At 45.1% G+C, this 288,358-nt stretch overlaps 4 protein-coding genes and 1 pseudogene across 13 annotated transcripts in view; 3 read left to right on the top strand and 2 right to left on the bottom strand.

Moving 5' to 3' along the window:
• Positions 1-84,760, bottom strand: part of LTBP2 (latent transforming growth factor beta binding protein 2) — a 111,476-nt gene extending 26,716 nt beyond the window's left edge. For 3 of the 4 annotated variants that reach the window (XM_018053970.1, XM_018053972.1, XM_018053971.1), the window contains exons 1-17: positions 83,212-84,760; positions 76,457-76,527; positions 60,481-60,727; positions 29,818-30,008; positions 27,542-27,712; positions 26,820-27,026; positions 25,748-26,034; positions 24,599-24,701; positions 12,274-12,348; positions 8,630-8,752; positions 6,786-6,950; positions 6,311-6,526; positions 5,224-5,243; positions 4,729-4,768; positions 3,696-3,809; positions 1,262-1,390; positions 414-542 (exon numbers count right to left, since the gene is read on the bottom strand). In XM_018053970.1, coding sequence (XP_017909459.1) covers positions 414-542; positions 1,262-1,390; positions 3,696-3,809; positions 4,729-4,768; positions 5,224-5,243; positions 6,311-6,526; positions 6,786-6,950; positions 8,630-8,752; positions 12,274-12,348; positions 24,599-24,701; positions 25,748-26,034; positions 26,820-27,026; positions 27,542-27,712; positions 29,818-30,008; positions 60,481-60,727; positions 76,457-76,527; positions 83,212-84,044 — 3,121 coding nt within the window. In that variant the 5' untranslated portion in view covers positions 84,045-84,760. The remainder of the gene's footprint in view (positions 1-413; positions 543-1,261; positions 1,391-3,695; positions 3,810-4,728; positions 4,769-5,223; positions 5,244-6,310; positions 6,527-6,785; positions 6,951-8,629; positions 8,753-12,273; positions 12,349-24,598; positions 24,702-25,747; positions 26,035-26,819; positions 27,027-27,541; positions 27,713-29,817; positions 30,009-60,480; positions 60,728-76,456; positions 76,528-83,211) is intronic. The other variant, XM_018053973.1, reaches the window with a different exon arrangement.
• Positions 128,058-173,400, bottom strand: AREL1 (apoptosis resistant E3 ubiquitin protein ligase 1). Of its 6 annotated transcripts, none has more exons than XM_013967308.2 (21): positions 173,234-173,378; positions 170,968-171,067; positions 155,877-156,191; positions 151,909-151,969; positions 150,823-151,049; positions 149,659-149,896; positions 143,354-143,523; positions 143,007-143,187; positions 142,550-142,797; positions 140,986-141,063; positions 139,784-139,925; positions 139,530-139,651; positions 138,469-138,544; positions 137,781-137,890; positions 137,020-137,199; positions 136,721-136,846; positions 134,947-135,076; positions 134,800-134,858; positions 131,798-131,887; positions 130,765-130,940; positions 128,058-130,654 (listed from the first exon to the last, which is right to left on the bottom strand). In XM_013967308.2, the coding sequence occupies exons 4-21, from the start codon at positions 151,922-151,924 to the stop codon at positions 130,552-130,554; spliced, it is 2,472 nt and encodes an 823-aa protein (XP_013822762.1). In that variant the 5' UTR covers positions 151,925-151,969; positions 155,877-156,191; positions 170,968-171,067; positions 173,234-173,378; the 3' UTR covers positions 128,058-130,551. The 6 variants fall into 6 exon arrangements, with proteins under 6 accessions (XP_013822762.1, XP_005686140.1, XP_005686139.1 ...); XM_005686083.3 differs by having other exon boundaries at positions 155,877-155,987; XM_005686082.2 differs by lacking the exon at positions 170,968-171,067 and having other exon boundaries at positions 155,877-155,987; positions 173,234-173,400.
• Positions 144,402-145,408, top strand: LOC102173393 (annotated as a pseudogene).
• Positions 173,436-183,588, top strand: FCF1 (FCF1 rRNA-processing protein). The gene is made up of 8 exons (XM_005686084.3): positions 173,436-173,506; positions 174,391-174,458; positions 175,642-175,713; positions 176,274-176,422; positions 179,385-179,457; positions 181,113-181,200; positions 182,566-182,660; positions 183,383-183,588. Exons 1-8 carry the CDS (start codon positions 173,504-173,506, stop codon positions 183,429-183,431), a joined length of 597 nt encoding a protein of 198 aa, XP_005686141.1. The 5' UTR covers positions 173,436-173,503; the 3' UTR covers positions 183,432-183,588.
• Positions 203,766-266,573, top strand: YLPM1 (YLP motif containing 1). 2 transcript variants are annotated; one of them, XM_018053969.1, is made up of 21 exons: positions 203,768-204,832; positions 214,021-214,257; positions 215,538-215,717; positions 217,069-218,060; positions 235,198-237,306; positions 239,876-239,996; positions 243,422-243,842; positions 243,956-244,048; positions 244,273-244,468; positions 244,907-245,025; positions 245,674-245,828; positions 248,837-248,899; positions 249,177-249,296; positions 249,526-249,702; positions 249,788-249,871; positions 250,002-250,085; positions 252,260-252,340; positions 255,532-255,583; positions 260,765-260,895; positions 265,417-265,599; positions 265,926-266,345. In XM_018053969.1, exons 1-20 carry the CDS (start codon positions 203,957-203,959, stop codon positions 265,561-265,563), a joined length of 6,438 nt encoding a protein of 2,145 aa, XP_017909458.1. In that variant the 5' UTR covers positions 203,768-203,956; the 3' UTR covers positions 265,564-265,599; positions 265,926-266,345. The 2 variants fall into 2 exon arrangements, 1 of the variants encoding a protein (XP_017909458.1); XR_001918644.1 differs by lacking the exon at positions 255,532-255,583 and having other exon boundaries at positions 203,766-204,832; positions 265,926-266,573.

Genomic DNA, 288,358 nt, shown 5'->3' with positions numbered 1-288,358 from the left:
CCAGCAAAGGCGCCCCTGCTCCCCAGGCTGCCAGGAGTACTAATTGGTGTCCTTACAGGTCACCCTCTGTACCCAATGGGAAAGAAACTCCTTGTCACTCAGAATTTGGGGGCCTGGCTGCTCATCTTCATCTCTAGCTATGTCCCTGGGTTTCCCCTCATACTCCTGGCTTCCGTCACAGTTCCTTGGAGTGCTGGTGAATATTTTGTTGCCTTTCAGATTCACACCCCTCCATCTGGTCTCAGCAACCTCAGCCTCAGTGTAGGCTGCTTCCTCCCAGGTCCAAGTCTGAGCCCTGGTCTCAGTTCCTGCGGTCCCCCCATTCCCCACACTGCAGTACTGTGATCCTCCTCCACCCAAACACCACCTGTGGGGTCCTGTACCCTCCCAGGGGCAAGGGTGGCTCAGCTTACCTTGGCATTCCTGTGTGGCCCCCGAGGCGGCCAGCTTGTAGCCAGGGTAGCAGAAGCAGGAGTAGGAGCCCACACGGTTGACACAGCGTCCCCTTCCCTTGCAGGGGTCCCTCAGACACTCATTGTCATCTGAGCAGAGGGAGATGGGGAGGGCAGTCAGGGAGGTCCTCCTCTGGGTACCTCTGAGCCACTTGCCATGCTAAGGGCTGGATAGGGGATGGTGCTGTGGGGGCAAGGAGGGGCTGAGGGAGCAGAGGAGACTCGGGAGACGAAAAATCTCTGAGCCTGGGAACCTTGAAGTCCGTCCATCGGGCTCATTCAGGAACCAAGGGCCCCTCTCTGCCCTGTGTCCCTCTTCCCCGGGGCCCCGGGATCATTTCCTTTCTCCTTCAAGGCACAGCAGATGCGTCTCCCTTGTATAAAATACCGGGGGAGTGGATCAGGCCCGCACTGGATTATTTATGTGTTGTGCCTCCAAACCTCTCCCCCAGGGATGGCCGCGGTGGAGGCAGCAGGTCAGGCTTCCGTCTGCCATGCAGACAGCAAGATGACCAGTCTGAGGGGTGGTTGATCTCAGAGCCGAGGGCGCCGAGTAAGAGGAGTTCTTTTTCTGGGCTCCAAAGCCCAGGGGTGGCTTCCCACTCTCCTGAAGACTCCTCAGATGGTCCTTTCAGAGACCAGCCTCCCCAAGGTTAAGATTAGCTTTGTCCACGGGGACTGCGGCTCCTCTGCCCACCAACCACACAGCACTGCTTGGACTTTCGGCTGCCTTGGCCTCTGGACTGGCCCCCAGCCCTGCCCCCACCCACCCCAGCCACCAAGTGAGCCCCAGCCGCCCGCGTGGACACCTGTGCAGTAGGCCTGGCTGGGGTGCAGCCGGTAGCCGGGGCTGCAGACACATCTGTATCCATCCGGGAGGTTCACACAGGTGCCCGGGCCACAGATGTTGGTGGCCCCAGCAGCACATCTGTCAATGCCTGTGGGAGACAGCACAACTGAGGCTGTGGCAGTGTGGGGCAGGGTGAGGGCAGTGGACTGGGATGGGGGAGGGTGGGGCAGGGCACGAGAGCACATGAGCCTCACCCCAGCCTTGGCTGGGCCCTCCCACATCCACGTGCAGCGAGGCCTTGTATAAGACCCCACGCACGGCCCCTCTTCCCAGGGACCCGAGCCCTACCAGGATGGAGGGTGCAGTAGTGCATCCTTCTGACCAAGACCCAGGGGTTCCAGTAACCTGTGTCCTACATCCCAGCAAATGGCCTCTGCCCCTGAGGTCCCCAGGCTGACCTCACCCTGAATACAGGGTCAGTTCTCACCCAGAGCGAGGGCTTCCCTCCCCTGGTACACCTTGCCCAGTTTCTCCCAGACAGGCAGACAGATCTGGTGAGTAGGGTCTTGGGAAAATTGCCAGGCGATGAGGGTAGAGGTGGGCTGGGGCCAGCTAAGCAGGGCCTTGAATGCCACATTAAGACAAGCTGATAAGAAAGGGGGTCATGGGAGTTGGGGTATGATCAGAGCCATCTCAGGAAGACCACGCCTCTCATATACCACCTTGATCAGAAAGGCAGGAAGGTGGCAGATGGATAGGGGTGGGAGGGGAGACGCAGGGGCCCCGAGAAACCCACTGAAATGAATTAAACAAGGACTGCCCTGGGTGGTGGTAGTGGGGTAGAAAGTGGGAGGTGGATACTGAATTCAGAAACAGTTTTGAGACTCACCAGGACTCAGGGCTGAGGCTGCATGGAAGGCAGAGATTATACCTCGTTTGAACCTGTGTCCTTAACACTAGAAAGGTACCTGGCACTTAAAGCATGCTGAATGAACAGATGACTGAAAGAATGAGAGAGGCTTTCACGGTAGGTCTTAGCCTGAAGCCTACACACCCAGGCTCCCTGCCCTGCCCCACAGCACTGGGGAAACCCCGGAGACCCCAGGGAATGGGCCGGGACCTGCCTGTGTTGGCGCATAATGGGGCTTCTCAGTGTTTGCTAGGCTGAACTTAGCTGAATGCCCACATTGGCCTGTGTGTGAGGCTACCCTGCCCCTGGCCTCGCTCCGAGTTTGTGTCAGCCTAGGGGCTCAGGAGGACCCCCAGCCAGGAGCTACACGTCCTCCCCGAGAGGTAAGGCTGGGGATGGAAAGGGGGGGAAGGGACCAGGAGAAAGGTTCTGGACTGTGTGTGTGCAGGGTTGTGTCCCCACAAAGCTGACGCCCCAGCTCTGCCCCTGAACCCAGCTCATCTTGCCTGCTGAGCCGTGGGGGGCCTAGGACACTTCCTGGAGCAGTGCACTGAGCCCAGAGAAGAGGGGTCCTGGGGGGCCAGTGGGGATGTCCCGGTTCAGGCCGAGGAAGGCCAAACTCCCAGCCCAATCACTCTCTAGACTATTCCCTCAACCTATAGGGTCTCTCCCTCTGCTGAAGGAAATACCCCTCACCCCAAGGTGACCTCAGTCTATGAGGCTAAAAGCAGCAAGGCCCTGACGAGGGCACTCGTGGGGGTACACACGTGAGCACACATGTGGACATACACACGTGTTAGCACACACACACATATGAGTACACAAGTGAGCACACATGTGTGAGCACACACACGAGCACACACACGTCAGCACATACACACATGAACATGCACACACGAGCACACACGTGCACACATACATATACATGAGCACACACATGAGCACATATGCACGTGTGAGCACACACGTGAGCGCACATGTGAGCACACACACACGTGACCACACACGTGAGCAGGGAGCGGCTGTGCCAGCACCGGCCCTGCTTCTCTGGAACCAAGTCCCCAGACAAGGAGGCTTTGAGGAGGGCGCATTCCAGAGCAAGGTAGGTATGCCAGGGCTCTCCCCCACACCACACCCCCTCACCATGGCAGCGGCCAGAGCCGGGGACACAAGCTCCCAGGCAGCCAAACAACTTTAGACATAGAACCACTTTTCCTCCTGAAAGTCGGCCCTCCCCATGGGCAGGAGGCTGCCTGCCACCAGGGCACTCAGCCGACTCGGGGTCAACAGCCTGGAAGAGTCAGGATCCTGGAGGCCCCACGGGCGCCCCTCCCTGGAGAGGGTTCTCCTGAAAGGCCAACTCTCCCTTCTCTCTCTCCTGCCTGGCTTGACTGGTGTTCCAGACGGGACTCCTCCGGCCACTAGGGGCACCCCGTGCCCTCTGTGGGATGCAGCTGGGGGTGCTGACTCCGGCAGGAGTCCACTGAGCACTGTGCATCTGGGGGGGAGAGCCGGGAGCACCTTGAGGGGCCGCTGCACGTACCTGAGGGCGCCGGGGTCACCAGCACATCGGTGGGGGCAGTCACCTGTGCTTCTTCCCTGGCCTCTGGGATCCCCTGTTCAGGCACTGATGGTGTTGGTCTTCCCAGGGCACCTCCTGTGGAGGGAAGAGGGGTGGGGGTGCAGGTGGGCCTTGGCCCCTGGGCTGCCCACTTTCCTACCTCCTGGACAGCACTCCCTCCAAAGATGCCAGGCAGTGCCCTTCCCTGCCCCCTGCCGTCAGACTCTGAGAACAAGGGCTGGAGCCTGGGCGGGTCATCCCCTCTGCCTCCTAGTCTCCTCAAACTCCACTTGGCTCCAAACAATCAGAGATACTTAAGAGCGCATCTAGTCTCACTCTCCGCTTTGCAGGGGAGGAGGCGGAGGCTTGCAGGAACAGCCACTCATCCACGGCCCCTAGCTTGTTGGAGACAAGCCAAAGCCGGGCCTACTTCAGCTTTCTCCTGCTTGCAAAACACTTTAGAGTTACAGAGCTCTGCCTCAAACACCACCATCTCACCTGCCTTAAGAGGCAGCGGGGCAGGCATTCGTGTCCACTTAACAGCAGAGGAAGCTGAAGCTGACTTCTGAACAATGTCCTGTCCCACCAGCCAGCCAGCTGGGCTCTTTGGAGCTCTAACCATCTCCTGATGGGCTCTGCAAAGCTCTAACCATCTCCTGAGGGAAGGCAGGCCTGGGAGCAGGGCCGTCTGGACCTGACCTGCCCCCGCTTCAGCCAGCTCTTCCTTTTCGGTCTCTTTTATTCCTCTCTGGCTCCTTTTGGCCTCAGCACCACGAAGGGCAGACCGAGTGCTGCGGCTGGGGAGGTATTCACAAGGCATGGCAGCGTCTTTCAATGACCTTCTAACACCTTAGGTGTACAGAGCTCCCAGGAAAAGCATTCACCTCTGACATCACCCGCAACCTCACCTGATCCGAGCCTCTGGCATCAGCTCATGTGTACTATCGCTACTCCTAGTTAAAGTCTTTCCTTCCTTCCCTTTGTTTCCTGGGCACCACTAGGAGGAGGCACTCACCTGGGACCCAGGTGGATGGCTGGGTAACGCCGGTTGTCACCTGCACAGAAACGGGAGAAGGTGTCTCACTGCCTGGAGAATCCCATGGACAGAGGAGCCTGGTGGGCTACAGTCCATGGGGTCACATGACTGAAGTGACTTAGCACACAGTTCTAGACCTCATATGCTGTGATGAAAGTCTGAGGAACAGCCAGGACTAACAGGACACACTCCTGCTCTCTTTCTGAAGGGCCACCCGCCCCGCCGACCTTCTCAAATGACACAACTTGCACTGTAGCTGCCGGAAAAACCAGAGCTGTGATTATTAGTTCTTTCAGGGTACAACTGGGTCTTGGGATCAACTCTCCCACTTTGGCATCTCTGTAAGCAAAATCCTGCGTATACTGGATCTTTCTCCCTTCCCTCCCTCATGTGACATTGCCCTGCAGCCTCAGGGCTACCAGGTCCCGGTCTCTGCCACCTTTGCCCAGCTCCTTGGTGGGATGACGCACTTACCCGGCCGGCCTGAGAGTCGCCTGGGGAGGAAAAGGTGACAGCGTGAGCTCAGGGAGGCCACGTATGGCTGTCTGCTCCCGTCCCCCACGGCCAGGGCTGGTTCTCTCTGTGACCTCCCTACTTTGTCCACAGCAGGCCCGGTGGCAGAGACAGCTCTGACTCGTCTTACCTGCCCCTGCCACCCTTCCAGGACTGGCCAGCCCAGGTCCCAGGATCCCCGGGCTGGGGGGCCTACAAGGTGGTCAGTTGGCGAGAGGACGCCTCTGGCTTTTCTTGAATGCCCCTGGCGACAGGAGGCCCACCCGCTCTGGGCCAGTCCGCCCTTTTTGTCCTCTGCAACCCTCCTTGAGCCGCCGCCTCCTCCCTCCCAAGCCTCCGGGCCATACAGGGCTGCTCCAGGCTCCAGGGCAGTGCAACAGTTCCAGGAAGGGGGGGATTGCTCCTGGCCAGCGCCCAGTTACCATGGTGACTGGGGCCCTGCCTGACTGCCCTGTCAGTCTGTTCCTGGTTTGTGGAGCACTCTGTTCGTCACATAGCTCTCCCTGTCCTAATGCGTCCTTGGACTCCATGCCACCAGTAACCCAAGTGTGCCTTCTGCATGGTTTCCCAGGGCACCTGCCAGGGGTGCTGCAAGCCCCGTATCTTTCCAGCCCCACGCCTCCTGGGCCCCAGGCAGTTGAGCAGGAGCCAGTGCTCTGACTCTAAGGCCATGGGTAGGGATCTGAAGCCCCAAGATTCCCAGGATGCATCTGACAGCTCCTCCAGGGGCCAGCACCAGCCCCAGAAGCGGCGCGGCAGGGCAGGGGATGGAAAGGCAGGGGCAGCGGTGGTTGGGGGGGTGGTGCTATGGACTCCCCACCAGCAGCTCTCTGGGACATGGGCACCTCTTGACCCCAAAGGAGCAGGTTCAGCCTTTCCATTAGGCCAGGCCATAAGAGCAGATTCCCAAGGCCAGGCTGCGTTTCCAACTCCCTTTCCTAACGCCCCCGAGGTGGGATGCCACAGGCCCAGGATAAACACCCCACTTCTCTCTGAGGTAACCTGAGGGGGCAGGGAAGCCCTCAGACCTCCTCCCCAAACCAGATACCCTTGTCGGGGACGGTCTCGGCCTCCACCCAGGTGCCGGTGGCCGCCCGCAGCGGCTGCCTCTCTGCTGGCCCAGGCAGGGTCTCGTTGCGCTTCGGGCTGCGCTCCCTCGAAGGCCGGGCCAGTTCCTCCTCCTCAGCTTTCCTCATGGACAGGCGGATGTCTGAGCTCGAGTAGGTGTAGCCATGGCCCGCAGGGCAGATCTCCCTGAAGGCCTCTGCGAGTTCAAGGGTCAGAGGACCAGCTGAGGGGGTGCTGTTCCCGCAGGAATCCAGGGCCCTCCTTTCCCTCCCTCCTAGGGGGGCAAGGCAATGTGGCAGCGAGGAAGGAGGGGCCCCAGGTTGGGTTAAGGAGTTGGTTAGGGAGGAGGACTCAGGGTCTCTGGCCTTAGGTTAGGTCCAGGGTTGGGGGACAGCGGCTACTGGCTTGGAGGAAGCAGCTCGGTGGCCAGGGCTGAGAAGGGGACAGAGGGTTACCTGTGCCAGGCAGGGGGCATTTCTCACACAGGCTGCCCCAGGCTTTGCCCACTCGGCTGCAGCAGCATATCTGCTTGGTGATCCGCTGGGCCAAAGGCAGGGCGCAGGTGCCGGGCCCCAGCAGCCGGTAGCACAGCCCCTGCTGCATGGAGACGGCCTTGTCCGCTGCAACGGGCACAGCGGCAGGTGAGGGTGGGCAGGAGGGGGTGGGTCACTAGGTATGGCAGCAGGTGGGGCTGGGCAGGTGATGGGCGGCAGGTGGGGGTGGACAGGTAGTCAGCGGGAGGGGAAAGGCAGAGGATGGTGCAGTGGCCGGCCACACGGGCTCAGATCGGCCAGGCCTGTGTCTTGGTCTGGACGTTGGAGCCCTGAAAGTGCTCACAGAACGTGAGGAAGAAGGGCTGCAGGGATGCTTCAGCCCCTCCTCAGGTTATCTGTTTGAGGGGCCTGGGCGCCCACCCTCACGTGGGAGAGCTGAGAGCAGGGAAGGGGATGTGCCTGCTTGTCTCAGATTCTGTTGACAAAAGCCATCCTGGGGGGCCCACGGTGTGCCCTGAGGGCCACAGGGTCTCCCTGGGTAGCTGAGTCGAGGTGAGAACCAGCGGACTGATGGGGAGCTTGGAGGACAGGGGCCCTGCCTTGGCCATCTTCGCAGCCCAGGCAACCGGGGTGGTGTCTGGTGCACGCGGGTGCTCAGTCAATGCTTGCTGATGGACGGATGGAGGGCTAGATCCATGAATCAAAATCCTGTGGACTGCAGTGAATGTGAGCCACGCAGAGCTTAGAGAATAACAGCTGGGGCCATCTCTGCCTCCCTGCCTGGAGGGTCTCTTTCCAGCATTGATACATTAGTGACCGTGAACTCTTCCTGACATGTTCTCCCGACTCTGTATCCCCTCATCCTTTGCTGTCTCCTCTTACTATCTCCTCTGGGAACACTGGGGACGCTGGGTCCAGTCTCTCCCTTGCAAGGGTGCTCCCTCTTGTGAGGGTGGTGCTCGAGTCTGTTTGTCTTGTGGTCTCCCAGACCCAGGACTTGGCAGTTCACAGGCTGAGGGCTTGGCCAGCCACAGGGAGCTTTGTTGAGCCTTGGGTGGCCAACCTGAGCTGGGTTGCTACTTTGCAGAGTCCAGTCGAGACTGGTTTTATTCAGTCCTGGTCAGGCCTCCCTGGTCTGGGCTGTGATGTCAGTTCTGCCATGGGGAGTGGCAAACGGGGGTGGGAGGTGGAGGGGGGGCCGTGGGCAGGTGACTGCTAGCCTGGGCCTCTCCCAGCTGGAAACCACAGAGGTCCCTGGAAACAGCTGCCTGAGTGTGCACACGGGCACACACACAGACACGATGCTGAGATGACTAGTGACACGTCCGTGCTCACGGACACAGAGCACATCCAGACACGGGGACCACGGGATTTATGGAAAGGCCCTGGGGCTGGCAGGCTCTTTCTATGATGGGCAGGCTCTTTAAGAAAAGTCTGCAGCAAAGGGCCCAGGCAGCTAGGCTCAGGCGCTGGAGGAGGCAGCCACAGCTCAGCGAGATATCACAGCAACGCACATCTCCCCAAAGCAGATGAGGCAACAGATGGGACAGCAATGATTAGAGAGAAACAGAGGAGGTAGAAAATCCCAAACTGCAAAGCCTTCAAAGAAATGCCTGAAGCCAAAAGAGAAGCAGTGACTGTCTCCATCCCAGTAGGACGAAGCAGAGGGGGTTTGTTGGGGCCCAGTCCTAGGTGGAGAGGCAGCCTGGGGTCTGGGGGCATTTTTGCTCTCAGCCTGGCCTGTGGACCCCGAGGGTCCCATCTTGTCCCCCAGAACCCCCACCCTGGCCCCTCCCTGCACTCACACACACAGCGGCTCCTGGATGGATCCAGTAGGAGGCCGGGTCTGCAGGTACAAAGGTAGCTGCCCCTTGTGTTCACACACTCTGAGTCCTCGCATAGGCCCAGCGTCAGGCACTCGTTGACATCTGTGGGGAGCAGGGAAATGACCAGGGGCCCACCCCACCCCACCCACTCGTGATGGAGGGGAGGAACAGGCAGAGCTCTTCTACGATTCTCCAAGTAGAAGAACAGCAATAAGAGAGCTGTTTACTCAGTGTGATCCCTCTCGCTGGGCCTCAATTTCTCCTTTGTGAAGTGGGGATAATAGTAGTAACCACCATGTAGTCCCATTAGGGGGATAAAATTAGATAAACATTGCAAATCACTGGGTCCAGGAACTGGTGATTATGGTCATAATGTTAAGAGCTAGTGTTCATTGAGTACCTAGCATGCCAGGGACCACACCAGCTGGTTTGCATATGGTGTGTGTGTGTGTGTCTGTGTGTGCGTGTGTGTGTGTGTGTGTGTATGTGCACGCTCAGTCGATCAGTTGTGTCTGGCTCTTTGTGACCCCATGGATTGGAGCCCACCAGACTCCTCTGTCCCTGGGATTCTCCAGGCAAGAATACTGCAGTGGGTTGCCATTTCCTACTCCAGGGGATCTTGCTGACCCAAGGATCAAACCCATGTCTCCTGCATTGGCAGGCAGATTCTTTACTACTGTGCCACCTGGGAAGCCTTTGCATATGATATCTTATTTACTTCTCACAATTTTATCAAGTAGGTCCACATGGCCTCATTTTATAAGTGAAGAAATTGAGGCTCCAGGAGTGACTTGCCCAAAGTCACTCAGCTAGTAAGTGGCATCCTGGGAAGTAACAAGGAGCAAATAAGGGGAGAGGTGGCTTGGAGGGTAGAGAATGGTACCCAGTGCCTCCTATTCAGTCTTCCTGGGTAGACCCCAAAGCATCTCTGCTGGACCCAAGATCCAAGGGTCGTGTCCATAGTGAGAAGCTGTAGGATGGGGGACCTCAGCAAGGAAGATGAGGTGAGAGGCTGGAGGCAGGCAGTGGGAGGAGGGCAGGGGAAATCCCAACCCTCACACTCCAAGATGTTAGAAGCCCTCTTGGTGATGGCACCTTTGTTGACGATGGTGGACCTGGAAGATCTATGATGGGCACCCAGCTCTGGGACCTGCAGGTAACACCTGGCAGCCCAGAACCACCTGCTTGCCCACAGGCTTTTGGGGGAGTAGGCACTGGGCACAGGAATAAAGATCCTGAAAGATGACCCAGCTTGGGCACCAAAGGGAGCCACTCCTTGCTGGATGTTCTTTTGAGGGGGGGAGAGATGAGAAGGGAACTGATCCTCCAGACTGCGTTTGCCTTCAGGCTGCGGACAGAGTGACATTTAAGCACAAATCTGAGTTGCCTACTGTCTGCTTGAGAAGCTTCTGGGCTCCCCATCACCTCCTAGAGGGAGTCTCTAAACTCTCACCCGGTATCCAAGGCTCTCCACCATTTTCCAAAAGCCTGTGGCTGAACCGGTGGCTCTGATAAGACCCTGGGATGCCTGTGTCATCCCCTGTGGATACACTGGCGGTACTCCAGCCAGCCTAAACTGCTTCTTGGCTCATGCTGGTCCCTCAGCCTGGAATCCTCGTGTCCCTTTTTAGTTGGCCAACCCTGTACTTCCCAGGTGGCGCTAGTAGTAAAGAATCTGCCTGCCAATGCAGGAGACCCAAGAGACGCAGGTTCAGTCCCTGGGTCAGGCAGATCCACTGAAGGAGGAAATGGCAATCTACTCCAGTATTCTTGCCTGGAGAATCCCATGGACAGAGAAACCTGGCGAGCTATTGTTCACAGGGTTGCAAAGAGTCAGAGACGACTGAAGTGACTTAGCATACAGCAGAGCACACTCGTTTTTTAAAGTCTAGGTCAGATATCACCGCATTGCAGGCAGTTTCTTTGCCAGCTAAGCCATGAGGGAAGCCCAAGAATACTGGAGTGGGTAGCCTATCCTTTCTCCAGAGGATCTTCCTGACCTACAAATCAAACCGATGTCTCCTGCATTGCAGGCAGATTCTTTACCAACTGAGCTATCAGGGAAGCCCAGTATCACCTGGAGCTTCCCTGATCTTCCAGTCTGGAAAGGATGCCAATGCACCCAGTGCCTCCTCCTCTCGAGAGCACTTCTCTCATTGTATGAAGTTGTTAAGGCATCTGCATTCACCTGGGACAGCGGCTGTGTCTCGTCCATCACTGTGAACTAACACCTATTGCAATGCATGTAGCTTATAGCAATACCCTCTACTGCCTGCGGAAGTAGGTGACAAGGATGGAAATAACAGGGGCGGTTCCTACAGGTGCAGAGATGAGGGGTCCCATCCCAGACAGGGAGATTGCAGCCACAGACTTGGATAGGAGGAGGTTTCAGGGGCAGGGTCTCCTGGGGAGGGCCCCTCGGCAGCTCAGTGGAAGAAAGGTAGAGAGCCCAGCTGAGATCCTGGGAATCACCTTAATCCTGCAGACCGGGAGACCTGCCAGGCAGAGAGGCCACTGGGGATGGTTTAGATATGAGCAGCCCCACTGCATTCTCTAAGGGCAAAAATACTAACTTCTCTGCACACCCACTCGCCATGAGGTCCTTGCTTCATTGCCCCTGAGGGAGGCAGATCCCCTGGGCTGGGCTAGATCAGAGGCCTCTCCTTTCGCCTGGTCCAGGCACCAGTTCTTATCCATGGGCTGGAAATCCCCACAGGCAGAGATAGCCCAGACTCCTCTCACCTGAAGAAGCCTCCAGGGGAGGGGATCTAGGAGGCCATCTGAGTCAATCTCCTGCTCTAATCTGGCTTCACCCAAAACAAACCATACAGAGAGCAATTTGTCCAGTTCCCCAAAGGGCATCTGTCTCAACCCCAGGAGCTGCCCAGGGGCTGGCAGGCCCAGCTCACATCATACCTCTTGCCAGGCCCACTGCCAACAAGGGCTCCCTGCTCAGAGCCATGGCTGAGCGCCCCCCTTCCCATTCTTTGGTCCTGAGGCACCCCTGGGCCTTGTCCCTCTGGAGGGGTCTCTAATGCAGAGCATCCAGGCCTCAGCTGGTTTCACAGAGCCTGCCAGCCAGGTCAGCCAGGCCTGGGGACTGTGCTTCAGGGTCTCCTTCCCCCGGGCCCCACCTCTGCCTGTGCCTGCTCCACTCCAGGAAGGAGGCCTGAGAAGCTGAGGGGCTTTGCTGGGAAAAGTCCGCAGAGATCCCATCTTTGCAGACTGACTTGATCTCCCACCCTGGAGTCTGAAGTCCTCCTGTTCCAGGGAGAGCAGCCCAGGAGGGGAATGGATATGTGGGGATAGCACCCTGAGTTGCCACACCACACAGCCCTAGATCTGGTGGGGGGCAGGGGAGAAGGAGCGGAGGGGACAGTTTGGCTCCCAGGCCCTCGCTCAGCTTGCACCATCACTACCCTCTGACTTCCTTAGGCCCTGGAGCTGGCAGCCACCCCTCCCCCCCCCCCACCTCCCCGCCCCAAGCTGGGGCTTACTGGCCCAGCAAAGACCACTCAGACAGCGGCAGCCACTACGTCTATCATGGGGGAGAGTCTCTCTGCATTATCATACCTCTGTCATCTCGGCTCCCCAAGCCCAGCCCTGGGCCTGGTCATCCTTACCTTCGCAGTGAGTGAGGTTCAGTCTCTTGTACCCCTGGGGACACTCCAGCTGGCCATTTTCAATCACTGGGGAGGCTAAGGAGTGAAGATAAAGACAGGTCTCAGTGGAGGGCCCTTGGGCTCCTCTTTCACCCATGCTGGGAAGTGGGACAGTCTGGATGTCCAGCCCACCCTGCAGCTATGAGGCCCCAGACCGCCCACCCCCCCGCCCCAGCCCCTGCCCTAAGCCATCATCCTGGGCAGCTGTGCCTCCTGGCCAAAATCCTTTCCCTGGCTCTCACCAGGCTACTCTCAGTGCACCCTGCTATGACTAAAAATGATACTAAGTGACCATATATCTTGTATATAGTAATAATATTAGATACAGTTTATATTATATGATATCAATGTTGTAAAACATGTGATTGAACAAGTTTTATTCAGTTTTTACTTTCTGTTTGTGAAGTAATTGTAGAGTTGCAGGAAGTTGCAAAAGATAGCATAGAGGTCCCGTGCACCCATCACCCACTTTCTCCTAATGGCTGCATCTTACACAACTATAGTTATTTTGTTAGTGTTTAAACATCTGGATATGACAGTTCACAGCTGGGCTCTAAGTTCGGTTTCTTTTGCTGTTTAATTTTAATGCTGCCATTCACAGCATTACCTGAGACAAGGAATCTCAGATAGAGATGGAAGACGTTCACCATTGGTTGCGCTTAGAAAACCATGATATTCATTCATTCACACTCACCAACTGTGTGATGCAATCTCAACCATGTTGACATTTGGTTAGTAGAGTTTCATGTTCCCTAAGGTCAGTAAGTTACACTGACAAATTCAAAAAAGTTAGAAAACCCGTTCTCAAGTTTTTCAGGGATGCAAATGAGCAGATTTACGGCAACAAATCACACGATGATGGGATTGTTTCCAACATCCATTTTCAAAAGGCTCTCTCCCATCACGACTTGCTTGGAAAGCATCCCTGCTTGAAGATTATAGTGAACAAAACTGGGCAGCAGTCTGAGTCCAGATGGACCAACCAGGCAATAACTCTCAGTACTTTGGTGCTGATAACTCCTATATTGATTTCACCACATTCCCCTTTACTTTAAAGAGAGAGAGAAAAGAAGTGTGCACTAAAAAAAAAAAAAAAAAAAAAAGACATCTAATAGAAACAGAGAAAACATCTCCACTACCTTGGAGGGGCAGATTTACATGTCAACCTCCAAAGAAGTGCTTTGAAGATGTTTTAATTTAAAATTTTTTTTTCTTCAAAAGCACTAGCAGATGGTATACTGCTGACAGCTACCTGTCACCAAAGGTAAAGGCAACAAATCTGGAGCATCTATCTTTCTGTTTAAAAAAAAAAAAAACAAAGAAGAACTGGTGTTTCAGTTCGATAATTTCCTTGTCAAGTCATAGCCACTAATTCTGAAGGGTACAGGGATTCTACAGATACTATTGCAACATGAAGTTCTGTAAAGATAACATCATACTTTTAATGTCTTGTTTTATAAAGTTAACAGTGTGATGACTTCCTGTGTCAACGTTTCTTCTCCTAGCCCTGACTCCTTTGTGGCAATAGCTTGCCTATGAAGGTTGTGGTGAGGGGGCATTACAAATAGCCTTCTTCAGCTCCATTACCTTGCTGGTCCTAACATCAACTGAGCTTATAGAGTTATTGGGTAAATGTTATCTTTATTCAAGAAGTCATATACTGTTGAGAATATAGGTCCTCTATCTTCCATATAGATTCAGCCTTTAGTGGCTTACACAATAGATAGTTCTTCATATATTTATTGTTGAAATAGATTCTTGCAAGTACCAAGAGAGGCATTAGGAATACCTATTCAGATCAGTCTCTCAGTCGTGCCCAACTCTTTGTGACCCCATGAATCAGAGCACGCCAGGCCTCCCTGTCCATCACCAACTCCCGGAGTTCATTCAAACTCATGTCCTTCGAGTCGGTGATGCCATCCAGCCATCTCATCCTCTGTCATCCCCTTCTCCTCCTGCCCCCATTCCCTCCCAGCATCAGGGTCTTTTCCAATGAGTCAACTCTTCGCATGAGGTGGCCAGAGTATTGGAGTTTCAGCTTCAGCATCAATCCTTCCAACAAACACCCAGGACTGAGCTCCTTTAGGATGGACTGGTTGGACCTCCTTGCAGTCCAGGATACCTTCATCCAATTGTGCAGCAAAGTGTGCACTCACTCGGTATTCCTTTTGTTTTTGTTTTTGGTATGTGGGATCTTAGTTTCCTGACCAGGGATCAAACCCATGCCCCTGCACTGAGAGCTCAAAGTCGCAACCACTGGACTTCCAGAGAAGTCCCCTGGTGTTTTAAAATGTTTTTCTAATCAAGATAGATTTTAGTCCATCATTAGCTATTATCTCTGGGCACATTAAACACCGAAGGTAGGGTTTGATATTAATGATGCTAGATATAAGCTGTATTTTCGTATAGCCTTCTTGATCATCTGACTTCTGGGGTCCATTTTGGGTCCCATGTGAGAGGCAGTTGTTACTTTTACCTTGGAATATGGCTAATGACCTGTCAGAGGAGAATCGTTAGCCTTGCATTTTTAAATGATTGCAATTATTCGTATTATCTTAAATCCTACTTCTTTGCAAGAGTGTTTTAGAGTCACTTCTCCATTTGGTGAGGGTTGCTTTAGTTAACTAAGTCGCTTCAGTCATGTCCGACTCTGTGCGACCCCATAGACGGCAGCCTGCCAGGCTTCCCCGTCCCTGGGATTCTCCAGGCAAGAATACTGGAGTGGGTTGCCATTTCCTTCTCCAATGCATGAAAGTGAAAAGCGAAAGTGAAGTCACTCAGTCGTGCCCGACTCTTAGTGACCCCATGGACTGCAGCCCACCAGGCTCCTCCGTCCATGGGATTTTCCAGGCAAGAGTACTGGAGTGGGGTGCCATTGCCTTCTCCGAACAGCCAACCACCACCTAACTGAAAAAACCCACAAGCGGGAACACTGCCGTGCGGTCCGTGTTGTGATACCAAGGACAAACACGAGGAGGCGCTGTGTTTCCCTGGAAGGCCCACTCTTGCCTGAGGATGCTTGGAACTGCCTGACATAGAGATCAAGTGAAGCCATAAATGAGTAAAACTTCATTTTCTTTCTTTTTTTTTAAGGTTAAAGGATTGTAAATTGAAATTTGCCACAAACGGTCTTCCCCAGGCTTTGCATGTCGTCATCCACATGGGGGGAAACAGCCTAAAAGGCCGCAGTGCAGAGATAAGCAAGGGATCTGGAAATGCTGCCGACGTTGAGAAGATGGATGGGGGTGAGGCTGGGAAATGTGAGCGTCTGGCCTGGCGCCTGGTGGCAAGAACTGAGGACAGGGAGGAGGAAAAGCACGAGGGGAAGCTGTTTGGGGAAACTCAAAAGGCGAGCTGATTTATGAGGAGCAGAAGGTGGGAAGGAATGGCGCGAGGTGGATGCCAGGGGGCCGGGAACATCTGGACGGCGCGTCGGTGGCTGGAGCCCTTCGGCGCATATGGTCCCGTCTCTCACAATAACCCCGCGAGGCAGGGGTCATTATCCCCAGTTAACAGATTAGGAAGGACGGTTAAACTCAGAGGGGGCTGAGTCAGGGTTGCAACCAAGCTTCTGGCTGGCTGTGAAGGGTGCTTCCCCCAACCCGAGAGGAGGAAGCTGGAAAGCCAGGAGGCCAGGGCAGTAAGCTGGTCCCTGGGGGGGAGAAATTAGGCAGAACTTTAACAAAGGATTGTAAATTGAAGTTGTAATACATATATACATATGTATACATATTTGTCACAAACTTTGTGCTTCTTTAACAAACAGGAGAGGGGTGGCAGAGAGTTAGGCTCAGAGGAAGGGTGGACCCAGCCGTGGCACCCTCAGGAAACTCTGTGAACCCGGGGAACTTGTGAACTGAGAGCAGCTGGGCTCTTTCGTGAGTCTGGAAACACATGCTTTTCCTGTAAAGCGCTTTCCTCCCGAGAGGACTCTGCCCTCTCACTGGCCTGAAGAGAAACCGTTGACTGGACAACCCTTGGCGGGGGCAGGCTTCTTATAGAGAAATGCCGAAGCCAGTGTTCCTGGTGAAATGCCCACTTTAGCAGGAACCTCAGCGCCTCTCCTCACACCTCACAGAGGCCATGTCATCTATAAGGGGCTGCTTCCCAGCTTCTGTAAGGACAAGTGCAGCATACGATCCAGAAGAATCTACTTATATCCCTTTGAGGGAAAGAAAATCAAAGGTCAGATGACCATGTGGAAGGGAGAGACCCTGGCTTGGGATGAGAATGCAGCACCCACCCATCCACGGCTCTGGGTGAGATTTTGGCATTGATGGGGTAAGGCGGTATCACCAGGCACATCTCTCAAGTGCTCCCAATGCACACGGGCCTTCCCTCATCGTAGTGATTAAATATGCTGTCGCTGCCTGTTTGCTTGTCCATCTCCCCTGGTAAACTGTAAGCTCTTTGTCAAGCTCCCCTGACAAAGTGTAAGCTCTGTGAGGACAGGAACCTTACCTTCTCTGTCATTGCTATGTCTCTGGAAATATGCCCAGCACATGGAACAATACAGGCACTCAATCAAAATGGAATGAATAATATAATAGCAAGCATTAAAAAGGCTCGTGGGCTTCCCTGGTAGCTCAGCTGGTAAAGAATCTGCCAGGGGACGATCCCCTGGAGGAGGGCATGGCAACCCACTCCAGGATTCTTGCCTGGAGAATCCCCATGGACAGAAGGGCCTGGTGGACTACAGTCCATGGGGTTGCAAAGAGTCAGACGTGATTGACACAGCACAGCAAAATATCTTGTACTATGGGCTAGGCCCTTTTATAAAGACTTTACAGGTAATAACTTATTTAATCATCATAACAGCCCTTGGAGATACTAATCTTATCCCCAACTCCCAGATGAGCAAACTGAGGCATAAAGAGGATAAGACACATGCCCAAGGTCACCCAGTTGGTGAATGGAACTGGGATTATGAATCTGCCTCCAGAAGACAAATTCTGAACCATCCCTCTACTAACTACAAATGAATGAATGAATTCATGAATTCATGACAAGCCTTAGGAGTTGTCTAGGACAAGAATACCAGGGTCCAGAGGCCATAGGGTGATACCTGCTCAGAAGGAGATGTATCACTCTTCCTGGGACCTCCTCCTCATTAAGAACAAGGGATCAAGAGAGTGAATGAGAAAAGGAAGGCGGAGTCATCCTGAAAGAGGTCAGAGGAATTCATCAGATGCTGGGGAATTAATCAGATCCTTGGCAAATGCTCCACAATGTGTACAACGGGAGAATCATATAGAATTGATAAAGGACACAGTGAAGACCCTCGGCTCCTCCCATGGCCCCTCAGCCAGATCAAGATAAAACCAGAATCAGAGAGCAGAGGACTTGTGGATCTGGAAAGACAGAGTGCTGGGCTGAGATTCCCATGGGTGCTTCAAAGAGGCTCTTGCAGAGTGGCCTTGCAGTCAGGACCTTGACCTGAGAAGCAAAAGCAGCTGCTGAGGGGTCAGCTGGACTCAACCTGGACTCCAAGGAGTCTGAACATCCCCAGATGCCTGGGAAGCAGGTCGAGCAGATGTGTGTGACTTTCCTGGTCAGGAAACCTGGGCCACGTGGGCCTGGAGCTCAGGTCTTCCGGCCCTGGCCTCAGGCCCTGTCCACTCACTGCCAACCCTCCATTGCTCTCAGAAGGAAGCAGAAGGGCCACTGGCTGCAGCCTGCCCCTGCCCTGCTGAGTCTTACCCTCAGCTGCTGGAATCCCCAAGGAGGCCTCAACAAGGGCAAACTAATTGCTGGAGACAGTTTTGGCCCCGACTCTGTTGACAGAGCTTGGGGAGGAGATGGGGGGAGACATATGTCTGGCTACAGGGCTGTTTACAAGCCACGCTGATCTCAGTCTGTGATGACAGATGGTTGTAGCAGGGAGATGTGGAGGGTCCAGAGAACACACACACAGACACACACACACACTGGATGAGGCTAAGCTCGATACACACGGGCACATGTACAGGCTGAAGCTTCAGCCCTGATTTGCAAACTCTGGCGGGTAAGCTGGAAAGAAAACTTCGACTCCCCTGGGGGCAGCGGAAAGGGTGTTGGTGCTGGGACAGGCAGGCTCACATCTAATTCCTGGCTCCGCTCTGATTAGCTGTGTGACTTGGGGCACACTTCTTAACCTCCCTCAAGGCCTTAATTTTCTTCCCATGTAGAAGTGGGACTAGAAACTCAGTTTATGAGTTGTTGTGAGAATTAACTTTACTGAAACGATCAACATCAGACTAAAGCTAGCTCAGGGCCTGGCACAGTCCCTGGAGATGCTCCCCTAGACCTCCCCCCTCCCTCCTTCCCTCCCTCCCTCCCTCCCTTCCAGCAACACAGTTTTAAGGACAACAAGCTGGCTGGCTGCTCCTTACTGGCTGGAGAGACTTGGGCAAGTAACTCTCTGAGCCTTGGGTTTCTTATCAGTAAAATGAAGATGACTATTCTTTTCTCGGGGCATTATTGTGAACACTAAAGCAAGAAAATGTCTGAGCATGAAGCTTGTCACATATTGAATATTATCATAATGTCCATTATTCTGGTGGTGAAGTCCTAATGGTTCACCCTCGCTGCTACCAGTGATTCAGAAATCCCACCCAAAGATGGGCTCTGACTGCTTCTTCAGGGTGGATTTGAGGTCAAAATGGGTGTCTCAGCCACTACGAACCATGAGGTAGGGAGGGGTCTGGTCAGACACCTGGCTCAAATGGTACACACCAGCCACCCTGACCCCACCGCTCCCTGGGGCTCTCCAGGCCAGAGATGCCACGTGTCAGTGACGTCACGGTGGGGGTAGGAAGGGTGTGAACATGAGCTGAGGCACATTTCCCAGGAGGCTGAGTCCCTTGGAAGCTCTCAGAACAACCCTGAGCCAAAGAGTCATGACTTTTTTTCAGCCCAACAAACTGCAATTCGGAAAATCTCATTTCTTTAGGGCAGGAGACTGGGCTTCTGACCCAGAGTTGCAGGAAACAGGAGCCCCACCCCGGCACAGCTCTTCCCCCGGCCCAGGTCCTCTAGTTCAGTGAATGCCCAAGCCAAGAGGCAGAGGAAGCAGGTTACAGAGCAATTAGAACTAGGGGCTGGGGTCACATAGACCTGGAGCTTCAGGGCCAGTTTCATCTATAAAATGAAGATAGGAACACCACCTAGAGGTGTGGTTAGCATGCAACGAAATGAGAACTAGCATGGTGCCCGGCTCAAATCACACCTCCTGAATTAAGAGCATCTAAGAAGGAAGGTTATGACCAACCTAGACAGCATATTGACAAGCTGAGACATTACTTTGCCAACAAAGGTCCGTCTAGTCAAGGCTATGGTTTTTCCTGTGGTCATGTATGGATGTGAGAGTTGGACTGTGAAGAAAGCTGAGCGCCGAAGAACTGATGCTTTTGAACTGTGGTGTTGGAGAAGACTCTTGAGAGTCCCTTGGACTGCAAGGAGATCCAACCAGTCCATTCTGAAGGAGATCAGCCCTGGGTGTTCTTTGGAAGGAATGATGGTAAAGCTGAAACTCCAGTACTTTGGCCACCTCATGCGAAGAGTTGACTCATTGGAAAAGACTGATGCTGGGAGGGATTGGGGCCAGGAAGAAAAGGGGACGACAGAGGATGAGATGGCTGGATGGCATCACTGACTCGACGGACGTGAGTCTGAGTGAACTCCGGGAGTTGGTGATGGACAGGTAGGCCTGGTGTGCTGCGATTCATGGGGTCGCAAAGAGTCGGACACGAGTGAGCAACTGAACTGAAGGAGGATGTGGGGCTTCCCTGGTGGCTCATATGGTAAAGAATCCGCCTGCAGTGCAGGAGACCCAGGTTCGATCCCTAAGTCAGGAAGATTCCCTGGAGAAGGGAATGGATACACACGTCAGTATTCTTGCCCGGAGAATTCTAGGGACAGAGAAGCCTGGAGGGACAAAGAATTGGACACGACTGGGCGACTAACACACACATACACACACACACACACACACACACACGGAGGACATGATGGGGTGATGCTGCCGTGACTCACACTAGGATTCTCTGCCCTAGCCCCCTCAAACATCACCTTCACACGCGCATTCTCCCCAGGGGCTGACATCACAGACCAACCGCTGGAACACCCCTTGTGGGCAAGGACCATGGCAAAACCAACCCAAACCAAGGCTTTCCTTCTATTGAGAGTTTCAAATCAATTTCCAGACATCTACATAAACCTCCATCCCCTCGAAGATCAAGTTCCTTCTCCCACTCCTTCCACTCGCTAGTTCTTGGTAGGCACGCTCTTTGTGGTGGGGGGCTGAGGACTTCTGGAAACATACCACTATAGAGCTAGATAGCTGCAGTTTTTAATAAGTTGTCCCTACTGCTCAGCTTCCAATTGAGCTCTGCCTGATAGAAACTTCCATACATCTGCTTTCTCCCCCTCACCAAACCACACAGAACAAGCCTACCTGCTCCTCCCCCAACCCCTTGTTTTTTCAACACATTTCCCTTAACTCAGACCAGTGCTCCAGGCTGGTGCCTTGCCTGTCTGTTCAATCCAGTCTTCTGGCTGGATGCTGGCTTTCATGTACACCTGGAATACAGTCCTGGGATGCACCCTCTTGACTGAAATCCTGGTCTAGTATCCTGACTGGTGTTGTCTTTAGGCAGCCCCAACACCCCCACCCCACCGCTTGCTGATTACGGATCAGGCAGTCCCAGGGCATCCTTGATAGCGCAGTTGGTAAAGAATTTGCCTGCAATGCAGGAGACCCCAGTTCTATTCCTGGGTCGGGAAGATCTGCTGGAGAAGGGATAGGCTACCCATTACAGTATTCTTGGGCTTCCCTGGTGACTTGGCTGATAAAGAATCCGCCTGCAATAAGGGAGACCTGGGTTCAATCCCTGGGTTAGGAAGATCCCCTGGAGAAAGGAAAGGCTACCCACTCCAGTATTCTGGCCTGGAGAATTTCATGGACTGTATGGTCCATGGGGTCGCAAAGAGTCAGACATGACTGAGCGAATTTCGCTAGTCCCCCCACCCCCCTCACCGATTACGGAGATCCTGATTAGTTAAGCATTAGACCCAGTGTGATTTGAAATATAGCTCCTTGGTCCTAGTTGTGTGACCCTGGACAAGCTCTTTAGCCCTCTCTGAGCTACATTTTTCTCCCCCAACAAATGGGGATAAAGATCCTTAGCTTGCAGGTGGTCGTGACAGTGAAGTGAGATAATGCACGTGAAAGCACAGCATAGTGTAAAAATTCATGAACTGGCAGCTATAATTGTTTTTTCAGAGGGAAAGTCGTAGAATTCCTTGAAGGGGCAGAGCAAGAGAATCCACTCTCCCTGGAGATACAGGAGGGGCTTGGGTTCGGAGGTGAACTCATCCCATGCCAGGCAGATGGAGAGATGGTCTTGTGGCAAACAACTGGGGCCCACCACTGCGGGCTGCATGCTGTGTGCCAGCCCCGCCTGCTGTAGCAAAGGGGCCTCGGGGTTGACACGGCCAGTGCCAAGCCAGATGGGGCAGCGGCCAACTTTCCAGTCAACCCAGATGTGTCTGTCTTTCTCGGGTAAAAACTCAAAAATGTGGCCTCAATCAAAGTGGTTTTTGAGGGGTGTGTGCTCTCCAGACCCTGGTGTGGGGATGGCCTCAGCTCTTGAGCCGGGACGTTTGATAACTGCCCAGGGGTCAGGAAGATGTGGCTCAGGCCAGGTCCTGGCAGGTCAGCTGCATCTGCCACTCAGAGTGAAGGGAGAAAGGGTGGGGGGACCAGAGGCTGGCCTCGATTGACTGCTTGAGCTATTTCCTTGAGAAAGAAGGCATTGAGGAATTTTTTTTTTGGAAGAAAAGAGATTTGTCTGAGCCATGTAACTGAGACATCAAGGCAGTCCTTTCCCATGTCACAAATAGCAGCATTCTGCAGGGACCTTCTTCAACCGTCCTGTACAACCTCAGGAGTCAAAGGTGATTTAGGGAAAGCTATGAAGTCACACGTGACTCCTCCTCCACCCCAGCTTCTGGTTTTATTACTTCCCTCATCCCTGATTCTATTAGACTACCTTGTTGGGAGCAACAAAACCCTTCCCTGAGGGGTGCAGTAGTGTTTTTATCAGAAGAGAAGTCGAGGTTCAGAGGGGCAAAGCCACCAGGGCTGAGAACGTTCTAGAACACAGGAGTCTTGCCAACCATTCCCAAATCCACCCCAGGCGCTCACCTTCTTTTTCCTGAGTCTTGCACAGTAGTTTGCCTGTCTTACCTACTTAAAGAAACACTCCTCACCCCGGCTCCCCAGGCTCGGGCGTGGAGCTGTCTGGCACCCTGTCAATGCAAACAAGGTTCCCCAGCGTCCTGCCCCTTCTCTCCACTATGCCCAACTGCACTTTACCACATTTTAAATGTTGACATTGCTCTGTCTTTGTAATTTCTTGCTCAGTATGGGGAATGCTTAACATTCCAGGGTCTGCACCCTGGTGCCCAGCTTGCTGAGATGTGCTGAACACAGTCAGGGAGGTGGTGTTCGGAGGCACTACCTGGTACAGGGAGGGGGTGAGGCCTCAGCCTTGGGGGTGTTCTGCTCCAGGAAATGTTCTCACGCGCTTGATCTCACCAGTCTATGCAATTTTCTTGGGTTATTAGGCACTTCCCCACCTCTTTGGCTTACTCTAATAATTCTTTAGATCTCATCCTGGATGTCAGTTTGAGGAAGGACCTCCTAGCCCACAGTGTACGGATGTGCAGGCTGCACACTGCATAAAAGGATGACATCTGACAGAATCAATGGCATCTTGCATTTGTCTAATTATAAAGACTATTTTGAACACATGGAAGGGGCACCTTTCACTCATTTGTACAAAGGTGCTACAGGAGCTATCTGTGGCCCCAGCTCTACTGTCTGCAACCGCCCTCCACCACCAGACTGTATGCTTGAGAGGGGCGGCACTATTTCTATCTGTTCACTGTTTGGTCAGGGCTGCACACTATGGGTACTTCATCAGTGCTGGGTGAATGGAGTGTGGTATGAGGAAGTCTCAAGGGTGGGTCTGACCAGGAGGAAGAAATGTGGTGAAAACACCTCTGGCCTGCAGGGGGAGATGCTGAGCAGTTCCATACACTTCCCCTCCAGGCGCCGGGGCCAGTCCCTTTACCCTTTTTGGAGGGACACTTTCTAACGGTAATTATAACAGCTACCATGAAATGCCCTAATGGTAGGTACAGGCACCCTCTCCCTGACTCTTGACAGAGGCCCCACGAGGCTGGCACTGTTCCTGTCTCCACTCCACAGATCGAAGACGAGGCAGAAAGAGCTCAGCAGGTGAGAGCTGGGACTGGTACCCATCATGTGTTGGACATTCAGGCCTGGAGGCTAATTACTATCCTGTGCTGCTTCACCAAAGAGTCTATCACACTGTCAAACTGTCCGCATTTTTTTTTAGCCTGGAAAATATGATCACTGCTCCACAGGCGAGTCTGAAGTAAGGAACAGTCCTGCCGCTCCTACCTTCGGGCTCTGGGCCAGGCCCCCCACAAAGCTGACTCACGGAGTTGACTGCTGACAGGCAAAGAAATACCTGCCAGGCCTGGGCCCAGACCTAGGAGGGAGACCTGCATGGGGCGGGGAAGGGAAGACAGGCTGAGTGGCAGGAGCCATACTCAGGCACAGGAGCCTTGCCACCCACCTCCCAACTTTAAGATCAATGCCTGTGAGAGCAGCATTCCTGAATTCTCAGGGCTCAGAGTACACGAGGCACGTGATGAGTATTTGCTGACTGACTGACTGAATGAATGAATGAATACGTTAGGCTTTTTCATCATTGGAAAGAGGGCCAGAAGCGGAGTTTCACATACCCCAAGGGCCAGGCTATTCTGGGGCAGGTGCCCAACCCAGATTCAAAGACTGGGAGGTAGGAAGCAGGGGGTGAGGAGGAGAGAATGAAGGAAACATTGAGTCACTAAATCAGAAACCTCGGGGCCTCTGGGACCTGGGCAGGGGGTATGTGGAAGGGGTTGAGGAGTATACCAGGGGGCCCAGCTTGGGATGGGATTCCTAAATTCTGAGCGAGAACAACTGGTGAAGGCCATCAGATGGAGCAGGCAGGCCACGCTGGACCCGGCTGCGGGTCTGAGCTGGCAGGAGCTTCTGCCACCAGTCGGAAGCAGACCTGGAGAGCCTGCCCAGTTTACCAGCCTTTTCTACCTGCCTGGCCTCCGAGACCCTGGTGGGAGACGCAGGGTGGGGTGTGTGTGTGGGGGGGTGTATGCTGCAGAGGCCAGAGAGCTTTGCTCACAACCCTGGAGCCTGGCACCCAGCACTCACCTGGTCTGGGTGGACATGGGGCACAGGAGGTCACCCCCCAGAAGGCCCCCACGCTGCCGCAGCAGTCCTCTTGGGCTGTCAGCTCTGGCAGGGGATTGGCACACTGGAGATAAAAAAAGGACCATGGGCACTCGTCACCTGCTTCCCTCTCCCGCACAGAGATGTCCCAGGAGAGGCTGAGTCATGAGTTCACCCCTCACATACTGCCGGAGAATGCCCCCACCCAAGGGAGGGGAGGGGAGGCGTTGTCCCAGAAGGAAGTGGAGAAACCCGAGGTCCACCCTGCCAGACACTAAGCTTAGGGGACGGGGTGGAAGTGACACACCCAGACAAGATCTTCTCTGTGAGGTCTGCAAACTGCCCCCCATCCATGCCCTGAGTCCAAAGACACAGGGGTCCCGAAGGATGGGCTTTCCTCCATCAAACTCCAGAGAATGCCAGGACCACCTCCCTCAAGCAGGGCCCATGCTCAGCAACACTGCAGTTGAGAGGCTCCGGGGACCCAGGATCCTATCCTTGAGCTACTTCCCACCTGTTCCAGCTCCCTAAACTTGGGAGGGGTTTCCAGAAATGCCAAACTGCAACCCTAGGGAAAACCATCCTGAGTCTGGCTTAGCCCCTATAAAGATAAAGGGCCTGGACTCAGAAAAGCTCACTTGATTTCCCATCACTGACTGTGGATCCCATCAGTGAAAAAGGGAATGGATCGTCTTTTATCTTCACATGACCAAGGCTTTGGGATTTAACCTGCATTTGCTGATTTTTACATCTCTGTTACTCAACTCTCCAAACTCCTTGCCAGATCTAACAGCCCCTCTATCCACGCCCCGGGGGTCCTACACTCAGCTCCAGCAGAGCTCAGGATTTGCTGGGACTCGAGGACGCCGATGCCCCTGCAGAGGGGGCCTCTCTTGGGTCCTCTTCTATCTGCCTGGCACTGACATGTACCCAGTGGAGCCCGGGTTGGCTTGCCCAACCTCTTGACATTCATGGCAATTTTATGCTCTGAGTTTTCCCATCTGGGAAATGGGAGACCCTGCAGACTCCCAGATTCTCTAAGAACGAGGAGGAGAGAGAAGGAGGAGGGGCACTGAGGGAGCAGTCACAGTCTCAAAGCCCCCAGGGCTGGGGCTGGAGCTACGATCTCACCTGTCCGTTTAAAGTGCTCAGGTAGCATCGGCCCAGCAGGGCCGGAGTCCTGGGCACCACTGGGGGAGGTAGCCGGGGAGCCTCTCCGGACCGGGCGGGGATGCGGTTGCTGTCCCAGCGGCCGTGGCCGGGGCGGGCGGGGAGCCGGGGCGAGGGCCTGGTTTCCACGCTGTTCTCCTCCGGGGCCTCCTCGGCCTCGCCTCGCACCCGAGCCACCTGGTGGATCTGCACCGAGGCCTCCGGCGGGTGGCGGATGTGCACTTTCACCAAGGAGGGGTTCACCGAGGCTGAGCAGAGGGGCTGGGGTCATAGGTGGGGACACAGGGCCCCACCCTCTAAGGAGTGGCATCAGCCCTGGGCCAGGTGGGCGTGTGTGTCTCCCCAAATCTCTCCTCCGTTTCTTCACTCTCTACCCAAACCCCAGAAGAATTTCTCAGGGAGGACAGGACAAAGCACAGACTCCTTCATTCCACACCTTCCTATGAAGAACCTTTGTTACCAACTTCCAAAGTACCTTCCTGATTCCACCTCCTCCCACGATCCTGCACAGCCCTTGGGCTCCAGCCCAACCAACCCTGCATGGTCCCCACCCCATGCCTTTGTTTAGACCAGTCCCTCTGCCCTGGAAGCCCTCCCACTCCCCTCTGCTTAACCAAAACCAACCCATTGTTTAAGGCTTAACTGAAGTCCACCTCCTCCAGGCAGCCTTCCCAGAACACTCAGGGCTCGGGTCTCTCTCCTGATCTCCTACAAAATTCTGTATTTTTTGCCCTTTATTTGGCACCTAATAATAGAGGCATCTTCCCTCTCCTGTCCAGGACCCATGAGTTTCTTAAAGTCAGGACCTACCCTTAGACTCTATTGTCTTACTCATAGCACCCAGTAGAGGGTAAGGGCAAAAAATATATAAATAAATAAATTGATGAACTCAGAAGGAAAGGCAGAGAAAATTTTAAGGAATGAAACTGGGCCCTGAGGATGGAGGAGAAGGAAGTGCTGGAGACTCAGTTTCCCATCTCCTCTGTCAGGATGCCAGCACCCACCCCACGTGGTTCCCCAGGCCCACACTCACCCAGCTGGTTGGAGAGAGGCAGTGTGAAGGTAGACTGCTTCAAGGGGCTCTCCAGCGGGGCCCTGTGGCGGGGGCCCCTCTCTGGAGGCTCCTGGTCCAGCCTGGGGGCGGGCAGGTGGCAGAACTTCCCGGTGGAGTTGGCGGGGCACCAGCACTCGTCCCTGCCGATGCAGCGGCCCCCGTTCAGGCAGGGGATCTGGCAAAAATCTACAACACCGACCTCAGGGTGACTGGCGGCGGAAGCATACAGCAGCACCTACTATGTGGGCTGGCAGGGTTGGGGGAGGGGGGTGACCAGGCCCCCAAGTCTGATGGCTTCCGGAACCCGGTACCCTCGGAAATGCAGGGACTTTCCAGGAGGCCTGGGAGTGAAGGAGGATGGATAATAACTAGGCCCTGCCTTTCCTCAGCCCCGAGGTAACCTGGAGGATGGTGAGGGAAGTGGCCCTATTTACTGCTTCACCTCTCTATGAGGAAACCGGGACTCAGAGAGGTTGTGTGACCTGCCAAGTCACACGTGACAGAGCTGGGTGAGGACTCAGCGTTGTGTGATCCCAGACAGCTCACGGGAGCCACAGTAGGAGAGCTCCGGGCTTCCTTCCTGCAGAAGAGCTGGGCTCCAGGCCAAGGCAGGCCGGTCCCTCTGACCAACTGCCTCCCCACAAACCCCCACACCCGCCCCAGGGCCAGCCAGGAGCCTTCTGAGCTGGGAAGGGACTCACAGATGCGGAATCCAGACTTGGGGTCATGCCCGTGACCGCTCTGGCTGTACAGGGTGGTGGTGTCGCCACGCTCGCAGCTGTTGGCACAGCGCCCGCGGGCACAGGTCTGCTTGCAGATGGTGGGAGTGAAGACGATCTTGATCTTCCTGATTTTCTCCGTGAGATTCAGCCCTGCAGAGAGAGGGCTTGGGTCCAGGGGGCAGGGCTGAGAGGCACAGCTGTGACCTCCAGAGGCTGGCTAGCAAGGCCCACACGGAACTGGCTTGAATCCATCCCAAGGGCATTTGCTAAGTCCCTCCTGGATGTAAGGTCCCATAGTGGGGGCAGGGTAACAGCTCACGGTCCAACATCTCCTGAGGGATGCCGATGGGCCAGCAGCTGAGTTCGGGCTTCATGCACAACGACTCTCAACCCTCTGGAGTCTTATTTTAGGTAGAACCATTGAAAATTGCCATCTCTGTAGGTTAAGGTGGTTGAATATTGGCCATGTTCCTAGATCCCAGTTAGCATTCCCATCTGACAGGTAAGGAAACTGAGGCTCACTGAGGGATAGATTGTATCCCATGTCACACAGCTAGCAAGGGAGGCAGCTGGGCTCTGAACCCCAGTGCAGAGAACAGAATGTAGCTCAGACTTGCCAGCGTAGACAGTTTTCCAAGAGAATGCCTGAAAGAACGATGAGAGTCAGGTTCTGGAGGCCCTAAGGGCCAGAACGAGCATAGGGCACTTTATCCAGCTGGTGGTGGGAAATCATTGACAGTTTTCAGGGAGAGGTCAAAAGGGAGTGGGGGTGTTATGTCCTTCCAGCGGGGGGGAACAGGTGATTGGGGAGGCAGGATGAGCAGTTGGGAGGTCACTGTGGCAGAGTAAGAGGAGGGCGCTTCTTTCAACATGAGTGGTGACAGCGGATGTACAAAGCAAGGGTATTCATTCCATCCTGGGGGCCAGGGAGGGAAGCCAGGAGGCAGAGGGGCTGAGAAGGGAACTATGAAAGGTCTGTATAGACTTGACTGTGAAGCAAGCAGAGACAGAAAGGAAGGCAGAGGAAAATAACCTTGTGTGCATGTGTGTTTATGAGAGAGAGAAAGAATGGGAGATTTATAAGCAACTGTATATGCTGCGGGGGAAGGGCTGAGGGTGGTCCAGTTCAAAGGGGGAGGAGAACTAGGGTGGGGGGAGGCCAAGTGACAGCCTAGGGGTCCAGAGGAGTCAAGAAACAGTGGCACATGCCTTAGACAAGAGGAGGGGTGCTTCCTTTTCAAGACGGCAAGAAAGATCACTCATGCCTGTTGTCCACAACACGGATCCACCTTGAAAACCCTATACCAAGTGATGGAGCCAGACACAAAAGACCACACAAAAAGATCCCGTTTACACAAAATGCTCACGATTGGCAAATCTTTAAGGACAGCGAGGGGTGGGGGTGGGGGGGAAGAGAGTGACTGCTTAACGGGCATGGGGCTTCTTTCTGGAGTTATGGCAATGTTTTGTAATTAGACAGTGGTGGTGGTGGCTGCATAAAATTGTGGATTCCTGAAAACCATGGAGGTGTACCCTTTAAAATGGTTAATGTTACATTATGTGAATTTCCCCTCAACTTTAAAAATGGGAAACAAAGAAAGGCAGTTAGCTCAGGCACGGGTTTAGGCAAGGGAATGACATGCATGGCATGGCGGGGGGGTGGGGCATATGGGGGCAGGAAAGTGAGGACTCTGGGGAGTAAGAAGCATGCCATGGGATGGGGCTGGGGAAGGTGCGGGCCTCTTGGAGAGGCTGCTCTGAGGAATGAGAGAGACAAAGTGTCCAGGCACCCCAGGAAGGATTGCTGAGCAACGATCAAGAATGTGTGAAGGTGGAATCCTCAGGGGCACTCGGTTCTCTCCTCTGGGAAGCAGAGGTCCCGCTGTAGGTGCTAAGGAAGCAACTGGTCAGGTTGGTCCAGGAGGCTCGAGCTTTGCAGAAAGGATGAAGGGGAAGGACTGGGACCGGGGAGGTGAGGTTCACAGCTGGATACGAAGGACGCAAAGGCAAGACAGGTGACAGATGGGGTGGAAAAGGACAAGTCAAGGTCTAAGTGTCTCAAGGGGGCACAGTCTCTCTAACAGCTGGCTTGGGACCCCTGGAGCCTGGCACAAAGCAGGTGCTCGACAACTGTTCATTGGCTGAAAGAATGAGGGGGACAGGGTGACAACTCAGCCTTTCTGAGACAGTGAAGCGGGGAAGCAGTGGTGGAGAGAAGGAGGATCTATGAGGAACTGGAGACAGGGCATCCTTACCCCAGGAGGATGATGGGTGGTCCAGATATGCTGCCTGTGGGGCACCATCCCTCCGCTCGGGACCTGGCCCCATGGGCAAGGCATTGGAGGTCAGCTGGCCACTCGCTGCAGGGGCTGGATAAAGTCGGGCGGTCTGGGACAGCCCCACATGCTGCTGGGAGGAGTGGGTCTGGCTGAGCCCACTCAGGGTCCTGGGGAGACAAGCGAGGCATGAGGTTGACATCCCGGGGGCAGCATCCCTGTGCCCTTCCAGTTCAGGACATCCAGCCCCTGCCTCCACACTGGGAGAGTGTTCTCTACTTGGCTGCCTTCTTCCCAACTCCAGGAAAACGGAGGTGCCCTGAGACAGGGAGAAAGGGGCCAGGCCAGTTGGCTGGTTTAGTGGGAGTGCCCACATTTGTGTGGGACTGCCAGGCTTTGGCTGGGTATTCTGGGCAAGTCACTTAGCCTCCCTGGGCCTCAAGGCCCTTGACTGCAAAATGAAGGTGTTAGACTGGTCTCATGTAGCTCTGACATTTGTATAGTTTGAGAATCTTATGGACTAGCCCCCGCCCTAAAACCGAGTCCATCGCCTGTCCCTTGCCGCATCTTTTTTTAAGAGTGACGAGCGATGTACCTTGACACATAAACTGTTATATTTCATTTATTTATTTTGGCCGCACCATGCGACATGTGGGGTCTTAGCTCACCGACCAAGAAGCAAACCTGCGCTCTCTGCAGTGGAAGTGCAGGATCTTAACCACTGGACTGCCAGGGAAGTCCCCCCTTATCTCTTATTAATACAACCTATCATGCTTGGCCTTATGGAATAGGTGCCCAGCAAATACATGTTCACAGGTTGATTCAGGGAAGAAAACCTGACTATCCCCCTGATTAATTTTTATGGTTAAACTAATATAACAACAACATTCAAGGAGAAAGAATTGAGTTCATCACCCTCCACCTCAACACAGCAAGTACTTTGGCATATTTCCTTTCAACCTCTGCTCAAGTATATTGTCATTATCTATCGTGTCATTATCTGTAGATACCATTGTCATTGCGAGAGTGAAGCGGGGAAGCAATGGTGGGGAGGAGGAGGCTCCCCACCTATTTCATTGTCTGTAGAAATCATTTAAATGCTATTGTCATTATCTGTAGAGATCATTGAAATTCTGATTAATATTAGGTGGTACTTGATACAGTTCTACGGTTTTCACATTTATCATCTTAATTGCGACATGATAGTCTATATGAAGATGAATCACAATGCATTCATTCTGGTACCTATTTTGTTTTACATTTTCGACTGTGGACATCCTGACTCATATGGCTTTTTTTCTTCAGTTAACATATTCTTTTAGGGGACTTCCTGTTGGTCCAGTGGTTAAGACTCCTTGCTCCCAATGCACGGGGGCCTGGGTTCCATTCTTGGTCATGGAATTAGATACTGCATGCGGCAGTGAAGATCCCACGTACTGCAGCTAAGACTTGGCACAGCCAAATAAATAAATATTAAAAATATTTTTTTAGTATGGGGGTTCGTTAAACTAATTTTTATTCTCTATGTTTGAAAATTTCTCGTGAGAAGTATTTTGAAAATGATTATTATTTTAGGCTTAATTCCACAGACTAGAATGCAATTAATTCCAAAAATTAGAAACATTTATGGCTGTAGGTATACACTGGAGATAATGCTCCCAAAAAGCTGCATCAAAATGTATACATGTACCATTTGGACTGCAGCCTCACCAGCATAACATATTATTAATTTTTCATAAATCAGTAATAGTCATCGTAAATGACACTTCAGTGTTACCTTAGCTCCCTTTTTGTGATTTCCGAGGTTAAATTTTTTTCACACATCTGTTTAACACTTGTGAAAATTTTCTGCTCGTGTCTTTGGCATCTGAAGAATTTGAGCTGTCGGTCTCATATATCTGAACGTGTTCTTTACGTATCTATTATTAGGCAGGCCGTTCTACAAGGCAGCCTCCGTGGTAACCACTCTGTCACTGTCACAATGTATACGAACCACTGTATACACGACAGGGTCTGGACTGTGGTGGGTATGAGCGCATTGTAGACACTGAAGCTGAGAGAGCAATTACCTGCCCAGATTATACAACAGTAAATCAGACCCCAGGATTCCAACTCAGGGCAGCTAGACCCCTGTGCTACCCAATAAGGCAGCCCAGACCACAACAGGAGCTCAGCCAAGAAGCCTCTGCATTCGCCTGGGGTGGTGCTCTTTCCTCCAGCTGGTCTCACCCCTAGCCTCTCCACTGGATTCCTTGCCCAAGCAGCATAAGATCCTGGGACCCTCTCCCTCCACCGTCCCAACTCCAGCTGTGTTGGCGCCAAGGGTCCAGGCCATGAGCAATCCCCCTCTCCTCTCCTGGCTGACGCCCTACCAGGACAGGGCTCAGAGTCTGACACCTTCCAGCCCTCGCCCTGCCCTGTTGGTCCAGGACTTGGCTCCCGTGAGCTTCAGTGCTGCTCTTCTTCAGGGCGAGCAACCACCATCCTCACGCTGAAAGCCCCAATCAGGCCTCAGCCTGCTCCCCAGGTTTGAGAGCTGGGATGGGAGAGAGGGCTTGTTCTCCACCCCGGAAGCTCTGGAAGCTGTCATAGGCCAGAACTGGGAGCTCAATGCTCAGGCACCTGCTCTTCACTCCCAGGAGAAAGTCAGCACAATTAACTGCAGCAGAAAACCCAAGCCTTCTGGTGGCTTATAAGAGCTCACCAAAGAGTGAGAGGTAAGTGGGCTGGTGGGTCAGTGGGAGTCTCCTTCTTGTGGGAGACTGGCTAGTGCCCAGGCTGGTGCCATGGCTCAACAAAATGTCAGCACCGCAGGGCATCCCGGGAAGCGGACGCGGTAGTTCAGGTTCTGTGCAGACCACTTGGGACATTCCTGAACTTGACGCTGCTGACAAAGAGCTCTCCAATCTGGTCGAGGTGAAAAACTCAAAGGGTCCTTTCTTGGAGGTTTGCGGTCACCGTTGCTATGGTGGCCATCACTTGTTTCTCAATGAAATGGAATGGAACTCAATGCTAATGACCCCAAGAATCCTGAGTTCAAATCCGTTCAGGGCCAATGGTTCAACTTTGCAGAGAAGGGGGGAAAAATTCCTTAGTTGGAGAAGGCAATGGCGCCCCACTCCAATACTCTTGCCTGGAAAATCCCAGGGATGGAGGAGCCTGGTAGGCTGCAGTCCATGAAGTCGCTAAGAGTCGGACATGACTGAGCGACTTCACTTTCACTTTTCACTTTCATGCATTGGAGAAGGAAATGGCAACCCACTCCAGTGTTCTTGCCTGGAGAATCCCAGGGATGGGGGAGCCTAGTGGGCTGCCGTCTATGGGGTCGCACAGAATTGGACATGACTGAAGCGACTTAGCAGCAGCAGCAGTAGTAGAAAGACCTGTCTATACAGAGGAGAGAAGAAGATAGGATTTGGGCTAGGCATATGTCAGTTCCGCCTCCCAAGTGAGCAGTCACTAAAACAAGAAGGGTGACACCCACCTCACCGGGCTGTGGTGAGGACCAAGAGAAACAGTGAGACCATGTGATTATTTTGAAAATATAAATAAGTGGTCACAAGTTGAAAACTATGTCAGAATTCTCACATGAACAAGAAAAAAAGTGCTAGCTACAGTTCAGACAAAATATCTCTCCCCAAACCACCAAAAATTCTTCTCCATCTAAGGGGAGTAAAAGATACCCCCAAATATCTTGTTACATTGTCCAAGCATTCTTACATACAAAGGGCCAAGTGACTAATCTGGTGGCAACACATTTTTAACAACCACAGCCTTCTGAGCTCAATCTATTGTCATGTACTGCTGTGATGGGAACTTTGAGTTAAATGACAGAAATCAAAGTCTTAACTTCGAGAGGCTCACAGCCAAGGAGGAAGCCTTGGTTCTTTCATAGGTCCTATGTCTCATGCTGAAAGCACCCCTAGAAAGAGACCATGATCTCCCTTCATAAGCCCCAGCCCAGTCTGTGGAGGTGGGCAGGGAGGGAGGCGACCTGGGAGAAATATCAACAACCTCAGGTATGCAGATGATGCCTCTGTAATGGCAGAAAGTGAAGATGAACTAAAGAGCCTCGTGATGAAGGTGAAAGAGGAGAATGAAAAAGCTGGCTTGAAATTCAACATTCAAAAATCTAAGATCATGGCATCCAGTCCCATCACTTCATGGCAAATAGGAAGAGAAAAAATGGAAACAGTGACAGGTTTTCTTTTCTTGGGCTCGAAAATCACTGCGGATGGTGACTGCAGCCATGAAATTCAGAGGCACCTGTTCCTTGGAAGGAAAGCTATGACAAACCTTGACAGCATATTAAAAGGCAGAAAAATCACTTTGCCGACAAAGGTCCATATAGTCAAAGCTATGGTTTTTCCAGTAGTCATGTATGGACGTGAGAACTGGACCATAAAAAAGGCTGAGCGCTGAAGAATTGATTCCTTCAAACCATCGCGCTGGAGAAGGCTCCTGAGAGTCCCTTGAACTGCAAGGATATCAAACCTGCCAATCCTAAAGGAAATCAATCCTGAATATTCATTAGAAGGACTGATGCTGAAGCTGAAGCTCCAACTTTGGCCACCTGATGCAAAGAACTGACTCATTGGAAAAAGAAATCCTGGTGCTGGGAAAGATTGAAGGCAAAAGGAGAAGGAAGCAGCAGAAGATGAGACGGTTAGATATCATCACTGACTCAATAGACATGAATTTGAGCAAACTCCAGGAGACAGTGGAGGACAGAGAAGCCTGGCATGCTGCAGTCCATGGGGTCACAAAGAGTCGCACGTGACTTAGCAACTGAACAACAACAACAAGTTTGAGTTCTCAGTTCAACTCTGGCTCCCAGAGACTGGTGGCAATGAGGCAAATGAGAATGTTACTGAGAAAGGGACTTCCTTAGACTACAGTCCCCAGGATGGGGCGGGGGACTGGGCACTCTCAGCTGTGCAGGGTGTGGTTCTGTGCACTCTCAGCTCTGGAAGAGCTGCTGCAATTTCATCATAGGATAGTGGTTCTCAGACTTGCCTGGCACAAGACTGTCTGTCTGGAATTGCTCTAGGGAGGTCCTGGCAAAGTTGCCACGATGGACTGAAACAGCTCTCTCTAGACTTCAGAATTCCATGGATCAGTAAAATTTTGAAACAAATTTAGGGGACCAACATAAATTGGCCAAATTTTTATTTAGGTAAGACATTAAAACACACACACAACTACTAATTATTACCACCATAATTTTATGAAAGAAAATATATTTCAATGGCAATAAGAAATATCTGAATAAGCTTGAAAGTCACTTGGTCGTGTCCGACTCTTTGTGGCCATGGAATTCTCTAGGCCAGAATACTGGAGTGGGTCGCCTTTCCCTTCTCCAAGGAATAAGCTTAACTTCATGAACATCTCACCTCATTGACTTTTTTTCATTTCTTCATGAACCAACAAAAACAGATGCTGGTCTTCAATACAGACCAGCATGGAACCAAGCAGGAACCACTGGGCTACATGATTCACCAAGATTTGCTCCAGCCTGAGAACGCTCGAGCTCTTTCAACCTATTTGGGAAGAAAACCTTCCAGTCCCAGCTGGCTGGGATCTTGTGAGCTGAGTGAAAACTCCCTGGACATTGTATACCCAAAATAATGCCATTCAGTAAACATGGTACACTCACATCCTACCCAGCACATTGGCTTCCTAACAGTGATGGGGAGGCGATGGGTGAGAGGTTCTGTGCCCTCCACTTGACCCACTTTCACCAGACCCTTGGCTCCACTCTACAAAGGGGCTTCCACTCTGGTGGCTCAGACCAGAATCTGTCTGCAATGCAGGAGACCTGGGTTCAAACCCTGGGTCAGGAAGATCCCCTGGAGAATGGAATGGCTACTCACTCCATTATCTTGCCTGGGAAATCCCATGGACAGAAGAACCTCTGAGCTACAGTGCATGGGGTCACAAAGGGTTGGATATGACTGAGCGACTAACACACATATACTATTTTGTTTACTAAGTGCTCTGCTGCCAAAAGAAAGCTTAAAAACACCACTACAATGTGCACTGAATAGTTATAGCTCCCATGGATAAAGCACTGAGCCAGATGCTTTAAATGCATCATCTTATGTTATTTTATTGAGTGAAGAAAGTAAGTTGCAGAATGTAGCCCACAAGCTTCCTCCATCCATGAATTTTCTAGGCAAGAGTACTGGAGTGGGTTGCCATTTCCTTCTCCAGGGCGTCTTTCCAACCCAGGGATCAAACTCTTGTCTCCCGCATTTCAGGCAGACGCTTTACCATCTGAGCCACCAGGATATCCCATTATTTTATTGAATGAAGAAAGTAAGTTGCAGAATAATATGGACAGTATACTTCCAGGTTTTTGTTTGAAAAAAAAAAATGTCTCTTTCTCCCCTACAGATATTTATAAGGGATAGGAAAGGTCTGGAAGGATCTGTAAACAGTGGCTGGCCCCTTGGAGATGAGAGTGCCTGTATATGTGTAAACTTTATGTTTCCATATTTTTAGCTGTCTTTCAGTTAAAAAAATTGTTTTTACAATTTTACAGTAAACATGTATTATTTTGTAATAAAAACAAATCAGTCTTTTCCCCAGCAACTCCAATTTATAGAAAAGGAAATTGAGGCTCAGGAAAAGCATGATAAATGTGTGCATATTACTAGGATCCAAGGTGAACTCTGATGACTAACAGATGTACAAGAGTTCAGATGTAAGAAAGACCATGACATTTGAGCTAGGGTTTAAGAGATAAGTAGGATTTTCACAGACCAAAATGAAGAGGAAGACATTCCACATAAGAAAATACATGCAGGCAGGAAGCACGGGTCATATTTAAGGAAGGATAACGAGCACAGTTGGATAAAGCACAGAGTGGAGGAGAGGGAAGGAAAAAACATCCTTTCAATGCCTACCAGGTAGCAGACATCATTCTAGCTGTTTTACGTAACATATAATTTACTTGTCCAGACAACCCTATGATCAAAAAATCTCTACTTGGCCAAAACCACTTTAAACAAAGTAAAAAGACAAATGACAAAATGGGAAAAACATGTGCAATTTATATCACAAGCAAAGAACCAATCTTCATAAGATTTAAAGAGCTCCTAGAAACAGAAAAGACAGACCAATAGCCCTAGAAGAAAAATCAGCAAAGGAATATGAAAAGTTCATGGCAGGGGGGAAAGATCCATATATTTCCCCAATATGTGAAAATATGCTCAACTTTTCTCATTCTGAGATGTGTAAATGGAAACAACTCAGGTAGCCCTTTTCAATCCATCAGATGAGCAAAAAATCCAAAAGTTTAATAACAGACTAATTTGGTGAGATCCTGAAGAAACAGGTACTCTCAGATGCTGCTGGTAGAAATGTTCATCGATACAGCCTATATTGAGAGCAATTTGGCAATGCCTGTCCACATCCTACCTGATGGCCACCTGAGGTGGAGAACGGACTCACTGGAAAAGACCCTGATACATGTATGGATGTGAGAGTTGGACTGTGAAGAAAGCTGAGCACCGAAGAATTGATGCTTTTGAATTGTGGTGTTGGAGAAGACTCTTGAGAATCCCTTGGACTGCAAGGAGATCCAACCAATCCATTCTAAAGGAGATCAGCCCTGGCTGTTCTTTGGAAGGAATGATGCTAAAGCTGAAGCTCCAGTACTCTGGCCACTTCATGTGAAGAGTTGACTCATTGGAAAAGACCCTGATGCTGGGAGGGATTGGGGGCAGGAGGAGAAGGGGACGACAGAGGATGAGATGGCTGGATGGCATCACCGGCTCGATGGACGTGAGTCTGAGTGAACTCCAGGAGTTGGTGATGGACAGAGAGGCCTGGCGTGCTGCAGTCCATGGGGTCCCAAAGAGTCGGACACGACTGAGCGACTGAACCGAACTGATCCACACCCCAGTGCATCGATGCTTTGCCCCTGCAGGCCCGCCTGCGGCCTCCCTGTCCCTTCCACTCCGTGAAGGGTGCACCCCACACTGGCTTCTCCTTGACGGAAGGACACCAACTCACAGTCTCCTCCCACCACGACCATGAAACTAATGACAGCCGGAACCGGAAGTTTAAAAGCCCCACCCCTTCGCCTGAAGGCGGGACAACTCTCCAAGCTCCACCCTCAATTAGGCCTCGGCTTGATTTTCCCAGAACCAGTCCTTGCTTGGCTCTGTCCACCTTTCCGTTTTGTTTCCCTCTCCCCGCAAAATCACACACCTCAATTGATGTTCCAGCTCCACCTCTAAGGACATCTGCCCTAAGACACCTGTAAATGTCCACAGTGATGGATAACAAGATCATTCATAGAAGCCCTGTTTCGTAAGAGCAAAATATTTTGTAAAGAATAGAAACAATTTAAGTGTCCCTTAGTAGGAGGCTGGTTAAACAAACTAAGAGACATCTATGGGATGGAGTCCTATGCCCTCAAAACAGAAAGACACAGCTCTTCTACACCCATAGGAAAGGCTCTCCAAGATATATAGAAAAGTGAAAAAAAAGTCTAAATCTGGCCCACCAACTGTTTTTGTACAAACTGTGACTTAACAATTGTTTTTTATATTTCTAATGGTTGGAAAAAATCAAAAGGAGAATAATATTTCATGACATGAGAAAGAGATACAAAATTCAAATTTAAGTTTCCATAAATACATTTTAATTTGGAATCCAGCCACACTCATTGTCTAGAACTGCTTTTGCTCTACAATGGCAGAGCTGAGGAGTTGCAGACACCATATGTTGCACAAAGCCTAAAATATTTACTATCTGGCTTTTTATGGAAGAAGTTTGCTGACTCTGGCTGTGGGGCATGTAAACTTTTGTGTAAAAATAGAGAAAATAAGGATACATGTATGAATTTATTTGCATATTCCTAAAGCAACCTTGGAAGGATACCCTGGGAATTAATAAGTGGTTTCCTATGTATGTGTGTGTGTGTGTGTGTGTGTGTGTGTGTTGGCGGGGGGTGGGAGGGAGTGGGAAGTGGGTGGTAGGGGAATAAACGAGTGCTACAGTTTAATGAATGCTTGCTCCGTGCCAGGCTGTGTGGCAACAGTGCACGTCACATGCATTATCTCACGAAAGCCTCTCCATAACCCTGAGAGTTACTCATTATCCCCATTTTACAGTCAAGAAAACAGAGGGCAGGGAAGTTCTGAAGATCGCAGAACTCATGAGTACTGAAGCCAGGTTAACAAACCAGGTAAGTTTATGCTCCAGCTGCCCTACCACTTATTTCTCCATTGCCATTTCACTGAGGCTGTGAGAATCGATTTGGGTTCATATGGTCGAGGGCTTGAAATATCAGGGAGGTGTCTGGGCTGCATTGCATGGGTCAGGGGGATTCCCTAGAGATTCTGGAGCAGCCCACCCTCTTTCACTCATTCAAGAAGCACTTACTGAATGCCTGCCATGTGCCAGGCATCCAGGTCCAAGGATGGCAAAGACTGTCTTGCCCTCTGCCCCAGTGGACACTAAGAAAGGGAATCAGCACTCCAGCAAAGGTGTGAGGGTACAGGGGGAGCCATATACCAGTCTTGAGATGCTAGTGGTCTTCGAGCAGGGCTGGGACATGATGGGATGGGCTTTTCGAATGTTTATTATTCTGATGAAAGATTGCCTGCTGGTGGATAGACCAGAGAGGGGAGGGCTGAAAGGCCAGCTGGAAGGCTTTGGCTATGGTTTAGGCTAGTAGGGACCAAGGACAGGACCAAGAAGAAGGCATGGATTCAAAGGATATTTAATACATAAAGAGTTCCCAGCTGTGGCTCAGACGAATGGGTGGAGGGCGATCCAAGAGCCAAGATCTCAAGGAGAGAGCCAAGAAGTGGCTCAGTTTGGGACCTGACGAGTGCTGGTGTCTCAGGATGGATGTGCCGATGGAAACACCTGGGCTGCAGCACTCGGGAGAGGAGCTGGGGCTGCAGACGCAGTCAAGGGAGTCCCAGTGGAGAGCTGGGGGTTCAGGGATGATATCATTCCGAGAAAGTATGCATAGCAAACCAGTCCAGAGTTCCGCTGCTGGACTGAGGCATTGCGTCTGCTTCCACGTCTCAGTTTCAAAGAGGGAAATATGTTAATGAACAGATGAGTCTCAGTGTTGGGTTTTGCTTCCATAAATTTGCCTCCAAACTTTGGCATCTGCTACTGCTTGTCTGCTAGCACACGATAAAGCCAATGAACAAGCAGTGAAGGAATATTGATGGGAAAATGTGGCAACAGCCCATTGTACTTCACTCGACGGCTTGCCCTTTTCAGGGCTCTGTGCATGAGCCTAGAGCCGGTTTTTTATTTAGCGCACACAGACGACAGTCATAGTTTCTGCTAATAAAACTGTCCCCAGCTCTAATCATGGAATTGACTGCATTGATCGTTCATGGTATTGCTTATGACTGCCAGGTCCTCTGACATGGAAACCCTTCGAGAAACACGGGAGTGAAAGAAAATAAAGGCGGGCAGAGGAGGGGCCTAGGAATCAACAACGCTGGCATTGAAGAGGTAGAAGGGGAGAGGAGAGAACACCAAGACAGGAGGGCGTGGCTCCAACTCGTGGCCTTCTGCTTGGAGGCATGCTTCTGGCCTTCCCAGCAAGCCCAGCTCTTACAGATGAACACACCTTGGTACCTCCCAAGGAGGTCAGTCTCCTGAGAATCTGGGTCCTGGGGAGGCAGCAGGGAAACCGTCACAATACTTTGCTCCCTCTCTCCTCCTCGCTGGCCAAGCAGGTCTCACACCCAGTTCACGATCAGATGACCCTTGTGCCAAATCCCCAGAGACCCAAGGGAGTGCTTCCAGACATCACACTCTAGCCCCCTGCTGCAAATCTACCCTGCCTCCACAGAGAACAAGGGGATACCCAGCTCTGGGGGGTGAAGAAGAGGGGACACTATGGCCTTGTCACATAGCCAGGAGCCTGCTGATTCATGGCGATGTTTTGTCTGGGGGGCCAAGCAGGTGAGGCCTAGGCTTGGCTAAGACAGCAGCCACTCTCCAGCCTCTGGGTATCAGAGTTGCCAGAATTGGTGGGTTCCCAGGTGTCACGGTAAGGAGGGGAGAACTTGAACTCTGTTCCACTTGTCCTAGACAATAATAATGAACACTGGTTGTGCTGTGTACTAATTGTTATATTTGCACTATGTCATCTAATCTTCACAACCACTTTAGGGGCTAGCTACTATTATTAACCCAGTTTTCAGAAAGTGAAAAGACAGCCTTCTGAATGGGAGAAAATAATAGCAAATGAAGCAACTGACAAACAACTAATCTCAAAAATATACAAGCAACTTATGCAGCTCAGTTCCAGAAAAATAAACGACCTGATCAAAAAATGGGCCAAAGAACTAAATAGACATTTCTCCAAAGAAGACATACGGATGGCTAACAAACACATGAAAAGATGCTCAACATCACTCATTATTAGAAAAATGCAAATCAAAACCACAATGAGGTACCACTTCACACCAGTCAGAATGTCTGCGATCCAAAAATCTGCAAGCAATAAATGCTGGAGAGGGTGTGGAGAAAAGGGAACCCTCTTACACTGTTGGTGGGAATGCAAACTAGTACAGCCACTTTGGAGAACAGTGTGGAGATTCCTTAAAAAATTGCAAATAGAACTGCCTTATGACCCAGCAATCCCACTGCTGGGCATACACACCGAGGAAACCAGAATTGAAAGAGACACATGTACCCCAATGTTCATCGCAGCACTGTTTATAATAGCCAAGACATGGAAACAACCTAGATGTCCATCAGCAGATGAATGGATAAGAAAGCTGTGGTACATATACACAATGGAGTATTACTCAGCCGTTAAAAAGAATACATTTGAATCAGTTCTGATGAGATGGATGAAACTGGAGCCGATTATACAGAGTGAAGTAAGCCAGAAAGAAAAACACCAATACAGTATACTAACACATATATATGGAATTTAGAAAGATGGCAATGATGACCCTGTATGCAAGACAGCAAAAAAGACACAGATGTGTATAACAGACTTTTGGACTCAGAGGGAGAGGGAGAGGGTGGGATGATTTGGGAGAATGGCATTGAAACATGTATACTATCATGTAAGAATCGAATCGCCAGTCTATGTCTGATGCAGGATACAGGATGCTTGGGGCTGGTGCACAGGGATGACCCAGAGAGATGTTATGGGGAGGGAGGTGGGAGGGGGGTTCATGTTTGGGAACACATGTACACCCGTGGTGGATTCACGTCAATGTATGGCAAAACCAATACAGTATTGTAAAGTAAAATAAAGTAAAAATTAAAATGTAAATAAATAAATAAATAAATAAATGAAGTGAGATCTGCAAAAAAAAAAGAAAATGAAACTGAGGCACAGAGAGGTTAAGGACTTGTCCAGGATCATTTAACTGGAATCACACTGTCCAATAGAACTTCCTATGACCGTGGAAATGCTCTATAGTCTGTGCCCTCCGATATGCTAACTACTAGCTTCTTGTGGCTTTGAAGCACTTGGAAATGCAATTAGTGTGACTGAGTAACTGAGTTTGACGTTAAATTAAATTTAAAGACAGCTTCCTAAAATAAATAAATAAATAAATAAAGACAGCTTCCCAGGTGTCTCTAGTGGTAAAGAACCCATCTTCCAGTGCAGGAGACGTAAGAGACCCAGGTTCAGTCCCTGGGTCGGGAAGATCTCCTGGAGAAGGGAAAGGCAACCCACTCCAGTATTCTTGTCTGAAGAATCCCACAGAGAGAGGAGCCTGGTGAGCTACAGTCCATAGAGTCACATACAGCTGGACACGACTGAAGTGACTTAGCACACACGAACAAATTTAAATAGTCCCTTCATGGCTGATGGCTACTGTATTGGACAGCGCAGTGTAGAAAGTGGAGGAGTTGGGAGTGGAACCCCAAAAGTCTACTCTGGCCTGGAGCTATGTGGTTAGAAGATTCCCCTGGCTACCCTCAGTGCATTCTTTGTCCCCAGGCCCTTGGGTTCCTTGGCAGGCCTGGCTGGGGGCATCAGCACCCTCCTAAACCTTACTCTCCTGCCTCCATACTGTATTATCCATCATCAGATGGCAGGAGGATGTGGCAGGAAAGAGATGGGATTTCCAGAAGACATGGTCCCAGGATCATGTCACAGGGAGCAGGTTTCAGCATGGCTTGAGGAAGGACATGGCTCTAAAAAGCCACAGTTGCCCCAGTGACATGGTGGTCCCTGGAGAGACAAGACCATCTTGTCCCAGGAATCGAATAGCTCCCCCTCCCATACCAGAAAGGAAACAGCAGGCATTCCCGCCCAGGATGGGGCTCTGGGCCGTGACATTTGAGAGACAAGGGAGGTGATGTGGTCAGTGGGCTGATCCCGGGGGGAGCCAGGCCCTCTCCGCCCCCGCTGTCTGGCCCTAGGATGCTGCCTTGCCAACATTGGCACCCCCATGCCTTGCTGCCCTCCCCAAAGGTCCCCCTACATATCTCCAGACCTTCCCTGCTGCTGGTCCTGCTGTGCCCACTCACTTGACTCCTTTGGGCCCACTGGTCAGCCTGAGGTTCCCACCCAGCCCCACCCAGCCCCACCCGGGTGGCCGCCTGTGAGTCACCTCCCCCTCCTCTGAGGTCTGCGCCTGGAGTTTTCTCTGAGGTTACACCCAGGTCCGAGAGGTCTGGAGCTTGTGCACAAGCACCCAGGGGATGCCCCTGCCAGGCTGACGGATGGGGAGGGGGCAGAACTCGGGGAGCCTCCCTGCCCAGAACTGCACCCCGCTCTGCTCCGTGCGGCTCGATAGAGAACGCAGCGCCCTGCTTCCTTGCGGGCAGACGAGGCAGAGGCTGGCGGAGCTGTGCACGGAGCTGTGCACACCCAGAGACTGAGGACTGGCTCCCACTGCTGGAGCAGCCTTACATGGGTGCTGCCTCAGTCTCCCAATGGTCCAGAAACCTCTCTGAGCCTCACTGCACTCCACTCCATGGATCCCTGATGCCTCAGTCAACTGTGGACATTTTACCGCTGAGCAGGCGGCCGGCCTCACCAGCTGCCCAGCCCATGACTCTTGAGGCTGCGTCACCCTTTTCCTCTCCTGGAGGGGCCAGGTAGCTGGGCAGGAAGCCAGAGAGGGCTGCCCACGCCCAGAGATCACACCTCAGGCACTTCAGGAAGCAGAGCAGGAAGGAGAAGGCACCCTGAGGGGCTGCCCAGGGCCCCAGGACATGCTCCTCAGTTTCTACACAAGTGTCATTTTGCCCAAGTGGGGACCTGCCAGGTAATCACCTTTTCCCCTCCTTCTGGTCCAGCAGGACCATCCAAAGGGCTGTGGTGTGGCCAGGGACACAGACCCCTAGAAGGGAGAAGAGGGGCCTGGATTGTACCCTCTTTATGTCTTTCATGGAGTCCTCACTATGCTGGGCCCACAGCTGTGCTTGCGTGCTAAGTCACTCAGTCTGACTCTTTGTGACCCTGTGGACTGTAGCCCACCAGGCTCCTCTGTCTGTGGGATTCTCCAGGAAAGAATACTGCAGTGGGTTGCCATGCCCTCCTGCAGGGAATCATCCCAACCCAGGGATTGAACCAACATCTCCTGTATCTCCTGCACTGCAGGCAGATTCTTTACCGCTGAGCCACAAGGGAAGCCCCAAGGATGACGATACATAATAGCAAGTAGCTATACAGCGCTCGTATCTGCCAGGTACTTTTCTAAGCACTTTATAAATGAATATAATCATCATTATATGAGGGAGTGGGTATTATTATTATGCCTTTTTTACAGGTGAGGCAGAGTTGCTAGGTATCTTGCCTAAGGTCACACAGCCCATAACTAATAGAGCTGGGCATCGGACACAGGTGACCTGCTTCTCATCTGGACCCGGGGCCTGTACACTACATCATGGCTTGAGAGCTATGCTTTGGGACTGAGCTTTAGAGCCTAGAGTCCAGGCCTTATGTTTTAAATCTCATGTACAAAAGGTAAGCCTGGGGGTGTTTTTATCCGGGAGGAACAAGATTAAAAATGGTCTCTTAGGAAGGCAGTCCTGCACGATTCCTCCCTGGAGCCCACCCTGCCTGGCCAAGAGTACTCTCCTCCCCCACCCCTACCTCCCAGGGCATTTGCAGTTTCCCCCAGGGGTGGCGGGGGTGAGGGGGTGAAGTCTTGGAGCCACAGGACTCCACACACACCCACCTGGGTCAAGTAACTGCTGTGCTTACGGTGTCCCAGGCACGGAACAAACATCACCTGAGAAAGGTCCCCAGAGCCCTGGGAGCGGGGCTCACTCCCCAGCACCTGTGGAGCACATGCGCTGTGGAGGCGGTAAGTCGCTGGCCCCCAGCTCATGGGTCTCACGGGTGACAAAACCCAGGATCCAAACCAGGCCTACTGGACTCCAAAGCTCATCACACTCCTCCCTCCCCTGCACCTCCACCCTCACCACAAGCTGGCATTGTATGAATTCCAAAGAAGTGCAAGAAAAAAGGAAGAGGCTGGGGAGGTAAAGAGGTGAAGGGAAAGAAAACATGAGTCAGGGCCTTTGGGCACAGATCAGAGGAGGAGGAGAGGCCTTTAGGCTGGGGAGGTTGAGCTTGGACCTCTTCCCAAAGCCTTGAGGAACTTGGTATACGGACCTCTCACCACCACCAAATTGGCCATGAGATACCCACCTCCTGAATCCGGAGCTCCCAGCCTGTGGTCTCTGGGACCCATCTCTCCCTTCCACATATACCCACCCCAACACACACACACACACACACACACACACGCGCGCACACACACACACACACACAGAGCTTAGCTGGCCTGCCTAATTGGACAGCAAACATAGGCCTGCAACCTCAGATGAGTTTACCCACTTCTGGACCTGCCCAAACAGGCTTACTGTAGACAGAGGCAGCTGGTGCCTGAGTCAAGGATATACTTCTCAGGGGCTGGACAAAGTCTTGGCAGCCTGCAACCAGCCTGCCCTACCAGGGTCTGGAACTCTACCCTGAGACCAGATTTCTAAAAGACCTGGGAAGAAGCCTTTGCTCATCCCAAACCTACCAACTGATTATGTGCGAGACATCTGCTTGGGGCACTTCATTTTAAAAATTTTACTAGGCTCTTTATGCTTGAGAGCTACTTAATTAGTGCAATCCTAGGTTATAAAAACTATCACTTTCTGTTTTACAGAAGAGAAAACTGAAGCACAGAGAGAGAAATGGTTTATTTGCCCACTCTCACCAACAGCAGGGAGGGCTGGGGTGGGGTCTCAAAGCCTGAGTGCTGGACCTTTGGTGGATGGCATTCCCCAACCTGCTGCTTACCCTTGACTATGACGGGAAACCTCAGGACCAGAGACACCTTCAAGTAGTGTGGGCAAATTCTCAAGAGTTTCCAGTTACTCCTGTTGCTATAAACAGAAGTCTCAGTAACCCCAAAGTGTGGGGACAAATAAGATGAGTGCCATTCATAGGACACTTAAAAGGTGCCAGATTCACTTATGTATATTAGTAACTCTTCCTGACAACTCTATTAGTGGTGGGCATCCCCATCTTACAGATGAGAAAACTGAGGCTTGTGAGATCAAATCACTTGTTGTGGACAGCATAACTGTTAAGTGGCAGAACTAAGAGTCTAACTCAGACTTATCTAGCTATAAGGCATAAGTTATGTCATGATTGCTCCCTCACACACTATTATTGCCTGCTGTATGGGCTCTGACCTTGACCCAAGGACCTCAGAAAAAGAAGGCAATGTGGAATCAGCCTGGTGCCCAACAGTGTGGCTTGCCTGGGGTCTCAAGAGGATGCCCCCAGCCCTCAGAGGACCAGATACCCTCCAGAGGCCTCTGAAGCAACCCCCACCCATTGCTGGCTGGGTGCACCCTTGGGTGAACAGGTCAGGTAGCAGTGAGGGGTTGAGGCTCCAGGAGGAAACCGCGGTGAGGGCGACCAGCTGGAAGCAGGAATATGGTAGCTCCAGAGGTTTTGATTTGCAATTTCATTTTGCAAGGAATGGGGATTTTTTTTTTTTTTTTTCAAAAAAGCACTGGACTTCCTTGAATTTTAGACCTTTCACAAATATTTTTTTAGGACAAAAAAGAAGAAAAAAAAAACCCCACAAAATGCCTGTCACAGCTACTCACTTCCACAATGAATCATGGACACAAAACCACAGCTATGTGGCTAACAAAGAAACTATGTGTTTTCACATCTCGTTATTGGAAATCATTTAGCAATCTTCACTATGTCATCTGCAGACAGACAGACGGATGCACAGACACACCCCTCTGAGTCCTAAGTCTCCAGTCGTACAACCACGGTCATCGGATGACTTTGCATTTCACCCATTTTCCCTTTCTAATCCTTTTCTGGGAAATTGCCCTCCAAGGCTTAAATCTTCCTCCTTAGCTGCTCTCCAGAGGTGGGTGTGGTGTGTGTGTATGTGTGTGTGTATGCATGCGCACGCACGTGTGTGCGTGCCAGTGATTGGAGGGGGAAGGTTAAGACACCGATTCAGTTAATTCCACAAGTGGAAACAAGTATACATTTTCAGAGTCCCTTTTTTATTGCTGTTATCGTAATAGCGCTGTACTTTGGTAAAGTGATTTCCACCTGGGTAGCTTACAGTGCCTTTTCTGACAGTGGCAAATTAATTAACTGATGGCAGATTTACAGATTGCATAACTGGAAAAACTACTGGACCCATAAATCAGAAACTTCCTCTGCATCCCGGACAAGAGGTGAAATCTGATATATATTTGAAAACTTGAGCTCAAAAGAAGAATTCACAGAGCCTGAAAAATCTCCATTATGATTTTTGAGACATGTTCTCTCTGTACAGCTTTCCACCCACTCCCCGTCTCTCCCTTTCTCTCTCTCTCTCTCTCACACACACACACACACCCACATCAGAGGGCAACGTACTCTGAGCAGCCACAGTTCCGTACAAAGCAACCGGATGGGAAGGACATTCCCCTGGGGCATGTGAAAAACAGCACTGACTGTCTTCCAGTTCCCTTCTGGCTTCATCCCTCCCTAACCTTTCCTTTCAAACAAAAATCCTAGAGGACTTTGGTCAGTTAAATGCTATGAGTACAGCCACAAGCTCGAAATGTTTGTTACTACTTTTTTAAGTCAGATGCTGGAAACTGCATATATTAAAACATTTTAATGGCCCCAACAATCTCCTCCAGGCTCTCTCGCCAGCTTTCTGGAATTTTCTGAAAAAACACAAAATGCCTTGCCAAGCCCAGTCCTCAGCAGCTCCCACACCAAGCTGGCTGCTCTGGGCTTGCCTGAGTTCACCTGCTCTTGAGTTATTTAGCAAAATGGCCATGAGCACGAGATCCAGTCTTGATCAGAGTGGGGCTGGAGTGCCCCTTCCTGTCAGTTCTTCCTTGTGGAGTAACCTTCTCATAGGATCATTGTGAGCATGGGCTAAGGGGCTGGGTATCTCCCACTTGCCCCTGTGGACTTCTCTCCACCCCACTCTGGGCTGTAGGAGGCTCCTCCTATAGGAGGCTTCTATAGGAGGACTCTGTCTTCCAGTCTTGCTCATGGGACCCCAGCAAGAGGGCAGAGGGAGTGGAGGTATTGACCCTCTAGTTCCCTCCTGATGGACCACTGTGGGTGGGGGCTGCGGGGTGGGGGCTCTATTCCTCTGCCAGAGGCCTGTTGGGGTCCTCACCTGTGGCTACTCAGTGACCTCGGACCCCTTGCCCCTTAGACCTGCAGGGCTCAGGGCTTCCCTATACTCTGCTTCCCTTGTTGTTTCCTCTGACCTGTTCCTGCCTTTGCAAATAGACCCTTTATCAAACTGCCCCCTTGGAGTGTGCCATCTGTTTCCTGCTGGAACCCTGACTGTTACAGACGAGAGTCTCAGCTCTCATGTATTGAGCAGTTAGTTATTGACTCAGCACTTTATCCACTTCAACTCATGGAGGCGAAGAGATTCGCACAACATCAAACGGCTAGTGAGCAACAGAATCAGATGACATGAGGTCTGACTCAGGACTCGTGCTCTTAACCTCTGTGCCGTATGGGTATTAATTGAAGTGGTGCCTGTAGAGTGCTTTGCATGGTAGGGTTGGCTGACTCAATAAGGCTCCGTCAATGGTAGGTTAAAATAGCAACCATGCCATGCTCAGAAAACCCACAGTCCTAAATTCTACTCCAGCATAACACTAGCCCAACCCTAACCACAGAACGAAGGTTGAAACCGCATTCTAATACCACACAAAAGACTTACTCTGATCCAGCCTAACCACCACCCCATCATGAGCTAGAACGTCACCTCGACCACAACCTTCCTGTCAATTTCCTCCTTGGGGCGTTTCCTCCTTGGGGCGTATCCTCCTCAGTGGGTCATTGTGAGGATTGGTTAAGGTGCTGGAGATCTTGCCCCTGGGGACCACTCTCCACCCCACTCAATTGGAACCCTAACATTCCTCACTGTACCCACAAAGCTAGACACCCACTCAGGGTGAGGCTAGGATGAGGGCTGTGGGGAGCACTGGGGAGCCTCCCTGCCCCTCTGTGCCTGGGAGCTCGCCTGAGACGGGTACACCTCGCACCCCATCCAGCTGTACTCCCCTCGCTGGGCTCAACAAAAACATTTGTGCAGCATCCACTTCCCGCGTGTCACTGAGCTGGTGACTTTGGTGTGGCGAGAACCCGGAGAGGCAGGTAGCTCACCTACACAGTGCCTGGAGCAGAGCAGGGGCCAGTAGATCCTGTTGGTGGTGATGATGAAAGGAGAATTAGAGGAGGAAGGTGCTTTCTCCATCACTTGGCTGCAGGCTCTGGGGCAAATAGGCGGTAAACAGCTCCTATCTTAGAGATCTGCAGAGAGCTGGGGCCAGGGCTGGGCCAGGAGGGAGACCCTTTCTGGAACCCAACCTAGGGAAAGTCCTGATAATCCTCGACTCTGGGATAATCCTAGGAAAGGGGGTCAGGCAACCTTCATCAGAGATTTCGGGGCCCCCTTATGTCAGATGTCCGCCTTCAAGCTTCAGTATGAGAGGGAGGAAGAGAGGTGTGCAGGAAGCAGAAACCATTTTCCTTTAATCCACCCACTTGCTCTGGGTGGGAATGAAGAGGTATTAGAAGGCCCCGGGCCCCCTTCTTCTTTGAGCACTCAGAGGCTGGAGCCCGGCCTCTTCATCGACCCACAAGTGTCTGCCCTGGGCCCAGCATGATGGAAGGAACAGGCGTGCAGGCTCTGCTGCTTGGAGAGAAGGCACACCAGCCCCCCCTTGGCCTAGAGCGAAAGCCTTGCAAGACTGTCCACCTGGAGCCTATGTCCTTTTGTTTTCACGCATAGGTACCCTAAGGCCAGCCATGGACCTCAATTCCGTGGCTCTCGAGTATTTGTGTGGGTTGGGGAGGTGCATGTCTGGACCCCACAAAGTCTAAAGGTCCACCTCCCTTTTGGAGAGGTATAGGAGGGGCTTTGGCAGCCAAACCCAGCTGGAGAGGACTGCCTTGAAGCAACACTCTTTATGGGGGAAATGGGAGTCACTTTCCTCCTGGGAAGAAGCCAGGTCCTGGGTCACCACATACAGTTGCACAGGCTGTGCACTGCACAATTCTTGGAGTTCCTGTCATAGAGACTATGATGTGACAGACATCTGGGGTGTGACTGGGGGCTGGAAGATCCAGCACACACAGCCCCGGCCCCTCCTCTCTGCAGTGGAAACAGAGCGCTTCAGACCCACCCCGTTACTCCAGGCAGTTTCTGCCTAGCAGGGATAGGTGGGGCTGGCAGCGGTTGAGTGCCGAAGGACCGTGCAGAAACCTTAATGTGGCCCATGTTTCCAGAACCCTCTGCAAACAGCAGGGAGGGGAGGGACAGGGAGGTGAAGGAAGCTTTCAGCTGAGACACAGGTCTCTTCTACTTTCTTCAAAAAGCAGCAGCAGGGCTTCTGTGACTTCAGACTTGGGAAAATAAAACCCTTTCCATTTGTTCTGGCTGGAGGCCCACGAGTGAGCGTCTCCCACAGACTCCCCTCTGAGCCCTCCCTCTTCCAAACCTGCAGCCCCAGGGAAAAGCATTCATGGGAATCTTCTAAGGCCTAACAGATAGAAGGAACCGGGAGGAGACCCTTTTACAGCTGCCGCAGCACCCACCAGACTCCTGGCACTCCTAAGGGTCTGCTAAGCCCTACTCTGTCTGCACTCCAGCCACCCTTAGGAGAGAAACATTGCTCTCCGTTTGCCTGGCTCAGACCCCCAAGGCCAAGGGGCACAGGGTGAGCAGGTACCCACCTGCTGGGAGGACTGAGAGAGCCCCTTTCTGATCAACAACGTGCCGGAGGATGGGCTGAGGGTCAACTCAGAAGGGAAGAGACCTGAATCCAACTTTCTTGGCTCCAGGCAGCAGCAGAAGATACATGGTGATAGAGATGTTCATTCAGTAGATATTATTTATTTGTTGAGTGCTTATTGTATGCCAGGTACTGTTCCAGGAGCTGGGGGTATGCCACTGAACAAAACAGCTCGCACTATACTTGGGGAAAACCAGACAATACACAATAAACATAACAAGTAAATTATATGGTTTGTTAGAAAGTAGAAAATGGAAAGTAATGTGGAAATTAAAAAGTGAACCACATGAGGGGACGCTCACGTTGGGGGGTTACAATATTAAATAGTAAGAAAATAGGAGATATCTCCCTTCTGGGAAAGAGCCAGGCTCAGGGTCACCATACACAGTGACACAGGTTGTGCCCTGCACAACTGCGGGGCAGCTGGCACACAGGCCATAATGTGAAGCACATCCCCAAGTGCTGTGGCCAGTGGCTTCGGCTAATTTTAAAAGGTTAAAACTTTACAAAGGTAGTCAGGGAGGCCTGCTTCTGAATGCGACTCAGGCATGTATAGGAAGCAAAAGTAAATAACCCAGCCCGCTGCCAGGACTGCTAAATAACAGCAGTAATCAGTAAATTCGCAAGGCACATTACAGTTCACAAATCCATCTTTCACCCACATTATTTTAGTTAATCTTCGCAACCTTCCAGAAAGGAAAGAAAGATCCCTCCCACTTTACAAATAGAGACGTTGAGGCTCAGTGAAGTTAAGTGGGTTGCCCAAGGTCCGAGACTAGTTAGAGGCTTAGCTTGGAAGTCAAATTGCATACTCTGCTTCTAAATCTTTTCAAAATAGTATAGTCATGATCCTAAGGGTTGGGGAATTCCAGAAAATCCCTAGGGGGCAAGCTTGGGGCTCAGAGTTATAAAAACAAATCAGAAAAAAAAAAAAAACCACTAAAAAAAGAAAGAAAAGAAAAGGAAGGAAGGAGTTCAACCCCCGGAGGTCCTGAAAACTTGACTCACTCAGGATTGCAGGGCTGAGTCAACAGAGCAGAGAGGCGCCACTTGATGGCCCTGAGGGAGCAGGTGATGCAGGATAAAAGATGCAGGCTGATTAAACCCACTGCAGCCTTGCCAAGGAGGACTGGAGGGTTCCTGTCAGGGAGAGCTAAGATCTGCCCTTAGCAGATGAAAGGCAACGTGTATCCTTGTCACCACCATGAGAGTGGGTAAAGGGGGAATAAGCACATTTCACTATAGGGAATAGAAAATGGCCAAGCTGTTGGCCAGAGTCTGACACCACCAGCTCTTGACCTCAGAGAAAATCCACTTGTTGCTTCTCATTTATAAATATGGAAACTGAGGCTTGGGAAGGACGAAGGGCTTTTCCAAGGTTTCCTAGCATGAGTCCATTTCTCATCAGGTCCTAGGTGTATCAGAGACTAATCTTGGGTCCAGGGGACTGGAATGGAAAGGAGAGAGGACCAACAGGGGATCGTGTTGCCCGCAGAAGGGAGCAGAAGTACGTAGCAGGATGCTGGAGCCCAGAGAGGCAGAAGGCAGTAGGAAGGAGGTGGCTTCAGCTGGAGCCAGGCTCGGAGGACCCTGGCAAGCCTTCCGCCTGGCCCAGAGGCAAGATCTCCTGGGTCCCCAGGACAGGCCCGCTCCCTAGCTGCCAATCTTTGTCCTGCCTCAGTTTCCCCTTCTGTAAGCCCAGATTGTGGGTTGGAGGAAAAACTCCTTCTGGCAAATGGGGTATCTCACTGATTTGTCATAAACATGGGAAGTAGGCAAGTATGGTAAGAGATTTTTTCTGGACATCCCACTAATCACTCTCTGTGCATTATTTCAAGGAATTCTCACAGCCACCCCAAGAGATGGGGGTCACTGTTCCCACTTCGAAGAACTTGAGTTGCAGTGAGGTAAAGCAACTTGCATGACTAGTTTTCGAGGACACTAGGGCCTAAATGCTGCCGGACCCCACAGCCCAGTGCTTTCCCAGCACAGACACAGCGGGGTTGCCTCCTTGCACCTGCTGCCCTGTTCCCAGGGACCTGGTTTGATTCCCAGTCATTGATCTCCTGGGCAAATGCCTTGTTATTCTGTTAGGAAGGATGCCTGGGTCCCCGCTGCAGTGGCTGGGATCACCCCTTGGGGCAGAGTCCCTACAGCCCCTGCAGGAGGCCTGGGGGCGAGGGGAGGCAGCACCTCCTACAGGAAGTCTGCAGGCTTGCTCTCAGCCGAAGCAGGTTAAAGATCACACATCAGGAAGTCCCCGGGGGGCCAGAGTGGAGACATGGGGTTGAAGGATGCCAGGGGTCCTCCTGAGGAGGTGAATTCTACACCTGCCCACCCTGCAGGCACACACAGCCACACGTGCCCAGTGGCACAGCCAGGCCTGAGTCAGGAGCTGCCCCAATGCCCCTGCCCTTCCTCCCTCTCCCCACAGACAAGAGCCTTAAGAGGCCCAGCATACCCCTCGAGCCTTGTTAGCAAAATGGGGACTTTGGGAACCCACCGCAGGGTTTGTGAGAAGTAAAGATGAAGGGGAGAGAGTCGAGCTGCCCTCAGCCCTGCTGGCTCCACTCCGTTCTAAGCCAGTCGTGTTCAAGGTGCTGGAGACACATTGCAGAGAAAAGAGACAAAACCTCCGTCCTCCTGGGCCTGACATTTTACTGAGGTAAGAAAAAGAATAGTTGGGAAGGGGGTAGGGAGTATTTGGGGGTGTGCAGTTTCAAATCAGAGGAGAAACAGAGACTCAGACAAAGAGAATAAACGTATGGACACTAAGAGGGGAAGGGGGACTGGGATGAACTGGAAGATTGGGAATGACAGCTACACACTGTTGGCGTTTAGTTGCTAAGTCATGTCCGACTCTTTTGTGCCCCCATGGACTGCAGCCTGCCAGGCTCCTCTGTCCATGGGCTTCTCTAGGCAAGGGTACTAGAGTGGTTTGCCATGCCCTCCTCCAGGGGATCTTTCTGACTCAGGGATCAAACTGGGTCTCCTGCATTGCAGGCAAATTCTTTACCGCTGAGCCACCAGGGAAGCCCCATATATATACTACTATGTATAAAATCCATAGAAGGAAATGGCAACCCAATCCAGTGTTCTTGCCTGGAGAATCCCAGGGACGGGGGAGCCTGGTGGGCTGTGGTCTACGGGGTCGCACAGAGTCGGACATGACCGAAGCAACTTAGCAGCAGCAGCATGAAATCCTTAACTAATGAGAACCTGCTGCTCAGGGAACTCTACTCAGTGCTCTGTGGTGACCTAAATGGGAAGGAAATCCAAAAAAGAGGGGATATATGTATACATATAGCTGATTCTGACCCCTGAAACCTTTTGATAGAGGATGCGGTGGTTGGATGGCATCATCGACTCAATGGACGTGAACCTGGGCAAACTCCGGGAGATGGTGAGGGACAGGGAGGCCTGGAGAGTTGCAGTCCTTTGGGTCACAAAGAGTCAGACACGATTTGGTGACAGAATGACAACAATAGCTGATTCATTCTGATGTACAGTAGACACCAACACAGCATTGTAAAGCAACTGCACTCCAATAAAAAAATTTTTTTAAGTAAAATAAAATCAGGTGAACACGGCCAAGAGTCCCACTGAGAAGGGAAGACTTGGAGTGGGAAGGAAGTGAGCCCTGTGCGTATGTGACTGGGAAGAGGTTTGATGTAGGTTGAAGTGGGTGCTCCTCTGGCCCCACAAAAGGTATGTTAGGGTCCTAACTGCCAACCTGTGAATATAACTTTATTTGGCTATGGGGGGAAGTGGTTCCAGATGTCATTAGTTAGGGTTAGATGAGATTCTACTGGATTAGGGTGGACCCTAAATCCAGTGACTGGTATTCTTATAAGAATCCCCACCCCCCAATACACACATACAAAATACAGCACGTATTTTGAGAGGCAGAGACTAGCGTGATGCAACTACAAGCCGAGGGGCTTGCAGGACTGCAGGGAGCCGTCAGCTGCTGGGGGAGAGCGTGGGATAGATTGTCCTGAGTTTCTAGAAGGAACAACCCTACCAACACTTTAATTTTGGGCTCTTCCCTCCTGAACTGTGAAAGAATACATTTCTGTTGTTTTAAGCCATTCTGTTTGTGGTCCTTATGGCAGCCCTAGGAAAGGAACATGGTGTTCCAGGGAGGCGGGACAGCAAGTGCAAAGGCCCTGAGGTGGGAGCATCTCTGGCATATTGCAGGGAAAACCCACTGGCCTGTGTGGCAGAAGCAGAGTAAGTGAGTGGTAAGAGCTGATGCTGGAGATGTTTGGGGGCCAGATCACTCACGTAGGGCCGCCCTTGTGGCAAGCCCTTGATAAGAGGAGCTGTGACACTGCAGGTGGAGGGTCCCAGCTGGAATGGGCTGCAGCGCGTGGGTGTGGCTGGCCCCCATGGTCTCTGTCCCCTCGTGTTATGCCTTTGAATACATTACATGAAATGGCAAAAGGAAATCGAGTTTGCAGGTGGAATTACAGTTGCTGATCAGCTGACCTTAAAATAGGAGGGGGGTGTCTGGCTTATCCAAGGGGGCCCATGTAATCATATATGCCCTTAAAAGTGGTAGAAGAAGGCAGAGGAGTCAGTGAGAGATTCAGCTGGAGAGGGAGGCAGAGGGGAAGAGTTAAAACATGAACCATTCACCCGCTGTTGCTGGCTTTGAAGATAGGAAGGTGGCAACAAGCCAAGGAATGTGGGCGGCTTCTAGATGTGATGGCCCTCAAGTGACAACCAGCAAGGAAGTGAGGACCTTAGTCCTACAACTGCAAGGAAGTGGACTGTGCCAACAAACAACCTGAGTGAGCAAGAAAACAGATTCGCTCTGCACCCGGCCCCCTGCCCCGGAGCCTGTGGGAACTCGGCCCTGCCGACCCCTTGCCATTAGTCTGGTGAGCCCCATGTCAGATGGCTGACCTATAGAACTGAAGGATCACACATGCAGCATTGTTTTAAACATCTAACTTTGCAGGGTGTGCAAAGAGGAGGAGAGGGAGAGATGGGCTGGAACAGTGGAAAGAAGCCTGCCTTCTCAGGGAACAGTCTACTGAGAGCCATCACCATGGGGCTCAGAGCTCCCCAGACATTTCTCCCCTGGTCCCTCCCATCCTCCTCAACACTGTCCCCCAGGTCCCTTGTTGCTCCAGTGCTGACCAAGCCCACTGAGGATGTCCCCAGGGCCCTGCCTCTAGGTCCTCAGGCCAGACCAAGAAGCAACCCCTGTGGGGGTCCCTCCCATTCTGAGAAATACTATGATGCCTCCCCTCCCCACTCCCCCATAGGGCTGGTGAGAATGGTCCTGGTGGAGAAGCCAAGCCAGCCAGAAACCACTATTGATGCCACTGCTGGATCACACCACCCCTGAGGCTGGGGCTGGGCTCTGGTTTCTCCCTAGAGCAGGTCTGCACGTGCACATACACAAGGCATCCCAGTTGTTGGCCTGCTTTTTGCCACTCAAGTCCCCATAGAAAAGAGAACTTGTCCACTGATGGTTAACACATACTGAACACTAACCCGTGTCTTATTAGTGCTCATACTAGGCACTGTACTAAATGCTCTACTCACATGGTCTCATTTCCTCCCCTTTGCAATCCTATTAGGAGGAGATATTGACTCAGAGAGGTTGGGATATTTGTCTGATGTCACACAAAGTGTTAGTCACTCAGTCGTGTCTGACTCTTTGTGAGCCCACGGTCTGTCCGTGGGGATTCTCCAGGCAAGAATACTGGAGTGAGTTGCTGTGTCTGTCTCCAGGGGATCTTCCCAACCCAGGGATCAAACCCTGTTCTCCTGCATTGCAGGCAGATCCTTTACCATCTGAGCTACCAGGGCTTCCCAGGTGGCTCAGTGGGTAAAAAACCTGCCTGCAGTGTAGGAAATGCTGGAGATATAGGTTTGATCCCTGGGTGGGGAAGATCCCCTGGAGAAGGGCATGGCAACTCACTCTAGCATTCTTGCCTGGAGAATCCCATGGACAGAGGAGCCTGGCAGGCTACAGCCCATAGGTCGCAAAGAGTTGGACACAACGGAGTGACTGAGCACAGCAGATGTCACACAGCTAGCTGGCAAATCCAGAACTGGACTCCAGGAGTCTCTGAATCCAAAGTACAGTCTTAGACCCTCACGCATCAAGGTGGGAGGGGGTCCATGGACCAACAGCATTAGCATCACTTGAGATCATAATAGAGAGGCTGACCCCAGACCTGCCAAATCAGAGGCTGCATGTTAACAAGTTAGCATGAGTCACATGCCACTGCAGGCTGAGAAGCCCAGGTGTGCAGCACTGTTTCACAGGCCTGCTCGTCCTAGGTTGTCATAACCACCTCCTTCCCCAAGTCTCATGAGGCTCTTTCCCAGCTGCCTGGCTCCTGCTCCCCAGGTGGGGCAGGCTCTCTGCCCAGCCTGGGGAAGAAGTCTGAACCTGAGTCTCAGAGGGAGTCTCCGGGCCTCTGCAGCCAGCCCAGGCTGCAGCTGGACAACATCAGTCCACGTCTGGCTCTCGTAGGGCATGCTGCCTGCTGCCTGAGGCTCTCCTATGCGCCCCCCACCACCACCCCCTCGCATCTTCCTTCTGAGACACGAGTCTCTTGGCCTCTGTCTAGTGCTCTCCTGAAGGTAGCCTCCGGCCATCACCAGCCCCTGGAGTGTCTCCCCTCCCTGCTCATTTTGCACCCCGCCCTCCTAGAGTGCCCACTGCATTTATGTCACTACCTTTATCTGGACACCAAAGGCCTGTCCAAGTTGCCATCAGGAGAGAGGCCAGAGGCTGCTTGGGAAAGCTGGCCAGGCTCACAGGAAATGTCTGACACCACCAGGCAAGCGGGACTTGGCCTCCCAAAGCAAAACACAGCTGGGCCGACAGCGGGCCGCTCGGACTTTCCCAGATTTCATGGCACTGAGGCGCCAGGGCAGAGAGAGAGAGACCGTGCTGGCCTGGAGGCTGTAGCTCATTAAAAACATCACAGTAGTCCCTGGCCAGGGAGCCTGTGAAGCTCAGAAAGGACAGCCCTGCTGTGGGGCCGGAGACCTCACCCCAGGCCTTCATCCTCCACTGCCTCCTGCTCACGGGGGACCCTCCCCAGGGACCAAAGCCTCAAAGAGTTCATCCTCCTTCCCTCCCAGCCTCCTCCTCTCCCCAGCATCGCTCCTCATCTGTGTTCTCCTTCAGCTTGTGTTGACTACAGAGTGCCGGGGGCGATGTGAGGCACCATGGACACGTCCATGAAAGAGAACACAGTGGTCTCTGCCCTTGGGGAGCTCCTGGTCCAGGGAGCAAATGAACTGACCATCCTGAGGCCAAGTAAGAAGTGCAGCACCCGGGAGGCGTGGCCCCCTCCCCACGGCAGCGGGGGCGGGGATGCCCTTGGTTCCCGGGCAAGGTGAGGGCTCAGGGCCAAGTGGGCCCTTTGTGAGGTCACTCTTAAGTTGGGACCAAGCGACAGAAAGCCACGCAGATGGAGTGATTTCTGCAAGGCAGCATTGTGGGGACATCCAGCCTGAGACAGGCACTGACTTCCAGGGCTCAGGCCGCACAGGCTGATCGCAGACACAGGGCACAGACTCCAGGGACGTGGGCCAAGCATGTGCTGCAGGAGGTCAGAACTAGGTGGACACGATGGAGGGGGTGCTTTCTGGAGGAAGTGGGACTGGGCTTTGAAAAAGAGGAGCTGGAGAGACTGGGAAGACGGGACAGGGGATGTCAAACAGTTCCAACTCAAGGGTCCAAGGGGACAGCATGACCTGCCAAGCAAGCACCAACACATGGATAAATGCACTATAACATGAACAAATCCCACAAGCCAAAAGAAGCTTCGGGGAGAGGGGCAGGGGGAAGCCCGGCTAGAAGGATTCTGCTTCCACCCTGCTTCCAGGACCAGCCCTGGAGCTGCCACCCCTGGGGCTCCTCCAAGTGCTTTCGCACCAGGCCCGCCCATCTTGGACCCAGAGCTGGGACCCATTAGAACAAGGTTCAGGCCCTGCCCAGCTGGTCACAGCCAGTCCCAGGTGGTTCGCCGTGCCCCTCCCTTGTCCACCTGGCCCTTAGCTCTGCCTCTCTCTCTGCTCTGGCATCCCAAGGCCTTGGCCAAAGAGTTTGGCTGTTCTGGTTTTGACTTTGATGCCCCCTAGACCTTGACCCAAGTTTACCCTTCTGCTTTTTTCTGCTCCTGGCTGCCCTTGAAAACCACCTGCTTGCTTGGGTGGCGAAATACCCCTACCAAGACCCTGATCTGTCCCCGGTCTCCCCCTTCAGAGTGGCTGGACAACCTCAAGCTCCTTTCGTTTTTCTCCTGAGCTTTCCCTCTGGGGACCTGGCCTCAAGGTCAGCCTCCTCCTGCTGGTTCTGTCCTCCAGGAGGGCAAATCCTTTTTTTCCCTGATTTCAGCAAGACAAGGTTCACACATTTCAGAAAGAACTTCTAAGTAGGAAGCAAATGGAAAAACTAACCTGAAAACCAAAAAGAAAACACAGCCCCCAGAATGGACCAGTTTACCGAAGTTCAGACTTCCTGTCCTGAGCTAGGAAATGTCTGGCCAGGTTGGCTGGCAAGTAGGCCAGGGACTTCTGCCCGAGAACACCCCCTTCCCACTTCTTAGCCTTCTGCCTTCCCCTACATGTTCCTTCAGGCTGCTCCAAGGAGAGAGGCTGCTAGCACTGGTGGTAAGAGAGCTGAGGTGGCTTTTTAAAAACTTTTTCTTCTTCTTATTTTTTTTTATTTGGCAGCACAACATATGGCATCTTAGTTTCCCAACCAGGGATCGAACTCGTGGCCCCCTGCAGTCAAGCAGAGTCTTAACCACTGGACCACCAGGGAAGTCCTGGAAGGGTTTCTTTTGCTGGCAGAGGAGTCCTTCTCGCATCTCACGGACCACAGGTAAAAAAGAAGGAAGTGGAGGAGAAACATTTATAGACTTTACTCTGTGCCAGGCACCCTTCTAAACACTTTCTTCTTATTAACGAACTTAATCCTTACAATTCCATGGTTATCATCATCGTCGTTGTCCCCACCTTACTAATGAGGAATCAGAGAGGTAAGTAACTTGCCCAAGGTCACCCACCTAGGAAGTGGCAACCAGGATTTGAAAGCAGAGAGCCTGGGTCCAGGCACATGCCCTCCTCGTCTTTCTCCCAGGACCTGGAAGGTAGCAGCTCCCCTCCCACCTCCACCATGCAGTCCAGTCTGCCAGAGCCTGTGCCAACCCCAAAACCTGCAGACCTGTTTGTCACCCCTCTGGTGGGGCTGGGGGAGGGGAGGAGAGTCCCTCCAGCCTTCTCCACCAAGGTCTTCACCAAACAGGCTGAAGGCAGAAGCCCCCCAAGAGAAGCTGCACACCCCCCCTCCCCCAAAGAAGGGAGGGCCCACTGAGGAAGGGGACTTACCTGGCCCGCTGCAGCTGTGGCGCTGGGGGCCGCGCTCTGGCCGTGGTGCTTTCTCTGGCCACACTGCTCCTGCGCAGGCTGGGGGGTCCCTCGACCGAGCGTCGGGGTGCTGGCCTGGAGTTCTGGGGGTCGAATTCCTCCTCCGGAATGACCTCTTCGCAGCGGGCTCCGCGGAAGCCTGAGCGGCACACGCAGAGCTGGGGCCGGCTGCAGGAGCCCCGGTTCTGGCAGGGTGGCTGGCACACGGCTGCAGAGACAGGCAGAGGGTGAGGGACACCCGGCTGTGTTCAGACCGCCTATCAAAGACTGCGTGACCAGCCGCACCCCGGACACCGTGTTCTACATACGCGTAGTGCTCCCTGTGTGGGGTCTGTCCAGCTGGGGACTGGCCTGCGGGCATGGTTTCCTCATCTCTTCTCTCGGCCTCTGTGTGTGCTGTGTCCCCTCCGTGGGGCTCTCTCCCATTCCTCTCCACTAAGTCCTGCTGTTCCTTCAAGGCCCCCCTGCCCCCATCCCAGATGACCTTCCTCCAGGTACTGCTCCCTCCTCTGAACCACGGTGCACAGCACTCATGCCCGATGGGCCACTGTCAGTCTGTCCGTCTGGGCTCATGCTCAGCTATGTCCAGCTCTTTGCAACCCTTTGGGCAGTAGCTTATCAGGGTTGCCATTTCCTCCTCCAGGGGATCTTTCCGGCCCAGGGATCGAGCCGCATCTCCTGTGTCTCCTGCAGTGCAGGCGAATTCTTTACCCACTGAACCATCAGGGAAGCCCCGCCCACCATGTGTGATAGATTCTTTATGGACGTGTCTCAACTCCAGTTGGAGAAGGAAATGGCAACCCACTCCAGTGTTCTTGCCTGGAGAACCCCAGGGACCGGGGAGCCTAGTGGGCTACCATCTATGGGGTCGCGCAGAGTCGGACACGATTGAAGTGACTTAGCAGGAGCAGCAGCAAATCCCTAAATAATATGACCAGCACTCCCAGGTGCAGTGACTGTCCCTTACACCTCTTTTCCTCCTTAACTCCTAGCATATGTTTCATTACAATACAATTGATATTATTTTTATTACAGTGTGTGTGCATGCTCAGTCGGTTCAGTCATGTCTGACTCTCTTTGAGCCCATGGACTGTAGTCCCCCATGCTCCTTTGTCCATGAGACTCTACAGGCAAGAGTGGGTTGCTGTACCCTCCTCCAGGGAATCTCCCCAAGCCAGGGATCAAACCCATAGTTCCTGCATCTCCTTCATTGCAGGCAGATTCTTTACTCCCTGAGCCACCTGGGAAGCTCTTTAATTACGGCAGCTACTTGGGGTCACACAGAGTCAGACACGACTGAAGCGACTTAGCAGCAGCAGCAGCAGCATCTATTCAATGCTTACAACATGCCAGACACTGTGCTTTGCATACACTGTCTCTGCTGCTGCTGCTGCTGCTAAGTTGCTTCAGTCGTGCCCAACTCCGTGTGACCCCACAGACGACAGCCCACCAGGCTTCCCTGTCCCTGGGATTCTCCAGGCAAGAACACTGGAGTGGGTTGCCATTTCCTTCTCCAATGCATGAAAGTGAAAAGTGAAAGTGAAGTCACTCAGTCGTGTCCGACTCTGTGCAGCCCCATGGACTGCAGCCCACCAGGCTCCTCCGTCCATGGGATTTTCCAGGCAAGAGTGCTGGAGTGGGTTGCCATTGCCTTCTCCAATACACTGTTTCATTTAACCCTAAAACATTCCTATACAGCAAGTGGGATTGTGATTCTCATTTTACAAATAATGCCTCTGAAGCTCAGAGAGATTAAAAGATGTGCAGAGGTCACCCAGCCAGGCTGTATTGGATGGAGGAGCCAGGTGCGTTTGACTGAAAAGCCCAGGCTCCCTCCACCCCCACTGCCTCCCAGCAGGGCTGACCCACCTCTGAACTTTGGCCCTGAGCTGATGATGAAACAACAAAAGGGATTTGTTGGCCTTAAGTCAGCTACTGAATGCACCCTTGGGAGCCCTGCCCCGGGACACTGCATCCCAGGTCAGCTCTGGTGGTAGAGACCTCAGACCACCAGAGCCATCCCTCTCCAAAGCCCACACAGTCAGTCTGAGATAGAGGGAGGATGTTTACCAGCTCATGTGTTCAGTCAGTGAACATTCACCGAGCACTCACTAGGTGTGAGGCCAGTGGTAAAGTGGCTCCCTCTCTCAGGGAATGTCCTGTCTCATGTGGAAGCCAGGACATAGGGCATGTGATAAGTGTTGACCAGAGCCTCTAACCCAGTCTGAGGCAAGAAGTGAAAGTCAGGGAAGGCTTCCTGGAGGTGGTGACGCTGACCAGAGGCACAAAAGGTGAATAGACTGGGCATAGTGTAAGCCAAGGGCAGCTTGCCTACTCAGGAGCAAGTAAGGGAATATCAGGTCTCACTGCAGGATCCCAAGCATGAGCTAGATCCTAAGGCAAGAGCATTTTCCTCAGTGCGTGGGCATCTGTTCCTGGTAGGCCCCAGACCTCCAGGTAAGCAGTCTGTGGGAGAGAATTGTAACCCTGAGCACTTCTCCAAACACAAACTGCCACCTTACCAGGATTTTGGCCTATCACCTGGCTGCCCCTCCACCTGCCCAAGTGGAGCGAGCCCCCACCTGACCACCCGCCAAGCCCTCATCACCACCACCGCCAGAGACACAGGCTGCCTGGGGCCTAACCAGGACCAGCGAACATTGCGGAAGCAGGTTTGCACAGGACAGGTGTCAGACCTGGTTTATCTTGGGGATCGAGTAGAAAGGGAGGGCTTGAGTGGTTTCCCATGTGGACCACAGATGCTACATTACTCCTAGCCCCTCAGATCCACCCACACCTCTCTGCTGGCAGGGGGGAGGGAAAGGTCACACAGCCCTTCCCAGTCTCCGGTTCCATTCCACCTCCACGTGGGTGGTTTTTGCCCTTAAGAGAGCCTTTCGAATCCAGTCCAGCTTCTGTCCTTCCCCTCCTGGGCTGCAAGGATGGCCCGTCCTTGACTTTAACAACAAGATCTTTCACTCTCTAAAAATCCAACACCCCACATCCTGCAGTTTGAGCCTGTGCTTCCCTGTGACTCACCTGTCCCTGATTCTGCCTCATTCACCAATACATCCACAGACATGTAGTGAGCACCCTCTCTGGGTCAGATCGGGTGCCAGGGATACAAAGACAACGAGACTGCTCTCTGTGTAGAGGAAGCTCAGCCCCATGGTGGTCTCAAAACCATGGAAGCCCCTTGCCACCAGGCAGTTAGGTCTTCAACGAGGACCAGGCTTGGCAAACTTTGGTTGGTGTGATGAACAAACAGCTCACGGTAAGTGGGTGGCTGGGGGAAACTATAAAACTGGCATGTATGTATGCATGGAATATTGTGGTCGATAAAAGTTCTAAAAGGCTTCCAAACCAGCCAGACGTGTTGGCAGAAAAAACCCATTTGGAAAGATAACCTTTCTGGACCAGTCACTTCTGAAACAGCACAGAGGCCAGGTCAGCTAAGAAAGGTCCTCCTGAAACAAGTGCTATGATTTCAGAGGTTGTGAGCCAGGTCTCACCAACTTCATTTGCATCCTTCTCTTCATTGTCTTCCCAAGTCTCAGCAGGTAGTGATTCCCTCACTACAGTGTTTTGCTCTGAGCTGAGCATCTGCATTATGGGATTGGAGCATAAACTCCTCTCCTCCCTCCTCTCTCCCCCCAAAACCACCCCCAATTGGTCCCAAATGATGGCTCCGAGTGCCTGTCCATGAAGGGGAACAGTCTGAGGTCAGTTTTTACCGACCTGCCATAAAACAATAAAAACAAAACAGTTTCTTGTGTTTCTTATAATGCTATTTTCTTCCCCATTGAAAAAGTGTCTTTCAGATGCAGAGGACAAACATATAGATACCAAAAGGGAAAGTGGGCGGCGGGATGAACTGGGAGATTGAGGTTGACATATATACACGATTGATACTATGTATAAAATAAATAAGTAGTAAGAACCTGCTACACAGCTCAGAGAGCTATGTACTCAGCGCTCTGTGGTGACCTAAATGGGAAAGAAATCCAAAAAAGCGGGGAGAGATGTATACGGATAGCTGATTCACTTTGCTGCACAGCAGAAACTAACATAACACTGTAAAGTAACTACACTCCAATAAAAAAGAAAATTAAGTGTCTTTTATTTTAAGATTATATCTTACCTCCTTTTCTGGTGTTCAAATGGTCTTTGAAGTGGTTAAAGGTGATGGCAAATGGTGTTTCTAATATCCTCACTTGGCAAAATGAAAAGCTGGCTACTATACTTTGGTACATAAGATGTTTTTGGATATTTACTGGTGCGTGAAATGCAAAGGTTTGGAACCCTTGGGGGAGGAGGGGGCCATAGTGGTCATGTGCGTTTTGTTTAAAGGAGACCGTGAAAAACATTCCTAAGTCAAACGGGCACAGATTTCAAAACTGAAGTATCTAGTGCTCAGCCGTTGCAGAATTGCCCATGGCAGGGGGGATTGCATAAAGCGAAAAAGGAAATGCCACGGCACCCCCAGAGAGGCAGTTTCATGCGGCATTGTGGGAAGTTTAAGAGACAAAACTCCCAGCAGGCTGGGCCATCTTCAAGTTTCACGGTTGGATCCTCATTCCTCCCATTTTCCTACAAGAGCAGAGGTCATGCCTTCTACTTGAGAAATCAACCCAGAGGGGGTATATGGCTTTAAAGAGTCTTTGTTGATTATTGGTGACAGGTTATCAAGCATGATGCCACGATGCCCATGTCTAGCCATCGAAGACATATCCAGCCCCTCCCTGCCAGGGACCAGCATCCTCAGAACCTGGAGGTGATCCTGCTCCTGGATTCCCATGCCCACTCACCAATGCCAGTCATTAGCCATTCATAATTTAGGCTCCTGAACCCTGGCTTGTCCACATTCCTGGCACTCTCTTTCTCACTGAGGATTGGACATGTGGAAAGTTTCAGCTTTGGGAGTTCAGCTCTGTGAAGTTAGCAGGATGCCAAAAGAGAGGGAATAAAAAGAAAACTCCCAAAACTGCTTTGAAAGTAAGAAATAGAAAGTATCGTTCTCTCCACCGCGCCCCCTCCCCCGACTCCTGGCTGTGCCCCCTTCCACCTTCACTCAGATCCAGTACAGTCGAAAAGAGGTTTGCTCAGATTTTCCACACAAAACCCCTCCGTTTGGGAGGAGACCCAATCCAGAATGGGCAGGCTTGGGGCGGGGGAGAGTCTGGAAAGAGCTCCCACCAGGCAGGCTGCTTCTGCCCTCTGCTCAGACCCTCCGTCAAGAGTGACTTGGTGGCAGAAGGACCTTGGGTTGAGTCAGGAAGATCTGGTTTGACCCCTCGCTCAGCCACACCCCACCTGTGTGTCCTTGGGCACGTCTTATCTCACTGAGATGCCTCAACCTGTGCCTCAGTTGTCTTGTCCATCAAATGGGTCTGACAATTGCTGCCTCAAAGAGTTGTGTGAGCCTCAGCAGAAATCAGGGACGTGGACGTGCTCTGCACTTTCTGAGGCTGCGCTGTCCCGTGTCTAATGCTGTAGCCATGAGCCGTGCTGTGCTCTGCTTAGTCACGTCTGGCTCTTACGACCCCGTGGTCTGGCTCTTACGACTCCATGGACTGTAGCCCATCAGGCAAGTCTCCCCCTGGGGATTCTCCGAGCAGGAATACTGGAGTGGATTGCCATACCCTCCTCCAGGGGATCTTCCCAACCCAGGGATCGAACCTGGGTCTCCTGCATTGCAGGCAGGTTCTTTACCTTCTGAGCCACCAGGGAAGCCTGTAGCCATGAGCGATACAGGGCTACTGACAGTGAAACTGATTAAATAAAATTTAAAATTCAGTTGCACTAGCCACATGTCAAGGGTTCAACAGCTAAAGCAGGCTCATGGCTACCATGTTAGATGGCAGGATACAGAGCATTTCCACAGAAAGTTTCCACAGGAAGTTGTATTGGACAGCATTTTGCAAAGCTTTTAAAAATAAAAAGAAAGCTTTAGAAAAAGAAAAAAAAACCCACACCCCCAGGGATGGAAGCAAGAGGGCTTCTGGATTTCCCTGCCATGACCTTTTTCCCAGGAAAAGGCAATGACAACGTGGGCCCTGGTTACAGAGATGTAACACGCACTGTGGTGCAGTGGTAGGGATGCTTCTCAGGTGTTGAACACAGCTGGCCTCCTCCCCACCTCCAACCTTCATCATGTAAGCCTCTTGTCATCAGCTCTCTCTCCTGGGACTTAGAGATGCCTTCTCCCTCCATCAGTTATCCATTAGGTGAGGCACTGACTTCAGGGTGTATGGCTTAAGCCCGCACCCTCCTCCGAGGCCTCCAAGCCTCCCACACGCTGTCTTGTCTAGGAGATAAATCTAGCTTCCACATTAGACTCTGAGCCCAGCACCCCCACACCCGAGGCTCTTCAGCAGCCCCTCAGATTAAACCTCCATCTTTCCTAAACTCTGCCTCAGTGGAACACTAGTACCCGAGTACCCGGTCCCTCCCTCAGGACAGGGCCCTGTCTCTTCCATACCTGGGGGTCTTTGCAGGCAGGACAGTCTCCTACCACCCTCAGGACTGCGCTTCCCTCGCACCCCACCTTAGACCCCTACCTGGAGCCTCAGTTTGCCTTCGGAATTCACTTCACTGGGGGAGGGGTGTAACTATGACCCTGAGCTGTTTCTCCACAGCCTTGACCTCTGGTTCCCAAAGAAAGGGGACCCTGATGTCAGAGCCCCCCACCGTCCCCGGGTCCAGGAAACCCCTCACTCGCCTTCATACACTCTCAGAATCCATGGAGGACTCGTCCTCTCCACACTCAAACTCTGCCCAGGGGCTGTGTCCCCCTCAGATCCCGACTTGGCCCGGAACTGCCAGGCTGTGGGAGAAGTCAGGTCCTCAAGGACTCGGCTGCTCCCACCACAGCTGGGCTGGGTCGGCAGCTCAGGAGGGCTGGAAGCAGCCCTGGGGCTCAGGGGCCAGCCAAGCGCCCGGCTCCAAAATAGCAGTTGTGTTCACATAAAAGCCTCTAATGAGAGAAAGATGCCGTTCTTGGCCCCTCGCGCGCGCTCTGCAGACGTCGTCGTCTGGCAGGCCGAGTGGGCCTCTACCGTTTGGCGGTCGGAGGGGAGGAAGGGGAGGTGTGAGTCAGACCTTGGCCCCCAGCCCCTCGGCATGGACCGCCCTGCTAATTGCATTAACAAATGCTGAGATGCTGGGCCAGTTGGGGGGCCAGGGGCTGGGGCAGACAGCAGCCTCAGTTCCCATCAGCTCCAGCAGGCATGAGGAAGGGACCACTGGGTAGGACTCGGGGGCCTGGGGCTGAGGCCCGGGTTCGCTGCAAACTCCTGCCCTAAAGCAGAAGCTCACCTGTCCACCCACTTCACAGCCTCGAGGGCTCTGTCTAGAGGAGGCAAGGATTTAAAGAGGGCCCCTGGAGATGGGATGGAATCCTGAAGCAGCCCTTCTCGGGGACATGCCCAGGGACCCTGTCTTTTCCAGGGGAGCCACTCTCGGACACGGAGGACAGGTCTGTGGCCAACATGGAGCCTTCCAAACCCTTCTGCAGACACACTAGCTCCATGCCCAGGACCCACGAAGGTCGAGAGGGAAGGAGTGCACCATTCCCACTTATAACTCAGCCAAGGCCAGGGCAGATGTGTGGAGGAGAGGGCAGCCTTACAGTCAAAGAGACCTGCATTTGAATTCCAATGTGGTGACCTCAGGCAAGTTTCATCACCTCTGCCAGTATCGTTTTCTCTAGAAAATAGTCATGCATCCAACATTTACTCTTTGCCTAGGACAGTAAACAAGAGTTTACCGTCCTTTTCTTTTTGGAGAGAAAGAGGTCCTTTTCTTCAACAGAGTCTCCAGCTCAGCAAGACTCATAAAACGAGTAAACAAACAAGCAGAGGAAGCGACATTGGGATATGAAGAAGGATGGAGGAAACAGTCAAGAGGCTGAGATCCAGAAAAACAAGGCTGCTGGGGGCAACTCTCCACAGAGTGGCTGGGGGAGCTGGAAACAGTGACCGGAAGGAGGATGAGGAGGCAGCCACCTGCAGAGACGAGAGAAATCTCGTGGAACAGCCTGGAGGCGGCACATCCCAGGAACCCAGACTAGATTCGGTGAGGGAGGGGCTGACACACAAGGCTGGCACATTGCTGCAGGAAGGTTTGACTAGCGATGTGTGAATATCTGGACTTCCCAGGTGGCGCCAGTGGTGAAGAACACGCCTGCCAATGCAGGAGACATAAGAGATGCGGGTTCCATCCCTGGGTCAGGAAGATGCCCTGGAGAAGGAAATGGCAACCCACCCCAGTATTCTCGCCTGGAGAATCCCATGGACAGAGGAGCCTGGCGGACTAGTGTCCATAGGGTCTCGAAGAGTCAGACAAGACTGAAGCGACTTAACACACACGCACGTGTGATTATCGAATTTACGAAATGGAACCGGAGGGTAAGGGGCACAGTAGGAGCGGTCAGCCAGCTGCAGCGGTCACCTAGGAGGACGTGCTATTGCCTGGGACCACAGACTGGAGAAGCATTGGTTAGGGGGTGGGGGTTGGGAGAGTGAGAAGCAGAGAGGCTCCCAAGAGATTCAGGAAGTGAAGCACACAGGGCTCGGTGAAGGACTGGACAAAAACCTGAGCAAGAGGAAGGTGTCCTAAATGGTCCCCAAGAGGGCAGCGTGAGCATTCGGGTAGACAGGTTGCCTTTTAACAGGGTGGGTAAGACCTGGTCAGGGACATTGGCTCAGAGGGAGGGAAACCATGAGTTGGCTTTGGTAAAGCTGGGGTGGGGGCTTGTCTGGAGGCATCAAGAGCACCAAGATGTCGAGGAGGCGGCAGGATAAAGGAGTCTGGAGGTCGGTGGAGAGGTCTGGCTGAAGACGCACATAAATCTGGGCATCATCAGTCCAGAGACAATGCTCACATCCGTGGGAATGCATTAGATCACTCCAGGATGGTGCAGTGAGAAAGAAAGGAAGAGGGCCTGGAACTCAGTCCAGTGTTTGGTTGCTGGGCAGAGGAGAAGCAGCAGCCAAGGGACATGGGAGGAGCCGGCAGAGATCAACGTGGTGGCCGCTCGCAGGGCGGGGTTGCTGAAGGGTTTAGTGTGGTCCCTGGCACAGAGCGAGTACTGCCACTCTTATTATTCTTATGTTTTAATTGTCTGGCACAGTGCCTACTGGCACTCAATAAATGGGGGGGAGGGCAATTAATGCTGTATTTGCTTCACACGGTCCCCCCTCTCTGGGAGGAGGATTTGGAGGATCTGGAGAAAGTTAAAGGTAGCCCAACATTAAGATGTTGAGTAGGAAAGGCAAAGCCGAGGAGATGAGAAGAGGCAGCTGGGGATGGCAGAAGGAAACTGTCAGGTCACCCAAGTAATCCACCCACTCAGTCCTTTAATACACATGTACCAAGCAGGCACCCCACTGGCATCGACAGGACACAGCCCCGGCTTCAGGACCCCCTGGGGAAATGAAAGTGAACGTGTTAGTCCCTCAGCCGTGTCCAACTCTTTGTGATCCAAGGACTGTAACCCACCAGGCTCCTCTGTCCACAGAATTCTGTGTATGTGTGCACGCATGTGTGTACATCCGTGCGTGTGTGCATGTGTGTGTTAGTTGCTCAGTCATGTCTGACTCTGTGACCCCATGAACTGTAACCCATCAGGCTCCTCTGTCCAAGGAATTCTCCAGGCAAGAATATTGGAGTGGGTTGCAATTCTCTTCTCCAAGGGATCTTCCCAACCCAGGGATCGAACCTGCAACTTCTGTGTCTCTCGCATTGCAAGCATATTCTTTACCATCTGAGCCTCCAGAGAAGGCCCTGGGTAAGAGCATCTCCTATATACTCCTTTGAGCAAAAAGACTTGAGGGCACACACCTGCTCAACAGGAAGATCTAAGATACCCCCACACGGAGAGGGTACAGATGGGCAATGGTTCTTGCTAGGACTGTACCATTTGTGTTAGCTGGGTCTCCACTGCAGTTGTGTGATAACTCCCCTTAACACCTTCCGCTTTCCTTTCTACCACTCCCACCGACTACTGAATCTCATCAGACAATCCACCTAGAGATGAGCCATAGGTAGGCTTGAGCCTCTAGCTCCTGCTGGTTCCTAAACAATCAGTAATTAACCTGCAAATCCCACAAATGCCCTGACCCTTTTCCCTAACATTTGCTCAGCACTTACCATTATGAGACCCTGGGGCCAATTTCTTTACAAGTATCTCCTCTAAAGAGTCTCACAACAACCACTGGTACCAGTCTGACCCTCATTTGACATATGGACAAACTGAGGCCTAGAGCAGTCCAGCAACTTGTCTGAGATCTCCGTACAAGTAAGTGATGGAGCAAGAGTTTGAACTCAGAGAGTCTGGCTCCAAAGTTGGGGCTTTTCCCCATCTGGCCACAGTCTTGGCCTTTGGGGTGGGGTCATTTGCAGGGCTGGGCTGGGGGGGCCAGACGCTCCTTCAGGGAAATCCAGGAGAAGCTCAGGTCAGAAGGGATGGGGATCCTTACAGCACTGAGATGTGGTCCAGAAGTGCTGTTGTAATGGCCCCACAAGTGGAGAGGCTTGGGGCCAAAACACAAGAACAAGTGCCCAGGCCATTCCAGGGTCTCCTGAGCACCATGCGGAGTTTCATGAAAAGGCTGATGAGCCCAGAGCAACAGGAAGAGACCTCTCTGCACAGGCCTGGGAAAGGCCCTGTGTTGCTCAGCACATTGTTGGTGAGCCTTGCACCTTGTATCCAATGAACACTTGCACTGTGCTGCAGGCCCAGGGGCCATGAGATACAGTCCCTGCTCTCACCATCAAGGCCAGACACGTATAGAACACCCAGAACATGCCAGGCTTTGAACTAAACATTTGCCCTAAGCTATCTCTTTGTTCCTTAGAATTCTGTGAGGCAGGGACAAGTATTAGTCATATTTTATGGAAAAAGAAATTGAGGCACAGAGAGCTTAAACATCTGGCCCAGGGTCCTGCAGCTAAGCTATGGAGCTGGCATTTAAACCCAGGCAGGCAGCATAGCCTCCTGGATTGAGATTAAGATCACAGCCAAAGTTACCCCATGCTAGGCTCTCTGTATGCACTCACTCGTTTCCCAGGAGCGTGGTGTCAAGCCCTGTCCTCTGGACCAGGCTACCTAAATTCACACCCAGGCTCTGCCGATTCCCAGCTGCATGACTTGGACAGAGAGTTAACCTCATCTGTAAATGGGGATAAAGGTCAAATCTGGTTTACAGGAGGGTTGTTTTCAGGGTTAAAAATTAATAATCAAGTTCCGACCCTTGGTAAGATCTTGAGTGTGTTACTATTATTAGAAGCAGCTCTATAGAGACTGTTATCCTCACTTACTGGGTATTATACTCACTGGGTGAGGCTCTGGGGCTGGGAGAGGGCCAGGCACTTGCTTGAGGACACAGAGCTGGGATTCAAAGCCATGACTCCTTGAATCTGGCACTGGAATCTAAAGTACATTTTCTCACTCTATGCCTTACTCCTGGTGGGGACGTGGGGGCGGTAATCCTCCTAGCCCCTTCCCGAGAGCCTTCTGCCTTCCCCAGAACAGCCCTGGCCCCTGTGCATCTAGGCTGAGATAAAAGGAGAAGCCAGAGAATTCTTTAAATCCTCTTCCCCAGGATGAGCCTTTAGAAGTCCCCGCAAAGGCTGTGTGTGTGTTGGGGTGAGTCAGTCTGGGAAGACTGGACAGTCTTCCAAAAGCCCTAATTCTAAACAGGATCCAGCCTCCCCACACCCTGCAGTCCTTCGCCTTAGCCGAGTGGGCCGGCAGGCCCCAGCGAGCTGCCTGCACAAATGCATAAACACATAAATTGTGTGGCAGGGCTGGCAAAGCCACAGAAGGGAAGGAGGAGAGCGAGACCAGAGGAGGCGGCGAGGGCCCAGCTCCAGACCCCGCCAGGCTGCAGAGAGCAGCTGGGCTTCCAGCAACAGACACCTGCAGACACTGTGGCTCCCCGAGGCCCAGGGACCAGACAGAAATAAAGAGAGAGGCTGCCAGGGAGATGGCTGGTATGTTACGGCAACCGAGGATTCCATGAGAAGAGGGAAGCTGGGGGTCGGGGGAGACCCAGGGCACAAAGGCCATCACTCCCTGTGTGTGGGCAGTGGGCTGGACCCACAGGTATCTGGAAGAGACCAGAGGATGGATTGACTCTCTGTACCCTTCTGAGACTAGACTTGGAAGTTGGGGGAATGTCCCACACCCCTCCCTGTCACCCCCAACCTTGCCAGACCAGGAGAGTCACCCCACATCTGTGAAACCGCTAGGCCAGAGTCATGAGCACTTCCCAGTACTGGCAGCCTTGGCTCCAGCCGGGGGAGTAGAGCATGGGGAGGGGATAGGGAGACGCACACCACTCAGGGGAAGCAGGACTGCCAGCTGACAGGGCGTGGTAGCAAGAGCCCATACTTGACAGAGCTTCGGACCAGCCATCCAGGGCCAACACCCTGCCATCCACGTGGTTCTCATTAGGCTCATTAGCAGCAAAATAGCAACAAGCAAACAGCACTGGGCCCAGCTAATTAGTACACAGACCTTCAGTGGGCAAGTCAACTTCCAGTGGGAGAGGCTAACACCCACTGGCAAAGTCCTCCCAGAGCGCTGCCAGCCTGCATGCCAGAGTCCCAGAGACACCTAGAGGGGCAGCAGAAGACCAGGGAGAGAAATAACAGGGCTGAGGACCCCCAGGGTGGAGTGGGTACTGACGGCACACCGGAGCAGCTGCCCCCTGCTCAGCGCTCAAGGGTGCTCACACACGTCAGTTCTGACAATCAGCAGACTCACCCAACCTCGAGTTTCCAGTGTTGAAACTCCAGATTGGCAGAAAATGATGCTGGGAAGTCATGAGCAAGTCAGGAAATCGAGAGCCTTCAGGCCTGAGTGAGGCTCGTGCCCAGACCCTCAGGCAGCTAGGGAGAAGGCCACCCACTCTGAAGCCAGCCTCCTCAACTTCAAACCTCAGCAACACTCTCTGCTAAGCTCCCTAGAACTTACGAGCCCTCCTCCTCATCTCTAGCCCCAAATCCCTCCCCAGGCCTCCAGAGGCTGCCCCCCGCCAGGGCTTGCTACTCAAAGTGTGGTCCGTGGACCAGCAGCATCAGCATCCCCTAGGAACTTGTTAGAAACAGACTCTCCAGCCTCACCCCAGACCTGCTGAGTCATAGTCTGCACTTTAATAAGATCCCAGAGGACAGTGAAAAAGCTGGCTCAAAACTCAACTTTCAAAAAAACTAAGATGGTATCCAGCCCCATCACTTAATGGCAAATAGAAGGGGAAAAAGTAGAAGTGACAAATTTTATTTTCTTGGGCTCCAAAATTGCTGCAGATGGTGACTGCAGCCTTTAAATTAACAGATGTTTGCTCCTTGGAAGGAAAGCTATGACAAACCTAGACAGCATATTAAAAAGCAGAGACATCACTTTGTTGATAAAGGTCCATGCTGTCAAAGCCATGGTTTTTCCAGTAGTCATGTATGGATGTGAGAGTTGGACCATAAAGAAGGCTGAGTGCCAAAGAACTGATACTTTTGAACTGTGGTGCTGGAGAAGACTCCTGACAGTCCCTTGGACTACAAGGAGATCAAACCAGTCAATCCTAAAGGAAATCAGTCCAGTTCTTAATATTCATTGGAAGGACTGAAGCTGAAGCTGAAGCTCCAATACTTTGGCTACCTGGTGCAAAGAACCGACTCATTGGAAAAGACCCTGATGCTGGGAAAGACTGAAGGCAGGAGGAGAAGGGGGCGACAGAGGATGAGATGGTTGGATGATACCAGCGACTCAATGGACATGAATTTGAGCAAGGTCCGGGAGTTGGTGAAGGACAGGGAAGGCTGATGTGCTGCAGTCCATGGGGTCACCAAGAGTCAGACAGAAGTAAGCGAGTGAACACCAGCAACAGAGGATTCGTGGGAAACTTCAAATTTGAGTAGCGCTCCCCAAAGCAGATCTTCCCATGATTGACCCCAAACTCTGCTTAGCAGTCTTCAGCCCTGGCTAGAATCACCTACGGAACTTTAATAACATACTAGTGTCCAGCCCCCAGCCCCAGAGCTTCTCCTGATTGTAAACTTACTGGGCTACCCACATCCTTGGCTTCTCTGCCCAGGGGAGTCACCAATTTCAGGTCCCACATCTTCTGCTAAGGAGCTGTGTGACCTTGAGCAAGTCATCTGAGGCACACAGTCCTTATCTTTCAAATTATGAAGAAGAGTCCCTCCCCCAACTGCGCCCCTAGTCACTGAGTACCTAGCTTCTGCAAGCCCCACTAATTCCGGTTCCCCCAAAAGGAAAGAATTTTCAGGTAGAAATTTGCATTGCTGTTCGTTTCTGAGTTTGGAGTTTTGTCTTCTTTATCTGGAGATCCTCAGAAAGACCTAAGATTCTGCCCAGGCTTCATCATCAGACTGGGAGAGGGTCAAGGCCACGAGGTCAGAGGCAGAACTGGAAGCTTGGTGAGCCGGCCCCATAGGAATGGAAGTAATCCCATTGCATCCCTGTCTATCCCCATCTCAGAAGGCATCAGGAGGCCAGAAATGAAGGCATCCATCAGGGACAGGAACACCATAGGTTTCATCACCCCGCTGGACCACTAGCTGTGAAACTCTCACACTGGAAAGGGCCTAGGGCTTGTCATTGGATGGGAAGGGGTGCTGGTGAGACTAGGGCTTTGCAGCCAGGCTTAGGGCAGAGGGTAGGATTGGATCCTGGAGGAACAGCTGGGCAGAGCTCCTCGTAATGCCACAAAGTCTGGAGTGGGGGCATGTGGTGCTGATGAAGGCTCGAGAGGGGCCCCGGGGTGTGACGGAGGAAGATCCAAGCTCTCTGAAACTGTCCAGTCATCACCTGTGGGGCTCCCAGAGTCCAGAAGGCCCTAAACTCAGTTAGTATTAGGAGAAAGCAAAGCCTCACAGGTAAGAGTATGGGGTTCTAGGTCAGGCTGCCTAGAGTCTGCCTCCTGAGCCAGACTCAGAGCACTGTCTCCTCGGGCACATTTCTTAACCAACCTGAGCCTCAGTGTCCCAGGCTGTAACTGCGATGAGCAGTAAATACTCTTGCAGGATTGAGAGACTCAAGTAAGATGATGTATGTTAAGAGCTTAGCACAGTGCCGGGTATACAGTAAGGCCCCAGCTGTTAGCTGGCAGCAGTCATCGTCACTGTTGCAGTATCAGTGGTGATGGTGGTGGCACAGCAACAGCAGTAGGAGCAGCAGCAGCAGCTGTGGCTGTAATGATGGTACTAGAGGCTGTAGGAGGAGCGACGGTGCCGGGGTAGCGACGGTAGCTGCGCTGCTAGTAGCAAAGGTGCAGGCGGGCAGGCAGTATTTTTTCTAATCTGGGCCAGCCTGCCAGGCTTGGGAGAGGTCCAAAGGAAGACTGCTGCAGACACAGAAGCAGAGACTCATCTGCCCATGCTGGTAGAATGCCTGCCAGGGGCCAGAGCAGAGGTGGATCCCCACAGCACGCACTGTGAGTGCCCTCTTCCCACGGAAGGTGTGATGCAGAGGCTCTGGGGCCAGGTGTGTTCTGCAGACCCCAGGGCAAGCTAGGGGTGAGCCCCAACACAGGGGGGGCATCAGAAGAGGCATACAGGAAGCTTTATAAACACGAGTGGGGATTCATCTGAGAAGTCACTTTCAGTTCAGTCATCGGGAGGCTTTTTTTTTTCTTTTTTTGCCATGCAGCTTGTGGGAGCTTAGTTCCCCAACCAAGGATTGAAACCGGGCCTTCAGCAGTGAAAGCACAGAGTCCTAACTACTGGACTACCGAGGAATTCCCTGGAGGCACTTTTTCATCTTCTCCCTTCCACTGCTTCCCACTGGAGAGGGGTTGCCTGCTCAGGAGGTGGATTGGGGAAGACACGTGCTCCAGGTTCTAGAGATGCCACGCCCGGCCCAGCTCAGTGGAGAGAGAGAGAGAGAGAGGGTGGATGGAGTGGAGGCACTCACGTTTGATACAGTGGTTGGTGCTATTTGCCGTTGTCCATCCCGGGCAGCACTGTCCCCCGCAGACATTCCTCCTGTGGGGCCACCAAGACAGGGTCAGTGTGGGATGCTCAGAGCAGAATTATTCACAGAGCTTGTGTGATGGTCCTCCCTTTATAGGCAGGGCCTGGGGGAACTCTGCCAGGCTGAGCACTGTCCCCCTTCTCGAGGGAGGCCGCACAGCCCAGGGGCGGGCACTAAGACAGAATCCTGATTCTGCCACTGGTGGCATGACCTTGGGAAGCGTCACTCTCATCATCTGTACAAGGCAGATAATAATACCTGCCTCGTGGGGTTATTGGGAGGATTCAGCAAGATAGGGATATAGGGCCCCTGACATGAGAAGGCACTCCACTGGCACGGGGATCACGAAGACGACCAAAAAGCAAGTTGAGAGTGGCTCAGTCCCTTGCCAAGACTAAACAAGAGGAGTCAGAGCCAGACTCCAACCTAGGTTGACCCAACTCGAAGTCATGCTCCAAGTCCACGTGGCCTCTCACCAAAAAATAATCACCATGGCCCTTGCCAAGAAATGCTGATAATCCAAGGGAAGCTGGAAGACACACACACACACAACAGCCTTAAGGACCTACATCTGTATCCCCTGCCAACGAATGCACACTGGGAGGAGCCTCAGCCCTCGGGCAGACTGGTACAGGGTGAGACCAAGCAACTGGGAGAGTGATGGAAAGAGCCAGGCTCCAGAATGTCCTTTAAGAGGGGCTGAGGAGGTGGGAGCCTGGTGGGACAAATGGGGCTGGGGACTAGGGGTAAGCCGCTCTGCATGGCGAGTATACTTTTTATTTGGGCAGGCAGATGGAACTTACTTGAAGGGGGGATAGTCCCTTCCCCCAGCACAAGGACACTGACCCCACAGGAGATGCTGACCAGCGGCTGCCACCAGGGCCATTCACCCTGTTCACCCAAACTCTGCCCTCTGGTTTCCAGTGGAGCCCTACAGCACCAGTAGCTTTCACCCACCCTGACTGTCAATCTACAGATCCACATGTCCAGACCCAGGTGACTTCCCCAGAGGGCTCTTCTTGGAGAAGACCTCTGGGGTCTTGCCTCCCCAGCTCAGACTGGGCTGGGCTCCGGCCTCACATATCCCATGGTTTCCATTAGAAATTGTCTACCGAGCACTCACTGAAACTCAGGGTAAGCAGGGCGGCAGAGGTATGGAGTCCAAGAGTCAGGACGAAGGGCTGACCAGGAGGCCATTCCGGTGGCCTCTGTGGCCAGCATGGGGGCATCTGGTCCCACTTAAGAGTTTGGTTGACGTTTGTGTCGACCCCAAAGCTGGTGTGGTTTTTGAAACCTTACGAAATATTCAAAATAACCCCTTGGCATTTGAAAACGTTGAGGCCCATTTCTGGCCCTTTGGCCTAAAACTGTGGGGAGCTGCCTCCCAGGGAGCTCGCAGAATGTCCTCTCGGCCGAGGGCTGTGCCATCTCGGCCACTTCGAAGCCTCCCTGGATCGCTTCCCTCAGCAGTTTACTGGTTCCCTGAAGGCCTTCTCCCCACCAGGGCCCCAGTCAGTCACTGGGTTCTGCAGAAAGGGCTGGTCCTCCTATCCATGGCTTCTGTGTTGTGTGCCCTGGTGGGAGGGGGAACAACCCACCCATTTGTAAGTCATTATCCCTGGTGGTGGTGACAAGGCCTCTGAGAGGCCTGGGAGGTCTTTGAGAGGAAAAACAGGCAGCAAGCCCTGGGAGTTTTCTAAAGTCTAGCGTCCGCGGGAGCCCAGAGAGCACAGACTGAGGAGTCTGCCCAGCTGAGGGGTCGTGGCATGGAGCCCAGCTCCAGGAGGCCCCCTGAGCCTGCTGTCACCCTAAATACCCTCAGGATGGCCACAGAGCTGACTGTAGGAGGGCAGCGGCTCAGCCTGCCCTGCCTGACCAGGGTAGAGCCTTCAAGGCCGCCAGGGCCACTGGGAGAACTGGTCAGGACCAAAGCTGCCAAGCAAGGGAGCCACACTCAGCTAACAGGGCCTTCCAGAGAGATCCAGGAGACTAGCCAGAACCTTGGGTGCAAGCTCCGGGAGGTGCCTGGTGGGGGATGACTGTTCAGTGGGCTCCGGTTAGCTGGAGAGAGCAAATGAGACTGACTAGCTGGGGCAAATGACTCAGGGGTTCTGGCTCTCTGGAAGATACCGCTCAGAGATTTTTATAAGCCCAGCCTTTGGGGCGGCAGTGCTCCACAAACATTAGCCCGATATCCAGCATCACTGCCCAACCCCTGGGAACACATCTGGCTAACAGCCTAGGACAGCTGCTGTTCCACCTGGAACAAATCTGGTCATTCTGGTCCTTTGTTACAGCCGCTGCCAGGCTCTCCACTGGCCTCTACAAAGCCAACCTGACCCCACCTGTCTGTAGGGTCTAACTGCCCCCATCACCCCTCCCTTATCTCCATGGCCACCCACAACCAAAGCCAAGCCAAGAGTTTGCTGTCCCCCCACCGCACTACACTTGGGCACCATTTGATGCCTTTGCTTAAGCTGCTCTCTCTGCCTAGATGGCCTTCCCTCTCTTCTTTGCCAACTGAAATCCTTGGCACGCTCCAGATCAAACGTCACCTCCTTTGGGTAGACCCTCTCCTGACGTCTACCCAGCCTTCCCTGTTCTCCAGCCTCCACACCACGTGGTGCTGATCGTCTCAGGCTGCTGGTATATGTGTCGAGTACCTTAAGGGGTCTTTCTTATTCCTCTTTGTGCCCCTAAAGTCTAACACAGGGCCCGGCATGTGTTGCACCTTTAATACCTCTTTGTTTCACTGGATCCAGTGTTTCCCTAAAAGGCGAATGAACAACACCGAGGGTAGAAAAGGGGATTTGAGGTTTCCATACTCAGAACTTGCAGCAATGCTGAATCACACAGGGAGAAACTGATTCCCTTTTTAGCGATGTTTCTAGTCTGATTAGATCAGTGAGGAAAAATCTCTGTCTGAAGTTGGGTCTTTGTGCCAAGTCCTCTCCCCCCAGCGCTTGCCAATCTCCCTTTCCAATAGGGAGAACTCACCACAGGGCTGAACTTCCTACGATAATGGTATCTGACTAGATTTGGAGAACATTTTGTTTTCACTTCAATTTTCCTACAGTTACCTTCTCTTTATGATAAGTGGTACTATCTTCAACTTAGGATAGTGATACAAAGTGTCCTTGCAAATAGATTTATTTATTTAGAAAAATGAGTCATGCACTGTTTGTAATACCAAAATATGTAACTCCTCTAACTGTCCAAAAACAGAAGGATGGATAAATAAACTGTGGTATATTCAGACAATGGCAGAATATCCGACAATTAAAATGAATAAGCCTGAGCTGATTATACTAACTTAGTTAAATCTCAAAAATCTAATGAAGAGAAAGCAAATTGTAGAAGAATAATGCAGCATGGTATCACTTATCTAAAATATGCAAAACAATGTTATGTATGTTTTGGACGCATACATCTGTAGCAATGGTATAAAAACATAGGTTGGCATCATTAGTAAATTCAAGGTAGTGGTTAACATCTGGGGAGAGGGGAGATAAACTTGCAGAAGATATTTCAACTAAAAAAAATCAGAAGCAAACTATGCCAAAATTTTAGAGTTTGAAAAAATTGGATTGTTAGTTGTCTTATTTCCAATACCTTTTGTAGGTTTATAGGCTTGTATAATACTCCATAATATAGAACACTTGAAAATAAATAAAACACAAAATCCTGTTATGTTTAACAGTTTATAAATTTAAAGAAAATAATAGAACAAGAAAAAAAGAGGAGAATATTATGAAAGTGGTATGCTGTGAGGCTAAGCTTAATAAACACTGAATACTGGGAAACAATGGCTTAAAAACTCCCCTGTGGACTGTAAATTTCAATAATGCAGGAATTGTTTCTGCTCTGGTTACTCTGTGTCCCAGACACCTAGCGCTATGCCTGGCACACACTTAAAATCTTCATTGTGTGTAATAAATCCCCACTACATGGCAAGTTTCACGAAGACAGAGGCTGTCTTGGCCACTGCTGTATCCCCATGGTCCAGCAGAGTACCTGGCATACAGGAGACCTTCCAAATATTTGTTGAATGAATGAAGAATCCCCAGTAGTAGTGATGCAATTCCAAGATTTATCAGCAGGTGGCACTTCATCCTTGCATGCATGCAAGCTTAGTCCCTTCAGTCCATTCTACCCCATGGACTGACTGTAGCCCGCAAGGCTCCTCTGTTCATGGAATTCTCCAGGCAAGAATACTGGGATTCTCCAAGGTGCCCTCCTCCAGGGGAATCTTCCCGACCCAAGGATCAAAACCATGTCTTTGAGGCCTCCTGCCTTGGCAGGCAGGTTCTTTAACTCTAGCACTACCTGGTTGGCCCTGAGCAATTCTCAAGGCAATTGCCAGAGAGGTCAGCCTGGCTATAAGCCATTAGTCAGAATGGACTTAGGGAGAAGAAGTCGATGGAAGATTGCCACTCAGTCCCTCCCAGGTTACCTTGGAGTGGCTAGCTGGAGTGCCTACGGAACCCACCCTTCATCAAAGCTACAGAAAATAACTTAGAGGAGGAGTCAAACCCAGCACGTGCTGGGTGATGTGTGCACCTGTGTTTGGCAGGTGCTTGTGGGTGGCATCCAGCCCGGGCACTTACACACCTGTGCACATCTACCAGCCGTATCCTGGCAACAGTCTGCTTTGCTCATCACCACCTCCTTTCATGGCTGCTAACAGTGCACCCTCCCACCTCCACTCCACTATTCCTCCTCCCCCCAGCTCCTACTAGAATGCTGACAGGGTAAGCTCTCTCCATGATCTGGCCCAAATCTATGCCTCTAGCCTCAGCCCTGTGGCTGCCCGACACCAATGTACAGACCTGCCCCTAGGCCACTGCCCACAGTTAAAAAAAAAAAAAAAAAAGCCCCTGTCCTCGGGCAGTGCAACATCTCGGGGTCCTACTCCTGCTACACCCCCTCCTTCTTCCCCACATGAACCCCAGGAGCTGGAGCTCACAGGGCTTCTTTTTCCTTTGAGCACCTCAGCCCCAATCATCCTTTCCTTTATGCTTTAACAGGAAGCTTCTGGTACTAGAAAGCATGTTGGCCGGTGCATATGTGTTCATTTCTCCAATTTGACTTGACATAATTGAGCTGCTCTCCTGGCAAGAGCAATGTCTTTGTCTTGGGCCACATCCCCTGTCCCTAGCTTGGCATATCTGCTCTTAGGAAGCACGTGTTCACTTGCACAGCCATTACCACTCGCTGACTGATCCTCTGTGTAAACTACTCGGCAGTGCCCAGGTCTCCTCTGCGTCTGCCTTAAGCCAGGCCTTGCATGGACAGCGAGACATTCCTTCACCCATTCAACAGGTACTTAGCAAGCTGCATGTAAACCCGAGCACTGTTCTAGGCACTGGTGACCCAGCAATGCAGAATACAAAGCTTCTCTTTTCCTAGCGCTGACATTAGCGCGCCCTGGGAGGCCAGACCATAAAAGCAGAAACCTAATATGTCAGATGGGAATTAGTGCTGTGAAGAAACATAAAGCAGGGAGAAGAGAGAGAGGGTGGGGCCTCTCTAAACAGAGATTTGAATGAAGGGAGAGAATCCTGCTGAAATATGGAGAAGAGCGCAGCAGCCAAAGAAAATAGGGAGTGGAGAGGCCGTAAGAAGAGCCTCAGGAGTAGCCCTGGGGTGTAGCGCCCTTCATGCTACGCTCCGGGGGACTGAACCCAACTGGCAAATCGGGCCTCAAGCCCAGAAGGGCCGCCAGGTTCCTTCTCAGCCTCCCCGATGGTGCCCCATACCGGGCACCCGTACTGCCCCGGCTCGCCCTCCATTCTGTAGACACCTGTCCCACTCTGGCCAGGCCCAGCGCCCGCAGCAGTGAGAATCCTCATCTGGGGTTGGCGATGACTGGGGAGCGTCCCCTACGCCGCAAGGGCGCCCTCGGCAGGCAGCGGGTGTTGCATCGGGAGCGGGGTTGGGGGGGGGTACTAAATGGCAGGGTTGAGGGGAGACCTAGTCCTGCAAAGTCGTGCTGACACCTAGCTGCACAGGCGCACACACAGACCCACTCCGCCATGGACCCACAGTGTCACAGCCACATCCGCGGACAGGTTTCCTGCCCGAAGTGCCCTGAGTCCACGCCCACTTCCTCGTCCAGCCATCCGCGGACCCAGGCCGGCCTGTGCCCCAGCGCACAGCTTTGTCCCCACGAGCAGGCGTCGAAGCCTCGTTCCTGGAGATGCATCAGCCCTCGCGCTCTGGAGCCCCCACCCCCACCCCCGACATCCTCCACCCACCGCGCACTAAGGCCGCTCAGCTTCTCCCGGTTCTCAAGCGCCTGGAACACCCACTCCGATGCCCTCTCCGCGATCCCCTTAGGATCCCCGCACCGCTGCGGGCAGCGGGCGTCAGCAGACGCCGGTTAAGGCTGACGGGAGGAGCGCGGGAAAATGCACTGGCGCCTTGGTTAAGGATTTAACGTCGGGTCTGGGCGAGAGCTGGTACGAAAGGGTGTGGACGGTGTTTCTTTTTCCTCTCTACTCTTTGAAAGCGAGTCAGATCAAGCCCCACCTTCAGGACCTCGGTCTGTTTCCCGCAGTACTGAGGACAGAGGGAGACAGGCATAGCCCCGACCCTGTCCTCTCGTCTACACATCCCCATCCCTCCGCGAACGAGTGTTCGGGAGTCCGACCCTCGCTCCCGCAAGCCCCCACCCTTCCCTCTCCAGCGCTCACCCCGTAAGGCGCCCTCGCGCAGCCCGCTGCCGCTGCACTGTCCCGAGACGCGGGAGAGCCGGCGCGGCCCGGGCCCGGGGTGCGGACTGCTGCTGGCCCGAGGGTCGGCTTCTCCAAGTCTGCGCAGGTGGCTGGACTCTCCGCGGCTGCTGCACGCGGGGCGGCCTCCTGGCTTCCGCCTCGGTGGACCTCCTGGGGCTCCCCCAGCTAGGCTGGACCAGCTCCGCGGGCGGCGAATCCCGGACGGGCGCGTCTTGCTCCCGGAACAGACTGTACACCTTGGCTGTAGCCGCTACGGGGCTGCCCCCGGGGCGCCGCAGCCGACTCGCGTCTCTTCCAGCCGACTCGTATCTTCCCACCGGGTCCCTCTGAGCCTGACCCATGCCCACGAAGAGAGCCAGGATGAGCGGCCAGAAGCTCCTCCAGGGGTTCCGCAGGACACGCCCAGGGCAGCGGGCGGTGGTTGGGGGCTTCATGGCGCCGGGGCGCCTGGAGAGCTGCGCGCGCGGGGAACGGCCCCCGGGGCTCACAGTTGGTGCGCCCGTCGCTCGCTGGCTGCGCTCCGGTACCCTGCCGGTGGCCCGCCTCTTCCCGTCTAGGGGGCCCCGAGTCAGACTGCGGGCTAGGCTCTCCCTGGAGCCGGAGCCAGGCGGCGGGAGCGGCCGGGGGCTGCGTGCACCGAGCCCGGAGGCCGCGCTGTGTCTCCAGCTGGGCGCGCACCGCTGTTGCACCTTCGCGCCTTCTCCCGGTCGCTGTAGCCTTCGGAAGGAGAACTGGAGGGTTTTATTTTTGGAAACCTCCCCCTGATTTTTCGTCTCTTTTATCCACACCATGCCCCCTCCTCGGAGGGACAGTTCAGCCCCCTTATTACGGGAGAGGGAGAGAGAGGAATTCCAGCAACACCCACTTTGGCACCGGGAAGCGAGCGGGCGGCGAGGGGGGTTAACCCGTGAGGAGCTGGGGGCGGCGCAGGGCCGACCCGAGCGAGAGATGGCAGGAGAGATGACAACTGTCGGGACAGGGGCACCCGAACCACCTTTCTGCTGTCCTGGGCAAGCTGAACTGCTGACCTGTCCAGAACTGATCTCCCGCCCCTGACCTCAAGGACAAACTGCACGGTTGGAAGACTAAGGCTGCAGCCTCGAAGGTCTGAAGGAGGTCGGGAGAGGTACCAAGAAGGGCATGCCAGAGATCGGACCCTAAGGACGGGCTCCGGACCCTTCGCTTCCCGCCCGAGCCCCTGGGGGGCTTCGGCCCGCGGCTGCGGCTGGAGCCGGGGCAGCGCGGGGCAGCTCGCCTGTCTCCGCCGCGGCGGGACGCGGGAAGCGCGCGCGGGAGGGTCGTCTGGAGGCGGGCGCCCTCTAGTGGACCTGGCCGTGTCCTTGGCCGTCCCGCGGCTTGTCCAGACCTGCCGCTGCCGGCCGCCCTCGCTCCTTGATCTTAATCCCCTTCCTGCTGCGTCAGGGTCGAGCCTACAAGCCCGAGGCGGTGATGGCGGCGGATCCCGCAAGAGGTGTCCTTTTTTTCACAGAGGAATAAACATGGAGGATCTGGAACAAGGTCACTTAAGGAGACAGCGTGTGAGCAAGAGGTGAATGAATTCCAGTCCTGCAGCCTGGAGTTCAGACCCCATTTCTTAGCCTCCCATTCCACCTCTCCCTCCCTCAGGACTGCTTCTGACTTGATGCAGTGTGTGTGCTCTCATCTTCTGTGTCCGCAGGGAGAGGGCAGGGGTGCTAGAAGGCCAACGGCCACCCATCTTAGTACCCCTCGGCCATCAGCTCCTCACTCACCCCGGTGGTCCCCCGCCCTAAAGTCTAAAGGCCTGGCAACCACCCCTGCTCCCACCCGCTGCATTTCTGCAGCCTACTGCTTCTTAGGGCTTTCCCTGGTGGCTCAGATGGTAAAGAATCTGCCTGAAGAGAGGAAGACCTGGGTTTGATCCCTAGGTTGGCAAGATGCCCTGGAGGTGGGCACGGCAACCCACTCCAGTATTCTTGCCTGGAGAATCCCATGGACAGAGGAGCCTGGCTGGCTACAGTCCATGGGGTCGCCAGAAGTCAGATACGACTGAGCACACTGCTTCTTGAGAGGCAGAGACCCAACAGGCAGGAAGACACTGGTTTATAACATCCCACCCCACACAAAAGACAGACCCAGTAAATACCTAATGTTGAAAATAAGCCTCAACTCTTGACCCTGGCCTCCAAAGCCCTGCACGACTGGCCCCCTCCCTGATGTATCTCACCTTGGCCTGGAGAGCTCACCACACTGCAGCTATGTTGGTCTCCTCTCTGCTTCTTGAACAGACTAAGTTAATGCCCACTTTTCCTCTCCCTGAAACACTCATCTCCAAGATGTTTTACAGGATGAGCTCCTCACCATTTCACCTCTCAGCTCAAACATCACCTCCTGGAGCAGCCATCCCTGACCCCCTAACCTAAGAGCAGCAGCCTTCCCACTCCCAGTGAAGTGAAAAGTGGAAGTGTTAGTCGCTTAGTCCTATCCAACTCTTTGCAGCCTCATGGACTGTAGCCTGCCAGGCTCCTCTGTCCATGGAATTCTCCAGACAAGAATATGGAAGTGGGTAGCCATTTCCTTCTCCAGGGTATCTTCCCAACCACCTCCCAAGTCATCGCTTTCTCATACATCACCCTGTTTCACCTTCATTGCTCTAGGCTAGTTGAAATTATTTATTTGTTTGCCTAGATAATTGATTTATTGAATGGGCTGAACTTGAAGAGGGACAAGCAGGAAGCAGCTCTGTTTTTCTCCCCTCACTGCCACAATTCATACTGTGGTGAATTTCTCTTCTCCACCCTTAATGACATCTCAAGCAGAGTCCTTGGCTGCCCATCCCCACCAGTCACAAAAACAGTTTCGTTTCTATAATTAAGACCAATTTTTCAGGCACTAAAATGTCTGGTCCTGTCCAAATCAAAACCTCATCCAATTTAATCACTCTTGTATCCAATTTAATACCCCTCCTCTCCTGCCACGGGCCTGTCCCCTGGCTCAAGATCCTGCACTGGGGAGTGTGGGGTGTGGTCTGATTTTCTGACCTTCCTTTTCTGCAGTGGCTCCTCCAAGTGTCAGGGGAGAGGTATTAGAGGCAAGAGGTAAAGTTCTATGTGACAGGTGCCCTTAGCTAGCAGGTGCCCAGCTCGCTGGCTTGTTCATGGGCACATTTGTGGGTTCTTTGGAAGCTTTCTGCAGGATCTCTGCCCTGCACTACCATAGAAAAAGCACTCTGGACAACTTCCCTGTGTCTCCTATCTGCCACGGGACTTTCCTGTCCCTGCCAACAAACCAGTGCTGAGTTGGCTGCATCTCATCCTGCTACAAGAGCCATTGCAGCCAGGCTCCACAGGCAGAATTCTCCAGATAAGGGATGCACACACTATATACTTCCTTTATGTGCATCCCCAATTCCTGAAGACATAGGCTGAGTTCTCCCAAGAACTTTCTTGCTGTGCTTTGGTGCACTGGGGTGCTTGCAACTTCTAGCACCTCAGCTAGCATCAATAGAGGCAGAGTTATGGGGAGTCAAGCTAGTTTCTGCTTCTTTGGAGGCCCCCAATCTTTGTGACTGGTTTTCCTCACTTGGTCAGCTTGGGGAGGACCCTCAGGGGAAGTCTCAGCCCTGCTTACCAACACAACTGTTCTCTGACTCAGTGACTTTCTTCCATCCCTTTTTATTTATAGACTGGAATCCGAGGATGTAGAGAAGGAAATGGCAACCCACTCTAGTATTCTTGCCTGGGAAATCCCATGGACAGAGGAGCCTTGTGGGCTAAGGTCCATGGGGTCGCAAAGAGTTGGACACAACTGAGCGACTAAGCACACAGCAAATCCAGGGATATGTCCTGATAGTTATTGAACTGGTTCTGCCTTTGCTAAGATGCCTAGTACTTCTCTTTGGCATGTGAGAGTATTTAATCTTACTGTTCCAGCCTTTGCAGCTTCAGCAGAAGTTTGAAGACCACAGAAAAAAGTCCTGTTCAACAACCTATGAAAGTCTTGTCTGACTTCCCAAGCCACAGAGATAGCTCTAAAGGAATAGATATCTTGCCTGCCTGGCTCACTACTGTTTCCTCGGAACCTAGAACAGTGCTTTCCTCTCATAGACAGACAGGAATTACGTGTTTAGTGGATGGCTAACTGAATGAACCACAGAAGAATCCCATCAAGAAGGGCAGGCTGGTATCATTATGCCCATTTTCAGAGAGAATAGCTGAGTTCCTGGTGGTGGTTCCTGGTCCAAGTCCATGGGCTTGCTGCCTGCAGGGTTGGCCCCAAGGATCTCCTTGAATTCTGCACTTGCGTGTTGGGATGAATGCCATCTCACTTCCCAGAAAGCACCGCTCTCTCACTGAGACTCTGCTCCTTTGCGGCTACGGGAAAGCCTCAGCGCCACACTTCCCTCTCCTTGCCCCATCATCCGCCCAGTTCTTTAGCTCTGGCTTCCTTTCCTCACCTCACAACCTGCCCAGTTCCTTTAGGATCTCTCCTCTTCATCCCTCAGCACTCACCTCAAGTCCCCGTGAGCCTCCCAAGGCCAGAAACCTTGGCATCCCCCTTCGTCCCTGAGCTATTTTTTCCTCCCATGTGTCCAAGTCATTATTACTGCTCCGTCTCCTCCGTCTGCACTTCTGGAAGTCTGCCGCCCATTCAGCCTCGCGCTGCTCCGCCTCAGCCAAAACCCTCGCGCAGACACTTCGCTCACCACTAGGCGCCCCTCCCACTCCTTGGTGAGGACAAGTGGTCCTTGGAAATTCCCACCTTGTTCTCCTGGGGGCCCACAGCCAGGCTAGTCTGCTGTAAAGACTGGCACCTCCTACTCCCCCATCCCAGCGCCATCCCCCTGTCCTGCCTCCCACTGACTGCCCATCACTCCCTTTCCTTGTAACTGCTGGAATCTGTGGATACAGCTCTTCAGAATCTCCAGTCCCGTAAATGGTTGAGTTTTTTCTTTGTTTTTCCTTTTTGAAGCTCCCAAAATCTATGTGCTAAGCATGCACATAAATTGAGTCATTGAAGAAAAGAATGGAGGTGTTGTCATTTCCAGGTATACAAAGGAGGAAACTGAGGCTGGGAATAGGACCTGACTTGCCCACAATCACAGAGCTGATAAGTAGCAGAGGAAGGGTTCCAACCTTGGTTGTCACCCACCCGAGTCCAAGCTTTTAAGACAGCACCGTCTTGCCTTCTCCCTGGGTTTGAGCCTCAGGAGTCTTCCTGACTACTGAAATGATTGATAATTTTCCCAGTCATTTCTGCAGCAGTCCCCACCTAAACCCTCCACTGCACACCCCCCAGCCTCTTCCCTGCCGGCTAGCCTACCACTCAGTTCCCAGGGGATGTGGAGGTAGCAGAATTTTCTGTCTTCTACCGTCCTTGTTCAGTGAGAGAAGGGGAGCTTTTTCCAGCAAGGTCTCTGACTCACCGGGTGCTGCTTCCTTATCCCTGATTCCCACTTCCTCCCTAAAGAGGCAAATGATGCTAAGGCTACTAACCCATCTCTTGGGTCTGGGGAAAGGAATCATCACTGGAAATCCCTGCAGAGAGAGTCCCAAGGGGTCAATGAAAAGAGTCCAGTGGGGAGAGGTTTGCTGGGACATGTGCGCCACAAAGGGAGATGGCAGTCTGCTAGTCACCGGCGCAACTGAATTGCTTCCCTGTGTCTTCTTGTTGGAATAATGCTGGCAGCCAGAGAGCTACCAGAACCTGAACTAATTTGGTAAATAAAGACAAAAAACGAGGACCGAATTTCTGTTCCCTTGGCTGAGACCCAGACTTCCGACAGAATTCCAGGGATTTTTCTTCCTTGGAAGTGACTAGACCTCCAGTCCTGAATTCCTCTCTCTAGGAGAGCTTGTTCCCCTGCTCAGAACAAATAACACATTTCCCGGTTAATCAGTGGGTGGAACAGCTAAAGGAAGGTTGATTGGGCCCCCAGCCTTCCAGATGGGAGCAGCTCATGGGCTAGGATACCTTTGTCCAGAGACTGGGCAGCTGGAACCCAGCACTGTGCAGCCTCGGCCTCCAGTCTGGAAGGTGGAGGCTGCATGCAAAGGCCCCAGCTCTCTGCTGCGTGAGGCCTCCAAGGCCCACAGGGGCTGCCAAGGCCATGCCACTTCAGACACCATGACCTGGCACCCCCCCCCCCCCCCCAGTACTCATAACCACCCTGCTCTGGTCTGCCAGAGCTGTCCCCGCTCCGGGCGCACGTGAATGTTTCTGCCTTCGGTGAGCTCAGGGCTCAGCTATGCTTGGCTTCTATTTTCCCATCTGTAAATAGAGATAATGCTGCATTTCTTGCCATCCCCACCTTCAGGGCAAAGTAGATAACCGGCCCTATCTACCCTGGGATGGGAGGCGGTCAATTACTGTTCCTTCCTTTGCCAGCTGATATTTCTGGAACGCTTAAAAAGTACCAGGCACTGTGCTAAGTGTTTTCCAGTCCTTCTCCTTTAATCCTGGTAATAAGTACTGTTACTTCCTCATGTAACAGATGAGGAAATGCAGGCTCAGAGAGGTAAAATGAATCACAAAAGCTAGTACGTGGCTACACGAGGAGTCCCTCTTGGTTTTCCTGGTGAATATTATACTGATGCCAGCTTCGAGCGGAGCAGTTCTCTGGAGTCGCATCTCCGGCTGCAGTTCTCTGGGAACCGGAAACATTCACAGCTGTTTGTGGTGTGGTGGGGGGCAGGGGTGTGGGCTGATGGTCACATGAAGTCGCTGTCACGAGCTGGTCCCCATCAAGCCCATCCCACCCTTCTCAGGCCTGTTTACAACTAGGGGTCTATTTTAGGTCAAGGGCAGACAAAAGTCACCGTGGTGAGGTTCGGTACATCCAATTCCTGCTTACCAAGGAGAAGGAAGGAAATAAGCTTGCCCTACATCAAGTCGCTCTCCATTGCCAAGTAAGACTCATCTCAGCTTTTCTCTCCGGAAAAGAGAAGTGACACAGACAGAGACTCAACGTGGCCCTATGAGGTAGGCATTGCAACTCCCATTTCACAAGCCCAGAGGGATGAAGTCTCTCGCTCAAGGTCATGCCGCCAGGAGTCGAGCCAGGATTTAACTAAAAAGTCTGACCGGCTCCAAAGTCCGTGCTGTTTCCACTACAGCACACTGCACTCGCTCCAGGATGTCCTGCGATGATGTGAAATGGGCAGCTCTTCAAAATAACTGAGTTCACTCCGTTTCCCTTCATTTCCAATCCCTGATACAAGGGTGGGCTGATCTGAAAGCTTTGTGCATTTAGCTGAAGTTCAGCCCACATTTCCTATTTATCTGGATAAATCCCTTTAGCCCTGACTGGAGTGGAATCCTCTAGAACAGCAGTCCCCAACCTATGGACTAGGGACTGGGAGGGGGTGGGTGGTTCAGACAGTAATGTGACCAGTGGGGAGCCATGGGGAGCAGCAGATGAAGCTTCACTCACTCATCTGTTGCTCACCTCCTGCCGTGTGATCCGGTTCCTAACAGGCCATGGGCTGTACCAGTCTGAGGTCCAGGGGTTGGGGACCCCTGCTCTAGAACTCCTGGAAGGCTGAAGCATAACTTCTCTCCAAGCAGAGTCTCTGAAGACCTGAGCAAGAAACGATGTGAGCAGCCTGGAAATCCTCCTTCTTTTAATTCCCCCCGCCCCAGTAAGACCACCAGTATTCCCTGGAAGAACTGATGCTGAAACTGAAGCTCCGATACTTTGGCCACCTGGTAGGAAGAGCCAACTCATTGGAAAAGACCCTGATGCTGGGAAAGATTGAGGGCAGGAGGAAAAGGGGATGACAGAGGATGAGACAGTTGGGTGGCATCACTGAATTATGGACAAGAATTTGAGGAAACTCTGAGAGACAGTGAGGGACAGGGAAGCCCGGTGTGCTGCAGCCCATGAGGCTGAAAAGAGTCAGACACGACTTAGTGACTGAAAACAATAGTAAGACCTCAGGGGCCTCAGTACTCTCCTCGGCGCCAGGGGCTTGTTCAGGTGGGGATAGATCACACACTGTATTATCTTCTCCAAATCCCCAGGGAGAAATCCCTGTGGGCTGAAGGACAACGCATCCCTGCCCTGGATTCCGGACTGGTGGGCAGGAATTTGAGGGCAAGCTGAGCAGGAAGCAATTGCCCTTAGCAGTTGTCGGCGTCTCCCAGCCTGTCCCCACCTTGGTTTCCTGATGGGACACAGTGACATCTGTCACACCCCAAAGGATAGGAGCTTGGGGGGACAGAGGACAGAGGCTGCTGTGGGGTCCTTCCCAGAATAAGTCCATAGCAGCTCACTTGCTCATCATCAAGACAAAGAAAGAAGGATGACAGCTTCTGCCACCATCTTCAGATACCCATTTGCCTCTGGATTACATGTTGAGGATCGAGATACTCAATGAGGTTTTCCCTGGTGCCCCCCACCCTCTCTCTAGGACCCCAAGCCCTTAGGGACAGGCCCGGACTCCTAAACTCCCCAGGACAGGGTACAGACACCAGGCTGGGGGGGTCGGAGGAGGGGCAGCCAGATCCCAGTGGGCCCCAGCCGGTCTGCATGACTCATTCTTTGTTTCCGTCCACTCTGGTCTGAGTGCCTTGGCCCAGAGGCCTCTGGGAGGTTGTAACACAGGCTGGCCCCTCGCCCACTGGGACTCAGCAGACAAAAATTAAAGATCTCACTCCTCAGGAACTCACACAGACAGCAGAGGCATGCTCTGTGCTCTGCCTCACCAGACCAGACCTCAGGCCGGAGGAGGCTGATGGCCAAGGGAGGAAGGGGAGGCGTCTCCAGCTCCTCCCACTCCTCCTCACCCTCCACCTCCGGTCCTGAAGCCCTGGCCACCACCCACTGTCTTCTCACTCCTCCTCAGGTCCTGGCCTGAAGATAGCGGGTGCCACCAGCAACCTCCTGGGCTCCACTCTACTCTCTCCCATCTCTGTCCAAAAAAACAGTGAGGGAGAAACAGACGTGTAAACAACTAATCACACGTATTTTCTTTCTGGCTGCATAGGTCCGATGAGGCCAAAAACCTGCTCAGCAATCTTCAGTGGCTCCCCAGTACCTCATAAATCCAGCCCAAACTTTTTACCGGGTCCTCCACACAAGTGGGTTTCATACCCCTCCCCTTCTTGTCTGCCAGTACTCAACACAGTCCCACTCAGAACTCCCTCACTTCCCCACCCACGTCCCTTTACCCCAATTCCTCGGCCAGGCCATTTTCTTCACCTGGAATGTTCTTCCCACTCCTTGCCTGCCTGTCCTTTAACGCCCCTCTCAAAACTCCCACTTCTTTCAAGAAGCCTTCCCAGAACACCACTGCCAAGTCCAGAAAAAGCTCACTCCCTCAGCTGAACCCCTGGATCGCACTCTGCCCTCTTTGCTATCCGTCCGGAGCAGTGGAAAACACATGGGGCTTTGAAGTACCACTCCGCAGCACCATCGTTCACCAGCTGTGTGTCCTTGCCTAAAGTGACAGCCTCTCTGAGCCAGTTTCCTCACCAACGGGAGACTGGAGTAGAAGTCCTTTAAAGCGCCACCCCTAGATGGGGCATTGGGCTTCCCTGATGGCTCAGAGGGTAAAGCGCCTACCTGCAATGTGGGAGACCCAGGTTCGATCCCCGGGTTGGGAAGATCAGCTAGATTAGGAAATGGCAACCCATCCCAGTACTCTTGCCTGGAAAATTCCATGGACAACGGAGGAGCCTGATAAGCTATAGTCCACAGAATCGAAAGGGTGGCACATGACCGAGCAGCTTCACTTCTAGATAGAGCAACTGTATTTGCCAACACAGCCCTCCAGGCCACAGCTGATTGGATCAGGGATAAACACGCGACCCAGGGGCAGCCTTTTCACTGGCTGATCAGTGACCTAAGACTTTTGTGGTCTGATTTGAATGCATACACTGGACATACAAGATTCTGTCTTGAAAATCTGAACTAAGCAACTTGACTTTGAAAGTTAAGTCCTGGGCTTAAAACAGCAGGTAAGTCCTCGTTTCTGAGAGCTTACAGTCCAAAGCGGTCCCTATAGCCATGGAACAATAAAGCCAAAGAGGTTTAGTGACTTGCCTGGGGTCAGTAGCACAGAGAGGGCCGACACTCAGGTCTCTAGACCTGGTTTTGGTCCAGGGTGGTGGGCCTCTGGGACAGGCTCAGAAAGCAGCGGCCCTGAGCTGACTGCCTGAAAAAGACCAAGGCTCTACCGTGCCTGGCATCAACATTCTGGGCAGCCTGGGAACAAGGCAGTCCTGAAAGGATAAAGTCAGGTCACAGCAGGGAGCACAGACCCTGATTTTCATCCTGCATATGCCCCCAGTGTCTCCCTGTTCTGCCCTTGGCCCTTCCCAGATTCAGTTTCCTCATGTATGATAGAGAGGGTTTTATTGGATGAACTCAAATTCCCTGTCAACACTAAGAGTTTGATTTGAGGAGCAGACAGACAAGCGATGGGCATGGATCCAAGAGCGGTAGGATCCACAGAATGTGAACCCTGGAGGGGACCTCCCCGAGAAATCAGCCAGCCGATTCCTTCAATTATGGTTGGAGAAACTGAGACCCGAAGCAGGAGAGGTGTTTGTCCAAGGTCACGTGACTGGCTACTGGCAACGCCAGCACTTGACCCAGGGTCTCCTGACTCCCAGGCCTCTCAACCCTTTCTCTTTCAACTCCCCCAAGAAGCTGGGAGCCTTTTGGCCGTCTGGGCCAGGGAAGCCAAGAATGGCTGTACATGTCAGCAGCGGGGCCTCTGGGCCTGGGAACATCTCTGACAGGGTAGGTGCACGTGCCAAAGCTGCTGGTGGGGAGGGACGGGACTGGGAGCCAGAAAGGCGTATGGGAGATAATCTGTCAGCATCTCCCTTCTTCCAGATGGCAGGAAGAAACATTGACACGTCCGTGATGAGTGAGGGGAAACAGTCCCCTCTTCAGATTGAGCCATTGCTTCACAGGGGACTTGCCTCCCTCTCTGCCCCACTCTTTGCTTGCTCTCTCCTACACACACACACACACACACACACACACACACACACACACACACACACACACACCTATTTAGCTGCTGCATTCTGCCACCTGCAACTTCAGTCTCAGGATGTGTACTGAGGGAACTTCTCCGGTGGTACAATGGCTAAGACTCTGCGCTGTCAATGCAGGGGGCCCGGGTTCGATCCCTGGTCCGGGAACTAGATTCCACGTGCCACAGCTAAGAGTTTGTACTCTGCAAGTAAAAGATCCTGGGTGCTGCAACTAAAATCTGGTGAAGCCAAATAAATACTTCAAAAAAAAAAAAAAATGATGTGTACTCACATTCTCAGGCATACTGTCTGGTGGGACCTGGAATTCTTTTTGCTGCCTGAGCTGCCTCTGAGCTCCTGCCTACTTTCGAATGCTTAGCCTATTTGGCTGGCATCATGAGCGCCCCCCACCCATTCCACAGACAGTTTTTGAGCACCCAGTATATGCCAGGCACTGTGTTAGCCACTGGAGGTGGGTAGGCATCCTCATTGCCTGTGAGATGGGAATTACCAGTCTGGTGGGGACACTGTAGAAAAACCACTGACCAGGCAGTTGGGGTTGGCTCAGGAGTATTTCTCAGAGAGCCCTGACTTTGACTTGAATCTTTTTTTTTAAATTTATTTTTAATTGAAGGATAATTGCTTTACAATATTGTGTTTGGTTTCTGCCATACATCAACATGAATCAGCTGTAGGATACATATGTCCCCTCCTTCCTGAACCTTCCTCCCACCTCCCACCCCATGACCTGAATCTTGAAGGCTAAGGATGATTTCACCATGTAGGAGTGGGGGACATGTCCCAAAGAAGCACCTCGTAGGGAAAGTCGTGGATAGAAGACAAAACCTGAGCTATTGAAGGGAGTTAAAAGTAGCTTAGGTGGCTGGAGTTTGGGTAGGAATGAAATAAAGGTAGGAGATGAAGCTGGAGGGGTAGGCTGGGGTCAATGAATGGCATGCCTAGTTCTAGTCAGCTCCTTTTCTCAGACAGATAGACCTGTTCCCCACATCTAAACCAACGGGTAGCCCTGAAGGGGACAGAATATTTATCTGGAATTCTGAAACGGATGCCTTCTGGTCAATTGCAAGGAGTCATTCCAGCGTCATCCCAAATTATCACCAGTCAATATAAAGCCAGTGAACTTGCCATGCTTAAAATCAGTCCCCAGCCCTGCTTCCAATTAGTCTGTCCCTCCACATGGCTCCTCCCTTATAAAACTGGTGCAGCCTGGTCCTCAGCCTTCTGATGCCATGACCCACCAACCTGACTGGGTCCCTTTTTGCCAACCCTTTCACTAGGTACCTCTACTGTCTGATTCCCTGCTTTCTCTGGGCCCCTGGAGACTCAGCCCCCCAGTTAGGCTTCTGTCCCTCAGTCTTACTCTTCCATGGCCTCAGGTCCCTCCTATAATCCCACAAGCTCATGTTGCTGAACTTGTATCATGCCTGTGTCATAATCTATATATCCAAGCCCATCCACCCTGCAGCCTCCCTCATAGCTTCGCCCCAAGTGAGATAAGCCACATGTGTTTGATATCAAGCAGATAGCTGGGGAGTGCCCTGTGCATTCCAGCCATCCTTTATTGAGCACCTGTTTGTCAGGAGTCAGCATCACCAAGAAGAATAAAGCTTAGTCCCCATCCTCAAGGAGCTTCCAGTGTAGTAGGAAAGGCAGAAACACCTATCATGGTAAGTGCTGTGATTGAGATCATCTCAGAGAGCAATTGAACACAGGACAAAGCACCCCAGGCTGGAAATATGGGACAGTTGGTCAGGGAAGTTCCCAGAGAGGATTCTATCTGAGCAGGGTCTGTAAGACAGGACAAGTCTCAGGTGGAAAGGACGGTGAGAAAGAAGCGCAGTGATGGTTACCAGAGTCAAGTTTGCAAAAATTAAAACACATCAGGGTCTAATCCATTTCCTTTTTCAATGAGGTTCCGGATCAGAGAAATTTTGCCAGATTTCTAAATGATAGTCAAATGAAATTCAAGAGCTATTCAGTGTGGATAGGTTGGGGGAAATATGGAGCCTCCAGTAAGGCAGTTATATGGGAAATGATAATTCCCCACATGGAAGAATGGATGGGAGGTCCTTGAGCTCTACAGGAGCACATGAGACAGGCCTGGGACCTGTACAAGACCTCTCACAATTTGGATGAAGTCAGAAAAAGCATTTTTATCAAATTATCACATGACATAGAACTGGAGGAATAAACGATAAAATTGGAGGATAGAAGCAAGATTTATACTGATACAGATAAGTTGAGATTTAATAGAGATAAGTGAAAAAGTCTTACATCTTAGTCCAAAAAAAGAGAACGACAGAGATGTTTCAGTAGCAGTTCATGTGAAATGACTTTATTTGGGGGGTGGGGTCGGGTGGGGGTGGACAGAGACCATTGAAAAGGAATATCCTAGTTTACCACTGGTTTGAAATAAACCAACAATGTAAACTTCTAAAAGGTCTAGTGCCATCTTGGGTAGAATCCAGGACTCAGTACAGAAAGGGTATCAGTGTACTCCAAACTATGATAACACAATGGCAATTTTGTGCTTACTTCTTCTGCCATGTCTTAAATGGCTTATTACAGCCCTGAAGTGTATCTAGGAGAAGATGACCTGAATGAAGATAAAAATAACCTGGAAGGAAAAGTTGAGAAACTGGAGAAGAGAAATCTTGTTGAAGAGTCTGGCAATCTTCAACTGCTGCAGAATTATCAGGTAAGAGAGGGATTCAGTTGTTGCATGTTTGTATTAATCATAATGGGTTAACTGCAATAACAAGCAGTCCCAGAAGAGTGAGTTTATTTTTATTCATGTGAAGTGGGGCTCTAATCCACACGGTCATGTAGGGCTATCCTTCCATCATGGAGCACCAATGTGGAGATTCTTCCTCCTTGTCATTCAGCCAATAAATGAAAGGAGAGAAAAGTGCAGAGGATAGCATAGGTTTTCTAAAGGTAGTATCTGGAAGAAGTAAACATCATTCTGCTCACATTTCATTGACTGGAACTCAGTTACAAGGTGGTAACTTACCATGACAAGGAAGGCTGGAAAATGTATTCTAACTGTGTGCCCAGGAGAAAAAGGCTGTGGGTGTGGGCTTTAGAATTGTGGATTTGGAAGAGACTACCTTAGGAGTGAGAAGAGTTAAGGATTATAATATATTTACACAAAGACTTACACATGAATGTACTCAGTGGCTCAGGTGTCCAACTCTTTGCGACCCCATGAACTATAGCCCGCCAGACTCCTCTATCCATGGAATTTTTCAGGCAAGATACTGGAGTGGGTTGCCATTCCCTACCCCCATTCACATGAATAAAACAGATGTAACAGCATTATTCATAAAAACCAAAAGTTACCTATTGTCTAAATGCCCACAGACTGGTGAATGGACAAACAAAATTTGGTATATCCATACAAAGAAATACTATAAACAGAAGTGAATTACCAATATATGGGTGAACTTCAACTGTTGCACTGATAAACTTCAACCACATTATGCTCAGTGAAAGAAGCCAGTCACAATGCCATATATTTTATGATTGCATTTATATGAAATATCTGAAAAGGGCAAGGCTATAAAGACAGTAGATTCAAGGGATGGGGTGGAGTAGGTGGAAGGATATTAACAGTAAATGAGCACAAGAGGTTTTATTGGGGAGATTAAAATGTTCTAAAGTCGATTAATGGTAATGGTTGTACAATTTGGTAAATTTACTAAAAAACAATTGAATTGTAAACATAAACATGGTGAATTACATGATGACAAAATATGCCTCAATAATGTTATTTTTTGAGTTAAAGATTTAGTAGTTTTTAGGTTGGGGTAAAGAGAATAATCCTACAAGGGAAATAATAAAGGATTATTCAAAGTAGAAGGAGGAAGTGATACAGAACCCAAGGGAAGAGAAGATTCAAAGAAGGAAACATGTTTAGTTCAACTCTAGTCAAAACTACTGAGAAATCACATAAAATGGAAGGTTGGAATTCTTGTCTGTCTTAATAGCGTGCACATATTGTTCCAGATCCAGAGACAGGAACGTGGAAAACAGGAAACAGATTTCCACTTAACAGTAAATGCAACCTTTAGAGATGTTTAACAACAGGACACATCCCATTGCTGAGTGATGTGCTCTCTGACAGTGGAAGTATTCAGAGAGAGGCTGGATGGGCATTTAGGAAGGATTTCTACACAGGAGGAAGACTTCTAAGGAGCATTTCAGTCTTTGAAAGACCCAGGGTATTCCGAAGACTTCATTACCTCTCTTTGCTCAAGGCCTCCTCTCCACTTTTGGCCTTGGGCTCCTCATCTCAGACACTGAGAGTTGACCTTTGGGAAGAGCCACTTTGGAAAGTGGCTCTGACTCTTGAAACCCTAGGCACCCAACTGCTGTTGTCCAGGAGTTCTTCAGCCACTGAGAGTTCCCTTGAGCTTAGAGGTCAGTGGTCATACAACAGAAGGTTTTACCAAAGTTAGTTCAGAGAACTGAGTAATCCTGGGAGACCAGGGGAGATAAGCTGAACTGCCAGAAAGGACCAGGGCTCATTTTAAAACATGCCAGAAGGCCAATCCCACAGTTGCCTTTGTGTCTCTGCCTCACTCTCATCCAACACCCCCAGAGGTAAAATACAGGAAGGAGAAGGTGAACATATCATATGAGTGGGCTCAAGAAGAATTGAGTGAAGCTTTCTTAATCAGGGCTTTGTTTGATACTCTTAGTCACCCACCAGGAATGGCCACCGTGATGTAGAAATAAAAAGCCAGCACCCAGAAGTTGGAAGAGCCTTATTTTCAAAGGACTTGGAAATCTGTGTGGAGCTTCTGTGTGGCCCCCATTGCCAGCAGCCATGACCGTAGCTGCTGGCATTACTCCAGCGTGGACTCTGACTCCATTGCAAAGGGGAAGGAGTCCTACTTAACAGCCCCTGGAGCAGATGGCAAGCTGTGTTACTGCCCGCTCACCAAAACAGACACTCAAGAGGTGATTTATTTGCCCAGAAAATATTTGTGGGGCATCTTCTACACGCCTGGTCCCCTCCCAGAGCCCACAGTCTATTCATTCTGAAATACAAGGAGAACTGCCCCAAAGTGCTAAGGGATTGGGATGGCTTAATGTTTTTTCCAGAAGACAATGGAAGGGCTAGATGGCTGGAGGCAGTCCCATCCAGCCCTAGGAGTCATGACCTCTTACATTCACCCCAACAAAACCTGCCCCTGGACTTTCACACTGCTTCCATGTTGGCTGAGAAAGACTGGGCTGGATCCATAGGATCCCCACAGAAAGGCCTCCCCATTTCCAGACCCTGGAAAGATAGCCAGGCCATGGAAAACCAGAGAGAGAAACTGTGGGGTGGGGGAGGGGAGAGGGCTGGACACTGAGTGCCAAGTGCTCCAGACTGGGTGGGAACCCAGGGGCAGGGAAGCAGGAAGGAGCCGCCCAGGCAGGAGCAGACCCCTAAGCCGAGGGTTGGGCAGGAGACAGGTCTGGCTCCTGGCGTACCTGCGCTAATGAGCTGGAAGCAGGAGGAAATGGCCCAGCATGTGAAGGCCAGCTAAGGGAAGGGCCTCCCCATGCCAGCTGGATGGGAGAGGGCTGAGCAAGGTGGGCACAGGGCCCAACCCCTCTCCACACCCTGAATTCTCAAGCTGGAACCTGGAACTTCCAGGAGAAGGGACTTAGGAGGTGCAGGCAGATCGGAGAGGCTAAAATGAGACCTCCTGGGGGAAAAGGGATTAGAAAGATGCCAAGCTGCAGTGGCATGAGGGGGAGAGAGAGCCAAGGGGCTGCAGAGGCACCCTGCCAACCCTGGGGAGGGAAGAGGCCCCAGGGCAGTCGTCAGCTGTAGCTGAACGGAGGCAAATCTGACGGTCGACTGACTTAATAAGGGCAGTCAGGATGGATGAGTCCTCCCAGTCCTCCCGGGCGGCAGAAATGGCCACAAGTATTCACAGACTGTAAACACCAAGGGGGACCAGCCTTGTCTGGGTCTGCAGGGACCTGGCGAGGCTGAGTAGAGAGGGGCAAGGCCAGGACAGAGGCCTGAGCTTGGCATTTTCTGCAGTGGACCATCCAGAGCCCTGGATGAGGGTCACTTTGGGAACCCCAAGGCCAGCTCAGAAAGCCCCACCAAAGCCAGAAGCTGGACACAGCCCCAGACAGGTTCATCTTGCAGGGATCCAGGATAGGGGGACTCGACACTGGCATATTTGTTTGAACCCTGGACACGGGCTTCCCAGGTGGCTCAGTGGTAAAGGATCCGCCTGCCAGTGCAGGGGATGCAAGAGACGCTGGTTTGATCCCTAGGTCAGGAAGATCCCCTGGAGGAGGAAATGACAACCCACTTCAGTATTCTTGCCTGGAAAATCCCGTGGATAGAGGAGCCTGGTGGGCTATACTCCATGGGGTTGCAAAGAGTCAGATGCGACTGAGCGACTAAGCACGCATGCAGTTTAGAAGTGGGGGAGCCCACTTTTCCTCCTAACACCAGGGTGGGGTCAGGGCAGTTGGACAAATACTCATAGAGCATCCCCTTTAGCCTTTCCCATACAGTATCCTAGGACCCTTCCCAGTGGCATCCATAGGGACCTTCACCCCTACTCCATTGCTGACGTGGAAAACTTCTACCAGAGGCAGAAGCCTAGGGGTCCAGTCTGACTTTCTGTGTGCTCCTAGTTCAGCACTGGCTGCCAGTTACAGTCGAGGCATCTCCTGTCTCCAGACCTCAGTTTATCCACCTGCAACATGAAGAGACTGCATCTTCTCCGTGCAAAGTGATTTTCATTGGCTTTTGCTCAGCCGGTGGTTATCATGGGAACAATTCAAGTCAAACAGTGGATCCAGCAGAGAAGGTATCAATCACCCTCTAGCTTGTGACTAAGGAGAGCTTTGTTATTTCATTTACCCAGCATCCCTTCTCTCTTATTCTGGTATCAGCATCCATTTTCCTTTAGGTAACTGTCCTTCCACGTTCTATAGATCATTCTGATGGGGCAGCCAATCACAATACCTGCCATGTGTCACATGACCCAAACTGGCCAATCAGATTCTCTCATGATTTGACCCAGAGACCCACACTTCATAACTGGAACACTCAATCTCAGCTCCCCAAACAGACATACTCCAAAGGAGTTTCTGGGCCTGAGAACCGTGTTGCTGCCTGGATTCCTTTTTGACACTTACCTGTTCAGTTCTATTCTGTTTACTCCTAAAATCTTTCTGATAACTCTGTTCTTTTTTTTTTTTAATGTATAAATTAGTCAGAGTCCTTGTTGTTGCTTGCAAACAAAGAATCCTATTTATACACAAACCAAGAGAGGAAAGTTGGGTGGATTAGATGACAGGACCCTCCTCTCTGCTGCCCTCTCTCTTTGTGGTCCCAGGGCAATTGACTCAGCTCTCTCGCAGCACTCAGCTCATGTAGGAGATATGGTGGGGTGGAGTCTGCTCAACAAGACCCCGAACATCAACTAAGCACGTTTGTATCCTGGATACGAATGGTTGAGGGTCTTGCACACTGTTAAGTGCTCAGTTGCACTGAATTAAGATCTTACAGCTTGAAGCAGGTAACTGCAGTGGGAAAGAAATTTAACAAGTATCAGAGCAGCTTCACAATTATCAAGATGTAAGCAACTGCTGGAGAAAGCCATTCCCACTGCATGCAAGTGATGAGTGTGGGGTGAGGAGTGGTCAGAACCCATTTCAGGGTGTTGGGGGAAGGCCCACTCTGTCCCCAAAGTGTCTCTCCTACCTCTTCATGAGTACCTCTCATTCCTGAAACAAGAGACAAAGGCACTCAGTGAACATTTAGACACAGAGCTAGAAATCCATCTTCCCCTAGAAGAGCAAAACAGTGTTTTCATTCACTCTGAAGTGTAATGATGGGTGTAGACTCTTTCCTGAGAGCAGACCTGGATAGGAGAAATGGTTTGGAAATACTAAGGTTTTCAGGGTGTGGAAAGTGAAAACGGGCCTGCAGGTGGGTCAAGAGGAAGGGGAGGAACTCGAAAGCAGGGGATACAAGCATATGGGCTACACATCAGCTTTGACTGTAAGTTCTAGGGGCCGACTCCAGTAAACCTAAGGGAGGAAAAGAATTTATTCAAAAGAGACAGGGTTCTGAAGGATGTGTTCAACAACTAGGCCTGGGAAGCCAGGGACCAGAGCAGCTAGAGAAGCCAGGGTGGCTCTAAGCCAGTTGCCTTCTGTGGTCAGTAGTGACTCCATCCCAGATTCAGATTCCCTAGGAGAGAGTTTGTTGGATGTGTCTGGGATCCTGTGCCCACCCTTTGAGGTGGATGGTTGGGAGGGTCCCCATGGCTGACAGCCCCACCAGGAATGCCTGGAATTGGCAAGGCAGAGTTCCCTAAAGGAAAACTGAGTTTCCTTTATCCAAGGAAGGAGTAGGAGTGCTGGGCATATTCACACAACAGATACTCACTACACATGGCATGTCGATTTACAGAGGAGGGAGACGAGCGGGGTGGGGGATGGGAAACTGCAGGAGACTCCAGAATCTGCCATGGGGGCCAAGGCTTTTTCTCCAGCCCTGGATTCCATCCCCTTCTCCCCCACCCCGCCCCCCATAAAAGCAAGCACAGAGAAAGAACGCTGTTTTTCTGTTCTTGACAGCTTGATAGAATTGTCTCCTTAGCTTCCAGTCACGCTCGGCTCTCCTGCTAGAATCATTACCACCCACCTGTTCTCCATGAGAGAATTCACAGCCAGTGGACACACATCTGGCCTGCAAAAGACATGCTTGGAAATCTCCCCAACTGCCTGGAACAGGCTGGGGACAGCACAGGGTCAGCCACCAGTTCAAAGGCAAGCAAACAGCTGGCCTGAGAGCTGTGGTCATTATGGCTTGAGCGGCTACCCATCCTTACCCCACCAGGCAGCTTGATGAACATGGGACAGATGTGCCCTGGGACTCAATACTGGGTCCTGTACCTGGCAGTCCTCCCCACCCCCACTTGCTTCACCAGTGTTGGTTTTAGGGGAGGCTGGGGCCTCTTACCTTGCCTTTCTTGGGATTCCTTTATTTTTCTTCCCATTACTGTCTGCATCATTCCCTTCTGAGTAACTTGGAAGTTAAGAAAAAGCCAGGTAAGGTTCTAATGGGAAGGGCCCATTAAATATTGTGTTTTGGTGGTGAAAGTAACAGCACCTAAGTTTTAAAGATATAAATGCAAAATTGGACAGGGCCTAGAGATTGTAGGTCCGTGCTTCTCAAACTTTTTCAAAAAGTAGCAAGAACCTTTGTGTAGTATTTCAGCATTCAACAAAAACTTGCTGAGTGGCTGCTGTGTGCTAGGCGCTGTGCTAGGGAACATGGCAGTAGCGACACAGACCAGACCCTCACAAACCTCCTGAGTTTACAGTCTAGTGGGGGAGGCAGACATTGAACAAATAATTGGGTAAGTAGATCAGTAATGAGTTACAACTGAAGTAAAGCTATGAAAAAGGTGTATACAGCTAGGTGGCCTATCACAGAGTTGAGAGACATTGGGAAAGGCATCCCCAGAGAAGTAGGAAATAAGCAAAGAGCTAGAGGGAAGATGGTCCAGACAAGGCACATTACAAGAAAAATCCCAGAGGCAAGAAAACGCTTGTGTCGGAGGAAGTTGTAGAAGATCATTGTGGTGGAGCCAGGCAAGCAGGGTAGCTCAGATGAAGATGAAGGGACATAGGCACCGGACAACCAGGGCCTCATGGGCCAGCTCAGTGATGACACTGAAACTGGGGAGCCACTCCAGCTGAAAAGCAGCCCACCCCTGATTTCCTATCCCCCAACACACACTCATCCCCTTGCCTTGTAGCCTCCGAGGCATCTCAGAGGAACCACGCAGCTTATCAGAAACAGCTTGGAAACCACTGATCCAGCTCTACTTGGCATTTCCAGATGAGAAGAACTGAGTCTTGACAGTCGTCCACTCCCCTAGTATCCTCTCTCTTAACTCCGGGCACCTATCCCAGCCTCCCTGGAGAGAAGGCTGGCCGGGTATGATCTAGGGACAGGCTCCCAGAACACTGCATGTCTCAATGCTTCAAGAAGGAGCCTCAGGAGCCAGTCCAGCGTCTGGCATGAGGAATGGGCTCCAAGAATGGGATCTTGTCCCTTGCCTGCCCCTGGGGCTCTCAGAAGATTCCCCCTGTGCTTGCTGCCAGAGTGCCTGACCTACCCCTCCTAGACCCCTCCCCATCAGTCATTCCCAGTCAGGGGAAGGCCGCTGGCCAGGACGGCAGATCCTGATCAAGCTCCGGCCTCAACATTCCTCTCCACCCGGGGGTCAGGGTCAGCTGTGGGGTATTTTCCCAAGCCATGAGGAACAGAGGCGCCTCCTGACATGTACAGTCACTGCCCCAGGCTGGAAGGGCAGCTACCAGTGAAGATGGGCTAGAGAAGAAAGCGGTCAGCTGGCTCTTGAAGAAGAGCTGCAAGCAGAAAAGGGTTGGGGAGGAGGGGCCTGAGAGGAAGTAGAAGTAGAACCTGGTGATGGGAAAAGGGGTGCATGTCTGGGATCTGAGCCGAAGTGGGGGTTTTCCTGCCCCAATCTGGTTGGTCCTCATCTAATTAACCCTGGAGTCTGGCCTCTCTGAGACCCTTGCTGACCTTTGCAATTCCTGGGACAGGTGCCAAAGGCAGCCACCAGCCTGTAGACAGCAGCAGTACCCCAAGCCTCCAGCAGGGTCCAAGCACACAGACATGGGCCGAGCCCTCTGCAGCCCTGCAAGGGGCCAAAAGACAAGCAGGTCAGGCCGGTGAGAAGGTTCTGAAGGTGAAAGAATTTGCTGCTCCCCGTTTTAGCTGTGAGATCTGCAGCAAAGATCACAACCAATCACAACCACCTTTCTGAGACTCCACTTTCCCTTCTGTAAAAATGGGATGAATACTTCTAGACTATGACATACTAGTGGAACCTTCCAAGAGGTGGTGTTCAGTAGGCAGAGTTAATTAAAAAATAATAATAATAGTGAGACCTACCTCATAAGACTGTAGGAATGACTTAATGAGAAAACAAGGGAAAGACCTCAGCAATCATTTAGTTAGCCATGGTTTTAAACCCCATCTCCAAGCTAGAGAGGCTGGACTGGATGGTGGCTGGCAAGGGCCTGAGGTTGGGAAAAGAAAAGAGAAAGAGGGAAGCCAGACCTCACAGCACACCCCAGCCAAGAGCCCAGGCAGACAGCGTCTCCCCTGGAGGAAGGGCTGGTGTTCTCCGCTCCGTTGCCCTCTGGCAGGCACTGAGCGCCTGTTTTCCTCATTAAGTGTGGCTGTAACCTGGCTCCCTTAACACTGCTGACACAAGGTCCAGAAAACAGTTCAGAGTCCCCGAACAGACAGCATCACCTGCTTTCAACATCACCTCCCAGCTGGATCAACAAGGCTGGAGGTGTGAGTGGCTGAATTTAGGGCAGATTGCAGGGAATCAGAGCAGACGCTACTGGGAATGGAAGCCATGACGTGGGTGCCCAGCGATGCTCAGCATCACCACGCTGCAAAAGAGGAAAAGCAAATAGTTTTGAGTGCACACTATTTGCCAGGCTTTGTGGTAAAGCACTTATGTGTATTATCTCATTGAATCCCCATAACAGTAGTTGACATCCATTGTACAGATGGAGAAACAGAGGCAGAGGGTACTTAAGAATTTTAACCAAAGGGGCTTATCATCTGTTAGGGAGGCAAGACTATAGGTTCATGTCCCCATGAGAAAAGAGAACAGAATCTGAAATGGTCCCCCACCAACCCAAGTAGTCGGCTTCTCGTCTTCCCATCACCACCTGCCTCAGTTTCCCCAGGCTTCCAGCTGCCACCATGCTGACCAGGCTCAAAAGCAGCCCTCGCCCACTGTTCTAGGGCTAGACATGTTCATTTCCCCAAAGTTCAGCCAAGACATGGCTAGAATTTTTCAAAAGGAGCTTATCTAGAAAACTTGAAAAGAGAACAAAATTAAAATATAAAAAGCCAAGAATCTGGGGAGAGAGGAGTTTATAAAGCGGTTTTTACTTTCCAAGATAAGGAAAGTAATGACAGCTACTAGTTGTGCCAAGTGTCCGACACTATACTATGCTCTTGATATATGTTATTTTCTTTTATCCTCAAGGGCAACCGATGAGACAGTTATTATTATCCATGTTCCACAAATATGGAAACAGATGCTCAGGGAGGTTAAGCAACTTGTCCATGTTACACAGTTTATAAGCATCGGAGCTGGGAGCCAGACAAGACTTTGCACTTAACCACCTAAACGTAGAAGATGAACATGGTGGGCATGACTCTCGCAGCTAACAGGCCTCATTTAGGTCTCATGGAGGTGTTTGACAAAGCTACCCAAACTCTACACTGAAGGGTTGCAGGTTGGCCCCCCTGTTTCCTCTGATCCATCTGTAACTCTCGCTCAGGAAAGAATTATAACACTTTTCCTCCTAGGCAAGGATGGAAGGACCTTGGCAAGTCTGTGCCTTTCATTTCTCTGTTTTCTGGTGCCAACTTATGTCGACCAAAACAAAACAAAGCAGAATCAAAAACAAGCCAATATGTTGAAACCTTTGTACTTGTCCTTCATTTCAAATACCCTCATGACATGTTATGGTTTCCGCAATATTCCATTGGTTAATGGTTGGACCAATGTTTCCTGAAGTCTGGAGATACTGTGAGTGAAGCTTTTAACCCAGTGTTGGGCACATAATCAGCATTAGATATGTTGTTGTTGTGATTATCATTGTTGAGAGAATGCTTCCTGGGATTACATCCCGAAGTCACTTGATATAAAACAATATAAAATTAGGTACTGATTGAATGGGCTTCCCAGGTGGTAAAGAACCTGCCTGCCAATGCAGGAGATGTAGGAGACGTGGGTTCAATCCTTGAGTCTGGAAGATCCCCTAGAGGAGAGCATGGCAACCTGCTCCAGTATTTTTGCCTGGAGAATCCCATGGATGGGGAGCCTGGCAGGCTACAGTCCATAGGGCTGCAAAGAGTCAGACACGAGTCTGACCTGGCATGCACACACGCACTGATTGAATAGCTGATACCAATAGCTATCAGTGAGTAATGTTTACCGAGTAGTTACTGCAGCCAGGCTTCAGTCTGGGTTGCTTACATATATTATATCTTTTTAATCTTCCTAACAACTCAATGAGATAGGAATTATTTTCATTTCCTTTTTACAGATGATGAAACTGAGGCCTGGAAATATTAAGTAACAAAGTCACACAACTCCCAGATGGTAGGGCTGAGATATGAATCCAGACAGCTAAGTTCAGAACCTGCCTGGAAAACCTCTAAGCCCTATACCTCCGATGATGCATCTGAAAATAAGACTATATTACAGGGGAGAGAGGGGAGATGTCATTGTGTGCTGAGGTGGTCAGAGAAAGTTTTCTGGAGGCTGTGAGCTCTATGGGACCCTGAAGAAAGGATAAGATGGGTAAAGCAAAAGAGAGACATGTTTTAGAAAACAAAATTATGGGTACTAAAGGGGAAAGGGGTGGGGGATAAATTAAGAGTTTGGGATTGGCAGATACAAACTACCATGTATGACAGAAATAAACAACAAGGTCCTACTATATAGCATAGGGAGCTATATGCAGTATGTTGTAATAAACTATAATGGAAAAGAATATGAAAAAGAATATATATTATATATTTCTATGTGTATGTATATATGTAACTGGATCACTTTGCTGTACACCAGAAACTAATACAACATTGCAAATTAACTTTCAGTTCAAAAGAGAGAGAAACATGTTTTAGGCTGGATGGTGATCCCTGAAGTCCCATGCGACCCCATAATGGGACATCAGGAAGTCCCCTATCCTTAGAACACAAGGGACTGCTTCCCCTCTGAAGTAGTGTCATTTGGAAAACTTGACTGTTCAAGAAGGGACTCGGAGCACAAGCAGGAACCTGTGAGGTCCTCCTGGAGTGTCTAGCATCAGTATAGAGAGAAAGGCTGGCAACAGCTCCCCTGGAGGGTTTATCAGAGGATTGGCCTGAGTCAGATTGACTGATCATCACCTCCGCCATGATCATCTCCACACTGACCACTGGTGTGCTTTGAGAAAGTGGTTTTGTTTTGCCATGACTGTGGTAGGGTTGCCCCAGCATGTATGAATGCAGAAAGGCCTGTGGGCCTACAAGCCTGTAGGATTTTACAGAAGCCTTAGGGAAAAGCTCACACTTCACACTTAAGCCCTAGAGATGGTGGGACTGGGGCAGCCACGGAGGTGGAATTTAACCCAGGTGGTCCCACAGCACTTCCTTGCCAAGGTTAAGGGGATGGCTCCAGAGAAAGTGAGGCCGGTGCTGGCCAACAGAGGTCTGAATGGGAACATGTGTGCAATCCCAGGCCTGGCTCTTGCAGACCTGATGGAATTTCTGAGTGCGTCAGTAGCGCCACACCTGTCCCTTCTCACTGAACTCCTGGCTGGGCAGGCCCAGAAAGGCTGCAGCCTAAGGCAGCCTGGAAAGAAGCGGCCAACACTTCTGAGCAACATGCTGAGGCCAGATGGAGTGAAGAGCCTGGAGCGCATGGTCTGGAGGCTCCTTCTCTGAGCAGGAACCCACATGAGAAGCTGACGACTCCCGTCTTGTGCGCCCTCCAGGTCTCACCACACAGCGCACTCTCTTGCTTTCGTTGTGGCCCAGTGTGTGTATGTTTTGCTCTCCTGTTATACTTCCAGTTGTTGTCACCCTAAGTGTGGTCCATAATCCAGGAGCAACAGCATCCCCTGGGAGCTCGTTAGGCATGCAGACTCTCATCACGGACACACTGGAGCAGAATGCGCTTACTAACAAAGTCCCCAGGGATCTGACTGCGCATCGAAGTCTGAGAAACACTGCTCCTTGGAAACAGGGTTTATCCCCAGCAGAGTTGTCTTTGAACAAGTTTTTTTATTCCTGGTGCTCAGCAGTAAGTAGGTGCTCAATAAACGTATGTTTTAACCTTTTGTTTTGAAATGACTTAGAGAAAAGTTGCAGAAGTTGCAAAAATAATAGGATATTCACACGTGCCCTTTCCAGCTTCCCCTAATGGTCACAGTTTAAGTAGCTATGGCACAATGACCCAAGTAACATGGGTAAACTAACAGAGTTATGAGACCATTAGCAGAAGCGCAGACCCTTTCTAAATTCATCAGTTTGTCCCCTAACGTCTTTCTCTTCTAGGGCCCTTTGCGGCATTTAGCTGTTGAGTCTCTTCTGCTCCTCTAATCTGTGATGGTTCTTTAGTTTGTTCTTGTTTTTCATGACCTTGACCCTTTCAATGATTGCCTCTCAGTTCTTTTTTTAGCCTGTCTCTCAACTTGAGGATGTCTGATGTTTTCCTGTGATTGAGGTCGTGGATTTGGGGTAAAAATACCATGGATCCTCCTCGCCATATGAGAACATGTCTATTACTGATGACATTAAACTTGATCCCTTGGTTAAGCTTATGTTTGCTGGGTTTCTCCACTGGGTTTCACTACGGTAAAATTACTGTTCTTCTTCCTTTTGTAGTTAGTAAGTTTATTGGTAGGGGGAGAATTTTTGAAACTATGTGAATATCCTGATTCTCCTCAAACTTTTTCCCACTGATTACAGCATCCATCACTGGTGGATCTTGCCAGCGATTATTACTATTATTTTTGCCTAATGGTGATTTTGTATTTCTTTCATGACTTCTGTATTTATTGGAATTCTTCCATTAAAAAAAAAGGAGCTGTTCCTTCTTCCTCATTTTTTTTCAGTATTTTTCAGACTTCAGTTGCAACTCATGGCTACTTATTTTATCCTATGGGTTATAATCCAATGTTATTATTTTCGTTTGTTGTTCAAATTGCTCCACCCACTGGAAGCTCCCACAAGTTGGCTTCCTGTTCGGCCATGCCCCATCATTTCCCAAAGACTTCCTTCTTTTCTAGTACCATGAGATGTTCCCACCTCATTTGATTCAGTAAATATTTTTGAATGACTGAATGACAGAATGAAAAAGGTGCATGTATAGAAACTCAGCCCCTCTGCGATTCCCCAACTAGGAAGCTATATCCAATTCATTTTTTTTATTGAAGTATAGTTGCTTTACAATGTTGTGTTAGTTTCTGCTGTACTGCGAAGTGAATTAGCTATATTCACTGATACACTGATATCCTCTCTCTGTTGGATTTCTTTTCCATTTAGGTGACCACAAAGCAGCTGGGAGGAACAACAGGAGCTATTCCCAGGTTGCACAGAATCACTTACTTCTAATCCCCTATGAGGGTCAAGGAAAGCTGGAGGAACTTTTAACCTAAAGATAAAAGAAGCAGTATCCATAGAAATTATAGTCTTGGAAATTCATCTGCCCTAAAAATCCAACATGTGGACTTTCCACATCTGCTGAGCTGTATGAGGTAGTGCTTACGAACACATGTGCTGGAGCCAGATGCCTGGATCAGAACCCTAAGGCTGCTTCTTGCTGTGTAGCTTCCTTGTGCCTCTATTTCCCCATCAGGCGATAACAGTAACTTGCCATGGAATTGCGTAGTGGCTAAATAACTTTAAATGTTTAAACTGCTTAGAACAGTCTGCTGCTGCTGCTAAGTCGCTTCAGTCGTGTCAGACTCTGTGCGACCCCATAGACGGCACTAAAGAGTGAATAATCACTAGCCAGTAGTCTGGGGTTTCCAGCAATTAGCTCTGCCTGCTGAACTCATTCAGCAGTTATTCACTGAGCATTGCAGCATGCACTATTGTGCTGGGTTTCCATCACTGAGCAAATGTGCCCGTCTCTGTTCTTATGGAGCTTACATTCTCCTGGAGTAAAAATAGTCTGCTGCTGCTGCTGCTGCTAAGTCACTTCAGTCGTGTCCGACTCTGTGTGACCCCATAGACGGCAGCCCACCAGGCTCCCCCGTCCCTGGGATTCTCCAGGCAAGAACACTGGAGTGGGTTGCCATTTCCCTCTCCGATGCATGAAAGTGAAAAGTGAAAGTGAAGTCACTCAGTCGTGTCCGACTCTTAGCGACCCCATGGACTGTAGCCTACCAGGCTCCTCCGCCCATGGGATTTTCCAGGCAAGAGTACTGAAGAAAAATAGTCTAGCCCAACATAAAGATCGCAATATTTTTTAAAGACAGTAGTGGGCCGATGGGAACAGCTGTGTTTCAAAACCATTCACACTTTTCTGGTGAAAGTAATTTTCCTTGTGGTGTCATGGGATGGAGACCTTAGCCAATCAAAGCATTATTTATATTGCCTTACCCACAGGGCTTAGTTGAGGCCAGGATACATCCCCTCAGCACCAGAGAGGCTTTTGCACTGGGGCTCCTAATGGTTAGAACCTGTGAGCAAAGAGCTGTGGGGCAGAGGACTTGGCCTGAGAATAAGCCACTGCCATTGAGGGTGGAGCCAAGAGTGGAGGGAAACCAACCCAGATGGTGTTGAGAACGAACCTTAAGTCTGTCCTGTTCTGCACTTTTCAGGCATGCAGCCAGCACATTCTCTTTTACCGCTCATTACTGAGAAAGTCCTGAGTTTACTTCAGTCCCGAGAAAGCTGATGCCTAAGCAGAAAGCTGGACGCTGTTCTGAGCCTCTGCTCTTGGTCTGAGCACGTCTTCATCTCCTGCCTCGTCGCCAGGTGTAAGCCACCACCACCCCGACACACACACACACACACACACACACACACACTCCACCCTTCTTCCCACCTCTGGCTGGCTCACATCTGCTTCCTCCCCAGGAGACCCCCACCCCAAGATAGTAATCAGCCTCCCCTCCACCTCCCTCCAGAGCTGGAGCCCCGCTCTCATGCTCACCCAGACCCTCCCATCCCACAAACTCTTCCACCCAACCCTCTCTTTGGAGCATCTGGCTGGATTCCTAGCCTTCAGTTTTGCCCGCAGGGCAGGGCTGAGGGAGCCACGGCCAACTCCGCAGTCACACTGAGGCTCACAGCCTAGAAGCCTCCTCTTCCATCACCTGATCTGTCCCGGGGTCTTCCTGCGTCAGGGACGTCAGAGCTCTCCTGCCTTCAAGTCCTGGTAGAAGCTACATCCTAAGGGCAGACCAGGGGAATCCAAACCTCCACTTCCTTTGGGAAAATCTCCATCTGCCTTCTCCAAGAGTCTCAGGAATTTGCTGTCTAAACTGCTTCATCATACTTTGACTACAACCTTTCCTGTGCTGGCCTCTAACTCCTCTTGTGTTAACTTTTACCCTGTCTATCATCCTCTTTGACTGACTGGGGTCTTGATCAGCTTGGGCTGCCATAATGAAATTCCACGGACTAGGTGGCTCAAGCAACGGAAATCTATTTCTCACAGCCTGGAGGCAGCGAAGTTGGGGCTCAAGGGCCAGCAGATCCAGGGTCTGGTGAGAGCCCCCTTCCTGATTTCTTGCTGTGTCCTCATATGGCAGAGAGAGGGGTGTGAGGTCTGGCCTCTTCTTTTTCTTAGAAGGACACTGATTCCACCATGTGACCTCCCCCCTACCCCATTTCCAAGATCTCATCTAAACATAACTACCTCTCAAACCCACCTCCAAGTAGCATCAAACTGGGGATTAGGGCTCCAACATATGAATTCTGGGGGGACGCAAACATCTGGTCCACAGCAACTGGACTGTAAACCTATGGGACTGTTCAAGGAACACCGAATGAAGAAATCAGTGGTTGAATATATAAATTATTATTTGTATTTATTTATTTATTGACTGTACTGAGAGCTGTGTGGGATCTTAGCTCCCTAACCAGGGTTCCCAACCAGGGATCAAATCCAGGCCCACTGAACTGGAAGCAGAGTCTTAACCACTGGACCACCAGGCAAGGCCCGAATACATGAATTATTGGATGGATGGTGAAATGAGTGAGTGAATGGCTAAATGAATAGACCAATGAGGAGAGGCAGTGGTAGGACTGGATCAAAAAACCCCTACAGAGAGGGTGGGGCTTGGGCCCAGGGAGGGGAGAAGCAGAGAAAGGAGACTCGCAAGAGGATGGGTAGCTACCAGGGCAGAATAGTGGGAGGGAGACACGCAGGGCTTGGGCCTGGACTTGTTTACAGAGCCCGTTTATTAGCTTTTCAAACTCTTTTTTTGTTTCTCATATAAGTGTCGTTTGTCCAGAACATTGTGCCTCTTGCTTTGCCCTGGCCAGTCTGGACTGCTGGGGGCTCTGCTCTCACGCATTGCTCCCCGAGATATGGGGAGGACAGCTGGCCACAGTGCGATTGGGCCCTGGGAGGTCCAGGGGTCTCGGGGCACCTGCCAAAGCCTTTCAGCGCGGACTCGCAGTCCTCTCCAGCTCAGAGCCAGGGAGGGAGGTGCTGTCTCTCCTCCCCTTCTCCACCATCTCCCGCCTCTTGTCTGATTCCACGGTGGCACTGCCAGAACCTATGGGACGCGAGCCCACACAGCTCGAGAGCCACGGGCCATCTGCGTGGATTTGCAGCTCCCAGTGCAGAGCCGAGGTTTGTCCAGAGTGGACTGTGGCTCTGGAGACAAGGCCTGGGGGGTGCACGTCCGTCATGAGCGGGGTGCAGCCAGGAAGCAGGTGGCGCCGTCGCTGCGCCCACCCCTCAGGCCCACCTTGGAGAGCTCGGTCCTTTCCCTGCAGAGGTCTGATGGGCGCGGCTGCGCTCAGACATGGGAGCCTCAGCTCAGGGCCCCATCCTCTGTCTCTCCTTCCCACACGTTTCTCCTCTGGCATCCCCATGGGATGTCTCTGTTTCCCCACCTCTCCTCTGTCCCTCTCCCAGCCTCTTTCTTTCTCTCTGCGCACCCCCACCACCTGCCCGCCTCAGTTTCTCTGTTCCTCTCATCCCATCCCTTCGTCTTCGTTTCACGGCCTGCTTTACCCCGTGTCTTGCTCTCAGACAATCTCTGACTCCATGTCTGCCCTCAGTCTCTGCTTCACCCTCCCACCCCCTTCCTGGCTGCCTCCCAAGGCCCCAGTGCCCCTACCCTCCCTGCTTGGACCAGTCTGCCCGTCAGCGTGGGCCCCTGGAATGAGGGACAGGAAGAGCAGGCCAAGGGCAGACTGCGGCCCCTGTTCCATGAAGGAAAGCGATTTGAAGCCAGGGAGGCCTGGGCAGGCTGAGGCCAAGAATTTCTCACTTACCCGCAGGGCTATATATTTAGTCTGAGTTGGGGAGGGCAGGTGGCAACCGGCCTGGAGCTCCCTGGGGGCCTGCAAGTACAGCTTGGCTGCGGCCCCTCTCCAGCTTGGGGTCCCCTTCAGGGTGACATCCCTCTGCCTCCTGGCCCAGACCCCCCACCCCCCAACTCCAGCAGCAGTTGAGAGGTGGCAAAGCCAGGTGCCAGGGTCGCTGTCTCCCCCGACCCAGGACACAGATCCAGATGAGGGGCAGGCAGGACCAGATGTGATGGGCTTGATACTCCTCAGTGCTCTCCCAAGATCTGGGAGCAACATGTCCCTCTCAACCCCGGTAGGGCCTCAGACAGTCTCCAAAGGCCAGTGTGCTTTTCCTTTGGCTTGTGTGCCATTTAAATACTTTATCCAGTTGCTACGGCTCCACCGCCAGCTGCCTCATTTTCCTTTATGGGGCCGTCCACAGCCCTCTGAGCTCCCAGGCAGGACCTTGGGACCACTGGGGACACATTACAGAGACCGCTCCTAAGCTCCCACCCTGATGTTAAAAATTCACATACTGGCTGATGCTATGAGTGGTTTGGTGGGAGCTGGAGGGATGTGTTGAAAACCATCCCCAAATAGGCTGCTGTCGATCCCAGGAGACCAGGATGGTTAGAGGGCAATTTCACAAACGCTCCTACGGGATGTGAATGAGGGTGCTGTCAGAATACAGCTGGGGCCCGTCTCCCCTGCTGGCATCCTCCAAGCCTCTGCTCAGGGGACTGAGCGACTTCACTTTGTCTTTCTTTTGCAGGGGTTCCCTGTCATCCCTGAGCCGGCGCTGAGGGGCATTGCCACGGTGCCGTATCAGGAGGCAGTCCCCTGAGGCCTGGCATTTAGTGAGATGGCCGAGCCCTTGGTTCTGGAACCCTTTATGAACTGGGTGCCTATTTTGTGCCCACGCTGCGCTAGGCAGTGGGTAGGAGAAGTGAGCAATCCAGAGTGCCTCGGCCCGGGGAGGAACCAGACGGGGCGGAGAGGCCTGAGATGGTGGGCAGGAAGGGCCTGGGGCAGGTCACCGCAGCGGTATCCGACTTCAGTTGCTTCACCCATGACATGGGGGCAATATGGAGCTGTTTTGAGGAGTCACTGAGATAATCAGTACATGGTGACTGGTTGTGATAACAAACAGCGAGCAAGGACTAGGCAGCTAGAGTGGTTAGCAGCAGCAGACGGGGCGGGGCACAGCCTGTGCGGTCAGTGCCCTGTCCACGGGTCCTGGGGGCCCCAAGTCACTCCAGGACCCCCGTCAGCACCTGTCCCCGGCTGCTGCAACCTGTCCCCAGCTGCCTGCATGAGGCCAGGGAAGTGCCTCAGTCTCTGTGTGCCATGTGCTAGGTTTTTCAGTTGTGCCTGACTCTTTGTGATCCCACAGCCTGTAGCCCACCAGGTTCCTCTGTGGCATTCTCCAGGCAAGAATACTGGAGTGGGTTGCCATGCCCTCCTCTAGGGGATCTTCCAGACTCAAGGATCGAACCTGTGTCTCTTGCATCTCCTGCATTGGCAGACAGGTTCTTTACCACCTGGGAAGCCCCTCATTCCCTGTGGGCAGCCCCTAACCCCTAGCTGTGGTGAGGGCTACAAACACCTCCGTCTCCCAAGCTCCCTGCACGCTGGGCCACTCCCCTTCCACCTCCTGTGGCCTCTTGCTTGGCCTCCCATCCCTGCTTGCTCGGCCTCTCTCTCTTCTCAATCTCCCTCCCCTACTCCTGGGAAGATCGCGAAGAATTCCACTTTCACACAAATTCTTGTTGCGGGGCCTGCGTCTGGGGAAGCAGGGTACAGTAAACACCCAAGTGCCAAGTAAACATTAGGCGGTGTCCCCTGCACTGTGGGAGCCAGCCTTCTTGCAGAGCCTCCCTCTGGCCCAAGGGGGTCCTCCGGAGTTCCTAAGGATCAATCCCAGTAGCCTTCTGACTCTGCGGAGATCTCTGCTCCCTCTATTTGAGCTCGGCAAAGGCCAGGGCCGTGGGAAGTGTACCTGTAGCTCTTAGCTCTCAGTTCAGGAAACCGTCTGAGCTGCTGGCTTCAGGAGTATCTGTGTCCACCCCCAGGGGCCTGCACAGGGTGCCAAAAGATGGCTAAAATTCATATTTGATTATTGCCACCTTTCTCTCCTGGGAACTCCAAATGGGTAAGCTGAAGTTAGATCTTTTTTTTTTTATTTTATTTTTTAAAATTTATTTGGGTGAACCAGGTCTCAGCTGAGGCCCACAGGATCATCTGTCTTCACTGTGGAATGCAGGATCTTTAGTTGTGGTATGTGAGATCTAGCTCAACAGATGGAACCCAGGGATGGAACCCAGGCCCCCTTGCATGGGGAGCACTGAACCTTAGCCGCTGGACCACCAGGGAAGTCCTGCTGAAGTTAAATAACTTTATTGTCCCTCTGCTCACATCCCATCAGAGGGGAAACAGCAGGTCTACACGCAGTGCTGGCAGGGGCGGACCCAGATGCTGGTCTGGATTATTTTTCTGGACGTTGTGATGTTTGTGGTATTTGCTAGCTTCTTAACACTTTGTGACTTGTGATATTTTTTCCTTAGTCTCAGTAACTGTTCTCCTTTGTACCTGATTTTTTATTGTTTTTCTTAAAGTGGGCTCCTCAAATTTTACAAGCTGCAGACAACAGAAAATCTCAATGCGCTCTGACCATCTGTCGCGTGGGAGAATGTCTCGCAGACAGGCTCCTGGCCCCGTCCACCTCAACCCTTGTTCCTGCACCTGCACACTTCGGGGGCCGGATGTGATAAGGTTCTGCCCCGGAACCTGTCACTGCGTCAGGTGAGTCCTCACAGTGTGTGATGGGAATATTCTAGAAAAGCCATTTCTTTCTTCTATTTGGTCACACCGAGCGGCATACAGTATCTTAGTTCCTGGACCAGGGATCAGATTTGTGCCCCCTGCAGAGTCTTAACCGCCGGCCTGCAGGATAAGCTCCCTAAGAAAGCCATTTCCAACCAAACTGGCTGGCAATAAATACATTACGTGACATAAATGCATTACACATGACCCAAATGGATATTTTCCCAGCATAAGCAATGAGTATATGCAAGTGAACCCAACTGGACGTAGTCCCAACTCAAATTCCCTTAGTCACACCTCCAAATGCCACAGCTACATCCCCTCACCTGACATGAAGGGAGGTGTGACAGATGAGAAACTGGGGTGGAGGCAATTGTCTAAACCTACTACAGTATAAAAACCTTACTTTCCAAGTGTTATAAAATTTATGACCTTGAAAAATTACATAATCTTGGAAGGGACTCATACAAGTGAGAGGCCCTAAGTATAAGCCTCATTAGCTTCTAAAGACATCTGGCCTTGGTGGCCAGACTCTTGTAACACTGTAAGGTCTGTGGGTTTCAGCCCCACCCCGAGTGGGTGTGTGTGTAAGGAGCTTGGCTTGCTGTTGTTCTGGGCTCTCCCTTCTTTGCTGCCTCTCAACCCCAAATCCACCAGGCAAGGTTGAGGCCTGTGGTCAGGGCTCACAGTGAATTTGACCCCTGAGTTTGGACTTCATAGCAGGAGACATCACTATTAGTAAGTCCACTTACTCCTCCTCTTTTGCATTTTCTTCATTTCATTTACCTCTGTTTTTTAAAATTAATCTTTACTGAGTACAGTTGTCTTACAGTGTGGTGTTAGTTTCTGTTGAACAGCAAAATGAATCAGCTATGTACCGCCTTCATTTTTAAAATCAAAGCTTCTTCTGAAAAAAATCCACACTTGTTTTTGCTGACTAGAAAGACCAAGGGACTTAGCCATCCCCAGACTAGGCCCCAAGAGGACTACCACCCTTCTCGTCCCACTCAGCGTCCGTGTCCTTCAAACCCGCCCGTGTCAGAGAATGTGAGGCTTCGTGAAAATTTGTGAAAAGCGCTAGCACAGCCTGACACATATTCAGCGAGGCATCAACATCATCGTTATTATTAACAATGGTAAACAGATCTCCACAGTGATCTTTGGCTTTATTGTAGATTTGAATTTGGAAGATCTGGGTTCAAATTCTGACCTTGCCACTTCTACTCTGGATAAAACTGCTCAGTCTCTCTTAACTTGAAAAGACAGGTTCTAACAAACACACGGTGCACCCCACAAAGGGAGTGTGAACCTCAAATGAGATAAAGGCTGTGAACACTATTTTGTGAATCACAGAACCTGCTACAAATGCTGGCGCAGCCATTCCTGCCTTCCAGCCTCTCGTTCTCGGGGGGCTTTGGGGCTGGTTGAACCCCCTGCCTGTACCACTCCTGGCCCTTGGGATGACCTTATCCCTGCCACTGGCCTAGCAGGGTAAGCTGAGGCTGGTCAGACCCCACTTACCACAACTGCAGAGCTGCTGTCCTTGGGCCTCCAGCCCGGTCAGGTGGGCCTCCTCGGACAGCTCAGCAGCTGGAAGAGGCCTGAGGCCTGTCATAAGCAAAATGGAGGCCTACCAGGGTGAGCTGGATTTCAGTGAGGCCCTGAACTCTCCAGTCTAGCGATGGGCCTGGCACCCACCCCAGGGCTTTGGAGTTTAATGGGCCTCCTGGTCCTCGGGAGGTGGCCAGCTCCTTGCCTGTATGTAGCTCCTCTTCTACTCCCCACTAGGGGCCGGGAGCCCAGGCAACTCGGGGAGGAAACTCCTGCAGCTGGTTTGGGTCTGAAGGTGGAAGAGTGCCACCTGCCCTGCAGGCAGAGGTGGAGAGTGAAGGTTCCAAGGGCAGCAGAAGCCTGAGAAGGCCCTGAACTGGGGGGAAGCGGAGCACTGGCTGGAGAAGACCTGCCAGACAGGCTCTCTGTGGCCCCAGAAGTCAGAGGCCCGTACACTTTGTCTCTGGTTTACATGATGAACAGAACACTCTGGATTTCACTGTCCTGCCCCCAAACTCCACTTTCATTGACCTCGTGTGATGTAAGGCATCAGGGCCCACTTGACACCTTAGACTCATCACTGGACATGTACCCTTGGTGAGTTGTTTTTCTTGCCTCAGTTTCCTCATCTCTAAAATGGGAATGGTAATTGGCTTTACCTTATAGACTGAGGTGAAGATTAAATGAGTTAATACAGGCAGTGCTTAGGCATAGCAGGCAGGGCTAGGCATAGCGTTAGATGCTGGCTATTATTATTTTTTTAGTAAGTTTTGAGATTACTCCCCTAGACGCCCCAGTGTTTTCTCTTGGGGTGTTTCTGTCACTTAAAATGGATTGGGATTTCAGGGCAAATACCAGAGAAACTGAAATCCCTTCTAGTGCGATTCTGAGGCTGCTGGGGCTGGCTGCTAGCACTGGCTCATTTCTCTTCTGCCACCTCCAGTCCTAAGCTTCTGGTTCCACTGCTCTGGTTCCCGGGCTGTCATCCACTGCTGCTAGCTGGAGAAGTGTTTAATACCTCGTTAGCACCTCCCCAGGGCTCAGCTCGTTGTGGGCACTAATCACTGGAGTGACTTCCTTCTGGAGTGACTCTGAGCTACCTTTGAAAACTGTCCATGTGATCCCCAGAGACTTCCCCAGCTGGTCCTAATTCCCACCCTGGGTTGCTCCATCTACCCCGAGAGGAAGACAACTAACTGGTTAGATTTTGGTGATACATAGTCACATTAAACAAACAAAAAAAAAGTCAGACCCTTCTGCGGCACCTGAAGCAAAACCCTTCAGCAGCTTTCCCCAGAGTTCTCCTTGTCTTCTGCCTCGCACCACACCTGCAGACCTGCCCCGTCGGCCCTGCCACCCGCAGTTTGGTACAGGAATGGTGAGAAGGCAAGGGCCCAAATCTGAAGCAGATGTCTGGGACGAGGAGCGAGGCTGGGGTGGAGACAATAGGAAGGATGTGGACCCCGCTAGAACTGCTTGTTGCCCTGACCTACTGCCAAGGCTGAGAAAAATAGAACAACTGTTCCTGGTTAAATACCCAGCATCTATTGGTGCCAGACTTCCCTGGGCCCCAATCCTCAGAGTCTCTGGCTCTGCTTCCAGAGTTCTCCATAACATTGTGCCAACTACTCTCTTGCCCCTCTTTTCCCACCACACCAAGCCCCTGAGCCCAGTCTGACCCCCTAAAAGTCAGGACTGGAGTTTGGCTCTATTTTTATTGTTTTCATCTTCCCATGGTTGGATGACATTTTTTGGAGCCCAGACTCAAGATATGATCTGACAAGAGCTTCGTTCTGCTTCCAGGTGTGCGAGGCCGTCTGGAAGACACAGCTTGGATGCTAAAACAATAGAACTTTCAAGGTGGAGGGGGAGCTCAGTCGGAATTGTTGAAACCAGGCCTTTATGGAGCAGGCAAATGCATGGCTGCAGTATCCACACCCAGTCTAGCCATCTCCAAGAGAGGCACACATGATCCTGCCAGGATCCAGCAACATTTGTCTACCCTGACTGGGATAGCGAGTGTCAGACCTGGAGGGGAACATCTAAGGGTCTTTCCACAGCTTTGACTTGAGGAGACGTGGCTGGCATCATCATGACAAGGTGTCAGGGAAATCCCTCTGGGGAAAGGAGCTGAAATTTTTCCTCAAGGCAATGGCCCATCTAGCTGTGATCCAGCCCAGAAGCTTGGGGGATCCACTTTAAGAGCTGCCCAATCCCCAGGAAGAACTAAGCATCAGCTGCAGCTCACTACAAAGAGATGACCAAGGACTCCAATGTCCTGGGTTTGATAAGCATCAAGGGAAATCGGAGTGAAGTCATGTTTCCATCTGTTGTGGCCACAGCCAACTCCATGGCTACTCATGAAGCCTCTGGGTTCCTAGAAAATAACAACTGTCTTTCCTCTGCCACCCCCTAGTTATTCTGACCATAGCAGGAACCCTTTGATTGCTGTTAGTGTTGGAGATACATCCTCCTTCCCATTCACTCAAGATTTTAATTTCACTCACCGATCTGCAGGCCAGCCCCGGGCTGCCAAAGTCAACACCTCATGTCTGCTTTGTCTGGGAGAATAAGTTAAAGGGGGAGCTGGTCCCAAGATGACGGACTTCCCTTTCCCAGCCTTTCCCTGGATCTGCTCAGGTGCGATGGCTTGTTTATGGCACAATGAGGGGCTTGCTCCTTGGCTCACAGTTTGGAATCCATGTTGCAAGCGTTCTTGCTTTTTTGAAAATCAACAGGGAGATGAACTTCCCTCCCTTTGGGTATGTGTAAAAACAGCTCAACAAATTTCACTTACAGCTGTTATTTGACACTTAAAGTAAGACCTCCAAATGCATAAGCAGAAATATCCCCCCTCCCCACTTAAACAGGAATGACAGAAACTATGGGAGTGGGTGGTGATGGTTTTGGGTGCTTAAGCCTTGAGGGAAGGAAACTCTCAGGAAAACGAATTGTTTCTATGTCTGTCTCCCCGCCGAGACTGTGAGCTGTTCAGAAGCAATGATCACATTCTGTTGTGTGTGTCCCTAGCTCCCTGCCCAGTGCCTGATCCACAGCTGTTTACTGAAATGCAGAGATGCAAAGAATTGAAGGGAAAAGCAAAGCTATAAAACCAGGGAAGGAACAGAAACATCAGGTTTGTTTTTGATAGTGGCGGCAAGGGAGGCACTTTAGAGGAAATGAAGTGACAACTTAAGAGTTGAATTAGACCCAGGATTTATGAGAACTAGCACAAAATGACAACACACATAACCTTCCTCTCACACAATAACACAACATTTTGTTTTCAGCATAACATAAAAACCATCAAAGGATCTCCAGCTGGCTTGCAGATACTGCTATCCCTGACTCTGTCCCAAGACATTCTTCTATGGGCAAACAGAAGAATGTCTTGGCAACTCTTTGGAGTGGGAGTTCTGAGTAGAGAGCGAGCGTTGTTGTTCGATCAAAAGATGAGAAGATTCAGAAACTTCTCCATGTGCAAATCCCTAACGCAGATAAGTGGCAGTGGTTGAAAACAGTGACCTCACCCTAGAGGTACAGGACCCCTCACCCTGCAGAAGATACTATGCTTATAGTCCCAATAGAATCGGTCTTGTTTGAGGTGTGCGTCTCCCTTTAACTCTGGCATTCTTGAAAATGTTTGCTTCCTCAGCAAGATAACCACCAGAGATTTGGCCTTTGCTAAACAGTGCTATGTTTCATTTAAGGGGAGTTTAGAGACAAAAGATTTAAATGAGACTTTTTCTGCAGACTCTGTTACCAAGAGATAAACATCAGGGTATTGTGCACCATGTCTGACCTCATTCTAACATTTCATTTGCGTGCGATCGATGGATTTTCATCCAAAGTGGGGATATTAAAATTTGAGGCTTTTCTTCTTCAGTTAAAGCCTCGTGAGTGTCACGTATACTTTATACAAGATTCATTTAAACTTGGAAGTCAATTCACTCAAGTCATTAGTTGGTATTCTATGGAACTTTCAAACACGAAAGATTTTAAAGCTATTGCCAATAGCTGAATCTCTTAGAAGTTCTGCTGAATCAATAGGGGCTTCTCCTCAGTAACCCCAAATCCTCAAACGAATGACAAGTAAACAAAGTGTTCATCCATCACACAGTGTCTCACCAAGTGTGTGAGACAGAATCTGTGAACACAGACAGGTGGCCCAGTTGCCTGGGTTTTTTCTCAGTCTAAGCTAACCTTAGTGTAAGCTCGACACAAACCAGCCACGTGGAAAGTCTGGGCTTTGACGTGAAAGACCCATGTTCAAATACCGCTCTGCCACTTACTAAGGAACCCTGGCAGCTGCTTGTCTTCTCTGAGCCTCAACTGCTTCACGTAGAGTGGAGAAAACAACTTACCTTGCAGGGTCATCGTCAACATGAGACAAGATATGTTAAAGCTCCAAGTGTCAGGGAAGAGCTCAAAATATGGATGCTGCCTTCATGATTCAGTCATCAGAGAGTTAAAGAAGGCCAAAGGGATTAGGTTGCCCACCACAGAGCGTGGTTTGAGATGCAGTCCCCTCAGATACTTCCTCTGGCCTTTGGAGGTTCATATGAGGGAGAGAGAGGAGGTCTCTTGTGACCCAGGGTCTTCGTCCCTGAACACTCATTCTCTTTGGCCTGCCTGGACATGGCAAGGTGGGGAAAGAACCCCAGCCCATACCAGTCTTCCACTTTAGCATCCCCTGCTGCCCCCAGATCCGTATCACCTCCTACTCTGGCAATTACAAGGGCCCTGAGCTATAATCAAACCTGAAGAATTGATGCTTTTGAACTGTGGTGTTGGAGAAGACACTTGACAGTCCCTTGGATGGCAAGGAGATTCAACCAGTCAATCCTAAAGGAAATCAATCCTGAATATTGATTGGAAGGACTGAGGCTGAAGCTAAACTCCAATATTTTGGTCACCTGATGTGAAGAACTGACTCAATGGAAAAGACCCTGATGCTGGGAAAGATTGAAGGCAGAAAGAAAAGGGGACGATGGAGGATAAGATGAGTTGTCCATCACCAACTCAATGGACATGAGTTTGAGCAAGCTCCGGGAGTTGGTGATGGACAGGGAAGCCTGGCGTGCTGCAGTCCATGGGGTTGCAAAGAGTCGGACGTGACTGAGCAACTGAACTGAACTGAGCTATAATCAATATGGTATGACACACACCTATGTAGGAAAACTGTTTTCCAAGGGCTCCAAGTTATTAGCCAATTTCCTTTAGTTAACAGTATCATTTTGCAGGTCAGAAAACTAATGTTAAAAGATTGTCTTGCTCAAAGTTGAACCATGAGTTTAAATCAGTTCATGGCTCTCTATTCTTTTGAGGGTTCCATTCTGCACACTTGATGCCAAAGGATTCATGGGCATCTTCTTTGAGAAAAGGTCAAATGACAGGAGAGGCCTCTCCCACAGGGGAGGCTGGAGGCCCAGGAGCGCTGGAGTCAGAAACATGGAATACAAGTATGTTCCCAGCGTCAGGAAGGGCCACTTGGTCTAGGACACAACAACATTTAGAAAAGAAATTTGTATCTTTGCCTAGCTCCTTGAGTAGTCCAAGACTGACTTCTTCCTAGAATCACCCCTAAGAAATCAAGTCCTAAGACCTTGCTCACTCAGAGTTGCCTACTTGGCCAGCCAAACATAGTTTAAGGCATTCATGGCCATCAAAGACCACAAAGGCCATACTGGCCTGCTAACTGGGGATTCCAAGGAAGTAGCAACCACATACATGGGCTTCATCCTGAATAAATTATCCAATTTAGAATATCCGGGGGAAACTTTGCAGAGACTTGATGGTCTCTGAAATGATCAAATATCTGGAAATTTGGATGGTCAAATATCTGGAAATGGTCAGTTTTCATTCCAATCCCAAAGAAAGGCAATGCCAAAGAATGCTCAAACTACCGCACAATTGCACTCATCTCACATGCTAGCAAAGTAATGCTCAAAACTCCAGGCTTCAACAGTACATGAACCGTGAACTTCCAGATGTTCAAGCTGGATTTAGAAAAGGCAGAGGAACCAGAGATCAAATTGCCAACATCTGCTGGATCATCGAAAAAGCAAGAGAATACCAGAAAAACATCTACTTCTGCTTTACTGACTATGCCAAAGCCTTTGACTGTGTGGATCACAACAAGCTGTGGAAAATTCTTCATGAGATGGGAATACCAGACCATCTGACCTGACTCCTGAGAAATCTGTATGCAGGTCAAGAAGCAACATTTAGAACTAGGCATGGAACAACAGACTGGTTCCAAATCGGGAAAGAAATACATCAAGGCTGTATATTGTCACCCTGTTTATTTAACTTATATGCAGAATACATCATTGGAGAAGGCAATGGCATCCCATTACAATACTCTTGCCTGGAAAATCCCATGGACAGAGGAGCCTGGTAGGCTGCAGTCCACGGGGTCGCTAGGGGTCAGACACGACTGACCGACCGACTTCACTTTCACTTTTCACTTTCATGCATTGGAGAAGGAAATGGCAACCCACTCCAGTGTTCTTGCCTGGAGAATCCCAGGGACGGGGGAGCCTAGTGGGTTGCCGTCTATGGGGTCGCACAGAGTCAGACACGACTGAGGCGACGTAGCAGTAGCAGCAGTAGCAGCAGAATACATCATGAGAAATGCTGGACTGGATGAAGCACAAGCTGGATTAAAATTGCTGGGAGACATATCAATAACCTCAGATATGCAGATGACACCACTCTTATGGCAGAAAGCGAAGAACTAAAGAAACTCTTGATGAAAGTGAAACAGAGTAAAAAAGTTGGCTTAAATCTCAGCATTCAGAAAACTAAGATCATGGTATCTGGTCCCATCACTTCACGGCAAGTAGATGGGGAAACAATGGAAACAGTGACAGCCTTGATTTTGGGGGGCTCCAAAGTCACTGCAGATGGTGACTGCAGCCATGAAATTAAAAGACACTTGTTCCTTGGAAGAAAAGTTATGACCAACCTAGATAGCATATTAGAAAGCAGAGACATTACTTTGCCAACAAAGATCCGTCTAGTCAAAGCTATGGTTTTTCCAGTTGTCATGTATGGATGTGAGAGTTGGACTATAAAGAAAGCTGAGTGCTGAAGAATTGATGCATCATATCTGGAAATTTGGATGGTCAGATGGAATGAAAATGGGTCTTTTCCAATACTTTGGCCACCCGATGTGAAGAACTGTCTCATTTGAAAAGACCTGATGCTGGGAAAGACTGAAGGCAGGAGAAGGGGACAACAGAGGATGAGAAGGTTGGATGGCATCATCGACTCAATGGACATAAGTTTGAGTAAACTCTCGGAGTTGGTGACGGACAGGGAAGCCTGGCATGCTGCAGTCCGTGGGGTCCTCAAAGAGTCGGATACAACTGAGTGACTGAACTGTACTGATAGTCTTTGAGTATGACTGATTCATCAGATTCAGCATCAGGAATCTGAACTAGATTCTCATGGGGCAATGATGGTTTCAGATGACTTTTAAAATGAAATGTGGAGAAATTTACCTTGGTTAGCATCTTGCCTGGAGAATCCCAGGGATGGCGGAGCCTGGTGAGCTGCCGTTATGGGGTCGCACAGAGTCAGACACGACTGAAGAGACTTAGCAGCAGCAGCAGCAGCATCTTATCAAGAGACCACATGGACTCATTTCCCACCCTCCCCTCCACTGTGATTTTTGGGACAGGCTCATTGAAAAGGGAATTGGTGAAAAAAGTATCCTAAAGTCAGGACAACAGTTACCTCCAGAAAGGTGAGGTAATTGCTCTGCAGTACTGTAATGCACTTTCTTTCTTTCTTTCCTGGATGATGGTTGCATATGCACTTCCCTTATAATTATTTGTTAAAGTGTATATGCTGCATGCCTTTTTGGTATATATGTTCACCTCCAAATAAAAGAGGAATGATTCATTTTTAAATGAAAGTATATTACAGGATACCTGGAGCTGGTCTGTTATGCTTGAGGGTCTAAGTGAAATCAAAGCAGAGGTAAGGAGCCCCCTGGTCAAGCCACCTGCTGGAGAACCTCCACTGTTTAAGAGAATTGTGGCTGGGTAGAGGTCTCAGAGCTTGAGCTCCTGTGGCTCAGAGGTAACACTGCATGAGAAGCTGAAGGCAGCATTTTATTGTGTTAATTCAAGAACAATTCTACCAGCCTCTTGAGCCTTATGAATAACTTCACGAAGGGATGAAATCACTCAGTGATGAATGTTCATAGTGACCCAGTCAAAGCCACAAAAGCAGCAAGTATAAAAGATTTAAGACTGTCAAATAACCTGAAAGTGTAAAGCTAGAGGGAGAGAATTTTGTTTTGTGTGTTTAAGACATCTCATACCACTCAGGAGAGCTTGATGAGGTGGGAGTGGATTGAATGTACTCTAAAGGAGTAATTTTCAAGTTAAGATTCCAATTTGCTGAGTCTGTGGGGTGGGGGCAGAAAGGGAAAAAAAAATCTGTATTTTAAAAGCAATTACAGGGGAATTCCCTAGCAGTCCAGTGGTTAAGCCTTGGTGCTTTCACTGCTGGGTCTTGGGTTCAATCCCTGCCTGAGCAACTGAGATCCTGCACGGTATGCAGTGTGGCCAAAAAGACAAAACAAGCAAAACACGACAAAAGCACATCAAAACACAATTACAAAGGGGAATCTGTTTTGATTTTCCAGAATGGGAACCAATGTCAAGGTCATGTTCACTTCCACAAGAAAGCCAGGGTCCCTAACACTTCTACAAGGCCTGTATCAGAGGTCTGGTTTTCTCTGCCAAGCTTATCTATGGTTGGAAAAAGAATTCATTCCACCTGCTACCCCAAAATTTTTGAGGAGCAGGTTTTATGGGTTCTTTCCCCATACTCAAAGCACTTGTGGGAGAGTCAAGGGTTGAGAGGATTTTGAGAAATACATATGCAATATGCAAATAAGACCACCCACCAAAGTGTTCTTCCCTCTGGATGGCAAGTAACTTATTTTCTTGTACTATTTTTTTTTAATTTCCAAATTTTCTACCCTGAGTTTCTTATGTAGTAAAACAATAACAAATTAACATTTAAAAGACTGATGAGAACAGACATCCTGTTTTTGCCAAACTGGTTTCTCCCTCTGGAGCTGAGTCCAAGCACTTGTCCCAGCTGTTAGCTCTCTGTGCAAGGAGGCACCAACGCCTTGCGTGGCACCACGGACAGCAATCAGGGAAGGGTGAGAAGGCAAGCAGGTCTGGACCAGGCCAGGGCTCCGGGAGTCCAGTCTACCCCAAGTTGACTGCTTCTGAAGGGTTACTGGGGAAATGCAAAAACATTTCTACATTTTTCTTTCCCTTCCCCACCTCCAATTTAAGCCCTGAATCATCACATAAAGCAGTCACTTGCTTCTTAGTCCTTTTAAACATTCATTTATTCACTGTACAAAATATTTACACTACTGCGCAACTGTGTGGCCCTTTGGTCTGGCCTGACATTTGCAGCAGGGCTTGGTCTCTGCTGGAGTTCTAGAAACACGCTGACACTTTCCTTGGTGTTCACTTGGTGCCTGGTCTCCTTCATTAGCCAGGAGGTTAGCTGGCCACCCAAGTACCTGGGCCACAAGGGCATAAATAAAAGAACTGAGCAAAATAAGAAACGTGAATAGGAAACACTTCCAGTAACAGGCACTCTTTCTTCTCTCCGACATGGTGTACCTCTCCCCACACCGGCTAATTCCAAAGCAGGATTAGAACAGAAGGTCAAAGGAAAGGGCAAAAGAGCAAAGATACTTTTGAATAGTTAGGAGACAGAGAGAGAGAGAGCACTGGAAGAATACAAAACCACAACAGTACCAAAGGGTTTTGTGAAACAAAGACCCTGGGGCTAAGAACCACCGCAGGCTGCAGCTGCGGTGCCATGATACCCAGGATGCCCTGAAAAGTGCTATGACTAGAGCTGAGAAAGGACAGATGGAGCCAAGAAAATCAACTCACACTCTAGCATCAGTATGTGGAGGGGCGGGGGGCGGGGGGGGGCAGGGAGGGGACGGGGGACACAGGATTTAGAAGAGGAACAACGGCCAAAGACAGCAGAGCCAGCCCACGTGCCCCCAGCTGGAATCCCTCTCTGGGCCCAAAGGGCAGCACTGTGCTTCCAAGGGGGATGATGACACTTGCCTGTACGTATCCCACGGGGCAGCACCTTGTCCTGGTCCCTGAGGAGAACAGTGACCATGTGGCGTGGAGGACCCTGGGGTACAGAGGGCCCCAATGCTGGACCCTGGACCCCAAGGGTGAATGAGGTCAGCACCCATGCCAAGGACAAATGACAACTGTGAAGGAGTGAGGTCAGGCAGGAACTGTAGCAGCTCAGGAAGGCTTGTTCCTCATGATCCCTGGGAACAGGAGGGCTCAGACGTGCTTCAAGCAGGCCAAGGCATGGCCTCAAGTCTTGCCTCATCTCTGGACTCTTTGTACTTGCTGGTTTTGGCAATAAAGATGGCTTGTTAATATTCTCAGAGTCGAAAGCCCCATTGGGAATGGTCGCTTGCAGCAAAGCCTTCTTAGAAACAGAAACTTCGGAAATTGAGATTCTGAGTCTCGAAAATGTCTTCATTCAAATCGTTAATGGAAAAGGTTGTCGCCATCTTCCAAGAAACAGCTGTAGGCTCTTCAGTCACGCCACAGTGAACCTACTTGTCTTCCTCCCTCCTGAGGTGCCCTTGCTGGTAACTGAGGGAGTGACAGGAAGTCACTGGGACAGCAAGGCATTTCTCGTCTGACACAGCTCCCCGATGTGTGTCCCTTGTGTCCTGACCCTAAGGACCTCTGAGAAGCAATTACTGATCCCTTCTCCCTTGCCTTAGTGCTGCCAGGGAACACCAGGCAGAGAGAACCAGGAATCAGTGGCATGCTATCAAACTGTCCTAATTTCTTGCTCCAAAATTTTCTTCAGCGGAAACCTAAAGAATGCCCAGCTCTTAGCAGACAGCACAAGTTGGAGGTAAGGAGCCAGGGCCAGCCACACTCAGTGTAAAGAACAAACTCAGGACAAGCATCAGTAGTCTTCAAGCCAGTCACATGCCAAGAAATGCCCCACAACACTAAAGGAGAATCGCCTTCAGCACTGGAGGCCACAGCCTGGCTAAGCTTTCACATTCTTAGGTCTGTCTCACAGGTTTATTATACTCAAAAAAAAAAAAAAAAAAAAAAAAGCTTACTAGGGAGTTCTTCTTTATGAATGATACGATCATTTCCAGAAATGCTTGCACAGAAAAGCTCCTTTTCCAGTTCTGAAGCCACAGGAAAAAAGGACCCACTGGTGCTATCAGTAACCACACGAGCTAGTCCCGTGCCTGCACCGGCCGTTGTGCAGACAGACAAAACTCAAGGCTGTCTGTCGCTGTAGGCCACCTCGGGTGTGTGCCCCTCCTGGCTAGCAGACGTAGGCACCTGTCCCCGAGAAGGACTCACAGACCCCAGGTCAAGGGGACATGGAGGGAACCCCTGCGGAGCGTCGGCAGAGGTGGCTGGGAAAGGCGAGGACCCCAGCGCTCCCAGAAAGGCCAAGCCTCTGTGTCGCCTCCCCTCAGCGGTTGGGGCAGCTCCCGCCACTGAGCTCCTCTGACAACCGAGGGCGAGCGCAGCAGGCCCCCACCCTCCTCTGCGAGCGAGCGAGCTGCTCAGGGTAGGGGGCTGCCAAAGGGGGCCGTGGCGGGGAAGGCGGGAAGGGAGGGGGCGAGGGAAGGACTAGGCTGCGGGGTGACTGACTCCTCCACACGCTGGGGGGCGGCACGCGGCAGCTTCTGGCTGATGGTTCTGTGTCAGGGTCAGCATTCGTGTCTGTGGTGCGCGCCGCCTGGAGGTTCCGGGAAGCCACGGGAGCCGAGCAGATGGCAGGGAGAGTGGTCAGAACATGCCGAAGCCCTCGCAGCCCTCGCTGATGGCCAGCTGCAGCATCCTGTGCACCTCTTCGTAGGAGTCATACGTAGGGAGGCACAGCTGGTTGAAACTGCAAGGCCGAAGGGAGGGAAGTGATTAACTCATACGAGCAGACCATGCCAGCGAGGGCTGCAAAGATAACCCTCTGTGACAGCCTGCGCCGGGCTGTCGGATACCCACCACGTGTGTGCAGTTGGGAGCGTGCTGTGGGTCGGGGCTGCGATAATCTGGAAGGAGGGACAGAGGGCAGCAAAGCCTCCAGGTGGCAGCTGAGAGGAGCCTGTGGTGAACTGCAGTAGCCGAGCCAACTCTTCCTGTGTCAGACTTGAAACCACAGTCCAAAACCACCTCATGACCTGTGGGGAGAGCACGAGGCTGGGGTCACACCCAGGTGTCACTGTGGATCTGACCCCTGGGGGAAGGAATGGGATGCTCTGAAGTGGGAGGAGGGGGCCCCGGTAACTTGCACGCAGCTAGAATCAACCACCTCTCTAAAAGGGAGTGACGCAGACACGGCCAGGAGGGCAGTCCCTGACTGCTTGGTTCTCTCTCTCTGGCTTTTCAACGTTATTGCCTCTGTGGACACAGCATGCTAAGTCGCTTCAGTTGTGTCCGACTCTGTGTGACCCCACAGACGGCAGCCCACCAGGCTCCCCTGTCCCTGGGATTCTCCAGGCAAGAACACTGGAGTGGGTTGCCATTTCCTTCTCCAATGCATGAAAGTGAAAAGTGAAAGTGAAGCCGCTCAGTCGTGTCCGACTCTTAGCGACTCCACTGACTGCAACCTACCAGGCTCCTCTGTCCATGGGATTTTCCAGACAAGAGTACTAGAGTGGGTTGCCACTGCCTTCTCCGCTTATATATCTATTTGTATATAAAAATAAATATATATTTAAGTACACACTGCTGCTTCTAAGTCGCTTCAGTCGTGTCCGACTCTGTGCGACCCCATAGACGGCAGCCCACCAGGCTCCGCCATTCCTGGGATTCTCCAGGCAAGAACACTGGAGTGGGGTGCCATTTCCTTCTCCAGTGGACGCAGCATGAATAGCCCTTAAGGACGAGAGTTCCCATCTGTCTGGATGACCATCTGCCTTTCCCCACCATGTATCGCTTTTGCCAGTTGACATGTCTGCTTCTCAGCTTTTTCCCTCTGAAACTTTTTCTGTATAATATGGTACAAATTCAACTGAAAGAATTTTGGCTCACTTACCTTTTCTCTGAAATGCCATGAGCCACCAATGACCACTGCGTGGGCTTTGAAGTCAGACACACTGATGTCCCCAGTCCCACACATCAGCAGCTGGAGAAGACAGTCAGGTGTTTACTGGGACAGTCAGAGAGGTGAAGTCCCATCATAAGGTCAAAATATGTTAACGTGCAAAGTGTGGAATACAGAAACATCAATAAAAAGATGTATGGTGAGGTCCTAATCCAAGAATACTACTTTAGGAATATCAATTATATTAGGTCAATGGTTCCTAACCAGTGCAGTCAAACTCACAGAGCTTTAATATATAGAGAGATAGATAGATGCCTGTGGCCTTAGCCCAGACCTAGTGAATCAGAATCTCTAGGGACAGGTTACAAGCTTTTGTACTTTGAAAAAATTTCCCAGGTGTTTCTGATAGGCACCCCTCATTAAGAATTGCTGCTACATATATTATTTTGATGAAACAAAGGACAAAAAGGGAACCAAGTGTTTACTGACTGCTCTGGATGTGGCCTGGGAATACCAGGGGGGAAAGCAGGCCCTTCCCCTTTGATGAAGACCCCAGCCCCATTTACGAATTTGTTAGGTGGCCTTTCCTTTCCCCCAAATCCACCCTTTCTTTTATGGACTGAACTTTTACTACTGTGCCTTCAGCTCCACCTCTACTTGATCAGATAAATGAAAAAGAATGCCAAAAAATGAGAACATTAATGACATCAGGGCCCTAAACATCTTGTTGATGTCCTAATTTGGTTCAGGATCCAGCAAGTTACTTAGCAGACTGTGAGTACTCATCCAATAGCTGTAAAGGCAGTCCTAATCAAGAGACAAGAGAAGCCCAAATGAAGCCTGAGAAGCTTGGTTCCTTCAAAAAGAACTTGCTAACGAGTAACTAACAGCAGGACGGGGAGCAATCCTGAAAGGCTGCGCCTTCCTCCTATGCACTTTACCAACTGTTAACAAATGTTTTGCTTCAGGATAAAATCCACCAGTGGCTGTTTCTCAGCCCGGAAAATGCTGGCACTAGGTGACAGGTCTGCCGGAAACTTCAGGACTGCGTTATTTGGATTTTATACCTAAAGGTACAAAATGTGCTGAAAATTATGTAAGACGTTGATTCTTGTTCTCAAAGCCAGTTCAGTTAATAAGTTAATAAGGTGCAAGAGTCCCTGAAACTCCTGTTTCGTTTTTTGGGGGGGAGGGGGGAGGGGGCATACCTCATGGCATGTGGGATCTTAGATCCCTAACCAGGGATCAAATCCATGCCGCCTGCCTTGGGAGCACAGAGTTGTAACCACTAGACCACCAAGGAAGTCCCCTGTCTCCCCATTTTTAAAGAACTTCCTCACTGCAGCAAACAGTTTACAGAAACTTTAATAAAGGCTATGGGACTGGTTCCAAATAGGAAAAGGAGTATTTCAAGGCTGTATATTGTCACCCTGCTTATTTAACTTATATGCAGAGTACATCATGAGAAACGCTGGGCTGGAAGAAGCACAAGCTGGAATCAAGATTGCCAGGAGAAATATCAATAACCTCAGATATGCAGATGACACCACCCTTACGGCAGAAAGTGAAGAGGAACTAAAAAGCCTCTTGATGAAAGTGAAAGTGGAGAGTGAAAAGGTTGCCTTAAAGCTCAACATTCAGAAAACAAAGATCATGGCATCTGGTCCCATCACTTCATGGGAAATAGATGGGGAAACAGTGGAAACAGTGTCAGACTTTATTTTTTGGGGCTCCAAAATCACTGCAGATGGTGACTGCAGCCATGAAATTAAAAGACGCTTACTCAAAAAAAGAAAAAAGAAAAATGAAAAATAAATAAAAGACGCTTACTCCTTGGAAGGAAAGTTATGACCAACCTAGATAGCATATTCAAAAGCAGAGACACTACTTTGCCAACAAAGGTCCGTCTAGTCAAGGCTATGGTTTTTCCTGCGGTCATGTATGGATGTGAGAGTTGAACTGTGAAGAAGGCTGAGCGCCGAAGAATTGATGCTTTTGAACTGTGGTGTTGGAGAAGACTCTTGAGAGTCCCCTGGACTGCAAGGAGATCCAACCAGTCCATTGTGATGGAGATCAGCCCTGGGATTTCTTCGGAAGGAATGATGCTAAAGCTGAAACTCCAGTACTTTGGCCACCTCATGCGAAGAGTTGACTCATTGGAAAAGACTCTGATGCTGGGAGGGATTGGGGGCGGGAGAAGGGGACAACAGAGGATGGACTTGATGGACGTGAGTCTGAGTGAATTCCGGGAGTTGGTGGTGGACAGGGAGGCCTGGCGTGCTGCGATTCATGGGGTCTCAAAGAGTCGGACACGACTGAGCGAATGAACTGAACTGAATTGAACTGATGGGACGTTAAAGCTAATAACTTGCATTATATGTATCATGTGTGAGCAGCAGGTAAAAACAAACTGGTTTTACTTTTTGCCTATACTCAAAGTTCATGGAACTTCAAGTCTGCTCATTATAGCAAGGTATTTACCATCTTACAGTGCATTCCAGTTGTCACAGGATCTAAGGGAAGAATATATTAACTCTGTAGTGTTGCCACCAAAGCTATGACAGGCCTCACATCCTTTGGACTGTCTTCACTAGAATGTGGTTCCATGACCCCTCAGTTCCTCAAAAGCACAGGCCATATACGAGGTACTTGATATAGTCTCTGAACAAATAAATGCTTCTAAAGCCTTAAATCAACTTAAAAGGTCATAGGATTTAAAAAGACTGTACAAGATACCAACATTCTTTACTACTCAACCAGTATCAATAATATTTGATGAGTAAATAGTCATTATTACTATTCATCAATAGTTATTCCACATTCGTTTTTAAAAGCTGGAGAAAGGGTCCATGCATGGAAGAGTAACAAAAGTGAAACCAACTCTCACAGGGCTTTCCTACTGCATCTCATAACAGAAGGTGCAGGCAGCTGGTTCCTGTGGGCATAACAAAATAGCAAGCCAGGGACAGGGAGTTCCAATTGTGAGCACTTACCTCAAGCTCATTCTCATCAAAAATAGCCAAGAGGTTTTCAGGGACTAACTCATTCAGGCCTGAAACAAAATATCCAAGTTAAAGCTATATCCACACCATGTGATACAGGTATTTACACCTCAAAGCCAAGAGTCAACAGAATCCCACCTTTTAGGAAATGTTCCACCTCCTCTTTCACCTGGCTGGCCAGTCGATACTGGGCCAGCAAATTTAAATAGAAGATTTTATTTGCGTTGGTGACGGGGGTTTGAGCTCCACCTGTCATAAGTTCTACAACCTGAAAGAAGCAAAAGACAGGAAAAGCGTGTGGATGGGAGTTTAAAAGACGACAGCTACCCGCATGTCCCACAAGCAGCATGTTATTGAACTGCATTTAGGTTCTCAACACACTCAGTTTTACTCAGGAACTAAACTTCAGGGTTCCTACCACTATTACTATATTCTACTCACTACTGTTTCTGAAGCGGGTGTCTCAGGGAGTCTTCTCTGACCTGGTCAAATAGTGGCTATGCAACAGGAAGATATGTATGTTTCCTTGTTAGCAACATTTTAACATTCCTCTGATCCAAAATTAAACCATTACTGACTCTTCTCTTAAACCCCTGAGACTCTATAAAGCCAGATAAACAGTAAAGAAGCATAATCTCAGAAATTCCAGGACATGCACAGATGTTCCCCTACATTCTTCTATTTCTAACGTGAGGCAATAGAAAAAGCCATGGCTTGATACTTGGAGACTAACTTGCTATGGGGTTTCAGTCACTTAGCTATTTGGACTCCTGGTTTTTCTATCTGCGAAGAAAAGGCTGAACTGTATGATTTTCAAACAGAACTGGCACCCTCCTCCAATAAGCAACTCCTAAGGGAGCTTTGAGGAAGCCCTGAAACACAGTTTAAAGCCACCCTTGAAAACCTATGCACAATGAGCAAGATTGTCTTCACAGGTGAATGAATGCCTCCATTTAGTTACAAGATCAGATTTTAAGGTGACCCTGGCATGGGAGGGACAGAACTTTGGTCCAGAGCAAAGATTCTCAATGGATCTAAACATGTAAGACTTTTTCTATTATTGGGCACAGTTCTGGTTATTTTTATTTTACATGTGTAAGCACTTCTAACTATTAGCCTAAGTAGTAAATGATTAAGATTTAATATTCATATCAAATCCAATTAAAATCAGTACTCCCCTAGGCCCGCAGACCCTAATTCAGTCTTCTATTGACTTGAGATGCCTTGCAGTGCTGGGTCAAGAAAACGGGCTCCACCCACACAGGTGTGAAGGCCAGCAGCTAAGACCCTCACAGGGCTCACAAGGGTATCTGATTATCAGTTCAGTGCTACCAGTGATCACAAACTTTTAGTCATTGCTATTTTGCTTTCAATTATTTATAACTGCAACTTCAGGTTTGTCATGATCATCTGATATTATTTAACCCCAGAATGCAAACAAAATCACATGTGCATCAGAAATACTTTTGGCCATTTTCTAATAAAAACCTTAAAAATAAACGGGCACAGTGTTAAAATGGGAGTCAACTACCTCCCTGCCCCTAATGTTGAGACAGACACTGTCTTCCCTTCCAAAACTGCCTGTGCAGTGACACTTCACTATCACTTCATTCTTTTTCTACTGGAAAGGAGGAACTAGGGGGAAGGATGGCATATGTGTCTCTGGCTCCATTTAAACAGGCCAAGGCCATTCAATGTGGGACACACTGCCCCAAAGCTATGCTGTCCAACACAGCTCACTAGTCATAGGTAGTTAATTTAGAAATTCAGGTATCTGGTCACACCAGACGCATTTTGGGCGTTCAAAAGTACAAACAGAGAACACTTCCATCACTGCGAAAGCTCTACTAGACAGCCCTGATACAGAGGCGGCTGAGGAATGGGAGCCACAGGCTTCAGTTCTCTGTCTCACCTTATCCAATTGACCTGATTTATTATATTTCTCTTCTGCAAAGACCAGCTCCATCTCACTCATGTCATTGTTGAGGATGAAACAAACTTTAGATTTGTAGAATTCTGGGTCATCTGTTTCAAAGTACTGAGGAGACAGAAAGATACAACAGAGCATGACCACTCTCACCCAGAAATAAAATTTGTAACTGCTTGGAACCACTTACCCCTTCAAACCTCAAAAATAATAAACAGAGGGTGGAGAGATTCCAGAGTTAATGGCCAGGGGATTTAGCAGAAAACACATACCCAAGACCTTACCTTGTAATGCATACGCAGTCCTATGATTTGGGCCAAGAAAGAACGGGTGAAGCGAGCTCGGACCAACTGCTTGTAGGCTCCTCCTAGAGAGGACTCATAGAGACACTTGCCCACCAGGCGCCCTGCAAACTCATACATCTTTAGGCGCAGATGAGTGGGGCGATTAGGGTTAGGGTGCACCTGTCAAAGAGAGAGATTAAAAGGTCCTGGGTCGTTTTTCTTCAAGCCTAGTTCTGGAAAGATTCTCCCTCCACAACTCTATTCCAAAGGAGCAAGAATTTCAGTGTTAGGATCAAGGAACCCATCCAAATGGCATTGTTTGGTAGCCACCACTGAGTAATTCAAAGTGACTGGAGCATAAAGGACAAAGATCGACTTACAATAAACTGAAGAATCTTCTATTGATTTTGTGGTCCCTGGCTACAAACAGAAGTCAATCAGTGGATGATATAATGCCTCTTCCCTAAACCAGAACCTCTTTCAGCCAAAGTCTACTTCCCTACTCCCCTAGTCAAATACCTTGTACAGAGTTCAATTGCTTCAGGGATGTTCTGAAAAAAGTGGCTTAATTATTAAAATACTAAGGAGTAGAACAGCCACTGCACTATAATGCTTTTATTCATCTGTCTGCATTTTCTCTTAGAGATGAAATAAGGACGGCAACAAGGAGGGAGGTAATCTGATTAGTTCAAATTCTTACTAGTCTCTCCATCATAACACAATCCACATTTTGCTCCCACCCCCGGGGAAGTCAGACTCACTAATGCTTGGTTGGTGTCACTGAATCGGGTGAAGAGTTGATTGGTGGTGTCAAATAGTGCTTTGCAGATTAACTCAAACCATTCCCGACGAGGCCCTCCCCAGTCCAGAGCTGGAAAGTATAATAAAAATAAAAAGTAATGCTGGCTCATCACCTTTTATCATTTTTGTTCATTTAATCATCATTTTATACTCTCTGATCCCTCTTCCCTCCATTCCACCACCTTGGTGTCCCATATTCCAACCCACCTTAACTGTGGACATTTTTTTTTAAATCCCACCTCATTCTATAGGATTAAAGGTATTCTAATCACTAAGCTGATGCACTCTAGCATGGGAACACAGATCAGAGATCCCAGGAACTGTTGCTTCTCTTGGTACTACAAAGGTTACTCTGCCCTCCTGCTTCTCTTGGTACTACAAAGGTTACTCTGCCCTTCTGCTTCAAACTCATAAGAGCTCACCCTCCAAATCCTTGTCCATCTGTGCTCTACAAGCTCAACCAAGCCATCTAGCCAGTAAACACCACCCTTTTGGACTTGACTCATGACTTCTTTTTCCCAGGGCTGGAGCAGGGGTGGCAAGCATGTGTAGGAGGGTTGTTTTCAGTTTCTGTGGATGTACTATAAGGAGATAGGGAGGAGTGGGAAGGAGAGTTAAAAAAGATGAGTGGGTAATTTCAAAACTGACCTTCTTCATCCTGAAAAACCACTTCAAAGTTCTTGCTCCAATCTGAGATGGAAAAATTCCGAGTGGCTTTCAGAGACTGAAAAGCAGTAAAAGAAAAGAAATTGTCAGAACACTGGCCAGCACCTCTGGGTGTTAAAGACAAAAACACGAGAACATTACCCCTGTCCATTTAATAGTCACAAGTTTTTGGAGGCAATATATTACTCAAAAATAAGCTTTAATAATACCATCTTAAATTTAAAATGCACATATCTCCGGAAGAAATTTAAGATAAAAAAAGTCAAATTCATATTTATACCATTGCCTGGCTGGAAAGTTGAAACTTTATTTTTTAACAGTCCTCATTTTATTGATGAGAAAACTCTTAAAAGAAATAAAAATGGCTCAAATCAGTAAGCTGTCAGCAAGAGAACCAAGGAGTCTTGGTTTTCAGTCAAGTACAGTCTACCCACTAGACATCTTAATCCACAAGGCTAGGTTCAGACAGGGAGCCATGCCACAAAGGAGAAAGTGCCTGAGAAAAGGGGTTTCCAGTCACACCTGCCAGAGCCAAACATCACAAACACTTTCTGGACAGGGACCAAAGCCTTCTCATTGTCAAGGAATGTGAGAACTATGCCAGTGTCTGTGTAGTGGAGACAGAAACACATCAGGTGTTCCTCTTCCATCAGACCAGAGTGACAACAAAAATCATTTCCTTTTAATCTCGTAAGAGCTCTTCTTAATCCTGGGATTCAATAACAGGAACTTTCTTCTATAACAACATCTTAATACCTGCCTTCCATAGGAAGTCCATGAGATTGTTCAGGAACTAGTCAAGAACAGATTTTACAGCCAATGTGTCAACTAGTCTCTCCCCTCAATTAACATACCTCCAACAAATCTGCCCCAAATTCAGTATAGCCAAACACAAAGAACAGCGCTTAACATGTTTAAAGAAGACACAGATGTATGTTTCATAAAAACAATAACCTGTAGGATATAACTAAATAGCACAGAGGTTTCTAGCTGGAAAATTTTGATAACTGTTCAACTGCTAATATGAAAGAAACTTTACTCACCGATTCCAACAAGGCATGTCTGCTGACCTTCAGGGTGACTTTAGAATGTGGTCTTTTCATATGCACCTGCCGAAGCTCTCGATGGAAAAAGTTCACCTTGTCCTGAAAGGTCTCGGAGCCCCCTAAGGAGCAGTAGGATCCATCATGGTTACAGCCTCTTTACAAGTTCCCTGTGCAGGCCACCCCTACACCCTCAGGCACTCAGGGTATCTGGGGTCGCTGCCTTCCCCATCAGATTCCCTGTCCAACCTCACCTATGTTCTTATGGAGCGAGCGGATAAACGTGGCTGCTAAGATGTTCCTTTCCTTACAGCTGAGCTCCACAGGAGGCTGAATGCCGTCATCTACCACAAGGGTGAGCAGCTTATGGACAGGGTCAGGGCCAAGGTATGAAAACTAACAAAAGGGAAAAAAAAGAAAGAGTTACTCTATGAAGCCCTCAAATCCACCAAAAACCCTTTACATCCTTACCCTTCTGCACCAACCAACAAAAAACAAGTTAAGCCTAGTTTCTCCAAGTAAGTAACTACCAGGAGTACATTTCCTTGCTTTTCACTTCAGGTGGGGGGGTGCAACTCAGTGGTAGAGCGCATGCATTGCATGTATGAGGCCTGGGTTTCATCCTCAGAACCATTTTGAGGCTTTGTCCTCTACCACTGTGTCAGTGGTAAAGAACCCGCCTACCAATGCAAGAGACACAAAAGACGTGGGCTCGATCCCTGGCCTGGGATGATCCCCTGGAGAAGGAAATGGCAATCCACTCCAGTATTCTTGCCTGGAAAAGTTCATGGACAGAGGAACCTGATAGGCTAGAGTCCACGGAGTCACAAAGAATCAGACATGACTGAGTGACTGAGCATGCTCTATGATTCAGATTTTATGTTAAACTGAGTCATAGAGACCACCTGTAAGGGTCACAGGTAAGGTCAGTAAGGGTCACAGGTAATACTACAGACTTTCAAACATAAAATATAAGAAGTGTGAAAGCTGTAAGGATATGTAAAAGAGCAAATGAATACCTGAATAGGTTGGGCAAACTGGCTGGAGGAAAATGATTTGCCAGTAGATTTCAAAAACTCAGAAAAGTTAAAAAAAATTTTTTTTTTTTTTTTTAATAGATGAGACTACTGGTGCTGAAACAGTTAGTTTGGGCACATTAGGAAGCCAAGTTCAGGTCAGAGCTCTAATACCCTCTCCGTTAGCTTAGTCTTAGGGGGAAGAGAGAATTGTTGAAGTGTTTTGACTTCTACTAACTACTGTTTCTGTAAGCATGTGTCTTCCTATAACTATAGCCTTCACGAGGAGGTAGCATCTGCTTCTTTATTTGGCAATGAATCCTGTGTGCACAATGAGAATTTCCAGAAACACCAAAAACCCTTCTGGGAAAAAAATAAAAGGTTGAGACGTTGGAGGCGGAAGCCTGCTCTACATGAACCGGATGTAAGGTTCAACTTACTTTGGTTCCAGGGCATACCCGGAAGGTGTAAAGGCGCCAGGGAATGATTTTCAGGTAGAATTCCTTCACTGAGAATTGCTGGAGGACCAACATACAAAAAATGAAATGAATGATTAAGAGGTTCTGTTTGGGTATTGTATTTCAAATACCTGTCCCCATCTGTATTTTCCATGATAGCCCTTTTCCTCTCTAAACAAGGAGGATAATTTAGTCAGGACTGAAATCAAATAGAAAACATCAATTCTAGCTTAAAACAGGCAAATTTAAAATATTGTTATCACACTGCAATTTCACAAAGATGTCTCATAACCTTAATACTCAGGTCTTACTACCATTTCCAAATATCTGAGATCAGGTTTTCACTTTACAAGTAGAGAACATTTCACAATCAACATTTCATTTCACTACAAACAATCAGACTCTCCTCCTGCTTAGCCAGATAGTTCTCAGAGAGACTTCTTCCAAATTAGTGGGGAACACCAGTGGCCCCTGCCCACTGCTTTATCCCTATCAGAATGCCACTAAGGATGTGCTGGGGATGATGGTGTGGGGGGCTGGGAGGAGTCGCATACAGAAGAGTTCACAAAACCCTATATGTAAGAATAAAAAGAAGTCTCTTGCCATTTACGAAAAAAAAAAAGAAAAGAAAAAACAATGCAATAACTTTTTAATCTGAAAAGACCCCTCTGTTTTCTGAACAAACAGTAGGTCAGGTTTTTTTCTTGATTTTTTAAAAAAATTCTTCATTAAAGAACATTTCAAACACATACTAAAGGAAACAGCACACTGAATTATCACCAGCTTCAACAATAATCAATTCATAGCCAATCTCGCTTCATCTCTACCTTACCATTTCCCTCATCGCCATTCTCCAGGACAAATGAAGGCTGGATGTTTAAATGATGAATGGTACACAGTGAAGTGTTCTGAAGTAGAACAGAATTAGAACTCAGTTTTTGCTATGAGATTTAAAGGAATGTAATGGGATGGTTCGAGTCTCGTTTTTCTGAGGTCTGTATAAATAAGCAAAATACAAACACTAAAAAAGAAACTCCCTAACACAAAGCGTCTCTCAGCTCAGGGGCCTTGGGAAGTTCACCTCCCTTGTCTCTGCCAAAATTTCTCTATTCTAGCCCTGTACCCCAATGATGACATCTCTTGTGATTTCAAAAATCAGAGCATGAAAGATCAAATTGTTCCCAAATGGCACAAAGGGCCAACAGTAATTTTACACTAGTGAGAAATTATTAATGGTTAAAAGTAGCTTTCTTTAAAACTCTAGAGCCATCCCTTGAAAAATCTTCCCAGGAGCGATCAAACAGCAGAACGCCCCAGATGCTTCAAAGTACCAAGGCACAGACTCTGGACAGAGGTGTAATCCAGTCCAAACCAGAAAGAGGCAGCAGAAGAGGTGTTACAGCCTTTTGCTCAATGGGAAGCCGTCTCAGTATCCCTGAACCCCTACAAGGTGATGATCGCACCCTGATTCTCAGACCATTGTTGGGTGGGTTTTGTTACCAAAGATGAGCAGGCTCAGGCAGGGGACAAGAGCGGGAGTGCGAACCTTGGGTGACACGTAGCAGTACACCTTCTTCGGTTTCTTCACCTTCTCAGGGGTGTGACACTCAGAGGGTGAGTCTTCATCTTCTTCCTCCAGAGCTGTGGAGGGCCGGCGCTGGGCAGAGCTCATGTGCATGGGTGGGAGGTGCCACGGCGTGCTGGTGCAGTTGGCAGCATTATACAGATAAGCTTCAAAGTAAATGCTCACTCCTGAGGTGGACACGTTGCGCTCAACGATATTCCTCTCGTTCTCTGAAGTACAACAAGGAATAAGGTTTAAAGTGCAAGACAGGAGAAGAAACTGCCCATCACCAGACCTTTAGTCCACAGGTCTCTAAACCAAGTTTTGGTCCAAATACCAAATATTTGGGGTGGGGGGGGGGTTGGTCAGATGACTGTGGATGTGCAAAGGACAAGTGGCTTGGAAAGAGGACTAATTCACAGCTCTCCTCTCAACTCACCACTTAGGACAATGATGTCAAATTCACCATTGTTGATTGGCTGGTTTTGGTATGAGATGCAGGCATGGAAGCAGCCTCGAGAATGCAGGGTGAGCCGCAGGAATACCTGGCAGGTCTGCCGGTTGGACGTCACTGACTTCTCAAATGAGACACCGGTACTCTCCTCTTCCGGAGGACCAAGCTACAGGAGGAAAACGAAGCCATCACCAACCACACATAATTTTTCTGCTTCCACAGAAATTTACAAAGAACTTTCCTACCTTGAGCTAATCTAAGTCTCAGAAGGATGGCACCATGGTCAGGGAGAAGACGACTGACCTAAGTGACCTAGATGGGAGCCTGCTCACCTCATGAATGGACAGGCTGTAGTTGTGCTCATCTCTCAAGGATGTGGAATTGTTGGTAGGGTTGTCATACTCATCTCGGGGTACTATTTGAAGAGTGTGCGGCTGCCCACAGGTCAACACCAGGGTAGAAAAATGGCACACAATTTTGGTCTTGGAAGGAACCACCATTCCTGGAATAAAGACAAGGGAAGGTAACGTCAGAGAGGTGATTTTCAGGACCCAGAGATCTACTCAGTCAGTGAGTCCTAGAAAGCTGGGTGCCCGCCCAATTCCTAGGGATAAACAATACCATTATGAGCCAGAGAGAAAAGAAAGAAAACAGAGAGATTAACTCAAATAAACTTTTGGGAACTCATTTTTACAAATTCCTAACCACTGCAAGCACTAACCACAATGAGAATAAATTGGAGGAAATAGAAGTGAGAGTTACAGATATAGTGCCTAGAATCCCACTGGGAACCTACAAGTGAAACTGGCCTTAAAAATAAGTGAATAACTGTAAGACAAACAAATTCGAAATATTTAGGGGCAAATCTAACAAAACCCGTGGAAAACTTGTATATTGAAAACTACAAAATGCTGATTAAAGAAATAAGTTCAGAGGCATACCATGTTTATGAATTCAGAGACTCAACATAGTAAAGATGCCAATTCTCCCCAAATGATATGAGGTTTAACACCGTTCTTTGTTTCTAGGTTTAACACAGTTCAGTTCACTTGCTCAGTCGTGTCCGACTCTTTGCGACCCCATGAATTGCAGTACGCCAGGCCTCCCTGTCTATCACCAACTCCCAGAGTTAACCCAAACTCATGTCCATCGAGTCAGTGATGCCAACCAGCCATCTCATCCTCTGTCGTCCCCTTCTCCTCCTGCCCCCAATCCCTCCCAGCATTGTGGTCTTTTCCAATGAGTCAACCCTTCGCATGAGGTTTAACACAGTTCTTATCAAAATCTCAAAGATTTTTTGATAAATTTAGACAGTATTATTCTAAAATTTATATAGGGGGGTGGCTGCAGCGGTTTTGCTGGAGCACTGGGCGGCAGAAGATGGTGGAGCTCGGCAAGAGGTACTGCGTGTACCGCCTGGCCAAGAAGGACGTGGCAGCTCAGGTCGGTGCTTCCTGGAACCCCCAGAAAGTGATGGAGCATTAAGCATGTACATCCACGGAAACCTGGGGAAGGCTTGCATGCCCAACCGGGTGACCGACCACACCTGCCCCAGTGGGGGCCCCTCTCTCTCAGCCTCATCACCCCCCTGCCACCCCTAGACATCTCGGTGGCCGAGAAGCAGCAGCTGGGCTACATGCTGCCGCGGGACAACTAAGAGATCGAGTACAACCAGGACGCCGAGGCTCATCAGTGGGCTCCTGGTCAACTAAGACGAGGACACCATGGAGATTGAGCCGAAATGTGCGCACACGGACATGTACGTGCGCAAGCTCCGCAAGCGGAAGCGGCGCAAAAACATTGCGCACGACTACAACCTGGTGCCCGCCTTCCCAGGCAAGGACTAGGAGAAGGAGTGGGTGTCGCGGCGCAAGGTCACCAAGGAGGAGAAGGAGCTGCGGCCACAGCTGCGGCCGCTCTACCAGTTCATGTCGTGCAAGGAGTTCAACGACTTGTTAGAGAACATGCACAAGAAGATGCTGCATGACAAGATCCGCGAGCCATAGCGCTACCGGCGCAACAGCATCACCAAGATAGAGGGCTCGGTCAAGTACCACGTGGCCTGGCACAAGCACGACAAACACGAGGCGGCGGCGGCAGGAGGCGCCAAGCGCGGCAAGGAGGACGGCTGGAACGGCGAGTTCATGGCCATCAAGCACCTGCCAGGCTTCGAGCACCTGTTGGACCACAAGAAGGTGCTGTGCAGCATGCTGAACCTGAGCCCCACACACTACATGACCGTGAAGGCCATCATCAAGGACCACCTGCAGAAGCGCCAGGGCATTCCCTCCAAGAGCCGCCTGCCCAGCTACCTGGACAAAGTCCTCAAGAAGAGGATCCTGAACTTCCTCACTGAGAGTGGGTGGATACCTATGGATGCCTTCTGAAGCCCGCCACCCAGAACACAGAACACAGACAGACAGATGGACAGCGAAGAGGAAAAAAAAAGCTTTCTGAGCCAAAACGTAATGGGGTGGGTGGAAGGAGGAGAGGACACACTTTTCCGGCCCCCCAACCCCCACATTGTTGCACTTTTTTAAACAAATCCAGTTCTTTTTTTAGGGTATCAATTCTTTTTAAGGTCCTATTAATAAATGGATAAACAGTGGAAACAGTGTCAGACTTTATTTTTTGGTGCTCCAAAATCACTGTAGATGGTGACTGTAGCTATGAAATTAAAAGACACTTACTCCTTGGAAGGAAAGTTATGACCAACCTAGATAGCATATTCAAAAGCAGAGACATTACTTGGCCAACAAAGGTCCATCTAGTCAAGGCTATGGTTTTTCCAGTGGTCATGTATGGATGTGAGAGTTGGACTGTGAAGAAAGCTGAGCGCCGAAGAATTGATGCTGTTGAACTGTGGTGTTGGAGAAGACTCTTTGAGAGTCCCTTGGACTGCATGGAGATCCAACCAGTCCATTCTGAAGGAGATCAGTCCCGGGTGTTCTTTGGAAGGAATGATGCTAAAGGTGAAACTCCAATACTTTGGCCACCTTATGTGAAGAGTTGACTCATTGGAAAAGACTCTGATGCTGGGAGGGATTGGCGGCAGGAGGAGAAGGGGATGACAGAGGATGAGATGGCTGGATGGCATCACCGACTCAATGGACGTGAGTTTGAGTGAATTCCAGGAGTTGGTGATGGACAGGGAGGCCTGGCGTGCTGCAAATTCATGGGGTCGCAAAGAGTTGGACACGACTGAGCAACTGAACTGAACTGAAGAACCAATAGCAACAGCTGGATCAAGGGAAAGACAAAACACATATATATTGTAACTGAATCCCTAAATGTAGTACTTTAAGATGACGATTTGCTTTTAAGTGTTCAGTTGGGAACATATGATGATGAGATTGGGAAATCTCCTTTTCGTTTCTTCCCAGTGGTACAGGACTATGAGATGGGCAGAGAGAAGCCCTTCCCTGCCGGCTGCCGGCTCACTTTCATGACCTGAGCTCTGCCACGGCTGCCCTCAGTGTCAGGCAGGTGGCACTTTAGGTGGAGGGTGCTGGGCTGGGCAGAAGAGGCTGGGGAAGGGCGGGACAGGTATCCATAGGGACTTGCAGGGAGGAATCTGGTGAACAGTTTGGCCAAATTGAGCTTCCCCACGACGGCTGGCAGTGGCACTTGGAGCCTGTAGCCCACCCAGTCCGGGCACTGGGAGCTAACTGCGGCTCCTAGGGCAGGGAGGGGGGATGCGAGGCAGACTGGCAGACTGCAGACTGGCAGAATGTGGAGCCTCCCCCCCGGGGCTGCTTCTTGCAGGGCTTAGAATTTGGCCGTGCGTTTTACTTGGAAGAACTCATTTTAAATGAAGTTCCTGAGTGTTGAGAGTTCTGGGTTTGGGGTCAGCTCCTTCCAGGGTTCTCACCCCAGGGGCAAGCCCCCTTCTCTGAGACTGGCCACGTGTTTTGTCTTGTGTGGTATCAGGTGCTGGGCTAGGTGAGAGGGACCACTATGACCTCGAGGCCCAGGCACTGCTTCTCTGGGCCGCCGTTTTGAACCAGATTCTGGCGTGGCTCTGCCCAGCTCGGTTCAGAGAGGCTCTCAGGGGCACTCTTTTGTGACGGGCACAGTGCTTTCATGTGGGAACCTGAGGAGTCGTGTCTTCCAGCTGCCCGGGGCTCTTGTGTCAAGGCCCTGCTGTAGAGTCAGTGGAGTGGCCAGACCCCAGTGCTCCTCCTGTTGTCCTGGGGTGCATCCTGCCTCTCATCCCTCATCCCTCGTAATTACCAGACTGTTTACCTCCCAGAATGTTGGGCTTGAAGTTACATTAAAGTGAAGGTATTTGAGAGAGAAAAGGAAAAAAAAAACCTTCATCATTTCCAAGGACGGCTTAGTTATGGTGCTTTTTCCTTTCATTGCCTTCTGTCTGTCCCGTAGGGTGAATTTCCAGCATTAAATACACACGTCAAGTATATTGGGGGCTTCCCTGGTGACTGAGATGGTAAAGAACCCAGCTGCAATGCAGGAGACCTGGGTTCAATCCCTGGGTCGGGAAGATCTCCTGAAGAAGGGAATGGCAACCCATTCCAGTATTCTTGCCTTGGAGAACCCCCACGGACAGAGGAGCCTCGGCGGGCCACTGTCCACAGAGTCGCAAAGAGTTGGACATGACTGAGTGCCTGACGCTCAAACACATTGTCTGTGGCTTTAGTTGTAAACTGCATGGCATGCTGGCAGAGCAACACTCCATGTGACCTGACCGCAAGCCCAGGACCTCTCTCTTCTGACCATAAGGCAGCGGGTGGTGGTGTCACTCCAGAGCACCGCCTCCGGCTGTCGCCCACAGAGTAACCACAGCTGACGAGAGTGTGGACACGGTCTGCGCCGAGCAGAGGCGGAGACAGTGCTACGTCCTTCTAGGGGTTCTGAGCCAGGGTTCCTGGAGCAGCAGCGCAGCTCCCCCTGGGGGAACCCGCTGGCCCTTCAGGGACTTGGGCCCGCCCAGGCCTTGGACACGCGGGGCGGGGCCTCGAAGGTCACTGGGACGCAGGCTGAAGTCTGAGAATTACCGGCTTTAGCCATTCCGGGGTCACCGATTTTCTTCATCAGATCCCTAGTTTGGCGAGGTTTTAAATTTAAGTCTTATTTTTACACAAAATGATTGGCAGACTTTCACTAAGCTTGAGAAGCAAAAGCTCCCTGTAAAATGTGCGTGGCCCCGGCCAAGAGCTGTCAAACGAAAAGTTCTGTACTCAAGCAGGTTTTCAGTGTATCTTTTCTCGATGGTATGAAGAATTTATTTAGGCTTGACTGTTTTTAAAACCCATAATGAATGTATAATTTATGTTAAAAGTGTGAACCCTTTGTTACAAAGGAAAAGTAATTTTACGATTGGTTGCCTCTTGCCCCATCAACTCCATCTATTACTGGCACATTAGTCCCACCCCTGCTGTTTGCTCGGAGCCTTTAAATTTCTGTATTTAATTCTTATGATAAATCAGTCACTATAATCCCATGGAATTAGGTCTTTTCATAACTGAAACTCTCGAGTCACAGAAGATAATCAGATGTTCAGAATGATGCTCTGGATGGCCAGCATTCTGAGAATGTATTCAGACCGAAACTCTGCCTACTTGCTCTTTTTTCCCCTTTACACATTAAACAGGTTGAGAACTAAAAAAAAAAAAAAATAAAATTTATATAGAAAGGCAAAAGTTCTGGAAGAGCTAAAACAATTCTAAAACAGAAAAGTGGAAAGAGTCAGTTTACCCAATTTCAAGACTTATTACATAGCTACATCATTAAGACTCTGGTATTGGTGGGAGGATAGACAGACCAAAGGAACAGAATGAGAACTCAGAAACAGGTCACCACAAACATGCCCAACAGATCCCTGACAAAGGTGCAAAACCAATGTGATAGGGGAAAGACAGCCTTTCCAATAAATGATGCTGGAGCAACTGGACATTTATAAGAAAAGTACTGACCTAAATTACAAAAGTTAACTAAAAATGAATTACAATCTTAAATACTAAAACTGGAAGATTTTACAAAAAAAGAAAAAAAACACACAGGAGAATATCTTTAGAACCTAGGACTAGTCAAAGAGTTCTCAGATACCAAAACATGATCCATAAAATGAAAAATTAATAAATTGACTTCATCAAAATTAAAACTTGTTTTGTGAGAGACCCCATTAAGGAGATGAAAAGAAAAGCTAAGAAAAGAAAAGACTGAGAGAAAATATTTGCAAACCACATCTGTAACAAAGGACTTAAAGAACTCTCAAAACTCAATAGTAAAAAAACAAAAACTCCCATTAGAAAATGGACAAAAGACATTTCATCGAAAAGGACACACAGATGGCAAATAAGCACATGAAAAGATGTTCGACACTGTTAACCACTAGCGACACGCAGACTAAAACCACTATTCATAATGGCCACAAACTGGAAAACAACCAAGATGTTCTTTAAGTAGTGAAAGATTAAATCAAGTATGGTATACTCACACCAGGCAATAATACCACCCAGCAATACATTTTTAAATCATTAAATTGTGCATTTTAAATGAATGAATTATAAAGCATGTGAATTAAATTTCAATAAAGGCACTATTTAAAAAGCAAAGGAGAAAAAAGGAAAAGAAAAAGGAAGGAAGGAATGGAGGGAGGGAGGAACAAAAAACCTACCAGGCTGAAAAATCTTGTAGTAGGGACTATAGGCCACGTTTAACCCACCAAGCTTCACTGAGATTTCATACCGCCCAGCTTTGCGCACAGTAAAGGCCACCTTGACCACATTGGAACTGGGCTCCTGGAGGACCTCCTGGGTCACTGGGATTTCCACTGCCAGCTCAACATGAGAGATGTGGACTCTTAGTCCCACAGGCCGGTGTGCAGGGAAGGGCTGTCCGTTCTTATAGAATAACTGTGGTGGGGAGAAGAGGGACACCCATTGGTGAGCAGAGGGACAATAGCTGTGCAACTTGAGAGAGTGTGGGGTAGGAGGGGGTGGCTGGTAAATCCCCACCTAATCCTACAGTCCTGCTCACACAAGGAGAAACAAATTCTCTCTATGCTTTGAAGAAAACCATTAAATCACAGACAAATTCTTAACCATTTCAGAGGAAAGGGGTGAAATATACCATTGAATCCACTTCAACTTGACACTTAATGAACCACAGAGGCCGCCTCCCCTGTCTTACTGGCCCTTTTTTCTTACATTTATCACTGTTAGCTCAGACATAAAGGGAAGTCAGTGGGTATCACTGGCACTGAGTGAACAAAAGCTCTAGGCAAGGCTGGGGGTTTTGGACTATGAAACCAAGATGAAGGCTGCAGTGCAGAAGTCACTGCAGAGGCAGTAAACTTTCTGCAAAAGGCCAGAGAGTAATACTGTTAGTTAGCAGGTCATACATAGTTACTCAACTGTGATTAATGTCTCAAATGTGACAGCGTCTACAGGCAGTACAGGAAGATGAATGGGTGTGACTGTGTTCCAATAAGCCTGTATTTATAGAAGCAGGAAGTTGGCTTGATTTAACCCTTGGGCCATGGTTTGTCAACCCCTCATCTACAACACCTACCCTCTTCAGTAACATTTTTCTCATTGTGAAAATGTAACATTAAGCTTTGTACTTCTTCTAAGCTGAGCACCTATTAAAGCCAAATGACAGAAAAATTGACTCTTTAGATGTTAACAATTCCCAAGTTCTTGGGGAGGGTAGGGGGGTGAGGTGGAGGGAATTGAAAAACAAGGGAAAATATTAACTGTCCAGACCAGACCAGACTGGGCTCTGGAAGGCAACTGACTCAGAAACCCCAGTGCGTACAGAGACAGAAACATTCCCTTACATGCACTCGGAAGGCCATGCTGTGGCCCACCTCATAGGGGTCCTTCCAATCCCAGGAGACTTTGCAAGACCGGGGATCCAGGTAATTTCCCCGCACGTAGTCATATATAGTCCGGTCCCCTCGGCGCTCGCGGTCCTCATTCTGAAGGAAGCTGACTACACGTGCGGCAAGCTCAAAGAGGAACTTAATTGTGAAGAAGAATGCAACCACAGACACTGTGATGCCACCTATGTGAAAGAGAAAACACACACCACCTTCCAGTTACACATCACAGCTTCTCCTTATGGAACAGGCCAGCCATCAGTCAGGGGAGAAGTCCAAAGACCCACTCTACCGGGTCACCACCTCTGTGGGTGAAGACAGGAACTTCCTTCCATACCAGGGTCAAAAACGAAGGTCCTTGGGCCAAATTCCACCCACTGCCTGTTTTTGCAAATAAAATTCTACTGAAACACAGCCCCACCCACTCATTTACTATTGTCTAGGGCTGGTTTTGCCCTAAAACCACAGAGTTCAGCAGTGGTGACACAGAGTGTATGGCCTGGGAAGCTGAAAATATTTAGCCTTTGGTCGTTCACAGAAGTCTGCCAACCCTTGTTCTATACCAGGGACCATATACAATGCCTACCCCCAAGCTCCCTGCCTGTGCTGGGCCCTGACAAGAGTAGTAAAAAGAATGTGTGTTCTGCTCTCTCCAGTTGGAAGCCCTCCCCTTTCTTGTCCACTTGGCAAAAGCCCCCCCCACAGTCCCTACCACAGTTAGGGGTTCCTTCTTCCGGGCTACCTCAAACTCCTGTACATCCATTCATCTACTCAACGTTTCTCCCTCTTTGTGTTACAAACTTCATGGAGGCAGATTTTTGCCTTATTTGACTTTGACTCGACAGGAAACACTGTCTGGCACCGGCCATAATTACTCAATAAATATTTCTCAAATGAATGAATTCCACTGCTAACTCTGCGAAGGTACATTCTAGCATGATTGGAAATATTTCTGAGTCTCTTTTCAAGGACAAAGAGGGAGGCAGAAAAGGATATAAGCAACCCTAACCAAAAAAATGAGAGAGGGCTCTCTCCGTGACGTACCAATAACGTAAAACATCAGGTCCCTTCAGTGCCAACAGACAGCCGAGGATCACAGCTGCAGCTGCAAAAGAAAACTTGTTTAGTTTTTCCTGATTCTTCCCTGCAGCCGTCTCAGGAAGAGACAAAGCAGAGCATATGGCTTGAGCCAACCATCTCTGGCCTTCCTGTCCCTGCTCTCTCTCTAGCTTGACAGGTGCCCTACAACACTGCAGAGAAACAGACTGCATCATTGCCCCGAAAGATTTCCAATCTACCGACCACCCTAGGAATACCACAAACAGCCACTTCTAATTAAGAAATGCAGTAACATGGCTTTCATCTTCCCGGATCCAGGGCCCCAAGACAGTTTCCCTCCCCCATGCAAAGTAGTGCTAATTAACACAAGCAAAGAGGATAATGGAGTCACTTTCCCCTTACATTTGCCTTCTGGAAGTAATTCATCTAAGTAGAAATAGTTATATAAAACGTGGATTTTTTTTAAAGCAAGGATTATTATCATCATGTTGGCATTATGTAATTAAAATGAACGCTGGGTCATCTCAATAATAAGCAGTGGGCATGTAAGAGAAGCTGGGTTTTTTTTTGTTGTTGTTGTTGCTGTTACCAATCAGACAAACTAATGGCCTTGTGAAAGATGAGCCCAGCAGAGGCCAAGGAGAGGAACCAGAGAAGGGGACTGGACTTCTCATCCCAAGTGACGTCTGCCAAGGTCAGAACAATTCAAACAGGGGCCAGAGTCTGAGGGGAAACTTTCACTATTAGCAGACTTATTCCAGAGTAAGACTTCAATCTTATTACTCATTTGAACCACCCAAGGTACTGCCAAGGAAAAACACAATGCGCACTGACATTCCTATCTCATCCCTGAGCTCTGACCTTAGCAGGCCATGCGTGCTCTCCAGTTCACAGGGCACTAAAGTCACTCTTTAAAGTCAATAGATATTAAGGTTATCAAGCCAGCACCTTTTGTCACCACTAATATATAACTTAGAGACAAGACATATGAAAATTTCTTTGCTCAGATTTGAGAGGAACCAAATCACTTTTATTTTGAACAGCTTGTGCTTTGATGTCTAATTGTGCTGGGAAAATTTAAGAGAAAGAGTGGCTGAAAATGGCCATTAGATCCTTTGATAACAATATATCCAATAGAAACCATAGGGAGCAGGTAATCTGAGGAGTGACCATGTCAAGTTTCTTAGATATCACTATTGAGACTGGTATCTCAAGTTCTACCAGAAAAGAAATCCACATATGGAACATTAGCGGTATCAACACACATGGGTTACACTGCTCTCCAAAGGGTCTACAGAGACAATACACTAACTCAAAATTTGAGATCACAGCTAGCAAGTCTCCTTCCCAAACAAGTATCTCATCTCCGAGGCTGAAAAGGTGTTATCATCTCTCTAAAAGCATCTGTCTGCGCCTTACAGGATGTACTAGGGGAACTGGTGGAACCAATACCAGCAGTTTAATTGTCTCAGACACTCTCTCAGTTAGATGTCATTCAGTCTGATCCTGGATGTGAACACTTAGTCCTCAGCAAAGTTACAGCACTCAGTAGAAAATGAAGTGTATGTAGGTGATGCTGCAGACTTGTGTCTAAGTCTCTGACTCCCTGGAGGAATAAAAGCAACACTAAATTTATGGCACACATCATGAGGCCTGGGGAGATTCCTATGTGCTATCCCTCTGACAACTGCAACAACATTTCTGTGAGAGGCAGCTGACAAGCAGTAAGTCAGAGCCGAGAGACCAGTTCCAGGCTGCAATTGTATGACCTGTCTAAGCTTCAGCGTTCTCACTGCTGTAAAGAGTTGAGGTTTAGTAATTCCTATGGTACCATCTCCTTTAGTGTAATACGACTTCAGTATAACTCTCCACAACTCTCAAGACTCTTAAAAAGTATAGCAAAAAAAAAAAAAAAAAATACAGAGAATGAGGGCATAACTAGACTAAAGCTAGACTACCTGCATTCAAATCCATTCTCTGCCACTCACAACTTATTTAATCTCTCTATAATTTGCCAGTTTCCTTAGCTTTCAAATGGGGCTAATATCTGTGTGTACTTCTTGGGGTACTGTGAAGATGAAAAGAGTTAATACTGGTAAAGGGTTAATACTTGTAAACAACCAAGAATGGGGCCAGTGAGTTCTCAGTTTTAAAACTACTACTATAACTATTATCAATAATAGTAGCAGCATCACTACTTCTTTGCTTCAGAGCCAATAAGAAACTGAGGGAACCCCTCTATAGGGTCACACTTCATTCAGAGAGAAACGCATCAGAACTACAAAAAGAAAGGCTTCCTTAAGCCTTCCTAACCATACTTAAATCCTCTGCCTACACTGGCATTCTTTATACTGTTCTAACTTCATGTTTGAAAATTTTTATAATCAAAAGTTAAAAAAAATTCATACTAAAATCATTCATCCAACAAATATTGAGTACCTACTTCATATGCCAGATACTGGGGAAATGGTATTATATAACAGCCATAGTCTCCGTCCTCATGGCTGATAATAATAAACTTGACTTTGTTAAGACCTTGTCCATCTTCTCCCCATTCACTTATTGCTCAACCAAATCACCACCACTGATCTAGATCACCTACATCTTTTCCAGTACATCAATTCTACTTTTCTATTCCAATTTCCTCTATTATTTAAAACTCAGCATACCATTTTTTTTTTTCTAAACTCTCTTCTCCAAGAAGCCGCCTGTGACCAGGGAATTAGCTCTGTCAATTCATTACTCATTAATGTGATCTTTATGAACTATCCCACTTCTCTACAATACCATTCCAAAAAACACCCCAACAATACTTTACCCAGCTCTCAATTTTGCTCATGGTCACCTTCTAAACTTCCCTTCTGCATCTTCTCCCTCTGGATGCTATCACAAAGCCTCCATGCCTTTAGGTACAGGGTTTCCTTTTAGGGTGACCCCTCAAATCACTTTTATTCCAGATTCACTAATTCTGTGGCAGTTTCTATCCTTACTGTACCTGTGGTGTGCTCTCTGCTCCTTCTCTCCTTCCGTCCCACCTCACAGTAGTAAACCCGTAACTTGCAACTCCCCTTATTGAGTCATTACCACAGGCCAATAGTGTACCAAGTGTTTCATAAGTTAGCCTAAATAATTGTCACCAATACAACTTGGTAAAATGAGCATTATTATTCTCATTTTACAGACTTGAAAAAAAAAAAGCTAGGGTTGGAAAAGTTGACTTGCTGAACATCTCCCAGCAGGATAAGTGACTCAAGCCCATGTCTAACTCTGAAGCCCAATGTTCTTAACCTCATATAACTGTGAATCATGAATCATGAAAAAAGAGTGGAGTCATACGGATAATGAAGTATTTGGGGAGAGAAAAGATTTAAGAAAACAGGTAAAAGAAAGTATGAAAAACATTACCCAATCTTACTGAGGCTAAAATTAGAAAGATAAATGTTTATGGCCTCCTTTTTAATCTTTTGAAATAAAAATAAAGCATTACAAAGGAAAATGGAATGCAGTACCGATTATCTAATGCAGAAATGCCGCTTGCTTACTAAAAGATCCTGGGCAAGCTGCTTAATACTACAGCACTTTGGCTCACATTATCTACAAAAGAGGGAAAGGGGAAATACTTGAAGCTATTTGTCTCAGGGGAATGTTAGAAAGTTGACTGACATACATATTCTAAAACTCTTTGCCTTTTTTTAGTACAGAGATTTATAATTACAGTACCAAATAAATTTTAGCCCTAACATTGAAGATCCAGTGTGAAAAAGTCAGTTCCCAGAAATGGAGAATTGATTTCTTCATACTTGAATATGCCCTGCTGGGAGTAAAGTCAATCCTGACTGCAACTGTGCACATCAGTGCTAGTTAGCCCTTGCTGAGAGAACTCAGAAACTGGTCACTGAGTCCACATTCTCTATCCTAATAATAAGTGAACCTTAACTAGTCTATCACCTTACCTTTAAACGAGGGCCCATGTTCTAAGAACCGAGGGGAGCACGTCTATTCACCAAAGCAGGTACCTTTCGGCCACTTTCACCTTGTCTTCCAACTTCCACGTGAAAAAACAGCTGCAAGGTCAACAGAAAGTGTCCATCAGATCTTCAGGAAGGGTGTGTCACACGAGCAGAGGATCAATGTTTCTGGAATGAACTGCATGAATTCCTGGGTAGAGAAACATAATCCCCAAAAACATCATCCCTGGACCTCTTTCTAATGCCGGGTGCAGTCAGCTGCAGAAGGGTGCATCGGGTCTGCTGTCTTAGGATCCTATCCTACAAAGGAAAAAAAAAGAGTCAGTGGGATAGGTTTTCATTTCTCAAAGAGAACTCCCAGCAAACAACAAAGAAGAGGCACAGAATAGTCAGTGGAAACCCTGTGGCACTAAAAATAACCAAAGGCAGGTGAACTCTGACCAAGCTTTTCCCAATTAAAATCACGAGAAAAGCCAAGAGGCGATCTCACCGCCTTAGCTGGTCACTTCCCAGAAAGGAGCTCTGGCACTTCAGTTGATTCCAACCCTTCAGTAGAAGCAAACCAGAGCACAGACTTAAGAGTGAGTCTCTTCCCAACCACACAACCAGTTTCACTTTAATGGGACTGGGAACAAGATGAAGAGAAATGAAAGGAGACGATACGTGGGGCTGGGTCGCAGGGGGCCTTATAAGCCATGAATAAGGAACCAAGGTAACACTCAGCTGGAAAGGGGAAACCACCCAAAAGCTTGAAAATCTAATCATCCAACTAAAAAGTAATTTAAAAAATAACCTGATCAGTCAGCCTATATAGAGTTTGCTCCCTTTGTGCCTATGTATGCATTTCAAAGACAGGGTTAAACAATACTGATTTTATCTTTACTTTTAGTACTGACTTTATCTTTAAAACTTTAGTTAAATTTGCTACTTCGGGTAAGGGGAAGTTTTCTGTGAACATTCAAGATAAAGACACTGAGTAATAAAGTTGAGTACAGTCAATCTTTACTGACCTAAGATATTCATGAACTAAATGTAGCAGAAAAGGAGTTCTTGCTAGAACAAGAAACTACTGATCACTAACTGAAAAGAGACAGTCCCTTTCCACATGGCAGAAGCTGTTCTCAGTCCTTCACATGTACTAACTCACAACCCTCAGACACAGATACAACTGTCTCTATTTTACAAATTAGGAAATTGAGGCATTCTCTCAAGGAACTTTCTCAAGATTACCACAGTACATAGCAGACTTGAGTCAAACCCAGACAACGTGGACTCAGATGCCATGCTTTGGATGACCACTCTACTGCCTTTTTATAATGGGAAACCAAGAAACAAAATTAAAAAATGCTAACAAGAGCAAAAGAACAGAATGGGTGAAAGCCACCAGATCAAACAAGTTGGCAAACTTTTATAATGAAAAATAAATAAGCATGTGTTATTATTTTAAAATATGGTGACAGACTTGCCAAGTACATCAGCCAAAACCTGGGTCAGCTAGCAATTGGAACCAGTTCAAACGAGCCACAAACAAGAATTACATAAACTATAAGAGATCCATCAGAATGTAATATAAGCATTTAAAAAATGACACTTTTAAGGAACAACAACACAGTGAATCACTCAAAAAATGTTAAATGAAAAAGCAAACACAAAATTATTTACATGAGTCCAATTGTTAAAATATTATATTATATAAAGAAGACTGGGAAGAGCAACATAAAAATGTTCATAGTGGTCATTTCTTGGTGTCTGGAATTACAGACATTTTTTTTTTCCTAACTGTACCTTTCAGCGTTTTCTAAATTCTTTTTTTTTGGTCTCACCATGTGGCATGTGGGATGGATTGAATCCGTGCCCCCCTGCAGTGGAAGCAGAGTCCTAACCACTGGACTCCCAGGGAGGTCCCCCAAATTTTTAATGATAGGAAAACATATAAGAAGTTTCTATTTCTGAACAAATACTGTTGTTTTTTTTTTTTTTCTAAAAAAGGGAGAGAACAGGCAAGAGATCTTTATTTTTCAAGCAAGGAAACAGTATTTTAAAACTAGTTAGATATAATAGAATGTACTGAACTTTTATTTCTACTCATAATGATCTCAGCGGGTCTCCAACCCTATGATCAGCTATTTGATTATTACATCAAGTAACTCCCAGATCTTACATCATCTTCATGGTGCCCCACAAGAACTGCCACACTCACCTCTGTTCCCCATGCTTCAGTGCTTCTAGTGAGCTTCAAGACTCAATTCAAGCCCCCGGCCCCTTTCCTGGTCCAATTCCTAAGACCCTCTGAGGACTCCCCACACGAGGCAGAACCAATCACTTCCTCCTTTGTGATACTCCTATGCTGAAGATACCTCTACTGAAGCATTTATTAGTCTGTATTATACTTATTTGTTTATACAGTAGTCTCTCCTAATGAACTGTAGACTCCCTGAGGACACTTACTGGGTCTTACTCATCTTTGCCTCCCAGTGACTAACATGGTGTTCAAAGTCATCTCAGAGTCCATACTTTTACAAGTTCCCCAGGTGATTCCTATGCATGTTAAATTTCAGGAAGTATGGCCTCGACTCTAGAGCAGCCAGCGTGAGAAGGCACGTACTATTCTGCACCTCTCTATGAGGTTCACGGGTGATGCTGACACTGCTGGTTTGCAGACCATGCTTTCAGGAGCAGCAAGGGTCTACAGCAGGAGAAGCTGGCAAACTACAGCCTGCAGGCCGAATCCAGACAGTCACTGGGTTTTGTTTAAAAAAAAAAAAAAAAAGTTTTGTCAGAAAGAAAGAATGCAGCCAAGTTCCTTCGTTTACATTCTATCTTTGACTGCCTTTGAACTACAACACAGAGTTGAATAGCTGCAGCAGAGATGTATGGTCTACAAAGCTTTCCTATCTGACTGTCTACAGAAAAAGTTTTCTGGTGTAGATGACTTAGTTTTAAAGTTACATAAATGTGTAGTATTAATAAACTCATTTTTATGTGTCAAAAAAAAGCGTAAAATTCACCTTCCAGTTCTACTGTCCCCTCTTAAGAAAACAGCTATAAAACTGGTGATTTTATGCAAATGTGTCTCCTGGCTAATTTCAACTGTCATTTAAAAGTTTTATGCCTTCCATACCCCAAATAGGCATTTTATACAACCATTTCCCAAAGTATGTGCTTCATACAATCATGCTTAGATTTCATCAAGGCTACAATTTCCTAAAACCAATGAGTACCTCAGGGACCAAATACTATACCTGGATTTCTAAAATTATTGCCATACATACTGACTCTGTCGCTACTTTTAAAGTGCTGTTCTAAAAAGCTGTGATCCCTGTCGAGCACAGGGAACTCTATAGTCAGGACTCAGTAATGACCTACATGGGAAAAAAATCTAAAACAGTGGACAGATGTACATGTATAACTGATCCACTCTGCTGTACACCTGAAACTAACACAATATTGTAAATCAACTATAATCCAATAAAAAATTAATTTTAAAAAAGCATGTGAAGGTCCACTTCAGAATTCTGGTCCATAAAGGGATAAAGAGATAGGCAGCACATAGGAGTACCAAATAATAACCACTGAGTCCCACAGTGTGAGTCAGGACAAGAGAAAGATGTGTGCTTTGTAAGATGTTAGTCTCCAGCATTCTCTACACAGAGAAGGGCCGACCGCAAGTCCAGGGAAGTCGAATAAAAAACACAAATCATTCAATTAGCCAAAGGCCTGCAAGTTAGAGTGGCCCAACTGAGGATGTTCCAAGAAATAAAGTGCACTATCAGACACTTGAGATTATTAGTTTACCTTTTCCTTTGCTTAAATTTCACCCTTGGTTTATTCTCCCCACCACTAAATCCCACCATAAAAGACGACCCTCCCCCGTCAAGTTTATACTCTTGAGATATTTATACAGTTGTGTATTCCTGCGACCTTGGTTCAGCCAAGTTATAGTTTTCATTTGTATTCTTTCCTCATCCATCAGCCCCTCCAGTCTCTTAATCATTCCTGTGGGTCTTCTGTGAACTCTCTCCAGCTGCTCCCCAGCGATCTGGTAATGAGGTGCCTCCAAATGACTGCAGCCCTCCAGGAACAGCCTCGTTAGTCAGAACAGGGTGAGCTCACCCTCCTCGGTTCCATGACATAATACTCCCAAGCAGACAATCCCCCCAAACAGAAAGCTAGAATGCTGCTGTATTAGACTATCACCCATTCCGTGCTTCCTCGATCTGGGCACTGGGGCATGCCAGAATGTGGTAGGAGACAGAGGATAAATGGACACATTCCCACTTGCATCCAGCTATCAGAGGATGAGGTGGATGGGGAGAAAAAAGTATTTTCATGTTATAACAAACTCATTTAGATAACAAAATAGAATGCAAAAAGTGCATGAATTTCTAAAGATAAAACATGGACACAAACATGGACATGTTCAAAACATTCATATGCTTTTTGTCACTGAGGCAGAAGGGCGACTTCAGGCTCTGTTCCCAGCCCCCAGAGGGTTACACACCCACTGTCCTCTACCATTAGAGGTACCTGAGCTGAAAATTCTGAAAAGCACTACAACCCCCATTCAACTTACTGGTATACTACCCCATTACCACTCATTTCATATACTCACATTTTATTTTTTCTATGTTCCTCCATCCCTAGACGTCTGTATTTTCTCTTACCTTAAACACAGTTTTAGCAAATTCACTACTAACATCTTTAACTTCAGTTCAGTTTAGTCACTCAGCCATATCCGACTCTTTGAGACTGCGTGGACTGCAGCACACCAGGCCTCCCTGTCCAACACCAACTCCCGGAGTTTACCCAAACTCATGTCCACTGAGTCGGTGATGTCATCCAACCATCTCATCCTCTGCTGTCCCCTTCTCCTGCCCTCAATCTTTCCCAGCATCAGGGTCTTTTCAAATGAGTCAGCTCTGCATCAGGTGGCCAAAGTATTGGAGTTTCAGCTTCAACATCAGTCCTTCCAATGAACACCCTGGACTGATCTCCTTTAGGATGGACTGGTTGGATCTCCTTGCAGTCCAAGGGATTCTCAAGAGTCCTCTCCAACACCACAGTTCAAAAGCATCAATTTTTTGGTGCTCAGCTTTCTTTACAGTCCAACTCTCACATCCATACATGACTACTGGAAAAACCATAGCCTTCACTAGCCGGGCCTTTGTTTGCAAAGTAGCATCTTTAGTTTCTTCTGTATCATTCATTCTTCATTCATTTCATTTTTTTTTTAAAGACTGTGCGCTAAAAGCTAAGGTGACAAGGATAAGTAAGACAAAGTCTTTTCTTAACCTCCATTAACCCTGTCCAGTGGGGAGTCAGATAATACAATGTAGCAAGGGTACAAAACAGGAAAAAAACAATGTGTGGAAGGCAAAGGAAGGAGAGAGGTTATCTTGCCTGAGTGGGGGTCTTCACAGGAGTGGTAATGGGGCTGTTACCTAACAATGAGTAGGCCGATTGCAAGGCAGGGAAGAAACAACCACCACCAGGATCCTAGGTAGAGGGAACAGCCTAAGTACAAGTACTGAGTCAAGAGACAGTGATGAAAAGCATTATGAAAGCAAAGTGTTTGGAAAACCATGGGGCTAAATCAGGGTGCCTGATACTAAGTACAGCACAGTGCAGTGGTCAAGAGCATGTATTTTACAATTAAGGGATCCTGAACAAGCTATTTAGCTTCTCTTCTGTTGCCTCGGGTATAACATGGAGATGCACTGAGAAAAGGAAGGAATTCAGCTGCCCTTGGGGAGCAAGACTTGGAATATAAGGGAAGGGAAGACCTGTTGAGACTGGAAACTAGGCCCAGGTGACTTGGCAACACAGGAGAGCCCCAGGGGATATGGCTAGATGTGCTACCCAGGCTTCGGCCTGCCAGGTTATGATGGCATTTTGTGCCCAAGCCACCTAGCCCAAATAAATAAGGAAGATAGCACTGAGTGTACCTGAGGGAATTTGGTTCAGCCAAGTTACACAGCTTTCATTTCTATTCTCTCCTCATCAGGAAAGATGGAGAGATCCAGAGAAATCTCATTTTGAACAAATGACAGCAACAATCCCAAACACTAAGTTTTCTGAATTCTTTTTCCAGTATGATGATAAAAACAAGAATCCACCTCTACTGAGAACTTACTACACGCCAGCGCTGTTTGAAGTACTTCATGGGTCATCTCATTTAACTGTCACAGCAACCGTATACGGTAACCGTATTATGATGCCTATTTTATAGATTAGGGAACGGAGGTACAGACAGCTAAAATAACGTGTCTGTGGTCACTAAGTTGACAACTGAAGGAACCAGGCAATGTGATCCCAGAGCCTACCTTCTTATCCAGGAATACTGATGCATCAGGAACCTCCAGAATGGGTGGGGAGGGAGAGACATTCTTGGGATAGGAGGAAGGAGAGCTCAGAAGTATTTAATTTGGAATTTTAAAGGAATATGACTTCATTTGATTAGACTCTAAGCAACAGCAACAAAGCCACAAGAGAAGTTCTTTAACTAAGGGAGTAACAGGATCACACATTTAAAGAGAAGTAACTCTGGGGGCAATGTGAAAGAGGCTCTGAAGAGAAAGATCAATGGCTGAGAGACAAGAGGATACTGTCCAAGGAAGCTTCTAGGCACTGGTCATGACATAGAAAGAGACTAGAGTGTGCTTTGTTTCTGTTAGAAGCAACAGGATCAGTGATCTTCGAGACAGAAAAGCCCAAGGGGAGCAAGAACCCAAGGACAAGTCAGGATTTTCTATGCTTGGGAGCCTGGATGAATAATGACAGAGAATTAAGGACACAGAGCAGATATGGAGGGAAGGTAATGAGTGCAGAAGTGAACTTAAGTTTAAAGTGTCTACAAGATATCCCCTGTCAATGTAGGAGATGTGGGCTTGATCCCTGGGTCGGAAAGATCCCCTGGAGGAGGGAATGACAACCCACTCCAGTATTCTTGTCTGGAGAATCCCATGGACAGAGGAGTCTGGCGGCCTTTAGTCCATGGGGTCCCAGGGTCGGACACGATTGAGCAACTGAGCAGACACATAACAGAACGTATCCAGATGAGAAAATCCACAAGGCGAGTGGAAATCAGCATCTGAAGCTAGAAATACCAGGATCCGGAGGACAGTCAAAAGACATGGGAAATGGGGAAAGACTGCTAGAGGGGACCAACTTTAGATATATCCTGCCCTTGCCTCCTCAGAGGAGCCAGCAATCAAAACGAGAAGAAACTCGGAGGAGAAAAAAATTTAAAGTAATTTTTTGGAGGCAAAAGGAAGTGACTATTCCTAGAAAGTGATGGTGAATTGTACTAGACCAACTAAAGATTTAGGCCAGAAGGGGGAATTCAAAATCAGCCCTCACGTTTTTTTCCTTAGTTATTTGGAACTCTCATTCTCTGATTCAACGACTTCTTCATGTAAAATTTATATTTTATCTCCATCTATTTTTACGAATAATATTAATTTAAACTTGACCCAACACATAACTAGTAAGCTCTTTGCATCTCAGTTCAGTGATACTATTATTTCAAAATTATTTTAATGTTTATAACGAATTCAGATCCAAACTTTAAACCCATTCTCTAATCCTATATAATTACACTAAAAAAAAAAAAACCTTTGTCAAATCTCTTGTCAAAATCAGTTTCCCTAAAGTGTCATTTATATGTAGTAAGTCACCAATTTAAAGCATACAATTAAGAGTTTTGACAACTGTATAAGGTAATGATATAAAATACAATCATGGTCCAGAGCATTTCATAATCCCCCAAAGTTCCTCAAGACCCTTTGCAGTCAGCCCCCCTCCTCCACCTTCCTGCACAACCACTGATGTACTTTACTTTGCTATAGTTTTGCCTTTTGCAAAATGCCTATAAATGACATCACATAGAAAATATAGTCTTTCATGCATGATGTAACACTTTTGAGCTCCATACATGCTGTTATTTGTATCGGTAGTTCATTCCGCTTTGTAGTAGTCACCCATTATGTGGGCATAGTTTGTTTATCCATTCCCCAGGAAAGGACATTTGGATTCTATCCAGGTTGGGGCTATTACGGGTAAACATTCAAATACAAGTGTAATGTGGACATATGTTTTCATTTTTCTTGGATAAACAGCTAAAAGTGGGACTGCCAGGTCATGTAATAAGTATACATTTAATTTATAAGAAAACTGCCAAACTATTTTCCAAAGTGGCTGTACTACCTTGCATTTCCACCAGCAACGTATGAGAGCTCCAGTTACTGTAACGACCTATGCTTGGTATTATCAATCTTTTAAATTTTACTCATTTTAATAGGTGTGAAGCAGTATCTCACTGTGGTTTTAATGTCCCCAAGAATTAACAATACTGAGCATCTTTTCCTGGGCCTGTTGGCTATTTATAAAGCTTCTCTGGTATCCAAATCTTCTGTCATTTTTAAAAACTGAGCTGTCTTCTTACTATCAAGTTGTAAGAGTTCTTTTAAGTTATGAATACAAGTCCTTTATTAGATGCACATTCGGCAAATATCTTCTGTGACTTGCGTTTTCATTTTCTTAACAGTGCTGTTTAATGAGTAAAAGTTCCTAACTTTCCTAACTTGATGAAATCTAACTTATAAATGTTTTCTTCCTTCTATAGTTTGTCCTTTCTTGTATCTTAAAGATTTCTTTAAAAATCTTTGCCTAACTCAAGGTCACAAAGATTTTCTTCTAGAAATTTTATCTAAAAGCTTCATCTAAGAAAATCTCGTCAAAGTTTTTAACAAGATTTTTCTTTAAAACGCCTGCATTCCATTTATCTCATAATTAGTCACACAATTTTATTATCCCTTTGTTTCTTTTAAAATCAACTTCCCACATTACCAAGCACTACTGAAGTTATAGTCTATTTCAAAATTGGAAAGATTTTTATCTTTTAACAGATGTTCCCCTTCTTCAATCTAATAAATGGCATTTCTAAATGTAGGCAAGATTTTAGTCCCTCGGGTCTCTTCAAATTGACATAAAACTTCTGGACCCCTGACATTGGTTCTTAAAAGCTAACTTTACATTTCTTAATTCAACTTGGATTCCATTATATCAGTCTCTTTAAAATAAGCCAGAGTTCTTCAGACTCAAAATTAAATGAACAGGGTATACGAATTTCTATTCTGTGCCCCTTGGAATAAAATATAGTTCATAGAAAGGAGGAAATAGGTATATAAAGCTAATGTGACTAAAACAGGGAGAAATGAAATGAGAAGTTATCATTGCTCGTTTCCTAATTTCACAGGACGTCTGGAGAGAAACAAAATAGAAAACTGGCTCATCTAGGCCCCTGTCACAGACTTTAAATCAAGAAAACAGCAGCTCTGATTTACAACTCCCTCTTACCCTGATGGGTTTTTTTTCTATTTACCAAGCTGATCTACTGTACCCGATCCACAGATTTAGAACAGGCCCCTGTGTTCCCATACCATGGCAGCTTTTATGCTTAGGTGACCCTGGGCCACCGAATCTTGGTTGTAACAGGAAAAATTTTAAACTAATTCTCTGAATCTGACAAGCCGTCTCCCTCAATAAATCTAGGAAGTTTTTATTTCATTAACTGTGCATGAAATGGCAGGCAAACAGCCAGATCTACAGCCCAGTGGGGTGAAACTGCAACTATCACACATATACTCAAAAGCTAACAGTTTCTACCTCTACTACCATCTGTTGGGCTTCCCAGGTGGCGCAGTGGTGAAGAATCCACCTGGCAATGCAGGAGACCAAGAGACGTGGGTTTGATCCCTGGGTCGGGAAGATCCCCTGGAGAAGGAAAGGCAACCCACTCCAGTCTTCTTGCCTGGGAAATCCAACAGACAGAGGAGCCTGGTGGGCTACAGCCCATGGGGTCACAAAGAGTCAGACACACTTGTGACTTAGCACCTGCATGCATGTGCGTGCACACACACACACACATACACACACACACACACACCACTATTACTTTCAATTCGACTCTCATTTTTTAAGGGAAATAAATTGTTTACATAATCAGAAGAAAGAGAAACCTTAAATGAGTATTTTATACTTCTCTGATTAAGATTCTGGGAAGAAAAACTCAACTAGCCACAGAAATGGCCACTTAAGAGGGCTCAGTTTGAAGGAGAAACTCAACACATGTGGCATTCAAAACAAAACTGCTGACCTAATAACTAATCAATGTTACCAAATGAGGACTTACTAGTTTCAAATGTGTATTAAGAACCTACTACATGCCAAGCAATATGCTGGATGGTTGTTGTTGTTGTTCAGTTGCCAAGTCGTGTCTGACTCTTTGCAATCCCATGGACTGCAGCAAGCCAGGCCTCCTAGATTCCAAAATAAGTAAGACAGTCCCTGACGCCTTGGAGACACACAGTTTAGTAAAGAGGAAGACAAGAAATAATTGGGGATAGTTCCATGTAGTAAAATCTACGAGGTAAACACACAGTTTTAGTAGAAGCTAAGAAGGGACCCACAGTCAGGATCAGCTCTTAAGCTTCTCAGGAAACGTCACACCACCCTCCTGGGAGCAAAGCCAACTCTTCCACTGGCTTAACAGTGCTTTGAGCATCAAAGGCTACAAAAACCACCTATGTGGTACTGTTTATTCTCAAGGTCAATGACTTTCCTCAGCACTGGTCAGAGAGGATTACTGGACCACATACATGGCACAGAAAAAGCTCACTGAAAACCCCAATCTATTTATCAAAATCATACATGATCTAAATGCAGTGTGGTATTCTGGAACCGAAAAAGGATATTGGTGGAAAAGTTTTGTGAAATCCAAATAAAGTCTGCAGTTCAATTCATACCAATGTTAACTTCTTAGATGTGACAAAATGTTACCACGATTATGTAAGACATTAACATTAGGGAGAGATTTGGGTAAAAAGTACAACAGAAACTCCTTGTACTATTCTGCTTCTTTTCTATAAACCTAAAATGATTCCAAAATAAAATCTGGGTTTAAAAAAAGTACATATGGTTTCCCACTTTCCATTCACATTCTTCCTTAGGATTCTGATCATGCCTCCCAAGTCATTACTCCAATTCAGGTAATGCTTGCTTAAAACGTTTTTCAAAACCTTATCTGTTTAAACGGTTTTCTGTAAACCATTTATGTAGCCCAGCCAGGTTTCCTTCTTCACCAGGATATGAAAAACCAAATCACACTTGGAAGATTTTAACTGTTTTCCTAACAGTTCTACCCCATACACCAAGGGGTATCCTTGGAGCTAATCCTGCAAGCTAGGCTTCAGCAGTACATGAACTGAGAACTTCCAGATGTACAAGCTGGGTTTAGAGAAGGCAGAGGAACCAGAGATCAAACTAACAACAAATTCTCTGGATCACAGAGAAAGCAACAGAATTCCAGAAAAACATCTACTTCTGCTTCACTGGCTACACTAAAGCCTTTGACTGTGTGGATCACAAGCTGTGGAAAATCCTTAAAGAGATGGTAATACCAGACCACCTTACCTGCCTCCTGAGAAATCTGTATGCAGGTCAAGAAGCAACAGATAGAACTTACGTGGAACGAATGACTGGTTCAAAACTGGGACAGAAGTAAGACAAGGCTGCATGCTGTCACCCTGTTTATTTAACTTATATGCAGAGTACATCATGCGAAATGCTGTGCTGGATGAATCACCAGCTGGAATCAGACTGTCGGGAGAAACATCAACAACCTCAGATATGCAGGTGATACCACTCTAATGGCATAAAGTGAAGAAGAACTAAAGAGCCTTTGATGAGGGTGAAAGAGGAGAGTGAAAAAGCTGGCTTGAAGCTCAACATTAAAAAAACTAAGATCATGGCATCTGGTCCCATCACTTCATGGCAAATAGAAGAGGAAAAAGTAGAAGCAGTGACAAATTTTCTTTTCTCGGGCTCCAAAATCACTGAGGATGGTGACTGCAGCCATGAAATTAAAAGACACTAGCTCCTTGGGAGCAGAGTTATGACAAACCCAGACAGCGTATTAAAAAGCAAAGAGACATCACTGTGACGACAAAGGTCCTTAGAGTGAAAGCTATGGTTTTTCCAGCAGTCATGTGCAGATGTGAGTTGGACCACGAAGAAGGCTAAGTGCTGAAGAATTGATGCTCTCAAATTACGTGTTGGAAAAGACTTTTAAGAGTCCCTTGGACAGCAAGGAGAGCAAACAAAGTCAATCCTAAAAGAAATCAACCCTGAATATTCATTGGAAGGACTGATGCTGATGCTGAAGCTGAAACTCCAATACCTTGGCCACCTGATGCAAGGAGCCAACTCACTGGAAAAGACTGATACTGCGAAAGACTGAAGGCAAAAGGAGAAGAGGGCAGCAGAGGATGAGATGGTTAGATAGCAGCACTGACTCAATGGCCATGAGTTTGAGCAAACTCCAAGAGATACTGAAGGACAGAGAAGCCTGGTGTGCTGCAATCCATGGGGTCGCAAAGAGTCAGACATGACTTAGCAACTCAACAACAACAACAATCCTTGGAGTTAAACTTTCCTAAGCCAGGAGTTTTAAATAACCTGGGCTAGATCTCTGGATAAAAACAAAGGGAGGGACACAATAGTAAATGTTGTGTTTTATTAAGTTATCTTTACCTAATCTCTGACCAAAAAGAATAATGAATAGAAAACACAATGAAAGCATGAGGAAGGACTTTTAAGGAAGCCAAGAGCAAACTTAAATCTCTCATTGACCAAAACTGAATCGCCTTTCTTCTCCTAAATTAGAGACTAGTAAAGATGGATGGAATTATTCTTAGCCAACCAGGCCCATTCTTTGGCATGAAGATGTGGTTGGCTTCCCCTAAAGCACATGGCTGCAAGGGAGGAGAGAGAATACATGGAAGAAAATCTGCTGGGAGGAAATGGATGCTAGGGGTAGGGAGGTGGAGAAATCAACAAAAAGAATCCTCTGCACTTTATAACCACAGTACGCTAGCAATTGAGGAATTTTAAATGTAAAAGCAATTTTTACAACGCAATTACTTTTGCTAGCATGTGTATTTTCTCTTGCTTTGTCAAAGTTCTTGGGGTGGACAAGGGAGCTTATACAAGTGCAAAAAAAAAAAAAGGAAAGAAAGAAAAGAAAAAACCCAGAAGTATGGCTAGTAGATATCTAAGAGTAGTGGGCTTTGTGTCTGGTGGGTAGGATATGTGGGCCACCAAATTCAGGTTCCTTGTATGGTTCAGGTGGAATCAGATGGCCTTGAAGACATACAGAAGCATAGAGACAAGTCATCTAGTTAAGCCAATCCCAATTTTTCAAGGTAGAAATATACTTTAAGTGCTTTTTAAAGGGTTTTATTTCATTCTTTGTTTTTAAGGCTAGTCCAAAAAGGACTACCATTTGTTAAAAGATAAAAATAGATGGATATGCATTGGGAAGAGAAGGTAGAAATCACACTGCTGCTGCTAAGTCGCTTCAGTCATGTCCGACTCTGAGCGACCCCGCGGACTGCAGCCTACCAGGCTCCTCCGTCCATAGGATTTTCTAGGCAAGAGTACTGCAGTGGGGTGCCATTGCCTTCTCCTAGAAATCACACACTGTATAAGATCTTAAAAGTACCTAAGTGAGAAGGAATCTCAAAACCATTAGTCGAGTGAATACACTAGACCATTTAACCTTTTAATAAAATGTACTGTGTCACTATTTTAAAAAATACAACGAACAGATGTTGACAATTAGCATCTCAACACCAAAATGCAAACTGCAGTGAAATGAATGCGTCAGCTAAAAGCTCTGAAAAACATGGTACAAATTCCTCAACTTCTCAAGGTAACAAAAATACATATTAAAATCATATGATACTGTTCCAATTCAGGCTAAACGGCAAGCCATATACCTACCATAACTGTTTGGTTTCTAATAACTAGACAAATACTTATCTCCTTCTGTTAAAACACATTTTGTAGTACAGGCTTCAAGAGTTCCATCAGGAAAATGTCATGGAGGCATAACACCGCACCAAGCCTCAGGCGTGCTCACATATACACACTCGCCACAATAAGGTTCAACAACCTCAGAACTTTGGAAACTACTATGCAAAAGAACATTAGTGAAGCGTAAACAAAGAAACGAAAGAGAACTGAAATTTACATCTAAACTATTTAATGACTAAAGTCATTTAAAAGATTAATTGATATACTAGAATCCATTATGGTCATAAAATCCAATCTGTTATATGTTATAACACTAAATAAATATTACACAACAGTACTCTGACCTGGTCCATTTCCAGAAAGAAGAACAGGTAGAATAAATTCTCTAAAATATTTCAATTTGCTACCCCCAATACAATATAAAAAAAATTTTTTTAATAAAAAGTATTTTAGTTTAAAAAAATAAAATATTTCAATTTGCACACCTTGGTTCAACCACCTACCATAATTTGTCTGTTCACAACTCTTTCTCTAATACAGGCCTGAGTTCTTGAAGAATAACCAGCACACTGCCTGCAGCAGAACACCCCCTCCAATAAAAGCCTCTGAATGAATGAACATGCAGCAGTAACGTACTTCTCAGGAATCCTGACAAACCAGTTCAATATCGGTATCTTACAAACAGGGACTGCTGTACATATACCATGCTACCACATGTAGATGCAGTCAAGCTAACTGAAAAATAACTGACAGCAACTAATGCTTGTTGGGGAAAACACTCCTATCACACGAGACATAAAAGTTAGTATAAAGGGACTTTCCTGGTGGTCCAGTGGCTAAGAATCCACCTTGCAACGCATGGGACCCAGGCTCAATCCTTGGTCAGGGAACTAAGACCCCACATGCTTTGGAGCAACTAAGCCCCCGCAGCTCAACTAGAAAGTCTGTTCACAGCAACAAAAGATCTCACATGACATGACGAAGACCCTGAATGCCACAACTAAGACCTGATGCAGTCAAATAAGTAAAGAAACAGATACATCTTCTTTAAAAAAAAATGTAAAAACCAACTTGAAACGGAAGAAAATATATGTGATTTTTTTCCTTAATAGCCACAAAGGGAATACACATCGAACTTTCTAACACTGACATACAAGATTCATCACCCAAAATTTTTAAAAGCAACTTGTTAACAACTTACATTAGTAAGTTAGGCCAATTAGTGAATGGAATGAAGTCCAAGCCCAATTATGTGTTCAAACTGTGGGTCGAATGCCTTGAGCAATTCTTTCTCTTCAAGACTGGAAAAAAGATCCAAACAACCCTCTTGACTGCTGAGAAGGACTAAAATCACTTATTTTTCTCACAAGTATGTAATCAAAATCAATTACTTTCTGCTCCCACCCAACACAAAGCAACACCGTCTGTCCCTCCCATCACTCCAAAATATGCTACAGGATATCCTGGTACTTTATAATCTTAGAACATAAGAATCTTGGATTGGAACAAAATTACAAAGCAAAAAAAAAAACAAAAACACAAAACCTTATTTTCCTAAGTATGTTCTCATCCTCCATAGTGTTCCCACACTAATTTAGCTCCCTACCAAGCTTTAACAATCAAGGAAATCAGAAAAGTCTCAGAATAGATATTACACACTGCTTGTTTTTTTTAATTTGTTATTGTTCATGGAATTCAAAATTCAGGGTACACATTACCAAGAGAGTGTTTTTCTGTCGATGCCTGAATTTAAATGCAAATTACTATTTAATTATATGCAATTTTCTCTCTAAACCTATATATAATACTAATCAGTCTCCAAATGTTCAAAATAAACACACGGATCATGTTTACTTAAAAAGCTTATTGCCTAATCACCATGAGGTTCTAATGCATCAAAAAAGTTGTGGCTATCATGTCACCATGACAGCTTGGCAGAAAGGCTGTTCCCTAAAGATTAGGAACTTCTGGTAAACCACAAATGGGGTAAAGCAGGAGGCATACACGGTATCTGTAGATGCTTCCATAACAAAATTATTTCAATGTCAAAAATTTAGAGCCTACAAGGTCAAATAGGTGCCCTACAAAGCTATCTACATGCATGCATGCCTAAAAGGGACACTAGGAAGAAAACTGTGTACTCCAATCAACTCAAGAAATCACTCTGCAAATGAGCTTTTTAAGAACTGAAAATGTAATAAAGTTCTTGAAGTTATAACACACTCAAGTTCCAAAACTGAGCAACTATATTAAAATACCATTGGCATACTTTGACAGAAGACACACCATGATAACAGAAAATACTTTAATAAGGTTTACTCGTGGTGAACACTCTTCTAGGGACTTCACGCTTTAACTCACTTAGTCCTGATTACTGACAGACATTTCTGTAAGATAGATACTATTCATTTTACAAATATACTGAAGCACAGATAAAATCACCCAATAACATAAAAGTAATTAGAGGGCAGAACAGGGATTTTTAAAATCCCATCAGTCAGACTCCAAAGTCCATGTTAATACACTATGTTTCATAATAAAGCTTATGCTGCTATGGTCAGCTTTTTTTTCTTTAACCTCATAACCTTTTTGGATTTCAAACATCCGGACAGCTTTGTGAAATAAGCACAGACTGTGGAATTAGACCCAAACAAACCCCTGAACAAAGTCTAGGCTTCAGCTTCCCATTATGTAAAATGGGGGTACTGAAGTCACTGTGAAGGTCAAAGAAGGTAATATAGTTAAAATGCCTAATACAATATACAGGATCGGGGTTCTTAACGTCAAGCGCAGAGACCTAGAGGGTTCACAGATAGGCTTTGAGGTCACCAGTCTCATAATCGTGTGACAAATGTTGACACGTGTACCCATTTATAAAAGAACTGTCCCTGGATCTTCGAAAGGTCAAGAACCACCAGAGTACCTAAAAAGGTACTAAAAAAAATGGAAGTTATCTTACTCTTCTTATTCTCAAAAGCTCTCATCTTTCCCATGAAAGATAACACACCAAGGCTTCAGAATACAATGCTAATTATTTCCCAACATTTTACTGGCTTGGTAACTAGTAACACCGGCAAGTCTGTCTCGATTTTTCTAGAGATAGTCCAAAGAAAGCCCTCAAAGCCCTCAAATGCTGCTCCATCCCTCATCCCTCCTTCCCTTATCCCTCATGGCTTCACCAAGACGAATACACTGTATGCACTCGGAGGAAATCACGAGAATCGTCCACTCGGCTACCCCAAGCACAATGCCGGTTGGGAGAACCAAGGAGGAACCAGAGCCTCCGCGGAGCACGATAAAGACCTGATGCCCGCCGCTGAAGGGTGAGGAGAACGTGTTTTCCCCAAACATAAAGGGTAATCCAGAATGTCGTCCCCTCTACCCTGGTCCTCCCTCTCTCTAGAACTCTATATAATGCAGGCAGGTCCTCTGCCTCGTGCCGGAGTGATGCAAGAGGGAAACATTACCCAAACTGGGGGTGCAGCACGGCGAAGTCGCAGCTCTGCTACCCTGGGAGGCGGTGGCAGCACCTGCAGAAAATACGGCCCTAGACCCTCCCACTCAAGAGAACCCAGTCCAGATTCCCCAGCCCGGCGGCTAGGAACCCGCTGCTGGGCTTTTCCGTTTCCCAAAACGGCTTCCGCTTCCGGGCTAGCCTTTGCCGGAAGTGGCGTACGGATGATGCAAACGAGCCGCGCCGCGGGAGATTCCGGAAGAAACAAGAGCGCGGCGTGAACATGGTGAGGCCCCGGGGAGTCCGAGAACGGGCATTGTCAGACCACGTCTGGGAGGAGATTGAGGGAGTGGCTTTTGGCCAAACTTCCACGAAAGTCTCCTTGCTTATTTTCATTCCGATCTCACCTTTTAAACTGCGGGAGTAGTGCTTCTATGTTTCAGCGAGTTGGGAGGATGGGTTGAGGCAGTTCAGTTCAGTCGCTCAGTCGTGTACGGCTCTGAGACCCCATGGACTGCAGCACGCCAGGCCTCCTTGTCCATCACCAGCTCCCAGAGTTCACTCAAACTCACGTCCATCGAGTCAGTGATACCATCCAACCATCTCATCCTCTATCGTCCCCTTCTCCTCCTGCCTTCAATCTTTCCCAGCATCAGGGTCTTTTCAAATGAGTCAGTTCTTCGCATCAGGTGGCCAAAGTATTGGAGTTTCAGCTTCGGCATCAGTCCTTCCAATGAATATTCAGGATTGATTTCCTTTAGGATGGACTGTTTGGGTCTCCTTGCAGTCCAAGGGACTCTCAAGAGTCTTCTCCAACACCACAGTTCAAAAGCATCAATTCTTCCGCGCTAGTCCAACTCTCACAGCCATACGTGACTACTGGAAAAACCATAGTTTTGACTAGAGGAACCTTTGTTGCCAAAGTAATGTTTCTGCTTTTTAATATGCTGTCTAGGTTGGTCATAACTTTTCTTCAAGGAGCAAGCATCTTTTAATTTCATGTTTGCAGTCACCATCTGCAGTGATTTTGGAGCCCAAGAAAATAAAGTCTGGCTGAGGCAGATAGGAGGAATTGGGTATTTGAGAGAAGAAGGGTGTGGACAAAAGTAAAGGAACTCAGGAATATGCGGTGTGTTTCCAACTCCTTTTAACTAAAATTTTTGTTTCAAGGGGAAGCAAAAGAAAACACGGAAGTATGCGACCATGAAGCGAATGCTTAGTCTCAGAGATCAGAGGCTGTGAGTGTCTAGAATCACCTGGCTTCCTAGACTGCCCAGAGCTATAGAAATCACGAGGGGATAAGTAGTAAAAGTTTCTGTTATTTTTGTTGTTCTGTTTACTTTTGGTGTTACTATGTCTTGGATTATTATAGGGTAATAAAGTACAACAATGGCTACGCTGCTGAGCAGGTACACTGATGAAATGGGTTGGGAATTCAGCATCTCATAAGTGTTCAGTTTGTATCACCGTTTCTATATACTGTATGTGCCATATCACTTTTAAGCCTCCTGACTGTTCTGTGAGGTAGGTAGAGTTTTCTTTAGGTTTTTGTCATTACACTGCTACATTCCCCAGGGGCGGGGGAAAGGTTTGTTATAATTTTTGAAAGATAGAGATTATCATTGTCTTGTGTACCAGCACCTGATAACTCAAGTATTTTTGAAAGAAACAATGGGAACACCTAGGCATCTCCATTTGATAAATCTTACAAGATTTATGACTGTGGAGGAAGAGAGTAGAATGATATTCCCTAGTATAAGGAGGAACTAAACAGCTTGTCAGCTTGGTTAAAAATGGATGGCATTATTAAATAAAGACTGGGCTTCATTGTGTTTAAGAGTCTCAGTACAAAGGAGTAGTCCTTAGAGCCTTCATTGTGGTTAAACTGTATTCTTGACTTTTAGTATGTATTTATTATGTAATTTTAAGGAAATTTGACCCACTAATAATATTTTGTTTCTAGTTAAGGTTAAATTCTGTATATATATTGTCACATTTTAGCCCTTTATAAGAGACATGTGGGAGAACCCTTTTCTTCCTGCTGTTGAAGCATCTGAGTCTTCAGAGGATAAATGTCAGCCTGTTTACCCACTGCTTGGAAATGGATTTTTATCCTTGATATGAGAGCTTCTGACAAGGAAAGAAATAATATAACCAACATTTACTTAACCACTAATAATTTATATGAATTATTAGCTAATGATTTTAAAATTTAATTAGGTTTTACTAATTAACTGTGTTAATTCCAAGCTACTTCCTACACAGTTATTTGTGCACAAGAAGCCTATGCTGATTTTAATATGGTGATCTCACAAAATAGGATTTCCTTTGTAGACAAAAAAGAAGAAACTTTTAATAATAATCACTGCTGTGGATTTTTTTCTCTCCTACATTGAATTTTCTTTCTTTTTTTTTTTCTAGTAAAGAAAAGGATAGATTAAAACCAAAAAAGAAAGAAAAGAAAGATCCTAGTGCACTCAAGGAAAGAGAAGTGTGAGTAATCAAAAATTTCAAGTTTTCCTTTAAAACTAGAAGTAAGATTCTAAACCTGTAGACCTCTGAGAAATTTAGGCATCCCCTGAACTGATTTGCTCAGTCATTTGTAAGTCTGGCACAGCTGTGCAAATGAAGTGATATTGATGAGCATAAACCAATTCTAACGGTTCAAAGGTTTTTGGACTTAATGGAGCAGTAAAAGTTTCCCTAAAATCCTGGTAATTAAATCTAATATCTTTTTTTTTTTTTTCTTTGCCAAGAAACTTTCAAAAGAAAGAGACAGCATATCACCAAAAAGTAGCAAGGGCATAGTTTGAGGATAAAGGTTATTCCTTTTAAGTAAGTACATTTAACTTTAGGAAACCTCATCACATTTTTCTTATTTTTCTCATTTTGCCCTAGATTGGTGATGGATATATCATCACAGGATTTACTTTCAATGAACGGGGGGGCGGGGGAAAGGAACAAACTATTCCAAGCAGAGACTTCTTTTTTGTTTGTTTATACCAGAATATCAGTGTAGACATTACTTCGTGTTTTTTTTCTTTTTCTTCCAGCCCCCAACACCCTTCCTGCTTATTTTTCCAATATAACACACAGCTGGGCCCACCTTACCACATCCTGGTTGATACCAACTTTATCAACTTTTCCATTAAGGCCAAACTGGACTTAGTACAGTCAATGATGGACTGTCTGTATGCCAAATGTGAGTATCAGACTTTTCCATTTCTCTGACATTTGTAAAGAATAATCATACTTACCCAAATACATTAAAAGAGGGAAATGGGGTTCTAGTTTACTAAATTGCTGGCCATTTAATTTGCTCACCATAGCGAGGACCCTTTTCAATGAATTGAAATATAATGCAAACTTGACTCAGAATAATTAAACTTTCACAATTGAGAAAACACTTAGTATGTTTTGACCATCGTTACAGACATCAACTTAGAAAATAGGTGGGGAATTTTCTGTTTTAGAATTTTGGATTTTAAAATTCTGGATAAATGAAAATTTATTTCATTTCTCACTATGTATATTATTTACATTAAGTAGGAAACATTCTCCTATCCACTTCAGTGTGGAAAAGCTAAATAGGACATTTTGCCATTTACAATCACAGAACTAGAAATGATTATGGTCAACTGTTCCTAAGTTTATTCAGTCTGGTGTTTATTTGTACCACAAAGGATCTGAGGTAGTTTATTTACACCTAGATATGTAGTTTACCATTAATAGATTTCCCTTGTGTATTTGGGTGTCTCCTCCTTCAAATGGTCTTCTTTTCCTATCATGAGGAGGAAAAAGATAGTTTAGGACAAGTACAGGGGAATAACTTCCTAATAGTGAGATCTGTTGTATTTTGTGGCGGGTTTATATTCACACATTTTCCAGTTAAAGGTACAAATGAAAGAAAGGTACAAAAAAACATCTAGTAAAGGTACAAATGAAAATTAAACTTACACTTTGCCATAAAGAATAAATTATTAGAATCAAAGGAAAAACTTCATACCTTCTTTAATATATACGAAAGATACTACATAGTGAACATTTACAGAGTGATAGTAATGTGAATGCTGTTTCTTGATTTATTAAAATTAGCAAGATGGGATAAGGGATGTGTGATGGGTAAGAGAGGTCAATTCTTTAAATGCCTAAAATTAATATAAAAATTAACTGCAGAAGTTTATTATATCAAGTTATGCATGTAACCACCAAGTGAGAAAAACAGCCAATGAAATTAAAATAGTCATCTCTAAGGATCAGAATCTGTTCAGTCACTCAGTCATGTCTGACTCTTTGCTACCCCACATACTGCCACACACCAGGCTTTCGTGTCCTTCACTATTTCCCAGAGTTTGCTCAAACTCATGTCCATTGAGTCAGTGATGCCATCCAACCATCTCATCCTCTATCTCCCCCTTCTCCTACCCTCAGCCTTTCCCATCAGGGTCTTTTCCAATCAGTTGGCGCTTCTACCATGTGACCAAAGTTTGGAGCTTCAGTTTCAGCATCAGTTCTTCCAATGATACTCAGGGTTGATTCCTTTAGGATTGACTGGTTTAATCTCCTTGCTGTCCAGACAACTCTCAAGAATCTTCTCTAGCACCACAATTTGAAAGCATCAATTCTTCAGTGCTCAGCCTTCTTTATAGTCCAACTCTCAGAATTGGTGGAGTGGGAAAAGATCAAGGGATCATTATTTTTTCATATAGGCCTTTTTGTATTTTTTTAAAGCTATGTACATGTAATACTTAAAAATTTCTTAAGTCTCTTGGGAATAATAAAGAGTAGTCTGAAGCTAGAGCACGACCATGCCTAAAAGTGGACTAGGGTGGCCTGTATGAGGGAAGAAACTACTTTTGGTGGACTTCTTTTATTCCCATGGTGTTTTATAGTTGTCTTAGCTGCTGCTCCAGGAATGCTGTGACCTATTTATGAACGAAACGGATGGAGGGTTTAAGCATGGCCCCTTGGAGTTGCATTGCTTCCCTGGTTCTCTAGCTCCACTATTATTATCTAAATGGTTCAGGGGTAGTCCATGGTGGTCTAGTGGTTAGGACTTGGCACTTTCACTGCCAAGGATGCAGATTCAATCCCTGGTTGAAGAACTAAAATCCTATAAGCCACGTGGCATGGCCAAAAAAGAGATGATTGTTTGGGATAGCATTGGCATTATAGTTAGGTCTTTCTCCAGTTGTGGATACCACAGAGTACAGCTATAGTGCATACAGCTAATTGCTCTCACAGTGCCTTTTCTGAAAGAAAAAACTTACTAAGGAAAATGCCACTTTTCTGTGTGACATGATATCTCAGAGCAAAGGCTCAAGAAACATTTGAGTGCATTACAAGTTCAGTTACCTAGGAGATTCCTTAACTGTTTTAAGCTCTGCTTATTTAATTTTTCTTTACTTGCCTTTATTCATGAAAGAAGGCCTTTATCTTCCTTTTGGCTTGGAGATACCCCTTTGACCTTTTCATAGCTCCTGGTCCCTTCCATTTCTGTTTGACACTCCAACAGAGGAGGATGGCTAGCTACCCATGGGCTTTCTTTTCTACTGAGAGTCCTTTTTGTAGTGATCTTCCTGAACCCATTTCCCTGCTCCAGATGCAAGCTCTTGCTTCACTGCTGCGCGGCCCTGAAATTGACCCTTTTAAGGGATGTATCCCATGATTATCTAATCCCATGATTATCTGCTCCTCCTATCTTCTTCCCTCCATTTTCCAACTGCTTTTTCTTCTGCGCATTGTATTTTAGTTTAAGATATCTTAACTTTGTTCTCAAGAGTGTTAGTGTACTTGTGAAAAAAAATTAATAATCTAGCATAAAGAAAATGAAAGTTCCCTGTTATGCCTTTCCTCAGAAAGGGGCAGTTTTAAAAAGTTATATACAGTTTCTAGGGGGTATTTTTGTTCATAGTAAATAAACCTCATTCTGTGAGGTTATTTTTGTTCATGAATAAGAATAGATCATGCATTATTTACTTTTTTATCTTCATGCTATTTAACAGCTTTAAGATTCAATCCACATACCATATAAGTCACTCATTTAAAGTATATAATTCAGGGAATTTCCTGGTGGTCCAGTGGTAAGACTCTCAACAGGATATAATTCAGAGAGTAAAATCGGTTCCTTCACAAGTTTGTTACTAATTTTATTTTCCTGGCAGGTATCCCTTGTATAACTGACTGTGTAATGGCTGAAATTGAGAAATTGGGGCAGAAGTATAGAGTGGCTTTAAGGTAGGACAGAGCTGATCTAGATTTGTTTTAGATTGGTGCACTGAAGATTATTTTGACCCTCCTTCTTCTGTTTGCTCTTCAAAGATTTCTTGTCTGGTTAGTTTAAATAAAAATCATACAAAATTAGTTAACTATTCATGACTTAGAAAGCAGACATTTGAAGGTTAGAGTTTTCCAGCTGAAGCTTTTTGAACTAAACTTCTTAGTCACACAGGTCTCCTGGGCCTCCTCGTATGTTCCTCTGGATTTTCACTTAGAAAGCGTCTTTCTATTAGTTTGTTATCTGGTTATCTTCTTCAGAATCTCACACTTAAACAGTCTTCAGTTTACTTACAAGAAGTTTTGAGTTTACTCTAGACAGTGCCTTTCAGTTTAGTGGTTCCCAAGGTGTGGCAACCCTCCTCCACCCCTGGAGTCCCAGAGACCTTTGCAGGGAGTTTGCAAAACTATTTTCTTAATAATACCAAGGTGTTGCCTTTGTCACTGTGCTGACATTTGCACTGAATGCAAAAAAATGGCATTACCTCCGTACAAATCAAGACATTGGGCCCAAATAATGCTAGTAGTTTTTCTCTTCACTGGCAGGTTTTTTTAAATACCACAGTCACTTGAGAATATCCTTAATAGAGCAGTACAATTCATTAACAGTGTTAAATCTCAGCCCTGGAATACACATCAGTGTTCCTTGTGGTGCAGTGAGAAGTACACACGAAGCATTTCTGCTGGTGGGTGCACCTTAACCTTTCTACAGCGCTCATTTCATAATACGTGTGAACCAAGTCACCGTGCTGTGGACCTTCAGCTCACACAGGGCTGAACGTCGCTTCCATCTCAGAAAAACTGGAAGGAGAAGGAAAACAGCAAAGGATGAACGTTGTCTCAAGGAGAAGCATTTGTGAGCTGAACGAGCTGCTTTTTCATGAAATACCATTTTCATGTGAAGAACAACTGACAGACACTGAGTTAGGGAAAATCATAAGCTAATCACATTCCCAATGCTAAGGACCCGTCTATTGAGACCAGTGAAAACATTGATGAATGTCGGTTTTTTTAATGTTATATACGTGTGTGTGTGTCTGTGTCTGCTTTGTTTATTGTGTCCTCCCACATTGGTACATACAGCTCTACCTTATTTTTCAAAATAGGCTAGAAGGACCAAAGTGTATTTAACTTTTACCTTGCTGATGGATATTCAGATTATCTCCAGTTTTCCACTATATAAACCGTTTTGTAGTGACCATCCTTGCACCTGTATTCTTGTGTATTTGTGTAAGACAACTTCCTAAAAGCAAAATGGTCAGGTTTAATTTGATGTAGTTTTGAATCCTGGCTTTTCCCAGCTGTGTAGCTTTGAACAAATTAGTCAAACTCTCTGAAGCTTCTACTTTATCTGTAAAACGGAAATAGAATAAGTCAGATTTCTGTAACAAGTACATGATGTAAGGCTTGGCAGCTCTCAGTCAGTAAGCTTTAATTCCCTTTTCTATAAATTGCCTTTCCAATTATTATAGAAAATAAGCTTCAAGGGGAGAACGGTGTCTTGAAATCTCCACATAGATCACATTACTCTTATTTCACTGATTGAAAGTTGTAAAGTTACTCAGTTGCTTGAATGCTTTTATTAATCCACTTTTATAATCCTATAATCCATATAGGATTGCCAAGGATCCAAGATTTGAACGATTACCGTGTACACACAAAGGAACCTATGCAGATGACTGCTTAGTACAAAGAGTAACTCAGGTATCATCCTTTTTTAATATTTACTCTGTTCTACTAAAACCAAGATAAGCTATTATTTCCTGAATGTTCATGTAAAGTATCTAGGAGTATAAATGATTAAAAAAAAATTATATAGAATCCCTTCATGGGAAGTATCAGTGTCCTCATTTACTTGAGAGAGTGGAATGGAAATGTATACTGTAACCATAATGGAAAGATCATGGGTTTGGGGAGGAGACGTGGTTTCAGATCTTGGCATCTGCATTTATTGGAGGTGTAATTTGGAGGATTTATTGATTCTTTATTCCACATATCTCCTCTATAATATGGTTTAAGCGGGTGAGTGCAGACATACTAATATATCAGGTTCTGTCTCCCTGTGAATCTAAAATAAGGTTGCAGGGACTTGCCTGATGGTCTAGTGGTTGACTGTGCGCTTCCAATGCAGGGGGCACAGGTTTGATCCCTGATGGAGGAATTAAGATCCCATATGCCACGCAGTGCGGCCAAAAAATAATCGAGTAAAGTTCCATTTACTCCCTATGTAGGAATTTTGTTACATCTGGGTCTCCCAGAGTGCTGTTTCACACATACCCTAGAATAAGTAGGTTTTTAATTCGTCTGTTCTTCCTTGTCAAACACTGCAAGAACTTCTGTTGCTGATTGACCTTAAAAAGCCTGTCTCTGCTGAAAAGAATCATCTCTATGTAGTGACCACACTGCCATCCCTTGAGCCGCTTCATCTCTTGGGTGGAGCCAGCATTTCCCTTAATTCCCCATAGCATGGCTGGCCCCAGCCTACAACTCTTTATAAAACTCAGCAAGAGATTTGGGTAGGATGGAAGTAAAGTGCCAGACGGGTTGCTAAATTTTAGTGCTTTCAGAGCTGTTTGAGTCCGCCTTGTCCTGGAGATCTTCCTGTTCTGGCTTCAGAACCCAGGAGATAGCCTACCTCCATGACAAGGAGGCCTCCAGAGTAGGACCAGCCCCGGAGATCCTTCTAAAGGCAAAAGCTGTGCCTTCGGATCTAAGGCTGTAACCCTGCCTTTGCATTGTCTTTCTGAGAGTGTTTTCTGAAAACTGAGGAATTGTCTGCCCTAGATAGGAAAATCCCTTCCACTTACGAGACAAAAAACAATTTGCAGCTTTTAACTAGTTTTTCTATCTTCTCCCCCTCAAGACTCTTAGAGCTACAATCAGCCCAAGCAACTTGTTATGTTTTATGTGATAAATATGAATTCCTTGATCTAGAAACTACTCACCAATTTGTTTTAGCCTTTCCTTTCCTGTTCACTGTAAAAATGAGTGATTCTTCAGACTAACCAGTGATTGTATCCAGTATCATTTAGTGAGCTCTGTAGGAACACCCAATCCTGTCTTTTCTAGCACAAGTGTTACATTGTGGCCACAGTTGACCGGGACCTTAAACGAAGAATCCGGAAGATCCCTGGAGTTCCCATCATGTACATTTCTAACCATAGGTGAGAAGTTTCTCTTAGAGAAGTCATTAACTGTATATAGTTGATGTCAAGATATAGAAGGATTTGGGGAAAAAAAATTGATGTATCAAATATTTACATAGTTCTATTTGAATAAATGAGACAAAGTGTTAATGATAAGAACACAGACAAAAGATAAAGCTAGGATTTAGGAATGAGGCATACATTCACATTGTTGCAGTAAGATCACTAGCAGGAATAGGGAAATGTGTGGCCTTAAATATTGATACAAAGCAGTAACTTATCTTCAGCTAGAAATACTTTTTTTTTTTTTTTTGAAAACCTAGTGCAGGTGATTAGCATCTTATTTGGGAAACTGAAAGTTTATTAAAGAAAAAAAGAAAACAAAAGCTGCTTTTTATCCTTCTTTGATATTCCTGTGTCAGTCCTCAGACTATTATTGGCCAACTTTTTATCCTGGGACAAATACAGCAAAATGGGAAGAATATAGGTGAGGGGCTTGGGCACACCTGGACTCCGTACCTGGCTCTCCAACTTGTTAACTTTCTCATTTTGAAGAATAAAGATAATATAGTCAGCATTTTGCTGTAAATCATTCATTATGATAGGCCTTTAAAATGTTCCCACTGACAAAAAGGATTCACAGCAGGACGTGAGAGTGATATAATCAGTAAAGGATGGGCTTTTACGGTGAGTTCTGGACACAGGTTTCTAACCAGTGTTAATTTTTTTGTCCTGATCAGGTACAACATTGAGCGGATGCCAGATGATTACGGAGCCCCTCGGTTCTAATGAGAAGAGAAAATTTCTCCACCTTCCTTTGACCCGTTTTCTCTTTTGCAAGTTCATTAAACATGCTATAGTGTGAATTACTATTGCACTCACTCACTTGCTCTATAATGAGCTGAGTATAGTTAAATATATTCACTTTTCAATGTTGTTTTTAAAATTATATTTTGTGTCATTTTAAAATTTGCTGCACCTTTTTATAAATCAGAAAATTGCTCACATGATATGATGGTCATATGATATTGATTTACTCAAATATTTATTAAGGTTATGCTAGGCATTTAATAACAAGTGGTCGTATCCTCAAGATAGTCATATTATGGTAAAAGAAAGACATGTAGATGAAAAAATACAGTAAAATAGTGATGCTAGGATAAAAGTATGAGGGAGTAGACAAACAGGTAGAAAGAATGACTTCTTTCTCCTTGGTTGGGATAGGGAGAGAAGGGGGACTGAAGGCAGTTATGTTTGAGTTAATCTTGAAAGAGAGCTAGAACACAGAGGGGAGGAGTGTGTCGTCACATCTGAGACTCCAGAGGTAGGAGGTGGGAGGGAGGGGGCTCTATATGACAAGCTGAAGGGTTTGGACTTAATCCTGAGGTCAACAGGGAGTCATTAAATTTTTAATTAGGATGGATAACATGATCAGATTAGATGTTTTACATGATCACAAGACAGTATAAGAATGAACAAATAGATCATTGAAACAGACTAGAAAGTCCATAAATAGACCTGTGTATTTATGGTAATTTAGTATGTTATAAAGCTGGTATTAAAATTTTTTTAAATCTATGGGAAAAGGAAATTGCATTAGAAGGCCAAATATTGTGGGATTTTCCCACTAGGGTTAGGATCCTGATTTCAGCAGTTAATATCTGTATGAATTGGGCAAATTACATAAGCATTTGATGCTTTCCTTGCTTCCCTTTAAAATGTTTTATTTAGCGACTTGTCAGTCCAGTAGCTAAGACATTGCACTCTCACTGCAGGGGGCCTGGGTTCAATCCCTGGTTGAGGAACTAAGATCTTGTATGCCAGAGATAGCCAAAAAATAGAAAAAAAATTTAAATGTTTTATTTAATCCTCAAAACAACCCCAATAAGATAGTATTGAACAGTACCTGATAGAAGTGGTATTCAGTAAATGATAGTGATGGTTGTATTATAATAACAAGTTGACTATCCACTTGAAAAAAGGTTTATATTTCTGCCTCTTATCCTTCATGAGATCCTCATAGCCTTCGAGTGGATCAAAGTCTAAATATTTTTTAAGCCATGGAAGTATTCAACTCAGTTCACTCAGTCTTGTCCGACTCTGCAACCCCATGGACTGCAGTACTCCAGGCTTCCCTGTCCATCACCGACTCCCAGAGCTTGCTCAGACTCATGTCTGTCAAGTCGATGATACCATCCAACATGGAAGTATTAGGAGAAGAAAAAGGAAGATGTATATAAGCTCTGAGTAGACTTCTTAAAGAGGGCTTCCTGGTGGCACTAGTGATAAAGAACTCGCCTGCCAATGCAGGAGACATAAGAGACGCAGGTTCAATCCCTGGATTCGGAAGATCCCCTGGAGGAGAGCATGGCAGTCCATTCCAGTATTCTTGCCTGGAGAATCCTATGGACAGAAGAGCTTGACAGGCTACAGTCCATGGGGTTGCAGAGTCGGACATGACTGTTTGAAGTCGTGTCACTGAAGTGACTTAGCAGCAAAATTCTTGAAGAAGATGAAGAATGTAAAAGCCATAAAAGAAAAATAAGTGTGGACGCATTAAAATTAGGTTTGTCTGCAAAAGAACTTCCCCCAAAATTAAGACAAATGACTGACAAAATTTTCCAATGTACATGATAAGCGTGTAAGGACATGGGTAGTCCTGTAGTGCTGACAAGAAGGCAAATAAGTAAAACCATTTTGGACAGCAGTTAGGATCCTTTGGGCTTCCCTGATAGTTCAGTTGGTAAAGAATCCACCTGTAATGCAGGAGACCCTGGTTCAATTCCTGAATCGGGAAGATTCCCTGGAGAAGGGATAGGCTGCCCACTCCAGTGTTCTTGGGCTTCCCTTGTGGCTCAGCTGGTGAAGAATCCACCTGCAATGTGGGAGACCTGGATTCGATCCCTGAGTTGGGAAGATCCCCTGGAGAAGGGAAAGGCTACCCACTCCAGTATTCTGGCCTAGAGAATTGTATGGACTGTATAGTCCATGGGGTCGCAAAGAGTTGGACATCACAGAGTGACTTTCACTTCACTAGGATCCATTAAAATAAAAATTACAGATGTCCTGTGAGCCTAATTCTATCTTTTAGTTTATAGGTATCATATAGGTGATTTCCTTTAAAATAGATCATCAGTATGAGATGAATGCGTGATAAATGTATAAATTTCACATGTGTACAAGGAAGTGTATAGAAAGAGGTTTGCTGTACCACTATAACAGAAAAATTGAAAAGAATGTAAATATCCATCTAAAAGTTTTAACTATGTTACATCTGTACCATGGAATGTCATAAGCACTCAAAAACAACGAGATAGATTTAAAAGTAAGACAAAGGACTTGAATAGACAGTTCTCTGGAGAAGACATACAGATGGCCGAAAAGCACATGAAAAGATGTTCAATATCCCTAATCGTTAGGGAATTGCAAATCAAAATCACAGTAAGTTACCACCTCGTACCTATTAGGATGGCTGCGGTGAAAAATAACTAAATAACAAGTATTGACAAGGATATGGAGAAACTGGAACTATTGTGTACTGTTGATGGAAATGTAAAACGGTACAGTTGCTATGAAAAATAGTACAGTTCCTTTAAAAATTTTATATAGAACTACCATATAATCCAGCAATTCCACTTTGTGTTATATATACAAAAAAAATTGAAAGCAGGATCTGAAAGAGATATTTGTATACCCACGTTCATTAGCATCACTATTCACAGTAGTCAAGAGGACAAAGCAATGCCAGCATCCTCAACAAATGAATGAATAACCAAAATGTGGTATATACACCCAATGGAAAGTATGCAGCTTTAAAAAGGAAGGAAATTCTGGCACTTCCCTAGTGGTCCCCTACATCTTGCAATGTAGGGGATAAAGGTTTCATCCCTGGTCAGGGCACTAAAATCCCATGTGCCACAACTAACATTCGACTCAGCCAAAATAAATAGATGGGAAAAAAAGAATACACCACTGGAGATCTGTATATTTCACTATATGTAAGTTTTAAAAGGAAAAGAAATGGAGAATCAGAGAAGAAGAAATAACGGTAAATAGAAAACAAAAGTAAGTTGGTAGGAAGAAATCCAAACAGTACCCATGGTGAATGTGACTAAAGTTCCCTTATTAAAGACAAATACTCAGATTGGATGTTTTTAAAATCTTGTGGCTATATGGTATTTACAAGATGTGCCTAAATCAGAATGACACAAAATTGTTGGAAATAATTAGAAAATACACTTTGCACACAACCCAATAACTTCATTCCTGGGACTAAATGGACCTTTGTTGGCAGAGTGACATCTTTGCTTTTTAACACACCGTCTAGGTTTGTCAAAATTCTCCAAGCTAGGCTTCAGCAATACGTGAACCATGAACTTCCAGATGTTCAAGCTGGTTTTAGAAAAGGCAGAGGAACCAGAGATCAAATTGCCAACATCCGCTGGATCATCGAAAAAGCAAGAGAGTTTCAGAAAAACATCTGTTTCTGCTTTATTAACTATGCCAAAGCCTTTGTGTGGATCAAAATAAATTGTGGAAAATTCTGAAAGAGATGGGAATACTAGACCACCTGACCTGCCTCTTGAGAAACATATATGCAGGTCAGAAAGCAACAGTTAGAACTGGACATGGAACAACAGACTGGTTCCAAATGAGTACGTCAAGGCTGTATATTGTCACCCTGCTTATTTAACTTCTATGTAGAGTACATCATGAGAAACGTTGGGCTGGAAGAAGCACAAGCTGGAATAAAAAATACCAGGAGAAATATCAATAACCTCAGATATGCAGATGACACCACCGTTAGGGCAGAAAGTGAAGAGGAACTAAAAAGCCTCTTGATGAAAGTGAAAGAGGAGAGTGAAAAAGTTGGCTTAAAGCTCAACATTCAGAAAACAAAGATCATGGCATCTGGTCCCATCACTTCATGGCAAATAGATGGGGAAACATTGGAAACAGTGTCAGACTTTATTTTGGGGGGCTCCAAAATCACTGCAGATGGTGATTGCACCCATGAAATTAAAAGACACTTACTCCTTGGAAGGAAAGTTATGACCAACCTAGATAGCATGTCCAAAAGCAGAGACATTACTCTGCCGACTAAGGTCCGTCTAGTCAAGGCTATGGCTTCTCCAGTAGTCATGTATGGATGTGAGAGTTGGACTATAAAGAAAGCTGAGCACTGAAGAATTGATGCTGTTGAACTGTGGTGTTGGAGAAGACTCTTGAGAGTCCCTTGGACTGCATGGAGATCCAACCAGTCCATTCTAAAGGAGATCAGTCCTGGGTGTTCTTTGGAAGGACTGATGTTGAAGCTGAAACTCCAGTGCTTTGGCCACCTTATGCGAAGAGTTGACTCATTGGAAAAGACTCTGATGCTTGGAGGGATTGGGGGCAGAAGGAGAAGGGGATGACAGAGGATGAGATGGCTGGATGGCATCACTGACTCGATGGATGTGAGTTTGAGTAAACTCTGGGAGTTGGTGATGGACAGGAGGCGTGGCGTGCTGTGATTCATGGGGTCGCAAAGAGTCGGACACGACTGAGCGACTGAACTGAACTGAACTGAGGTTTGTCATAGCTTTCCTTCCAAGGAGCAAGTGTCCTTTAATTTCATGGCTACAGTCACCGTCAGCAGGAATTGTACTTGTAAATTACAAATTGTATTTGTAAATTACACCTCAGTAAATTAAAAGATGGGAAAAGTTATGCAAAAACAATATGCTGCTTAAATATACAATATGGAAAATAATAAGGTTTTCTTTGTAGCCTAATGTGGTCAATTTCATGAAAATTCCATGTACACCTGAAAATGAGATGTATTCTGTATTACCTGGTATTATCAGGGTAAAAAGGTTTGATATTTACCCATAAGATCAACCTGACTGTTTTCATCTTCTGTATCTTTATATTTGTTTTTAACTCTTTGACCTGTCTCACACTGAGATAAGTTTTCTAATATTAACATATTTTGTCTATTTCTCCTTGCTTCTTAGAGTTTCCACTTGTTGGAAATTGCTACTGTGTTGTTTTGTGCTTGTATCCTCATTAATAATATACTTTTTTTGTGAATTGTAGCATTTAGCATTATAGTGTAACCTTTTAGTTTCATTTAATGCTTTTTAGCCAGAATTCTATTCTTTCTAATATTAATAAGAACAGGATTTTTGCTTTCTTTTTCTTTTTTGTAATGCATTTGCCTTATATACTTTAAATTTTTATATTTTATTGTTTTAAAACTTTTTATTTTATATGCCTTATGTACTTTTGCCTGTCTTTCTATGTTTAGCTTTTCCAAAAAAGCTAAAGGTGCCCTTGCATGGTTCATCTTGTAGTCAGAACTGCTAGAGACTAAATGGCAACCCACTCCAGTGTTCTTGCCTGGAGAATCCCAGGAACGGGGGAGCCTGGTGGGCTGCTGTCCCTGGGGTTGCATAGAGTTGGACAACGACTGAAGCAACTTAGCAGCAGTCACTTCTGTGTGTTTTGTTTGGTTTCCTTTTCTGAATAGGAGTGTTCACTGTGGTTGTCCTGTTAGTATTTCACCAACTGTGTATTTGGTATATGTGCTCAGTCACTCAGTCATATTCAACTCTTTGCGACCCCATGGACTATAACCTGCCAGGCTCCTCTGTCCATGGGGATTCTCTAGGCAAGAATACTGGAGTGGGTTGCCATGCTCTCCTCCAGGGGAACTTCCCAATCTTGGGATTGAACCCAGGTCTCCCGCATTGCAGGTGGATTCTTTATCACCTGAGCCGTCGGGGAAGCCCATATTTGGTGTATGGAGGCAGATAATTTGCCTTCTGGCTACAGAAATCTCTTGATCAAAACAAGCCACAGCTCCCAATTCTGTTACTACTACATGCACTCCTTGCTGTAGAGACTACTGTGCCACACGCACTTCGATACCCTGGGCTTTGAACATGATGTTGTGATTGGACAAGACTGTGAGAGTGTCTGTGTTGGGGAGGGGGTTGTATGGTGTATACCTGACTTGTGGAAGAGAAAGTGAGATCAACATTTGGTAACTAGAAGGGCAGAGTGTAGCGGCTGTTCGTGCTGTTCACCAAATATTTCTGGCTTTCTGCTATTTATGAACCCAGGGTAGGAAGGCTTTTCTCCACCACCTTTGAAGTGAAGTGTGGCAAAGTGAGTGAAGATGACATGTGTCATTTAGGTAGAAGTTTTAAAAGTCATTATGTGGGGCTTCCCCAGTGGCTCAGTGCTGGAGAATCCACCCTGCCAGCGCCGGAGACACAGGAAGATCCCACATGCCTCACAGCAACTAAGCCCCTGCACCACAGCTATTGAACCTGTGCTCTAGAGCCCAGGAACCACAACTACTGAGCCCTCGAGCCACAGCTACTAAAGCCCACACACCCTAGAGCCCAAGCTCAGTAACAAGAGAAGCCACCACAATGAGAAGCCCACAGGCAACTAGAGAGAAGACCCCTCTTGCTGCAAAGAGAGGAGAGCCTGCACAGCAACAGAAACCCAGTAGAGTAAAAACATAAACTATTGAAGCCTCACGTGTGATCAGAGGCTCATACTAGAAAATAACAGTTTTTTTTAAAAGATCACTGTGTGTTGAGCTGTGCTCCCTTTGGCCTGCCTTGACAGTCACAAAAACATAGAGATGCAACCTTGCTTTGCCTGAGTCCCACAGAACATCTCAACCAAATGATGGGAACACTAGGGTAAATGATAAACATTTGTTCTTTTAGCCACTGAGATTTGGGTTGGTTTTTTGTTTGTTTGTTTTTTACTCCAGCATAACTTAGCCCACACTAACTGATAAAGCACATGTTGAAAAGTCTGGGTTAGAACAGTTGGAAAAGAAAAAGAAATAAAAGGCATTCAAATTGGAAAAGAAGAAGTAAAATTATCTCACTTTACATGATATGATCTTATTGGTAGAAAACCCTAAGGAAACCATTTGTGAAATGTGTTAACAACTAATTAATGATTTCAGCAAAATTTCAGGATACAAAATCAACATGGAAAAATGAGTTGCATTTCAGTACACTAACAAAGACCAATCCAAAAAAAAAAAGAAGAAAAGAATCAAAGAAAGAATGAAACTAAGGAAACAATCCAATTTGCTATAGCATCAAAAAGGATAAAAACCTAGGAGTAAACCTAACTAAAGAGGTGAAAGGCTTGCACACTGAGAATTACAAAATATTGCTAAAAGAAATCAGAGAAGATACAAAGGAATGGGAAGACTCAATAGCAATAAAATGTCCATACCACCCAGAGCAATTCAATGCAATCTTAAAAAAATCCCAATGACATTTGTTGGCAGAAACAGAAAGGAAAAAAATGCTAAAACTGATACAGAATCTCAAGGGATACCAAACCGCCAAAACAATCTTGGAAATGGAGAACAAACTTGGAGACCTCAGGCTTACTGATTTCAAAACATACTACAAAGCCAAGAAGTAATCAAGACAGTGTTGTACCGACATAAAGACAGATATATAGACCAATGGAGCAATAAAGAGCCCAGAAATAAATCCACACACATGCAGCCATCCCTCCGTATTAGCAGGGGATTAGTTCCAGGACCCTTCAGATGCCAAAATCTGTGGATGCTCAAGTCCCTTATATAAACGGGTGATCTGTGTATAACCTATGCACATCCTCCTGTATACTTCAAATCATCTCTAGATTACTTATAATACCTAATGCAGCGTAAGTGCTATGTAAATAGTTGTCAGTTCAGTTCAGTCACTCAGTCATGTCTGACTCTTTGTGACTCCATGGACTGCAGCACACGAGGCTTCTCTGTCCATCACAGTTGTCAGTGCTTGGAAAACTCAAATTTCACTTTTTGAAATTTTCTGGAACTTTTTTCTCCCAAATATTTTTATCCCCAATTGGTTGAATCTATAGGTAGAATACCTTCAGATGTGGAGGGCTGACCATATTGCCAGGTGATTCTCTACAAGGGTACCAAGACCACACACGGGAAGAGGACAGTCTCTTCAACAGATTCAAAAAACTGAATAACCACATGGAAAAGAATGAAGTTAGGCTCTTACCTTATGCTCGACACAAAAATTAACTCAAAGTGGATTAAAGATCTACACTATAAAACTAGAAGAAGACATAGGGAGAAAACTTCAAAAAATGGGATTTAACAATGATTTATTGGATGTGACGCCAAAAGCGTAAACAGCAAAAGCAAAACTAGACAAATGGGGCTACACCAAACTTAAAAAAGTTTTTGTGTATCGAAACGATGAAGAGAATGAAAAGCAATCTATGGAAATGGAGAAAATATGTGGAAATCATATATCTGGTTAGGGATTAATATCCAGAATTTATAAGGAACTTTCATTGCTCAACAACAATAACCAACCTGATTTTTAAAATGGATGAAAGATTTGAACAGACAATTCTCTGAAGATACACAAATAGCCAACAAGCACATGAAAAGGATGCTTGATGTCATTAATCATGAGAGAAATGCAAATCAAAACCACAATGAGGTATTATACATCCCATTAGGATAGTCACTGTCAAAAGAACAGAAAATGAACAAACGGTGAGGATATGGCCAACATCTTATTAACTGGAACACTCTGCACTAGAAATGTAAAATGGTACAGCTGCTATGGGAAATAGTAGTTTTTCCCAAAAAGCTAAATTACAGAATTACCGTATGATTTGGCAATCTTACTTCTGTGTGTGTGTGATAGAATTCAAAGCAGAATCCCAGAGAGATATGTGCACACCTGTGTTCACTACAGCATTACTCACAATAACCAAGAAGTGGAAGCAACTGAAATAGCCACTTAAAAATTATAAAGATGGCAAATGTAATGTGATACACCTTTTACTACAATAAAAAAAAAAAAACCCACCTCATCACAAGATCAAAGCAATGCTCAGTGAGAAATGAAAGTTTAAGGATCAAATGAAGTCACATGCCCATTAAGAATTGTTTCTTTGTTTGCTACGGTCCTGTGGGACTCATGGACACAAGCTCTGCTGGCTTTCAGAGCTAGGTGTTTTAGGGACCCATCCCAGGGGATTGCTTAAAAGTTGGGGTACTAGATGTGGGTCCAAACCCTTCACTCATCAGGCAGAAGCTGGCAGTTGGGGGCTCCCTCCCAATTGTATGGCACTGGGCTGAGAGAGATTTATGGTGAGAGTGCATCCCAGCCTTTCCTACTCATTTTGAGGTATTATGTACTTAGTGTGCAGAAGTCACTGGGCTAGTTTCTGGATTTTTCTCAGAGGGAATTGCTCTGTGTGTGGTTGTACATTCTGTGTGTCCAAGGGAGGAAGGAAGTTCAGGAGCCTTCTGTCACTCTCTTTGTCCCTCTTCATAATAAGGACATTTTTTAATTATAGAAAAATGCAAGGAAATACTCAAAAATTAATGGGGACTTGCCAAAAGAAACAGGAACCAGCTTGAAAAGGCTGATGTTGGCCAAATTCAAGACAATTTAAGGATCAAAATTAATAATGATAGTAGTGGATTATCATGACTATTTTTAATTTTATTGATATATATTTGATGTATAACATTGTATAAGTGTAAGGGGTATGATACATTGATTTTTTAATAAGGAATCCACGTGTCCATAAGACATTAGAATAAATAAAGAAAATGGAAGAGATAGAGGAGTTTTTTTGTATAGGAATTTTACAACTAATAAATGTAGAAGGGATGATAGAAATATAAAATCATTTATAATCACCACTGTTATAACTGATTCAGGCAAGAATCATCAGTGGATGCCAGGACCACTGATGAAAAACTGTAGGGAACAAGGTATTTTCAGATCTTCAAAGTATTACCCCATAAGATTATTATAGGTAACAATAGAGAAATTTGACAAACACTTCTTTACCCAAATGATCAAACTTGATATCATTACTGATGGGACAAATTGACATAATGTACATCATGATGTGAGGTACAAAAGGATACATTAATTATGTGTATTTCCACACCCAAAGTTAAAAAAAAAAAAAAGGAAATCTAACTGTGAGGAAACTGTGAAAGCCAAAATTGAGGTACATTCTGCCAAACAGTTGGCTTGGAGTCTTAGAAAATGTCAGTGTCGTGAAAGAAAAAAAAGGGCTAGAGAACTGTTTTATATTAAAGGGACTAAGTAGGCATGAAAACTAAATGCAGTGTGTGATCCTTGATTATACTCTGAATTTAATAAGAAGAAATTGTAAAGGATATTATTGGGACAATTAAGGAAATTTAAATAATGGGCTGATTGTTAGATAACATAATTGTATTTATGTTAAATTTATTTAGCATGAACATTATATTGGGGCTTCCCAGGTGGCACTAGTGGTAAAGAACCCACCTGCCAGTGCAGGAGATACAAGAGATGTGGGTTTGATCCCTGGGTCAGGAAGATACCCTAGAGAAGGGAATGGTAACCCTCTCCAGTATTCTTGGCTGTAGAATTTCGTGAGTGCTTAGTCACTAAGTCGTGACTCTTTGCAACCCCATGAACTGTAGCCCACCAAGCTCCTCTGTCCAGGGAATTCTCCAGGCAAGAATACTGGAGTGGGTAGCCTATCCCTTCTCCATGTGATCTTCCCAATCCAAGGATCGAACACACGTCCCTGCATTGAAGGTGGATTCTTTCCTGTCTGAGCCACCAGGGAAGCCCTGTGGTAATTGCACGTAAGGAGAATAGCCTCCTTCCTAGGAAATACTCTGAACGTTTAGCTGTGAAGTGTCACAATATCTTCAAGTAACTGTTTAATGATTTGGGGAAAAGCAGATAGATAGATAAAAGAGGGAGAGAGAGACAGAATGCAGTGAAACATCAACAAATGTTATGCCTAGATGAAGGCTATAGGGTGCTTTTTTTTTTTTTTTTTTTTTTTGGCTGTACCTCGCAGCTTGCAGGCTCTTAGTTCCCTGGCCATGGATCGAACTTGTGACCTTGCAGTGGAAGTGTGGAGTCCTAACCACTGGATCACCAGAGAGTTACTGTATTTACTTATTCTGACAACTTTTCCACAGGGTTGGCATTTTTGAAAATAAAAAATTTGGTGAAAAAAGTAAGTGAAAAATATAGTAGAGAGAAAAAGATAATTGACAAAGTAGGGTCAAGAGATGGGATCTAGAGCATGAAGGCCAGGACTAACTTGGGACAGAAGAGCCACTCTGAAACTGGAGGCTAGGAGGCAGGAAAAATTAGTGTGTGTGAGAAGAAGTAGGAGTTTGTGCCTACTGATCTCAACTTCCTCCACTTTGTGATGTTGAAAACATCACATGTGGATCATGCTGATCTCAACTCTGTGATGTTGAAAACAAGGCCACTTATTGAGGGACAAAGCTTGGGGTAGTGGTGAAGGATTGAAATAGCCATGCGGTGAATGAGAGATGCCAATGACATAAATGGCAAAGTAATGTTGAATACCCAGGCAGAACTGCAGAACCTGAATTAGTAGTGGCGCCAACTGTGTGTTATGTAGTTTCCACAGATGTATTTAACAAAATCCTTCTGGATGGGTGGAATGAACTACGCTAGAGAGTTTACAGGGCAAGCATGACAGTAGAAAAAAGAGTTGAGGAAGCATGCAAGAGAGGTTGAATAGGTATAACACAGGTTCCAGAACTGACAGGGGGCTTCCCTGGGGGCTGTGGTAAAGTCTGCCTGCCAGTGAGGGAGACACGGGTCTGGTCAGGGAGGACCCCACATGCGGCTAAGCATCTAAGTCAGCACCCACAACTGTTGAGCCTGTGCCCTACAGCCCAGGAGTCACAGCTACTGCGCCCACATGCTGCAGCTACTGAAGCCTACGCCTCCTAGAGCCTGTGCTTGGAAACAGGAGAAGCCACTGCAATGAGAGGCCTGAGCATCAGCACCGGAGAAGCAGCCCTCGCTCACTGCAGCTAGGGAAGGCCCGTGCACAGCTGCGAAGACCCAGCACAGGCAAAGCTAAATACATTAAAATAAATAAATAAACAAAAAAGAATTAACAGGAAAGTGAAACTGTGAGAAGAATGTTGATTGGGAAAAGGGGAATCAGCCAAGGGACAGGAGGCTCAAGACGGTTGGTGTACAGATACATTAAAAATTAGGAAGTGAGAGGGCTACATAAATAAAAGATTGAGATAGGTCATTGGAATATAGGATAGTAGAAGTGGAACTATTCCAGCAAAGATAAGGACTAATTCTGTATTATGGGTACCAATTGTGATAAAGATTTTGAGACTGACATGGTAAAAGAACTTTGAGCCTAAATTGTTCAGTGGGTCATCCATCTGTGTATTGAACAGAAAGCTAGCATGAATAGTACACCTACAGAGCAATCACCTTCAGTATTAATTGCCAAATTGGTACTTCATGATGCTGGAACTCTACACCAAGGTCACACAATAAAAATCTCTGGAACAGACCAAGCCCCATAGCAACTATTGCCATGATCCTTTGGATCTAAACCAGCCCATTTCCTGATCCCATACTGTGTAAAATACCCACCCTATTATCCACCTTATAGCATCCTAACTAATCACCTAATGCCACCATTCCAGTAAGAATTTTCTCTGTCTTGAGGCTATAAAACTTGGCTGCTAGCTTGCAAGAGGGTTTGGCTCTCCCACTCTAATAAACTTTATTCTCCTCTCACTCTGTCTGGTGTCTGGAAATTCTCTTCCAACCCACACATGGACCACGACAATACTTATCAAACTCAACTACTATTAATTTAGTAGAGGGTAGGGCATCTTACCCACAAACATCTAACATAGAGATTGGCAGGCAGTTCATGAGACAGTGTCTGTTAAGAAACAGACACTGTCTTTGGGGAACTTTGATCTCAAGACATGGAGAGTTGAACAGCTATGGCAAGATTAGAAATCGTACATAAACACAAGCAGGGATACACTTGCCACAAGAGGAGCAAGATGGCAAAGTCCTGGGATAAGAAGTGATCAAGAACTTACTAATGCTGAGGGAGTGACACTAGGTCTAAGTATCTCTTCTGGATTATGACCTTAAAAGGCAAGCTCCTTAAAAGGTATGCATCCCTAACCCATTCTACCTCCCCAGGGACTGGAGGCAGATTTGCAGAGCAGCCACTTTGAACCCAGAGATGGACACTTTATGCTGACGATGACAACTATGGACTGCTTACCTCTGAACTGTTCTATGAGTGAAAATGAACTTTGGTTTAACCTACGGTACTTCAGTTTCTCATTGCTACAGGAGTTTAGACTACTTCTTAATTAATATATTGATATTATACATATTTAAAAATCATTCCTGGTTTACCCTTGCTCAGAAAGCTTGAGTTTCTTCTCTCTGAAGATCTTTTTGGTGGTGTTCTTTTTGCATTTGATTGATAATGCTAATATCCTTTTTTTGCCTGGACTTTGAGTCCATTTGCCTGAAAATGGAGGCCCTTACCCCAGGGGAGTGGGTATTTCTTGCTTTTGTTTGCTCATATCCACTCCTCCTGACTGTACCTAGACTTTTTTTCTTGGGGTGTTAACACTTTCCCAAATTGCGTGCAGTTGTATTGATTTATAACAGAATGACCAATTTTTTCACCATAGAAGCCAAAGAGAGAACCGGAGGCTCCTTCTTCCAGATCCTTCCTTTCACCACCCCATAGATCTGAGAAGGCATTGAGTAGCTGAAGGGGGGAAAAAAAGAGCTTAACCTTGTTTTGTACAGTATCCAGCGCTTTAATAGTTGGATAGCTCCTGGCCTGGCTTTTTGCTCCTAGGCCTAGTTGTAATGGCCATCTTGTCTATTCTGTGCCTTCTACAATATCTTTCCAAACACATTTCTTTTAAAGTTTTAGCTGCTGTTACGGACAACATCCAAAGAACTGTAACAGATACAGGTTACAGGCTCTCCTAAACTGTGCAGATCTATTGGAAATGGAGGGCTGACCACATGCAATAGAGACTATTTATGAACACTTATGGGGCTTGCCAGGTGGCACTAGTGGTAAAGAACCTGCCTGTCAAGGTAGGAGACATAAGAGACAGGGGTTCGATCCCTGGGTTGGGAAGATCCCCTGGAGGAGGGCCTGGCAGTCCACTCCAGTATTCTTGCCTGGAGAATCCCACGGACAGAGGACCCTGGCAGGAGAGTCAGACATGACTGAAGCACACACACATGAACACCTATGGGGTTTTTTTTAGAATAAAGTGAAAGCGTAACATCAGGGTTATAAGAAGGGAAAGAAGTACTCAAATTGGCAAGGTTATGTATGACCAGGTTAACCTGAGTATACACACTATCCTTCCCAAATCTTAAGGGTGCATAGATCCAATGGCAGATAATTTGCCTTTAGATCCTGTTGTTTAGAATGGTACAAACTGCAAGGAGGGTAGCAGGGATTTCTATTCCACAAAATAAGATGCAAGTCACTAGCCAATCAGAATACAGCTGCAAACCACTAACCAATCGAATGTTATCTCCTCATCCCAGCCCTCACCCAAGACTCCCTAGTAACAGCAAGAATGAAACATATAAGGAGAGAAGTGCAGCTGGATTATAAACCTAATCCAGAGAAGACTCATGTGTTGATTTTGACAGCCTTGGCAATTAACAGCTGACTTCCTCTAGAGTTTCCCACACAGAACCTTCCATGTGATTTGTGCTTTAATTCATCCCTTACTTCATTTTGAATAAGATTATGTTTTTATGGTTCTTTTCAGTTCAGCTCAATTGCTCAGTCACGTCCGACTCTTTGTGACCCCATGAACCACTGCACACCAGAACTCCCTGTCCACCACCAACTCCCGGAGTCTACCCAAACCCATGTCCATTGAGTCGGTGATGCCATTCAACCATCTCATCCTCTGTCGTCCCCTTCTCCTCCTGCCCTCAATCTTTCCCAGCATCAGGGTCTTTTTAAATGAGTCAGCTCTTCGCATCAGGTGGCCAAAGTATTGGAGTTTCAGCTTCAACATCAGTCCTTCCAAAGAACACCCAGGACTGATCTCCTTTAGGATGGACTGGTTGGATCTCCTTGTAGCCCAAGGGACTCTCAAGAGTCTTCTCCAACACCACAGTTCAAAAGCATCAGTTCTTCGGCGCTCAGCTTTCTTTATAGTCCAACTCTCACATCCATACATGACTACTGGAAAAACCATGGCCTTGACTAGACAGACCTTTGTTGGCAAAGTAATGTCTCTGCTTTTGAATATGCTATCTAGGTTGGTCATAACTTTCCTTCCAAGGAGTAAGCATCTTTTAATTTCATGGCTGCAATCACCATCTGCAGTGATTTTGGAGCCCAGAAAAATAAAGTCAGCCACTGTTTCCACTGTTTCCCCATCGATTTCCCATGAAGTGATGGGACCAGATGCCACGATCTTAGTTTTCTGAATGTTGAGCTTTAAGCCAACTTTTTCACTCTCCTCTTTCACTTTCATCAAGAGGCTCTTTAGTTCTTCTTCACTTTCTGCCATAATGGTGGTGTCATCTGCATATCTGAGGTTATTGATATTTCCCCCAGCAATCTTGATTCCAGCTTGTGCTTCTTCCAGCCCAGCGTTTCTCATGATGTACTCTGCATATAAGCTAAATAAGCAGGGTGACAATATACAGCCTTGATGTACTCCTTTTCCTATTTGGAACCAGTCTGTTGTTCCATGTCCAGTTCTAACTGTTGCTTCCTGACCTGCATATAGGTTTCTCAAGAGGCAGGTCAGGTGGTCTGGTATTCCCATCTCTTTCAGAATTTTCCACAATTTATTTTGATCCACACAGTCAAAGGCTTTGGCATAGTCAATAAAGCAGAAACAGATGTTTTTCTGGAATTCTCTTGCTTTTTCAATGATCCAGCAGATATTGGCAATATGGGTCTTTAGGTTTTGCATTCTAGATTAGAAAAATTAGTCTCTAAAAAATGGGCTTGGGGTTGGATTGCAGGAGGCCAGGGGTCAATCTCTGGGTCAGGAAGATACCCTGGAGAAGGAAAGAGCAACCTACTCCAACATTCTTGCCTGAAAAATTCCATGGACAGAGGAGTCTGGCGGGCTACAGCCCATGGGGTCATAAGAGTTAGACATGACCTAGCAGCTAAACCACCACCACCACCACATTTTCTTTACTCTTTGCATTCTAGATTAGTAAAACTAGTCTCTAAAAAACGGACTTGAGGTAGGTCATATAATGTGAAATCAATGTTATTAAAACATCATGAGAAGAGTATCACACAAACAATGAGGCTTCCTTTAAAGAATTTTCAGGAGACAGGGGTTCTGTATAATGAAGATTGCTGTGACTTCTGAAAATCAATTGTGCAAGCTACAAGACTGGAATGGCCAACTATACGTTAGTTCCCCTAGAGTAAGAATGCAGGGGATAAGATTTCCTTTAGCATCTAGAACAATGCTGAAATTTATCTCAAAACAATGAAGTAAATGTGGAAGGACCTGTTTTAAACATCAGTGCGGTTTCCCCTTGTGGAAGAGATGAAAGACCCCTGTTGAGGGAGGGGTTCTGGATAGATGGCCTGACAGCAAGAACCTACCATGCCAGGTAGGAAAGGAAAAGGCCAAGAGAAAGGTTCCCACCTTTCGCCATCTAATCTCATCTTTCTCAGTTTACCACTATCATCACTTTTCTACTCCTTCCCATTCTTTCAAAAACTTAAAAACTGTGAGGTATAAAACACACAATCAGAAAGCGGCAAAGGATAAATTTACAGCTCAGTAAGTTTTAGCAAGGAAACATCTGCATAATTTCCACTTGGTTCAAGAATCAGAACATTCTTAGCCCTTTAAAGCCTTATCTATGGGACTTCCCTGGCAGTCCAGTGGTTACCTTCCAATGCTTCCAATGCAGGGGACGTGGGTTTGATCCCTGGTTGGGGAACAAGATCCCACAAGTCACCCTGCAACTGGAGAAGCCCACATACTGCAACAAAAAGATTCTGCATGCAGCAAAGAAGATCCCACCTGCCGACCCTAAAACCAGATACAGCCAAATAAATAATCAAATATTAAATACAAAACAGAAAACTCTACTTGTGACCCATCCCAGTCACTAACATTTTCCTTCTCCCCAAAGAAGAGAAGAAGGAAACATTCACTACAACATTATGATTTAATTTTGCCTATTTTTGAACAATCTGTAAAGTCAATTTTACAGTAAATATTCTTTGGAACTTCTGTCTTTCACAGTCTTCCTGGAGGTACATTATTGAATTACACGAACAGTGAAGTGTTCAAATAAAAAATAGTATAGCTTGATGAATTGCTCATAAACCCAGCCTAGATATGCAACCAGCACCCAGATGAAGAATCAGCATCAGCAAGTCCCTTTCTGCCCTCTTCAGTCACTGTCCCTCCACTGTCCTAAATTCCAACACTATATATCAGTTTTACCTATTTTTGAATGTATGTATGTGCAAACATACAGTATATATTCTTTTCTGTCTAGCTTCTTTTGCTTAACATTGTGAGATTCATCTGAGTTTGTTTCATGTAGTTTTGGATCATTCTTTCTCTGTGATGTTTTGTATTTCCTTGTAAAATATACAAACTTGATTATCTATTTTAGTGCAAGTGGACATTTGTGTTGCTCTCCAGTTTTCAGTCATTACAAGTAGTGTTTGCTATGAATATTCTTATACATGTCTTTTGGTGAACATATATATATATATATGCATTTCTGTTGGTTATATGCTTTGTTGGAGTGGGATTCCCAGGTCATAGGCCCTGGGCTGTTCAGCTTTACTAGATAGTGCCACAGTATTTCAGAGTGAAGTGAAGTGAAGTCACTCAGTCGTGTCCAACTCTTTGCAACCCCATGGACACCAGGCTCCTCCGTCCATGGGATTTTCTAGGCAAGAGTACTGGAGTGGGTTGCCATTTCCTTCTACCAGGGAACTTCCCAACCCAGGGATCGAACCCAGGTCTCCTACATTGCAGACAGACACTCTACCATCTGAGCCACCAGAGTGGTCATCCCAAGTTACACTCCCACCGGCAGTGTTTGTTCCACCTGTTCCATCCCTTGGCTTGCAGCTGCGTGACTCCATTTCTGCCTTCAGCATCACATGGCATTCTCTCTGTGTGCTGTCTTCAAATGGTCATCTTACAAGGAGACTAGTCACATTGGATAGGGGCCCATCCTAGTCCTGTATGACCTCATCTTAATAAACAACACGCAGGACAACACTATTTCCAAATGAGGTCACATTCTGAGGTGTTGGGGGTGAGGACCTAAAAATCTTTTGGGGGTGGGGGAGGAGGAACAAAATTCAACACATAACAGATGTGATAGTAGTGAACATCTGTTCTTGATCTCAGTGGGAAAACGTTCAACTTTTCAGCATTGTGATGTCTGCTGTAGTTTTCTTAGTAAGTACTCTGTGTATAAGATCAAGGAAGTTTCCTTTTATTTCTGACTTGCAAATCTTTTTAAAAATTATAAGTGGATGGGACTTCCCTGGTGGTTCAGTGGCTAACATACCATGCCCCCCATGCAGGGGGCCCGGGTTCCATCTCTGATCAAGGAATTAGATCCCACATGCCACAGCTAAAGATCCTGCATGCCACAACTATGACCTGATGCAGCCAAATTTATTAATTAAGAAAGTAAATAGTTTTTAAAAAAATCATAAATGGAGAACTTCCCTGGTGGTTCAGTGGTTAAGAATCTGCCTGCCAATACAGGGAACACTGATTTGGTCCCTGGTCAGGGAAGATCCCACATGCAGTGCGGCAACTAAGGCCGTGTGACACAACTGTGCGTCTGCATGCCTAGAGTTCGGGCTCTGCAACGAGAAGATATCGCAAGGAGAAGCCTGTGCATGGCAACTAGAGAGTAGCCCCTGCTTGCAACCAGAGAAAGCCTGCACACTGTGGGCCCCAAGGCAGCCAAAAAAAAAAAAAAAATGAACACTGAAATTTATCACATTCTTTTTCTGCATCTAATGAGATGATTTTCTTGTTAATCATAAAAATCTTTCTCCTTAAGCCTGTTCTATAGGAAATTACATGTATTTCTATAGTTTTAAAGGAGGATTTCAATTGTAAATATTAAAATTACAAGTAAGTGGGTTTCTGAGTTGGGTAATGTTCTGCCTATTGATCTGAACACAAGAGTGACTGGTTTGTGAAAATTCACTTAGCTGTATGTATGATTTGTAATTTTAGGTATGCACTTTATATTTCAATAAAAATTAAAAGGCACACAACTACATTTCTATTTGAGAATGAAAAGCTCTTCTGAAGGATACTTAGTTGCCCCACTTTCTACTCACATTCACCTCCTAAGAGAGGTGAAGACCTGGATTGTTAGGATAGAAGCAATGTCAAATCTTTAAGTGGTGCACAACTGACACATTGACACACTTAACTGTCTCATAGTTTTTTGTTTTGTTTTCCAGAATTCAGGGTGTATCAGTTTTGTTTTTCAGTGATTCGTTCAAGCCAAAGGAGTTCCTGTTTAGTCTTACTTGAGACTGGATTATTTTTTAAATCCAATCTAGTCCTCTCTGGACAATCTTGTTATTTGGCATTTACTCTCTTCCCCTTGGCTGATATTCTCCAACGTAAATTTTTCTGCATTGAATTATTCTAAAGAATTCCCTTTCTTCGCTTTTACAATACCTGCAGGGATTGAAGATTTACATTCCGTCTTCCGAATACATCTTCACAGATTTGTTCCCATGTTAGAACTGACTGAAGTCTATTCACTTAATTTGAGAACTGACATCTTTACACTTTTTCTTCTTTTCATTCTGAACCATGGTAAACATCTCCATTATTTCAAGTCTAATTTTATTCCACTCGGATATTATTCGCTACGGTTCTGTAGTTTCCTTCATATAGATTCTACATGTTTCTTTTTAGTGTTAGTCCTACCTGCTTCATAGGTTTTTTTTTCTTTATTGTTGCGATCGTTGCTATTGTGAATGGAACCTATTTTTTTTTTTTTTTTTTTCTCCATTCAAAAATGAACCCGCAGAGCGATAGGATCTCTACCACCGTTTTCAGCGATGAGACTCTATGGTTCTACGGCAACCTTCTACTCGCCCCGACATTATCCTAACCGGAAGAAAGATGGCAACCGAGAGTCGCTGAGGACGGGGCCGCTCTATCTCGCCTTTGTTCTCCGATCTGTGGCCACTGCGCAGGCGTAGTCGCGCTCGTACGTTTCCCCAACCTTCCCGGTCGCGGGCCCAGCTCGGTAGCGCCGGCGCACTGGCGCGCTCCGTTTACACGCTCCGGGGCCTGTAGGCGCCGCGAGTTCCGGCTGTCGCCGCCGCCGCCGCCGCAGCTCCTGGAGGGTCGGTTGCGACGAGTAACGGCGCCGGGACGAGCGCCGCGCCCTTCTTCTCCCGATATGTACCCGAATTGGGGCCGCTATGGCGGGAGCAGCCACTACCCGCCGCCGCCGCCGGTCCCGCCGCCGCCTCCGGTGGCGCTTCCTGAGGCCTCGCCGGGGCCCGGGTACTCGAGCTCGACGACTCCCGCCGCCCCCTCCTCCTCCGGCTTCATGAGCTTCCGCGAGCAGCACTTGGCTCAGCTCCAGCAGTTGCAGCAGATGCACCAGAAGCAGATGCAGTGCGTGCTGCAGCCCCATCACCTCCCGCCGCCCCCGCTGCCGCCCCCGCCGGGGATGCCGGGGGGCGGCTACGGGGACTGGCAGCCGCCGCCGCCGCCGATGCCCCCGCCGCCCGGGCCGGCCCTCAGCTATCAGAAGCAGCAGCAGTACAAACATCAGATGCTCCACCACCAACGAGACGGGCCTCCTGGTTTGGTTCCCATGGAGCTGGATTCCCCCCCGGAGTCGCCCCCGGTGCCGCCGGGGTCCTACATGCCTCCGTCTCAGTCCTACCTGCCCCCGCCTCAGCCGCCGCCCTCGTACTACCCTCCGGCCTCATCTCAGCCCTACCTGCCCCCTGCCCAGCCGTCCCCTTCCCAGTCTCCACCGTCCCAGTCCTACCTGGCGCCCACCCCGTCCTACTCCTCCTCTTCGTCCTCCTCGCAGTCATATATGAGCCATTCGCAGTCCTATTTGCCCTCTTCTCAGGCATCTCCTTCCCGCCCTTCCCAAGGCCATTCTAAACCCCAGCTGCTGGCTCCACCACCGCCGTCCGCCCCTCCTGGGAATAAGACAACTGTCCAGCAAGAACCTTTGGAGAGTGGGGCCAAGAACAAGAGCGCTGAACAGCAGCAAGCTGCCCCTGAGCCAGACCCCTCTACGATGACTCCACAGGTAAGAAAGCTCCTGCCCAGAGCTGAGTCTCTCACCTAGAGGGCCCTAAGTGAGCTGGCCCTGGAGGCTATACCTAGTTCCTGGCCTGATTCCCTCCCGCCTCCCCCAACAATAACGAGCAAATTTACACTCCAAAGGATTTCACAAAAGTCAGGGATCTGACACCCCAGCTTTTTAACCGGCTAAACGTGTATTATTAGAAGAACAGTGTTTGAGGATGTTTCTAGACACCAGGGTAGTTGGGTGGATCAAGAGTTAGTTACCATACATTCTTTGGTTTCCTTTAACCAGCCTTTTAGGTTTTGCTGCTGTTGCAAAGGGCCTTTCTCTCCCCGCCACAATTGTAACTTAAAATTGTATTTGAGAGGCAGTGTAAAAAAAAAAAAAAAAGCTTCTCAAAGGGCTGACACTTGAATATAGATCTTATGATCAGTTAGTTCCTTTAAAAGTAAGTTAAGGGCCACTAATAGCTGTCAATTTCCTGAGTTAATCTCAGCAAATGGAGGATGAAAATCTTGTTCTAATCAGGAACATCCTAATTGCGTTTATAGATATATATGCCATACCTAGGGAAGTCTACATATATGATCTTTTTGGGATTCTGTTGGTCATTTCAGGAATTGACCCCATACATCCTTTTCTCACATCACTTAAAGGTAGTTTTAAGACATGACCAATTTGCTGCATTGCATTATTGTTACCATTTACTCCAGAGTAACAGCCTTGGAATTTGGCCAAGCTGTAAAAAAAAAAAAAATTTCATGACATCTCTCCCTTCATGAGAGAGCCCTTCTCAACTTCTGTTTGAAGTGATGCTTCCATGTCAAAGACTGATAGAGTAGCAGTAATAAATGAATTCATTTCTTAGGGAAGAAGATGAAGTGGAAAAAATCATTTGTTTTGATTTCTTAAAATAGACACTTTTAGCAATTCCTAATCTACCTAGCTTCTCTAATGAAAAGAGAATCTTTTAATCTACAAGCTCAGATGTGCATATAAAAGATTTCCAAAAGATGGGAATGCAGTATTCTAATTTTACACTGGTTTGGCTTTAGAAATTAAGAAAAGACATGAGTTGTTTTAAGTAAGTAATATGTTGTGCTTGGCTCATCATCAGGAGAAAACAGCTGAGAAGCTGGGGTAAAACAGTAGACTGAGAGATTCTGTTAGTTTACACCAAATTAGTACCATCCCATCATGTTATTTCCTCAGATTCCTCTATTATAGACAGAATTTCTCCCCCTTTACCACCCCTCTCTGAAATTTCCAAGCTTTTTTGTTGTTACTGTTGTTGCCAAACATTCTCAGAGTTAGTCCAAGCCAAAATAGGACATTTATATTCCCATCTCTACTAGACTTTTTCTGGCCTTTTAGAGAGACAAATGAATTGGGGGTTTTTTGGTAGTGGTGGGGGCAGATCAAGCCAGTCCTTAATATAAACATGAACACTGCTGTTCTGCTTTTGTACCCTTGTCTATGGTGAACATCTTTAGTGCTTTGACTGTTCAGTGCCTCAAATTCTTTGATGACAGCCAGAAAGAAAGTGGTGGAAGATGAGATTTGAGAGGTGTGAATGGGTCAGAACAAGAAGGCCTTTGCTAAACCTCTTAAGGTGTTGTGTTTTTTTTTAAACCTCTGTCTAGAATTTGTCCCAACTTCCTCAACCCTCTGATATCAGGCTGTCTGTGAAGCCATGCCTCAGGTTACCCATGTGGTTTGGTTCTGTTCTGTTCAGATTATGAGTCCCCTTGCAGAAAGAGACTGTCTCACCTTTTTAAAAAAAGTTTGTATTTTTGATTGAAGGATAATTGCTTTATAATGTTGTGTTGGTTTCTGCCATACAGTAATGTGAATCAGCCATAAGGATGCATATGTCCCCTCCCTCTTGAAATTCCCTCCCACCCCCCCACCCCTGCCCACCCCCCCACCCCAGCCCACCCCTCTAGGTTGTTACAGAGCACTGGGTTGAGCTTCCTGTGTAATGCAGTAACTTACCACTAGCTATCTGTTTTACATATGATAATGTGTATATGATAAAGAGTGCTACTCTCTCAATTCGTCCCACCCTCTCCTTCTCCCTCTGTGTCCAAAAGTCTCTTCTCTATGTTCACCTTTTTATCCCCTGTAGCACCTAGGACAGTGCCTTGCAAACTGTCGGCTTTCCACTAAGATGTGTTGAATAAGATACAAGAGTTGTCATGTTCTAGACTTAGGATACTTTGGTTTATTAGATAATAAACATTTTCTTCATGACAGTGTCAATCCCTGACAGTTAACCCTTCTTTGTTGATTCATATTTTGTTTTTGGAGTATGTCATGAAAATTTTTTTTATGGTGAAAGACTTTACATATGTACAAAAGTAGAGAAAATAGTATGATTCCCCCCCCCACATACCCATCACTCAGATTCAACAAGTATCAAGATTTTGTCATGTATGCTTTACCTGGCCTTTATTGTAGTTCTTGCTGAAATATTTTTACATGACTCTTAGATCTTACGTCATTTCATTCCTGCACTCTTGATTAATTGACGTCTTTTTTTTTAAAGGACTTTCTTCTAAGGTAAATATACATTATAACACCTGACAAAATTAGCAGGTTTCTATGTATCATCTAATACTTGACCAATTTACATTTCCCCTATTGTCTCATTGTCCTAATCAAAATAATTCCTTGATATTTTCCGTGTTACAATTCCCAACTGGACTCAATAGTGTTTTGAGGGCTTGTTCAAATTGGGGTTCAGTCGAGGCATTTTGGGGCAGGATAATTTTGTTGTAGCGCTGTATTGTGCATTGCAGGATGTTTAGCAGCCTCTCCCTGCTAGAGGCCAGTAACAGCACCTGGTTGTGAAAACCAAAAATATTTCTAGACGTTGCCAAATGTCCTGGGGGCAAAATCACTCTCCCTTAAGAACACCTGATTTCAGTCAGTCTCTCCTATTCTTTTTCTGCTCCTGTCATTGATCTTGATGAAATATCTATGTTGGTTGTCCTAGAGAATGTCCCACGTTATGAATTTGTCTGTTGTCTGATGGTGGTGTTTGGCTTGTTCCTCTCTCCCATGTGCTTTGTAAACTAGACATTAACCATGAAACCCTCTTAGGTTTAAGTTCACCTTTTGGCAAGGGGACTTTGTAACCTAGGGAGCGCCATGTACTTCTTTGGCATCCCATCAGGAGGCACTCAGTACCCGATTATCCCATAGTGGTGCCAAGATTGCTCAAGAGGTGACAGTCTGGTTCCTCCACTGTAAAGCTTCCCATAAATACCGCATCTAATGTTTCATTTAGTCGTTCACCCATTGATGGTTTTTGAGTAAATCATTTCTTAGTTAGAGGTCACAATGTGGTGATTTTTTTCTGCCATTTCTTATACATTTACCATCAGGCATGTCATAAAGAAAAACTTTATCACTCATAAACTAGGGCTATTTGATTGGAAATGCAGCTAGCATATAAAGGATAAATGCTTGATAGTCTTCCATTTAATTTCTAGTTTTCATCATAAAGTATTGATTTAATAGAATATGATTTTTGAAGAATTAACTTTTCTCTGAGTTTAAAGGACTGGCTAAGTAAAATGCATACTGGTCTTTTATTTTTTCATGAATTGTAATTTATTTTTTTATTCTCAAAACTTAAGTAAAGTTGTTGACTTTGATTAGAGTTTTTAGTCATTATTTAATATTCAAATATTTGTTAACAACTCTGTGCCAGGAACTGCGCTTAGTACTGGAGATGAGATGGTGATCAAATAGGCAAGGTACCTGCTGTCATTGGATTTGTTCCAATGGGAGGAAAAGACATTTAAAAAGTAATTAAGAGAAGCGTAAAGCGCTGAGGAATTACAAAATAGAAAATATCACTAGACTGCCATAGGAATAGGAAAAGGTGAGCTTTTGTAAGTTCACCATTCTAGTCACAGTGCCTTGCTCAGGATCTAACACGTAGTAGATGAATAATAAATATTTTTCAAATGATTGAATATAACTTGGAGTGCTGACCTGATTGGAGAGGTCTCCCTTTGCAAGTAGTATTTAAATGAAATCTGAAGAAGGGGTAAGGAGTTCAGAGAATTAAGTTCAGTAAGGTTGACTGAAGGTCAAGGTGAGACTTTGTCTTAAGGGTAGTAGGAAGTCATTGAAGGGTTTTATGTAGGTCATTGTGCCAGATTGGCCTGTTGAATGTTCATTCTGCTTTGGGGAGAGTGGAGTCGAATTCTGCTTTGGGGAGAGTGGAGTCGAAAAGCGCAAGAGTGATCTAGAGAGTGATCCAGGCAGGAGTTAACAGTGGCTTGGACTTGGATGGTGATGGAGAAGATGAAAAGAAGTGGAAAGACTGGAGAAATATTTAGGTGCTAGAATCCAATTGGAGATTGAGTAGTAGTGGAGAGGGTGGCATCAGGGATGCTTCCTGGGTTTCTGAGATAGGAAACTGGGTGGATGATGGTTCCATATACTAATAGCCTACAGGAGAGGGAATAGCAGGTCTGGGGATGAAAGGAAAATGATGAGTTTAAGTTTTAGATTTACTGAGTTTAAGATCCTTGGATACAAGATTCCAAATGGAGATGTCCAGTTTGAAGTAAGGTATGGGTTTGGATTCTAGAAGCCAGATCTGAGAGACATGATGGACTTGTGAGTCACCAGCATAAAAATGATATTTGAAGGCACAGAAATGGATGAGGTCTCCTGAGGAGTGTGTGTAGAGTAAGAATCAAGTTTAAAGGACATTGAGCCTAGCCCTGCAGAACCGCAGTATCTAAGGGAACCACTAGGAAGAGAGGCCAAATAAGTAGATGGAAAATCAGGACAGCGAAGTGCCACAGAAGTGTGAGGAGGACTGTTTCTAGGAGAGAGTGGTCAGCTGTGTCACTGCTGAGAGGTCAAGCAAGATGAAGACCGTGAGTTATCTTTTGCATTTACTGACATGTAGATTATTGTTAACCTTGGCAGGAGCAGTTTCATAGTGACTGAAGCCATATTGCATTGATTTGAGGAGTGATGGAAGGTGAGGAAATGGGGATGGTGAGTATAGATAACTCTTTCAAGAAGTTTGACTGAAGGAGAGAGAGAATGTGAGCAGGAGCTGGAGGAAGAGGAAAGTAAAGGAGTTTTTGTTTTTTTTCCCTAAAATGGGATGAAGATTATCTGGTGACCTTAATTCCTGGAATAGACTGTGAACTTTAAAAATACTGAAAATAAATATATTTTAAGTAAATTTTTAAAATGGAAATCCATTTCATCATTTTACCAAGTCTCCTCTCCCTAAACCACTTGCTTTAGGATAGGGCATTGAATATTGAGTGTTACAGGCATTTATCCTAATCATCCTGGATAGGAAAGGCAGCCTTTCAGAATTAATCTTTTAAGCGTCACATACGTATACACATATATTCGTTCATTCGTTCTCTGTCTCTCTGTTCCTCCTCCTTTATATTTCCCTACTTGGAGAATCACTCAGTACCTAGTTCCTTACTGTACTGGTAGCAAGTAGTCAGTAAGTACTTGCTGAATTAATTGGCATCTTTTTGGTAATGGTATTTGTGGTGAATACATCCTTACTTTTAAACTCCATTCAGTCTCTTTTTGATTGTGATATGTACTATGTTTTTCCTCTACGAATGAACTAACATCCTATATGAAATGGAGTTGTCTGATACAATGAGATATTCAGAAGAACTGGCTACTATTTCAGCTTCATTATCAAGTCCAGGCACGTTTTTATTCGTTTCTAAAATAGAGATAAAGCAGCCTTCTCCGGGATCACTGAGGACATTTCTGAATGATTTCATCATCATTCATTTGTAGAGCTTTAAAGATGTGCCAGAACCTCGTCCTAGGATTGAATTAGAACTGGGTTCTGCTTATTGGGTTCATATTAAATGGAAACAGACCTGCAGTGCATGCTGTCCGTAAACCAACAAGTACTTGAGCTCCTAACAAGGTTCTTAACCTCAGACTAGGTCTAAGACAAAGATAGAAAGCATGAAAATAAGGTTGGTACAGATTGATAAAGAATCTAGACCTGAAGAATCTTATCTATAGCCATTGGCTTCTAGTTTTATGAAAGATGGTTTGCAACTTTGTATCTTTTGGTAATGCTTTCAAAAGCAACTTTGAAAAGGGAAGCCTTTAACTTCTACTTGAAAGAGTTTATCAGTTTTTTTAAAGCTAAAAGATAAGTCTGCTTTTCAGTATTTTCATAGAATAATGGAAGAGAGTTGAAAATGTTTTAATAGCACATTATTGTTGACTGTCATGGCAGTGGTTTTTTTTTTTTTTTTTTCCATGTTGGATAGTAAAAGTAATTACATTCCAGGAGCTGATGATTATGTGTATGATAATCAGAAAGAAAAAAATCTAGTTGTGCTGTGACCCAGACTTCAAGATGGAGTTAGTGAAATGGCATTTATTCTTCCGAATGGATTGCAGCAAGTTTCAGGTCATAGAAATTAGTAGCCTAGAAGAGAAGTCTTTAGCTGATCAGCAGTCACTGACATTCTCCTGAGTGCTCCAGCAGTGTGCTTAAGCACCAGGTAGGATATGAGAAAAGCATGAGACGTATCTCTCTGAAGAAAATTACATTCTGTGAATGAAAAAACAGATAACAAAACAGTATGTTCAGTGAGAAAAGAATATGTTTGCATGTGGAAAATTAGAGAGGATATACAATAAAATAGTAAAAATATAGGAAATTCTGGTTATCCAAAGATAATGAATCCCAGTGAATTCAAGTAAAATGAATCCGTTTAACACAGAACCAAAAGTTTATTGTAAGAAGTAAAAAAAAAAAACCCAAATCCTTGATTTTGGACACAATCTTTAAAAATAAAGCTCAAAGATTGTAAAGAGTAGCTGAGTCTTAGAGTTTATACAGAACAAAGTTTAGATCAGGTTTCTGTGCTGTAGTTTTTGTGACAGAATTGTATGACAGCACCACACTCGTCATTCATTTTGTCTTTGGCTATGTGGAAAAAATATTCTAGGGATTCATGCATTTTTCCAAGGACTGTTCTTCAGCCTTTGATATTCACGTTATTTCTTTTGCAGTTCCTGTTATAAGAATTCTTTTCGGTTGTTAACTGGCAGTGCTTCTGCTCCATCCTCCCCTATCGTTAATGAGTTCCGAAGTTCTCCAGTCTCACTTTCATAAAGTCCTGCATCTTTATAATTGTAATAGAAATATGTGCTGTTGTTAATTATAGAGGTATATAGGGCATTTCATTAGTGAATATTTTAGTGTTATGACAGCTTTTTTTTTCCCCTTATACAACCTTGTAACCATGGGGAATTTTATAATACTGGGAAAATGAAGATCCTATAGTTATTTCTGAGTGGTGGGTTTTTTAAGTTGATTTTCATTATTGTTTGTTTACTTATTTGTAGTTGAGTCTCTTTATTTGAGGTATTTTATGTTTTATTAAGTTTTCAACAATACTGAATTAGTGAAATCGGAACCATTGCTCCTAGTTGGGAAATGTAGGGTTAGGTGTCTGTGGGCCTTTGGTCGCATTGGTTGATTGCATCAACCAGTCAGTACATAACTTTGTTTCATTTGTGTTTCTGTTTAGACACCTTGTTTAATGTATACTGTTGATTCATGAACATTGAACTCAGCAGCCAACAGCACTATAATACATGCCTGAAGGAAGCTTATCCAATACAAATATATTTTCTCCATAAGGCACATCACAGTCTTTGTGCACTTAGGACAGTAAGTTCAGCACTGTGCTTGCTGGGGGTGGGGGGTGTGCGTTTTAAACAGAAAAATCGTCAACAAAAAGTACAGAAATATGAAAAATGTGGCTTTAAAGAGACCTTGAAAAGGACACTCATTTACAGTACAAGAGCTAAACAAAAAGGCCAAGCATGGCCATTTTCTGCCTCAGCTGGTGGGAACTTGCAGTTCAGGTAACTCAAATTTTTTTACCCATCTCTGAGTGTCCACAAGTGACTGTGAAAGTTCCCTGAGTGTTGATTTTGGAGTTAGAGATAAATTTTAGCAAATAGGCAAATTTACAAATACAGAATCCATGAATAATGAGGATAGACTGTATCTTCTAATTTTTTTCCACATTAAACTTATTATTGTTGTAGCTTTTAGAAAGTGGAAGCACAAAATAAGCATACAGAAAATCAAATTACAGTAATATTTGGAAGACGGAGTGAAACTTTTAAAATATATACGAAGCATTCTGAAACAGTGTATTTTCATTTATGCATATATCCCTTGGTATGGCATGATTAATGATAACAGGGCTTCTGTGGTGGCTCAGTGATAAAGAATCTGCCTGCCAGTGTAGGGGACACAACTTCAGTCCCTGGTCTTGGTAGACCCCATGTGTCACAGAACAGCTAAGCCTGTGCGCCACAGCTGTTGAGGCTGTGCTCTAGAGCCCGGGAGCCACAAATACTGAACCCAGGTGCTTCAACTACTAGAGCCTGTGCTCCACAACCAGAGAAGTCACCACAGTGAGAAGCCCATGCACTGCAACTGGAGAAAAGCCTGCTTAGCAACACAGACCCAGCATAGCCAACAATAAATAAATAAATTAAAAGAACAAGATTAATGATACAGCAGGGGTTTAAAAGAGGGAAGGACAATGCAAAAGAGAAGACCAGGAAAGGAGGTAGGACTGTTTGGTTATATTCATTAATCATGAGACCGCTATGGATAAAACTGAACAAACTAAAAGGCAAGTTAAAAACAAGTAGCTGTGAATATTAGAAGGATTTACTCTGGTCGTTTATGAGAAAAACTGCTTTCACCGTCAAAAGCGTGTATTTTTTTCTTTTATGACAGTAGAGAAGTATATTGAATTAATATGTATAGTTTAGCTTCAGTTCAGTCGCTCAATCGTGTCTGACTCTCTGTGACCCCCCTGAACTGCAGCACGCCAGGCCTCCCTGTCCATCACCAACTCCTGGAGTTCACCCAAACTCACGTCCATTGAGTCCAACCATCTCATCCTCTGTCGTCGCCTTCTCCTGGTTTAACTTAATTGTATTCATTTGGGGGGTAAAATGGAAAGATCTTGTTTGTTTGCTTTTTTCAGTTCAGCTTTGCCTTTGATTATGTATAAGTGCGTGAACACAGACATAGATGTAGCTCTCTGTCAAAACCAAATTGCAGATATATAGGATTGTCAATTAGAATTCTTAAAAAAAAATGGTTTCTGTTGTAGGAACAGCAGCAGTATTGGTATCGACAGCACCTGCTTAGTTTGCAGCAGAGGACAAAAGTGCATTTGCCGGGACACAAAAAGGGTCCTGTTGTAGCAAAGGAGGCAGCTGAGCCAGTGAAAGAAGAAGTTACTGTACCTGCTACCAGCCAAGTACCAGAACCCTCTGCATCTGAGGAGCCCCCGTTACCACCCACTAATGAAGACGCAGCACCTCCTCTCCCACCTGAGGAGCCCCAGGTAACCATGAAATTAATTCCTTGGTATTTTTAAATTGTTCAGCTTTTTTTCTGATTCATATATATACATATATATATGTATGTGTATATATATACCTTTGTTTTAAATGGATATATTTTTTCATTTTTTTTTAAGTGCATGTAAAATTTCTTTTGTGGAATAATCAGCTGTATGCCTCAAAGGTATTTAGAAAAGAACATTTTTTTCATGGTTGAAGTGAAATTGAAGAATTAGACACTCTTCTGAATTGAGTATCTCTAAGCACTAAAGGGATGCCAGGGTGGATGCTTTCATGTTGATAGCACAGGGCAGTAATTCAAGAGATTCAGCTTTATTGTTAAACTGCCTGGGCTGTAGTCCAGGCACTGCTACTTACTGGTTGTGACTCTAAGCAAGTTAGTTCACCATTCTATGCTTCAATATCCTCACCTAAAAAATGGGCATATTTAAATTGTAGCTTTCTTATAGAGCCATTGAAGCATTAAATGTGATAATCCTTGAAGCTTAACCTACTGACTGGCACATGGAAAGTCCTCAGATTGGTCCAAAGGTCATTGTTCTCCCAAGAGCCTTATGTGGAAACATTAATGAAACATAATGATTACACTGTAGTCAGCTGGTGAAAAGTGACTAGCGGTAAAAAAGAGGTTTCTCATATAGTGGAAAGGACACTAACTGTGGATTACTTTCTGCTGTGGAAATGGTTATCCTAAATAGGAACAGTGAGGTGACTATTCTAGCAAAGACTGTGGGATTTGTAAATTCCTTTGTGGTAGTATTCATGATCCCAGGATAAGACACTAAGACTTTAACAGAACTAAGTATTTTATCTAAAGATAGAATAGCTTTTCTCAGCCAGAGTTGCAAGGATTCTGGACTTTATGATAGCATACTGCTGCTGTTGCTAATTCGCTTCAGTCATGTCCGACTCTGTGCAACCCCATAGACCGCAGCCCGCTAGGCTCCCCCGTCCCTGGGATTCTCCAGGCAAGAATACCAGAGTTGGTTGCCATTTCCTTCTCCAGTGCATGAAAGTGAAAAGTGAAAGTGAAGTCGCTCAGTCATGTCTAACTCTTCAAGACCCCATGGACTGTAGCCTACCAGGCTCCTCCATCCATGGGATTTTCTAGGCAACAGTACCTGACTGGGTTGCCATTGCCTTCTCCTGATACCATACTATTATAGCATAATACTCTATAACATATTCATGTTTCTTGTTTATGGCCTAGAATAAAGCTGTTTATGGTTAGAATAAAGCATATCCCCTCTTTCACCTTCAGTCTGAGGACCCGGAAGAGGATGCCAGGTTAAAGCAGTTGCAGGCTGCAGCCGCACACTGGCAGCAGCACCAGCAGCATCGAGTTGGCTTCCAGTACCAGGGAATAATGCAGAAGCACACTCAGCTCCAGCAGATCCTGCAGCAGTACCAGCAGGTTATACAGCATCCGCCACACATCCAGGTGAGAGCTTCCCTCACGGACACGAGGGAAGTTGTCCCAGATGTTTAAGGGATTTGTTTTCTCATGAAAGAGATTTAAGTGTGATGAAGGAAAAGTATCAGATGTTCCCCCTGGAGTGCCCAAGTAGTTACTTGTTACATTTGTCACCTGTGGATTTTAAAAGATAATACACTACTGTCTGTAAAATAGGTAAACACTAAGGACTTGGTGTAGAGCACAGGAAATTATATTCACTATCCTATAGTGGCCTATAAGGGGAAGATTTTGAAAAAGAGCGTGTGTCTATGTGTATGTGTCTGTGTGTGTGTGTGTGTGTGTGTGTGTGTATAGCCGTGCACCTGATACACAGTATTGTTAATTAACTATACTTCAGTTTAAAAAAACAGAGAATTCCCTGGTGGTCCAGTGGTTAGGACTCTGAGCTTTCACTGCTGAGAGTGTAGATTCAATTCCTGGTCAGGTAACTAAGGTCTTGCAAGCTGTGCAGACTGCCTCCCCCACCCCACCCCACCCCCCCAAAAAATTAAAGAGAAAAGAACCAGAACTTCCTATGTTGCTTCAAGTTAACCTGTGTTTTGCCTAAAAAATACGACAAGCAAAAATCTACCAACAAGATCAAAGCAACCACCCTAGAAAGCCCATGAAATTACACCACAAAAGATGAAGTGACTTAGATCCTTGTATGTCTTGTATCTTTGAGGTATAAACTTATGTCTATAACAGATCATTTTCAGTAATAATATTAAAATGATCCATAGTAATATTAAAAACTTGAAAATAGGTGAGATAGGTGTTTGCTTTAGTGATTAGTTGAGTCTTTTTAAGCATGTCCTTCTATTTTTTTGAAGCATTTATTTATTTTTGGCTATGCCTGGTCTTTGTTGCTGCGTAGGCTTTCTCTAGTTGCAGAGGACGGAGGCGACTCTAGCTGCGATGCACGGGCTTCTCATTGCGGTGGCTTCTCTTGTTGCAAAGCGCAGGCTCTAGGCACATGGGTTTCAGTAGTTGTGGCACGTGGGCTTTGTTGTGGGCATGTGGGATCTTCCCCAACCAGGGATCAAGCTTGGGTCCCCTGCATTGGCAGACAGATTTCTTACCCACTGCACCACCAAGGATGTCCAGTTGATTTTTTTTTTTTTCGATTCTGTGATAACTTACATAATTAAGTTAAAAGGAGAAAGGCAAATGGTCATTATTGAAGGGATTTAACAAGCTTATCCTGAGCCTTCCTTAGTCTTCCTTAGTCTCCGAGTTCCTAAGGCTTCAAACGCCCTTGACTCCTTGATATTTCAACTTAAAGTTACTTCTCTTCTGTGAGTGTCTTAACAGTCACTTGCATCCCTGTTTGCAGACCATGTCCGCAGACATGCAGCTGCGGCACTACGAGATGCAGCGGCAGCAGTTCCAACGCCTCTACCAAGAATGGGAGCGGGAGTTTCAGCTGTGGGAGGAGCAGCTCCACTCTTACCCTCACAAAGATCAGCTCCAGGAGTATGAGAAGCAGTGGAAGACATGGCAGGGACACATGAAGGCCACTCAGACCTATCTCCAGGACAAAGTCAGCGCACTTCAGAACGTGAAGAACCAGTACATGGGGAATATGTCCATGCCGCCCCCGTTTGTCCCCTATTCTCAGATGCCGCCGCCCCCGCCAACAATGCCCCCGCCGGTATTGCCGCCGTCACTGCCACCGCCGGTGATGCCACCAGCCCTGCCGTCGGTCCCACCACCTGGCATGCCCCCACCCGTGATGCCACCGTCTCTGCCGAGCGCTGTGCCCCCGCCAGTGATGCCTCCGTCTCTCTCTTCTGCGGGGCCACCACCCGTCCTCCCCCCACCTTCCCTGTCTTCGGCAGGGCCGCCGCCCGTGCTTCCACCACCTTCTCTGGCTTCGACCGCACCTCCCCCTGTCATGCCCCTCGCCCCGCTCTCTTCAGCCACACCTCCTCCAGGCATCCCTCCCCCCGGAGTTCCCCAGGGGATGCCTCCTCCCTTGACAGCAGCCCCAGGTCCACCCGCCTCCAGCTCCCAGAACTCACAAGTCCCTGAGAAACCTCGACCAGCGCTGCTGCCCACCCCTGTGTCTTTTGGTTCAGCCCCACCCTCAGTTTACCATCCTCCACTGCAGTCAGCCCTTGGCCCATCAGACCAAGTGAATTCCAAAGCTCCCCTGAGCAAGTCTACTTTGCCGTACAGTTCGTTCTCATCCGAGCAAGGACTTGGGGAGTCCTCAGCTGCTCCATCTCAGCCACTCGCCGCAGTCAAGGATATGCCAGGGAGGTCAGGTGGACTGCTTCCAGATCCTCCTAGAAGCAGTTACTTGGAAGGTCCAAGAGGCCCAAGGTAGGTCTGCCTTTTTATTTGGGGAGGGGGTGGGAAGGGGTGGCGGATGGATGGTGGCTGTTTTGCTGCTGTAGGTTGAGTAGGCTTTTACATTCTCTTTGTGCTTTTATATATATTCCTGATTTACAATGCATAACGTTAGTATTATTCACTCATTAGACATGGCATAATGAAATCTAGAAATGGCAGCATACCCCCTTTCCTTGATGTCTCTGGTTTTATCCTACATGTAGAGATTTTATTCCAGGATGAATGTAGTGGTTTTAAAGTAATGCTTACCAATTTCTTAGTGACTTTGACTTTCAGCTTCAAAATCATTGTTTAATTTATTGATCTTTTTTACTCTTTGTTGATTTGACAAATAACTGGATTGATAACTTCTTTTTGTGAGATGATATGCTAGCTGTTAGACATAAAAATGAATAAGTATCTAGTGAGATAGGCAGTGAAATTTAAGGGTAAATAGGACTTTTATCCATTTGTTCAGTAAATATTTATTAAGTTTCTGCTCTGTGCTTCTAGCAGTGAATATAACATAACAGATAAAATCTATGCCCCCATGGAACTTTTATCCTTTATATTTTCCTCTATTTAGGAGATGTTTTTCTCTTGTCTGAACCACATTTTTATTTAGAAAAGCACAAAAAATATTTACCAGTAGTTTCTAAATTTTTTCTTTTACCTTTTAAAAGGGCTCAAACTTATTTTTCCAAATTTGTAGAAATATTTTTCCCTAAAGTTGGCCTAAATGATAATTTTCTTATAGAAAAACATTTTCAATCAGAATTTTTTCCAGTTGGAAATTGTACTGGAAATATATACTCCTTACACAAAATTTAGACAATAGGAAAGAATTGAAAAAAGTAAATGTCACCTAATTCTACCATCTGGAGATAATTTTTAAAACATATGTTATAAAAAATTGAATCATACTAAGTAATATTATTTTGTAACTTGATTTTTCACTTATCAGTATTGCTTAGTTTTCCCATCTCAGTGTCGATGGATCTACATTAGCTAAATTAAATATTTGAAAACAAAATATGTCTTTTATTTATTCCCCAGGGTTATATTCAGAAAACAAAACTCCATCCAAAAATGAAAGCTAATTAGAGGCAATTGACATGAATTCCTCTGAGTACCAGAAGTCTTCTCAGAAGCGTTACATATATTATCCCATGGAATCTTCTTGATAGCCTGTGAACTTGACAGGTTTATGCCTACATTTACCCTTTATAAACTAGGGCTGGAGAGGATTGGGTATCTTGCTCGGGATCATGAAGTGGGAGAGGTGAACCTGCATCCAACAGTGGGGGCTAAGACCAGAGGGTCCCAAGAACAAGAGCGCTAGTTAGGAACTGTGTTTAATGCTGTGATTCAGTGATGTTCATCCTGTCAGTGATGAGAAGTGCATTTGTAGTCTTGGTTTATTTGGCATGTGTTTCATCTTGATTTGAATTCCTGCTTAACTCCTGGATTGAGAGCATTACCTTTTAGATCTGGTAACTGACTCGCTGTATGACATTCTTATAACCTATGTTGTTCCTATACAACATAGGTTTCCTGCTCCCTTTCTTTCTGGCATAATGTTTTCTCTCTTCTGCCTACCAAAATCTTGATTTTGTAAATTTAGGACCTATTTTAAGTTTTTTCTTGCCTTAAGGTACAGTTAATAATTTCAGCGTTAGGAGGATCTTAGCAATTATCCAGTGCAGTTTTTCCTCTTTAGCAACTCACCTTGGTGTTGCATTTTAGTTTGTCATCCTGGGTCTTGCACATGTTACCTAATTTGTTCTTCTCCGTCATCTTATGAAGTAAATGGGTAAAGGGCGCTGAGATTGGGAGAGGTTACAGATACACTGCCCTGGATGTCATAGCAGATGAATGCTCGAGGTGGGGTTTGAACCCAAGACTTTCTGATTCACTCTTAGGTCCTTTGCTCTTCCTGTGACAAGCAGTTGGTGGACTCTGCTTCAGCATTGCCACTGCAGCAAGCGGCACTGGCCTATAGTTTTCTGGAAATTTTTTTTCTTACATTGAGCATCAGTATACCTTGACTTCTACACGTTGATTCTAGATCTGCCCGTGTGGCACAGTACATAATGAATTATCCTGTTCTTCTTCAGTGTGTACACACTACCATTGTTTAGAGACCATCCTCTTGTTTCCGTCTACTGGCCTTAACTATTCTGCTCTGCCATCACGTAAGCTGAAGTTCTGTTCTTTTCACACTAACATTGTTCTAGCCTTCTCCTGCTATAATGCTCGTGGTGCCTAGCTTTCTCCTGCTTTATTGTTTATGGTCCTTTGAAGAGCTTTTGGTTTGTCAGTCTGCTTCAGAATGAACACTTAGATGGAGCAGACCATAGGCCTGTTACTAACTTTGGCATAAAGAATGTAACATATAGCTGGACATACTGCTTTTTATGTTGGGGAGCGGGGCTTCAGTACTCTCATGGTGTTGACTTGTGTTGAGCATAACATCAGTTTGGCCTCCTAGGTCTTTTTCATCTTACTGTTATTAAACCCTTTCTCTTTCACCCTGAACTTGTACAGTTTTTTGTCTTTTTTTTTTTTTTCTTTTTCTAAAACTTTACATTTTATCTAGTTAGATTTGGGCCTGCATTCCAGTCTGCTGAAATCTTGGTGATTGGAGGTTACATTGCTTTTAGGTATGAGATACCCTTTCCCAGCTCTTTTCCACCTGCAGCTTTGATACGAATGGCATTTTTTTGTCCCTAAATTAGATGCTGCTCACATTTTTTACCTTAATCCTGCTCACAGTTTTCTGAAAAATCTGGATTTAGCAGCTTTCTAAAAACTAAAGGTTTACAAGAAGTCAAATAACATAACTGCATTATATGTAAATAGAATACCACATTGTTGAGCATCTGAGGCAACGTTTTGAAACTGTATATATGTGTATGTATCATTGAATTCACCAAGTCTTGTAGAAGACTACCACTGCTCCAGTAAACTGCCATGTTAGTGGATGTTGGTTTCCAAGAGTCTTTTAGTTTCAATAATAAAGCTTTTTTATTGAAGAGTAACATACAGGGATGTACACAATCATAAGTGTATACCTTCGTAAATTTTCATGAATAGCTAGGTCCATGTTATCACTACTCAAATCAACAAATAGAAATTAGTAGTGTCTGATGTAGTCTCAAAAACGACAGAATGATCTCTTCATTTCCAAGGCAAATCATGCATCATCACGGTAATCCAAGTCTCTGCCCCAACTAGTAGTACTGAAGAAGCTGAAGTTGAACAGTTCTATGAAGACCTACAAGACCTTCTAGAACTAACACCCAAAAAAGATGTCCTTTTCATTTTAGGGGACTGGAAGGCAAAAGTAGGAAGTCAAGAAACACCTGGAGTAACAGGCAAATTTGACCTTGGAGTACAGAATGAAGCAGGGCAAAGGCTAATAGAATTTTGCCAAGAGAATGCACCGGTCATAGAAAACACTTCTTCTAACAACACAAGAGAAGACTCTACACCTGCACATTACCAGATGGTCAATACCGAAATCAGAAGAGAAGCAAAAAGCAAAAGAGAAAAGGAAAGCTATACCCCCTTTGAATGTAAGTTCTAAAGAATAGCAAGGAGAGATAAGAAAGCCTTCCTCAGTGATCAGTGCAGAGAAATAGAGGAAAACAATAGAATGGGAAAGACTAGAGATCTCTTCAAGAAAATTAGGGGTACTAAGGGAACTTTTCATGCAAAGATGGGCTCAGTAGAAGACAGAAATGGTATGGACCTAACAAAAGCAGAAGATATTAAGAAGAGGTGGCAAGAATACACAGAACTATACAAAAAAGATCTTCACAGCCCAGATAATCACAATGGTATGATCATTCACTTAGAGCCAGACATCCTGGAATGCAAAGTCAAGTGGGTCTTAGGAAGCATCACTACGAACAAAGCTAGTGGAGGTGATGGAATTCCAGTGGAGCTATTTCAGATCCTATAAGATGATGCTGTGGAAGTGCTGCACTCAATATGCCAGCAAATTTGGAAAACTCAGCAGTGGCCACAGGACTGGAAAAGGTCAGTTTTCATTCCAATCCTAAAGAAAGGCAATGCCAAAGAATGCTCAAACTACTGCATAATTGCAGTCATCTTACCTGCTAATAAAGCTGAAAATTCTCCAAGCCAGGCTTCAACAGTATGTGAACCATGAACTTCCAGATGTTCAAGCTGGTTTTAGAAAAGGCAGAGGAACCAGAGATCAAATTGCCAACATTCATTGGATTATTAAGAAAGCAAGAGAGTTCCAGAAAAACATCTATTTCTGCTTTATTGACTATGCCAAAGCCCTTGTCTGTGTGGATCACCACAAGCTGTGGAAAATTCTTAAAGAGATAGGAATACCAGACCACCTGACGTGCCTCTTGAGAAACCTATATGCAGGTCAGGAAGCAACAGTTAGAACTGGACATGGAACAACAGACTGGTTCCAAATAGGAAAAGGAGTACATCAAGGCTGTATATTGTCACCCTGCTTATTTAGCTTATATGCAGAGTACATCATGAGAAACGCTGGGCTGGATGAAGCGCAAGCTGGAATCAAGATTGCTGGGAGAAATATCAATAACCTCAGATATGTAGATGACACCACCATTATGGCAGAAAGTGAAGAAGAACTAAAGAGCCTCTTGATGAAAGTGAAAGAGGAGAGTGAAAAAGTTGGCTTAAAGCTCAACATACAGAAAACTAAGATCATGGCATCCGGTCCCATCACTTCATGGCAAGTAGATGGGGAAACAGTGGAAACAGTGACAGACTTGATTTTTTGGAGCTCTGTGCGGATGGTGACTGCAGCCATGAAATTAAAAGATGCTTACTCCTTGGAAGAAAAGTTATGACCAATCTAGATAGCGTATTAAAAAGCAGAGACACTACTTTGCCAACAAAGGTCCGTCTAGTCAAGGCTATGGTTTTTACAGTAGTCATGTATGGATGTTAGAGTTGGGCTGTAAAGAAAGCTGAGCACCGAAGAATTGATGCTTTTGAACTGTGGTGTTGGAGAAGACTCTTGAGAGTCCTTTGGGCTATAAGGAGGTCATACCAGTCCATCCTAAAGGAAATCAATCCTGAATATTCATTGGAAGGACTGATGCTGAAGCTGAAACTCCAGTAGTGTGGCCACCTGATGTGAAGTGACTCATTTGAAAAGACCCTGATGTAGGGAAAGATTGAGGGCAGGAGGAGAAGGGGACTACAGAGGGTGAGATGGTTGGATGGCATCACTGACTCAGTGGATGTGAGTTTGAGTAAACTCCCAGAAGTTGTTGATGGACAGGGAAGCCTGGCATGCTGCGTCCATGGGGTTGCAAAGAGTTGGACACGACTGAGCATCTGAACTGAACTGAGAAGTCATGCTCGTGCCCCTTCCCATGTTTCCTTATCCCAAGGTAACCACTATACTAACTTTTACGTGATAGGTTATTTTTGCCTATTTCTGAACTTTGTATTTTGGTAAATGGACTCATGCTATATGTACTCTTTTAAGTCTGGCATCTTTTACTTGACATCATATTATTGTGAGATTCATTAGTGTCGTTCGTTCTCATTCCTGTACAGTATTTTATTGTGTGAATATACTACAGTCTGTTTATCCATTCTAATTTGATGGTCATTTAAGTTTTTTGGCATAACACTGCATTGTTTCTTTGGTGCTATATATGTCCCTTTAAATATGCACGTGTGTATGTGTGCATGTGTCTTTGTACTTAATTTTGTTTAGATGTATACACCAAGGATTAGAATTGCTTTGTCATAGGAGTATGAATGATATTGTACTTTGATAAGTATGGTCAGTTTTCAAAAGTGGTTGTGTCAATTTATACTCTCATCATCAGTGTTTCTGTACTGCAATTTTTTTATACCCTCATCAACACTGGGTATTATTGAACTTTAAAATTTTAGCAATCTTGGTGGGTGTCTAGTGATACTGTAATATGGATTTAATTTATATTTCCCTGGCGTGCTGCAATTCATGGGGTCGCAAAGAGTCAGACACGACTGAGTGACTGAACTGAACTGAACTGATGATGAATGAAATTGACTTCTGTTCTATTTGATTATCATTCAGTTGGATTTCCTCTTTTGTGAAATGCTGGTTCAAGTCTTTTCCCTATTTTTCTGTTGGGTTATGTTTTTTTTACACTGATTTGTAGAAGTTCTTTATATAGACTAGATATCAGTTCTTTGTATATCCTATGTCTAAATTGTCTTGACTATTTCTCACTCAGCAGCACTTTTTGCATTCTTATCCTTCAGGATACTAGAAGAGTAGTAGCCTTCACTATTCCATCTAGATGGTCCAGTGGAACCTTTTTATTTTTTTTTTTAATTTAAAGGTAACTTTATAAATAACTTACAGAAGTACGAATAAAGGGATAAGGAAAACAACTTACTAGAAATTTTAATAAAACTTGAAAAGAATAAAAATCCTTGCATTAAGTAAATTTTGGCACAGACACATTATAGAAGATGAAATAATTCTGTCATGTATTCTTTGAGCAAAGCAAAATGGTCTAGGTTCTTGCCAAAGATACATGAGGAAGTCTTTCTGTTTAATAGCTGAATGACAATGCCATATTTCCTTTCTGTCCTTAGAAATATATTGTTCACATCCTCTCTTGAGTTTGAGAATATTTATCTAGAATATTGACATCCAGGAGATTCGCTTGTATGATTTCACATTTTTGTTAGAACCTAGAGTATAGCTGTCTCTGCATTTATCGTTAATACACCTAATAATTTTGACACAACTTTCTCTGACACTTTGTCAGGATATGAAAATTTCTCAATTTTCAATTGTGCTCAATGAAGCCTAAAAGCAAACTGCAATATTTTGGGTGATCCAGGAGGGATGACAGCTTATTTCACAATTCGGTCATTCTTCTATTGTCTTCATATTTTAACCTTTAGCATAGTTGGGGGTAATTGATAAGTCATGATGAATAATAATGAATTCTAGGATAAGAAAACCACAAAATATTTCGTTATATAGAAAAAAAGTCACTGAAGACCCCATAATATATCTTAGATTTATGAAAGAATTCAATGAACCTATATGGTAATTGCAAGATAATTCTGTTTTTCAAAAGGTGAATTTTCTGTTTGTTCTTAGGAAGGCCTGTAAGAGATAAAGTCATGAACTTTGTCAATCCTTAAAAACAGAACTGTTTAAAAAAAATTTAAAAACTAAAATTGGACCCAGTAAGCCGAAATGAACCCTAAGAGTTAATGAAATCTTTTGATTAATAGATACTCTTGGTTTTTTAATTTAATAATCTAATTTACTAATCTTTTCTTTATGATTTGTGCTTTTTCATGTCCTGTTTAAAAAATCTTTGCTTACTCCAAGGTCATAAATATGTTATTGTATTTTGTCTTTTATTGTTTTACCTTTTATTTTAAAATCAACAATCCGTATGGTATGAGGCAAGGTATAAAGTTCATTGTTTTCCATGTGGCTATCAAGTTGACCCCAGTAAGCATCCTTTTCTTACTACTTTGCAGTGTCTCCTTCATCATAAGTGAATACATGTGTGGATTTGTCTGTGGACTCCCTTTCTTTGGTTTGTTTCTCCTTCCACCAGTGTCATATAGTTTTAATTTCTATAGCTTCATAATGAATCCTGACATCTCTTAGCGTAAGTCCTCCAGTTCTGTGTTTCTAGATCAGGGGTGACCAAACTGTTTCTGTAAAGGGCTGGATGGTAAATGTTTTTAGGTTTTGTGGGCCATGTTTAGTCTCTTTCAAACATTTTTCTTTGTTCCTTTCTTTAGCCTATAAAAATATTTTTTAAATTACTATTAACTGGGTTTGATCCATGGGCCATAGCTTACTGACCCCTGATCTAGATTATCTTAACTATTCTTGGTCCTTTCTGTTTCCCCTATAATATAAGCAGCTTGTTAGTTTAAAAAAAAAAAAAGGTAGAATTTTGATGAACATTGTATAGATTCTATTGATGATATTGAGGAAGAACTGACATTTTTATAATATCAAGGTTTCTGATCAGTTCTAACCACTTTTGGTCAGTTTAGGATTGGAATTATGACCTCTTCCATTCTGTAGCTGTTAGCAAGGGGCTATTAACACTGTACTTTTTCTTAATTCTTGATTTGTCATGGCTGTTTCTGTTTACAATGATTACTTCTCTTTGGAATTTTGATTTTAAGATCTTAGTTATACATATTAGAAAATGGAATTTGATGTGAAAATCAAAAGGGCAGGCATTCGATTCCAGAATTTAGCAGCTTGTGATTACCGTGATCTGCTGATGTGAGTGTGTTTATATAAATATTGTGATAATCAGACATTATTATCTTGTTTAAGGGTATTTATATCTCTATATCCCTCTTAAGTTTTTGTACCCAATTTGGATTCTATTTTTTTGTATTGCATTTTGAAATTTTTGTTCCTAGTTCTAATGGTCTCATGCCTAGTTTCAGGATTTTCTTTAATGTTTACAGTAAATATTTAATGACATAGAGAGAGACTTACAAATGAAGCTAAGAGGGAAAAAAACGGGATTAAATTTATCTTTTAGAAGTTTCTGAAATACCTAAGTATACAAGCAAAAATTTTCAAAATATTTAAACGCTACATATTTGTCTATTTTTCATTTCATCTAGCCAGTGTACATTGCATGTGTTTTGTGTGATTGTATTGAGCAAATGTATACTATGTTTGTACTTTATTTCCAGTATGTTTTTATATGTTAAAAAGGTCATAGTATTTCATTGTGTTGATGTGAAGATGGCTTATTTTTGTACATATGTTTAATATGAGTAACTTTTAATATATTTTTTCCAAGGGCCGAAAAGTTCTTTACTTTTATAAATCAAAAGGGTTTTGATAGTTTGACATTTTGTAACATCCTTGAACTTTGAAAAATTTCAAGTGCAGTATTGATAACTATTAGTGGTTGCCATTTGTATGTAGTGTTGAAAGTATATTTCAGTTGGTTTAACATATTTCTGACCACCAAAATAAAAATAAAGTGATGATGCTTGGCTGCTGGTCAGCAATTTCATGTGAAAGCAAATCACCCTCCCCTTTCATGGACACTATTATATATACAGGCGTGAGGTTTACAGAAGTGCTTTCATTACTTTTCACAGCTTTTCTGCCTTGTTCATTTCTTTATTTTCACACCTTTTAGTGCTTCCTGCTTCCTTTACCCTTTCCTCTGGCCTTTGCGCATGCTCTGCTCTCTGTTCGTAATCCCTTTTCTGTTATCTTTTGCTTTATCGATTCATATTTTTCCTGCCCTGGGGATGGGACTTCTACAGTTAATGTGTTGAGAACCTTCAGTGGGTCAGACATTGGGAATACTTCAGTGAGCAAGACCAACATGCCCCACATGTATCAAATTCTGTTCTGATTGCTGATTTACTTGTCTCATTCTTCTTATGGACTCTGAACTCCTTGTGGTTAGGTATCAGTTTATTTACAGCACTAACACAATACTTGACAATTAGTAGGTGTTCAATAAATGTTGCATATGCCAAATATCTCAGTTACGGGTAAAATTCTCAAGGCATTCACAGTTTAGTTAGAAAGTAGTTTATTCATTCTGAAGTTGATTATAATACTACCTGACATATGAAAGAATGTTCCTATACTGATTTGTGTATTGTGCGTAGTCTTCTCTTACCACTGATAGGACCTAATAATTCCTGAATTGAATACAGAACAGATGATTTTACATATCTTTAATGGCCTAACGTGTTATTCTAGGCACTTTAATAAGTTAATGAATGTAACTTCAAGAAAAGGAACCAAATCATCACAGAGCCTGAAATAGCCTACTTTTTTCCTTCATAAATATGTAGTCTCTATCCTTAGCATTGAGCCATACTGTTTTTTTGGCTGGGCCATGCAGTCTGTGGGATATTAGTTGCCCAACCAGGGATCAAAGTGGAAGTGTCGCGTCCTAACCTGGACTTCCTGTGGTGTACCTTTGACAAGCAGTTGGTCAGCTCCTTTCCCCTTTGTCCAGCAATAGCTGTGTCAAGCCTTCATTATTTTCCATAGACATTCTGTGCTAATGCTGCCTTCTCTGTCTCAGCAAACATTATTTCTCTTTATATCCTTAATTTTGCTCCCTGCCCCAGAGAATCAAGGCTTTCAGGCCCAATGAAACTTCTCTGCCTTACCACTAAAGTTGCCATCCTCATAGTTCTTGTGGTCTCAGAAGAAGCCCTTTTCCTGGTTGAAGCTAACACTCTGTGTGTCTGTTAAATACATTGTTAATCAAAATGATACATACATATGATCTTTTTTTAAATCAAGAGAAATAACTGCCTACTGCTCCAAACCACCCTCAGTGTGTTTCCTAAGAACAGCTTCTAATTCTTCAGCTGTTTCTTTTGGTAATTACCTCATAGTACTAAAGAAGGTGCTGTTGCTTTTGTCATTTATACATTTTAGATACTACTTATTTACTTCCTGTTCTGATAGGTAAAATTTAGTTCTTTTACTGTTCTGTAACCCCATCTGCCCAATGATATTTACATCAGTATTTTAAAATAAGTCAATAAGTAATATTGTTCATAGAGGTAAGCAGTGTGATTACATTTTCTTTAGTGTAATAACCTTTTTTTTTAGAATTTCCAGTTGCTGTTCTTCTTGCAACATCTTTAACATAATCCTCTTAACTCCAGTCCCCAAAGCAACATCTTTTTCTCTTGAGATCTCTCTCCCAAATTCATGCATCCTCTTGCTTTTACCTGGGTTGGTTGGCTGCTCTGAAGATCTGTCATATGGGTATTATTCCGTCATTTCCTTTGACTATTATTCTAGATTGGATTCACGGTTTGTTGAGTCTCATGGCTTTCTGTTTGTGGTGTTGCTGTTGCTAAGTCACTTCAGTCGTGTCTGACTTTGTGCCACCCCATAGACGGCAGCCGTCCAGGCTCCCTGTCCCTAGGATTCTCCAGGCAAGAATACTGGAGTGGGTTGCCATTTCTTCTCCAATGCACAAAAATGAAAAGTCAAAGTGAAGTCGCTCGATTGTGTCCGACTCTTAGTGACCTCATGGACTGCAGCCTACCAGGCTCCTCCATCCATGGGATTTTCCAGGCAAGAGTACTGGAGTGGGGTGCCATTGCCTTCTCCGTTAAAGGCTTATAATGACCCACAAATCAACCTGGACCAGGAAAACTGATCTAAAGCCCAACATATGTAATGCCTCCTTTTCCTGGAGTGCTTGTTCAATTAACTAAAAAATTGTGGGTTGGAAGTAAGTTCCCTGAACTCTTGTATGCCTGAAAATGTTTTACTCTAACCTTGCACTTGATTAATAATTTGAATATATAATTTGAGGTTGAATATATTTTATTATAATTTATTTAAACTAAAAAACAAAAGAAAATGAAAAGTTTACCCATTTCTCCCACCTCCCACACCCTACCTCTGGCAACTATCAATGTGTTCTCTGTATCTAAGAGCTTGGTTTTTTAATTAATTAAATTTTTTTCTAAGATTCCACATCTAAGAGAGATCATATGGTATGCTTTTCTCTGACTTATTTAACTTAGTTAGCATAATTCCCTGGTGGTCCATTTATATTGTCAGAAATGGCAAGATTTCATTCTTGTAACATTCCATCCAGTGTGTATGCTACATCTTCTTTGTCCATTCATTCATCAGTGGACACATAAGTTGTTCCCATATCTCGGCTATTGTAAGTAATGCTGCAGTGAACATGGTGGGGGTCTGGGGGGCATGTATCTTTTTGAGTTAGTTTTTTCATTTTCTTCTCCAGTAAATACCCAGAGATGGAATTGCTGGGTCATATGATAATTCAATTTTTTGGTTTTCATAGTAGCTGCACCAATTTACATTCCCACCAACAGTGCACAAGGGTTCCCTTTTCTCTGTATCCTTACCAACACTTGTTATTTCTAGTCTTTTTGACAATAGCCTTTCTAACAAGTGTGAAGTAGCATCTCATTGTGGTTTTGATTTGCATTTCCATTATTGGTGTAGGGAATCTTTTCATGTACCTCTTGGCCATCTGTATGTCTTCTTTGGAAAAATGTCTGTTTAGATCTTCTGCTCATTTTAAAATCAGGTTGTTTCATATTTTGCTATTGAGTTGTATGAGTTCTCTCTATATTTTGGAATTAGCGCCTTATCAGATACATGAGCTCGCTCAGTCGTGTCTGACTCTTCTTGATTCCATGAACTGTAGTCTGTCAGGCTCCTCCATCCATGGAATTTCCCAGGCAAGAATACTGGAGTGGGTTGCCTTTTCCTTCTCTAGGGGTTCTTCCCGACCAGGGGATCAAACCCAAATCTCCCACTTTGCAAGCTGAGCCACCAGGGAAGCCCATCAGATACGTGATTTGCAAATATTTTTTACCATTCAGTAGGCTGCCTTTTCATTTTAGTGATAGCTTGCTTCACTGAGCAGAAGCTTTTTAGTTCGATGCAGTCCTACTTTTTGATGTAGGCCTGCTTTCGTTTCTTTGCTTTTGATGTTTAGAATCGAAAAATCATTGCCAAGACCTATGTCAAGGAGCCTACTGCCTTATGTTTCTCCTAGAAGTTTCATGATTTCAGGTCTTATACTTGTCTTTCATCCATTTTGAGTTAATTTTTGTGTATGACATACAGTAGTAGTCCAGTTTCATTCTTTTGCATGTGGCTGTCTGTTCTCAGTAACGTTTATTTAAGAGACTATCCTATCTCCATTGTATGTTCTCGGCTCCTTTGTCGTGAATTAGGTGACTGCATGCCCCTGGGTTTGTTTTTGGGCGCTCTCTTCTGTTCCATTGATATGTATGTTTGTTTTTGTACCAGTGCCATACTATATAATAGTTTCCAGTTCACTCCAGTGACTTCAGTCACTCAGTCGTGTCCAACTCTTTGTGACCCCATGGACTGCAGCACGCCAGGCCACCCTGGCATCACCAACTCCTGGAGTTTGCTTAAACTCATGTCCATTGAAGTTGAACATAATTTAGGATCAGTGTTTAGGGTCAGCAAGCATTCTCTTTTTCTTCTGTTACCTATTATAACTGTTGTGCTGTTCTGATTCATTTCCTTTTTAGATGGTTTCTCCCTACTACTAGAAAATTTTTATTTAATCTTCATTATTTTAATAATTTATAGTGGTTTGTATTTGTTCAGTATTATTAACTATACTGGATACTTAGTGAACTGGGCCCTTTGCATCTGGAAATTAGAGTCTAACTCTGGGAAATTTCTTTGCCCTATTTCATTTATTTCTTTTTCTCTTGTTTTCTGTTTTCCTTTTTCTGGAACCCCTGATTTGTAGGATTTTGAACCTGCTATATTTCTTTCTGTTCTCTCTCATTTTGTTAAACTTTCTGAGATACTCCTGGTCCTTTTATTGCCTTTTTTATTTTGAGAATTAAATAATTTCTGTAGTTCTTCTGGTTCTGATCCTTTTTTATATATACCAAATTGTTCTTGATTTACTGATACTATATCTTAAGAATTCTCTTTGAGAATATTAACTTGAAAGTTTTTTTTTTTAAGTTCTCTTCTGCTTTTTTGCATTATTGCTCTTTCTTCCAGATCCATATTCTCTTCCTTTCGTTTTGGAGGCATTCCTCAAATATATTGTGATCTTTAGTTGTCCATTTATACTTAAGAGAGGAAGACAGTGAAACTGATGGGGCGCTGTTTATGCATGTGGAGAGGGGCTCATCAGTTGTCAGACTTTGCTGTAGGAGGCCAGAGGATTGTCTGCTAATGCTAGGGGACCCTCAAATTCAGGCATTTAGAGACAGTTCAAGCCCAGGGAGTGGCTGATCGATGGTTTAGAATATGGATTTTAATTTACATCATTTTAACCCCAGGTCTTACCTAGTCTTTTCCCCAGCATCCCTGGCATCTGAGAATCCTGACCCTCCCTGGGTTTCTGTGGGCAAGCCAGACCCATTTTGATTGTATTCTCCTCTGCTCCCGGCAGTCTAAACTGCAGCTGCTTCTTGCTCCATGTGTTACCACTCATGTTTGTTCTTTGTCGTCCAGAGTTTAAAAACATTCCTCATCTGCGGGCGGCCCTTTCTCTCTGTTTATAGTGAGTTTATGCATTTTTCAATTCCTTGTGGTGATTCTGTGTCAGCTTGACTGGGCTGAAGTACGTTTCCCAGAGTTCTCTTGCTTTTGTGTTTCTGGTTAGGGTGGGTCATGGGGTTGGGGGGGATTTTGTATCTAACATGAAATATTTATCCCTGGACAACCAAAAGCTTTCTAACCATTCTCTCAGAAAAGAAAGTCTCTGTTTTTTTTGTTTTGGGGGAAATCAACTTCATTCTCTCTAGCTGGCTCACATCTCCTCTTTGATAGTTTGTGACTGAAATTCTGAGATGTAAAGCTAGCTAGTACTAATACATCTTATGTTAGATGATAAGGAAAAAGAATCAGTCAGAAATATCTGGCTAATAAATATGTATATATTTAAACATTTCATAGCAAATGAGGAAGAACTACTCTGTCACACCCATTATTTCTGCAACTGGTCATGTAATTTCAGTTGGTGTTGATAACTACCTTCTTTCTCTACTTAATCCATATTCTCTTTGCTCTCAGTGGGTACCTCAGCTTGTCCAGGTTCCTTGCCTGGTTCCTTGCCCAAACTTTCATTCTTGAAAGGTCTAAGGTATTCTCAGCCCTGCCTGGATTGAGTAATTGTAGTTTTGTCTTGACTTTAGTCATAGGACATGGAAGGTAGTGAGGAGTGTCCTGGAGGATCTCTTCCATTCCAGACATACCCTCACCCTCATTGTATAAAATGTACCCAATTTTCCCTTGAAAGACAGTGTTACTCACCCCAGCCAGTACAGTAATAACTCGCTTCTTTGCCTGTCGATTCAGGACCTGAAGTGGCCAGATGGCAGTCTGAACTGAAGTTTTAATAGAGTCCTTGTTGTGTCTCCCGACAGAAGCATTCCTCCATTCCTCCCTTTGAAACTGAGACTTCCAGATCAGCAAAGCCTAACGTCACAGGGATAGGAAGTAAATATTTTGCTTAAACTGAATTTATTACTCTCATTTATTTCCCTAACTAATGAAAGAAAAACCCTTCTATTTCTCTTTAGAGGCATGAAAGGCATCACTATCACCTCAGTCAGAAACCTTGGAACCATCCTAGTTCTTCCTTTTCCAGTATTTTAAATCGCACCTGTTAGAAAATTTATCAGCTTTACCTTCCTTCGCATCTCTCACTTTTATCTCCTCCTTTTCATCCTCATATCAGTCACCGTCTTAGAACAGACTTCACCTTCACTTACTTCGACGGTAGAGACAGTGTACTGTCAACTTTGCCCACTTATCCATCTGCTACTTTTCTGCTAGAGCAATCTTTTAAAAATAATCTTTCAAAAACTTAGTGTTTCTGAGTGCTTAAGGTGATTTCTAACTCTTTGTGCAAGCTCAGTCACTTCAATCATGTCTGACTCTGCAACCCCATGGACACTACAGTCCACAGGAATTCTCCCTTGGCAAGAATACTGGAGTGGATTGCCATGCCCTCCTCCAGGGGATCTTCCCACGCGGCTCTTGCGTCTCCTGCATTGGCAGGCAGGTTCTTCAGCACCCACGCCACCTGGGAAGCCCTCTAACTCCTTACCCAGCTGAATTGATTCATCTGTTATAACAGAGATCCAAAGTCACACGGCTTTAACAAGTTGGAGGTTTGTTCTCTTTTAGGACTTACGTGGTGACTCTGCAGTGTCAAGAATCCAGATTGCTTCTCATTTGTTACTTTACCATCTCTTGTTATGTGGTCCATATCTACATGGTTCAGGATGCCCCACCACCGTATCAGAGCCAGCATGAAAAAGAGAATATGAAGAGAAGAATGTGTTCTTCCCTTTAAGTTTACCACCCAGACGGATGCGTAAATCATTTTCACTCTCAGCTCATTGGCCAGACATGGCTGCAAGTTCTCCCTGCAAGAGAGTTTGGGAAATAGAGTCTTTAGTCTGGCTATCCTTATGTCTTGCTGAAAATGGAGAGGTTCAATTACAGTAGGAAAATGGAAATGCGTACTGGAGGAGTACCAGTAGTCCGTGGCGCCGAGGTATACAGGGTCTTCTGGGAGTCGGCCCTTGCCTGTCCCTTTACCTTGCCTCTCATTGTGCTGCTGTTCCATTCCTTCTTTCCCGGCTGTCCTAGGCTTTGTCTCCTCTTTGCTTCAGCCATGCCAGACTGCACTTCCAAACTGGTATGTGTTTCTCTCCTTTTCCTCATAACACTTCCTTAGCCTGAGATGTCCTTGCCACCCACTTGCATCATCTCCAGTATTCTCTGTTAACCTGGTCTCTGAGACTTTGTTTCTCAAGAGTTAACTAAAGCATCTTCTATTATAGAAAGCCTTTATTGGACAGCACCACCTTCACTCTCATAGAATTGACCATTCTCTCCTCTGTTGTCCTTATTATATGCAGGTAGATGTTAGTCATTGCATCTTGTGGCAGTTATTTACACTTAGATTCTTTGTCTTCTGTTGTAAGCCCTTTGAGGGCAAAGAACACATTTTATTCTTGTATCTCTTGGATTTAGCATAGTACTTAACAGAGGATATATGCTAAATATTTATCCAATGTACAAGTGGGTCCATAGCAGAATATCTTGGTCCAGATTTTTAAATGTTGGGGCATGCTCTTAAGACACGGCTGCTGTTTTTTAAACTTTTGTCAGTTAGTCAGGATGATAATATTAGCTCCAACAATATTTATACTCATCCTATGTTAACATTGCTAATTGTTTCACTTTTAGTTTTTAGTTATAATTTAACTCTAAAAGTACTCTTAGAATTAGCTATGGGACTTTTTCCCCCCTGTTTGAAATGAATGGACTTTTCTGTCTATTAAGGCACAATATTAATCATTGCTTTTTAACAATTCAGTATATCAGTGACTTGCTGCAGGAGATTTGTCCTAAGACCTTCTGAGCTCTGCCACCTAAACATAATGGTTCTAAGATATTGGTATCTCAGGATTTGTTTAATGACTAACAGTCATTTTTGTAAAAAAAATTCTAAGGCAAGATTGCCTTAAATATTTTTACATGGAAAAAATTTTTTTTCTGCTTTACTGTCTTGAGTAATATCTTTTGTTTCACTTGTAGATTTGATGGTCCTCGAAGATTTGAGGATTTAGGGTCAAGGTGTGAAGGACCGAGACCTAAAGGGCCTCGTTTTGAAGGAAATCGCCCCGATGGGCCAAGACCCAGATATGAAGGTCACCCAGCAGAGGGCACTAAAAGCAAATGGGGAATGATTCCCCGGGGGCCAGCATCTCAGTTCTATATTACCCCCAATACATCCCTCAGCCCTCGACAGAGTGGACCACAGTGGAAAGGCCCCAAACCAACTTTTGGACAGCAACATCAGCAGCAACCTAAGTCACAAGCAGAACCAGGAAACAAAGAACCATTAGCAGACACCAGTAGTAACCAGCAGAAGAATTTTAAAATGCAATCAGCTACATTTCCCATTGCTGCAGATGTAAAGGATGCCAAGGCGGCTCAGTCAAATGAGAATCTAAGCGACTCTCAGCAAGAGCCACCTAAAAGCGAAGTCTCGGAAGGGCCCATAGAGCCTTCTGATTGGGACCAGGATTCTCAAAGTATGGAGACTCAAATGGACAAAGCCCAAGCTGTTACTCAGCCTGTACCCCTTGCAAATAAAGCTATACCTTCTCAATCTACTTTTCCCTCAAAAACAGGGGGGATGGAGGGAGGAACAGCAGTAGCAACATCATCATCACTAACTGCAGATAATGATTTTAAACCTTTGGGTATTGGTCTGCCCCATTCAGAAAACAACCAAGATAAAGGGCTACCTCGGCCAGATAACAGAGACAGTAGGTTAGAAGGCAATCAAGGCAGCAGCTCATCTTACAGAGGTCCTGGGCAAAGCAGAATGGAAGACACACGGGATAAAGGACTAGTCAGTAGAGATCGAGGCCAGGCAATCAGCCACGGCCCAGGGTTGGTCAAGCAAGAAGATTTTCGTGATAAAATGATGGGTAGAAGAGAAGACAGTCGAGAGAAGATGAGCAGAGGAGAAGGCAGCCGGGACAGAGGGCTGGTGAGGCCAGGAAGCAGTCGGGAGAAAGTGCCAGGTGGTCTGCAAGGCAGCCAGGACAGAGGCAGAGCTGGCAGCCGAGAAAGGGGACCACCCCGGAGGGCTGGCAGTCAGGAGAGAGGACCCCCTCGAAGACCGGGGAGTAGAGAGAGAGTGCCACCCCGGAGAGCTGGGAGCAGGGAGAGGGGATTGCCTCGAGGGCCTGGTGGTAGGGAGAGGGGACTGGGAAGACCAGACTTTGGTCGCGACAGAGGTCCATTTAGACCAGAACCAGGAGACGGTGGGGAAAAGATGTATCCGTATCACCGAGATGAGCCTCCTAGGGCTCCTTGGAACCATGGAGAAGAGAGAGGGCACGAAGAGTTCCCATTAGATGGTAGAAGTGCTCCAATGGAACGAGAAAGACTTGATGATTGGGATAGAGAGAGATACTGGCGAGAATGTGAACATGACTATCAAGATGATACTCTAGATTCGTATAACAGAGAGGACAGGTTTTCAGCCCCATCTCGATCTCATGATGGAGATAGACGAGGCCCGTGGTGGGATGATTGGGAGAGAGATCAGGATATGGACGAGGACTACAACAGGGAAATGGACAGGGACATGGACAGGGATGTGGACCGCATCGGAAGACCCATGGATATGTTTGATAGAAATTTGGATAATGAGTGGGACAGAGATTATGGGAGACCACTGGATGAACAAGAGTCGCAGTTTCGTGAACGAGATATTCCGTCTCTTCCACCTTTACCACCCCTCCCGCCTCTCCCACCTATGGATAGATACCGGGATGATAGATGGAGAGAAGAAAGAAACCGAGACCATGGGTATGACCGAGATTTCCGTGATAGGGGTGAGTTGAGGATCCGAGAGTATCCAGAAAGAGGAGATACCTGGCGGGAAAAGCGAGATTATATTCCTGACAGAATGGACTGGGAAAGAGAACGATTGTCAGACAGATGGTACCCATCTGATGTGGATAGACATTCCCCCATGGCGGAACATATGCCCTCACATCATTCTTCTGAAATGATGGGGTCGGATGCAAACTTAGACTCTGACCAAGGCCTTGGAGGGGTAATGGTTCTCAGTCAGAGGCAGCATGAAATCATTCTGAAAGCTGCACAAGAGCTGAAAATGCTTCGGTAAGTTGACTTCTTAAGATCATTTCTTCTAGAACAAGCCACATGCATACTTCTCTTTTTAAAACGATGATGTGATATATTTAAATGGAATCATTTTACTTGAAGTTCTTACCACATAATTTTAATTTCTAGTCATTGAGTGCCGTTTTAGGGTAGGATGGCTATTTAGGAACTGTGTTAATTATAAACTTATGTCCTGAAAAATGAAAATTTGGTAGCCATTCTTGACTTTTATAGATATGTTGCTAACATGTCATACCTGTGATTATGTCAAGTTCAGACTTCAACTTTCTAGTACTCTGGGTTTCACAGAGCTCATATGTATAATCCTTTATTCCCCCCTCTTTGTTACTAGATCTGATAGACTTCATATTCACTAATCTTTGGTATAACTTTGGAAAGTGGTGGAAAGATTTATATTTTTCTCTTGAAGCTAAGAATGGTTTACCTGGAAGCAGCCTCAGATTTGTCTAACCATTGATTCTTTCTTTTGGAAATGTTTTATCTTTCATTATAACCAGAAGCAGCTATCTCTGCTTGAAGTTGTTACTTGTTGCTATATAATCAGATTTATTCTTTGTGAAATGGAGAATAGAATTTAGATTTCTTGATTTATAATCACCTATATGTAGGTACCTACATAACACTTCCCATCAGTAGCAGTAATAATAAAGGTTAACATTTATTGCACATTTGCTATATACCAGGGACTGTACTAAGTGCTTTGTATGTATTGATTCATGTAATCCTTATACGAACTATATCTTGAGAGAAGAATTTAGGAGTCACTGACAGATTACAATGAGAAATTACTTTTTGAATAATTTCTTAGGAATTAGCAAATTTTTGCAAAAATAAATTAATGGTTAGTTTTTCGTATATTCCAGTATATTGTTTCTTTCATTTTTCAATTCTGGTCTATATTTGTGGATTATGACAATTAAAATTATAGCTGAAGCTTTATAACTGGGAAAGTATAATGAGGAAAAATACATATAAAATGAAAGATCAGATGCCTCAGGCAACACAACAAATTTCTGTGTTTTCTGTGGTCTACAGAAGATACGCTTTAAGGGATTTGACTTTTCCAGATTGCTCATGGAGATGTAGAAAGCATGTTATGGAACACTTAGCTACTACTATTTTCCCTTTTAAATTATGGATACCTTTAACACCTACTGTGTGCGGGCACTGTGCTGATAATTTACTATGTTACCGTCTCAATCCTCCTATTTCAAATCCTTATCTCAAAGGACTGCAAAGATTAGTAGTATTCTCGCTTCACTAAGACTCAAGAGAGTACCACTTGGCTATTAGAATTGGTAAACCTAGAATTTGAAGTCTGTCCAACTCTAAAGTCTTTTTGTTTATGGAGAACACTAAGCAGATTGATGTTACTCAGCTATCAAGGTTTCTTTCCTTTTTGAAATTTCCGTTTCATCCATTATTGCTTTGTATAGAAATGCTGGATAAAAGTTACTTCATCATTCCTTTTAAAAAGCTCTTTCTAGGCCACATAATTAAACACAATATCTGAAGTGATGGGTAATAGTGGTCACAGTTGAATACAAGTCAGCCATATTGTGTCAGGAAAATCATAATATGAGTTACATGAGGCAGAAAGTAATCTTTTTCTTACACTTGACCCTTTGTGTTCACTTGGGTCATTACACTTTGCAGAATGGTAGGAAGAAAATTGTAAAAGGTCTGAAGAGGTTGTGGTAGATGTTGTTATATGTTGATTGTGGATGTAAGACAAAGTGAAAGGAATTTGACCAGCCATTTAAAGAGAATCTTGAAGAGGTACATAATTACTCTTTTGGAACATGAAGTGGTGTTTTTAAAGGTATAGGCTAATCGTTGTTCTCACCGTATACAAGAGGGGCCTTCAACTAAAATGCCCACAAGAACCGGACAGGTAACTAAAATGAGTGAAAGTGGGCCAGTAGAACTCTGAGTGTGAGGATTGTGGCAAAGCGCTTCATCTAAGTCTGGCAGCCACCACTCCCCTGAGCTGATTGCTGGCATGTGGGAGTGTAGGCCCAGTGTTTCCAAATTGCAAGTTTGAATTTTTATTGAAAAGTATGTATTTTTTTGCTTTGTAAATAGTGTCAACTAGCACAGATTTTTAAAAACTGTTAATGAAAGCCAAATTGTAAAAAGCCTTTTTGTGTGTTCATATATATCCAAATACATTTGGCCCATGTACCACCATTTTTCAACCGCTTATCTAAAGACTATGGAACAAAAAAAAAATCAGCAAGAGATTTTGGTTGGATGAATGAAAAACGTGACAAGTAGGTGAGATACTAAAACAGACTAAAGAGGCAGGTTCTAGAATTGATCCCTTCTAGATCTTCAGTAACTTATAACTATAACTTAGGTTGTAGATGTCTGATAAATTAGCTCGTAAAGACAAAAAAGTATTACCCTGGAGATGTTTTATGAGTACTCTAGAGAGTTTAAACAAGGTTTTTAGTTTCCTTTTTTATTTTTTGATATTAATTATAGTTACTTAGGAACAGAGAACACATGCCTTAAATACAATGGCAATTTTATTTGTTTACAGAGAACAGAAAGAACAGCTTCAAAAGATGAAAGACTATGGGTCTGAGCCTCAAATGCCTGACCATCTGCCACCCCAGGATTCAAGATTACAGAATACACCTTCAAGACCTGGATTATATCCGGTATGGGAAAATAATATACTCAGAAAAATGAAATGGTTCTTACTTTGTATGTTTGTATGTCGTTTGAGTTGTTGTTGTTGTTGTTTTATAATAAGTATAATTTTCCTCTGTAAAAAATGAAAATTTTGGAAAAGTGAAAAACACTAATGATAATGGACCTTTGAGAATCTTAGGAGTATGGTCAGAAGCATGACAGAAACGCTTTTCCCCTTACAGTTTAAGTATACCAAGCACATCAGAACTGTGTATATGGCTCTGTGTTCATAAAATTGTAAAATTTTCTTGGTAATCCTTTTTGTTCAGATAGTCCTGTTCTTCATCTGGACAATGCAAGGATTCCCTGCGAGCCCTGCTCATGTGAGCTTCCTAGTCTCCCTACCTGTTCAGACTCCTAGTCCTTAGCTAAGGAAAGGGATAGAACATCATGCCCCACTTCAGGCAGTGAAGTTATGCTAAAGAGTCACGTGATTAAGTTCTCTGCCAGAACCCTTGCTGCTGCTAAGTGGCTTTAGTCGTGTCCGACTGTGCGACCCCATAGACGGCAGCCCACCAGGCTCCACCGTCCCTGGGATTCTCCAGGCAAGAACACTGGAGTGGGCTGCCACTTCCCCTTATCGTCCTGTATTTTGATTGTCTGTTTTCTTGTCTGTCTTGCCTTCTATCTTATTTTGCCTGTTCTTCATAAGGATAGGAACTATGTCTTTTATCTTTGTATTTCTTAGCAAACAGTAGAAGCTCTAGATTATAAATCCACATTTCTACTTTATTTACTTGATAAATCAGAAACATTTTAATGTTTTGCTACATGCTTTATATTTTTGATGCATAACAGTTTATTAAAACTATTCTGTTTCTGTTAGACCTTTGTTTCTAATCTTTTACTTTTATTAATGCAATGTTAATGAATGTGTTTGTATCAAATTCATAATAGTTTCAGTATTTTCTAATTGAAGTAGAGTTGGTTTACAATGTTAATTTCTGCTGTATAGCAAAGTGATTCATATATATATGTATGTCTGTATGTGTATATATATGTATACACTTACATGCATGCATTTTAAAATGTGTTGCGGTTTGTCTCAGGATATTGACTGTGCTGTGCAGTAGTGCCTTGTTATTTGCCCATTCCATATATAAGCTCACATCTGCATTCTTTTTTTCTACAAACCACCATGCGTTATGCTTCAAATTCTTATTTTAGCTATCTTCTTAAAACTACTTTTAAATTCCTAAAGTGGATCCTTTTAATGACTAAAGAACAAGGACATTTTTAATGATTCCTGTAATGTAGCCAACAGCTCTCTAAAGCTATGTTGTAGCCTTGCAAACATCAGATACTTAATATTTTTGGTAGATTGAATAGTTTAATAAAATGTTACAATATGTTTGGTAGTTTTGATAATTAGTGAACATGAATATTTTCCAGTATTTGTTAATTACATTTCTTGTAAAAAAAAAAATCCTATTTTTTAAATCTATTTGACTCTTCAGGTTTTTCTTATGAATTTATGGTATAGATATTAATCCTTTCTAATGTAAATACTGTAGGGGTGTTTTGCTTTTCACAAATGTGTTGCTATCACTGGGTACTATAAAGAATACACTTTTTACTTATAGTCCAAAGAGTTCCTAAGATATGCACAACACGTCTGAACGGCTGTGCTCCAGATACAGTAGCTTTGTCATACAAAGGCATTTTCTAACACAGTTTAAAGTGCCATAATCTAAAATTTATCTTTAGGTAGTAGTCATTTGTCTTTAACTCTAGCCTGTATTGGCCTCTTGTTAAATAATATTCCTAACATATTAGCCAAAATGTAATTTTGCTACTCAGAAAGTTTGTTTTTAAAGCCCAGCCTGTGTATGAGTAAATATGTAAGTAATGTGCATTATTGACTCCCTGGTGGTGCAGAGGTTAAAGCGTCTGCCTGCAATATGAGATAGTGGGTTTGATCCCTGGGTCGGGAAGATCCCCTGGAGAAGGAAATGGCAACCCACTCCAGTATTCTTGCCTGGAGAATCCCATGGACGGAGAAGCTTGGTGGGCTACAGTCCACGGGTCGCAAAGAGTCGGACACGACTGAGTGACTTCACTTTCACTTTCAAGGCCTGAAGTAACCATCAGTGTGTTTGTCAATAGAACAAACAAGGCAGAAACACAGAAATAAATGGATAAAGAGTATTCAAGTCAGAGATTACTTGCAAAGATTAAAATAAAATTTGACAATTGGGTTTCAGTATTAAGTAGATAGGACGTATCTGCCCAGAGATTCTGCTGTTGCCATAATACACATTTCAGTTGACATCCGGTGCTTGTCAGAGAGAATACTCAATGTCCGTTTGGTTTCTTTGTCTTGTCGTCTCCCGTCACTGATGTCGTGTGTTGCTGCAGACAGCTGTTGTCAACCAGATGAACTGGATAGAAGTGAGGGAGCCAGCTAGAATTTGTTTCTCTCACTGGAAGTTCACCATTTTTGTGGAGGAGATAGGTCACTAGAGTGGAGAGAGTTTATAGCAGAGATTCTTAAATGAAGTGGTGAACGTGAGAATTACACATGGAGGTTTTGTTTTGTTTGTTTTAAACCAATGCCAGAACCTCTCTCACAGAAATTTAGTAGGTTTGAGGTCAGCCAATTCAAATTGACTACCACCCTAAATTTTCTGGAAGAAGAAAAAGAGGGTGGTTCATTGCAGAGGGAGGGAGGAGGTAATAGTTTTGAGGACAGTTTTTTTTTTCTTCCCTTTTTTAAACCAACCTAATTGAGGTATAATTTACATACATCTAATTTGTCCATTTTAAAGTGTGTAATTCAGTGATATTTAGTAAATTTACTAAGTTGTACAGCCATCACCATAATCCAGTTGTATAACATTTTCATCACCCCAGTAAGATCCCTTGTGCTAGTCTGCAGTTAATCCTCGTTCCTACCCCAGGTCCCAGGCAACAGCTAATCTACATTTTCCAAAATGGCTGCACCATTTTACATTCTAACTGTAAGTCCTAAGAGTCTTTGTGTTTCTTTACATCCTCGCCATCATTTGTTATTGCCAGTTTTATCAATTATAGCCATTGTATTGGGTATGAAATCTTACTTTATTGTGGTTTTAATTTGCATTTCTCTAATGACTAATGATGTTAAGCATATTTTCATGGGTGTATTGGCCATTTATACATCTTCTTTGGAAAAATGTATGCAAATCTTATGGCCATATTTTTTTATTGTCTTTTAAAAGATTTTTATATTCTCAATACAAGTCCTTTATCAGATATGTGATTTGTATATATTGTCTCCCTGATGGTGTATTTTAAAGTACAGAAAGTTTTGAAGTTTGAATAACTTCAATGGAGTAAGAACCAGATTTCTGCTGATATGTGAACATATGATGGTATGCTCACTCATTAAGCCATTTACCCTGTTCTCCAGCCTCCAGGGTCCTACAGACCACCACCTCCTATGGGTAAGCCACCAGGTTCAATTGTAAGACCTCCTGCTCCACCAGCAAGATCATCTGTTCCTGTGACCAGGCCACCTATCCCAATACCGCCACCACCACCCCCTCCTCCTCCGCCACCACCTCCTCCTCCAGTGATAAAGCCACAAACTTCAGCTGCGGAACAAGAACGCTGGGATGAGGATTCTTTCTATGGCCTCTGGGATACCAATGATGAGCAGGGACTGAATTCGGAATTTAAATCTGAACCTGCAGCAATTCCATCTGCTCCAGTGTTACCACCCCCACCTGTTCACCCTTCCATCCCTCCTCCTGGCCCAATGCCTATGGGTATGCCACCCATGTCCAAACCACCACCAGTGCAGCAGACTGTTGATTATGGCCATGGCCGAGGTAGGTAAAAATGGCAAACTTGTATTTAGGATTCTAGAGGAATTGTTCGCTTCAACTTTGGCTTCCTTAAGCTTCACTCTTACGGTGTTTTTATCCTTATTTTTGTTTACCAGACATATCCACTAATAAAGTTGAACAGATACCCTATGGAGAAAGAATAACTCTGCGTCCAGATCCACTACCTGAAAGATCAACTTTTGAAACAGGTAGAGGTCCCAGGGAGATAAGTATTTTTAAACCTTTTTGGACCTATTTATCATATGATTTTCCTTTTGGTAAGATTATCTGGGCCTCCCTTTAATATAGCTAAAGGATTCATAAGTTGAATTTAGGGCAGCAATTTATACTAGTTCTAAATTTAGATTTGTATTTTTCTGCTTTTATTTCAGGAGAAAAGGGATGTAGTTCTTAACTTTAATTGTTTTTGCAGAGCATGCAGGCCAACGAGATCGTTATGATAGAGACAGAGATCGTGAGCCTTACTTTGATCGTCAGAGCAATGTCATGGCAGATCATCGAGATTTCAAAAGGGATCGGGAGACACACAGAGATCGAGACCGGGATCGTGGTGTTATTGACTATGACCGGGATCGATTTGACAGAGATCGCCGACCTAGAGATGATAGGTATGCCATGAAAACTATCTTTGCTGCGTGTGCAAATTACCATACACTTAAGTTCAGCAAAAGTCAGTGTAGTTAAGGGAAATTTTGTAAATGATGTATTTTTCTCATGCATGTGTGTATATAATTTGGAGAAGGAAGAGTACCAATTTTTAGGAGACTCGATTCTTGAGTTTTGCAAGCTTGAATTTCAGAGAGTTAAATGGGAGATGGAGAAAGGAAAGAGTATTGTCAACAGAGTTGTAATCATTGCTTAGTCAATAGGCAGACAATTAATTTTTGCTATTTGTGAGCTCTGTGGATGTGTGTATGCAAGGCAGATCTAAATGGAAAAGCAAAATAAAAATATAAATATTGATTATGAATGGTAACTACCCATAGAGAAAATCGGGGATATAATGGTTTTTTATTTACCAAAGCACTTCCTGTTAAACTTTCTAGGACTCAGTCATATCGAGACAAAAAAGACCATTCCTCATCCAGAAGAGGAGGGTTTGATAGGCCTTCCTATGATCGCAAGTCTGACCGACCAGCCTATGAAGGACCGTCCATGTTTGGAGGTAGATTAGTACCTTACTAACTAAAAAGATGCTGAGAATTGAAAACTACAGGAGATGCTTTTGATTGTAGCTGTGGGTTCAAACTTTCAGAGTGAAATACACTCACAGATTTCTCAGAGATGGCAACATCATCACCAAAAAGAGTCATATGAAATAAAATGTAAATTGCCTTTTTTACATTATTAAAGAAATTTTGGAAGACAGAAATAAAATCATTTATAATCCCACCACCTACCTACCATACCACAGCCATTGCGATTTTATATATTTCCTCGCATTCTCTCTTCACATACATATTAATGAAGTTGTAGACAAAGTCTGCAGTTTCTTTATTGTGCTTGTTCTCACTGATATTATACTGTATACACTTTTCTATATGTAAATCTATTATATTAATGGCTTTATGATAGTTCATCAGTGAATAAGATATGACTCATTTTTGAACACTTAGATTGCTTTTAGTTTTTCACTGTTATAAATTAGACTTAAGTAAACTAGAAATTCATACCTGTTTATGTGAATAAGTTTTCCTAAGCTGGACTCGTCCTCATATATATTAACATATATATATTAGGAGGAGTGGAGAGCATTAAAATGTTAAATAATTACTGTATAAATAGTAATCTTGTTCATCCACTGGCATTCTAGGAGAACGAAGAAGTTACCCAGAAGAGCGAATGCCCCTGCCAGCTCCTTCAATAAGCCACCAGCCACCTCCAGCTCCACGGGTTGAGAAGAAACCTGAATCTAAGAATGTGGATGATATTTTGAAACCACCTGGCCGAGAGAGCAGACCTGAGAGGGTGAGTCCTGTGTGGTTGACTAGTTTTATTGCAAATCAGAAGCTGATAAGAGATCTTTTTAGTATCCTGAACAGAATTTCTGTACTTTTCCATGACATGGTAGTTTGGTGTTTTTTGTTTTTTTTTTAACTTATTTTATTGGAGTATAGTTGATATGCAAGGTTGTGTTAATTTCTTCTGTATAGCAAAATGATTCAGTTACATGTATAGATATATATTTTCATATGCTTTTCCATTATGGTTTAATCACAGGATATTGAACATAGTCCTCTGTGCTATACAGTAGGTAGGACCTTAGTGTTATCTAGTCTATATATAATAGTTTGCATCTGCTAATCCCAAGCTTCAGTCTATCCTCCCCCATTCCCCACCTTGGCAACCACAGTTCTGTTCTCTATGTATGTGTGTCTGTTTCTGTGCTGTAGATAAATTCATTTGTGTCATATTTTTGATTCCACACATAAGTCATATAATAATGGTATTTGTCTTTCTATTTCTGACTTACTCCACTTAGTAATAATCTCTAGGTCCATCCTAGAGATGGTCCATCTCCAGGTCCATCTAGGCATTATTTCATTCTTTTTTATAGCTGAGTAGTATTGTGTTGTATGTGTGTATCTTCTTTATCCATTCATTCATCAGTGAACATTTAGGTTGTCTCCATGTGTGACATAGTATTAATATCAGATTCAGGGCATCTTGCCATCTCCAAATCATCATTTCTCATAAACTGCCTACCCTTTAGAATCTAAGAAATTAGAGCTTAATTGCTTGGCAAAAAGAAAGTGTTGACTATTCCCTAATTAAACATTTTTTTTAAAGTGTTAAATTATAGAAAATAAGAAGAACTCAATTAATTGCACTTTGAAGAAGGGGAAAGAGGATTTGGTCTCATGGCATGTGGAACTTAAAAGGAAGAATTAGGAGAATTTGATTAGTTTAGACTTACTTTCCTGGTGACCTCCATATATATATATACACATTCTTACATTTTCCCTGTATTGCAAAATAATTAGATTCCATTTAAATAAACTGATACTGGGATTTCTATCAGAGGTTTGACCCCATGTATGTATGTATGTCACTGTTTTAAAGTCTGTTTCATCTGTTATTGGTATAGTTACTCCAGCTTTCCTGTGGTTGCTGATACCTTTTTCCATCCTTTTAATTTCAATCTATTTGTGTCTTTCAGTCTGAGACATGTTCCTTCTAGACAGCATATAGTTTAGATCATGTTTTTTAGCAGTCTGATAATTTTGCTTCTTAATTGGATTGCTTAAATCCATTCATGTGTAATGTTGTTATTGGTGTAGATGGCTCAAGTGCCCCGTGGTTAGAATTCAGTGCTTTTGACTGCTGTGGCGCAGGTTCAGTCCCTGGTTGGGGAAATGAGGTCCTGTAAGCCACACAGCAGGGCCATCAAGAAAAAAGAGATATGGATGGCTTAATTCCATTCCTGGCTTGCTCAGCTGTATTGAAATAGTTGGTTTTTGTATATTGATTGTATATTGCTCCACATTGCTGAACTCATTTATTGGTTCTAATAGACTTTTAGTGGATTCCTTGGAAGTTTTCCTGTATGTGAGATGATATCATCTTGCAGATGGAGATAGTTTTACTTCTTACTTTTCAGTCTGGATGCCTCTTTTCTTTTCTTGCCTAGTTGTTCAGTGTTGAATCGATGTGATGGGAGTGGGCATCCTTGTTTTATTCCTGAACTTAGAAAGAAAACTTTCAGTCTTTCACCATTAAGTACTGTGCCAGCTGTGCATTTTCGTTTGATGTCCTTTATCGAGTTAAGGAGGTTCCCTTTCATTTCTAATTTGGTAAATGTTCTTATCAGGAAAGGATGTTGGATTTTGTTAAACGCTTTCTCTGCATTGAGATTTTTTTGTTTTTTATTGTATTGATATAATGTATTATTACATTAACAGATTTTAGATATTAATTGGTATCTCTGGGATAAATCCTACTTGGTCATGTTGTTTAATTCTTTTTATATGTAGCTGGATTCAATTTGGTAATACTTTGTTGTGAAGTTTTATATCCATATTCATAAGAGATACCAAATTTTCTTGTGATGTCTTCGTCTGGTTTTGGTATCAGACTATATGCTGGTTTGAAATACTGGCCTCATAAAATAAATTGGGAATTGTTCTTTCTTATTCTTTTTTTTTTTTTCTGAAAGTGTTTTTGAAGAGTTGGTAATTTTCTTTAAATGTTTGTTGGAATTCAGTGAGGAACCTGGGTGTTTCTTGTTGGCAGTTTTTTACTACTAATTATGTCTCTTCACTTGTCATAAGTTTGTTCAGGTTATCTATTCTTCTTGAGACCATTTCAGTAGCTTGTGTCTCTCTTAAGAATTTGTCCGTTTTTTCTGAGTTATCTAGTTTGTTGGTATGCAGTTTCATAGTAGTCCTTTATAACCCTTTTAAAATTTGTGTAAGGTTGGCACTCATGTCCTCTCTTTTTTTCTGATTCTAGTAATCCTATCTCTTTTTTCTTAGTTTAGCTAAAAGTTTGTCAATTTTGTTGCTCTTTTCAGAGAACCACCTTTTGGTTCCATTGATTTTTCTTTAATTTTCTGTTCTCTATTTTAATAACCTCTGCTCTAATGTTATTTCCTTCCTTCTTGCTTTACGTTTAGTTTGTTAGTACTAAACGTTTGTTAGTACATTTAGTTTGTTCTTCCATTTTCTTATGTTGTGTCTTCATTTTTATTAATCTCAAAGTATTTTCTGATTTTTGTTTTTATTTCTTCTTTGATCTATTGGTTATTTAAGAGTATGGTGTTTCATTTTTACATTTTCCCAAACTTTTAAATTTCTTTCCATTGTGGCCAGGGATATGCTTTGTATAATTCCTGTCCTCTCAAATGTGTTAAGGTTTATTTCATGGCCTATGGTATGGTCTCTCCTGGAGAATATTAGGTCATTGTTAACTCTAAGATCAATTCATTGTGGAAAAAAAAAAAACTAAGTGATTTTTTTTCCTTAATTGTGTTTCAGATTGTTGTTATAATGCGAGGATTGCCAGGCAGTGGAAAGACACATGTTGCAAAACTTATTCGAGTGAGTATGGAAAAGTGAAAGCATCACTTGCTTGTTAGCCTTTTGCCTTCTTAACAAGCAACGTGATGTTGATACAGGTATTTCCTGTTTGATCCACTCTAGTTGGCCCAGGTGGGTGCTGTCTCATTTTGATCTGCTTAGGCAGATACTTTTGCCCCAGCTTGATTTGAAACCACAAGAAGATTGTGTGGTATTTAGCCATAAGAAAAAACTTTGTGCACATTTATTAATTTATTCCATAAATTCTCTTTAACTTTCTTGAATATCTGATACTTAGGATAAGGAGGTAGAATTTGGAGGACCTGCACCCAGAGTTCTAAGCCTGGATGACTACTTTATCACTGAAGTAGAAAAAGAAGAAAAAGATCCAGATTCTGGAAAGAAAGTGAAAAAGAAGGTATGCTATATTCCTCTCAGATTACATCCTAATTCATAAATAGTATTGAAAGCATGTTCAGAGAGAAATTATTGACTTTTTTGAACACAAACTTCAGTGCTCAGGTGTGAAGGAAAAGACTACACCTGAGAAAGAAGGAAAGTTATCTTTATCCAAATGGTAACTAGGGAAGAGATGTAATGTGATTCCTGCTTTTGCTAACTCTGTATCTCTTTTGTGGGGATCTTAGGTAATGGAATATGAATATGAAGCTGAGATGGAGGAAACCTACCGTACCAGCATGTTCAAAACTTTCAAAAAGACTCTGGATGATGGCTTTTTCCCTTTCATCATCCTGGATGCCATCAATGACAGAGTTAGACATTTCGACCAGTTTTGGAGTGCAGCGAAAACCAAGGGATTTGAGGTATAGATTTAAAGAACTTTAGAGTATTTGTGTTATCAGGTAAGTCTTGCATTTGTTTGCTTAATCAATATTCGTTTCTTCTTAGGTGTATTTGGCTGAAATGAGTGCAGATAACCAGACTTGTGGCAAGAGGAATATTCATGGACGAAAGCTTAAAGAAATAAATAAGGTGATTATTATTATTATTATTATTTGATTATTATTATTTTTTAAGAAAACATAGAGGGCATAGCATGGTCTCCTGGTCTTTCCTTGAGTAGCTTCCAGAGATAACTTGAGCTCCTGAATCTCTCAATTAGATGGCTGATCACTGGGAAGCTGCACCTCGTCATATGATGCGTCTGGACATTCGTTCTTTGTTGCAAGATGCCGCTATTGAAGAGGTGAGTGTCCTTTGGCTTGAAAGCAGTGCAGAAGCCACCTTTTTCTCCACCATTTTTACTTTGAAAAAATTTTAAATTACAGAAAAGCTGCATGATTAGTATAAGAACACCTGCATGACTTTCATTGAGATTCACTGATTGTTAATATTTTGTCACATTTTTCTCTATTAGATTTCTTGTTTCTTCTTCTTGTTACTGTTAGTACTATTCCTATTACTATGAAACCATTTGAGAATAAAAATGCAGACCTCATAAACCCTTTATCCCCTAAGTATTTCAGAAGATACCTCCCAAGAGCAAGGGCATTCTCTTACAGAAGTAGAAATCTCAGTTATCAAATTCAAGAAATTTAACATTTGATAAGATCCCGTATTAGGTAATATAAATTTCCTAAATTCTTTCATGTACAGTCCATATTCATATTTCACCAGTTGTTTCTGTAATGTGCTTTATAGCAGTTTCTTAAAATCCAGGATCTAGTCCTTTAACAGAAAAAATGGTTTCTCAGCTATGTCACTGTCATGAAAGACAAAGAAATCTTGAAGCATATTGGTCAGTTAACTGTTTTGTTAGCTCCCATCATTGTGGGTTGTCATGATTAGCTTTAGGTTAAATGTTAGCAGGAATGCTACATAAGTGACATGTTCTTAGTGCATCATATCAGGAGTCATATGATGTCAACTTATTTTATTATTGTTGATTAAAATGTTGATCACTTGGTTTTGGTGATATCCTCAAAGTTTCCTACATTTTTCTCTTTGTAATAAGTGATCTGTAGGGAGATACTTTGAAACTGTTAATATCCTGTTCCCTGACAGATTCTCATAGATTGATAATTCTTATCTAAATCAATCATTTGTTTGGTAGAAATAAATCTTTATCATGGAAAAGGCGCGATCTTTCTCTTTTAATCAGTTATATACCTCTGCTTTATTTGACTTCTTCCTGTGATTGAGAGTTATCGGTACTCAGTGTTTCCACTGTGTTTTTATGTGTTTTTGCCTCCTTTGCCACTCGTCAACCCATTTCCTTCTGGCTCCTGTCCCAGCCATTCTCTAGAGACTCTCACCAGAGAGTTCCATGACAAGGAACAATTCTCACTTCTCCTGTTGGCAGCCACATGTGACTGTGTCCACCTTCTTGCAGACGTTTTTTCTCAGCTTCTGTGAGTCTGTCCTCTCCTGATTCTCTTCTTGCGTCTCAGGTCATGATGCAAGTCTCCTTTCCTGGCTTCTCTTGCTACCCAGTCTTCAAATGTTGGAATTCTTAAGGGCTGTGTCCCAGGCTCTGCTTTCAGTCTGCACATTCTGTGTAGAGAGTCTTTCTGGTACCTTGAATTGCCTCTTATATGCCCTTAATATTGAATTGTAAAGCTTGGAATGAATTTTATCAGTATGTTAACAGTAATTATATCTGAGCGGAGAGGTTGTGGGTGAGTTTTACAATTCTGCTATTATTCTTTAATTTTGTACCAAGAGATATGTATTGCTATTAACCTTAAAATACCTCAAACTCAACCTATTCAATGTGTAATTCATCCAAACCTGTTCCTCTTCTAATAATCTCTTATTTAGTAACAAGACCCATCAATCACTTAGTTGCTGAAACCCTGACTCTTTTACTCTCCATTATTTTTGACTCCCTTTATACCGCTGTTTGACTCTATCCCTTCACCATGTAGTCAGTCTATACAGTCTATAAATTTTGTCAGTTTCATCTGATAAATACTTCTGTAGTCTATCTACTCTCTATTTGCATTGCTGCTATTCTGGGCCAAGCTCTCATCCTGACTTCATACTATACCCTTTCTGACATTTTGAGATTTGAATTATACATGTTTTACGTGATTGAAAAAATACTTGCTAAAGGTTTTCAAAAGAAATCCTAGTAATCTATAGCCATTCAAAACAGATAACCATCAACTTAGATCATTATATTCAACTTCACAGGGAATTATACAGATAGATACCCCAGGAAAATGAAAGGCAGGAATATCATCTTGTCTGTCAGTTCTGTTTCAAAGTTTAGGGTATTAGAAATTTCTTAGTATGTAACAGCGAGTCTGTGCATCTTGCTCTGGGCAACTGTGCTCATTTCAGATCTCAGTGAGGGACTCAACGTTTTCCTGAATGTTAACTCAGCCTATTTTGTGTGTGATTATTGTGGTGGTGTAGGTGGAGATGGAAGATTTTGATGCAAATATTGAAGAACAGAAGGATGAAAAGAAAGATGCAGAGGAAGAGGAAAGCGAACTGGTAGGAGACAGAACAACCACTTTGAACAAAGTGTCTCTTTATTAAAATTCTTAAGGGTTTAAATTCATCTCTGTGGTCAGATTACTATTGTTGATATACACCTTAATGGTAAAAGTTTCCAGAATCATCTTCACGGAGACTTTTGGATACTTTTTATTTTTACCCCGACCAAAGGAAAAGAACCCTCTACTGTGTTAACAAGAAAATTTTAAGAATGCTAAGAAACGTACCCTTGTATTCACTCAACTATTTGTGGGTGGCTCTAGGGGAATATACTTTTTAAGAAAATCAGTTACATATGAAAGAGCATTTTTACATTCCAGCAAATACATGGTACAACCTATCTAACTTACGCATAATTGTCTCTTCTTTGCTATAAGAGCTCATAACTGAGTTTCTATAAACTGAGGCAGAAGAACTTACTGAATGAGGAGGCAGAGGGTTGCCACTGACTCCCGGATTTGTTCTTCTGCATTTTATCCTATTAAGTGGTGGTGAAAATGATTTGACTGTGTAGGCAATGCATTTTGCTTAGGCTAATTAAAGGCTTACGTAAGTGTGAATTCAGAGTTCCCGTGTACCTACTGTAAATGCTTTTGATCACACCTCTGTTGTGATGTCTGCCTTACCCTGTCATTCAAGAGTATGTGACTTCCAGACTTATGTTATTTTCAGTGTTTGCTAATGCGGTACAGAGATTAGCAATGCCTTGAAATAGTGTTGCTTTTTTAATTCGAAATATTATTTGTTTTATTTAATACTTCAGCCCTTGCTAAAGTTGCTTTTCATATTCTTCTGAAAATGTACAAAGTGAGAACCCTGATTCCTCCCCCTAGAGAATACATGCTAAGAAGTGGTTTCATCGCCCCATGTGTGTTATAGAGGACTCTGGATAGAAACTGTGTGTTTGCATAGAGATGGTGTCAACCTCTACATTCCTAGATTTCGTATGTGGATTAAAAAATAAGCTTTAAAGTTAATGGCATTTGAGTCTCAGTATGTTTTTTTTTTCCTTTAAACAAAGTCTTTTTATTTAATTAGATTGTATTTTAACATACATGATCTAAGGTGTAGGTAGGAAATTCACTTAAAGGTCCACGCTGTCCTGGAATATGGCTAATGACAAGTTTAGTTACTTGCAGCGTGCATACTAGAAAGCCATCATATGAGAAACCTATAATGTCAGCTCTCTGAAACTCTGTCTTCCTTTGTAGAGATTTCAGTTCAGGATATGGTTCATAACATCTGACTTACTTAGGTGTAGGTCAAAACTTGGAACTTTCAATTGAATGTACTATTATTTTTTAAAGTGAAACACACTGTAATACAATATTTTTTCACCAGAAACATGGCATTGAAACTTTAGAACTCTACCCTGCTGAACTATCTCTTTTATTTCCAAGTAACCTAATGTTCCATAGAGTGAGAAGATGATTTTAAGTTTTAAGGAAGAAAAGGGTAGTTCCAGCAGGGAGAGCTTAACATACTCATTTTACTTAACCTTTATGTAATAAAACTTCTCTTAACCTTTTTTCAAAATGCAGAATCCAGATCTCCTGTTGTTGGGTTCTATTCCAGGAGTAAAAGATTCTTGGAAAATTTTAATAAAAGGGTTAAGAGCAAGTCTCCTGTCATTCAGACCATTTTAATGGAATCTTCACTCAACTTTGTTTTCTGCTCTGTACTGATTACTACAGCTGTGTGAAATCCATACTTTTCTTGGTCAAGAGACTCCTTTGGGGGGATCGTTGGTATGATATTTTGTCTTCTTTAATGCCTCAGTGGACCTTGTAGATATGACTCAGAATTTTTAAATATATTATTCTAGTGACACTTACGGTTTTTAGATGATTTTTGAGATATAACAGTACAGATTCCATCAGTACCAAACTTTTAGCACCATCACTTCAACCTTTGTCTTCATTTGTTATTGAAAATGTATTTGGAAAAGATAATATAATTTATAATCTGAACTACTAGCTAATTAGTTGAAGTTGAATTATTAGTTTGGCTTAAAGACTACAAATGTATAAAACCTGTTGGATTTCCTGGAAGATTGATAATGCTCTAGTAAACTCTTACACAGAAGCTGTTGTCATGAACTGTTCAACATACTTTCCAACTTTACCTGTGTGTCAGTGTATTCTGTGAACTTCAGCATTCCCAACAGTAGAAAGATACATTAATTCTTAAAAGAAGATGCTGACACCTTTGATGAATCTGTCCTATATAATAAGTCCTAATATTAAAGTTCTGTATGTAAAGATCTAATACAGAAGAACACAGTCCAAATGAAGTGAAACCTGTTTAACTTCAGTGAATTATATGGAAATTAATTATAAATCAGTGAATTATATGGAAAAGGCATACATTTGCTAGGCAAATAAACGGAAAGGTTTTACTGCATAGTTAAATAGGTACGTTGGGAAATTTGCAAATCTTTATAGGACTTTGAAATAAACCACTCAGTTATTTTACTAAATAAGACATAAATTGCCTGTGGAGATTTCTGGTTTTTTATATAATAGAAAACGTGTAATTTTTAAAAAAACATCAGAAATAATAATCTAGCTTCCAGTTGATGAAAAAGTAATACTCTGAAATAGATTCAGTAAAATTAGTCTTTGTAAGATCTAACTGGTAAATGGATTGAATCATTTTAAAATGAGATTGAACTTAATAATTGTGTTCAGTGATACCCAGTTTCCTCCTTTCTTCTGAGTATCTAAAATTACACTGGAATACAAAGTAACTATCTTGAAGAATACTCCTTGGACCTCATGGCTACTATCACTTGATAATAGCAATTGTATTTAGAAATAACTTGGCTAGTATGATAAGTTCTCTGCTATTCTGAATGATATTATTTAGCATAGTAACTACCATACATTCTTACTGTATTTGCTATACAGCTGTTTTTCAGACTACAGTTGTGTGTCCTGAACTGTAGTTGCCTCAGAGCGCCTCCATGATACTATTCTAAAGTGCCTGTCCTAAAATCTGGGTAGTGAAGTTCGTGAATTTGGTAATTCAGTTTCTTCAGAGATAATGAGACTGTTTTCCCTAAGGATATATTTATAAATAGTGGAAAGTGAATCCATTCCCAGTTGTAATGCTTTTCCAATTCAAAAGTGATATGCATGTATGTGTCTCTTTCTAACCCTTCGAGCTTCTCTCTGTGTACGATTTAGGGTTACATTCCGAAAAGCAAATGGGAGATGGACACATCTGAGGCAAAGCTAGGTGGGTATTTCCTTTTTCCTGTTTTTATATGTGATACCTGATGGTAATGGTCATAGATCTTTCTGCTGTAAGAAGAACAAATTCCCCCAAATCTCTGCTTAAACGAAGATTTTAGGCCTACCTTACTACATCCTCAGTCTGTTTTGCTGACTTTCATTTTATATATTGTGACAGTAAATGCAAATATGTGATAAATTTAGTAATAAAATATTGTCACTTCTAAAATCCATTTATTTATATTAATCAGAAATGTCACTTCTAAAATCGATTCATTTATATAATCAGAAATGTTGGTATAGATGAGATTTCTACCTTTGTGAAAGAATATTTAACTGCAGTTCAAAATTGAAGTTGATTATGAATATTTTGGATAATAGTGATAGTAAAAATGATAAATATTGAAGTTTAAAAATTAATTAAAAAGCAGTTATTTTCTTTGTATAATATTTGTAAGTGGGGGAGGTAGATATATAATTTAGGTTTTTGAGGAGCCTGGCTTGTAAGTTTCTATTTAAATTTTCCTCCAGCTGGTCTTTAGTGCAGGTTGCAAGGTAAATTGGTGAAAATTATTGTCTAAATAAAATATTCGAGTTGCTTAACGTGGGGTTCTTTGTCAAGTAGAAAATCACATATATCCAATGGATTTTCCACCAGTATTTCATGGTAATGTTACAGAATTTTTTTTTAATCTCACCTAAAGAGAACCATTTAATATGTTGATTAAGATGTATTAGTAAATAATTTAAGCTGGTGATATAAGATTTTTTTAAAAGATGGACCATGCTACTGTATGAAGTATGACTGTTGGTCTCTGCATTTCTCTTCTGTAATTATGCTGTAACCCCCAGAGCTGAAGTAACCATAGAAACATACCTTAAATTTATAGAACAAATTTGAATAATTTAGCTGCTTCACTGTTTGGTATATACTATCTGTGATTCTGACATCAGAGGGGTGCACTTTACACACAGTTGCATGGACTGTGCCTTTTATTGTGCCCAGTTGATCATGTGAGCCATTGATGTTGACCAGATCTAATGTTAAAAGATAATTCTGTAAATAGTAGTATTACCATATTGTTGGGATAGATGCTTTGTTGCAGTCTAGAATTTTTTTCTAGTGTACGGCATGTGAAAAATTTATGTGGTTATTGACATATTCTTCCATTCGTCCTTCCTCTGTGGGAAATCCATTTTAATAATAACCAACTGTCTCCTTCCCTGAACTTTTAAAGCATTCAAAAGTGCCTAAATGCAATTAAGTATGTAGGAAAATGATAACAACAAATTAGTTTTAAATAATAATGCTGTAAATATGTTTATTTTAACATTAGTTTAAATCTGAAGTTCTGTACTTATAGAATAACCTATAAGACTGTAAAATCGTTTTCCTCTTTCTTGCTCTTCTAAGTAGTGATTATCTTTTGGGGCAAAGAGAAATGGTAATTAAAGAGATATGGGAATTATACAATATTTTAGCTAAGCATATAATCTTTAAGAGGCCTTTGTAATATATTATCTAGGATAATGCTTTTTTTAACTTTAACTTCTTACTTTCCTTTCTAATACCTAAAGAGAAAGGAAAATGTAATTTAGTTACGATGATTATCCAAGATAATATGACATTAATCTTGATATCACTTTCCAGAAAAAATTCTGGCCTGTCTGCTATTTGCTTCTCAGAAAATACATTTAATACAAATTCAGTCCATTTTAGGCTTTTTTTTTTTTTTTTTTTTTTTGGCTGTGAGGCGTGTGAGATCTTAGCCTCCTGACTAGGGATCAAATCTGCACTGCCTGTATTGGGAGGCCAAATCTCAACCACTGGACTGCCAGAGAAGTCCCACAGATGCAGTCCATTTTAAAGACAATGCCAGAAATAGAGTTGTTAAATAAACCATTTCAGTTAAAGGCACTGAAGATCGAGTAATGAATCTAGGAAGTAAGTTCTTAAATGGTTGCAGCTGGGTTTGTTTTTGTGACAGTGATGTTCCATATAATGACTCGCCTCTTGCACCACCTTGTTATCTTGAGAGCTAAATCATCTGTCGAGGAAGGAGTATGAGCCTTCCTGAAAGTACTTCTTTGATATTGGTCCACGGAGCCAATTGAGAAGAAGAAGAGCCTAAAGCACGGGCCTCTGTTCTTTTATGTCACCTTCCTTATCACAACAAATTCAATAGATTTGACTACCAGGTACAACTTTATTCTACCAACATTTCTTAAATATCTCTTGGTAACATGATTATGCTGGGTGGACACATTGAGCTTTAGTGGTGGCATGTATTGAGCTAGACAAGCTGAATCTGTAACTGAGAAATTTTGACTTACAGATGAATTGGCCAATGAGAAAATATTCACTTACTTGTAATCTTTCAAGCAACTGTTAAATCTTAATGTTGAGTCTTGATCTGTGTTCAGTAAGTATAGTATTTAGTTCAGCCTGTGTGTGTGTGTGTGTGTGTGTATGTGTGTTAAAGTAGAAGCGGTGTAATTTTAGGAAAATTCACAACTAGCCTGAGTTGCATCGGGCTTGGCTGTCATGGAGTTGTTGAGGACTGTCTGTGACCCACTCTCAGTAGCACTTTGCTTCTTTTCCAGCTGGGACACAAGCACCCTAAGGCAAGGGTGGGTGTTACATGCCACATCAAATGCTAGGATTCAGCATTCAAGCTGCTTAAATTCCACTGACATGATTTTGGTTTCTCAAACAGTGAAAAACCAAAAGTATACTTGAGACTGTTGTCATCCTAATTTAGGTTTCTTCATATAGCTTACTTTTGCTTTTCTCATCTCAGTGTCATTTGTCTCTGTTTATGAGTTACTGTGTACTGGCCTTCTACATGTCAGGCAGTTACTGTATACTGGCCTTCTATATGTCAGGCAGTTTCATCTCTTCCCAGTTGGAATGTAATTATTATTTTGTATAGGCATATAAACCTTATGTGTTCATCATGAGCAAATTTTCAGAAATATCATTTATGTTTAGAAAACATAGATGTATCTAAAAGATTTTTTCTGTTGTGCTATATATAATATACTGTTTTGAAGATATGGTAAAATTCTGTGACCTGCAGAGTTGGATATTTAAACTTTCATCTTCATCTTCAAACTTCATCTTTTGAAATTCAAACCCCTGAAAATCATTAGTATGAGTGTATTGGATACCAGTCGTCTTCTGTAACTAACAAATACCCCCAGATTCCTCTTCCTTCATCTTATGCCATACATCTGTGTGTTTGAGTTTCCAGGATGCCATGTGGAGGAGGTATGAACCTTTCTTCAGCTCCAAGAAGGAAAGTTTAAACTTGTTGTGCACAATAAAATTTCAAATTAAACATTACAAACAAGGGTGTTCAGACTAGAAATACATATGCTTCTGAACTTCCATGTTGCAAATGTGAAACTCCTGGTGTGTAACTCCTGTCATACACCCAGTGTATGAGGAAGAGTTCTTGTAGTTTTCACACTGTCCTTCTGTAATTGCTGCCTGACCATGTTCTATTCTTAGAATTGAAATATGAAATTTTCCTTTGAAGTATGTTAATGTCGAAGTTGATCTTAACTAAGTTTGGAAATCCTTTGACGTTTATTCAATAAGTGTGTTGGAGCGGCTGATACTTTACACTATTCAACTGAGAACAGTTTTACTATTTGTGGGGCTTCGTTGGTTTTTCTAATACCATATTCTATGTCCCTGTGCAATCAAGGTGTCACCTGTAAGATCTTGTGTAATATGGCCTGTCCTGTACATATAGGTTAGAGCCCCTTGGTACGGCATGTGATTTACAGAGGAGGTTAGAAGACTGTTTCTGTTGCACTCATCCATGTTAAAAATTTGCCAAAGTGATATGATAAAAATTTCTTGAGTTTTGTAAAGTGTTGTAGTTTGCCTTGCTGATTTTTCAATAATATTGCTTTTATGGGGGTGGGGCTTAGGAAATAAAAGCTTTGACAAGTATGCAAAATCTTACTGGTTTTTGAGATCTGTATGGTATGCACAATTAGTTGTGTGTGTAACTTTTACATTTGAAGCATAAACTCACCTTGCCTCCTGCTTCCATTGTACTTTTCTTTCACGTTCTGTCTGCCTTGATGCCTAAAAGATTTTCTATCATATCTACTTTTCACCATTTATGGAGTTAAATGCAGTGTGGTTATTGTATGTTTCTGAAGTGTGTAGGTTTTCCTTTATTGAGCTACTTAATAATAGTGTGGTTTTATAACTGTAGATGATCCAAAAGTTTAGTGCTTCAGTGTAGCTTTTATAAATATATATATACGTACATATATGTGTGTGTGTATATATATAACTCATAATATTTCACGTGTAGAATTAAAGATCACAACTAACAACCAATAAAAAAAGACTATACACATTTCCATTGTGTGTTCTTGAAGACACCTAAACTCATATCTCATAATTTCTGAATCAACACTCCCTGTTAATTTAATTGATTAACGTTTGGGACCTTTGGAAAGCCTCTCAGATTGAGGATTCAGAAATAAAATTCAGATCCAGCCACTTTGGCTGACTAGCCCTCAGCTTCAGAGTAGTCAGCAGCACTTTAAAGTATAACCAAAGAAAGTGGTGATTTGTATGATCGACTTACCTGTAAACATTAACTTACGGCAAATCCTGTCACAGTGGTCAAAATCCCAAGAAACTGTTCATCTAAAACTTTCCCAAACATTAGCTTGGCTCATTAAGTTCTTGTACACCTGTTTTTCATATAACACGATATCACACATGATTGCAGATCGAATGGGTGGTGTTAATGTTGTGTTAAAGAAACAAAAACAAAAAAGAATGGAAGAAATTGCTTTTGGAAGAACTCACCATTGCTTTTCATCAGAACATGAGAGCTGAAGTGTGATTTTAGGTGGGTGGGGAGGATAAGGAGGCCAGTAAACAAGTGTCTTCTCTTGCTCTGTCCGTATTTGTTACTTAAACCAGCATAGTAATGTAAAGCCTGCCGGTATGAACACCAGATAAAGAGTGGAAATTGCACAGAACTTGATACTATCTCAGCCAAGAAGAGAGTTTGGATCTGCAAATGGTGCTGCCCTCGGAAAGGCGGATGCGCCCTCCGGCAGTGTTCAGCCTTCTTTGCCCTTGTGTGTGTGTCGTGTGCAAACCCACACTCCTCCTTAATGCTGCGGCTCTGTGTTTGTCCCTCAGACAAGCTGGATGGCTTGAGAACTGGCACAAAAAGGAAGCGTGACTGGGAGGCTATTGCCAGCAGAATGGAGGACTATCTTCAGCTCCCTGATGATTATGACACTCGTGCTTCTGAGCCTGGGAAGAAGAGGGTAAGAGACCGTGCGTGATCACCAACAGTTAGAGGCCCGGGTAGACATCTGGTTTTAGAAAGTTAAAGTCAGATAAATATGAATGCTGTTTTTTAAAGTGGTTTGGTTTATACTGCACCAGAGTCGGACATGACTTAAGTGACTTAGCAGCAGCAGCAGCAGCATCATGTTACACATTTGCAAAAGAGACCTTACAAATTATCCAGTCAAAATGTACAAATAACTTAAGTAATGGAGAACAGAGCCTCACATGGTTAGCACGTTATCAACCTTAAAGGAGTTTGGAATGGCTGCTTGTGCCATTTTGCCATGGAGCAAGAGAGTCAGGTGTGAAGTAGAGTACTGAAGAGAATCTGTGGGACTTCTTAATGGATCAGATGTAGTGGGTCCGGATGGATGGGATCAGTGGTGGCTTTTCAGGATTCTGGCCATAAACATGCCATGTATGTGGTGCCATTTACTGAGTTAGCGTAAAGTAGGGGAGACATAAAAGTTTGAGAGTGAAAACTCAGAAGTTCAGCGAGGTGCCAGTGAAGTTAGAAGTGGTAACAGGACTCAGGACTCCAAAATTTAGAAGTTCAGATAGAGGTAACTGTTTTAAGAAGGGAAGAATAGTCCATTGTTAAATGATACAGAGAAGACAGGTAAACTGAGAAAAGAGAACTCAACCATTGAATTTGGCAACATGGTGATTGTTGATGTTTGGTCAAGAAAAAAAGTCAAGCTTTCTTAGAGAGTTGAGAGGAGAAGCCAATTTTGAGCAGATTTGAAGAATAGGAAATGAGGAAGTGCAGAACAGCAAATGTAGATAAGTTTCTGAAGAAGCTTAGCTACGATAGGGAGCAAAATAATGAAGCCAAGATGTTGAATAGGTCTTCCACACAGATGGCAAATTCAATAAAAGTGATATTTGTATGTATCCTTTAAAACACAGTAAAGTAAGAGGTGTAATATTGTACATGAGCCACATAAAGCTTTTCCAGCTAATCTGTCTTGATCTTTCTTTTAAGTATATACTGACCTCCCATTCTTTTTAATTTATTTTATTTTTGGCTGTACCGCACAGCAGTTTCCTGACCAGGGATTGAAACCTGGGCCCTTGGCAGTGAAAGCGCTGAGTCCTAACTACTGGACTGCCAGGGAATTCCTTACCCTTCTTTTTAAATGGCTGCCTAGTGTACCATCCTTTGGTTGAATAGTCAGTTATTTATCCATTTCCTTATCAGTGGATGCTTATGCTGTTTTCGTTTTATTGCTAATTAATACCGTAGTGTAAGTTGCATGCGTTTGTCTTGGCAGCCTTTTGGCAGTGTATCTCTAGGGTGTATTTTTAGCCTTAAAGCTGCAAACCCATAGAATATGATGTATCATTCTGAAAGCTATTATGAGATTGTTTTCCAAAAAGGTTGCACCTATTTATACACCCGCATGGAAGTAAATGCCTGTTTTTTTCACACTTGCACCAGCAGTGCTGTTACTGAACTTTTTAACTTGACAATCTGATAGGTGAAAAATGGTATCTCGTTTTGCATTTCGCCAAGTAAGAATGAAGTTATTTATCATTTCTTTATCTTTACATATCATTTCTTTTTTTATGAATTCCCTCAGTACTTGAATAGTAAAAGGATGTTTATTGTAAGAGAATGAAAAATGCCACTTCATTACAGTGAATACCATTGCAGGGGACTCCAGGTTTCAAATAGTGCAGACAGTCCCTGGGCCTGCCCTTGTTTGTGTGTCTTGAGACCTAATTAGTGGCCTTCTGTGTCTGGGTGGCCTAGCTCTACCCAGGCACTACGTGTCTTAATATCTCTTATTGCAATTTTAAGGTTGGGGCAACAGAAGCAGAAATAGCCCTTTCTTGGGAATAATAATTTGGTGTAACAGTGAATAATCGCAAGTGAGAAATATTTTTCTCTAGTTTATTTTTAGTTAGGTAACTATTACTCTCTTCAGTAGGGAGTGTGTAATCTCATATAATTTACTCTGTAAGCTGAGTGGACAGAAGCGTGAGCTGTACACATCCTAGTTCATTAAGTGGCTCCTCTTTTCACTCCTCTCCCTGCCTTCCTTCTTCATTTCAAATTGTTTTTAACATTCAAGCCATTTTCCAAAATCAACTTCTGAGCACAAGGAAATCCTGCAGGTAGCATGGAATGCAGGACTCATTACTCATTGCTTTCCTGGTGTTGTTTGATTTCTATAATCCAGCTTTTTATAAATATTGGGTAGATTCCTGGGATTAATTTACACTGAAACACAAAGGTAGTTCTGTAGAATTGATCATACTAGAGTTTTACCAACATGGCTAGGATTTAAAATATAATGTAAAAAATTTTTTTCCACTTGCTTAGTTTTGTATAAAATGACTTTAATTTGTGTTTCTTTGATAACTGTAGAAAAGTGAATATTTCCCTGGTTTTGTTTGAGAACTCAAACGTTTTAGAGATTTTTTGTGACAGTGGCTAAAATGTACACACATAAACTTCTGAGTATTGGTCAAGAGTTTTCTTTACTATACCTTTTTTCCCCCCCTTAACACCTAAGGTAAATGGCAGAAAATTGAGATTATAAATGTCAATAAAAGTACCTCTCTAGGAAGGTTAGGAGGCACACTTGACATTTCCAAAGCCATTTCTAGTTGCAAGTCATTATTCTGCCCCTTAGATTTTTTTGTAATCATTTTATTCCTTTCACAGAATTGTATGTCCATATGGCAGGTCTGTGCAACTGCGGCCTCTTATATTTTCATTTCAGCTTTAAAATTTGGGGCATTTGTGCTGAAACATATTGCTTTTTAAAAAAATAACTACTTTTCTTCCTAATTCCATATTCTTTATTTTATCCGAGTTTTAAAGACTTAAACTTCAGATGTAAAGCACTGATTGGTGTGTTTACCTCTGTGCTAAGGATGTGGGCTGTCTTCAGTCTGTCTCTTTGTTCGATGGCCACAGTTCATCTGTCTGTCCATCCATCCATTCTTCATCCCCCTTAACCATAGTCATCTTTTGCTAAAATGTGTACCCTTGATCCCAAGGAGAACTAAAGAGAGGGTGCATAAATTTATCAGAATAAATACATCAGCATTAATGGGCAGAAAGCCCAAAGATCTTGGTATTCAGATACCCACATTATAAGAATCAGGTGTTATCAGTTTTCCCCCATAGCTGTTAACTGTGTGTATTATCTTTAGCTAAGTGGTTGATAAAAGCAATTTTCAGGGGAAGAAATAAAAAAGCCAGTCCTTTGATTACCATTCCTATAGACAATAATAGGGAGGGTCATTTTACTTCTCAGAGCAGTTACACTTTTCCAGGTACAGCGTGGATGAACGTGCTCTGGTTCCCTCTCCTTGTTATAGATCACAATCACAACAGATCACAAGCCATATTTAAAATACAGTCTCTGCAGACTTTGGTTCTAGGCAACTGCAAAGCACAGTTATAAGTATTTTATCTTTTACAGGTTAAATCTGCTTATATTTTTAAAATTATTACTGTAATACATACAAATCCATATTTTAAAAATATCAGAATACCAATAGAAAATGTCCCTGATTCATATATTTGTAGGGATAATCTTGCCATTAATGATATCAACTGAGTCTGTCTCTTGGTCTCTTGATCTCATCAGTAAAAGTAATGATACCAGCTCCCTGTTTTCTAAGAATAAATTTCAAAAACTTTCATTATGTGGAGATGAGACTCAGTCTTTGATCTAGGATGTTTATGGTCTTTTAGGGAAGGGAGATCTGTCAGCGGATAATTGCAATATGATGTGAAAGTTCACAACTAGACATGTCAAATCTGGAAGTAACTCCAGGGAATCAATGATTATTTGATTGGCAAAGGACAAGAGGGATAAAGCAGGGTTAATGCTAGGTGGATCAGGTTAGAGCAAAGACGTTTTCAGGAAGAGAGTCTAGTTTATGTAGGGTTACAGAGGTGGGAATGACCCAGTGTGCTCTGAGAGCTGAAAGTACTTTTATAACTGGTGGGCTACAGTCCATAGGGTTGCAAAGAGTCAGACACAGATAGCGACTGAACACACATCTGTAAAGTGTCATAGGTACTGCCCAGAGATGCTGCAGGAGGACAGGGCCAGATCCAGAGGGACCTGTGCACTTGGATTTTATTCTTTAGGTTGGGCAAGGATTTAAAGTTGTGGCAGAGTGGACCAGAGGAAGTGAGAATGAAAGTAGGAAGACTAGGCAGAAGTTAGTGCTTTATTCTTTACTTCAGGTAAAAAATGAGGCTGGTGAACAGAAAATGGGTGATAGGAGGTGGAGGGGACAGGGCTGAACTGTTCAGGAGCTGGTGTGGCTAGGACTTGTGATTGACCAAAGTTTTCTTTCTGTAACTTAAGATGTATGACTGTCTTCAGTTCTCCAGTTAACGTCTAATTTTTTAAACCCCTGGCCTCAAATTAGTTATCCTACCTGTTAAACTATTCAGAAAGCTAAGAGACTCTTTGCATATTTATTTTTTTCTAAAGCCCAGCCTAACACTGTGTTCTTTTTAGGTGAGATGGGCAGACCTGGAAGAAAAGAAGGATGCAGATAGGAAAAGGGCCATAGGTTTTGTGGTCGGACAGACTGATTGGGAGAAGATCACAGATGAAAGTGGTCACCTGGCTGAAAAAGCCCTCAATCGAACCAAATATATATGAAACTTAGTTTTTGAATGGAGTCATTACTCCTCTAAGGTAAGGGTACACGGTCATATAAATAGCCTACTGAGTGTTGTTTTGAAGAGTTTGAGATAAAGAAGACAGCATGCTTTGCTAAAAATGCTTCTCTTCCTATATTATTTTCTGGTTCTAAGAGTAAGTATGTGCCAGTTGCCAGCATTTATAGTACAGGGTATGAGAAAAGGAAGCAATTTTCTGCAACCTGGCTTACTTATAAAAATATAAGACTTAGGATAAGCTTGAATTCTGTAGATTTGGGAAGGAGTGGCATGAGAGGCTGAGGGCTGCTGAATTTTCTGTCTGCTCCTTCCTGCCGTGACGGCCTTTTCTTTTCTTTGCAGGTGGTTCGCTTTGAGGTGATCTGAAGCCACGGCCTTGTGGAGCTTCGTTGTGTGTCCCCTTGCTTCCACGTTTCAGTTTTTGTTTTGTTTCTACTGCTTTAGTTTTTTAAAGTTCTCCAGTGCCCCCAAGAGGTATTAGAGTCTTGCTCTACTTGAACAAGACATTAATTTTTCTTTTTAACTGCTTTGGGGAGGGAGGGAGTGATAGCGTAACTGCTGAAGCCAGGTGGAGATGCGCTGGAGGACTCCAACAGACAATGTTTCCTCCTTTGTACAGTTGTCACAGACTATCTCTATCATCATTGCTTTGTGGCTGTTTCTGTTTTTTACTGTATGTAACTGGTAGCTGATTGTACTAGGATTAAAAAAAAAATAAACTTTCATGATAAAGCCATGAGATTCATGGGCTATACAGCATGAGCCCCTTTCTCTTGTTTTCTTAATTTTATTTTTATTGCTTTTTTAATATGGTGTGTTCTGATTACATGCTAGTTGAATATCTTAAAAACCTCGTTCGCATCTATGATTCCATAACGCATGTTGTAAACACAAGGCTCAGCAATGTTCACAACACTTATCTTTGTTTTATAGCTGATTTCTTTTCCTGTCTTTGTGTCTTGAAGACTAATAGAGACAGTTTCAAATATTTATCTGTTCCCTGGAGCACATCTGTTCTGTATCATGATGTTTTATTGTTGTGTTGGTTTTTTTTTATCCTTTCTTTGCTCTTCCCTATTTTCTTTTCCTTCCTCTTCTTACTTTCTCCCTTCATGTTCTCTAATGTTTTCATTTTTCTCTAATCTGACTTTGACTCCTGGGTGGACGAAACTGATGTACTCTATGAAGCTTTGGAGCGTGTTGCCTGACTGCTGAACTTGAATTGTTGGTTTTTTAAGTCAAGATTGCAGGGCAGGAATATGGCAGTGTAGAGCGCTCTGGCAGGCAGCCTTTAAGTCTGTCAAGTTTTCAGGTTCTTGCCAGATAGCTCATTATTGGAAAGCATGGCCTTCTGCTTAAAATTTTATCTCTTGTGAATGGTACCAGGTGGAGCTTAGAAATTACATAGAGCTAAAACCCAAGTATCGTTCCTGTTTAAAAACAGAAAAGGAGCTCCTTTCCCTTTTTCATTCTGCAAAGGAAAAAAAATTTGTTTCCAGCATGAGAGAAGACTAAGAAGAGACTTCTTTCTCAAGCATCATTTCCACTATGTAATCTAACTCAGTAAGCTGCAAGTTTGTTTACAGAAGGCTTGAATATTTTGAAATGTTTACCTTTGTCTAAAAAACAAAAAACCTTTTAGTTTTATTACCTACATTAAATGTTGTGTGAATAGAGATAATATTGCCATTAAATATTAATAGTATTATTTTGGGTTCAAGAACTTCAAAGCACTGAAGACTAGTGGGAAATTCTGATGAATCTCTATACTTTTTAATCTTTCCTACAATTTTGAATGTTTAACGTAAGAGGCTTTATGTTATTAACAAGTCAATATTGAATGTATAATTTGCTACATTAAGTAACTTCTGCTGTTTGTAGTATTTGAGTAACTACTTTGGTTGCTTAATGGCCGACGGAACATTTCTATGTAGTGATCTTTCTCAGCCACCTTTATTATGTTGAGTGAAGGTACGTCACAAGATGGTCAACAGAACTATTGTTTATACAAAGACCAACTTATTAATTATTGAATCTACCAAATGTCTGTTTTCAACAAAAACAAAATTTCTAGAATGTGCTCTTTAGGTCAGGAGGTAGGTATATATATATTCTTATAGAAGATGCTTTCCTTCAATTTCTTAACCTTTTTATGTTCTGACAGCATTCAGAATGCCAGTGAAATGAGAAGTGGTAATCACTCACGAATCACTTTAAATCTGTCATGTTTTTGCGGTTGCAGCCATGGCTTTGTGTCTGCGATCTTACTCTAAGGGGTGGTAGGGAAAAGTGAACAGGGTCAGAAATAGCCTCTGCTGATTTTCAAAAGATACTGATTAATATTACTGTTAGGTGTTTAACATAGAATGTTTCCTGCTTTAGGAAATTGGTATAATATAACCCAATGAATGGGATTAATAAGAGAAAGATCAGGCACCAAAAAGCAAGTATTAGTCTGTTGACGTTTGAGGAACGTCTAGTCTGATACGGAACTGGTAAGAAATTCTTAAATTTACTTTATGACTTGAAGCAGAATAGAAGAGAAAGATCAGGACTATGTTGGAGAAATTTGGGTGTGAGCACAAGTTACCTTAGAACACAAATATTCTAAGTTTATTAAAAGATGCCCTTGGAATACAAAGGACTGAACTTTGGTTGCATTTATTTGCTAGCATTTTACGAACATGCTCAGAAAGCTGCTTGGTATGTTTTTTTTTTTATTTTTTATTTTAAGCATATTAAGTTTATTTAAAATTGGTACTTAATACAAAATAGTCTGATGTTGGAAAAGTTCCAGTTATCTTTTAATGTTTCAGATCTTTTAAACTAAATGTAAAACCTCTTTCTGCAGCAGTTGAATTCTACCTGTAAACTCCCTGTGCAAGTAACATGGATAAGATGCAGAAATCTTTCTGTTGGGGAATTGTTTATTTAGGGTTAAGCTGGCATGTTCAAAATATGTTGTGGCTGATTACAGAAACTGAAAGCTGTTGGGTAGTCTGCTTGTTGACACTTATTTGATTCACATAATTTTCTGGAAGTTTGTATTTGGTTAAGATGTCAATGGTTAATTCAGAAGGTTTTTTGTTTTGGATAAAGATAAAATCTTAAATTTACTGGCTGGATCTTAAATTTACTGACTGGGTTCATGTCCCTTGTGAAAATCCTGATTGTTGATTGACCAGATCAAAGTAAACTCCTTTTCATTTGGAGACTTAAGTATTACATTCTGAATTGGAGTGACTAAAAATTTATTTCTTTGAAGGCACCTCCACTTCTTTTGTAAAGTACTTTATTTGCTAGCTACGCAAGATGCAGATATTTCGGTAATAATGGACATCTGGAGGCAGCTTACTACTAGGACTGTAAAAGCAGCAGGTTGTCAGGTATAAAGAGACCATTCAGATGTTTCAGACTGGATTTTAGAATTCAAAGTTACCAAAACTGAGATGAATTTTACTAGGCTAGAGAAAAATGATTCCTCATTTCTAGCCTTGACTGGTCCTAATACACATTCAGGTTCCTTTCTTGAAAGCTGTATGATCTTAAGTTATTTACTTAATCAAGTTAGAAAGTAAAAATCAATGAAACTCACTTATCAAAGGTTTCTGTGAGGAGCAAACTAGATAACACTTATAAAACTGTTTGGCACAGCACCAAGCTCAAAAATTGGTAACTGGCCACCATCATTATTTTTTTGACTTGTTCTTTCATATGTGCTTTTAAAATTAAAACTTCTCACTTGGCTTGAAGATAATTGTCACCTTTTATAGTTAGCGACCATAACTGAGCTAGGCCATATGAAATAGTGCGGTGAGTGTAGGTTAGAAGAGTAATAATTTAGAAGCATTTTCAGGTAACCACTGAAACTGATCTTCAAAACCAGTATGGAGGTTTGCTTAAAGGAATCACTGAGGTGCAAAGGCTAATTAATTAGTAAGTACCCAGGAGGAAAGTGAAAGTGTAAGTCACTCAGTTGTGACCAACTTTCCGCGACCCCATGGAATTCTCCAGGCCAGAGTACTGGAGTGGGTAGCCTTTTCCTTCTCCTGGGGATCTTTCCAACCCAGGAAGGGATGAGTACTAATGGAAAGCTGTTGCCAGACCACACGTGTGAACAAAGGTGAAGGCGCTAAAGCATTGATTTTCCTTGTCACATATTCGAAAAGAAAATAGTAATTTTTTATGAATAAGTAATACAGTCATGGTATAAAATTCGGAAGGCTTAACATCATCTTTCCATCCCCGTCCTCAGCCTCCCACTATCCTGTCTACAGAGACAACTGATGTTGACTTTCTTTTGTGTCCTTTCAGAAAAGTTCTGTGGATAAGCAGTTAATTTCGCTTTACCCAAGTGGTGGGGTGCTGCCCACGCTGCCGCGCTGTGTCTGTTACAGTGTCCAGGAGGGCTTCTGGTCACATGGGACAGTCCCATCCTCATCCGGCTCCTACTCTCCCCTCCCCCTTCTCCCTCTCTTCTCTTCCCTCCTCCTCAATCTTCCAAAGGTACCTTCTAATTATAAGGAGCTTCACTGACAGTTTTTAGAAATTTACCTGTATTTCTGTTCTTTACAGGTAAATGGCACAGAATATGTATGTATTGTATGGATCTGTCTCTATACAGTTTTATCACATGTGTAGGTTTGTGTATCGACCCCCGTCTTTCTCCGACTCCTGCCGCCACCTCTGACCCTAGGCAACCACTAATCTGTTCTCCATTTCTATAATTTTATCATTTAAAGAATGTTCTATAAATGAAATCATGTAGTAGGTAACCTTTGGGGATTGTTTTTTTTTTGGCCTTTTTCACTTCCTGTAATTCCCTTGACGTTTATCCAGGTTGTTATATGTGTTATCAGTAGTTTGTTCTGTTTATTGCTAGCATTCATAAATGCTATTAATGGGTGGAATCGATAGCATTCCATCCCATTCTCTTTTATAGCCGTAGAATGTTTTATGTCTTTATCATAATGTAGCTCACCAGGTCTCTGTTGATGGATAGTTAAGCTGTCTTTTGCTGTTATAAATTGTGACTTGTATGCACTGTTACCATTACACCACTCCTGTACTTGCCTGACTTCTAGCAATGAAGGAGCATTAGTTACGGCATCAGTTACATAGGCATCCTTGAGGGTGACAGGCGCTTAAGAGCCAGCACAGCACATCACAGCGATGAACTGTCAAGGGAAGTGACAGTAACGAAATGAAAAAGGCAAATCCTGTTTCCTGGAAAATCCTGCAGTACAGAATTCTGACAGAGTAAAGAACCCCAGTGGGTCTTTGAGGGCTTAGAGTGGCCAGAGTCAGATGGGTTCCTGGTCCACACATAACAGAGTTTAGACCTTAGTTCACTCTCTTCTCACCTAGGTATTTATTCTTCTGCATCTCCATGGCTGATCTGAACTCAGTTCTCAGGCTCTATTGCCTTCACATCAGACTGCAGTCAGGGAGCATCCTCAGGACTGAGTTATGGACAGCCCTCAGCCTGCCAGCAGGAAGTTGCACTTGTGATACTAAGAAGATCCATAGACTTAATGGTTTACTTTGTAGTTGATGAGACTTGACTTGACTCCTATACCCAAGTTTGAATTTTCTATCAGATATTCACATTCTTAGGTTTGACAGTACTGATGTAGATTATAGCTCCCTTTCCTACGATATTTAAAGAATTAAAATAATTTCTTCCACTATGACTTGAAATCCCACTCTCAGATCTATTGTTTCTGACAGTGAGTTCCTACTTGGCATGTCTAATTTTTTTTTTTTTTCTTTTACAGCATCTAGCTCAATACATGGCTCATTTATCTGTAGAGTGAATAAATAGAGGGGATGTCTCCTATCTGTATGGCAGTGGTCACTCATTCAGAGTCGGACAGGTAACAGATGTGTGAGGCAGAGGGTGGAGATTGTGGCAAACTGGAGAACAAGGTAGGTCCTGTTTCAGGATACACAATACCTGCTCAGCCACAGCAGACTGTGGCCATCTGGGGACTTGGGTCTTGTGTTGCCAGATTTTTCTAGGATTTCCAGAGAAGTGAGAAAACTGGATTTTTATGTGAGATCTTCAATATATTAGCACCAGGAAAATTTTGTTTCTTGTTTGGTTTTTTGGTAAGCACTTCAGCCCACACCACCTGCCTGTCATTTCATACTTGAAGGCTGCCAAGTTGAAATTGTTGATATTTAGATAAGAGGTTGAAGAGGCCTTAAAAGTTCATTCCTGTCGAGTTCCTTCATTTTACAGATGAGGTTTCTGAGGCTGAAAGAAGAGAAGTGACTTGCTCAGTTACTGATGGCAAGAGAAGGCTAAATCTTAGTTTTCCTGGTCTGTTTCTTATAGGAGTAAGTATGTTTCTGTGCTTTGTAATTGCTTACATAAGGCAACTAGCCTGTTTGCTTTGGCTCCAATGACAAGTGTTATTCCTTCACTGAGAAGTTCCCTACTACCTGCCTTGTTAAGGACAGATGCGTTCAGCTTGGCAATGAAGTCTGTCAGCAACGTCGTCCAAACTATCTCTTGGGCTTCCTTTTCCACTTCTCTTGCCACATGCGCACTGCACGGTGGGTGCGTTGTGTGGCTTACCCTCAACACTCCGTAAAATTTCTTGGTTTACTGCCTCCTTTTATCTTATCTTTTAGAAATTGTAACTGTCTTAAGGCCCAGCACACATGCCGCCTTCTTCCTGAAGCTTTCCTGTCTTGCTCCCTCCAGCTCTCTTAGGGCTTTGCTTCTGTTGATATTTGTTCCGTGATCTTCTCTTACTTTGCCTTTCTAGGAGAGTAACTCATATACCTCTCTATTCCATTTCCCCCATCCGTTCCCACTCCCAGATGCAAGCTCCTTGAGGGTAAGAACTGTTTTGTTCATCTTCATCCTTATAACACTGAATATGCAGTACCTGCTAGGTATAGTTGGTGCTCAGCAAGCATATTTATTTATTTTTATTTTTTGTTTTTTTCAGTTAACATATTTAGAATTGAAGCATGGTTTATTTTAAATATGAAGTTAATTCATATCAGTAAAAATATATGTAATTCACAAAACTCCAATTTTTGTTTGCTTCTTCACTGCCTCAGTTACTGATGGCAAGAGAAGGCTAAGTCTTAGTTTTCCTGGTCTGTTTCTTATAGGAGTAAGTATGTTTCTGTCTTTTGGTTGGTGACATATGCATAAGTATTGTATAAATCAGACATCAGATATTCAAATGCGTACTATGGACAGGAAGATACCATAAGTGAGAGAATTGGCCAATAGTTTTATAATGGCATGCTAAGTTCTATTCTTTCATCAGAAACACACTGTTTTGTTATTGGACCTGTCAAAATATTAGAAAAATATCCTCTTTCCCATTTTTCTTGAAACAAGCTGACATTCTGTATCATTAGCTTTCCCACATTTGGTAGGAATGTAAGTACAAGTATTTTCTTCTAACCCTACTAGGACAAAACCAGCAATGGAAGAGAGTGATATGGGCAGCTGACTCTCAGCCTTAGTATTGAAGAGGCAGTAAGGCATGTGGGGCCTAGGATGTTGCAGAGCGCTTGCCCTGTCTCGCTGCGATAGTTCTTCCCCAGCCATGGTTGCCGTGAAGTAAGGTAGACCCAGTGTTGCCAGGTGAAGGTGAGGTGGGAATCTGGATCTTTGTGTGAAGGAGTCTTTTCAGAGTACCATGGGGACGATATAGTAGATGTAAACGCATCACTTCTGGAAGTCTCATCCTTCAGCCATCATTTTGGGACATGTACCATAAGGGATGGTGAATCCTGGCACTAAAGGAGATATCTATAGGAAAGGAAACATCAAGTTATATCACATAGATGGCATAAAAATATTTTGACAAACACCTTTTGACTGATATTTTGGAGTGAGCAGTTCTGTTTTCCTTGAGCCAGATGGTAACACATACATAATGTACTGATGCTGAATTTGCAGTGGGTTGATTTTTATCCATTTCTTGCTTTGACATGGAAGCATGTGAATTGCCCCCTTCCTTGGCTAACAACCTTCCAATGACTCCATTTATCAAGATGCAGGTAAGCACCTTATGTGTGCACAGTTAAATAGTGGGCACACACTCCTGTCCCAGAGAAAGAAGACAGCAAGAATTCCCTTTGGTTAAGTGAAACAGCTAAGCAGCCATACTTGGATGCAAATTTGAACCAGAATGTTTTCTTAATTCTCCATTGCGTTCTACTATTTTCACTGAGGAAAGAGGATGCGTGTCATTACAGCTTCTTTGGCACCTATCCGTGTCAAGGTGGGTATACTTTTGATATATTTGGTTTCGTAAGTATGTTTTGGGGCATTATCTTTTCGAAATTCTCTTCAGCCATAAAATATAAGCTCATTATTTTTAAAAGTGTATCAGAGATAATACTAAAACCCTCCATTGAGCAACAAACACCTTAAAGTCTTAGAAGTAGTTACTGTTATCATTTTGGAATGTGGCTTTCCAAACCATTTTCTGTGCATCTTAATGACCCAGGTAACCATGATGGTGTGGTCACTCACCTAGAGCCAGACACCCTGGAATGTGGAGTCAAGTGGGCCTTAGGAAGCAATACTGTGAGCAAAAAACTAGTGGAGGTGATGGAATTGTAGCTGAGCTATTTCAAGTCCTAAAGATGATGGTGTTAAAGTGCTGCTCTCAATTTGTCAACAAATTTGGAAAACAGCAGTGGCCACAGGACTGGAAAAGGTCAGTTTTCATTCCAGTCCCAAAGAAGAGCAGTACCAAAGAATGTTCAAACCACTGTACAATTGCGCTCATTTCATATGCTAGCAAGGTAATGCTCAAAATCCTTCAAACTATGCTTCAACAGTATGTGAACTGAGAACTTCCAGATGTGCAAGCTGGATTTAGAAAAGGCAGAGGAACCACAGATCAAATTGCCAACATCTGTTGAATCATAGAAAAAGCAAGATAATTCCAAAAAAAGTCTACTTCTGCATCATTGTATTTGACAGTGTGGGTCACAACAAACGGGAAAATTCTTAAAAGATGTGAATACCAGATCCTTACTTGTCTCCTGAGGAACCTGTATGTGGGTCAAGAAGCAAGAGTAAGAACCAAACATGGAACAACAGATTTGTTCCAAATTGGGAAAGGAGTACAACAAGGCTATATATGGTCACCCTGCTTATTTAACTTACATGCACAGTACATGGTCAAATGCTGGGCTAGATGAATCACAAGCTGAAATCAAGACTGCTGGAAGAAATAACAACCTCAGATATGCAGATGATTCCACTCTAATGACAGAAAGTGAAGAGGAACTGAAGAGTTTCTTGATGAAGGTGAAAGAGGAGAGTGAAAAGGCTGGCTTGAAATTCAACATTCAAAAAACTAAGATCATGGCATTCAGCCCCATCACTTCATGGCAGATAAAAGGGGCAAAAGTAGAAGCAGTGACAGATTTTATTTTCTTGGGTTCCAAAATCACTGTGGACAGTGATTGCAGCCATGAAGTTAAAAGACACCCACTTCTTGGAAGGAAAGCTATGACAAATCTAGACAGCGTATTAAAAGGCAAAGACATCACTTTACTGACAAAGGCCCATATCATCAAAGCTACAGTTTTTCCAGTAGTCCTGTACAGATGTGAGAGTTGGACCATAAAGAAGGCTGAGCACCAAAGAATTGATGCTTTCAAATTGTGGTGCTGGAGAAGACTCTTGAGAGTCCTTTGACATGCAAGGAGATCAAACCAGTCAATCCTAAATGAAATCAAACCCTGAATATTTATCAGAAGGACTGATAGCTGAAGCTGAAACTCCAATATTTGGCCACCTGGTGTGAAGAGCCAATTCATTGCAAAAGACCCTGATGCTGGGAAAGATGGAAGGCAAAAGGAGAAGAGGCGGCACAGACCCTAAACATTCATCTGAAGGACTGATGCTGAAGCTGAAATTCCAATATTTGGCCACCTGATATGAAGAGCCAACCCTCTGGTAAAGACCCTGATGCTGGGAAAGATTGAAGGCAAAAGGAGAAGAGGCAGCAGAGGATGAGTTGGTTAGATAGCATCACCAACTCAATGGACATGAATCTGAGCGAACTCCAGGAGATAGTGGAGGACAGAGGAGCCTGGCTGGCTGCAGTCCATGGGGTTGCAAACAACTGGACATGAATTATTGACTGAACAACAACAAATATACGTGTATCTATAAGGATATATTTTTATTTTTTCAATGAGTGATATTCTTTACACATTGTTTTGCAGACCCACTATGTCATATACACATACACACTTCATGTGTGTGTATATCCTATTATATGTATATAACAGATTATTGTATTTTCCCTTATTTGTGACAGTTTTTACTGTCATAACAATGTTGCATTGAACATCCTTGTAAATGTTCATTTGGGGAGTATAATTTCCTATTTTCCAGATAAAAAAGTAATTGAATTACTGGGCTATAAGGAAACAATCTCTTTTTTTATGTCCTCCTAATAATTATATATATGTGTGTGTTTTAGAGAAAGTCCTAACTTAATGTCCAGGGTTTCAAAAGAAATGCTTTTGGGGAGTATTTTAGAACTCTAGTTTTAATATTACTACTCTCATTTGACGTCTGCCTTTTGAATCAATTTGAAATTGATACAGATAAGTAAAATAGGGTCTAGGAAGTAGCCATGTTCAAAATTAGTAAGCTTTTGAGTGATGTGTTTCAATGGTGGGGAAATGAAATTTTCAATTGAGAAAATAATCTCCCTTAATCATAAAGTTCTTTTTCCAAATCTTTTTCTGCTCCCTTGGCAATTACAACTGGATCCATGGGAGCTGTGAAAATATTTTTTCACATCACACATTTTTAAAAATACTAGTTTGAATAATCCTGGAAAGTGTAGGTTTTTATACTGTGCCCTTACAAATCTTTTTAAAAGAGTGTTCCTTAATACAAATTACTAATACCAAAAATGAAAGAGCATATCACTACAGATTCAGTGGACATTAAAAGGGTAACAAAGGAATACTGTGAACAACCCTTTCCCACAGTTTTGACATCTAGATGAAACAGATCAATCACTTGAAAGGCACAGTCAGCTAAAACTCACACAAGAAGGTATAAATTTGAATAGACCTGTGCAGTATCTATTGGTTTGTCCAGAAAGTTTGGGTTTTTCCACATAACTGCAGAAAAACCCAAAGGAACTTTTTGGCCAACCAGTATTTTAAAAATCAATAAATACTAGCCTTCGGAACCAGAAAGCACCAGGTTCAGATGAATTCGCTGGGAATTTTGTCAAACACTTAAGAAAGAAATTACATCAATTCCTTATGATCTCTTCCAGATGATAGAAACAGAGGGAATGCTTCTTAACATTATGAGGCCAGTTACTATCCTAATATCAAAACCAAAAACATTACAAGAAAACTGCAGACTATAGCCCTCTCACATGAAATACAGAAATCCTCAACAAAACATCAGCAAATCCAACAATGTAGGAAAAGAATTATATACTATGACCAAGTGGGAAATATACCAGCTATGCAAGGCTGGTTCAACACATATGAATAGATGTGGTAGAAGCATCTAACAGAATCCAACACCCATTTAAGATAAAACCCTCAGTTAACAAGGGATCGAGGGGAACTTCCTTAACTTTATAAAGAATGTGAAAACCCTACAAACTAACATGTTTCATCACACTTAATGATGAGAGACTTGAAGCTTTCCCACTAATGTCTTGAGCAAGACAAGGATGTCCCCTCATACCAGCACTTTTCAACGTTGTATCTGATGTCCTAGTTAATGCAGTAAGGCAAGGAAACAAAATGTATATACATTGGGAAGAAAGAAAGAAAACTTTGTGTACAGAAGATGTGGTTATTTCTGTAGAAAATCTGAATCAACAAACTCCTGGAACTAAGAAGCAATTATAGCAAGATTGCAGGGTACACAAGATGGATGCATAAAAGTCAGTTGCTTTCCTGTGTACCAGCAATAAACAAGTAGAATTTGAAATTTAAAACAATACCACCACCCCCCCCAAAATGAAGTACGTGGTATAAATCTGATGTGACATGTACAAGATCTATATGAAGAAAATGAACTCTGATAAGTAAATGCTGATATTCCATGTTCATGGATAGAAAGACTCAATATTGTCAAGATGTCAGTTCTTGGGCTTCCCTGTTGTTCAGCGGTTAAAAATCTGCCTGTCAATCCTGGGGACACAGATTCAATCCCTGATCTAGGAAGATTCCACATGTTGTGGGCAACTAAGCATGTGTGTCTCAAATACTGAGCTAGTGCTCCGGAGCCCGTGAGCCACAACTGCTGAGCCTGTGTATCGTAGAGCCAGTGCTCGCCAAGGAGAGAAGCCTCTGCAGTGAGAAGCCTGTGTACCACAACTTGAGAGTAGCCCCTGCTGCCTGCAGCTAGAGAAAAAAGCCTGCTCAGAGCAATGAAGACCTAGTATGGCCAAAAATAAAGGAAGAGAAGAATTTTTAACGGATGTCTGTTCTTTCCAAATTGATCTAAAAATTCAATGCAATCCCAATCAAAATTCAGCAAAAATTTTTGTGGATGTCAACAAACTGATTCTAAAGTTTATATGGAGAGGCAAAAGATCTAGAATAGCTAACAGTGTTGAACAAAACTCAAGGACTAGTCCTACTTACTTGAAGCTGGACTTCAAGACAGTGTGGTATTTATGAAGGAACAGACTAAGTAAATGGAACAGAATTGAGAGCCCTAAGTAGACCCACATGAATATATAATCAGCTGATCTTTGGCAAAGGAGCACAGGCAATGTAATGGAGCGAAGATAGTATTTTCAGCAGACAGTGCTGAAACAGCGTTGACATGCAAATAAGTAAACAAAAATTAACTCCCAAGTGGATCACAGACCTAATTGTAAAACACAAAACTATAATTCTTCTAGAAGCGAACATAGGAGAAAAGGTAGATGGTCTTGGTTTTGGTGATGACTTTTTAGATCAAGGGCATAACCCACAAAAGAAAGAATCGATAAATTAGACTTCATTCAAATTAAAATTTCTGCAAAAGACATGGTCAAGGGAATTAAAAGGCCACAGACTGGGAGAAAATACTTGCAAACTGCATATATCTGATAAAGAACTATTATCCAAAATCAGAAAGAACTTAAAACTCAACAATAAGAAAAAATCCCAATTTTAAAATGGACCAAAAGCCTTGTCACCTCACCAAAGAAGATAAACAGATGATTGATAAGCATATGAAAAGATGTTTTACATCTTGTGTCTAGGGAATGCAGGTTAAACAATGAGGTATGTGGGTCAAGAAACAACAGTCAGAACCAAACATGGGACAACTCACTGGTTCCAAATTGGGAAAGGAGTACAAACAAGGCTGTATATTATCACCCTGCTTATTTAACTTACATGCAGAGTACATCATGGGAAAAGCCAGAATGAATGAATCACAAGCTGAAATCAGGATTGCCAGGAGAAATAACAATCTCAGATATACAGATGATACCACTCTAATGACAGAAAGTGAAGAACTAAAGAGCCTCTTGATGAGGGTGAAAGAGATGAAAAAACTGGCTTGAAGATCATAGTATCTGGTTCCATTGCTTCCTGGCAAATAGGAAGGGAAAAAGTGGAGCAGTGACAGATTTTATTTTCTTGGGCTCCAGAATCACTGCAGACAGTGACTACAGCCATGAAATTAAAAGGTGCCTTCTCCTTGGAAGGAAAGCTATGACAAACCTAGAAAGAGTATTATTAATAAAAAGCAGAGACTTTGCTTTGCCAACATAGGTCCATATAGTTAGAGCTCTGGTTTTTCCATAGTCCTATTCAGATGTGAGAGTTGAACCATAAAGAAGGGTGAGCACCAAAGAACTGATGCTTTCAAGTCATGCTGGAGAGTCCCTTGACTGCAAGGAGATCAAACCAGTCAATTCTAAAGAAATCAAACCCTGAATATTCATTTGAAGGACCATTGCTGAAGCTGAAGCTCCAATACTTTGGCCACCTCATGCTAAGAGCCGACTCACTGGGACAGACCCTGGGAAAGATTGAAGGCAAAAAGAGACTGGGTGGCAGAGGATGAGATGATTAGAAAGCATCGCTGTTGCAATGGACATGAATTTGAGCAAGCTCCAGGAGATAGTGGGGGACAGAGGAACCTGGTGTGCTATAGTCCCTGGGGTCGCAAACAAACAGGCACGTCTTAGTGACTGAAGAACAACAGCACAACTACACATCTAGACAGCACAACATCTATTAGAATGGCCAAAATCGAGAGCAATCGAGAACATGCCAGTATCAAGTGCTCGCAAAGACGTGGAGCAACAGGAACTCTCATTCATTGCTGGTAGCAATGCAAAATGGTATAGCCACTTAGGAAGACTGGCAGTTTCTTACAAAAGTCAGCATGTTCTTAACCATACAGTCTAGCAATCACACTCCTTGGTATTTACCCAAAGGAGTTGAAAACTGCGACCACACAATAATCTTCACATGGTGGTTTATAGCAGCTCTGTTCTGTAATTGTCAAAATTTGGAAGCAGTCAGATAGGTGATCCCTTTCTGTAGGTGAAGGGATAAATAAACTGTGGTACATCCAGACAATGGAACGTTGTTTAGCAGTAAAAAGAATTTATCAACCCATCAAAAGACATGGAGGAAACTTAAATGCATATTGCTAATTGAAACAAGCCAGTCTAAAATGCCACACACTGTATTGGTCCAACTATATGACATTCTCAAAAAGGTAAAATTATGGAGATACTAAAGATTAATGTGATTGCTAGGGGTTAATGGGAAGGGAGGGATTTTTAGGGCAGCAAGACTATTTTGTATGATACAGTAATGGTGGATACATGTCATTATATGCTTGTCCAAACCCATGAGATGTACAACACCAAGAGAATGCTTATTAGACTGTGTTGCAGATACATCAGCATAGATTCATCATTTGTAACAAATGCACCACTCTGGTGGGAATGTTGATAATGGATATTGAAGCCTGTACTTATGTGGAGGTAGGGAGTATATATGGGAAATCTCTACCTTCTGCTCTATTTTTCTGTGAGCTCAAAATGGCTTGAAAAAATAAAGTGTGTCCATATATATAGAATGAGGGATTTCCTAATTTTCATATGAGCCTTCTGCTCTCATTAGATATGGATCTGAGTGTGGTCAGTAGGACCTCTAACAAAATCTGAAAGGCAGTCCCAAAGTTTATTGTCAAGGAAGGGTATTGACAGTGGAGGCCCGACCAAGAATTGTTATGCTTCCAGTTGAATAATTGATAATTGCTTATATTCCATGACCACTGAAGCATATGATTACTCTTTTCCTTATGCATGTTTGGAAGAATGATGAAATATGAGAAGTGTTCTGTGTGAAGAGTTGTGTGCTAAAAGCAGTAGTTATCAAACTGCATGTAAGAATTACCCTAGGGATCTGTTAAAACTCTCAAAGTTCAGGCTAAAGTTCACCAGGTAGTTCCAGTGGGTAGCCAAGTTTGAGAACTGGTAGGCCAAAGATTTTAAACTTTAATTTATCTCTGTCTGAAGATAGTTTTATTAATTACAATTCCGAAAGGCCCTTGTCCATAACTTTGCAAGTGTGGAAGAATTTGGAGGTGTAGGAATGCTATTTGTTAATGACAAACTCCTAAAGTGAAAAATAAAATCCGCCTAAGCTGGAATCAAGATTGCAGGGAGAAATATCCAATAAACTCAGATATGCAGATGAGACCACCCTTAGGGCAGAAAGTGAAGAGGAACTAAAAAACTTCTTGATGAAAGTGGAGAGTGAAAAAGTTGGCTTAAAGCTCAACATTCAGAAAATGAAGATCATGGCATCTGGTCCCATCACTTCATGGGAAATAGATGGGGAAACAGTGGAAACTGTCAGACTTTATTTTTTTGGGCTCCAAAATCACTGCAGATGGTGATTGCAGCCATGAAGTTAAAAGACACTCCTTGGAAGAAAAGTTATGACCAACCTAGACAGCATATTGAAAAGCAGAGACATTACTTTGCTGACGAAGGTCCGTCTAGTCAAGGCCATGGTTTTTCCAGTGGTCATGTATGGATGTGAGAGTTGGACTGTGAAGAAAGCTGAGCACTGAAGAATTGATGCTTTTGAACTGTGGTGTTGGAGAAAGGAGATCCAACCAGTCCATTCTGAAGGAGATCAGCCCTGGGATTTCTTTGGAAGGAATGATGCTAAAGCTGAAACTCCAGTACTTTGGCCACCTCATGTGAACAGTTGACTTATTGGAAAAGACTCTGATGCTGGGAGTGATTGGGAGCAGGAGGAGAAGGGGGCGACCCAGGATGAGATGGCTGGATGGCATCACTGACTCGATGGACATGAGTCTGAGTGAACTCCGGGAGTTGGTGATGGACAGGGAGGCCTGGCTTGCTGCAAATTCGTCGGGTCGCAAGGAGTCGGACACGACTGAGAGCGACTGAACTGAACTGAGCCTGAAAGAGTTTCCAAAAGTGCTTGATATAGCCAGGGAACAGCTTAGGCACAGGAAGAATCTGGCTTATACTGGGAGCAAATAAATGTTTAAAATGTGTTAAACACTGTGTTAGGCACAGTGTTTAAAATGTGTTTTAATCTAAAACACATATGTGCCCCTGGGCCTGAAAACAAGCCAAGACTTTCACAGTTTTGGTGAAGGCTCCTAACAACAGATAGAAATGGGTTGCTGTACAACGTTACTTCAGTTTTAAAGTTTAGAGGGGAAATATGATTTGTGAAGGGGTGTTGTAGACAGGGGCTTCCCAGGTGGCTCAGATGGTAAAGAATCTGCCTACAATGCAGGAGACCTGAGTAGAGGAGTGAGGTGGGCACGCAGGACAGGTTATTTTGTGACTTCTCTCTGATCCCAAAGAGAACAGAACTAGCTGATAGTTCTAATTCTCTGTGTACTCAGAACAAAACCAAATAAACCCTAACAAAATGAAAATTGTGTCCTTTTAGAAGCACTCCAATCTGTGCTGGGTATGAACTTTTATATGTGTCTTCCTTAGAGTATATTACTTCTTCAATAGAACCCTTTCTTAAAGATTCTGATTCTCTGTAGGTTTTTTTTTTTTTTTAAGAATTATATAGATTCATAGGAAGTTAAAAAAAATGCACAGCGGAGCCCTCACGCATCCGTGGCCCAGTCTCCACCGTGACATCTTACATAAGCAGAGTTTATGTCTCAGAACCAAGAAATCAGCACTGATTACTCCATGGAAGTTGTTCAGACTTCACCAGTTTTGTAAGCACTCAAGTGTGTAGGTGTCTGTAATTCTATGCAGCTTTTCATGTGTAGTTTTGTGTAACCACTACCATACTCGTGATATAATACTTCACAAGGGATTCTGAAGAACTGCTAAGGGCTATGGAACGAGTCACTTTGTTTGTAGTCCCATCCCCAACTTGAGTTTGTAACTTCGTATTGCTGGGGGCTGCCACATAGCTTTTGAGACCTCAAATGGCTTTTGGTCTTTTTTTTTTATTCCCCCCCATGGGATCATCAGTACAGATGTGTGTCTCAGTTACTATGCTTCGAGGAGGTAAATTGTGATCACTTTTATTTAATGAGAGTGAACTGATAATTATACCCCAAAGCATAAAAATCTGCTATTGATCTTCATTTTGGGGGCAAATTCAACAATTCTGTCACAACAAAGGGACTGAATGTTTGGAAGTTCTTTTCCTGCCAATTTTTAGAACATGTGATATTTGCTCAATAAATAGTGTCTTTCTAATTCCTAAAACAGAAGACTGTCCACCTCCCAGAGAAATGCCCTGATATATTTGAAGTGAATAGGCATGATTCTATAACACGTGAAAACTGTCACTTAACAGCATGTTCTGAGCATTGTCAACATATTAAACTTTGCCTCTCATTGTTTAGGTAATTAGTGTCTCCAGAGCTGAATGATACATAATCATATTTACCATTTACATGGTATGGGAATTTTAATTATCTTTGCATCCAGTATGGCAAAACTAAGGTGTTTAGGAATGTAAGTCCAGTGTTAAGCTTTCTGTTCCCAGGATTTGCAGATAAATCTACAATCTAGCAAAAACTGTTTACATGTGTGCTCTGCACCCCATTCTCTTCCATAGAAACTCTTATTTCTGACACTCTTTTTGGCAAGAGTTCCATAGGAGAGAATAATTCTGGAGTTTGTTCTGGTTGGTTCAGTCAGTGAGCTCAGCCCTGATGAAGTAATGGGATGTATGATAAGGGATGAAGTTTCTAAATACCAAGATATTCATCTTGAATAAAAGCAGCTTTGGGGTATTTATAAAGAATATATTCTGCCCTATAAAATTGTAGGATATTTGTTAGGGATTTGATAGACTGTGAGTTCAGCAAAGCATCCAGTTGATAATCCTATTGTCATAGAGAAAGCAAGAGAATTCCAGAAAAATACCTACCTTTGCTTCATTGACTATGCTAAAGCCTTTGATTGTGTGGATCACAATAAACTGGAAAATTCTTAAAAGAGATGGGAATATGAGATCACCTTACCTGTCTCCTGAGAAACCTGTATGTAGGTCAAGAAGCAACAGTTAGAACCTTACATAGAATAACTGGTTCAAAATTGGGAAAGGAGTGCAACAAGGCTGTATATTGTCACCCTGCTTATTTAACTTAAATGCAGAGCACATCATGTGAAATGCTGGGCTGGATGAATCCAAAGCGGGAATCGATTGCTAGGAGAAATATCAACAAACTCAGATATGCAGGTCTGATGGCAGAAAGTGAAGAAGAAGGAAGGAACCTCTTGAGGACGGTAAAAGAGGAGAGTGAAAAAGCTGGCTTGAAACTCACCATTCAAGAAACTAAGATCGTGGCATCCAGTCCCAGCACTTCATGGCAAGCAGATAGGGAGAGGGGGAAGCCATGGCAGATCTTTTTGGGGAAAAAGAGGGCTCCACAATCACTGTGGACAGTGACAGGAAATTAAAAGACACCTGCTTCTTGAAGGAAAACTATGACAAACCTAGACAGTGTGTTAGAAAGCAGAGACATCACTTGGCAGGCAAGGTCCATATAGTCAAAGGTGTGGTTCTTCCAGTAGTCGCAGATGTGCGAGTTGGACCATAAAAATGGCTGAGCACTGAAGAACTGATGCTTTTGAATCTTGGTGCTGGGAGAGGACTCGAGAGTCTCTTGGACTGTAAGGAGATCAAAGCAGTCAATCCTAAAGGAAATCAACCCTGAATAATCATTGGAAGGACTGATGCTGAAGCTGAAGTTCCAATACTTTGGCCACCTGATGCGAAAGTCTAACTCTGGAAAAGACCCTGATTTGGGGAAAGATTGACAGCAAAAGGAGGAGAGGGCAACAGAAGATGAGATGGTTAGATAGCATCACTGACTCAATGGACATGAACTTGAGCGACTCCAAGAGATAGTGAAGGACAGAGAAGCCTGGTGTGCTACAGTCCATGGGGTCTCAAAGAGTTGAACACGACTTAGCAACTGAACGACAACAAATTGTCTCAAAAAGCTTGATTTGAAAAAGTCAGCTTATTTAGAACCAGTAGGCAAAAAACATCTAGAGTCTTAAATATTCTGGAAAAAGTAAGCACCAACCCACATTCATAAAAGAGCAGAGGAAGAAACTAATCAAATTTAATGACTCTAAAATGAAAAGAACCAGAAGAGACTTCAGGTTATTTTCAATAAGAAAGCAAGCTTATCTTTGTGGAAATGTAGATTTTAAATATTAAGAGAGGAAATAGTAAGAAATACTAATTTCCTCTCAAATACTAAGAAAGGAAAGCTAGGGTTATGTCAGTAAATGCTCCCTGAACCCACCCACCCAATCAGGAAAGCAGTGAGACAGCCTCTTTAACAAGTGGAACAATTCAAAGATGTTTTGAATAACTGTACAGAAGTTAATTCATAAAATACTCAAGCCAAGAACTGTCCAGTGGACAGTGATACAGCTTTAAAAAGCAGTTGCTAAAGACAGCAAGTAGGATAATTTTAGAAACGCTGTCAGTACATCAGTCACAAAGTTTATGGTTAAAAGGATGTCAAAAAGGCAATGTATCGGCCTATAAAAAAGAAAATCTGGTTGATGTATTAGCAACCAACTAGACAATCCACTCCAGTGTTCTTGCCTGGAGAATCCCAGGGATGGGGGAGCCTGGCGGGCTGCTGTCTATGGGGTCGCACAGAGTTGGACACGACTGAAGCGACTTAGCAGCAGCAGCAGCAGATAGCAGTGATCATGTCATATGTCTAGTAAACAGCATGTCAACATGCAGTTTTTACAAAAAGTAAATGAGGATGCATATGAAGTTCACAGTACAAGGCTTTTTTTAAAGCTGGTTTTGTTTACCTCTCAGGAGATAGCACTTTAAAGCTGTTTTATGCTGTCGTCCCTTAAATCAGTGCACGTTACTGCATGGTTGTAGTGAAAAGAAAATTTAGAATATGTTTTGTATCAGTAATGTCACACATCAGTGCCATTCTTAAGAAATAATTATTTTTCACTGGTAGGAGTACAAATTCATGATTTTGCCAACAGTTTATGACTGCTGAGTAAGAACGTAGCTACTGAGCACCTACTGAACACTCGGAGTGTGCCAAGAATTTCATGTGTATGACTTTACCTAAAACTTGGAACAGTTTTATTGAGGTAGTTACTGTTTTATTATCTCTGTTCTACAAATGGGAAAGCTGACGCCAAGGGAATAAACAGTTTGCAGAGATCATAGCTGGTAGGTGCGTGAGCCAGAAAGAAAAGACGCTCTAGAACTCATGCCCCTAACCACAGTACTCTTCTTCGGAAAGGTGTTGGTTGAGGGGGAAAGTGAATGTAGGGAGACTGCAGATCAGATCACTGAGAATAAAGTGGAGGAAAATGAGACATTCTGGCCTTAGACTGCTTTTCTAGCCTAAGGTACCCAGTGCTTGTTTACTTTTCAACCTTAGTTAAGGAGAAGCAGTGATCAAGGAGATAGGAGTCTGGGTGGAAGAAATATGAGGAGAACAATATGAGGGCACAGTAAAGGACACAGAAATGGTAGGGACTCAACAGAAGCAGAAGATACTGAGAAGAGGTGGCAGGAACACACAGAAGAGCTGCACAAAAAAGCTTCACGACCCAGAGAACCAAGATGGTGTGATCACCCCCTAGAGCCGGACATCCTGGAATGCAAAGTCAAGTGGGCCTTAGGAAGCATCACTACAAACAAAGCTGGTGGAGGTGATGGAATTCCAGTTGAGCTATTTCAAATCCTGAAAGATGATGCTGCACTCAATATGCCAGCAAATTTGGAAAACTCAGCAGTGGCCACGGGACTGGAAAAGGTCAGTCCAATCCCAAAGAAAGGCAATGCCAAAAAATGCTCAAACTGCCTCACAGTTGCACTCATCTCACATAATAGCAAAGTAAAGCTCAAAGTTCTCCAAGCCAGGTTTCAACAATACATAAACTGTGAACTTCCAGATGTTCAAGCTGGTTTTAGAAAAGCAAGGAACCAGAGATCAAATTGCCAACATCGATTGGATCATCAAAAAAGCAAGAGAGTTCCAGAAAGACATCTGCTACTGCTTTATTGACTATGCCAAAGCCTTTGTGTGGATCACAACAAACTGTGGAGAATTCTTAGAGATAGGAATACCAGACCACTTGACCTGCCACCTGAGAAATCTGTATGCAGGTCAAGAAGCAACAGTTAGAGCTGAACATGGAACAACAGACTGGTTCCAAATCAGTCAAGGCTGTATATTGTCACCCTGCTTTTAACTTATATGCAAAGTACATCATGAGAAATGCCAGGCTGGATGAAGCACAAGCTGGAATCAAAATTACCATGAGAAATATCAGTAACCTCAGATATGCAGATGACACCACCCTTATGACAGAAAGCAAAGAAGAACTAAAGAGTCTCTTAATGAAAGTGAAAGAGAAGAGTAAAAATGTTGGCTTAAGCACAACTTTCAGAAAACTAAGATCGTGGCATCTGGTCCCATCACTTTATGGCAAATAGATGGGAAACAGTGGAAACAGTGTCAGATTTTATTTTGGGTGGGCTCCAAAATCACTGCAGATCGTGACTGCAGCCATGAAATTAAAAGACACTTGTTGCTTGAAAGAAAATATGACCAACCTAGACAGCATATTAAAAAGCAGAGACACTACTTTGCCAACAAAGGTTTATCTAGTCAAAGCTATTGTTTTTCCAGTTGTCATGTATGGCTGTGAGAATTGGACTATAAAGAAAGCTAAGTGCTGAAGAATTGATGCTTTTGAACTGTGGTGTTGGAGAAGACTCTTGGAGAGTCCCTTGGACTGCAAGGAGATCCAACCAGTCCATCCTAAAGGAAATCAGCCCTGAATAGTCATTGGAAGGATTGATGTTGAAGCTGAAACTCCAATTGTTTGGCCACCTGCTGCAAAGAAGTGACTCATTTGAAAAGACCCTGATACTGGGAAAGATTGAAGGCAGGAGGAGAAGGGGACGACAGAGGATGAGATGGCTGGATGGCATCATTGACTTGATGGACATGAGTTTGAGTAAGCTCCAGGAGTTGGTGATAGGTAGGCCTGGCATGCTGTAGTTCATGGGGTCACAAAGAGTTGGACATGACTGAGCAACTGAACTGAAGGGAAGACTCGGATCTGACATTTAAGGGGTGACTCTGAAGAATTCCAAAGTGGCAAAGCAAGAGTTTATGAGTATGAAGGATAAGATTATGAGAAACAATCCCAGGGGATTTGGTGAAAGGGAAGGCAGATTCCTCAGGGAATGTATGAACATGTGAAATTGGTGGAGTTTGGAGG

Source organism: Capra hircus, chromosome 10 (genome assembly GCF_001704415.2).
Source record: "Capra hircus breed San Clemente chromosome 10, ASM170441v1, whole genome shotgun sequence".
NCBI lineage: Eukaryota > Metazoa > Chordata > Mammalia > Artiodactyla > Bovidae > Capra > Capra hircus.
Note: the sequence above shows the minus strand (reverse complement) of the source record. Positions and strands in the feature narration are given on the sequence as shown.

Coding starts and splice junctions, on each gene's coding strand:
- FCF1 (XM_005686084.3), top strand. Junction 174,459..175,641: donor AGTCTCAGAGATCAGAGGCT/GTGAGTGTCTAG, acceptor TTTTTTTTCTAG/TAAAGAAAAGGATAGATTAA. Junction 176,423..179,384: donor GGACTGTCTGTATGCCAAAT/GTGAGTATCAGA, acceptor TTTTCCTGGCAG/GTATCCCTTGTATAACTGAC.
- AREL1 (XM_005686082.2), bottom strand. Junction 143,524..149,658: donor CTACAAGATTTTTCAGCCTG/GTAGGTTTTTTG, acceptor TCTTTATTCCAG/GAATGGTGGTTCCTTCCAAG. Junction 136,847..137,019: donor GACTGCGTATGCATTACAAG/GTAAGGTCTTGG, acceptor CTGTCTCCTCAG/TACTTTGAAACAGATGACCC.
- YLPM1 (XM_018053969.1), top strand. CDS start 203,957: ATGTACCCGAATTGGGGCCGCTATGGCGGGAGCAGCCACTACCCGCCG. Junction 218,061..235,197: donor GAAGGTCCAAGAGGCCCAAG/GTAGGTCTGCCT, acceptor TTTCACTTGTAG/ATTTGATGGTCCTCGAAGAT. Junction 248,900..249,176: donor ATGTTGCAAAACTTATTCGA/GTGAGTATGGAA, acceptor TCTGATACTTAG/GATAAGGAGGTAGAATTTGG.